The sequence below is a fragment of the Oenanthe melanoleuca genome, chromosome 20 (genome assembly GCF_029582105.1).
Source record: "Oenanthe melanoleuca isolate GR-GAL-2019-014 chromosome 20, OMel1.0, whole genome shotgun sequence".
Lineage (NCBI taxonomy): Eukaryota > Metazoa > Chordata > Aves > Passeriformes > Muscicapidae > Oenanthe > Oenanthe melanoleuca.
Window position 1 is genome coordinate 3,168,945 of NC_079353.1, and position 247,910 is coordinate 3,416,854.

A 247,910-nucleotide genomic window follows, 5' to 3' on the forward strand; every position below is an offset into this window, starting at 1 on the left:
TAAATATTTTTAAAGCTTCTTGCATGAGGGGCAAGAGGTGAGGGATATATATATAAAGATGCCTCATATATAGATATATATGCACATATAGAAAGTGATGTCCCAGTTGGCAACTGGTATCCTGCTTTTCTTTGGAACTTGCTGTAACTGGGGCGGGCTGTTCCTCGCTCTGCTGCTCAGGGATCACAGGATCCATCCTCTGGGGACAGCATCCTCCGTCGGGATTGTGTGCTCGATGGGCACATTGTGCTCCAGCACCTCCACACTCACCTCCCTCTCCAGGCACGGACACCACCCAGTCTGAGCTTGGGAATTCCCACCAGGCGCCACCCGCGTGTCCCAGCTCCTCCCAGAGCCACCTTGGAGCGTGGTCCTGCAGGAGCTGCTGGCACCCAAGCAGGGGCAGCTTTGGCAATTCCTCCCTGCACCACAGCCTGCAAAACATTTCATTTTCCTCTCCTCACCCCCAGTGCTCCCCTCCGGTTGTGGTTTGCTGCCTGCAGACCCTCAGAGAGGCGTTTGCTGCAGGAGAGTCAGGGCAGGGAGGTTTTCCACTACATTTAAACAGCTTGGAAATGCTCCATCCTGCTTGGAAAAGGACCTCGGGGTTTGTGCCATCTCATGGGGGCGAACAGCAAGGAATCCTCTCGCACCATTTGTGCTCCTAAATGCCAGCCACGCTGAGCTGCTGCCGGAAGATCCCGGTGCCAGGCTCTGCTGGAAAACCCCCCAGCAATTCCCGGGAGGATCACAGAAATCCCGGAGCTCCCGAGCAGCAGGCATCGCTGCCGGAGCCGCTGTGCGGGGCTGCTCCGGGCAGGGGGCTCGCAGCCATCCTCCCTTTCTTCTGCCCTCGGGACGGACGCTGCTCCTGCAGCCTGCCGTGCCTTTTTCGAGTTGCTCCTGCCATCAGCTCTCAGAAGCAGGCTCCCTCCTGAGCCCCTCGCTGTCATGCCTTAAATCATCATCTGCCATCATTCCAGGCTGTCCTGGATTCTAGGACATATTGGCAGTGACAATAATGACTCTCAGAGCAAAGCTTACACAACGTGGCCGTTTGTGTAGATTTCCAATGCACAGCCCTCTAAAACGTGGCCATTTCTGTGGTTTCCTCCTAGTGAGCCACTGGGTTTCAGCAATCAGAGGAAAATGGACTAGGGTAATTCTCTGTCGTGGTTGCTCTTACTGTCATGTCACTCACAGATATTTCAACACACCAGCCCTGGGACAGCTGTAGCCATGTGAATAGTTCATTTCCCAAAGCTTCTTCCTTTCAGTTTGTTTTGTAAAGAGGAAGAATTTCTCTGTGGAGAGGAATTTCAATGAACTTCTTTGTGCTTTTCAATAAGTTGAGAGGCTAGGAAAAAAAAAACAACAACAACAATACACCTGGTGTCAGGATATTCAGTGCAGCCTAAGTGGGAAAACAACTGAGGCCCACAAGGCAGTAGAGGGAGGTGCAGCTGTGTGCTCTGTTACATGGAAAAACTAAAGTTGTACAGTCAAGTTTACAGCATCATCTGTAGAAGAAAAAGGTAAAAAGACAGGAGCACCTATCTGTGGTGCAAGAGGAGTCCAGGCTTTGGTTTGGTGTTGGGAAGCCAGGCTCAATCTCCTGTTGCTTTAGTGTGCATAGCTGCAATACAGGCACCAGCAGCTACGCTCATGTGAGAGCAGACACTCAGATATTGTCCTAATTTATTTGCCCACTGTGTTTCTCAGTGCTTTTCTTTCTTAACCTTATGTAAAGTCCAGTCTCAGTTCAGGCAGGACTCCTCTGCCTAAAGAACATTTCATGCTGTGTGGAAACACAAACAGTGCCTTCTGCACAATATCCCAGACACCAACACAGGACTTTTAATCTTAACACAGCAAACCTGTTTTTCTCTAAAGATAGCTCAGTCTATCAAATGGCCCTGCTTATTGGAAACCTCCACTGACTTTTTAATAAGGTTTCTGTTCCAATGTATGTGCACAGAACAAAGTGCACTAAAAGAATTAGAATAATCAATCAACAGGTTAAAATAAAATTCAAATAACTCAATTTGAATTGAGTTGAAGCAGTCTTTCTTTCAGTTGAAGTAGTCCTTCTTTTCCTGCAAAAATATTTTCTGTAAAATCCTTTTGACCTCTTTTATCTGTTTATTGAAGTATATTGATGCTCAGTGCAATGAACTCAGGTTATGGAGAGACAGGGTGTATCAGACAAGATTTGGGCTTGGGAGAATTCCCATGTCCAACACCTACTGATCATTTACATCAGATGTTCAGTGATGCTGTGACCTGTGCTGCTTTAGTACAGAGTGGAAAAGAGTACAAACACAAAACCTGCTCAATCTGCTGGCCTGAGCAGGAGGCAGATGCCCTGAAGGAATGCAAAGACATTCCTGTGGCCTGTTGAAGAGAGTGCAAAGGACTTGGATGCAGCTCTTGGCTCTTTGTAAAGCCTCTCTGTTTATCTACCGCTTACGGAGATGCAGTTTTCAAGAATAAGATTTTAAGCCCCCCCTGAAGAGCCAATACCATTAAAGGGCACTGGGAATCCCTGCCTCTGTCAAGTTCAGACTAGTCTTGATAACAAAGTTCTGCTCTTGCTCTGCATCCCTAACTGCCTGTGCCTCCCTCCCTTGCTGTCTTGTGCATAGACATATAAGGATCCCTGGCACAGGAATGGCATCTATGTGGCCCATATTTGGGTTTTTTTTGTGAGGTAATAATTAGGAACAGAGCAAATACTAACCTTGGTGCTGACCTGGCTGACTTGGGTCAGGTCTGTACCTGGTTTCCCAGCTGCACACTCAGACTCCCTGTCTGGTTCCATCTCTGATACACACATATATCTTAAAGATTCAGAAAACCAGTGTGAACCTAATAAAACATTTTTACAGGCCCTTTGAATTGAAATTGAAAAGGAAGCCATTCCAGTCACCATAAGTAGTTACTTTTCCTTTCTGGCATACTTTAGTAGGTGAGAATTTGAGGCAGGTGCCCTCCAGTGTCTGCTACTATTATTTGCTGAATTTTGTAATGTACAAATCATTCTTTTGCTTTAGTGTGTAGTGTGTGTCTGTGTACACACCTATGGAAGCTGAAAATTAAAGTGGATTCCAGTAATGAAATCTTCAACCAAATTGCTGCAGTACTCTTACATTATCCAATTATTTTTAAAAAGCACTGTTTAATTTGGAAAGAGATGGTTCTAGTTACAGAATGAGTTATGTGGATTTGATTACAGAGCAAAATTCTTGTTAAATTGGTATTACATAATGTGTGAGTGAGAGTTCTTTGGGTTTAATAACCTATTATTCCTGCATTTTTCAGTTTTCCTATTTATTGAGAAAAGTGATCTCTTTGCTTCATGGAATTGAGACTAGTGACAGAGATTTAGAAACTGGAAGTAAAAAGGAAAGGACAATGAAATGAAATGACAAGGGAGCTGCTGTCCTCCTAAATAAACCACAGCCAAGAAAAATGCAACTGCACTGCCCTTGCTCTATTTTAAAGAATGCACTTTGTTCCTAGAAACTTTTCATTGCCGAATCAGTTAATCTACTGAGAAAAACACTTGACAATAAAGAATATAGCTTTTGAGGCAAGAATATTTGGGACAAAATTCTCTCTGTTAGAACAGGCTGGCTTGTTCCCTGCTGCTGCTGGCCGGGTGATGGAGGCAGAAAAGGACAGCACTTCATTGCCAGTCCCCTGTCCTCTGCTGTGCCAACACCATCAGGATCAGCATAGGCTGTACATTTGTAATTTTCTTTTCATGCACAAGCATGAAAGACTCTGACTTGGATGTGTCCCCTGGTATTTCTGAAGTTTGTAAAAGCTCAACTCAGAATCTGGGCTTTGGAGTGGCTCTCTCCAGCTCGGGGTGGTTTGTTCCCACATGTCAGACACAGGGACCCAGTGGCACATGCTGCTGCATGCAGAGATTTGGGGGGCACACAGAAAGCCTGCACACAGGATGGGCCACAGGCAGGGTGAGCCATAAACTCCCACTGCAGGGAAGAACCAAATCCTCTTTTTCAAGTGCTGCCCTGGCCGCTCTGTGTGACGGAGAGCGGAGAAGACAGCGCAGTGCAGTTTGTGTCAGCTATCACAGGAGGGTGATAAATGTGCTGTCAGAGTCCTACAGCTCTATCTGTTTGCTGTCTGGTGGTTGCATGATTCAGGATCAGTTTATGAGTTTCTTCTGGAACCAGATGGTTGCAAGGCAACAAAACGAATGCCAGCCACATATAAATGTCAAATGTTCAAACCATTACATGTCAACATAGCCAGGGTGTGCAGCCAGCACTGCTGCAGAGCACAGAGCCACAGGCAGGCAGCAGGGCTTGTTTAGCCAAAAAATAGAGAATTGAGGAAAACTCTGATTCTAAAAGAGATACTTGGTGAAAATAAATCAACTCCTTATAACAAAAATATGACCAGGTCTGTGTGTCATGAGATAGCCTGCAATATATGTCATGAAAGCGAGTCCTGTCAGATTTAATTACTTTTTTCTTGCAGCTTTAAACAGAGCTGGCTTCAGCATGAAGGCAGCTCCTTATTAAAAACAAAATATAAAAGATGAGATTACTAACCACGAGGAATTTACCAACAGAGACAGTATCTAATCCTGTGCAATATCCTGTGCAATCGTGAAATGTCTGGGATATCTGCAGCATTCCAGAGAATTATATTTGGGCATTAATTGTTCTTCTTAATTAGTGTAGTCAGACAGAATCTAACTGCAAGGCCTTCTCAGGTTGTGAACACACTTCAGTGGGCTCCATTAGCACATAAGATGTACTGCTTTAATCCAGAACAAAATATTCTGCCCAGTAGTTGCCAGTTTATGCCAAATCCCATGGTCTTGAGTGGGGCTAGATTTTGTACTTTGGCTGCTTCCATATATTCTGGCAGAGATGAATGCATTTTTATAATGAACTATTCAAAATCTTTCCAAACAAACTCGGTTATAAAAGGATTTTCCTGCTGTCAGAAATGAGGTATTTAGCTGATTCGTGATGAGTACAACCTTTTCTAATAAGGCCTGCATATATTTCCTTCTGAGCTGCACTTCATTCATTTGCTGGAAATCCAGGAAACATTTGAATCAAGTTAGGACCAAACAGTACAGAGGCTGCAATGTGGTTATCATCATGTCAGGCACAAGGAAAAGACTGGGGCAGGATCCACTCCCTCCAGAATGTTCCCATCAATATTATGGGTGTGAGAAGGAGCCTGCAGCCATCTGGCCTTCATTAGCTGTTTCAAGCTTGTTATACATAAGGAAGGAGTCTGAGAGAGTCTGTTACAGTCAAAGGACTGCATCAAATGCCCAGTCCCTGTCTGAGTGATCCCAGGAACTACCTGCTAATGAATAGAACATGGCATTTGGCACCAAGGATGATGTTGAAGTGATAAATTTAGAAACATAGTTTATTATTGTCTTCCTTTATAAAATTAAACAGGACTCACCATCCATTTCAGAGCCTTTATAACCATTCATTTAGCTCTGCATTATTTAGCAAGAACGAGTCTTTTGGTAAAATCTGTGTCATTCTAAAACTGATTTTTCATGGGCTGTTGCAAAATTGTTTGCCCTCCCCATACATCAAGTTTTATTGCCATCTGTTGCAGCTGCACTACAGAGTAATGTGATTATATTCCATAAAAGAGTCAGCAGCAAATCACTGTGGGTGCATCTCTGAACCTTTTGGGGTAAAGTGGTGTCCTGTACGTGTGAGTTCAACAGTCCAGACAGTGAATTAGTGCTGGACTCCCCTGGGACCAGGATGGATCAAAATCCATATAAGCCTTGACCTTAAAAGCCCTCTGCATTCTAAATTCCTACTGACTCCAGCAGGCAGCTGAGTGTGGGACGTTGGCAAGACAGAGCTGGAGTTTTGCTGCAGGAACCATTAAGGAACATCCCACTGTACACCCCAAGAAAGCTTCTAAGGCCTAAATTAGAGCTGGGCACCATCTGGGTCAGTGGTTACTGGGGCTGCAGAGATTTAGATGGAATCCTCAAAGGAAGGCAGTCACTCCATCATAGTTGTTCCCTGGGTTTGTTTTTTGCAGTGGTTTGCACAGAACGTGGGGAAATGTGTCCCAAATCTATCAGCACATTCTGCAAAACCCCACTCCAGCCCCGGCCAGGACAGTCCTGGGGCTGTAATTACCAATGTGGTCCTGGCTCCTCCCTGGACAAAGCAGGAGCTTGCAAAGTCCTGGGTCAAAAATGACATTTTTCTCATCATACTGAAAACTGCAATTCTTCCTAAAAAAAACCCTAACAAACCACCTATTCTAAGATTGATGTGCAACATAAATCAGAAGTAACCCAACTGAGACTGTTGAAACAAAGCTGCTTTTTCTTACCAAACTGATACATTTGGATGTGACAAAAAAGAAATGGTAAAGGCAGAATTGCTGCTTTTGACAATTTTAAATGAGATTTCACTTTAATCAGTGAGATTCTATGAAGTATTTCTACTTGTTTTCCCTGGCTATTTTCAGAGCCTTGCTCTATTAATATTTATTACCCATATTTTCACACCTGGAGGACTAAATTGTTCCCTACTGTTAATGAGCTACTATAACTTTGAATTTCCTATCATTGTTAGCACAGGAATGGGAATAGCCAGGCTTTAGTCTTCCATGTAGTTTGAGTTCATCATCTTCAGCTTCAGATTTTTGGCTGTGAAGTGGGAGCCAATGTTTGCCATTTTACTCATCCACAAGGGAAATTTCCTTTGAGATGCTCAGATGAAAAGTCAAGAAGTTAGGATGACTTTGGTGCATTTGCCCTGATACAACAAGAGGTTTGTCTGCAAAAGGATAGAGTCTGCTTGGCTGTGCATCCTGCTGGTGTGGCATTGACATCTGGGTGCACTGAATTGTCTTTAGCATTGTTCTCCAGCTGTTCTTGAGCAGCAGGGTCAGAGCCAGCATGAAAACACAGAATCTTCTACAGACAGAACTGCTGGGACACTGAAAGCAGAAAGAACATCCTGTGCTCTCCTGGAGGGAAGCACTTTTTCTGAAGGTTGTGCCTCTGTTCCTTCTTCCTCCAAGGACAAGCTGATGAAAGCAGACAAAGTCACAAGAAACAGTGATTTCCAAGGAGTATGTTTGCAGATAATTTTCATACTCAAAGATGAAGAGGCACAACTGAAGATCTTTCAGCTCAAAAAGGTGGGACTGTAGAGAAGAGAGCTTTTTTCCTTAAGATTATGGTACTAACTGAAAATTTCTCCACTGAAAACCGATGTCAATAGGATCGCTTCCAAACCACCCACATCCTGGGTCAGCACCTCCTTTTTCCTGGCTTGAGAAGCCCACGGAGTGAAGGCACAGTGGTGGCAAGACCAAGTTGTGCTGGGGAGATGGAGCTCCTCCTCATCCCCTCCTCTCATCTCAAAAACTCAGAGGGGGGGCACATGCAAAGAGGCTGTACTGGGGCACAAGGAGATGCTCTGTCACTCTGCTTGTCTCCCCTGACTTGCTGCCTTCCACTTGATACAACTTCACTTTGTCCTTGTGCTCTGCAAAAAGGGTTTCCAGGTTGCCTGCACAGGTTATTTTACCTCCTCACTTCTCTTCCCACACCAAAGGAGCAGCCTGACAGCAGCAGCAGCTCATGGGGAGCAGCAGTGTGTGCAAACAGCTCTGCCTGAACTGGGTCACAACACCTCCACTCACTGCAGGGCACATCTTTTGATGCCCCAGACAGATACCTGAGACAAGACAGCACTTATACACTTTATTATCTGTCAGACAGAGATGGAAAAGGGGTGATAAGGAAAAGAGGTGGGGTGGGAAGCACTCTGTTAATATTGGTAGGGAAGAAGTGAGTGTGAAGGCTCCTGGGTGGCCTTGGGGAAGCTGTGCTGGCAGGTCCAGGCTCTCTGAGAGGGGCAAGGCTCCTGAGCCCAGCAGCAGGACAGAAGTGACCTGGAGCACTGCTGAGCACAAGCTGTTGTGCAGCTGGGGCAAAAGGTTTACTTTGTTTACCAAAATGAGAAAAGTCATTTAATACAGAGACCCAGCCCAATTCAGTCTGCCAGGAAAAAAGAGAAAAGAGCTGAGATTGGGATGAGGGCTGCCCTGTCCTGCAGGCTACGGACATGGTGTCTGCTCTCTGCTGTGACAGTGCTAAGGGCTTGTCCATTAGTTCTGTCTCCTCAGTGTTTAGCCACTGTCCTTACTGCATAAGAAAGGTTCAAACTGTCTTCTCATTGTGGGACCAGGTCAGCTATGGAGGAGCCTGGGAAGCTCTGCTTTATCCCATTCTCCTGCAGTTGGTAGCTGCCCATCAGCAGTCCAGGTTTGATGGAGTCAGTATTGCGAGGCAGACACTGCCATGAGTCAGGGACTCCTGACGTGGTGCCAGCCCAGCGCCGTGCCCAGGTGTCTCCAGCACAGGTTCCCATGGGAGAAACCCCTGGATGCCATCCCTGAGCAGGGCCTTGCTTAGCAGACACTCGCTGACAGTAATTGTATTCCCCAGAGGGGACTGGGCTGACTCACACTCAGAATTTTCATACAGCATTTGGGATGGGCAGTGTTTCTGCTCTGAGTCACACTGAGTTCTTTACTGCTGGGAGGATGCTACTGCAGGGTCCCAGCCCAGAGCTGCGGTGCAGAGGATTTCATGCAGTTGTCACGGGGCCTTTATGGAGGTCACATTGTTCTCAGGAGTATCAAAGTCCCTTCCCTGCCACAGCCATTGCTAGAGCATGCTCCAGGGGCCCAGCTTTGCACAGGAAACGCTCAAAGCAGTCACTTAGCAATTGCAAGTAAATATGTAATTGGAACTCAACACTCCAAAGTGTCAGGAGCCAACATCACCACCCTCCCAAGTCATGCCTGCTTTTAAAGATCCCAGGGAGGCCCTTGCTGTCCCTATTGTAGTCCCAGATGAAGAATGAGCCTCTATTCCTCTCTCTGAAGACAGCAGCTGCTCTACGGATGCTCAGCCGCTCCGGAGGACCCCAGCAGGCTGCCTCAAACTCCAGCCAAGAATAACAGCAGAGCACAATGTAGTGAGTTTGTTTTTCACAAGGTTCTCCCAACTTCCATGGGCTGGGTGCATGACTCAAAATTAATGGAATGCAATAATTAATTTCACTTGTCAGGCCAGCATTACCCTATCTGCTATGCTGAATGTGCTGTTGCATCACACTGGGTCCTGGGATAGGTTGGAATCCTGGAGGAAATTGTACATGGAGAAGTCATGAGCAGGCCTAACCTGGGACTGGATGCAGCATATCTAAGAGGGACTTTTATGCCTGATAGTTTCCTTTTAATTAAATGTAAGCCTGCCTAAGAAAATAGAACTCGAGGTCAGGGATTTTGGATGGAAAATCAAATGACCGGAGCAAATGTGGTGTTTCACTGAGGGAAGCAGTGTGAGGATTTTTTATTCGGGGTGTAGAGATTAGCTGTTTTCCATGGTGTTGCCAATAAATCCTTTAAGTGCAAATACCCAAAGGATAAAAGCAGATAGTGTTCCTTCTTCAACAACACCTTATCTGAACCACTGCTGTCCTGCAGGGAGTCCTCAGAGCTGCGGAGAGTGTGTCTTGGTGAATAAATGGGAATGCAAGTCATGGGGCCAATCCCCTGCACTTCCATTTCCTTCCTCTCCTTCTTGCAGACCCCAGTCAGCTCTCCATGGAGAGAACCTGGGCTCAGATGTGAGCTGAACACCTGAGCTCACAAAAATCCAAGGACTTAATTTAATACCCATGTCTCAGTGACTGTGCTGCAGGTTTCTCAGCTAGGTGAAGAGGAGCACCTGTAACACTGTGGAGAGCCATTGCCCCCAGGGAAATATCACTTCTCTCTGTGTAGCAGCAGGGCTGGAAGGATTTGAGTTGTATGAGCCACTATTGCAGTTATTGGTGTTGCTGGATGGATGTTTTCCTTCATGCTGTGCAAAGTTGTATTCTTTGGGAAAAGGAAAACAGCTCAAACCTCCTCAGAAACCACTTAAGACATGAGATGTAGAGAAAGATTAATGAGAGGAATGGATGTAATGCAGTTTCTCAGACTGAGGACATGTCTTGGTTCAGCTGCACTGAAGCTCAGGCTCAGAGGTGTTCTGGAGGGCTCTTGGAGCCACCGTGCACGGGGTGGGCTCTCCGAGTGTCTGCAGTTTCTCTCTCCACAGCACATGCACACACTGCCAGAGAGCAGGTGAGGCACTGGCTTGTGTCACTTGCACACTTTCCTCCCACCTTCAGGACAGATTTAGTCTTTTTTCTTTTGGCCAAGACCATCCTTCACTCCTAGGAATGAAAATTGTATTCCAGACCCACTGGGTTTTCCCTTCCTTTATTGCTGAATATTGTTTGCTCCAGGAGTGAAGAATCATGAAACCCAGACCCAGAAAAGTTATTTTCTTTGAAGGAAACAATCTTACACCAGTGAGATTTCTGCATGAATATTTGTTTGCATCCCACATTTGCTGCTCTCTGAGTCAAGCCAGGCAAACTGGAGAGAAGGAGACCAGGGTGATCTCTGGTGTCCTGGGAATCACTGGCAACACCGCCTTACTGCAAGGATCCTAGTTTGTATTTGAGCATTTTTTAATGATTTCTTTTTTTCAATAAAAGATTTATAGTTGGGAAGACCTGTTCCAAATCACCTCAGCAAAGAGCAATTCCATTATGAGAAACTGATCCCTCTATTCTCCGTCCCTTTGGGAAAAATACGTTCTTTGGTAGATTTAGTCCAACACAAATGGAAGTTACTACACTGATCATATGAAGTTGTGTGATCACTAAGATTCTGCTGGGCTTTATGAATTTCCTGTTGTTTAACCACCAATGCCTTAGTGTGGCATGTAATTCATTGCAGGGAAATGCTGTGATTCACTTCATTAAAATTTCTGCATACCTAGGGAATTCAGCTTCTTTCAGATAATTTATCAAGTAAATGTGGATTTTTTTTATCCTCCTTTTAAGTTTTGTGCTAATTTTGACCCTGATTTAAGATTATTAACATTGAGATCTGCCCTCTATGGACCTTAAAATTCCAGGCTCATGAAAACTATTTGATCTCTAGGAACTGATTTCAGTCCTTGAAAGGCTAGCACACGCCATGGGGTCATATTTATTTTATGAGATGATTTTTTCCTAGTGAGATCAGTTGATGGAGGAGCCAGTGTTGCAAAATGTGGAATAAATTTCCAATACTATACCACAATACCCAGAAAAGATCTCACCTGCAATTTAGCAGTCAGTAATAGGTGCATTTGAATAACTTGCATTTTATGTATCTCTGGTTTCATAACTTCCCTTCTCTATATCATATTTATTTATTTATATATTTATTTATTTATATGAGATAGAATATATTTATATATATCTATATATATATATGGTTTCCTGCTTTCTTACTGAACACTGGGGAATTAAAAGTCAACTCTGCTTCCTTGAGCTGCTGAAAGATTGCTTTCAGGTGCTGTAGGAGTTCTTCCCAAGGTTTACTATAAATCAAGACAGCATCCACACAGGGCACTGCATACCCCAAATGTTTGCATAGCAGCAGGCTGGTTACTTGAAAGACACTAAGGAGCAACCCACACAAACCACAGTTTTATGCTGAAAAAAAATCCAGTAAGCACTGAAAATGTTGTTGTGGTCGTAGAAGATTCTGCTCCAAGGTGCTGCCAATATCTGTTCCAGAAATCCAGAAAGCTGTTTTTTCCCTTGGCACTCACATCAGCTGGTACCCAAGGATGGAATTGTTATTTAGCCTCAGTGCTGCAGCACTAAATGATTTAGTGCCAACCCCCCACATGGCCACCAGACCAAGATCTTCTGAAATGCTGCTTTCTGCCGCCAGCACCCTCCTGATTCCAGCTGAGTTACCCAGTCTCTGAACACATCAGAATTTCAGGAAAAGAAGCATGACAGTTTAAGGGCTGGTGTTAGATGTGGGCTGCAGGAAAACTGTTCAAAGCTGTGCACTGGATGCATATCCCACTGGAAATGTTCAGTGTGTTCACCAGCAGCACCAGTAACCCCTTTCCCCACTCCAGCCCAGCAGGAGACCCAGCTCCCACCCGGGCAGGAGAGCGCTCTGCATCCCGGATGCAGGCAGAGCCAAGCCCTGCTCTTGTTCACACATTTCTCACCAACTTGACGTTCCAAAAACCGTATTTTTTCCCGCAATAAAGTTTGAAAAATGCCAGGACGCTCCCAGGCAAGTGATTCATGAGCATGTTGAGGGCTTGGGGAGGGGATGGGGGAGTGTGGATGTTCACACTGTCTAATTTTAGGTGTCTAATTCAATTAAGGTCTGGCCTGGTTACACAGTCAAAAAGACTTGCCTTCCAACAGGGGTTACTCAGAACTCCTGAATTAGGAGCCTGCTGCTGGCCGTGAGCTGGGCAGCAGCGTGAGCCTGGAGTCAGACAGGGTTTGTGCATCCTGGACACATCACTTTGTTCAGCTCTCCCCTCGGTGGCATATTGAAATACACCCTTCTTATTTTGTCTCAGAAAAGGCTTTATTGGCTTAGCCTTATGCCCCATTTTAACCTCTCCTTCCCATTTGTTATTTGTGAAGACTCAGCCCTGATTAAAACCAGCCACATCTTTTATACTGTGTGATGGCTCTTGCTTCCTCTCCATGGATTTCTTCCCCAGGATTCAGAGTTTCCTCAGCCCAGCACATAGGAAGCCAGCAGGCAGAGCAGGCCAGAGAACGAGAACTCCTTTGTAGCTTTACTTTACTTTTCCTTCTGTTTGATTTCCAGGAGAGGGATTTTATGTTGCCTGATGTGAAAAAAATTACTCAGGGTGCCCGACAGCCCTGCAAGGCACTTCTTAACCCTTAGAGTTCTTGAACCACTTTCAGAGAATTTAGTGAAAGTTTCTTTGTCCTTCATCTGTCCTCACCTTCCCCATCTAATATAAAGTGATCATGGATTAACTGACGCTCATTTTCTCTATTATTCCAATTAGAAAAGCTACATTCTTAGTGCATTCATCACACTCTGAGCTCTGTGATGCCAGAGATTAAAATGACCAAACCCAAAGTGCATTCTGCTCTTTACCAGCAACTATGAACCTCCCACACTCTTGTGGAGCTGAGATTAGACTGGAGGTGTCCCAGACACCCAGTTCAGTGCTGTCCTCATGGCCAGCAGATGATGGGAGCCCACCATGACCCTGATAAAGGAATCAAATTAAACTCTGTTCACTAACTCTGTATTTTCCACTGGCTCTACACTCTTAAAGTAGCATGCATAGGGGTGTGGGCTTGTCAGATAAAGAAAAAAACATCTGCCTCTTGATTGCACTGTTATTCCAGTGAAGAAGTCCTCTCTGGCCATGGCAATTTTCCATGAGTCTGAAGAGGTAGAAATTGTACACTGGGCATAGTTTCCTGATGCTTTGAGCAATTCCTTTTAAAATTATGCATAGGAAACCCAGGCTGTAACCCTAAGTCATGCCAAAACAATCTCCCCCTTCTAGATTTATAAAGTTTGCCCAGCTTTCTACCACTGCCACCCAGGTGGTACTTCACCTTGCTACAGAAAAACACCTATAATTTTATTTCTTTGAAAAACATGTGAAACTTTTGGCTCAAAGGCTGGGTGGGAAAAAAGTACATTTCTTAGTGGTTTATTGCCCTTAGGAAAACATACTTCAGTTATGAAGTATTCCCTCCTGAAAACTTACTTGACATTTTGTCGAGAAAATAGTAACATTTCTACAAAGTTGGCCTAACTACTTAATATCAGAGCTGTAAAGCAAAGACCTATGGAAATGTCAGAGTGTGGATGAGACTGGTGACCTGGCTTTATTCCACTGGTATGAGCCTGCACTTCTTCTGAGGGACCATCCTGGGAAGCTTTGCCCACAGCAGCAGGAGGTGTTTCCCTGCAGCAGCACCATCGCTGCCTTGCCAAGGGTCTGCTTCAGGCATGAGGCTGGAGGGTGGGAGGTGGAGGCAAGAGAGGTTTGAGCATCATGGTGAAGCTCCTGAGGGGCTGAACCAGGTCCCTAGAGGTTCAGGTGGGCTCTGGATCTTTTTCATCAATGAGACCTGAGTGCAGAACAGCTTTTCTCTACATCCTGGGAGCCTTGAGCCACTCCCAATCCTTTGTCCTTCCCCATGCTGGACTCCCAGACATGTGCCATGAGGAGCTCAGGATGGGAACAATGACACATTTCTGTCAGAGCTCACTGGCAGAGAAATAATCCTAGCTTAGCTCAAATGAGCTAATTAATTAATATCTATCTGTCTGTCACCCATCTCTTCAGCTGGAGTGAAATTCTGGCTCTGCTGAAATCAGTGGATGTTTTGCTATTTGCACATATGGGAGCACAATTTCACTCCTCATCTCTCTGGCTTTCAGTCTGACACACCAGAAGGCAAAACCCTGTCTCAGCTGCCGCCACTCCAGACACTTCTCAGGTGTCCCAGCATACATCCATGGTTCTGCTCATCCAAACTCTGCAGTTGCTCCCATCTTTCAGGAGCAAGAGAGTTAAATGCTGTGTGTGAGCAAATATGAACTGCAAGAAAGTTCAGGCCCATGCTGGGATGTGAACTTTCTGTCTCGAGCCCATTTCTAGCTTTGCTGTAAACAATTTCAGAATGTGATTAGATTTTAAGGGAAACTTGTAATAGAGCTGTAATAAGATATGATGTAATAGGTAATAATAATAATATATAGCAGCTGTTAAGGAAAGCTTTTTCTGCATTTATCCCAGAAGGATACAAGGAGTCAGCTGCAACTTCATATTTTGAAAGTGGGAATATTAAACCCTAGGACTGTGATGCAATGATGTTATTGTAAACGCTAACAGGAAAGCCCAACGTGTGAGGGTTAAGACCAGCAGAAGATGCACGCAAACAGCTGCCCTGACACAAATTCCCTCAAGTTTAGTTCATTTTCTTTTATTTAACTCGGAGTTAATACACTGGACTTCCAGATATTGCTTTCAATAGTTTCTGGGCTGCTGGGAACAGTGGGATTTTTGCTCTTGTTTCCCACCATGGCCCTAATGAACCCTCAGAGTGCACCTAGAGAGCTTAATGTGAGGTGTGTCTCCAAACACCCGTCTGCAGCAGCGTCACTCAGCTTCCAGCAACACCCTATCCTCAGCTCATGCCTCTGGGAGAAAAGAAATATAAAATCAACAGGAGTTAGGGCTGGAACATCAACTTCAAAATGGAATTTCCTGGTGTTTTTTGCAGCATGGCATTACTTAAGTGTTAACTAATATTGCTCCGTGTGTTTAATCTCCATGTGTTGAAGGAAAAAGATCTTTCATGGAAAGACTAGAACAGATAAACCTATATTTAGCCTTCTATAAACACCTCACAGGGTCACATTTCTGAAATGCAGAGGCCAAGGATTGCATGGAGACAGTGGTTGAACATAGGCACGGTTATATTTGACTCAAAAAATGGGCATTTCTGTGTATGATGGACAGAGCCCATTATAAATTAGGTAATGCCTTAAAATAAAACTTTTAATTGTTGACTGTAACAATAAATGATCCAATAGGGGAGAAAAGGAAACACTTTTTTTGGATCGTTAACCTGTCAGAATGTTTCCAGGGTGAGGTTACAGTGCAGAAACATCAAACAGGCAGAGGGGCTGACTCTGCTGTACACAGCTCTTCTTCTCCACCTGCCCTTGGCAGACAGCAGTGCCAAAAACCTGCCCTGGGCTCTGCCAACCCATTTCTGACATCAGCTTTGCTCTCCACATAACTCACTTGGCTTGTACAGCCCAGGGGAGAGCTCTGGATCCTGTCCTTCGGGACTTCTTGCTAAGATGAGGACCCCAGTTCAGCATCTGCAGACACAGTGAAATGGAGAGGTTTTTTCCTTTCAAACCTAAGGACATGCCGGGGTACTTGTGGTGTCAGTGTTAGGGAAGAGAAACAGAACTGAGTGTCCCGTTACACCGGCTTTCAGCTGTATTTGGGAACAACCATTACGTGAGAGGCACTGCCTACTGCCTGTTCTAAGTAATGCAGGCCTGATCCAAACCCCCAAACCATCTACACTGCCAACAAAAGCATGTTAAATAACTTACCAGAAAGTACATTAAAACAGTCTCCTGTCCTTGGTGTTATTTTGGTATTTTGCTGCCTGTGCAATGTTACCATATTGTGCTTGCTGCTCAACAGTGTTTTTAGCATAATAAAGCTAGGAGGAAAGCCATCCTTTCACCTAAATTGCAGAAATGAATTCATTTTTTAATATTTAAAGCTGTCCTGAATTCAGCCTGGTGTTTGAGTTTTCTGTAGATTTGTCTCTGAATTTGAGGGGGATTTTCAATGAGATTTGCCATATTTTTTTACTGTCTTTTAAGAGCTGAAGGCCTTTGTGTCCCGTTTCATTTCCAGCTTCAGGGAGAAAAACCAGATATTGGTAATTGTGGTGATGAATCCAGAAGAATCTGAGAGTAATTAACTTGAAACAAAGAAGTTAGGTTGTTCTAATGACGAGATCCTTATCTGAGTTGAATGCATTTAAATGTGTATTTTACAGTCCACCGGTCAAGTTATAAAATTACAGTTAAATCTTACAGGAAAAACTGAAGGTTACCAGGTCAGAAGTCAGCCACAGAATTTTACAGGTCAGGGAACAGCAGGTTTCTTCTTTTCAAGGTGCCCTGCAAGATAAGGTGGACAGAGGTCAGAGAGGTCTGAAACATGGGGATGGCTCTTGGGCAGTCACCATGCAGGAAAGGGAGGAAGATCACATCCCCAAAATCTGAACTGTCATACTGAAGAGAACAATGGTGCCAGCAGCAGCTGCCTGGTGTCCTTTTGCAGGGCCACAGCTCCTGGCTGGTGCTGGCTCAATGGCACTTCATCCTTAGAAATCCCTGCTGAATGCCAGGTGCTCACCGAGAAAAGGCCACAGCACTGCCTCTGCTTGCTCCTGGTGAAGATCTAACCAAGCACATTTCCCATCTGCAGCACAGCAGCTACGTTTTCTCTTTTGAAACAGGGAATGTTGTTCTCCTGCAATTGTTGTATTTATTTTACAAGTTGCACCAGGAATGCTGTGTGGCACTCTCTTGGCCCCTCTTGCCTGTGATTTACAGTAGTTATAAACATTCCAAAGTATACATGTAAGTTAAATGATACATTAATATCATAAAGTTACAATTCTGGTATAAATGTGTCATCAGTTTGAAAATTCAGTTTTTCCTTTGCCCAGCTTTGTGATTAGACTGACTGGAATCGGCTCAGTGCAAAAGCACCACAGACATGAATTCAGTGTGCCTGCATGTCCCCAAAGTAAAACGGTGTGAAAACAAGAAGAGAAGGGTATTCTGCCAAGCTGAAACGGTTCTGAATATTTGACTGCTTACATACATTTTCATCATATTCTTCAATAAATAGAACGAGAGGGGAAAAGGTAATTGAACCTCATGCCCATGACAGGAAGACAAATTAGACTCCCTGCAATAGTCTCCAAGGTCCAGCTCTTCCCGTGGGTTCGTGCCATTGAAGTCATTCCTGCAGCGCCAGAAACCGCAGAGCCGGACCCGCTGTTCGGGAGGGCAGGGCAGCCCGAGCCCTTCCAGAGCCACACGATCCCAGCGCTCGGACCCCGGCCAAACCCGCTCGGCAGCGCCTGCCCGGGGCTGGCCGGGCTGGGAAGTGCCCCTGGGACACTCTGGGACACGATCCCTCCTCCTCCTGCGGCTGCCAGGGCATCTCAGCCCTGCTGCTCGCAGCAGCTGCGGCACCGCTGCACTGTCTCCCACTTGACACTCGATAAAAGGATTTACATCTGCTGGGAGGAGTGACCCGGCCTAGCATATTCACAGGAGGATTTTCACAAAATTCAGAGACAGCTGTGTCCCCTGCATTTGCAGATTAACTGCAGCAGCAGCAGTGAAACAGAGGAATCAGATGATTCATTCAAGATCACGCAGGAAACCAACATCACTGGGAGGAATAAAATGCAGCACCTGAGACCTCTACAGCTAAACTCTAACACTAACATACAGAAACAATATACAGCTGGCAGGTATTCTGTAAAATATCACCCAGCTTTGCAAGCTAAGAATAATCACTTACATAATCAATGCAATATAATAAATTAAGATGAAAGTAGCTATCAAAAGAAAAGGAAATTTGTGGCATTAAGATTTTAGGAGATCAGTCTCCAAGTTGTCTGGAGACTGGTTATTTGTAAAAAGATATAGTGACTGCATTTGTTCTGTCCATCGAGCTATGAACCACCGGCCTGAAAAACCCTTAAGAATGATAATTTTCAGATAAAATACATGAAATAACTATTTAATAAAAGCAGGCGAGATAATTCTTTACATTTGTATCACAGCCCTGATCCAGGTGATTGGTTTAGCTGATTCATGGGCAGGTTGGAATATCCCTAAGTCCCTGAAAATGTTACCTGCATTGTATTAACAGTCAGCTCCTCATCATTCATTCACCAAAAATTATTTTTTTCTTTGTAAAAATCTGTGAGAGAACAGCCTGACATTCAGAAGTTCAGCTCTTGGAAAACATTTCTGCCTCCTCCTAGACCCCGGTGAGGGGAGCTGGGTGAACTATCAGATGAAACAAGCCTACCACAGAGCAGCTTCAGCTTTCATTGTTGCAATATGAAAGTATTTTATGATGCCTCATAAGTCATGTGTGAGGCTCTGATAATGGTCACGTCAGCCCCCACATTTCACACTGCGTTTAAAAATACAGCTTGTTTATCTGCCCCACGGGCTGCAGCCTGCCATCAGATTTACATTTGAAAACACTCAGCACCCGCACACAGCCTCAGACTGCCTCGTGAAAAGCACCCTGACACAAAACAAAGCTGTCACCCTCTCTTTATAACTAATGTTTTAGAATTTCACTATTTTAAAATCTCTGGGTTTGGAGTCAACTGAGTCAAATCCATGCTCAGTGCCCTTTCAGGAAATGCATTTAAGGTGTTTTGCTCATCTTTTTCTCCCTGTATCTCTGCACCCTGTGGGTGAGCAGGATAGGTGGGTAGCCAGATGGCACAGAACCACAGCATGCCTGTGCTAAGGCTTCCCATGTCCTTTTTGTTTTGTTGTGTTTTGGTACATTTAGTATTTCACTTATAGTCCAAATCTTGCAGACAATCGTGAGAGGATCTGTGCTCTCAGCTGTAAATAACATCCTCATAACCCATACAATTACACTGAAAATCCTCAATATGTAACTGAGATGAACCTTTGGGTCATAATGAACCTCAAGCATGCATTTAAACATACAAACAGATAAAAATAAAACAACGTGAAGAGCACTAAGCCAAATTCACAATTAGGCTGCCTGAGTCACAAAATTAAATTGCTTGGAGTTGGCAGTAACATATGAACTTTTATTTGGGCCTGTGCTCTATTCCATTCCTGTATTAGCTCCTTAAATAGCGAAATGAAGTATGACTTAGCATTCAGCAGTAAATCCTCTCCTTTTTTTGTGCCCTGTGCTGCAGTAGCATGGTTTAATGGAAAACATTTTTTTGATGGTGACAATAAGCACAAGATATTGCCTGACTGCAAAAGTGAGTTGGTGTTTCACTTAACTATATCTTCCTCAATGCAGAGCATTAAATGTGAAGCAGAGGCATTGAAGGAGCCTGTTGATGATTTTAAATATTCAGCTGGTGTTTTTCTGCTGTGTTTGTACAGTGCTGGGCAGCTGACAAGGAGTCCTGCAGAGCATAAGGGCTGCACTGTATCACCCCAGAGCTGAGAGCCAGCCCCTGCGATAGGAGGGACAGGGGCTTCCAGCAGGCCAGCACTTCTTGCTCCAAAGCGTGGAGGTTGAGTATTTATCACTAATCCATGTGTATTCTGGATGTGGAGCCTCCCCCATGTCCCTGGCTGGCCCATTCCCCCAGCACCCCCGTGCCATTCCCTCCAATGCCGCCTTTCTCTGCCGGCTCGCCCAGGCTCGCTGCCCACCACACAGCGTCTCTTTAATCTCTGCAAACCCAGCTCCCGGCCAGAACAAACTCTGCCTGCCAGAACACATTTGGGAGGGATGGCAGGGATGAGAGGCTGCCTGGCAGAGCAGCTCACAAAGGAGTTTCATGGGTTAATTTCTGCTCGGGCACCTTCTTTTGCCAGGCAGACCAGGTGGCAGAGAATTGTTTAAACCCCTTAGAGGTTTTTCCATTGATTCCAGCATGGCTCCAACCTGTATTCTGAAGCTTAAATCACAGAAACCACCTCGATGTGACCTGAATGTCAGCCCTGAAATGTCTTTTCATGCTGAGTTCCCAGCCAAGGGTTGGGTTTGGGTGTTATTTCAGGCAGGAGGGCAGGTTGCTCTCCAAAAGCTCTGCCTGGATGCAGGGAAAAACAGGCTTTCATGAAAAGTTTATTCTGAAAAAAACCCTGCATATAGTATTTGGAAGCACATAGGGGGTTATCCATACAAGCAAAGTGTTATGTTTTCCAATTGTCCAATAAAATAGATTTACATAGAAGCAAGGACGAAATAAGGCATTTTATAAGACTGTTCCTAACCTTCATGAACTAAGTCGTCTTGATTTAAAACTGCTCTGTGCCCAGCAAGAGGAAATAGTTTAGACTATGTGTGAGAAGAGAATAATGGCTCCATCAGGTAGTCTGTCAGCTCATGTAAATAGGGCCAGACTCGAGATCAGGAAGAATGATCTACTCTCCCAGGAAAGGGCATCAGTGAGGCATTTAATGAAACTTGAACAGATGGATTATTCCATGGGACTTGTACTGCAACTCCACTGGGTCCCTTTGAAAACTACAGGAAACACAACAGGAAAAATAGAGGCTGTATTTACAGGGGAAAAGTTGAGTCCCAAAACATTTACAAACTCAGGCTAAAGTCTTTCATTAATATAGGCTGAATCTGTATTCCTTAAATCCTATCTCCTTCTCTTCAGAAACTTCTCATTCAGAAGCAGCAGCACAAAATATACCATTTGACAGTAATGCTGCTCCCTGTGCAAAACCTGACTGAATTTATATTTCAGGATGTCTCTTTCCTGCTTTACTTCAGGCAAAACTTCACATTGCCAAAAGACTTCAATGCAGAGCAAAGTTTTATGAACCTAAAGACCAAGGTCGGTTGAAAATCAGGAATCATTCATGGAAAATTAGCAAATGTGACACACGCAGAGTGAAATCTGCATTAAGAACTGCCTCCAACTGGCAAGGCCCTAACCTGTGGGACAGTTTTATTGGATCTCCCAGGATTACAGCATAATTTTCTTTGACAACTCGTTCACAATCCAAACCGAGCAGAAACCCTTTCTGGGGGCAGCTCTGAGGCTGCCTGCTGTGTCGGGATCTGTGAAAAAGATCAAACCAGAACAAGCAGGAGGGATTGTTTTGCTTTGTAGCACGTGAGGAAGAGCCAGGTGTGAAATGGTGAGAGCTGCTTCAGGCCCTGCAGCTCTTCTGTCCAGACACACGTGGGACTCCTGTGAACATCAGCTGGAGCTGCACATGGCAGGCAGGAGGAGAGATGCAAACCCAGGGCCAGGTGCGTGTGTTTCCAAACTCCGTCATGCCTCAGGTCCATCCCAGGCACCGCGTCAAGCCTGAGCTCTTCCCACACCTCCACCATGTCTCCAGCACTCCTCATTTCTTTTGACTGTTTAACCAAAATCCTGGCCAGAATAGATCCTCACAGCTGGCTTAGGACAAATGAAAAATCCTGGGAGAGTTTATTCACACTGTGGAAAAAGTTGGGGCTCTTGGGTATCGCCTCTAGCCCTTTGTGATCCCCTTCCCACAGCTGCAGAGTGGAGAAGATGATGGAGAGCACCAACCCCAAAGCTTAACAAAATCTCCGTGGATTTTGGTGGGGGTTGGAACCATTCCCCAGTGACTGAACATCCCCAGGGTTCCCATCCCCACTGTGGGTGCCAGTGGGGCCACACACATTTTGGGTTACTAGGCAGGAGTGGTCACCAGGTAAATGAGAGGTGTTTTCTGGAAGGAAAGCACAGAGAGGCTCATTGCAATGCTGTGGCAGCAGGAGTGTGGAAGGGAGGGTCTGGGCCAGCTGCATGGTGTGCAGGATAAAGCCTGGAGAGGATGCTGAGGCTTTTGAAACAGGGGATGGGGATGGGATGTGACCTGGAACGTCGGCAGCGATGCGTGGAAGGTGTGGCATGGGAAGCTGCTGCAGCCTGCACGCCCCACTGAGATCAGCATATGGATTCAATGTCAAGAGATGAAAGGCCACACGTCTGGGGACGACCAATAAAAATGCAAAATATACTTTGGATGGGAATGTTCATGAGGAAACCAAAGGGAAAACAGTCCTGCTGGCAGCAGTAGCAGCAAAGCAGTCGGCCAGGGCTGGGGATGGTGAGCGCTGGGGTTCCAGAACAAAGGAGATAACTGCTCCCCTCATCTGGCCACATCAGGAATTCTGTCATCAATGTGATGCAGTTTGGTTTAAAAATTACATGGGAAAAGATATTCCAAAGGAAAAAACTTGGTATGTGCAGGGGCGGCAGTCTCAGCAAGGACCATCTCCTCCCTTATTTCTCTCACAGCAAATGGGTCATGGAATGGAAGTGCCAAAAGTAATCTTTCAATCTCTTGTTTTGTTAATATGAAAAATGTATTTCATTTTTCTAAAAGGAAAAAAAAAATACAAAGAAAAATTACTTTGTCTGGAACCAAAAAATAAAAACCCCAAAGCCTTCCTTGTGAAGTGAGCTAGGAGTGACTTGGATAAACCTATCTATCGACTTTAAAAAGTAATGCTTTTCTTCAGAAGGAATGAAGGACATGGAGGGTGTGTGTATATCAGAAAGCTATTTACATTGCCTTAACCTGGATTCACCTTTCTTTTTCTCTACAGTATTTATTTTCTTTGCATAATGTTCTTCTTCGTGTTAGACCTTTTGCCTAATTGCATAAAAGGGTTTGCAAGAATTCACCTTTCATTGAGTGCACTTCTTCTTTAACCTTTATGCAACTTTTGTTTCCAGCAGACGCTTTCTAATTTTCCACATTATTTCTCATTATTTCTTTTCTTGATGACTCCTCTACCCTCATTGAATCCTTTTTCCCGTTACTTTTCAAAAGATAAAACCACTAGGACTGATTAGCAAAGTAATGTTGGCCTTTGCTCAGTATGAGCCAAAACTCATACTCCAGAAGACTAAATTTATGTCTTTTCTGTTTGTAAAACTCTAGTAATACAGCTTCTCACCATGTGAACAAAGATCCACTTTAAAGAACCACATGGTGTTAATGTTCATGTGTTTGATTTATTGATACACCCATTGGAGGAGGCTTTGCCAATACTCAGAAATAACTGCAGGGCTGCTCCTCTCCCTCCAGCCTCAGCGTGAGGGGGGATTATTACTCCTTTACAGTGTTTCCCTTCACTTCCCCAGTGTAAGGAGATGTGTGGGATGTGGGAAATGGCCTCATCACTCTGCAGAATAACTTGCTGAAATGCATGATGGAGAGGAGCTCAAAGTGTACAGGCTTAGTTTGCAACCCCAAGGATGGCTGCAAAGAGACTTGAGCACAGCTCTGCAATCCAGGGGGAGCTTGAGGAGGATTGTAAGGACACAGGCAGGCTCAGAACCAGTTCTTTTAAACCAACATGAGCCACAGAGCTGAGGAGCTCTGTGCATGATGTCTCATATTGGGAAAACAAAGTCCTGCTGCATCCAGCCACAGCAAAAGGGAGTGCGGTCAGAACTGATCCAAGGATGGTTTTTTCCCATGTGAAACCTGATTAAAAGCACCAGAGGAAGCCTTTGTGGTTGAGAATTAAGCTTGTTCAGCAACCATATAGGATAATAAACTTGTCCAGAGCTATAATGGTTACTGTTAAACCCTAGAAGTATTTTTAAACCTAATGCTTCTGAGTCGAAACCAAGTTTCACTCGTTACAGATTAAGAAGTGTCTAAAGCAGGCAAACCTCCCACACCAGCATCATAAACATTTCATACTAGCACAGGCTGGAGACTGTTCAGGGACCAGGATAGGTTTTATCAGTAATGAGCATCTTGAAATGAAGATGCTTACATGAGTGCTAAACTCCTTTAAAGAGCTTGGCCCAGCCCAGAGAGAAAAAGGAAGGGTTCTCCAAGGTACGGTTGTTTCTTCGGGCTGTGTTGGGCAGCTGCCAGCTTTATTCACAAAACTGCTGTTTTCCTCCTTCCATAATTGCAGTGGGCACAGAGCCACCTCACAGAAAAGAACTGGCACATCCTTAAGCTCCTTCCTCCCGCCTCAGCAGAGTTCTGAGGATGAGCTGGCAGGTGCAGCCACTGTCTTTCCACAAAAAAATATGTGTGACCTCTCTTTGCTCCTTCAAGCTCAGTGCCCACTCTCAGAGTCAAATTTTCCAGAGCTATGAATATCAACATTTGATTGTTCAGGTGCTTTTTCACATCAAAAGCTTTCAGTTTTGTTCCTCCAGCATGTGAAAATTGATTATTTATCCTTCCACTGCTGAGTCTGATCCTGCCTTGTGTCAGGAGCACCACCAAACCAGTGGCAGTTCTAGCCATGTCACCAGGAAGTTTTCAGTGAATTGAGCTTTGTGTTGTTGGAAAATGGCAGTTAATTAGAACCAAGGTTTTCTGTGCAAGTGTATTTGTTCTGCTAAATTTAACTTCAGACAAGGTGTGAAACTGCTGAGGAGGCAGAGTAGGAGCACACCCCCTTCTGTCTCTCCTGCCCTCATCATCCAGGAGAGTGTCTGGTGTCCAGGCCCCACACTTGCACTGTGGAAAGTTATTTTCAAATTGTTTTTTTGAATGGTGCAAAATCTTTCACCTGGTACCCCAACCAATGGATGAGGGAGCAGAGAAATCACTGGTTTCTGCACTGTGAGAGATGGGTGCTCTACCCTGGTGCCTCAGGCATTCATCCAGAATAAAACAATTACCTTCTTTATTTCTAGGGGGAAAAAAAAACCAACAAACCAACACCAGAAGTTTTCAATTTCATTCCTTTGCAAAACAAAGGAGATCGTGACACCTGCCCATTTCACAAGAGGTAACTGTTGGTGTTTCACTTATCCCTGGCATTTGAGCTGTGTGGTGGCCCTTTGGTGACCCAAATTCATACCCAACACCTTCTCCAGCCCCCTGACACCAGCACTCCCTCCCCACCTGTCCTGGCACATTTGAAACTCCCAAGGTCTTATGCAAGGAGAAGGCAAAAGTTTGTTTTTAATAAACAGTTTCTCATAGTTAATTAATAACAGTTCAGGTAATTGGGATACCTGGGTGGGGAGTGAGGATCAGCCCTGTATGTGTTATCCTGACTTCCCTGAGCTTTTACTCCTTTAAAGCCAAGTGTGGACCACAGAGGAAAAAGCAGAACAGTGAGTTGCAAAATCACATTCTTTCCCCTAAAACAGGAAGGGACTTGTTTGCTGCAGCACATTGGGTTTGGTAGAGGTGGAGTGTAAGCAGGGAAATAAACTTTTGTGCCCGTGGTTACCAGCTGTCTTTGTCCCTGTATTACTGTGGCTGTACCAGAGAGCTGCTACCTGCCTGGGAGCTGCCAGCAAAGAGCCTTCAAGGGGCCAAAGTCTTTGCTCCCCACTTGCCCGGGCAGTGTGGCTCGTTTGGACGTGTGGAAGAAAGTTTGACACCTTTTTGTTTCTCAAGAAGTGAATGTGGGAGCAAGGGGAGAGGGAAGGTGAGGCAGGAAATCTGGCTCCCTTTAAAGGTGCTTTGATAATCTCCTGCACAAAAAGCAAAAGCCCTCAGGTTTCTCACATTGTAACGTGGAACATGGGCTGCTTGAGACCTACAGTTACAGCTCAGTTACCAGGAGTGAAATGCTTTACTTGCCTCAGGGGACACGTGAAAGGAGAGCTGCCCCCAGTGCACTGCTAGAAGCCATGCCAGCAGTTCAAATAATTTTTTTCCAAAATTTTATGATCAGATGTTTGGATTACATTTGTTTAGCTGTAGAGGTGTGAGGTCTGAAAAATTTTTCAGAGGAAAGAATAGCCCCAGCTCCAGACATGTGTGCATTTGGAGTTCAGCTGCAACCAGGACACTATGGAAATCCTGGAGGAGGGATGAAGTCACAGGATGTCTTGTCTGACACTCAAAGTGCAGGAGAGGAGGGACACATCTGGTGGCAGAGAGTGGGAGAAGTGCCTTTGAGCCACCTGGGGTGAATCCAGAACCAGGTGAAGCCACCTAAGGCTCACCTGGACATCTCCCACTGTGCAGTGGACGTGTTCCACTCCAGCCAGACATCCTGAGGAGCAGGAGGGGCTGGACATGAACCATCACTGCCTCAGCCACCTGCACTGCTGTGAAAAGAAAGGCCTTCACTTCCAAATATAATTTCATTAAGCTATTTTATTCCCACAACCTTTTCCTCAAATTTAAGGCTTCAGACATTTATTTTGTTGTTCAAAGGATCAGTTTAATAACCAAGCATGGCTTCCTCCCCAAACCTTCACAGACAGGATCTGAAGCTCTCCAGACTGGAAGGTGACAGTGGCACTCATCTTGCCATGCAGGAGGGGCACTGAAGCAGGGAAGTTTGTGACATTTCCAAGGCCACAATTAGAGCCATCCTCTCCCCTAGCCCAGCCAGGCACTGGCAGCACATGGAGGCACAGTAACACAGAAGTTGACATGACAGCTTGAACAAGTCTGTGGGAATCCACCCTCAAAGCTCCAGTTAAGGGTTAAATACAAGCCAGTGAGCCCAGGACCCCCACCCTATATCCCTCTTTACATCCCAGAGCCTCCTATGCCAAAGAAATCTTTTCTTACTTATCCCTCCCTGACTAAATTTTTGACTCATTTTTTTACTTTACCTTTCTCATTTCATCACTCCAAAATCCCTTTTTACCCATCATCAGCCTTCCCAGCACAGGTCCTTCTGCCAGCCCGTGATACCCTGACCCTCCCCATTTATCGTCTGCCATCCAACATCTGCCCACTGTGACAAACCAAATCCACAGCTACACACACACACGTCCACTTCAGGGTTTGGGGACACCTGGGTATGAGCTGCACCTTTCAGAAACCCAGTGGAAAAGATTTTGGGAGCAGAAAAAGAAGAGAAATGTAAGGAAAAAAGTGGACATATGGTAGCCCTAATAAAGAGTGATAAAGTCCTCTGGTAGGGCTGGAATGACTCCCACTTAATTACCAGAGCTTTGGACCAGACTCCAAAGCAGCTCACCCTCCAAAGCTGAGATAAGTCCCTGGCTCCTATTTCCAGCTCATGTGCTCAGACTGCTCACAGGGCCCATCCTCCTGCTTTTATTTATATTGGGAGTCACTCGTTTGTAATTCATCTGGGGCTGCAGCTCACTTCCCGTGTCAGGATACAGATCGTTTATAAAGCGATAAGGGACTGTATTAACATCATAACCACGTGTTTGGAGATGCTCACTTCTCTCTCGAGATGTTTATCACCAATAAACACAGCAGAAAATCTGACTTCATTGACCTTTGCTTCACAGATAATTCTCTTTCACACTGTACTTAGAACGTGGCATTTAGTTAATGTAGTGCTGTGCTGGGTCCAGTGGAGTTCAGCACATAGCACTGCAGACAACAGAAGCTGTAGGTGCTCAGAATGTTTGAAAATACTCCTCTTACTAACCTAATGCATTGTCGCTTGTGCCATTAGTATATTTTTACTTGATCATCAGGAATTTCCACTACCACCCCAAACCCAAATTAATTTGCTTTCATTTGAAGAACAACAAGACATATAATTAGCAGGCACCCGACAAGACTTCATGATGGATTAACAGCATTTCACAGTTGAAAAGGGACCTGTAGATAAAAGGCCAATGTTAACAGATATTCACTCAGTGAGCTCAAAATTTCCACCCCATCTCCTATTGTGCTGACTTTGTTTTTGCACACTGCATTTATGGAAAGAAGTAAGGAGTGTTCAACTTTTATCTTTTAAATATATTTAAATGCCTTGTCCTCTTCATGAACTGTCCAAAAAAGTGCCTTTATATACTAGGCAGGTAAATATCAAAACAGTTTTTCATGTAAGATTGAAAGAACTAGTACAGGTGCCAACAACAAAGACTGGGCAAGGACAGGAAGTGCCATGGGGACACCCTTTGGTTCATATTTTTAGGAGTCTCATTTGCAGGTGACAGGTTTTGACAGTGAAGGGTGGACAGAAAAGTCCAATGGCATTGGGTGAATTCACAGTGACAGCACTGGTGGGACAGGGGCTCAGTGGTCAGGGGCTCAATGGGTCATCCCTGTGCACAGCAATATTGGGAACCTTCTCCTGGGCTGGGTTATCAGAACAAGGCACAGGGTGGTGATTCCATCACAGCCCTGATGCTCCTGGCCTGTTACTCTGGAAATAACACAGCAAGATTTGGGTGCCCAGCTCTGCAAGCTTGAAGGAATGTGATTTCCAGTAAGTGGTCAAAACTCACCTCTAAAAATAGAGGCATTGAAAATCACTGATGACTTTTGATAGTCTTGGCCAAAATCAACTATTTTTAGCCCATCTGTTCCCTCTGAGCTCAGTGCTCTCAGGAAGAATGTGTATTTTGGGGGAAGGGGAGGAGGCAGAGGTTCTTGTCACTTTCACAGAGTGAAAGTTGAAACACTTTCATATCAAGAGTACTAAAAAATGACAGAACCACTTCATTTCTTTAAATGGATTTGAGAATGTTGCCAAGTTTTGTGAGCAATTAAATTTAATGCGGGATAAGATGGCAGGGATGGAGGATAATTATATGCTCTCAAAAGCTTGGTCTTTTTGTAAATGAAATGGCCTTAGGGAGTTTTCCAGAAAAGTTTGGGCTCAGCCTTTTAGTTCCAGCAAAGCCAATTGCCTGTCGTAGCTCTTCACGAGGTGTATGTGACATGATTTTTAATGAATTCCCTCTCAGATTCCCAGCAAACTTGACAATAGTTTGGTTTTTTCTTTGGCAGTTTCGTGCAATCAAACCTTGCCTTGATGTGTTCACTTCCCCACATCCCTGCACTCTTAGCAAGTAAATAATTTAATATCCTGGACACTGGGAAATTTATCTGGCAGGTAAACACTGGAAGCTTTTGAGGTGATAGTGTAACAAATGCATCAATGGGAGCACTAATTACAGGTCCTGCTAATGAGCCAAGACCTGTGAGAGGCTTGGGAGCTCCTAAGAGGTGCTCAGTGCCACCATTCCCTTTGCTGAAAGTCAAAGAATTAATTAGTTCTGGAGAGACAGGAGCTGATCCATTGGGCACATCAGTGAGAGTGTGTCCAGACAGCATCTCGTGGCAGTCTGAGGAAAGAATCTTTAAGAAGATTAGAGGCTCTGCCACAAGGCTCTATCCTTCAGAATTTGAGCACTGACTCATTTTCTTTTGAAGTTATTTGTGCGTGTTACGTGAAATTATTAATTTATCACTCTTCAGACAATGTTAGATGATCTGTTCATGAAAACTTTTTCACTTTTCAGAAATGCTGTAAACCCATTACTACTGATTCTCCAAGATCAGCTGTTTGAGAAACTGGGGGGGTGATACAATATTCTCTGTGTGATGCTCATTACTGTCCTGATTGGAAAATATCTCTTAGCCAGACACATAACAGAGACAAGACAACATGATTTAGGCAGTTTGTTCCATATATCTGATAGCTAATCTGAAGAAGCTCCCAGCAATGGAAATTTTAGGAGGGAATGGATTATGATAAAGGTCATGAATGATTAAAACATCATAAGAATGAAGGATTAGCCATTAAAAATGAGTAAATCCCTTGGATCACTCATCTGATGTTTGCTATCCACTCTTGCAGGTTGCAGTATGACAGGTTACAAAACACAACCTTAGGCCAGAAACCAGCTCGGTGATCCTAAGAGAAGGAAAGAATATTTATGGGCAGCTTGTCTAAACATGTGAAAATGTTTTTTCCATTTTTTTATTTTATCTTTTTTCCATTTACATCTTTTATTTAATAAATCTATTTTGTGTTATTTTGGCAACACTGTCTCCATGTAAAACATATTTGATTTGCAGCTAGCTACAAAAATATTTCTCAAGCACATTCCAACCAGCTGCAAGGATGATAATCTTACAGACATTTTTCTTTTTATGGGTTAATTATATTTATTTTTAGTTGAATTGCTAGGCTTATCCTTGGGAGCCTGTTGGATCCTGAAGATGCTTGCATTTGCTGTTGGGAATATGGCACAAACAGCAGCACTGGATAACATTTATCAAGGCTCTAATAGCTTTGTTGTTGGCCAAGAGCTGGGAATGCCATTTTCCCAACCCCACCTACAGATTTCAGGACCTAACAAGCTCTGGAACAAATTTTGCATTTCAGTTTTGTGAAAATGATTTTATCTATTGCTGGAAACCCCTCCAGCACTTTAGTATAAAAAGAGAGGAAAAAAGAGATAAATATGGTTTTATCTGATACATGCATTTGTTTCTCCAAACATGGTTGAGCATAAATCATCCTGACTGGTCCATGGCATTGCCCAACACTGTATTTGTGCCCCTGGAGTGCCACAGAGCTGCTGTGGCCATGCCACCCTCAGCCAGGACAGAACCAGCTCATACAAATCAGGTGTCCATGTGAGCTGGCTGCTCCAGGGAGATGCTGTGGTGGCTCAGTCCAGCTGGAGAATCCTTTCTCAAGGACATGGATGGTGCCAATGGATCCTGATAAATGCATCTGGAAGTGTCCCCTGTGGTGGCTGTGCTGGATGGGACCTTTGTGGCACCATAGTGTGGGTGACAGAAAACAGTTAATGGGAATTTCATCTTTCATGATTAAAGGCACCACGTTCTTTTCCGTAGGAAGCACTTAACTTCAGATTGTGTAATTGCAATTTCCCCTCTAGTTTTCTGCTCTCTTTGATCATTTCCTATTCTTCCTTCTTGAGAAGAGATTCTGAACATTGTTAAGCAGCTTTTGTTTCAGATATTTACAGTCAGTAACTGATACCCAGTGCAGAGTCTGCTAATGGCTCATTCAGGAAGGAATATGCTGAGTGTGAGGTACAGTGAGGTTTATATTAATCATATGTGTTCACAGCTAAAATTGATTTGATATTTTCAAAGATTTTGATAAATAGTGCCACATCTGAGAAAACTGAAAACTAAATAAAGCTTGAGTAAAGATTTCCTGATTAAGTATTTTTCACAGGAACCAAACCTGAAATCAAAGCTGGCTCCAGGGATGTACTCAACATGCCAGTAGCATGTTGCAGGTGAGGTTTCCTGTTTGCACATTGTTCATGATTATGGTACTTTGAAAACCTAATAAGAGCAACAACTTGATGTTTTAACTTGTCACAGGTGTCCCATCCCTGAGCCTGCCCCTGCAGCCAGTCCTGTAGCTTGAGAGCTCCAGAGCCAGACGTGGCTCTCATCCCTGTGCCTCGAGTGCAGCAAAGTGTGTGAGTCAAAAATGTTTGTACTCATTGCCTGGAGGGGTCCTGTGAGTTTATATTGGCCTAAGTCACACCAGAATCCTGTTCCCTAACCCTTGAAAACAAATACTTTGGCTTCAGGAAAGAAAATGGATCCACAACAAATGGTGTAGCATTGCTTAATGGTTTCCTGACAAATCCCTGTCTCTGCTTTGGAGCTGTGAAAGCAGACATGGAGACTGCTCTCGTTTCAGTCTCGGGGGGAACCTGACAGGTGCAGAGACAGAGCTGGTCTGGAGAGTAAAGCCAGAGGTTCAGGCACTGCTAAAAAAGGCTTTTTGAGCACTTAGCTCAGCTGAGGGCTGTCTGAGTCTGAGCCATGAGAGGAGAGTCCTACACTGATGGAGTGTGCAGGGCTCACGTGTGCTCAGCTCCCTGGAAGGGTGGAGAGCAGGGAAAGAAGGCAGGTTCTCCACTACCTGTGACTCCCCAGGATCACAGGGATACAGAACAGGGGCAAGTGAGATCAGAAAATTATATTACTGGTTCATTGAAAAGTCTAACAGGCTCAATCCAACAACCTTAAAAACCAATGGATCCTCTCTTGCTCCAGCAGAGTGGCAGAGCTGAAAGTGAGTGTCTAAAATAATAATCATTCTTTTCCTCTTCAACAAGACCACCTAGGCCCCTCTTCACAATTTGTCTAGCCTGCTCCTGGAGACAGCAGCCTGCACAGTCTGCAGCTGTACTTCCCACCCTCACCCCTGGGAAGCCTTTTCTGATGTTTTGCCTAAAACTCTCCAGCTTTAGTTTAAGCCTCTTGCTTTTTGCCCAATGCACTTGGGTGCAGAGGAAGGCTTTATTTGTAAAATACTTCATAAATCGATAGGAGGTAAGATGGAGTTTTTCTGCTTCCATTGTTACTTATTTACTTTTAACCAGAAATTTGGAGGATTTATTAACTTCCTCTGGGTGATTCAAATAAACCACACAGAAGAGCAATAGGTTTCTATGGAATGCTTCAGGGAAAAGTAGTTTAATGCACTACTTAAACCTGGTGTGCTGAAGTCATGGGAAGTTTGACCATGGAGTAAAACAGAGCCTGGATTTCAGCCAGTGAGTGGCAGATTTCATATTCTTGTATTTGTGAGGCTCCACTGGCTCATCCATCCTGAGAGAGACTCAGTGTCTTCCAGGTAAATACCCATAACAACTGTGGAGCCTCCAACAGGTCTCACTGAGCTGTGGCCCCTTCACCTCCCTCCAGGGGAGACACAAGAGATCTCCTCAAAGCAGGGTTATTTGGGGCTTGATTGATTGATTTGCCTGATCTTGACTTTAAGTAGAGAAGAAAGAGCTGAGAGTGTAACTCTCTTACAATGAGAACACAGGCTAGGAGGAAGAAAGAAAGAAATACAGATTGTGGAAGAGGTGAAGAATCATGGCAGAGCACCAACAGCCTCAGCCCCATCCATCCTTCACCCCAGGCACAGACCAAAAGTCCATCAGTCACAGCAGTTTATTCCTGTCAGATGATTCCTGCTCCCAGCAGGAACCACGGGACCAGCACCAAGCAGAGGAGGTTTGAATCATCCAAGCTTATCACACAGAGGTTTCAGAAAGTTCACATTACAGAGCCCCAATGCATTTTACAGCTTACTTGAAGGAAAAGGACTGAAACATCCAATATATCTCCCACAGCCTGACAACCCAGTAAACACTCCAGCAGGATAACCATGATCCTTAGAACAATGGAAACATTTTAGTTAGAAACTGTAGAAGTTACAAGGCAAAGATTTATGTGCTGTGGGGCAAATAAATATTCAGTTCCCATTAATGTTAATGGGAGTTAAGTGGCTAATTCCCCACACATTATGCTGAAGATTTACTTCTTTGTGTTTTATAGAATAAATGAATTTATAGTCTTCCTGGAGGTTAGACCTGAGAAAAACAAAGAGCTCAGAGTTTACTCCATTTTTATGAGGTCATTTTTTTAAAGCAGGTTTATTCCCTGAACAGAAGGAAAGGTTAGAAGAGCACCAAGTTAAAGCAATCCCCTCCATGGGATGCCAGGGAGATTTGTGGCAGGCATTTAATCCAAACTCACAGACAGAGAGACACACAAAGATCCATATAAAATGTCTTAATAACAGAAGCCGGAAATTTGTAACAATAATAAAGGCTGACATTTATACAGAGCCTTTCATCCACACATCTACAGCCTGGATTTTGCATTCAAAGGCAGTCACAAAATTCTGCTGCAAACCACATGTGATTTCACACTAAGAGGGCAAAATTCATCAAATAGGCTGACTTTGACATTGGTGACACAGACGACATTGGGGTGGCTGTTTAATGCCCCAGGAAGGTACTTCAGCATGTTTCCATTTTGAAGCTTAGAGTATTCTCATTAAACTAAATTGATTTTTTCATGTGGTTTAGACAGAAATGAGCACCCGTACTTTGGTGAACTCATACCTACTACACCAGCACTTAGCAGTCATTCCCTGGATGAAAAAATCCCACAGCATTTGCTCTCTTTTTCTAATGCTCCAGTCTTTAAGATGACCCCATACATTTTCATTTCTGGCTAAAACCCATTTAAGATCAGTTTTGTGAACAAGTTAAAAGTCACAAGGATCCTTTGCCCAAGATGTGAACAGTACGTCAGTGTCTGTGCTCAGAGACAACCAAACATTCATTCCAAACAAGCACATTTTTCTCTTCCTCTGTTAAGGGCTGCTACACATTTGTGCCGAAACTGAGATTAGAGATTATGTATTAGACAATTACACATTTGTTTCCCTTTTGCCTGATCTGAAAAAGAACAGCTTCAGAAAGAGGGAGAGAAAAATTCAGGGCAGTGTTTTCAATAGGGCACAGTAATCTGCCACAGATAAGCAGCAGTCTTTTTCCCTTATTCAAATGTTAAGCTTTCCCAGGAAAATAATATTTTCCCTTGACTGGTCATTCACTCATCTATAACTCCATGCAAACAATTTCTTTTCATTAGCAGGGTCACTCTCACAGCTTCATTCTGGTCAGACATTGCTTTTGTATTGCGTGTATTGGTTTGGGTTTTTCCCTTTTGGCAGCCTCCCTCAAGACCTTTGACACTGAGTCCAACACTCATCTTTCATTAGGACTAAGCTCTCTCAGATCACTTGGTATTTATCAAGCCAGGAGCTGAGGAGGCACAGCAGGATCACATGGACTGGGCAGCAGGTTCTCCAGCCTGCTGGTGCCAAGGCCAGGCTCTCTGTGCCATTTTCTGGGAGGGCACAGAGGGGACAGCAGCAAGCCTGGGCCAGAGCATGAGGGACTGGATGCTCCCTGTCCTGTCAGGACACTGCTGCTCTTTGGGGCTTTTCAGTGCTCAGTGACAGCCTCCTGGTGAGGCTGATGGGGAAGTCAGGCTTTGGAGGGTCTCTCTTTTCCCAGCTCCTGTGAAAGCCGTGCAGGGAGACCTGCAGCCAGCAGGGACACCTAAATCACATCTCATGTGGAGTGGGCTTCCCACAGCTAGAACAGATCCTGGAGGGAAAAAAGGCAGCAGAGACAGAGCAGGGCTGGAATGTGATTTCCTTGCATATTTGACAATGTTATTTACTATCTAGTAAAGCTGTTTTATAGCACCCTGCATTTTATTTTCAAACACTTCTATCGGCACTCACTGTATATCAGTCATTATCTGATTATAGAAGTTTTCACAATGGTTTCTGGGCAGGTTTAAAAAGCTGCCAAAGAATTCAGTGCAGCAGAGGTCTGAACTTCATTGCTGTTTTTCACAAAAAAGAAAAAAAAAAAAGGCTGAAGAACAAACAACAAAGATGAAAAAAATGGACTTCAATGACCTTTATGAATGTACTAAAGCCCCAATCATAAAAAAAATTGACCCTTTCAGGGTTGTAGAGTTCAGACAACCTGCTCACAACTCTGCCAGGGAATCATGAGATCTATAGCCCCTCTGGCTTCTTTATTAATTCTTGATAAAGAGCAATAAATAAATGTTCTGTCATTACCAAAAGAACACGTATGAGACACAGAACAAATATTAATTGTACTTGAAGCAGTCCAGTTAGATGGTATGTGTGCATCCTAGAGAGATGATGGACAGGTAAAGAACAAAATATCTTCATTTAAAACAGACAACTGCCTCAGCCCATTTGTTTTTGCTGGCCACAGGAGAATAGCATTGTGCCTGCACAGATTACTTTTACATTCTCTGCTTCTCCTCGGGGACAATACCTTGTCTTTTTAAGCCATTTAGTTGTGTTGATAATTTTTATTCTTTACACTAGGCTGTTAGCCAAGGCAAATGTTTGTGTTGTTTTAAAAACTTCAAGTGTATCACTGTGGGAAACTTAAAATATACAGATAACTTCAGAAAGCATTTTTTGAAAAAAATTGTGATAATATCCCCTGTTATTTCACTTTCCTTCTGTTAGCTTTACATGTAGCAGTGTTCAGTGCCTTCACTGCCTGTTTTTCAGTCCTCCTCCCTTCCCATTCCAAACAGATGAAAATAATGGTGGTAATTGAACCAAACCATCAACATTTCTGTAGTGACAAAAGTTACATTAAAAAAAAAACAAAACCCTAAAACCAAATGTTACTTTTATCTTTGAAAGAATGTGTGAGATATGCAGCTGAAATAAATTAAACACTTAGAAATGTGTGTATATTCAACATTAGGACTAAACAGGGCTCAAAACAGTAACGGAAGGACAGGCAAAACTCAATTGAAAAAGACAAAACTAAATAAGACACAGACTCTGAGTTCACATAGAGACCATTGGTCTTAGTCAAATGTTACCAGTGCTCTGCTGGGGCTGCTGAGCACACAGGGGCTCAAATTGGAAAGATTACAATTTTGTCTTGTGAAGGCTGCTCAGACTGAGTAAAACAATTAGACAGATGAAAGGATTCAAGAACTGCTCAGCACCCACTGAGAAACTTGAGAGAAGCAGCAGAGTGAGGAGGATGATGTGAGGGATGAAAGCAGAGGAGGATCTTCTACCCTGGGTTTAATTTCTGCTGCCTCCTCTGTCCTGGAAGTGGAACCTGGAAGGATCCTCCAGCCAGCAGAATACAGCTCACTGTGAAAGCAGATATTGATTGGGGGTGAACCTGATTGCAGAGCCTGGGGGAGATCTGAACAAAATTCATCCCCAGTTCCAGCATGAGGAACAACTCAGGCACACTCTGCCAGACCTGGATGACTGGACAGAGCAAGTGGCTCCCTCAGGCTGAGCAAGGGGAGGTTTCAGTAAGTTATTAGGAGAAATATCTTCACTGAAAGGGTGGTCAGGCATTGAACTGATGCCCAGGGAAGTGATGCAGTCACCATCCCTGGAAGTGTTGGATATGGCACTTGGGACTGTGCTTTAGTGGTGAACATGATGCTGCTGGGTTAGCAGTTGGACTCAGTGGCCTTACAGGTATTTTCCAAGCCTTTTGATTCTCTGATTGTGTGCTTCTGCCTCAGTTTTCATGCCGAGGGTGTTGTGCATTTAGACAAGCCAGGGGCTGTCCTGTCACACAAAAGAACTACTCGTGTGTCTGTTAATCAGGTGGTGATGGAGCCCCCAGTGTCCTCGAGCTAATGGTGGTCCTGTGTGGACCCAAATGTCTCCACCAGCTTGTCCCCACAAGTCACCATAACCTCAGCCCTACCTCCCTTCTCCAAGACACACACAGAGGCACAAGTCCCCACAGGTTTGTTGTTGTAGGGGTGGATGACATTGAAGTGGGACAAAGCTGTGTAATGCAACTTTACTAAGCATGTGCTTTCTATTTGTCAGTGCTTAAGCTGTGCTTTCATACATCCAGCCCAGGAGTCCTGCTGAAATCTGCAAAACATTTCCAGCAGTGCAGATGAAGGTCCCGAACCCTCCGCAGCCGGGAGAGCATCTGGCTGGGGAGGCTGTGCTGGGAAGAAGTCATTTTGATGGAATTAAAGGAAATAGTAATCAGGGTTGTAGTGAGAGCTCTCTTCCTCCCGTTAATGTATTTTGTTGAACAAAGCACAGGAAGCTCTAACAGAAAGCTCCTCTGTGCTCCAGAGGCTCACGGCGCCCGGCATCCTTCGGCTTAGCACAAATCCCCTTTGATTGGGGGCAAAGCAGAGATCCTCCTGAGCAGCACACAGTCCTGGCCATGCCCCATTCCAGCCCCCCTGCCCACTCCAGGGATGCTTTTCCCCTTCCGTACACCTCCTCGAACGGATGATCTGTTGGTGGAGTAAAAAAGAGAAATGTCAGCTTTACCTCCTTTTCACTGAATTCCATTGCTCCAGCTCTCCTGCTGTCTGTAAGGGTGCTTGGAGTGCCTGTTTTTCAGCAATAAGCACTCCCTAACCAAGGTCACACACACAGTCTAAGTGCCAGCAACCAGAAACTTTAAATAAAGCCTTGCTGAAATAACTGTACAAATATCTTTCTCACAATAATCTGCTCATTGTCTTTCATGTGTTTGCTAATGAGCTTTACCTCCTGTGGAAATTCAATGGGCTCTAGCTGCACAATTTTCCAGGATTTGAAAAATGTATCAGTTTTGCTGGAAGGGGAGCTGGTGTTTGTTTTTCTGTGGTGAATTTTGTTTTTATTGCTCTAACTGCAGCTTCACAAAATGAAACGTCTGTCAAAACAAATCAGGAGTAGGAATGCTCCAGACTCACATTTTTGGCACCGTTCTGCAACATCAAGTGTTCATCATCTCAACTCTTAAATGCTGAACATGGCTAAAATGAACTTCAAGATCAAGATTGAGTAGATGTCCCATTAATTATATTTCAATGTGTAGCAAGCTTCCAAAGTGGAACCCGGGGCCATACGGAGCTTTCCTGATGCCAAAGCCTGAGGGCTTCTCCAGCTCTGCTCCTGCTGCTTTAGTCACTCTCCACACATTCCATCCCCACAGCTCACTAAGAGCAGAGGGAGCTGGAGGAATCCCAGTTTTGCAAACATGTGCCACATTAATCATATTCTGAGTGCCAGTGCTCGCAGCACTTACACAGGGAAGGAAAACACTCATTACCATGGGGTTTTTAGGTGTGCAGTGCAAGCATGAGGAATATTTGCAGGTCTCAACAAATGCTCTCAAAGCACCACAGTGCAGTGAGCTGAAGCATCTTGGATTATGAGCTGATAAGAAAAGCAGGGATGTGAAAACTGAAAGTGTTTTGTCTTTGAAAATGAAATTATGTCAACTTTTAATTGACCACAAGCAATTGGTGTGCATAAGACCTGGTCTGGTATGTGTGTCCTTGAATGCATCATCCTCAGCACAGCTCATGATTTGAGGCTAGAACCTGCATTGGACATGATTTCTGTGGTAATGCCAAATATTCTGAGTGTAGAAAGTCTTTAGGTAATTAGTAAAGAAATACTGAAATGAGTGAAAGCTGTAAGATGAATAGCATTGTAATGATGTTACGGTTCAATGCTGATAATGCTGAAAGGTCATATTTATGATGTTACTTCTTCTTCTTCTTCTTCTTCTTCTTCTTCTTATTATTATTATTATTATTATTATTATTATTATTAATCAGTCAAATATCAACCTTGAGCTACTGGTTGTGCAAAACCATGTGTGCCTAGACTTGTGTGCCTCAGGACAGCCCATATAAATTTTAATGTGCAATTTCTGTGTCCACAGCTGAACAGGTGCCTTCAGAGAAATGTGGGTAAATACTTTCCTAAATAAAAAACAAATAATAGAAAGCACAGGTGGGCTGCCTTGTTTAATGTTTTCCACATGCAGAATCCCAAAGTCCAGAGATTAATAAGGGGAAATTATTCTATGTCAACACTACTGCAAGTTTTAAAGGCCAAAATCCTCCTGAGTCTGAGCTCAGCCATGAGAATATTCCCTCCATGGAGAGCCACAGTTCTCTGGTAATAAAATAATGGGGAGGATAACACCCAGGGCTGCATAGGAAGTGGCAAACGAGGACAGTGGTTGCATCTGCATAAAAACAAACCCCAGGCTGGGCTCTGAGCCAGCTCTGCTGCTCACCTGCATCTGAAAGCAAGCACAAGCATTTTCTAAGAAACATTTTATTGCAGCATGACGAATTGAAATGTGAAGGTTCCAGAATTATTTTTATTTTTTTGTATTTTAATTCATTCCCCCCTGTGCACATGCATTCTGATGCATTTTTACCAGTACATCTTGCTTTTTCTCCATGCATTCCACATGTCAGGGTGGTGGTAGCTCATCCTTTTTACCCTGGTGCATTGCTGGGTCACACCCTGAGTCAGCTCTGGGAGGAGCCCCCCAGCAGCTCCAGAGGGACACTTTGAACCCAATGAATTTGGGACCAAGCTCCATCCCAGCTCCACTCTGCTGGGTGCTGGGGCAACATCATCAGCACCATTCTGGGATTTAGGGGACATCCCAGGCCAGACAGTTAAATTTTGAGGTGGCCACAGAGACCACCTCTGCCTAGACCTGTAGGATGGATCGTGGTGGTCACTGTGGCCAGGTCCTGCCCTGCAGCAGCACAAGGAAGAGAATGTTAACACAGAGGTTTGCACATCTCCATTCCCAAACTCCATCCAGGCAGCTTGGCTGGGACACATGGGAGGAGCAGGTGGCCAAGAGAGGCTCTGCTGGCCATGCTTCACCTCAGCCACCACCCCTGAGAGTGCTCAGTCCCACTGTGGGTCAAATGCTCATCCTGAAAAATCAAGAATAGCTATTTACTGCTCCCTCCTCTCTCTGCACTGTTAAGCATTTGGGCTGACAGAGTATGTTCAGCCTTAGGAAGAGAAGCATCTTTATTAGTTTGTGGCAACATTTTTCCTTCAACTTCCATTCACCAGGTTTTGTGTGCCTTTAGATGGTGTTTTATTATGATTTTTAGATGTTAACATAAATCCTGTTTTTCAGCATTATAGCTTCACTGATTTTATTTCATTAATTCTTATCTTTGCTCCTGTGGATTTTATTAATTTCTATCAGTATATAATTAGATTTTTAAGAGCCATCATTAAGTTTCTAGCATTTGAAATAGTCCTGAGAGAGTTGCCCTGTAAATGTGACTGTCTTCAAGCACTTTTTCCCCTTAATAAGGAGTGCTGTAAGATCTTTTGTTTTATTCATGAAATGTCACATTGTCTAATATCACAGCACTACATCACATAACACATTCAGCTCTGTAGTAGTAAATCCCTTTATGTTTCTACATCAGATTGCAATTTGCAATATTAATGCTGCAAGTAATGTACAGTGGCAACTGAAACTTTCAAAAGAACATACAATTTCCATTCCAGACACCTACTATCATTCCCAGTAATGGGAATCCAGTCTGAATGTATGTCTCCAGCAGACTTAACAGCACAACTGTCAAAGCACCAGTGGTACTTGTGAAACCACAGCTATGAAGGTAATCTGTGAGCAGTGAAACATTTCCAGGAACTTTGACTTTTCCTTTCCAGATCTTCACTTCTTGTTATTTCTCCAAAGTACATAATAACAACAGCAATCATAATTATAACAACAGTAATGGTCAATGGCAGAGTAACTGTGAAGTGTCTTGCAGTAATGCAGCAGTGCCCAACTCCTTTCTGTACGTGGCACAGCAACTCATCCTGTCTAAAAACACCAAAGATTTGATGACTGAACCATGGATGCCATCAAAAGGCAATTTTGATTTTAGCTCTTGAAGGTCTCAGAGGTTTTCCCACTTCTTTCTGTGACACCACATTGCCTTCCCACCAAGTGACCCATCCACTGTACCCTTGGTAGAAATCCCTGCCTTTGGGGTTTCAAATCAGGCTTATCAGTCTCCTTTTACCTCACCAGAAATAGCACAGGCATCTGCATATAAGCTGCCTCAGCATAGAAACAAACCAAGTACCTAGCCCAAAGTCCAAGGATTTAGCCCATAAATCTCAAGGCTTTGATTAATTCCTTTCCTCTGATTCTTTTTTTCCTTCGCAGATGTTAACATTTTCCAAGCAGTTACATGTTACCTTGGTGAAGTGCTAAGAAAATAGAAACCATGTCTGCAATGACATAAAGGATAAAGTAGAATAGCAGACACTGGTTTAATGCAGCAGTCAAGATTAGATAAGGAGCATATGCCCAAGGCTGGATCTGAGAAATTAGCAGGAATGCAAAAGACATCTTTAGCACGTGTTTCTGATATAAAGTCACTTTCACTCAGAGGGGAATCTGTTGGGTGCTAATACTGATATTTTCTTCTCTGATTCATCAGGTGAAAACATATTGGAAGAGGCAGGGTAATAGCATTTCACCAGCAGCACAGATCTCTTCTTGCTAGAAATAGATTTATTGTGCCTTCTCAGTCAAAACTGATAGCATCCAGCATCTTCCCATTTACCTCTCGCTGCTCCTGTCATCTGGCATTTTTCTATAAACAGACAATGATTTAAGATTTCAGCAGAAATTAAATCATTTTGCCTGGTAGAGAATGGTAAGCTTTGAGGCTATGCAATCTTGATTATACAGATTTAACATGAAAATACACATACAGCTAAAACCTGCTTCCTTTTTTCTCCAAAAATTTAGCAATTCAGGAGCACAGTTGTTTTCATAATCCATTATCACAATAATGGTGATCAGGAAAAGACATATTAGCCACGCTTAAATTATTTATTTGGAAAAGTATGCTTTAATATGGAAGTCCTATAATCAAATTTGGGAACACATAAATAAATAAAGGTTTTCATGTTACACTCTGTAGCTGATGTATGGTGGTATAGATGTACCTGATAGTTCAGAGAAATCTGGGACTCTTATGGGGACCAGCAATCCCAGTTGCACTCAAATAAAAAATTTTCACTAGAAATCTGATGGGTTTGCCAGTGGAAATGAGATAAGGTTTATTTCCATTTTTGAGGGGCTGTACAGAAGGGATGGGGGCTGTTCCTAACACGCTGTGGATGCTCTGGATGCAGCAGCAGGGACTGCTCTGTCCTCCTGACTCAGCCTGGGGAGGAGCCCCAGCCTCCCTCCGTGGGAGTCTGGCAAGATGAGCTGTCTATTTTAGGGACTCAAATTAAAGCTAAACAGGAGAGAATACTCCTACAGACACAAAGATTTCTTGCAAAAGAGTGGCTGAACAACTGGACCATTTCTGCAATTATTTCTGCTTATTTTTCAGTCAGATCTTGCAGAGCCTCAGTTGTTTTGCAGTGGTTAAACAAATACATGAGAAATCCATCCCACCTGGTCAGCCCTGAGCACTGCTCTCAGACCACTCCTATCTCTAAATTCCCAGTTTTATGTCCATATTATTCTTTTATGCAAGAATTAAATCCCATAGTACACCGATTTCCACAAGTCAGTCATTAACCTCAAACATCTGATGCTCACCTGATGCTGCTTCCAAAATTATCAAAATCTCAGGGATGAAATACAAGACTTCTCTCTTCTCCCTTCCCACTGAAGGGCATCACAATCCATATTTATAAGTTTGTATACTCCCACACAGCCAGGGCAAATGTGGTGCTGCACTGGTGTGTGTGTATCTCATAAAAGAAATTCTTTTGCCAAAGAAGCCCCACAAATTATAGCCTGAGGCATAAAAAAGAAAGATCTAGATCCCAACTCAGATTTAGATGTGAACACACTGTGATCAAAGATCTTGGAACTAAAGATGATTACACCCTGCTGCAACCATCATTGCTGCTTTAAAAATAAACCAAGCTGGTTAGAATCTTTTCACTGAAAGCATTTCCAAACTAAAAATGGGAGCTGGATCCAATACAATTTTGGGAAAATTGTGGGGGTTTAATATTAAAAAATATATTAGAAATCTGCAGATTTTTGTATTAATGACATTTTCACTTGAAGCAGAGATAATGTTGACATTTGGTTACCTTTAGAAATCACCCACAAACATTTCAAGTGAAAAAATATGTAAGCAGAAAAGGTTCAGTTAACAATTTCAGAAGGAAAAGAGCACAGCCTAAAAAAATAGAAAAAAGAGATTGGAGAAAAATAAGCTTCAAAATTAACAATTATAGCATTATCTTTTATTTATAAAAGCAGAGGTTTTAAATAGGCATCAGCCTGTAAATGTGGGAGCCCATCATGTTGTCACCTGTACGACTGTAGGTCCATCATTGGTGACACTGTCTGGTGACACACTGGGGCTCTCAACTGTGAATGTCTCACCAACGAGTTAAGGAAATTATTCCTGTCATGCACAATACCTGCATTTTATAAATTACATGGATGAAAATTGAAATTCCTGATTGTTCTAAGCTCAAAATTACTGGGATAAATTTAGCAACTCTTCAGATTTTCAGGGTTCCTATGCCATCAATCCCTCTCTCTCCTCCTGTTATTACCACATTAAGTTAATAAGACCATAGCCAGGAGAACCATCACAAACAGAGTCAGCTGCTAAGTAATATAAATAATTTATTTCAGTTCTGAGATTAATCAATATATGACCTAATTTCTCTAACTCTATTTTCCTCTATGTGCAGAAACTGCAGGGAATCTCAATGGCCACTTCAAAATCCTATTTAAAAATTGAACACTAGAGATCATATTTTCCAAACCTGCCCAGTCTGTCTCTCCTAATTAATGATGTGGTGCACTAAAATAGATTGCTGTGTACTCTGCAGAGTGTTGCTTGAAGTTTGACTTGTATGAGTGCCATTGGCTTTCACAGCTGTTGCCATGAAAACTCCAAATCATTGTTAAAAAAAAAAAATAGATGCCTGTGCAGCAGGATAAAGGCAGAAATAGCAAGTAGCACACTGAGAAATGAATCTGCCTGAGTATGTGCACCAAAGGTTGCTCCCCCAAACTGGGCTCCAGCCAGCAAGAGAAGTGACAGTGATGAGGTTTTGTGCCATTTAATCCTCAGCCCTGAGCTCAGCAGCAGAATTAGCACCAGCACCTTTCAAATCAGTTCAGCAGAAAGGAGAGGGATGAGTCATTTTGCAGAAGTCAGAAACCGATCAGCTGAGAACACTTGTGATCACACCCCCTCTGTGGCCCTTCCATGGCCACCTCAGTGTCCCCAGGGGGAGGCCAGTGGCCCACAGCAGCCAGCAGCTTCCCCAGGAGCAACACATGACCACAGATTCTTTTTCTGGTGGATCTTTTCATAACTGAGCTCTGTCTAAAACCATCCAGCTGCAGAATCTTGGCAAGGGGGCTGCTCCAGAGCACAGGCACTAACTCAGCTGTCACGCTGGCCACGGGGCTTTTGCACAGTGTGGCATTTGCACTGATGGATGATGTACCCAAACACCGTGTCCATGAAATAAATGCATATGAATGAGTAAGCACATTTCATTCCCAAACAAAAATCATGCCTAGGAGGAGGAGAAATCAACAAGCACATTGGGGGAGAGAGGCCAGGGGAGGGAGCTTTTCTCATTAACTCTTTAGCTTCTAAGAAGCTGAAAGTAGTAATCACTTAGTGCACAGAGAGCTAAAGATCTCCATTGCCTCTTTCCTTCCCTTCCATACCAGCACCTAACAGTGCTGAGATTGCAAAATGTGTTGTGACTTCATGTAGGCAAGAATCACTGTGGTCAGTGCCCACAGGTTCTGGCACTTTCTGGCCTGTTGGTCACAGTTTTGGCTCCTGCCCCTGAGCCATCCTGTGCAGCATTGCACCTCTATCAGACCATGCATGATTTAATTCAGCTGATGCCTTAAGTAGTGACCCACACAGATGAGCAGGTGGTGAAACCTTGCCCATCCATAACACAGTCAGCAGATCCTCCAGATCCCTTGGGGTTTGTTCCACCAACACACTCACCCACCTGTGTGCCACAGCTTAGCCACCACTGCTTGGAAATCCTGGTGTGCTTTTTGCTTGGGTTACAAGGCACAGCTCCATGTACAGCCAATGCTTCTCTTTTCAGATTCAAATGCCTCAGAATGGTGAATTATCTCTTTCTGAAACAATCTGCCATAGTTACCTCAACACTGCTTATCCTTCTGATAGTGTTCCTGCAGACCACAAGCTTCCACAGCTATCCTACATTCCCAGGCCCTGCAGGCCACCTATCCTTTCCCTCCCCTATTTTCTGTGTTCCATTTCAATGGTTTCTTAGAGAGGGGCAAATTCTCTTCTGTCCATCAGCACATCATTTTCCTTTTCCCCATCCCTCTGGCTGTGGCAGAAAGGGGCACCAAGAGCAAAGTGAGCCCTGAGGCACGTCTGGCACAGGAGCAGCACTTTCTGCTGTGTGCTGTGCCCACAAAGCTCTCTCCATCCATCAGGTGGTCCAGGATCCATAACCTGAGAAACACTGACAGGGAGAAACAGGCTTCCTCTGTTCCACTCCAACACCATTTGGTGTTTTCTCTTACAGGCTGTTCTCTCCACCTCACTGCACAGAGAAAACACCCCAGAGTATCCTGTTCAGAGCCACTTCCTTGCCCTACATCCCAGTGGATGCAGCTTCTGAAAGGAAGCAGAGTCGGCAGGGATGGAGTACTTTTGGGAATCATTCCCAGCATATGGAGACTGCATTCTGCAGCAAGCAAGGGCAGTTCCCTCAGCAAGTGGAAAATGGGCTTCACCTCCCTGTGGTCTCCCTGTGGTTTGCTTCCCTAGTGATATTATTTTTGAACAGCAGGCAGGAGCTCTGTGCTTCTTGTTCTGTTTAGTAAATCCAATAACCAAACCTGGCCCACTTCTGGGTGGTCCTCCCAAAATACCCAAAACTCACGCCAAGGCCATGTGATATAATAATCATAAGAAATACAGGGATTGCTTTGACAGATACCTCAAAATCAATTTTTCAGGAAATGGGATGTTTCAACCAATGTGTCCATTCCATATGGATTTTTTCCCCCCTATTTCTTTTACTTATTCAGTGCCTTTGTCCTTCATTCCAGGAAAGCCAGAATTACCAGCCTGGAAAATGAAGATCATTGGTGCATGATGCTTGACTTGGTCTTAGGCTGGTTAGACTACACAAAATGCCTCCCAGGTTAAGGAATTCAGATCTGGATTTGCTGGGCAGCCCGACTGCTTTCATGACCAAGAAAAAGAAAGAGAGATGTAAAAAGCCAGCCATAAAAAGCCAGCCATGAAAACCCAAACGTAAGCATGGTTTCCTTTTATTTTCCTGAATACTTTGTGGGTACAGTCAGTGCTCGTGGGCTGCTCGGGGCAGGCAGGGATGCGGCGCACGGAGCTCTGCCCGGCTGCGGGGCTGTGCCAGGGCTTCCCCCGCGGGGCCCCTGTGCTGCTGCTTCCCAGTCAGCTCCAGCCCCATCCCGGTGTGTGAGCTCCAGCCCCATCCCTTTTCCTGTGCCTGAGCTCCAGCCCCATCCCGGTGTGTGAGCTCCAGCCCCATCCCTGTGCCTGAGCTCCAGCCCCATCCCTGTGTGTGAGCTCCAGCCCCATCCCTGTGCTCCATCCCCATCCCAGAGCCTGCTCTCCAGCCCCATCCCTGTGCCTGAGCTCCAGTCCTACTCCAGTGTCTGCTCTCCAGCCCCATCCCAGTTCCTGCTCTCCATCCCCATGCTGGTTCCAGCTCTCCAGCCCCATCCCAATTCCTGCTCTCCAGCCCTATCCCAGTTCCTGCTCTCCATCCCCATGCTGGTTCCTGCTCTCCAGCCCCATCCCAATTCCTGCTCTCCAGCCCTATCCCAGTTCCTGCTCTCCAGCCCCATGCTGGTTCCTGCTCTCCAGCCCCATCCCAGTTCCTGCCCTCCATTCCCATGCTGGTTCCTGCTCTCCAGCCCCATCCCAATTCCTGCTCTCCAGCCCTATCCCAGTTCCTGCTCTCCAGCCCCATTCCTGGTTCCTGCTCTCCAGCCCCATCCCAATTCCTGCTCTCCAGCCTCATCCCAATTCCTGCTCTCCAGCCCCATCCCAGTTCCTGCTCTCCATCCCCATCCTGGTTCCTGCTCTCCAGCCCCATCCCAATTCCTGCTCTCCAGCCCTATCCCAGTTCCTGCTCTCCAGCCCCATTCCTGGTTCCTGCTCTCCAGCCCCATCCCAATTCCTGCTCTCCAGCCTCATCCCAATTCCTGCTCTCCAGCCCCATCCCAGTTCCTGCTCTCCAGCCCCATCCCAATTCCTGCTCTCCAGCCCTATCCCAGTTCCTGCTCTCCAGCCCCATTCCTGGTTCCTGCTCTCCAGCCCCATCCCAATTCCTGCTCTCCAGCCTCATCCCAATTCCTGCTCTCCAGCCCCATCCCAATTCCTGCTCTCCAGCCCCATCCCAGTTCCTGCTCTCCATCCCCATCCTGGTTCCTGCTCTCCAGCTCGGGCCCCATCACCCCATCTGTCCCAGCCCCATCCCTGCCCTCCTGCCTCTGCAGCTGCCTCTGGAACTGATCATCCCCCAGTGCTGTGAGGTGAGTTAAGGGAAACCAAAACAATCCCAGTCCCTTCTGAGCTGAGCTGTGGAGCAGAGGCTGCTCACAAACTCTCTGTGCTGCCTGGTCCCCTGCAGAAGGGTCAGATCACCAGCCAGCTCATCTCCCTGCAAGCTGGGGATGTCCCCAAAAGTGCTTAACTCTGAGGGAAAATAAACATTATATTGCATCACTTACAAACTCCTTCCCAGCTACCAGCTATTAATGATGTTGTAACAGTTTTTCATTCACAGCTTTTTGATAGTGTGTTGTATACACAGAGTCTTTTCTGGGAGAATGGGAACCCATGCCTCTTCAGATGGGGAGGAAAGGCTGGCCAGAGACACTGTAGTAAATTCCTCTTCTGATTGCAATCAAATGAAAAATTATTTGGAGCAGAAAGTCTATTCCTTCTAAAGGGCCTGATCCAAATCACATTATGTCAGAAAAAATTCTTTATTTTCTTCATATGCCTGTGTACCTAATTGGATGTCTATGCTTTTATTTGTCACTGCCCTGATTTAATTAATTGCCAAAGAATTAAAAATACTGGTTTAATTCATACTAACATAAATATCCATCATTCCTGTCTCTTTTCATAAACACAGGCCCTAATTCAAATACCATAATTTTGCACTGCAAACCTAGCCAAAAAGGTGATAAAGGAGAATTTCATGATCTGTATGTTGGCTGACACAGAAACAGCAGTGCACAGGATCAAAGCAGAGCAGTGTGATTGATTTATTCCCAGCTGCTGCAATTTTTGTGAAATGTGTCTCAAGACATGGGATCCCATGAAGGGAGCAATTGGTGCCAGGAAGAAACAGTCAACATTGCAGGAGCTACACATCCTTCCACTGCTCCTGGCACAGACATCCATGTGGATACACAATCACTGGATGCCCTGTCCTCTCCTCCTGACCTGGGAACCCAGCTGTTAAACTGTGCTTCCTGAGAAGCTCAGGGTTCAACAGGCACACCCTGACCCCACAAACCTTCCTCCCACTGTCACCTGGCACTTCACAGTCCTGCTGCCCTTTCTTTGCCACATTAGATTCTCACAGAGCTGCCCCTGCTCTCCCAGCATGTAAATAATGTAAAAGAGACTGATCTGGTACTCAGTCACTGAGGGAAGTGGGTTTATGGTTAATGGGCCAGGTGGGACTCAGGAGATGTGACTTCAGTTCCCAATGCTGCCACACACCTCCTGCACAACCCCAGCTCCCCACACAGCCTTGTCACATTCCCCCAAGCCCAAAGGAGAGGATCAGAGCAACAAGCACGATTTCAAACAAGCCCAGGGTGCCAAATGCCCTGGCACAGGGGACACCAACACACCACATAGCCCCGTGCAAGCAGGGTCACAGCCTGAGCAGAGACACTGCAGTCCCTCACTGCCGCTCCCCAGAATTCCCAACTGCAGGATTTAGTGTCTGTTCCCTTGCACTGCCTCGGACTGAGCTGCAGGGAAGCCAAGGACAAACTGAGATGGAGAGAGCATGGGCGTGAGGACAGAGCAGGGCTTGTGCAACTGCACAGGCAAAAGGTCAAAGCTTTTATTAAAAAAACCTGTAAACAATTAAAGTTGCCATGAATATGGGAGGTATGAGTGCAGCATTAATATTTAGGGCAGTGGAGGAAGGAAGACAGAGAGATGAAAGCTGAACACCTTTTTGAACCTCAGCCAAAGCTTTATCAACCATATAAATAAGAGAACATATCCTGCTCAGTGAGACACATATTCAGCCTGTTTCATTACGTTCTGTTCTGTCCTCAGTCATGATGGATCCTGCTGAGACTCGTGTTTAACAGTTCCTTCCTGGAGTGGCTCGAGCAACAACAAGAAAAAAAATATTGTGAAAGTCACACCCCATTGAAATTGCATCCTAAAGGGACCTGGTGAGCACGGTAATTACCAGGATGAGTGTGAGCACCAGGGCCACGCTTGGCTCAGAGGCTGCTGGATGTGTTAAAATTAAAAAGGACTTTAAGCAGATGCAAGGAAAGTGGAAATTAGGGACCAAAGTGTAGGCTCAAGAGCGATTCATCATTCCTGATAAGGAGCCATTAGGCTGGACTGTGATGGGAGCAGAACCCGGGGAAGTGGCAATTTTAAGCTTACAAATGCAGAGTAATCCCCCTGTTTTCAGATAATGGAAAACTGCATTAACCTTGTGATGTTTCCCTGGTGGCTCCAGCATATCCCCCCTCTTACCAGCCTCTGTGCTACTTTTTTTTGCACCCTCTGATTTGCACAGGTTCTGATTTCCATCCTCCATGGCCAATCCCAAAAGGTTTGGTGGGCGAGATCAGAATCCAGCCCCGTGTTATTTCAGCCGGAATAAGATTTCTGGCTTGTTTTAGCCATCAGGATAGCCTTGACATGCTTTGACTTGCTTGCACCAAAAATGTAAACAGCAGCCCTAAGTAGAACAATTAACATTGTGTCTCTGCAGATGTTTGTTTCCCTTGAAGGAGCTTGGAATTTGAGTGGGGAAAAGCAGGGTAGGCAGCGAACAGAGGCTAATGCAGTCTGGGGCAAACTTCCCAACTGGAGTTTTATAAACAGCTCAAGCTGCTTCCCTTTCTATCAGTGATGTCACTGCTAACCTTAGTTTGGGCTGCAGCATTGCTATCCATCATCTGCCAGCTGCTATTCCTTCCCCACTGTATAGCAGGAATATGTGAGGGCAGTTGGAGACCTGAAGAGTTTCATGTGAGTGGAAGCCAGTAAGCTCCAGATTCCCTGGATTTTTCATACAAATTATCTCACCCAAGTCTGCAGATAATGCTGTCTAACAGTTGTAGGTTATAATTTCCAAACAGGGAGATAACCTTCATCATGAAGCAAAAGCAAAAATGCCATTAGCAGATAGAGAGGTGATTTAACTCAACCTAGCCATTTGCTCACAAGTCTGAATTTATGTCACCAGTTGTGATGAAATGAGTGTTTTCTTAGATAGATATGGACGACTAACACAGCGCAGAACTCAGCAATCTTCAAAGGATTCTGAGTTTTAAATTCCCTGGCTAAAGTCAAACATTTGTCTTTCTTATCACTTTCACTCAAAGGATGTGTTTTTGCAATATTACATCAGGTTCATTTGCCAACAGAAGAGGCCAAAAGGTGATGTCCAAGAGATGAATGCTGCCTTCACTTACACGACAGTAACCCATCAGCTGCACTGGAATTACTCTGGGATTCCAGTGAAAGACTTGACAGCAGGACCATAACACCCTGCTAGAACATTTCTTATATCACCATTGCAAGAGCTCCATAAATCCAGCACTTTCCAGCTGAGACATTTCAGAGGAGAGCTCAAAGTTGAGGTGATCAAACAGCCAGCAAAGAGGTGACCAAACAATGAACAGCAGTAGGACACTTGCCTTCCTTCCCCTGCCAAAAAATCCTGTTAGGTCAGAGTAATACTAAATGCAGAGTTATTCTATGTCTAAACCTATTTTCTCTGCAATTATACCCCTTTGCAGCATGAGGCTTTGTGAGCAGGACATATTCTTTAACAGGTCACTTGCATTTTCTCTTTCTCCTCTCAAATGCCAGCACCTTGGCTGCTCTTGTATCCTCCTTTAAACTGTTTCTGAGCCAATCCTATATGATTCCTTGCAGTGCTGCTCTCATCCCTTGACAGGCCATGAAAATCAAAGCAGATTTCATTTGCTTTGGAAGCAGATGTCTTGTGAAAAAGCTTCTGTCTATTCAGCAGCATGGCAGATTCATTCCTCCAACAGTCAAAAGGCTTTAATTTAGTGAGGTCACACAGTCAGAAATCGGCCAATTGAATACTCACCAGAGAACCTCTGCATAAGCCTGATGTGATTTCACAGGACAGAGAAGTACCTGCAGCATCAGGTCGAATATTAGAGCATCTCTCATTTCTCATACACAGCAAGGTGGTCTCACTGCTGAACATTGTTATTATTACATGCAGCAAATGCTGCTGCATCTGTTTGACTTTCCTGCAGCCTCCCATGGGGCTCACAGCAAAGGCAAATGAAGAGAGCAGAGAGGGATGGTGGGTCCAGACTGCCTCAGGCACGGGAAGGGCTGAAGGTGAGTGACTGCCTTGTGCAATACATGACTGCAAATCCTGCTCTGGTCGTTTGCCACTTTCCTACCAAGATAAACAAAACATGTCCCTACTCAGTCCGTGCAATTTTCCACAATGCCCTGAACTCTGCAGGTGACAGCCTGGGCGAGGGAACAGAGACAGCTCTGCACACACGCTGATGGGATTGCAATACACGATGTGACAGGTGGGGATATTTTTCAAAACTATCTCTGTACCAGAGGATTTGAAATGTTTCTTACCTGAGGCTACCTGCCAATAACTACTGCTATTCTTTGCAGCTGCAAACACCTTCAAAATAAAGGCAAAGTTCCAGCTCAGTGTGATGTTCAGACTCCAGCTCCAGCATTAAGGTATGTGAAGAATTCATTCAACCTACTCCTGCAACTTGTTGAACAAAGATGAGTTGTTTTCATGCCCATAGTTTCTGGACAGTTGTGTCAAATCTTTGGCTATACCTAACCAAAGACCCGCCTAAACCCAGATGCATCACTGGTGGGTAAGTTTAAGTCGTGCCAGTGTCTCCACAGTGACATTAAAGAAGGCAACACTCTGCTTCACAAGCAGCCAGCTTCGTGACTTGAGACAGAAGGATCAGCTGGGAATACCTGGGCAAGGATGACCAGAACGGCTTCTGCATGGAAGAAGCTGAAGGAAGGCACTCTAACAGTGAATTTAGCCATCACTAACACTTACCGAGTGCATCATTAGGAAAAAACCCAAAGGTGGCTGTAATGGCAGTCTCTGCACTCCCGGTCTTCAAAGCACTTCCCAAGGCAGTTTGAATTCCCACCCGGCGCTGGCACGTCGCAGTGACACTGGCAGCCACCGCGGGCAGGCGCTGTCAGCGCAGCCCCGCTCCCCACCCGGCAGCAGCAACGCGGCTGTAACTGGATCTGCCCCGCTCCCAGCTCCACTGCACAGCGGATATCTGCCCTGCACACAGCTACAGACCTGCTGAAACATTATCATACATGAAGGACTAATTAGGTGTGCTGGGCCATTAGCCATCTCTGAACATTGACTTATGAAAAACGTAATTAATGGCAGCTTTCATAAACAGACTGCAGAATGGAGAATTGAATTAAAAGGAAAACAGCTGTTGCTAATGGAAATGAGGGCCATTTCTTGATTAAAATATCTGCCTGTCTTTCCGTGGGAGTTTTTCCAGAGTGGTGGGATGGAAGAGTGTAACGAGATCTGGGAGCAGAGAATCTGCAAAGCTTCCTGCTGAAGAAAGTACAAGTTCTCTGGCTGGTGAGTCACAATGTTTTCCTTTTGCAGATTGGAGCAGGGAAAGAACTATACAATTGCCTTGTTCATCTTGCTGCCAGTCTGAACAGCTTTATAAACCTTGAGGATCAACCCTGACATGTAGGAATCCAGCTCAGCTTTAACATAATGAGATATTTCATTTTACATGAACCCATATATATAGGAGGGTCTAGAATTCAAAAGCTACTTGCTAAGGCCCTACATATAGTAGCAATGAGCACTGAATCCAGGAGGCATCTCCACAAATCCCACTTAAGCATATCTATTGATTCTGACACCAAACTGCAACAGGAATAGACAGCTGAGAACATCCATCAAAGAGAGACTTCCACCCAGAGACAGCCACTAGGGACTCAGTAAAAGTTAGGTGACATGAGTGAAAGAGTCTGAATGATGGAAAATGTCAGAATCAAGATTTTTTTTCAGGTCATGAGGCCTTTCCTTCATGCTGTGATAACTCTGATTCCCTCCGACAAGAAACACTGCAGGATAAACCCACAGAATGGAAGAGTTAGCATCCAGATTTTCATAGAGACTGAGCAACACAGCTTCATCTGCCTCCTGTGACAGAAATCACACAGCATTGGGCTGAAAGGCTCCTTTCTGAGTTTCTGAAGCCATTTACTTCCACATTCACTTCATTTAGCATAAAAGTTTTCATGGTGCTCCCAAGTGCCACTGGGACCTGCGTGCCAGTGGATGCAACCTTCTCAGTTTTACCTTGTGTGTTTGAGTGTGTCCTCTCCAAGGCTCAAGGATGCTTCAGTGTCTCTTCATATAAAGTCTTGAATGATGGGGTTGATTCCCAGGGAGGCCACGTGCTGCAGATGAATTTTGGTGCTTCACTGTTGAGGTGTCTCTGTAGATCCACACCCCACTGCACCTGGGGCAGGAGAGCTCTGCTCCGCTGCTCCAACTCCATCAGTCTTGCTCTGCCTTGCTCAAAATGATAGATCTTTTCCATCAGTGATGCCTGAGAGCTAAGCCCTGGAAATCCCAAGCCCCACAGAGCCTGCTGACAAGGAAATCCACGCTCCATCCCACCTGTGCCCTGAGGAATGGAGGCACATGAAAGGCTGCGTTCAGGCAGCATTATCAGATTCAAAGTGGAAACTAAAGAGAGAGAAAGGCCTGAAAGATGAGCCAGAAGGGAATGCCTGTTGCTTTCACCTTTGATCCACGTGGTGCTTTGATGTGGTATTTCAGCCCTTCAGACGAGGTAACTTATCCCAGTCTGCAGCTCATGGCACCTCTGATGGATATAAATGAGGCAGCAAGCCGAGCTCCTGGGCTCTGCTCAGGCACTGCCAGTCACAGGCATAATTCAGTCCCAGCTCCCTTCCCATGTCCATTTTTTCTCTGCCTGCAGAGTCTAAAAGGAAATTCCCTCAAATAAATACAAAAGCGCTTGATGTTCATCTAATGGCATTTCAGGGAAAGGAAGCATGAAACCACACAAGTTATTCATCTCCATAAAATGGTTTTATCAGGACCCAGAACACAATTCCTTAGCCTGAGGAGGTCTGATCTTCTTTGTGAGATGTAAATGCATGACATTATGTGCAGAATGGGTGCTGCTTAAGAACCCAGATAGATACAGAGCAGGCATGTGGGAATGATCAGCATAAAATATTTCCTTTTAATGATGTGCACACTTCTGTTCCTCTGAGGGAGAACAGTATGTGCAGTGAATACTTCAGCACATTTTTCTAGTGATATGGAGGTCTTGATCTGCTGGTGAGGGCTCAGACTCAAGTATTATTTGTGTCACTCTCAGCCAAGGCTTACCTCCTCAAACCCTGTGCCCAGATTTTCCCAACAGCAAAATAGAGTTCACATCCATGTGCTCACCATTTGAACAATAACCTGACCTGGAAAAACAGGCTCCAAACTTCCTGGGGTTTGCTCCTCTCTGCAGTCAACACCAGAAATCTGTCCCAAAGAACAGAAAGAGAGGTATTAGTTTAAACAAGCACTCCTCAATGTGCACATGAAACAAATCCTGGGAAGGGAGCAAAGCTGGAGCTGTTCTTACTTGCTACCTTCTGTACAGGCTTTAATTGCACATTATTCATTAATCCTTTGCTCTTCTGAGCAAACAGATCTGTTTCAAGACACTTGTATTACATAAAAATCCAGAAACACTTCAGGATGAGTGTGTATGTGCACATTCACCCAAGGGAGCACTGCTGGTCCTCATTTCCCTGTGCCAGCGCTGTGCTAGAACTGACAGAAATTAGGACTCATTGTGTGGCTTTGTTGGGCTGGTTTTGACATCAGTTTTACAAAATCCACATGGGAACCCCAAGGTAATTGCCTGGAACACTCTCAGGAGTGGCACTTGGAGGGAGATGGGTGGGTATCTGCAGGACTGCTTGGAGTACATTTCACTGAGGAGATTCCTCCTCTCACCCCCCAGCATTTCGTGCCTGCTGTCAACCCCCTGTGTTTGCTCTGCTGTCAGACCACATGAAGATTAAATATGGAGTTCTGGCTCTACAACTGCACTGACCACTGTGAATGGTTTCATGATCATTAATGGACAGCATCATTCTCTCCCTGGGCCATGAAAACAGGAAAAGACTAACAACTGTGCTGCAGGACAGGGCAAATTCTCCTTGTGCAGTGGTTTGATCTCTGTAACACAGCTGCCATCATGCTTAAAATGGGAGAAAAGTTAACCAGAAACAGAAATCAGGGAGAGAAAGGTGAAGAAGAAAATGTAGGGAGCACAGAAATGTGTTCATGGGTCCCTGTCACTCAGACTGCACGTTCAGGAGAATCAAACACAACTCAACAGTTGTGCCTGACAATAAAACTCTGTTGTCTTCAGCAGCTCTGTTGATTTCAATTCCATAGGAGTGAATCCTGGTCCCACAGGGAGGAGAATGGGGTAACTGGTGCAGCAGGGAGACCTTTTGAGCTGGATCTGGAGCCAGACTAACAACTGGCCAAAGCCATTTCTGATAGAACAGTGCCAAAACCAGCTCAGCATTCTTCACCTCCCCTGAGCTCCGGCAGGGACAGACCTGGCTGGGCTGTCTCAGCCTGGATAACCCAGCTGTGGCAGGGCCAAGCCCAGAAAACCCTTCAGCCTGGTGGGCACTTGCCAACCTGACACGTCTGAGTTCGTGACCTGCAGCTGGTGCTGGCCCCGGGTCCCATTTTCCCTCCACATCCCAAGAAAAGCGGATCAGGCCTCACCACAGCGCCTGGGAGACCGCGGGCAGGAAGGGATCAAATTTTCCAGTTTTGCCTCAAGTGTGTCACCACATCAGCACACAACTGCTTTGCCTCATGCCAGTGTGTTGTGTCACACCTCATATTTCACACGACAGATCACAGCCCAAGGATGGGAGTCCCTTCCCTTGCCCGCAGGCTGGTATTTATGGAGATAGCAATTACCAGGAAGCTGGGATTTAGGGCACGCAAGGGCTGGTGGTGGCACAGAGCCCTTGCTACTGGTGGGTGGGATTGCTTTACCTCTCCCTGAACTCCAGCCAGGCCACTCAGCACATCTCCAGCCACAAGAAGTTTCCAGCTGTTTTGGTTTGAAGCACCAGAGGAGGGGGAGAAGCGGGGGAGGCTCTATCAGCTCTTCCCAGGGAATGTGGTTCAGCTCCTCGCACCTCATCTTTGGTCAGGAAACTGAGATGGGGATAGGCAAAGCTGCTGAGCCTACTTAGACAGAATACCTCAAGAAAACATGCAGAGCCAAATTATGTCTCTCTGACTTCTCCCAGCCCAACACCTTCCACATTGCTGCAGGGAAGGCAGGGCAGCACTGGGACCTTTTCCTTGGCCCCTGCTCTGGAACAGCTCCTGGGCTCTCACACATTCTCCTTCTCAATGGTGGGGAAAGCCACTGCTGTGAGCTGGGACACTGAAGCACCAAGAATAGCAAATCAGGCAGATCCCAGATTCCACAATCCTTGTGCCCAGTGCTTCCTGTGCTGAGTGATTCTGACAGCCTCTTCTATGGATTTTAAGAGGGACACAGTGGAGAGAAGCCAGGGTGAAAATTGCCATGCAAGGAAAATGAGGTGGCTGTGTCAGAGTAACTGGCACAGACTGGATCCAGCCCTCCCTTGGGTGCAACAATTCAGCCACGGGTCTCTGGTTTTTCCCTGCAACTCAGCTCAGGGTTTCAAGAACCCTGAGCCCTCTGTGGTCAATGGTGGATGTGCTCCAAGCACGGGAAGATGTGGCCGCCCCCAAAAAGCTCAGCCAACAGGCCCTGGACTACCTTTCCCAACAGAGATACAACAAGGGCAGCACAGCACAGAGATGGGGCTACACACCCCAGAGAGCACAGAGCCTCCCAGAGCAGCCTACACACAAGGCAAGGAGGTGTGAGGTCAAAATAACCCTCTGCCCACTCTGCCCACCGCTGGCCTCACTCACATCCTGACATCATTCACATCCTGACCCTCTCCCAGCAATGGGGATGACTGGGGAGTTCAGGGTCATTGAAGGAGGCATTCACTGTCACTGCAGAGCAGCTGGAGCCCACAAACAACAGCTGAGGGGTCCTGGCCTAAAGCCAGGCGTGGGGACATCAGTGGGAGGTGAGCTAGAGGAGTCTGGGCTGCGTGAGTCATCCAAGATCAGGCATCCATGACTCCAGAGGGATGAAATGAGGGTAGCTTGGAGAAAAACAATTGTTGTGTTTAAATCCAGCAGGCAGCAAAACACCACCCAGCCCTCACTCAATCCCCCATGGTGGGATGGGGAAGATAACTGGCAAAAAAGCAAAACCCATGGGTCGAGACAAAGACAGTTTACTAGGACAAAAAAGGAAGGGAAAAATAATAATGATGATAGAAGAATACACAAAACAAGTGATGCACAAAGCAATTGCTCACCTCTCACTGAGCGATGTCCAGTCAGTTCCCAAGCAGCACTCACCACCCCCTGGCCAACTCTCCCCATTTTTTTGTCCAGCACGCTGCCACATGGTCTGGAATATCCCTTTGGTCTATGGGATCAGCTGTCCTGGCTGTGTCCCCTCTCAGTCTTATTTGCCCCCCCTCCAGCCTCCCTGCCTGAGAGGAAAAGTCCTTGGCCACTGCTCAGCAATAACTAAAACATCAAACACCAACTATTCTCATCCCAAATCCAAAACACAGCACTGTACCAGCTACTAGGCAGAAAAAAAAATAACCTTTTTCCAGCTGAAACCAGGATGTCAAATCAGCATCACAATCCCTTGCCTCAGTTTCTTCAAACTGGGGACAACAGGATATGTTCCAACAAGGCTCTGGGGAGTGGAAGTTCTCAGATGATGGAGACACTGTAATTCTTTTATCTGGGCAAGAGGAAGAGGAAGAAATAAAAACAGTTCGTTTCTTGGAGCTGCTGTTCTGATGTTCCTTGCAATCCCTCTGTTTTCATTTCAGATGTATGGTCTGCTCTGGGTTTTCTGGTCTTTTTCCCCACTGTGATGTTTTTATGGCAGAAAGGGGTTTTCATCATCTCCCCATGGCCATTCTCAGCAGCCACTCTTGCCCCCCTCCCTACTTTGCTCCCCTTGGTCTAATAAACTTTCTTTGCTTGGTCCAGTTTCCTTCCTTGCACATCATCTCTTACATCATCTCTGTACTTATCTCAGGTTCTATCATTTCCTATTCCCAAGCACCCCTGAGAATAGCAATAAACACCACGTACAGCACTATCTTGGCATAACACACCAGCTGCAGGCAGCAGTTCTAAGTGACAGAAAACCAGCCTGGAAACCTAAGATTTCTTCACCACAGGACAGCCACTTGGTAATAACTGGGCACCACTTCATTAAGAAGATCAATATTTACAGTTCCTCACCCTACAGGAAGATCTAAGCCAAAAAAAAAAAGTGAAGATTTGTGAAGTAGGACCCCACTCTTACGTGCCCTCTGCTGCTCCCAGCTGGCATTGAAATTCCCTCATTTCAGAATGATTTATGGCTAAATGCTATCATTATAAAGCAGAACCAGACTACCTCTGTGCAAGATAACACTCATTAGGCAGACTTTCTGACTAGATTTTTTTTGCTGTTTCATTGATTATTTTTACATTGTAATGTGCAAAAACCTATTCATGTCTTTATTAGCCTGACTTGTTTCCTACGTTTATGGAAAAGATCTTTCTTTGATAACAGTTGTTATTGCTGGAATGAATGTCAGACCATGATCTACTATAATATATCCTTCTGAATTGCCTTCTCTAATTTTGTTAGTTAAAAAAAAAATCACCTAATTCAAAGAGATAAAACCTTCTGGAAGTGGAACATTGCCACTAATTAGGATAACAAGAACATAGGTATGAGTTGCTGGGGTTACAGGAGTCTAAGCTTCTTTTCTAACACAAGAAGAGGCATATTTTTCTGGAACAGTCTTTCTTCTGTTACTGAAGTTCTGCTGCTTTGAGAGAAATTATTGACATTAATCTCTTTATCCATGATTCCCTTAGGAAAAATGCTGACCAGGATTCAGCAGCTCCAGATTCAGGTTCTGGGTTTGCTATAAATACCCTGTACGACCTTGAGCAAGCCACTGTTGTTTTGTGACTTAGTTTTTCCATCTGTAAAATGGCAGGAATGATGAATCCTGTGTTTTATTGCCAGCTCTTACATTATACATATCTGCAGGAGAGCTGCTCACTGAATCTCCTCATGCCTTGGCACCTCATCTCTGAAAAGGGAATAATAATACTTCTCTTGTCTACTTATTTTGACTACACTTTGTTCATGTTTGGATGTACTTGAAGTACTGCGGGAGTTTGCCCCAGGATGCAAACAACACATTTCTCTTCTCTCTTACTGCAGGCACAGTTCTGTTTGACCCTTGAATGTCTGCTGTGTTGTCTGTGGTGGTTTGACCTCCCAGGGAAAGCTGCTGTGTCAGAGGCTGAACTGACTGACTTGCACTGAAGCACAAGGGAAGCACTCACAGTGTGCTGTGGTAGATAAATTGCAGGGTAACATCATCACTATGGCCAGTAGCAAACATTCAGAGGACAGAACATCTTGAATTCACACCATCTCTGCACATCAGCATCCAATTACTGCCATACCTCCAGCCCCACAACTTCTGCTCAGCTAAGAACCACATCCATGATGCTAGGAGTCCCATCTGGACCTAAAATTATACACACCTTACAAGGAAGAGACCACTAACACATTTTTATATTTGATAGCTCAATTTAAAACCAGAATATCCTCACATGACTACTGGAGAGAGAATTAGGGTAAGCAGAGATATAAATGTCTACAATGAGCAACCTTTTATCTTTGCTGCAGAGGTGACCTACACTGTGGTGACACAGAAGATTTAATATAGTGTCCAGCTGAGGGGAGGAATTTTGCACAATATTAGATGACAGAGTTGTTCCATTGTTTAAGTACCACAGGCATTATTAGTCTGTCACGAGACTGGGGTACAAACTCACAGACTGTGCCTCACATCTGCCTTTGAACAAGGTTGCCTGTGTAATTATGTATGTGAAGTATGTCTGCCTGTAAACACCAAATCCATGCAGCTGAATTTTGATTAAAAAATTCCTCCCAGCCCTCCAAGCAGACACATCAGTCTTCACTGCCTACCCAGCTTAAAGTAAGACCTGATTCCACCTGGATTGATTGCATTTCAGTGGTAGGGGAGGAGTGCAGACACATTTGCAGGATCCATTCTACCATTTTTCAGTGTGCAAAAGAGCAGCTGAACTCAAGGCAACACTTGACATTGAGCAAAAAAGAAGAGAGCTCCTTTAGAAATGTGCATTTCTTCCTCTTTATTATCTAAACATTCATTATTTAGTGTCTGCATGACCAAAGTATTATTCTTTTTCAGATATTTTTCTGGAATTTGCTAGATTCCACAATCTGCTGTTAAAATGCTGGTACAGTTAGATCAATATGAAAAGCCAGATTGTTCAACAGTAGTTTTCCAGGCAGAGTTACAGAATGTCAGCTGTTTGAACCCAAAGAAAATAACATTTCTCCTCTGTTTATGTTTCCAGTGGGTACATTCAGATTATAGCTCATCAAAATGAAGACATTATGGGCAACTATGTCTCATTTTCTTATAAGGAAGCTGGAATACCAAGAGCTGGTTGAGAAACCAAGGGACTGAATTTTAAAAGCAGCACAGGCAGCTCTTGTTCCCATCTCCCTGCCTTGCAGCACCATCTACAGAGATGCTGTCAGAATCACACCCATGGCAAACCTCGGGAAGCTCCAGTTCCCTGAACAAACAAACCCTGGCTCAGGGTTACCCTGCTCAGGAAACTGCAGATGTGACAGCCCTGAAACCTAAAATCCTTCTGCAGCAAGATAAAGGCAAGAATGTGATCAATTTTCCCAGGAGCCACTCAATTCCTGTGCAGAGAATGCACCTCTAGCAATGACAGAGATAACCCAGACACTTTGCTGATTTTTTCTCTGGAAACTTTCCTGCAGAAGAACTTCTCTGGCAGAGAAGTGTTCCATCTGCAAAAGGATGGTGGGATTTTTCAGGGCAAAATGCACTTCATGGTCCATTAATCCTGAATTTGGCACAAGCTGATTGCTCAGGCTTCAAAAGAGTGCAATATTTCACCTCCTCCGTGTATCTACTCAATTACACAAGATAAAACATCGTGGGGATTGACCTTCATCTGATCACTGGAGCATAAGGTCTGCTTGCCCTTCACATAGCCTGGGTACCCAAACAGCGATACAAGGGCAGGACCACAATGGAGGAGTTTTTAAACACAAGCAAAGGAGTTAAAAACTGGAGTTTGAAATATGTGTCTGATTAACTTGCCATTTAAAAATAAAAGGAAAAAAAAAAAAGTATGCTTATCTATTCACCTCAAAATAGAATGTTCTTCTGAATATGGAGTGGTTTTTTCCACCAGAAGCCAGACCCAAATGCCACAGTAGTAACTGGAAAGTTCCCCACCAGGCCCTGGCTGTGGGAGGAGGTGGGTGCAGGAATGTACCAGTGCAGGCAGCATTGCTATCTCATGGCTCACTGGGAGCAGCAGGAGAGAACAGGCATTAAAAAAGCAGATAAAAGGCAAAGGAAGACACAGGCTCCAAAGCTAAAGCAGTGGGCTTAGGCACAGACATGCAATATTTGCTTAATATTACCAGCACACACTCAGGAAGATGTAATCAGGGATGTGTGCTGTCTTAGGAGGGGAAAACATGATCTGGGTTTTTTATGATCAGCTCAAGTGCAACATTCTAATGTGGTTGTTTGCCCTTGTAGGGCTGCCTGTAGGAGGACACACTAGGACCCAATTCCTCTGATGGTTGAACATATTCTTCTCATTTCCAGGCTACATTTATTCATTACCAGGCAGAATACAACTACCAGCTCTTATCTGTAATGAAAACGAACTGCCTTACAAAGTCATCAGGTTAGTCCAGCACTGTCTCCCTTCAGTAAATAAATCCATGTTGCCTTTTAGTCTATTTCTCTCTGCCATCATGTCTGCTCCTATTCTTTCTTGCTAAATTTATCCCAAAGTCTTGCATTTTATTTGGATCAGACTTCAATCATTTTTCCTCTTCTTAAAAGCTGGAAGAATTTTTCCTGTTCTAAACTGTGTTGTGTTGCTCATGCAAGGATGCTGTTACACAGCCAGATACAAAGTGCTCTTGGATGTCTGAGTCAGAAATTAGAATATTCCAGCTGAAAGGTGTCTGTAACAATCATTTAGCCCAAATCATTGTCACATTATGATCTTGATGATTTCTTCCACTTGGATGAGGTAATTTCTGTCTCCATGCATTCATTTCCTCTGTGTACATTTCCACTACATATTACACATTTGTGTCCTGCCTCTCCCTCTTTCACCACCTCTCCCCCTCCTCTCTTTCCTCTCCTGCTATGTATGCCTGAAGAACATTTTGCTATTTGTTTTAATTTCCTTTGCAAGATCTACCTTAGCTTTACTTCTGGCACATTTCCTTTTATGCCTACATTTCCTAACTTCTGAGATCTAGTTTTCTTTGATTAATCCTTTTTTCCATTCCTTCCACTCCCTTTGCTTATTCCTAATATCCACTTTGAAGTGGTTATTCACCAAGTCTGGACCCATTCCTTGCAGAGTTTTATCCCTTTGTGTACAAGCCCCAAATACTTTTTATAGCCCTTGCATAAATTCCAAGCCTGCCCAACATCCAAAACTTTTTAAGTTGGCAAAAATCACTAAGCAAAATATGTTAATTGCTGCTGTGTACCAACTTCCAGCACATTGGGTTCATGTTCTCCATCCAAATGAGATATTCCAAAAGTTTTTTTCTAAAAGATCATGGCGAGACCACCTATGGCAGGAGAAATTTCTCCTGACCTCCAGCCACAGCAGCAGTGCCAAGAGAAGGCAGGAAGGTCATTAGCTGTTTTCATAGCATAAAAATTGTTACAGTAGATTAAAAATTAGCATGAAGAAATGAAGCACACACATATATTTTAAAAGCCTTTGTCAGGCAGCCAAAGTGAAAGCAGATTTCACCAGACCACGAAGAATGAAATGCGTGCACTAGGCCTTGTGTGGCTGCAGCTTATTTCCCTGCTAAATTCCAACTTTCAGGTCTCTCCCACTGAAGCAGAAGGGCTGCTCAAGAAAACTGCCCAAATATCTTATAATAGCAGAGGGAATTTTTTCCCCCCTATTTTTCACAGTACAAGTTTTCCCAGGCGGTTCAATAAAACGAGATAACATTTCCAGAAAATGTGGTTGTGATTACAGTCCCTGTTCCTACCACATGTGTGAATAGTGGCTGGTTTGGGGGGTGTTTTGAGGGTTTAAGCGAGGGAGTCTCCTGATGATCCGTGGGCAGCAGCTCCCTGGCTGTGCTGGGCAGTGGCCACTGCAGATTCCACGGGGGATTTGTCAGATGTCCCTTGGAATAAAGGCATGGGATGCACTGGAGGCAGCCAAGCCCCGTGTCACATCTGCCCCACACTGGGACTGACAGAGCAGCTGAGAAAAGTTATCTTAGTCACCGTGTTGGAAAGTCTCTTGTGAAAAGTCAAGCCCCATATTGTCATTTTAAATGGCTTGTTGACTTTCAGGGAACATCCTGGCTTTTGAATGGTTGGGATCAGAAAAAAACAAAACAAAACAACAACAACAACCCAAAAACCAAAGCCAAGTGTCGTTATTTGGAAAATTGACTGAAAGCAAAGGAAATGGCAAAGAACAAGTGGGAGGTATTCAGAAGAAAAAAACATATGGAATGTGGGAAGCATGTGGGCATGGATGTGGGGATGGATGAAGGGTTGGACTGGGGATGGACCTTCAGATGGACTGGGGATGGATATGGGGATGGATGTGGGATGGATGGGGCAGGGGGATGGGGATGGACATGGGAATGAACGTGGGGTTGATGTGGGACTGGACATGGAGATGGATGTGGGGATGGAAGTGGGGATGGATGTAGGGATGGACTGGAGAAGAATGTGAGGATGGACGTGGGGATGGACACGGACATGGACATAGACATGGGAATGGCCGTGTGGATGGACAGGGAGAGGGACAGGGACACGGACACGGACGCGAGTGTCGCTGTCCCGGCCCCCGGAGCAGCGGAACTCTGTTGTCGCGGCCGCGGTGCCGGGCGGAGCGGCGCGGGCGCGCGGCCGGAAGGCGGCGGGCGCTGCACAACGCGGAAGTGCCGGTGCGGGCCGGGGCGATGGCGGCGCCCGGCGGCCGCGGGGAGCCGGGCTGGGGGGTCCCGCTCCCGCGCAGGGCCGGCCCGGCCCCGGCCCTCTGAGCGCTCCCGCTCACGGCCCTCTGACGGGTCTCCGCCCCGACCCTCTGCGGGGCGGCCGCCGCGTCTGTCCCGGGCCGGGGCCCGGCGGGGCGGGGGGCCATGGCCACCCGGCGTCTCACGGACGCGTTCTTGTTGTTGCGGAACAACGCGGTGCAGAGCCGGCAGCTGCTGGCCGAGCAAGTGAGTAGTTTCGGCTCCTCCAGCCCTCTGAATTCACGTAGCATGGCTGCTGCGGTGAGTCTCCTCCCTTCATCCTTCTGTTCTCGCCGCGCCCCGGGCTGCGGGCGGCCCTGCCCCGCCCCGGCCTCTCGCCCGCCCCGCTTCCCCTTCCCCGAGCCCTCTCCTCAAACCCCCGTGCCCCGACCTTCCTCCCTCTGCCCCTCCTCCCCGCCCTCTTGATTCCTGTTTTCCCACTCCTTCAGGTTAAAGGAATAGAAGAGATCTGGGTGTGCTGCTCGCATCATGAATCAGTCACTGTTCTAACAGCTTCGTGTTAGCATTGACAGGAGGCTTTTGATGCCTCCTTACCTTCAAAAAGAAATAAATTCGTAAAGCAGAACTCTTCTATTCACCTCACTGTGGGCACTGTTAAATACACTGGTGTAGTTTATTCCCATTGCTTAAATTTCTCCATAACTTGCTCTGATGTTCATTGCCCTTTTTATTTATCCCTCAATACAAATAATACTCAAACATATCTGTGAGAAAGTAGATTCTAGTGTAACTCCTCTTTACAGAAACTACCAGGAGTTACTGGTAGTTTCTTCTAGAGGCAGTTTCTTCTTGATAACTTTTCTAGGTTTTCAGCTAGTCAGGCCGTGATGGGCTGCTTGGCAGCTCAGCTCTGCTCAAGTTTTCACACTTTCTGTTTAAACTCATCATTTATTTGTCATAGCCACCAGTAAATATGTGCTGGCAGTTCTCATCACTCTAAATAGCTTTACATTAATGCATTTTTTTAATGAAAAGCAGTGCTTCCTGTTGCTGTCAATGGTCTTTGTTCCTTGCTAACTTTATTATACCTGTGTCTAATAAAAGCTGTGTATCATATTGCATTTGCAGAACAGGAAATGTCAATAGTAATTTGTATTTTACATGTGTACTTTGGCTCTGCATTTAATCCTTGTTCATTTTTTTATGTCACTTCTGTAGATCCTTTGCTTTTTTAAAATACCACCTAGAAAAAGTAGTGATATTTTGAACTCACTACTACTGAGCAATGAAACTGCACTTTACTCAGCAGCCAGTGCAATAACATTTAGCACCTGCATGAAATATTTATTTGCAGTGTTTGTTAACATTAATTGAAGGTTTTTGCTGGGCTGCTCACTCAAATGCAGTGGAGGCTCTCAGAGGCTGGAAATTGTCCATCTGTGCAGATGGGTAAAGGAGTAATTTTTGGCCCTGATGGGCATTTCAGAGTCCCACAGTCACTATAAGTGACCTGTTTCAGCAAGAAGTGTGGAGTTGTCAGTGTGAGCTGTTTGTCTTTCATGGTTTTAGGTGCCTGTCACTGTCAGAATTGCAGATTTCCCTTGGGTGGTGCCCCAGGCAGAGCTGCTGTGTGCCAGCAGGGCAGGCTGGCAAATTCCAGCCCTCAGCTTCAGCTCCCCTTAGTTCATCTCCAGCTTTCTCCTTGAGAAATCCTTTGCTTTGAGAACTCTCTGTCAAGAATTGCGTTCCTGGAGTCAGACAATCAAAGCAGCATCTTTATCAGTAGAATCCTCTTCCAAAAGCTTGGGGAATCTCATACTACCTGATGCTGCTTTGTTAAACCACAGGTATTTTGTCCAATTCTAGGTCTGACTTTGTTAATCTTGGAGTGAAATATCCTTTTGCTCACACATCCCCTCCCCAGTGCAAGGACTGATCAACAGGGAAGGTGCAGATATGTGTCCTTGTGTATTTTTTCAGATCCCTGCAGGGTTGATGTTCTCTGAAAACAGCACAGCTCAAGTGTGTACAGAAGTGACTGAACATTTGCTTGTGCATTTTGTCTTTTGCTGTCTGTTTGAAAATTGGGGTGCTTGTCAATAAATGTCCTGCAAAAGCTTCTCTGTGCCCCCTCCAATCATAATCAAACCCAGTGATGCTGAGTGCTGCAGTCAGACTGCCCTTGCTGTCATTCTTCACTGTATTCTACTGCAGATTTTCTGCCTGACATTTTAGTATTTAGAAAGTTCACTGTACAATTACTTTGTAAAACAAACCAAGCTCTGCACTTGATTTCTTATGTTCTTGCTGTTTACCAAGGAACTGAAGTATTTATTTTAAAAGTTGGTGCATTAAGCAAAATGCTGACTTAAAATGCAGTATCATGATGTATTTATTGATTAACCATGTCTTAAAAGCCAGTTTGTTTGTTCTTGGTAAACCATCATGCTTTAAAAATAAATCAGTATTTTCTCAACTGACCATGCCCTATATCTGTCCTATGTCTCTTTTTTCCCTTTTATCTTTTGCTGTCTCTAACTGGATGGGGCTGATGGGATCCACAAATCACTTCAGGAGCTGGATGAGGTATTGTTCTTCACATTTTATTCTGCCATGGTGCATCAAGCCTACATCACTGAGCTAAAATATTCTTTCTTTATTCTGCTGGTTTATGGAATTTCATTGTAAAGGATGGAGTGTCTGTGCACATAGAGAAATGAAGCATTTTGTGATGTTATATTGTGAATAGATAAATGTATGAACCAGTCTGACTTACTGTGCACACATGGGGCAGAGTGACTTTGCACAGTGAACTATTCTTCATGCTGTGCATAAATTATGTAAACTTTATTGATCAGGAAATAAGGTCATGGATAAAGAAATTGTTTTCAAGAAAGAGTTGCTCAGGAAAGAAGTGGGATTGTTTTTTTAAAAGGGATGGGGTAGGGAACCACAAAACTTTCCAGGCCTGATGAAGGAAAATTACAAATTTGGGAGCAACTGGGAAGGGAAGTGTTTGTATGAAAGCTTTCCCAAGTAATTAGTTAATATTGTAAGTGGTATCATTGATGATCATCTCCAGTACTGCCTTGACTATTTGTGTTTAGCACAATTTAATTATCACTAAGTAATTTAACCATTTCAGTTGCATGTCAGTTTGCCAGAGTGTTTGTTCTTCAAAATAACATTGTTTGAGAACAAGCAGTTATAATAAACGTTTCTTTTTCTGAGATTTTCCCAAATGCAGTTTTCAAACTCGTGGTGCAACACTTGCTGTGAATTGTTGTCTGATAGAAATGTACCAGCATCTCTGAGAGTAACTTGAATTCTCACTGTAGTACCATCTTTCCTCCTGGAAAATTTGCTGAGAATTTATTCTAAGAGTAACTCTAAGCTTTCAGACGCTGTGGAAATGGGAGGGTGCAGGTTAGCACAGAGGGACAAAGCAGGAGATGAGGTGTTTGATCAAACACGTCTCTGGGGTTCATTTCCACGGGAAGGCAGACACACCCTTTGCCTGCTGCTGAAGGACTTGGCTGTAATGAGGAGGAGCTAACGAGCTGTTGGTGTCCCTGCAGCTGGCTGATGACCGCATGGCCCTGGTGTCGGGGATCAGCCTGGACCCCGAGGCCGCCATCGCAGTGACCAAGCGCCTGCCCCCCAAGTGGGTGGATGGGGCAGACGAGGTGAGTGCTGTGCCTGGCACGTCCAGCACACTGCTGGGCTTCCCACACGGGTTTCTTAGTGCTGCACTCACATGCTGTCAGTTTTGCAGAAAAAATAGTATTAGAATTCAAATTCAAAGATTCCAATAAGAATTTTTGTTTGAAGCTGGTGAGGAGTCCAGTTGAATAGACCTTAAAATGGTGGAGATGAGCAGTTCAGTGTTTGAAAACAGGAAGCATTAGTGTCTTCTAGCAGGAGAGCTTTCCTACCTCTGCAGTCTGGATGCCTTGCAAGTTATGGAAATATTTGGACAAACACAAGGGAATGATTCTGGAAGCATCCAGTTAAAAACCTTCTGCAGTATTTGGAGTGTGAAGCTATTCTTGACTTTGAGAAAATCCTTTTTTTTAAATGTACACTCAGAACACATGTTGGCTCATCAGTTTGTGTTGCTGCAGAAAGATGCTTAGTCTCCTTTTTACTGCTATCATAATCATCCTTACATTTACATTTTTAATTACTTGGTGGAAAGCACAGCATTTAACTTCTACTGCTGAGTTGAGGCTCTTCAATTTCTGACAGAGTCGAAGGTGTGACCTGAGTTTTCTTTTTTTCTTTTTTTTTGGAAGTTGGCTAAATATTCTTGCTGTGATGCTGTATAATTATAAAAATATTATTCCAACTTAATGAAGCATATTTGAAAGCAGCAGTCTTGTCTGAGATTATTGAGTAGGTGTAAAAAAGTAGCAAACTCAAAGTCTATTAAGAGTATTCAGTTTCTTAGTCAGCTTTTTATGTGGCTTTTAATAATATTTGGTCTGCCTTTAATGTTACAGATTTCTCTCAATGATTTTTGTCTAACATTTGTCAGAACCTTCTTTCCCTGAAGCATGAATTAATTCCTTTTCTTCCTGTTGGACTTTCTGTTTTAGATTCAGTATGATATTGCCAGGGTTAAACAGAAGATGAAAGAATTAGCCAGTCTTCATGATAAACATCTAAACAGACCCACACTGGATGACAGCAGTGAGGAGGAACGGGCAATAGAAATAACAACCCAGGAGATCACACAGGTACGAGTGCTTTGTGTCCTAAACCTCCAGTCTGGCACATCTTTAATGCATTAGGATGAGGCAGTGGTTTGCTCTGAGGAAGGATTTGTTTTGTGATCTGTGTTGGAGCAATCCAGAAGTCCTGGGCTCAGCTCTGAACTTCCCAACAAGTCACTTAAACCTCCCTGTTCTTTCCCATACCTGTTTGATTTTCTACTTGGAATAGGATTGGCAGATTATTCAAATCAAATTTACAATTATCTTGGAGAAATCTGTATCTGCAGATGTCTATTCTGAGCTAATTATAATGAAGCAATTTGGTCAGAGGGAGTTGTGTTACTCTGCTACCTTGTTAGCTTGAAGTTATTTGTTCATTTATGTTCTGTTTCCGTATCTTTTTAAACATTGCACGGGGCAAGTTTTAAAATTACTTTAAAAATGTAAAAATCAAAATATTAGTCTTCAATGTGGCACTTTTGCAATGTGCTGTTCAAGGTGTGTGCTGCTGTATGTTTTTCCACTAATGGGATTGTCTTCTCAGTTATTCCACAGATGTCAGAGGGCAGTCCAGGTGCTGCAGAGCAGGTCACGTACTTGTACAGAGCAAGAAGCACGTGTTCTCAGGAATGTAGTGTCTTCCTTAGCACAGTCCCTTCAGGACCTCTCCACCAACTTTAGGCATGCACAGTCTGACTATCTCAAACGTAAGCATAAGAGATGGAACAGTAATGCTTGGGTTTCTCTGGAAAGCACTCACTGTGTGCTTGTTTTCTTGGTTGGGAAAACTGAAGCACAGAACTGACTAGAGGTTAGAATTGGAGTTTCTGGTTCACAGCCCATGTTCAAACTGCTTTGTTCTGCTTTTTCTTGTTGCTAAAGAAGAAATGTCGTAGCTGAGTGTATCAAGGAAACTATATTTCATCCATCCACATTTTTAATGCATTTTGCTTCTCAAATTGTTGTTTGCAAAGCTGCATCTGTTACACTGTTGAAGCAGCCACTGATAGCTATTGCATAATGCTTTATCTGATAGATAAAGCTTAAGAGCTTGTCTGTGATAAATTAAAATTCTGCATCCATAAACACATTGGAAGTGCAACCATTTCTGTTTAAAAGTAAAATTTTGTTCAATTCTGTTTTAACATGAGCCAGATTATTTTATTCTTGAAAGAAACCCACAAAAACTTTATCTTCAAATTTAATATTGATATTTCTTCCTCCTGTGGTGTAAATGGCATAGGTGGAGTTGAAGATCACAGTTCAGACAAGGAGTGTTCATAAGAGAATTTCTTACAAAATAGCCTGGAGTGATCACACTTTAAGGCTCTTAACTTTCCTAAATTTTTTAACTTCATGGAACATAAAAACTTAAAAATCACTGATTTAATCAGTCTTGCAAATCTGGTTCAATTTGTTATGCTTTTGTTAAATAGTAAGCCTGACAGTTAAAATTTAAATATTGTGATTTATGTAATTCACTACCCAGATTTATTTTTTTTTTGTGCTTTTCTGTTTGGTGCTTCAGACCTTACCCTGATTATAGTGTGCTTAAATATCATGCTCAAACATAGTTTGTCTTTTACAGGTATGAAGAATAGAGAAGAAAGGTCCAAACACTTCTTTGACACCTCAGTCCCACTGATGGATGATGGGGAGGATGATACACTTTATGATAGAGTAAGTTGTTATTACACAAATTCAATATTAATTGCATTTTCTCAGATTATAGATATCTGAGTTATGAAATCTTATTATCTTTTTAATTATTTCTAATATTTTCATGCTGTTAATATTAGTTCAACGTGTAAATCTTGTATTTCAACAGGGTTTTACAGATGACCAGCTGGCATTGGTGGAGCAAAACACACTGATGGTGGAAGAGAGGGAACGGGAAATCCGTCAGATTGTGCAGTCAATCTCCGATCTCAACGAAATATTTAGGGACCTGGGAGCAATGATAGTAGAACAGGTACATTGACAGCACAGTGTTAGTAAGAAATGGCACATTCCAGGTAGTGTGAAGGCTTCCAGACTCACTTTTTCTAATTTACTTCTTCATGCTCAGGTTTCCTCTGCTTGAAATCGGCCACAAGTTGAGTTAATGAAAATAGGTGAATAAAAATTCAACTGGTGATGTGGGTTAGACTTTAAAAAAAAAAAAAAGAAAATACCATAGAAAGGCAAAGTTCTCTTGGTTATTTCTCCCAGAGATTCAGTTTATGGTAAATATGTTATCCAACAGCACCTGTCTGGAATCAAGGTGATTTTTAGGGATGTGATGTGAGATGGTGACAGAGCTGCTATTAGGAACTGAGCAAGGAAGTTGTTTAATAAACTCCCAACTGGTTCTGTAAAAGTTCCTTGTTTACATAGTTGTTCATAGCTGTTTGATGTGAGTATTGTTAATTACTCTGCTGCTTATGATAACATTTGCTTTTGAAGTTCATTTAGGTTCAATTTGCTGCTTGTTTTCTCCATTTTATTTAGGGAACAGTTCTAGATAGAATTGACTATAATATTGAACAGTCATGTATGAAAACTGAAGAGGGTCTAAAACAACTGCATAAGGTAAGCTAATGCAATACTTAAGCCATTTTGCATATCTATTAAGCTTTTATAATTAAATAGCTATTAAGTTATTCGGTCAGTTCTCAATTGGACATTGTCCCTTTTAGAAATTCCTTCTGTACAGTATGAAATGTCCAGCTGTACTGCAGGAGGAGCTTTCCATATAACTTCTGCTAATGTCATGCTTGATGCCTCCAGTTAATTTCTTAAATGACTTTCTGGGCATCCAACCAATGTGCTTTGATATTTTATATTGCTGACCTGGTGGGACCTGTCTGCAATTTCTTCTCTGTTTGAAAAGCCAGGCACTTGGGAATAGGGCTGGTTATTGGGTACCTCACTGCAGATTTTAGTTTGAAAACATTATCTCAATCATGTGAGCAGAAAGAATAATTATTAATTATTTATCTTGCCATCTGACACTTGTTAGATGTCAGATTCAACCTCTTGCTTTAAGGTGAAGCTTTTGCTATGAGCACCTGAAGCCTTTTTAAACATTGATCTCAGCAGATCAGAGTTTTGTGGTAGTTTTGTTTTGGTTTTATTTTGAAGGCTTTATTAATTAAAAACAAAATACAAGCTTTGTTTTGTTTAGCTTTTATTAGTAGACTTTCATTTGGCTTTTGGGGAGTTTTCTCTATGTTGTGTCCTATTAATTCCCCTGGGAAAAGGAAGAGAGGGATGAGATGGTTAGAAGAAAGAAGGAGTGAAGCAGAAAACTTGAGAATCAACTCAAAAATAAACCTTTCAGTTCTCATTGAAATTAAATGAAAATGCACAGCTGACCAGCTACAAGAATGTGCCTATTAAAAAAGGAAGTTGTGAATTTTAATTTCCTTCAGATATGATACAGGAATCTTATCTTAGCAAACTGAGTCTTTAACACGGGTGGACGTGACTTCAGTGCACATTTACCTTCCCTGGAGCTTTTGGTGCAGATCAGAATTATTGTGTGTGAATTGCTTTCTTAAACTAAACAAGAGTCTGTACTTCAGCCTTGCAAAAATTTAATTATTAACTCTTTCCTCTCTGTTTTATAGGCAGAGCAATATCAAAAGAAGAATCGGAAGATGCTCGTTATTTTAATTTTGTTTGTTATAGTAATTGTCCTTATTGTTGTTCTTATTGGTGTAAAGTCACACTAGGTTTCGCTTCATTTTCTCATTTTTGGAGTTTCTGTGAACTTTTTTCCCAATGTGAATGGATGGACCTGCACTCCAGAAAGCTGCCTTTGAATGTACGAGCCCTTGTGGTACAGCGTCTGTGCAATGTTTCTGTAGAATTCTTCAAAGTACAAGTTTGGTGATCTGTGAGGTGTTTGTAAGGATTATATGGAAAATGTCAGGAAATTTGATGCTCCCACACAAAAAAAAATTTGGTGCTCTATGCAGAGGTATTTTGAAACACAGTACTTAAGAATAATTAAAAATTGAAGTTTACCAGTGACTACAGTAATTAGTGTGTTACTGTGAACAAAAATGTGTTGTCTTCTATATTCTTATGTCATAATTGTTACAGGCTTCAAATTTAAACCATGTTACTGAGTCAATGGGACTGGATATCAAAAATTGATCTTGATGTAAAATTTGTTGAGACACAAAATTGTTTGACTGAATGCCCTTTCTTCCAGACTCAAAAACTCCAAAGAACTGGATAGACAGCTAAAAAGGAAAGCTTTTAGCAACCAGAACGTAATCCAACCCCTGTGATCTTAATTTAGATACTGCACCATTACTAAGAATCAGTGGTACTTGATCTTGTAAATAACAAGATGTAATCACTGGCATAATTTAACATGTTTAGTTAATTAAAAAATTTTCTGAGCTTGAGTAATCATGGGAATGATTTTCCTTCATTGGGATGATCATATTTTTTTTTCATGCATTATTTTTTTAGTTTAAAGTACAGACATCACATTAAAGCAGTGAAGTTAAGCTGAAAAAATGGAGTAGAAACCCAAAAAAGAGAATCTCTCTCTGGCCTGCTGCAGTGGGTCTTGGATATTTCAAACTGTAGCTGCTGGATAAGTTGTTTATTTTACAGTGCATTTGTCCATATGGGTTATGATTTTTGTATAAGAAGTGGCTTCACTACAGTAGATATTATATCCATTTTCCCTGACAGAAAATTCTCTCAGTTGCCAGCCTAGGAGAGGATGTGTTTGTGGTCTTTTACTGACCATGAGAGATGTCATGCAAGTGACATGTTACAAGGCCTTCAGTGGAGAATTTGGGGCTTTCACTGCTTTTTTCAGTGGAAAACTTTGCTGCAGGCCGTACAAGAGGAATTAAGGCAACATATAAGTAATAGAATACTCTTAATTTAATTCAGGCCTGAAGTGGTGTGCAATTGTAGAGGCCTTGTCTTAATATTTTTAATATTGCTTTTATATATTTTTGGGGGTTCTTTTTCCCAAAGGGACTGTAACTTCCTTCATTTTTTGACTGATTCAAGTCTCCCCATAAACCTGCAGAGATGCTCTGCTCCAAGCCCCAGAAATGCAGTTTCAAAACACTGTGATACTGAAGTTGCATCTATTGCCTGCCCCGAGTTTCTTTGCTCTGTGCTAAAGAGGACTTGAGACGTGGCTTTAAACTGACCATTTTCAGGGGATGGACCTGAAAGCAAAGACTGCAAAAACATGAAAGCCTAGGCTTTTTGTGGGGCTTATGAAAAGCTTTGTACCACTCTTGTTACCTCTAGAGAAAGGGGATGTTGAACCACCAAAACTGCCAGTTCAAACTCTTCATTGAATTCATGAAGTAAATGGGTGAAAGGAAGAATGAGGCTTGTGTTGGGTGTGCAGCTCCCCTGTTCTGGTGATAGATCTTTCAATGATCGTGAGTAAAACTACTGTCTCCCTCGTGCTGTCTGCATCACTTGGTGTGAAGCAGCAAATTGCTATAATTTAATATACTGTATTTGCAACTTTCTCTCTAACATGAGATCGTGTTATTTATTTCTGTCTTGACCGGTGCTTTTGACATTTTATCATGGCAGATGGTTTCAAAGAAGTAATAAAACACTTCCAACCAAATCGGGCAATTATTTTTTTTTTTTTTTTAATTTAAATTATAAACTGAAACATACTTTTGTCATGTTAACATGTTTCTGTTGGTCATAATAAATGAAAGTGGCAGTGATGTGAAATACCTTTTTTTTTTAAAAGTAACTTTCTGTAGCACAATGTCATTTACATTGTCAAGAGTTATTTCCCATGAGTTATGCCCACTGGCTACCTATTGTCTACCCAAATTCTGTACAAGGAAATGCATTTTAAATGAGGTTAAACTCAGATGTCAAGCATCCTGTGTAACTTGAACTGGAATTTATTGAAGCTTGATTCCACTGAGGAAGAAAACTCAAGGCAGGCTGGATTCTAAATCATTGCTGGTGTGTGGCTTATTCTGAGTCAGTCTGAATAACTAACTCTCAGCAGTTCCATCAAACCTGATGCTGTGCTTTGTGGGGGTGTCCCCACAAAAGGGGATCTGTCTGTGCCTTTGGGCAATGAAAACCCAGCAAAGCCACAGCAGCTGCTGCCTCCTCAGGTATTCCAGGAGCTGCCCAGCCCTGGAAATCTCTGTGTGCTGCTGCAGGCAAAACTGGCACCCTCTCTCAGCCTGGGGCTTCTTCATGGGTGCTGGATTCTTCTCAGCCTGTGTGGAAGTTCAAAATCCTTTAAAAAGAACAGAACACCATTGCTAAAGCATCTCCCAAGGATTTGTGTCTCCTCACCTGGCGGGAATGGCCTGTAAAGCTTGTACACAGTTTCTCCATTCAAATGCATGTGAGCATGCAAAAAATGAGCTGCAACTCGTTAACTGAAATTAACTATATGCAAAAAGGACAGTAGTAAAAACACTGTAATAGCTTTTTTTTTTTTTTTTCTTTTTTAACTGCAGAATTTCTCTAGAAAGAAAACTAATGTGGAAGAATTGGTTTTTTTGCTTGCTGGCTTTTGGAATATGCTAAAATTTGGAATATATATTTAATGCCATGTTCACTGCCTAGATTGCATTGATTTAAGGTCTGCTTTTATGAACCATAACGCAAAGGGGTCTCAACTCTTTTGCTTAAGTGTTTGGAAACTGCTTTTGGTACAGCCTTGCAAAATTTAAGTTCTTGGATAAGTAACAGTGACTGATTTTGTTGGGAAAAAATATGGTTACTATTTAACAAAACCCAAACACTGCCTTAAACAAAACTCATTAAAACACATAATTCATTATCATTTTGCATATTAATTAGAATAGATTGTGTAAGATTATATTTTACTGCCTTAATTCCATGAATACTTGTAGAGGATCAATAACTGGAAGACAGGTCCTTGCTGCAGCTTCTACTGAGGCTCAGACAAATAGAGATGTTTGCAGCTGCTGGTGGTGGGACATTCACAGGGAGTTTCTGTAGATAAAATTGATTTCCTCAGTCCATTCCCTTCACCAGGACCCTCCTCTGTTGCCTTTAACTGCAACAAAAGGATCGTGGGTTAGGTGAGTGTTTTATTTGCCTTTGAGATGCTGTGGATTCAGGGAATGTCCTGGTTTTGGACTCTTAGAGCAGCAGGAACAGCAGATTTTGAACTCAATGATTGGGAGCTTACTGCCTGGAGGAATCTTTGGAATGTCTCAATCCTGAAGTAATTGCTGTGTCCTCTCACTCCCACGCTGATCTTATGTATTGGGATAACAGCAGACCCCTGAGCAGTGTATTTTCTGTGGCTCAGTAAAGAGACTCGTTAAAGTTGGAGTCTGTGTATTGAGTTACCGTCCCGTCTGTGAGGATGCACAACCGACCTCTGCAACAGATGTTCCTAAAACTTCAATTCTCAATAAAGTTCCGGTGATGTCCCTTCAAAGACCTTACTCTAAGGAAGTTTTTTCTTCTGGAATTCAGCCTGGGTTTTGGGGATTTTTGTTTCTCTTTTTAGGTGTATTTCCATTATACGCATCAGAATCCACTTTTCGCGCATAGGTGGAAGATTGCACAGAGCATCACGGCTCTCCTGGCTGCAGATCAGTGAGCAGCAGCATCCCCACGGAATGGCCACAGCACCGAACCCGAATGGCCACAGCACCGAACCCAAATGGTCACAGCACCGAACCCCACGGAATGATCACAGCACCGAACCTGTCCGAGCTCCAGGAGCGTTCTCAGCACGCTCCCAGGGACAGGCTGGGACGGTCGGGGTGTCTGTGCAGGGCAGCACTTGCACTTGCAAATCAGCATATTCTGATAACTGCCCGCTGACCAAACACTAACAGGAGGCGCTCGGCAAGCACCGAGAGATGCGAATAAACACCTTCCTCTATTGCAGCCCACCATGCAGGCGCTCTGTGAGCACAGGCACTGGGCAGGCCCGAGCGCCCACGCCGTGCCCGCAGCCTGCCCCGGCCGTGCCCGGCGCTGCCGCCACAGCGGCGCGTCCCCGCCCCGCGGAGCCGGGCCCGGGGCGGGGCGGCGCGGCCGGGCCGGGCAGGAAGATGGCGAACGTGCAGCTGGAGTTCCAGGCCAGCGCGGGCGAGGCGGACCCGCAGAACCGCCCGCTGCTCGTGCTGGGGCAGCTGCACAACCTGCACCGCCTGCCCTGGGCGCAGCTGCGGGGGAAGCTGCAGCCGCGGGTCACCGAGGAGGTGAGGCCGCGCCGCGGGTCCGCGCCCCCCTCAGAGCCCGGCAGCGCCCGCGGGGCCCCGCGCCGCGTGTCCGCCCGGCCCGGCCCGGCCCGGCTCGGCCGCCTGGTGGGACCGGCGGGGCCGCCCCGGCCCGCAGCCCCGGCCCGGCCCGGCCCTCAGCGCCGCCGTGCCCCGGCACCCCCGGGCCGGGCCGGGCCGAGCCTGTTGCTGCGGCGGGGCCGCTCCCGCTGCCCTTGTGCCCACCCGGCGGGGGAAAAGGCGCTTTGCCCTCTCTGAGGGGCTGCAGCGAGCGCTGAGAGCCCCCTCCCCGCCCGCAGCCGCTGCGGTGGGAGCTGCCGACCTGTTTGTGTAGTGGTGGTGATGGCTTGTGGTAGAATGATAAACGTTTTGCATTGCGGCTTTTAGGTCGCTAGATGTTTGGCAGGGGTTTTTATATAGGGCTCCCCAGTCTCTTAAGACAATATTTACCCTTCTTGGTTTTATTTGTTTTTAATTAAATTGCTATGTGAAATAATAATTCGGAGCTAGTAAATCAGTCCTCCTATTTATCACTAGAAAAACTGTCTCAAGTTAAGAAAGCTCTGAACCAGCCTGTGCACTAAACAGTGTGGTTTTAGATTGTAATTCATATGGCTTAAAGGAGATGCTTGTAATGGAATGTACGTTTATATTTTTTGGTTCATGAACAGGTTTGTCAAATTTCCTGTTTCTTTTCACTCCAGAGGTTGTTGTGCGCAATTTCTTTGTTTCCAACACCTAAACCCCTGTCATTAAAAAGTACCTAAATACAGCAGGAGTGAGGTGGGAAGGAAAGTCTGGCACAGTTGTTTGTCTTTACATCCCTGGTTTGTCCGCAGATCTGGCAGTCTGCTCTGAGCACTCTGAACCCCAACCCCACGGACAGCTGCCCCCTGTACCTGAACTACGCCACGGTGGCGGCGCTGCCGTCCCGGGTCAGCCGGCACAACAGCCCGTCCGCAGCGCAGTTCATCACCCGCCTGGTCAGGAACTGCCTGCCCGGGGGCGTCAACAGATGCATTCTTGTAAGTGCCTCCTGAAATGCTTCTGGTGAAACATCCAGCCAGTGCTTTCTCGACTTTTCCGGGTTGTAGCTGTCTCCAAGGAGACTGGAGGTGGACAAGTTTGATATAATTACACTGACATGAGTGGTTTTGCACTGACATGTAGGCAAGACCTGATTGTAGTGGCTTGTGCATGCTCAAGCACATTAGGAGGAGGAAATTAAGGCTGGATTAGTATGGAACATCTTCAACCAGGAATGCCCATGCAAAACGAACCATTAGTGGCTTTTTCTAAACTGGGATTCGGGATGTCAGCACATGCTTCAGGAGATGGATGTAGCCTGAGTGGAGGGTGTTATGTCTGTATCACAGAACCCATGAGAGGTGCCTTGATTGTGTAGTTCAGTGAGTTTTAAAAGTCTTGATGCAAATAATGCTCCAGTGTGAGTCCTTTGCAGCACTAGCTCTTGGACTTCTTTGGTCATCTTCCACACAAGCCTGATGAATTTATTTGTTTCTGTGAGTTCTCCAGTTAATGTCAGATTTGTGGGTTGTTGAAGAGGACTCACACAGTCAGTGTCAGTGACAAAATTTCATAGTACTCTTCACTTGGAAAACTTCTTTGCAAGAGTAATAACTCTGCTTAATCTTTACCCTTTGAAAATGTTTAACTAAAACTGCTTTCCACTGGTAATTTCTGTAATGAACTTCAGAAAAATAGTCCACCTGTTAACAAACTTTTGGGTTAATATTAGCCACATTCTCATACAATTTCTGCCTTCACATTCTTGTATCATTTCTGTCTTTGTTGCATTTGTTTTGAGCACAAGGTGGTGATTGCTGTGCCTCTTTTGGTCCTGATCTGTAGTCTAACCTGTGTTAATTGCACAGGAATAATTACAGCAGCCCAGCTCCCTTTTAAGGATGAACTAATTCCAGCAATGTAACTAATTTCCATACAGGAAATGAACTGGACCAGTTCACTGGGGTACTTTCACGCTGCCTCTCTGTCCGTGCAAAACACTATGAATGAGCTTGTCTTGACTCAGGGCTGTTATTTCCCACCCACCTCCTCTTTCCCCCTATTCCCCAGTAATATCCCAGGTAGCAGATCCTTTTGAGTGCATCTCTCCACACCTGCTGGTGTGTTGTGTGACATTTTGCTGCTGGCTGCTGTTGCAGATGGTGTGTGAGCGTTCTGAAGTCTTTGCCTCTGCCTGTGCCCTGGCCAGGGCCTTCCCCCTGTTCACACATCGCTCCAGCGCCTCCAGACGCACAGAGAAGAAAACTGTGACAGTGGAGTTCTTCCTGGTTGGCCAAAACAATGGACCAATGGAACTGGCAACACTGAAAGTAAGATTTTGGGGGTTTTCTGTCATCTCTTCCTTCATTTTATTGCATGTGCAAATGCATGTCTCAAGCTGCCTCTGGAATAGGTGTTGTGTAATTATCTTAGCTCAGGGTTCCTTGATCAGTTCACAGCATCTGTGAGTAGAAGTAATGAACATACTGCTGCAGCAGATGCTGAGGATGTTTATTCAGAATTTAGATTTCAGGGCTGGAAAACACCAAACAAACAGCACAAAGAAAATGTCTCCTCTCTCACGTGTGTCACAGATGCAAACTCTGTTTTTAGTCTTTAATATTACACTCCTTTTAGTGTGTGGGCTTCTCACTTTTTCCTACCCAGGCAAAGCTGTGTGTGACTGTGCAGGTGAATATCACAGTGGAGTCACTAGAAGTCACCTAATAGAGATCACATATATCCTCTGCTACTTCTGTCTGATGTACCTCTTTGGCTGAGTTCTTGTGGCAGAACTGTGGCCAGAAGCAAGACCCTAAGAAACAAAACAGCTTGGAGATAAGCTGTTCATGAAATTTGTCCAAGTCATCTTTCAATGGCAGAAAATCAAAGACTGTTTCCCTTGTTTGACTGTTTCAGAGAGGAAACCCCATGTGTTGGCATGCCAGGTCATTCCTCTTCAAGATCCATCAACTTAAAAGCTATTCCAAGGTTTGCAGTTAATCTTTTAGGGAACTCCCTGTTCAGTGCTCCAGTTTCTGTGCTTCAGTACAGATGGATACTTCCTTATCTGTTCAGTCAGTGAAGTTACAGAAACCCCTTAAAAGTTTTGGCAGTGGATTTGACAAAGGTTATGGTGTTGCTGCATTCAAAATTCACAGCATTACAGCTTTAGGGTATTTTTTTTTCAGTATCTTTTCCTCTGTGCTTGGTCTTTACTCAGCTGATTTGGCCTCAGAAAATGGTGTCAGCCCAGTTTTCAGCAGAGTGGCAAAGACAGGCATGCTGAGAGTACAACTCTTGATCACTCCATTTTTCCATGCCCCAAATGAGAAAAAGCATAGCTGGTGTCAAAAATAGTTCCTTCAGATAGGTAGATTCCAAACCACTTGGGTTATTTTTAACATAAAACAAAGCTGCAATTATTTCTACCTCCTGTTTTTCCCCTTGATGTCAATGCCAGAAATATTACTGGTTTCCTCTTAGCTGAGTTTGCACCCCTTAAATTCAACCAACACCAGACAGCTAATGCAGAGCATGGAAGAGGCATGTGGTAGGACATTTTTATCTAAACCTCTCCCTTGACATGTTGTATTTTACACCTACTGTGTTGTGCAGGATATTTTATGGTGAGGACTAGCAGGGATTGTCAGAGCTTTGCAAGGCACATATTAAAGGCTGCATTATCCAGGTTCTCTGGAGCACTCTGGAAACACAAACACAGGCACAGCTTATTTCTGGAAGTCATGCTGCTCCCCTAGAGCTTGGCCTTGGGGTTAGAGCACCTCCTTTTACCTGCATGGCCTTAACAGGGAATCACTCCAGACAGAGCTTGGCTCCTGAGGAGGTCCTTACCCCTTTAGGGACAGTAAAGCAATCAGAAGTAATTGCAGGAATTGGGCACAATTCCAAAGCAAGCCAAGGTTTAGGAGTGTGCTGGGGTAAAAATGTATCCTTAGCCTGGTCTGGCCAAGCCAAACTTCAGATACCTCAGCAGGAGTGAGTGTCCAACACCTCAGATTCCTGTGAAACCCATCTTGATTCACCCTTGTGCTGTGTGTGGTCCTCAGTGTAGTGTGGCTACTGGAAAGCTTGCACAGTTTCCTTCCCTCAGGTCTTACAGCTTCAAGTTGTTAGTTTGTGGTAATTGAAAGTTGAAGCTTGGTGAATGGTGTCTTCATGCCAGGAGGATCCTTCTTTAAGGAAACAGCCTTGGATACATGACCATTTTGATTCTGTCCACCCTTGCTTAGATAAGTTTTTGCTCAGTCCAGGTGAGGGTCAGTCCATTTTGCCACAGAAATCAGGAAACAGTGCATGTTTTACACAAACATGAAATATTCCAGTTTCCCCATTGGCCTGTCATATAGAACATCTCACAGCAATAATCTTTATTGCCCTCAGCCACTCTGCCTGCCCTGTACAAACTCTGCAGTTTCCCATTTGCAGATTACACAATCTCTGCAGGTTTCCAACCCCAGCAGCCCATAAGCTCATTGTGACTTCCTGAATTAGCTGCCTCTTATCTTTCTTTCCTCCACCTCACATTGCCTTGGATAATGGAGAAAGATATTAATTTTGCAACACCAGTTTGCAGGGTAAAGGAATACACTTGCTTAAAAATTAAAGCACGTAGAAAAATAAGTTGGGCACATACAAAAAATAATGGTTTAAAATAATTGTTTAACTCTGCTGGTGGCAGTTAAGCATTAACATGCCCTAGAGGAGCCACACATGTGGTGCTGGCTGCAGAGGGATGAATGCAAAGCTGTGCCAAAGCCCAGCCCCTGCTCAGTGTCCCCCCTTGTGTTGGCAGTGCCTGGCCAGTGCCACCGACGGCGTCCGGCTGGCCGCGCGCATCGTGGACACCCCGTGCAACGAGATGAACACCGACACCTTCCTGGAGGTTGGTGATGCTCCTCGTGGGTGGGATTGCTGATTGCAGCTCCAGACTGCAGTAATTAAACCCAAGTGTTGCTGTCTCTCAGTGAGTAGGAAGAAAATCAAACCAGGGGTGCTCAGACTCTTCCTTTGGCCTTTCACGTTTTGTAGAACTGTGCAGAGTTGGAAGGAGGCAGAGTTTACAGCTTGGATTAGGGGACTGGGAAGCTGGAAAAATGAGTTCCTCATTTGGTCATGGCACTGGATTCTTGTTTTAAACCTGATGGTGACCAGAGCTACTGAAATTATGGGACAGTTGACATATTTCCAAATGAGCTTTATCATAAAGATCTGGAAAGCTGTTGAGAATGAAATTATTCCTGTCCTATTACATCATGATCCAATGGAGTGAACAGTTGTCCTTTACCTCAGAAGATTTCTTTTACTGGCAGAGCCTAAAGGTCAAATTTATATTTCATGCCATAGTAAGTCAAGGATGTGTCAGTGGAATTAGGCCATTGGAAAAGCAGCACCACTCTCAAAATTGTGAATGTTTGTGTATGCATGCAAAAATCACAAAAACCCCTTAACTGGGTACCAGTTCGTGTGGAAAGGCACACGTGTCCTGATGATTGACTGACAATGTCCTTTTTTCTGAATTATTAAGGAAATCAAAAAAGTTGGCAAGGATCTTGGGATTACTCCTACCATTATCCGAGATGAGGAGCTGAAAGAGAGAGGCTTTGGAGGTACATCTTGTTGAGTATTCAGGTTTTTTTCCTAGCTGATGACTGGAATGTTTTGCCATCTCCATTGTAATGTTTCATTTGCACATTTTTAAACTGTTTCATTGCCCATAGCATTCCAAGAAAATACCCACAGTGGCTTCCTGCAGTCTTTCTTCCCCACAGGTTTAATTCTCTGTTTTCCAGGCATCTATGGAGTTGGAAAGGCAGCTCTGCATCCCCCAGCCCTGGCAGTTCTCAGTCACACTCCAGATGGTGCCACACAGACCATTGCCTGGGTGGGCAAAGGTATTGTGTATGACACTGGAGGACTCAGCATCAAGGGAAAGGTACAGAAACCCTTGTTCTGCTGCTGCCTTTGCTTACACTGTTGTTTTCTGGTGGAAGCAGTTCAGGTGATGTCTGTAGGAAACAAAAGTACCTTTTTATTGAGTGAAATGCTTGATCTTTTGTCATCCATGTGGATACAGACTATCAGGAGAGAAGACCAAATGGGATTCAAGGACCACTGCAGAGCAATTCAATAGCAACATGATATTTTGCCCTTTAAATATTTCCTGCTGAAAGGCAGAAAGTAGGAACAAAGATGTTTAATTTCTGGTTTCAAACTTAGAACCAAAACCTATTGGAGTTGGCCTCAATGTGAAACTTTTAAACAACATTTTTCTTTTTACTTTCCTTACAGTTTAGCAGCCCAGGTTTAGTATTTTTCAGTTCCAAGACCAGATCCACCAATAAGCAGAGGCACATGTTCCTTGTTAGTGTTGTTGACAGCTGAGCACTGTCAAAACCAGAGTCTCAGAAGCATCAGAAACACTGGTTCTAGCAGGCATCACTGTGAAATTCTCTTTCAAAGATAAAAAAAATCCTATGGTTCTGTTTAAACAGACTACTATGCCTGGAATGAAACGAGACTGTGGTGGAGCAGCTGCTATTTTGGGTGCCTTCAAAGCCACTGTAAAGCAAGTAAGTAAAATGTGTTAATTGATATCGTGTATCCCAGCACTGCCAAGGAGCTTGGATGTATTCCCAGAGACAGAGGCCTGTCTAATCCTGAAGTTCTGACCTCCACTGCTCTTAGTGAGCTTGAGCCACTCTGCTCTTTCTGCTATTCCAGGAAAATATTTCACATCTTTACTGGGATCTTGAGAAATTGTGAGAAATTCCTTGAGTGTTGATTTTTTTTTTTAAGGGTCTTCCTTGAATTGCAGGGTTTGTTCTGTGAACTGAGTGGTTTCTAGTTCCTTGAATCAGGTCTATACTTGAGTTATCCAGTGCTGATTTTGTTTAAGCTGTGGGATTTGGGGCAGCTGTTGTCACCTTAGCGAAGAAGGGGATGAGTGACTCTGGGATATGAAGTATTTCTATATTCCAAACCTGTGCCAGGTCTAATATTAGCCTAGTGGGGAAGTAGCAGCTCTAGTGTCATCAGGAGCTGCTTGTTGGTTTGCTTCTGTGGTCAGAAAGTAGTGGGGGAGCTGAGAAGAAGCCAGGTATTGAAATATGAAGAATTACAATTATATTCTTGTTGCACTTTAACAATGCAAACTGGGGAAAAGTGGCTGCTGCCAATAAAACTCTGCCCTCTCCACAAATCCAGTGATTCAGTCTTGCTGACAGAGCAGCTATTGCCTCCAAGGAGTATCCAAAGTTCAGAAAATATTTACTGCTGCAGATTAATGCATAGATCTGATGGATGCTTTGTCCAGGGGCTGATCAGTGCCAAATTCCCATTTCTCAATAGTCTAGCTCTGTGCCTTGGCCCTAACAGCATGTTTGATGTGGAAAGATTGTAAACTTCACAGTTATCTACTGAGAATTAAAATTGAAAACAGATTTGTGAGCTGTATCTCAGGCAGAATAACTACCTTGCATAACTAAATCCTTCAGGAAGTCAGAGGTCTGCAAGGGATAGGAGCTGGAATGCAGTGCTTTGGGAGACTTTGGGATAGCCATGGATGGGGACATCCTTTCAGTGGCTCAGTCCTTGTTTCCAGAGTAGTTTTGTGTGTGATTGTCTGCACTGAGGGAAGTTCCATTCACAGTCACAGTAGATGTGAGCACAAGTGATCTGTCAGTTCATACCCACTTACTGCAGCAGGGAATAAACTGCCAGTGATGTGTTTGGGCAGACTGAGCCTGGAGAAATCTTTATATACAATTATATGTAAAAACAAAGGAATGAACTCACTGCTTAATTTTACAGTCTTGTGTGAAAGAACCTGTAAATGACACCTCTGCAGAAAATGTGTTCAGAGAGGCAGTGGGAAGAATTTGTTGTTACTGTTTCAAGGCTTTTTTAAAAATGCTTTTAAGAATAAAAGAAAGGTGGAAGAGGTTTCACTGAGCTATTCTTTGTCACAGAGACTGAAGTGGGAAATGTGTGTTGGATAGAAAGCTCAGTGGGAAGAGGGGTAGAGGTTATTTTCCATCTTCATAAAATAACTGCCTGCATGCTGTTCAACAGTTACACAATATGTTTTTAAAAGGCTTTGGATGGCAACATTATACAAGTGATTTTTCCTAGAAAGATGCATTTTCTCCATTATGAGCTTTCCAACACAAGGGAGAAGAGAAAAACATTGACTTAAATTTTTGATTTCTTTCTTGTTAACATGATCCTGCAGGTTAGCATAGTGAATCCTGCTTTTGAAGAGCTGCAGGCAGAATGAGTTTCAGGAAAGGGAACTGATTCTGGAAATAGATTTTCACTTTTTGACAGTAGATTAACAATATGTCTCTCGGAGGAGAAAAACCCAGCACAGTGCAGTGAGACTCTGTTGTGAATAGTTGGGTCATGGAGGGAAGGTCTGGGCTAGAAACTGGAATTACTTTTTGCTTCTAAAAGCTGCCTATTCTTTTGGAAGGTTTTGATTGATGCCTTTGCCCTTTAGACTTCAGAACATGAGCTGATTCAGCAAGCCCAGATTTCTTCAGCCACAGACTTTTATCAAGAGATGAAGAGTAAAACTGGCCCAGGTTTCCCCCCAGAATTTGATGTTGTTAAGGTTAATTATCCCAGTTAAGGAGGAACAATGTTTTCATTTGTTAAATGCTGCTGACTCCCTGTCTCTTCCTAGAATCCCTCCACACAATACAACTGCTGTATAAATAACAGAATCATCATCCATTTTAAAATACCATCCATAACCACATAAGCACTTGACTTTAAATAAAAATTAAAATATTATGAGACAAACCAGAAGAGAGGAGGCTAAGGGAAAAAAATAAATAAAACAGGTTAAAAATGCTGTGTGCCTCCCAGAAAGAATGACACATTTAAAAAACCCAACACCCACCCACCTGTCCAAAAAACCCACCAGACTTCCTTTGAAAATTGCAGCATTGCTGTTGAGAAGTCTTAATCCCTCACTGATTTCAGTCCCAGTAAATGATCTTGATGTGAATCAAAAGCCATTTCTCCTCTCTGGTTGTTACAGGGGTTTAAGGACAATCTTCATGCTGTTTTTTGTCTGGCTGAGAATGCAGTGGGACCACGTGCAACGAGACCTGATGACATTCATGTTCTTTACTCTGGAAAGTAAGATTGTATCTATCCCTTTCCCAGAAACAGAATAAACATCATTTTTCTGTTAATCTGAGAGCCATGCAGATTGTGAAGCTGTCCCCAAATCAGCTTCCCTAAATATTGATAATTGCATTTTAGGCATCCATAGTAGTGAGTTTTAGGTGTGCTTAGATTTTACTGTGGGGTATGTAAAATATACATCAAAATACATGTATATCATGAGCTGCACTTCCCTTAAAGCACTCAGATTTAGTGGTTTTTGTAGTAGAACCAGTTTTCTGTGTCCATCTGCAGCTGCACTGTGTGGCAAAGCAGCAGACAGGCCACCAGTGGATCAGAATCTCTTTTAAGGACAGGTGTTACTTCTTTGGCAGTAATTTGTAGAATCCCAGCAAGGCATCACGCAGGCTCATCAAGCAGAGCCTGCCACCAGGGCAGTGCTGTCATTTCCCTTTTCCTCGTGTGCTCTGTCTGGGTGCTTGGAGCTGGGCAGTAGCAGCCCTGCAGACTTGCAGGGTCAAATAAGAGAAGCACATGAGGCTGCTCTCTGAAGTATTCTAGTCCAGACAGGTGAGTCCTGACTTGCAGCCTGAGGCACTCCAGTCTGACATGGCCTCTCTTGCTCCCAGAACTGTGGAAATCAATAACACTGATGCAGAAGGTCGCCTGATCCTGGCGGATGGAGTCGCTTACGCCTGCAAAGACCTTGGAGCTGATATCATTCTGGATATGGCCACTCTTACTGGAGCTCAGGTGCAACACTTTACTTTTAGAACTCAGTTTCTTTTCTGTTCTTTATGCAACTTTTTTGCTTTTGCATACTTAATTTAAAAGTGATGTTCTGATGACATCAGCAGCTGATGTAAGCAGGACAGTACTCCATGTTTGCAATTCAATTTATAGTCACCAGAACTGATTTGTTAGTAGTGATCAGGATGTTTTTTGTCCATGAAATGGCTTCCATTTCAAGTCATACACAGGGTGGTTCAAGGATACAAATTTAACACCATTCTCTTCTAGTACCTGTTCCTGTTTCATACAAGGTTATATTGATGAGCAGTGGTGGAAGGTGACTTCCTCCTGACTTTGTCCTTTACCTCACCAGGGAATTGCTACAGGAAAATACCATGCTGCTGTTCTTACAAATAATGAGGAGTGGGAAAAGGCTTGTGTTAAAGCTGGCAGGAACTGTGGAGACTTGGTGCATCCTCTGGTGTACTGCCCTGAGCTCCACTTCAGTGAATTTACCTCTGCTGTAGCTGATATGAAGAACTCTGTAGCAGTAAGATTTCTTTTAATTTTTTTCTCTGACATAAAAATGTGTGTTTTCTAGACAATGAGCTGGTCTGCTGAAAGCTCTTCATGGGGGCACCTTTTAGAAATGGCCCATATTGTCCTGGTCTTCTGGGTCTTTCACCTGGGGCTCTGCAGGCTTTCTTTAGTGGCATTTTTAAACAGGGTGACCTGCTGCAAAGGTATCTTTGGGCTGCTTGCCTTTTAAACATGGCTCTAAATGAATGCTGAATTCTTGGATGGACACCTTTTAGGAAATCAAGATGGGCATTCCTCAGACCATACATCACCAGCAGGGAAGGTAGCTGGGAGTGCAGAAACCAGGAAACTGAGGATGGAGGGCTCAGAATTGCTGCAGCTGCTTTTGCTGCATTTGAGAGTTCCAGTGTGCAGTGAGGTTCCAAAAGCACTGCAGAAAGGAGTGTGGGCAGAAGAGGAATTGAGCAGGGGCACACTGCTGCTAGGGACTAAGTCCAGGATTTACAGTAAAGTTGGTTTCTAAGGCTGTTTCAGGGCCCTTCATTAAGCTTTGAACGAGATCTGTGTAACTGTCTTTCCTGTAGGCAGAATGAACCATTTACATTTTCTTTGCTTGTGAGACCAGCTCTATTTTTATTGCTGCCACAGGACAGAGACAACACCCCAAGCTCCTGTGCTGGGCTCTTCATTGCCTCCCACATTGGCTTCGACTGGCCCGGGGTGTGGGTGCACATCGACATCGCTGCTCCCGTGCACGCCGTGAGTGTTCCTGCCCCTCCCTGCTCACAGGCTGGGCAAACCCAGTGCAGTGTGTGCATCCCCTTCAGAGGGACACAGATAGGTGGGGAAGGGTCCTTCAGAAAAGCACTGACTCCTCTCTGTTGCGAGTTTCTTGGTTTGGTAGTTTCATCCGTTCGTATTTTTATTTTGGTTTTAAAATATTCCAACAGCCACTTTAATCAGTGACATCTTCATTATAGTGAGCATTGACAACTTGCTGGTCTCTGTTCATGGCAATAATCCCAGCCTTCCATTTTCAACCATGTTGTTTTAAGATGATTGACCAGAATTGATCATCCTTCCAAAAATATGTTCCCTCTTGGAGATTTTCTCTCCTCCTTTTGGTAGAACTCGTGTATTTTTTATTTTTTTTTTACTAAAAACTAAGCCAATTCACTCCACTTGCTTCTTTTGTTTTTTTTAAACCCAGTTATTCAGCTCATATTCCAAATCCATGCTCAGGCTGGGTGGGAGATCCCTTACCCTGAACAATGCTGGCCTCTCTCCACCCACAAGTCAGTGGGAGCTCTGTTCTCATGTGTTGGTTTAATCCATCTGGGACAGATTCCAGTGGCAGTGAGGATGCAGCAGCACAGAGCAGGGCTTGGCTGTGGCTGCTGACCACCACAGCTCTTGTTGGATGAGTTGCCAAATTAAAACTAATCCAAGCCCTGCAAGTGTGAACAATGTGGTTTTGGTTTCATTCTAGGGTGAGAGAGCTACTGGCTATGGTGTGGCTTTGTTGCTGTCCCTGTTTGGAGGGGCCTCTGAAGACCCTTTGCTAAACCTGGTGTCTCCCCTGGGCTGCAATGGGGACTCTCCCCCTGAGGAGATGGAGAGGGACTCCAAGAGACGGCGCCTGGTTTGACACCCCAGCCCTGGGGTGTGGGGTTACCTCACTTTGCACTGATCTGTTCTCAAGCAATGAAATGTCACATGTCAGAAATTGCCATTGTTTTGTTTTATTTGGGTTTTTTTTACTATCATGATAAGATTTATTACTTGTTTCTGATAAAAACAGCCTGATGTATTGTTTAGTTTGTTTTTTTTAAATTATTGGTGCACACAGTTGCTGAATGATACCAGTGGTGCAGAGTCCAGGCTCAACTAACTATATCAGGAAGAGGCCTTGTCCTCCTCTGAGCTCCTCACAAAACCTAACTAAGTGCATTAATGCATGAGAAGCTCTCTCTAGTCTGAAGAAGCAACTGCAGCTATTGCTTACAAAGCCTTCTGAATTACTTATTATATGTGAGGTTTTATCAGACATTTCTGCAGGCCCCACTACATCTCAGAACACAGGACAAAGAAAAAAACCTCTGTAGGCTTGGCTTATTCAGAGACAATTTAGCTTAGCAGCAAAGGAGATGTAATGAGAAGAGGCCTATAGTTTTAATAAGGTGCTGTTTCCGCATGTTTTAATGTTCTTCTGACAGTAAAATCAGCAAGAGGGGTTCAGAACATATCTCTGTGTAATTGTTCCACATACAAATTACAGAATGTATTCATGTTAAATGAGGAAAACAATAGAGGGACTGTGATTGAGTAAAATCGGTTTACAAAGCAGAGTGGCTTCTTGCCACTTAATAAATTTATTATTATTAAAGAAGCTTACATATCCCATGTGGTGTTTTGTGGTGTTATTTACATTTCTGAGAACGCTGAGTGCTCCAAAACTTTGTGTACAGCATCATTACCCTGCTCACATTCCTTTTCCCAGCACTCAGAGCTGGGAGAGGAACAGCTTGCAGTGAGTGCTGTGGGGCAGCTCTGCAGAACTTTGTGATTCACTTCATTTGACTCAGCAGCAGCCAGGGATGCTCAGTGTGAGTTTCTGTCCCAGCCACAGGGAGCTCCCAGGTTTGGCTGGGACACCCACGGGAAGTGACTGGTCCCAGCTGATGTCATGGCAGTGACAGGGAACAGAGACACCAAGTCCCTGTCCTGGGGCTGCAGCATCAGCCTTTGGGAGCATTTCCTGGCTCCAGCAGTGTCAGTGTGAGAAATCCCCCCAGCACCCCCTGGCTTCTTTGCAGGTCAAGTCAGGCTGAGCTGTGAGGGATTGTGCCTTTCTCTGTTGAGGGGATCTCTAGAGAACTGCTGTTGGTTTTAGCTGGAGTTCCAACATGAGAGACACCAAGAGTCCTTTTGATTGAAGACTTCTTGGAAAGCATAATGCAGAAGGGAGCAGGAAAATGTTTCATTCTGATTGTGTGGCCCTATTTGATAGACAAAATGTTACTTTAAAAAAAGCCACAACCCCAGAACTTCATTACTTCCTGTATTTGTTTCTCCCTTGCTGTTCTGGCTCTCTGATCCACTTGAGTTTTAAGAAATCTGTATCTGAATGAGTTCTGCCTTTGGTCATTCTTAACACTTGGTATGAAGCACTACCTGGTACCAAAAACTGCTGTGGGAAATGTGTTGATGAAGTAATTTTTATTACAGACTCAGCATTGTAGCAAATAGCAATATGTTCTAATTTTAGTGCTCTGAGATCATCCTCAATCTCCATTCTGTAGAAGCATTCTTCAAGTTAATCAATTCTAATTTTGAAATGTTGTGGTTTGCCAGATTTTTACATAAATAGTAGCCTGTGGCTTTGTGGCACAATGCTCAATTCTGATGTTATTCACTGAATGAGAACAGAGAAGTTTGATTTTGATGCCTGATTATCATATTCTTCAATTTTGCTGTGTCTCAAGGCATATAATTCTGCTGGATTTAGTTTGTAAGGCACTTAATAGAAGCCATTATTTAAAACTAAGTACCTCATATTAAAGAAATCTATTAAGAAAAACCTGAAAAGCAAATGAGAGGTTTGGGAAATCAAAACCCAAAAACCAGCTGAAGTTTGCCAAAGGACAGTAAAATAAATGCATTCAACACATAGTAATAAAAAAGTCTGATGCTTCCTCTGTATCAGAGATACAAATTAAAAATCAACTCTCTTGTCTTTCAAATTTCTTGCTATTCCTCATGTACATTATTATTTCCTCCTGTTTTGATAAAAGGTCTCTTCTCCAGAGCTCAAGCTTTGGACCTACACAAGACAGTGATTTGTGACCTGTGTTTGCCAAATAAGTGATTCTCTTTCCTCTGTGTTTCACAGAGCTTGCACTGGGATCATTCCCATTAAGCTCACACTGTCTCTTAACCCCTAATGAGTAGAATTTTAGTTCCTTTAGTTTACTCATCTGTTTCTCACCTGGGCAATTTTAACTCCTCTTTTAGCCCTGAAGTGTCCTGGTGTGAGATCTGGAAGCAATCTTCAAAAGGAGAGAGGCCCAAAACTGCTTTACAAATAGCAAATACATAAAAATTAATACATGGGGTCATTACCAGAATAAGAAATAAGCCCATGTTGAGCAGGAGAGCTGGAATTTGTCCCTGCAGCTGCCACCACTGCCAGTCCCTGGGGTGGTTGGTTCCAGAAGCCACCCTGACCCTGTGTCCCAGCATCACTGACACCAAAAGCTCCCTGTGCCCTTTGTGGGACAGAGCAGCAGATACTGACAGGAAACACTTCCAGACACAGAGCTTTGACCTCTGGGTTTAGCTCTGCACTTGAAGTGTGTTCTGGCACCACTTGAACAACTTCAAACACAAACACTCCCATGCTGGGCAGGGAGCACCTGCAGGGCTTTGCAAACCTGCTGGCCCCGGGTCCTCCTCGCTGTGACCAGCCCCCAAAGGCACTGAGATCACCCCAGTGCCACAGGTTTGTACCCAGGGACCCCCAAACTCCAGGCTCCCAGATGTCCCCCCCTCCTCAGCTGCCTCCTGAGCAAGCACAGGAGCCAGGGCAGGGTCACAGAGCCAGGGAGGTGCCTCCTGGTGGTTTTTGTAGGACTTAGAGCTTAAATTTGTGCAGCTGGGAGCCCAGCACTTTTAAGAGGAGGTTGGCAACCACCAGTAAGGCAGTTCTACAGGATCTCAGCTCTACAGATCTCATTCCCCCCTTGGGGCTGTGCTGCTGTGACCAGGATGGCCCAGTGGAAGCTGACACAGGCAGCAGGTGAGTTAAGAAGTGTCTCTGCCATGGGCAGACCATCCCTGCTCTTTGCCTGTGACAGCAGCATGCTCTGGGCAGCAGTTTGCTGTGAAGTGTGGGCCAGACTTGGGAGAATGAGGCTGATCTGTTGGTTTGCTTGTTAAAGTGAAGTTGGTGCTCATGGAAAAACCTGTCTGTGATGTGTTCAACTTATAAACCTTTCTGCAGGAAAGGCCTTTTCTGCCTTCCTTGTGTTTTGCCTGGAGGAAATTTAGCCAACAGTGTTTTCTATCCCATTTTGGCACTGCCAAGTGCCAAGTCTGAACTGGGAACTGGCACAGATGTGTCACCATAGTTTACCTGGTGCTCCAGAAAGATGGGTTTGGGCAAAACAATATTTAGAAATTCACTTCTGCTGAGCAGTTCTGACCCTGGGGAGGTGCAGTAGAGATTTGGGTTTCCTTTGGGTGTGTTGGACTTTACCTGCAGCCTCTGTTTTTGGAGCTGGGTGTGGGGAGACCAACACCCCCTGCTCTCCCTGGTGCCACTGTGAGGCACAGAGACCCCATCCTGCTTGTAATGTGGACAAACTTTTGGACAAAGCAGTTTTTTGGAAAATGGTCTTTGGGACATCAAGACAAGCACCTGTGTTCCAAGGTTGCTCCAGGTGAGTCAGGGCATGTTTTATTTTCCAGTTACCTGTGCACAAAGCTGCTACTAACCACATTTGCTGCAGCTGGAAAAGCATCCATGGAGGCAAAGAGCCCTTTTGTATTGCACTGCACTCACCCTGGAGCTGCACAAAGGCACACTGAGCACTTAAATTGATTTTTCTCCATTTGCATGTGTAAGGGTTGGAATTAGAGCATCTCCCTCCTCCATTCCCATTGTGGTTTGTGTCTTGGAAATTCTGTTGCCTTGGTATGTGATGTCTTCTGGGCTCTGGATGGGAAAGCAATAGTTTTCCAAAACTGCTGTGCAGGGATTTTTATTTTTCCCTTTCATGTTTTCTTTCAAACACTTCTCTTACACAAAACCCACAGAGAGAGTTCCAGGCAGCATCCACCCATATGAAACCAGACATTTTTTTCCATAATCTTTTTATAGATTTGATAATATTTAACTCGGCATGTATTAAAAATGTATGGAGTACATAAAATTCATTATAAATGTCACCAAACAGGCCAATGGCTTTTTAATATCACTGCCACAAGACTGTATTTTAACCTATTTCCTGTCTGGATCCATTCCAATGGCAATTCCAGGAGGGGAATATATTTAGTCTATATTTACTTAGTCTGTTTAACTTTCAGTTAGTGTCTTTGGCTGATCCCGTGGCCGTGCTATTTTGGGATGATTTATACAATATTTACATTAAATTCTGCTAATATTTCCTTGCCTCTTGAAGTCGGATTACACTATTTACATCTCAAAGGCCCAAGTTGGAGGAATAAGCAGCTGTTCCAGGCACCAGAGAGAATTTAGTGTAGGGGAGGCTGCCAGCAGTGAGACCATGAGTCTGAAATACTCGTGGAGGAGTTATTTGGGATTGGACCAGTCCTCCATGAAGGAAGGGGGAATCGTGGAATGGTTTGGGTTGGAAGGGACTTTAAAGACTGTCTAATTCCAAACCTCCTGCCATGGGCAGGGACAGCTTCCACTATCCCAGGCTGTTCCCAGCCCTGTCCAACTTGGCCTTGGACACTCCAGGGATGGGGCAGCCACAGCTGCTCTGGGAAACCAAGTCCAGGTGCGAGGTGGTTCCCCTCACAGGGAAGAATTTATCCCCCATATCTAATCAAATCTGCCCTTTTTCACCTTGAAGCCATTCCCTGTGTCCTGTCACTCCACACTCTCATCCCCAGTCCCTCTCCAGCTCTCTTGGGACCCCTTTAGGCACTGGAAAGGGCTCTTAAATCCCTCTGGAGCCTCTTCCAGCTCTTGCAGCCTCTTCCCAGGAGAGGAGCTCCAGCCCTCTGAGCATCCCTAAGGCCCCCTGGGCTTTGTCCAGCTGATCAGTGCCTGTGGATCAGAGGGAATTCCCTTCATGTCTGCAGAGCTGGGGCAAAGCCCTCAGCTGAAGGGAATGAAGGGAATTCCATATGATATGATATGATGATATGATTTGGAATGAAGGGAATCTCTCTCACTCTGGTCTCTGTGGGGTGTGGCAGGAGAAGCAGGACAGTGGCCCTGAGCTGTGTGACTGAGCCTTTTACAAAGCTGAGAGAAACCTTCAAATGAGAGTTTGGATGCTGTGGTCATATCCCTTCATGTATTAAAAAAATAAAATAAGCAAATTTTGGATTTATAACAAAAATTAAGACAAAATAGATTCAGCATCACTTAATTTAACTGCAAACATACATCACAGTTGGAGGGGAAAACATTCCTCTCTGCATAAATGGAATTTTACCTTCAGGATTGACCTGAGCAGCAACTGGATGAGATCAAAGTTCACAGAGCCAACCACCCTCAACCCCAGCAATATTTGGCAGAACAAATGATTCTGCTGCATTGAAGGCACAATGTAATTTAGTGGTCCAGGGAAAAAATCCAGACTGTGAAAATATTTGACAGCTACTGTTATCTAGAGGGGAGGAAAAAACCAAATTAGCTGGAATTTTGGTCTATAATTATTCCCAGAGGAATCTACAGATTTTTAAGTATAGGGGATGGCTCCAACAGACATTCTTAATGGCTTGAAACTCTGGAAGAAAGTCTTGCTTTGAAAGCCAGTGCAACTAGTTTAAACAAATATCTTTTTTCTTTTTACTCAATTTAGTTCTTGTTTTCAAGTCCATGAATTGTCTACAGTTCACAAAAAAAATGTTTCAAGCCTTATATCCTTGCTAATCCACTCTAACTATGCACTGAAGGACGTTCATTGTACTTTAAAAATGTCTCATTTGTAAAGTTACTCACTTCAATACTAAGAAAAACTTCATCAGTAGTAAGAAAAACCTACCTGTGGATAAAGAATCTGTCATCCAAAAGGATTTTTTGTTGGCCTTGGAACTAATAAAATGACATACAAAAAAAGAATAAAGGGCAGAGCCAAAGCAAGAATTGAAGCAGAAATTCCTGTGATTCAGAATGATCACGAAATAAAAAGTCTTTCTGGCTTGGACACCACAAAGCAAAGCACAAGGCAGACAGATAAAACACCTCTGACTCCTCCAGTTCATTGTCATGAATTACCCTGAACCACAGGGGTGGGAGGAAAAAAAAAAAAAAGAGTTCAAATGAATCATTTCTGTTTTCTAGGAACAAGGGGGTGAGATTGCTAAAGAGCATTTTTAGCTCAGATGAATAAATAAATCAGAGCAGGGTATGGGATGATGGAACTTTTAACACTGCAGTGTGAGGTGGTAACAGAATATTAACCAAGTCTTTCCTAAAAGCTTTTACTGAGTCACTGATAATCCCAGTCTGGGATGCTCAGGCTGATTTATGGGCACTAAAAGGGTGATGTGAGTTAAATCACCTAAATTGCACTCATTCTCTCACATCCTTAAAAAACTTAAAAACTGTTGAGCGTTACTATATTTAATTTTTTTTTTTTTTTTTTTTTTAGATTTTCTTTTTCACTCTGATCACGTGCAAATTGTGACAGGTTGGCTCTTGGCTTTTATTGCCAGTTCAAAAACAGATCAGTGGGCAGTGATCATAACGAGAACTTCATTTAATATCCTGCTTGTTTCCTCACTCCTGGGCTGATGGGGAGGGGCTGTGATCTGCCAGTGGTGAATGATTGTTCAGGCTGAGCCAGAGCAGGGGGCAGGTGAGGGATCCATCCCTGGCATCTCACCCTCCATCCTGCCCTTGGCTCCCATCCCTGCTGCTCAGCTCCACTGAATTCTTCAGCACTGTGGTGCAAACGTGTGGGTTTGAACATCTCTGAGCCTATCAGAAAAGAAAAAATAAGAGGCAATGATCATTTTGGGCACAGGTAACAAACAAGGTTCTTTCCCAGTGGTGAATATTTCACCTGTGCTGTTCTGTGTGCCCAGCCCTCAGCCTCAAAGAGGGGTAACCACCAGTTCAAATCACTAAAACAATCTAAAAATCAGTGGAGTCCAGAGTTTTGTGGATGATTTGGAAAGACAAAATCCAAGGGAACTGTGCCTGTAAATGCTGTGTGTGCTGGTCTAGTGCATGTTTAGATTTTTAGCACCATAGCAAAGTGGAACACGAGTTCATGGTTTTAGTCCCTTTATTCGTGTTTTTAATGTGATGCTCATATAGTTGAAGGCAGTTATTGAGCTCTAAGCAGGAACATCTGGAAGAAAATAATTTTCCATGTACATTGAAGTGTGCTGGGCAGCAGCAGCGTTTGGGAGGGACAGAGTGGAAAATTGTACATGTCTGGCTAAAATACACTCAGACCTTTGGGTGAGGGCAGCCCTGGGAGCAGCTCCTGGAGGGCAGAGAGTTTCACTCCTGCAGTTTCTCCTCCCCAGATCATCTTTTCTGCTGGAAATGGCTCCTGGGCTTTCCCTGCCCTGAGCCACTGGCTCCTTTTGCTGATATTTTTCTGCACAGAGACACAAAGTGATGCTGCTGCTTCCCCTGCATCTTGGAGATGCTGCTCTTCCTCCCGTGGGCTCTTGGTTTGCTTCAAATTCTCACATTTCTTCTGCCTTTTTTTTGATTCATTCCATTCAACTGGTTGAAAACAAAGTTAAGGCAATGACTGCTCTTAATCAGGTGTGCACTTTATCTGAACTCAGTGTCTTACAAACACTGTCCACATGACATAAACCTGTAACTTCAGTGATACAGAAATCACCAGAAAACTCGGATTTTATTTGGAAAGTACTTAAGAAATGAGAATTGTTAATTTATTTTTTTTAGTCTAAACTTTTTTCCATAGTCACATACTTTTATTTTATTCTATTGTATTTTTTTTAATTTCCCATCAGACCAGCCCTAATGAATAAATAAATCCAGACTGGAAACTGGGAAATATTTTTCCTGAAGACATAAGGTTAAACCAAAGCCAAGGAGACACTGGCTGTAGGCCTGGTTTAAAACAGCAGCCATTTGTTTGTTATGGGCATCCACACTCACACACAATTTTCTTTTCCATCTGGCTTGAATTCTTTCTCCTAAGGCTGGGTATCCCACCAACATTCCTCTTCCTGAATCATCCTTCACAAGAAATTTCACAGCACTTCACCACTTTTCCCTGTCTGAAATCCTTCCATGATAGCAGAATACCATTCCCTTTATCTTCAGCAGACTTAGCAGTGGGCAAGCCCACAAACCTAACCCAAGGCCCTTTGTATGAATATCAAGAGGGTGAGGATGGTTCTTGACGTGTATTTTGTTGGACATCACTTTGACATGTGAGATGTAAAGGCTGTGAGAGCCAGAGGCTTTAATCTCTTTGGCCAGCAGGAACTGAATGGGATATGCCTTTTAAAATTGCACCCCCCTAGAACACATGCAAGCTTGAAAGTCAGGAAATAATAGAGAGACAATTATTCATCCGAGTATTAATACTTCTTCTGATATGATTGTTTTTATTTTTGTGGAGCACAGCTTACTTTGGAGCTGGCCAGCCTTTGGAAGCTCTCCATCCCCAGATCTGATCTCCAAAACAGGAAGCGGATTTGACAGGCACAGGCAGCACCGTGAAGGGCTGGCCCTGGCCCAGCTTTGTATGGGATGCTGAAACATTTGGTGTTCTGCTTAAGGTTTCTGCCAGGAAACATCTGTGAGATTCTGCTGCAGATAACACGGAGTGTTTGATCAATCCTTGCTCACCCAGAGAGGCTCTGGGGAAGCTGCACTGCAGAATCACATGTGCCCCTTGCTGGGGTGGCCTGGGTGACCTGAGGCTTGCAGGGCTCTTTGCATCCCTTGCTGGAGGTCTTCTCACCATTTCCTTCATCCATTGACTGTCACAGATATCCAAACAGGATTTTTGTTTTAAAGAACCTTTTACACCCTGTTTATCCCATGCAGGTTAATGGATTAGTTAGCCTACTGACTAAATGAGAAATCATTGAAGTTATTTCTGGCCAACTGGCAAATATATTCCAGCTCTCTTTAACAGAGAAAGCCAAACAAAAATAGAAGGATGAAAGTTGGTGCAAAAGAAAAACCTCAAGACCACTCAGTGCAAACCCTGCTCACACCAAAGGGCTTTTCTTCTCCAGGTAAACACCTCAGCCTGATACACAGAACTTGGTAGTGCTTGGCCTTCCTGAGACATTGTTCCACAACCTCTCAATGATCAAAATAAAGCTCCTAGCTCTAGGCAGAGTCAAACAGCCCTGCTGCTCCTGGAGGCCCCAGCACCAGCCTGGGCATCAGCAGCAGCTCAGGCTGCCACAGTGCTGTAAATGAAACTGCAGCTCACAAAACCTTTCTTTTTCCTTTTCCCCAACAAAATTCAATAGAGAAGTGACAGTTTTTCCTCCCTCTGAAAATCTGTGCTAGTGGACACTCTTGGTTTGGTTTTTCTGCTTCCCTGGTGATGAGCCACACAGGATTAAAAGAGCAGAGTGTATTTATTCCAAATGCCACCGTGCTGCCATTGAAGCTGAGAATTGACCATGTGGCAGCACACAAATATCTCCAGTATTTCACTAATGTTCCCTTAGCAGCAGGCCAAGGATTTCCAAAAGAAGATGATGTGGTTTGTCCCCTCCTGTAATAAGAAAACAAATCTGTTGGGTGTGATGCTCTCACCATACTGATCTGACACCTTTTCTATCATCATCCCCATATGTGGCTGCAAACGCCCCTGAGCAGGTGACTGATCTCACCTCAAACATTGTCACTGAACACTACTGAGGTGGAAAATGCAGAGATTGGTGTCCTGAGCAGCAGCTGAGCTCCTGAACACATGTAATGTGTTCTCTTCTAATTCCATGGCATCACTCGAATTTCTCAAATACTTGAAACAGCAACCAGGTGAACAACTGGTAAAAACAAAGGAACATTCTTGGCAGCAGAAACTTCTGCTTCAGGAGCCAGGTATGGTCCTTGCAGTGCTCTGTGTTGCTCTCAGATGGGCTGGAAGGTCTGTGAGCATGGACCCTTCCCATCTCTGTTCCTTGTGCTGTTTTGGGATATCCAAACTCCTGCTCCCATTCCAGCACCACAGCAAGGCAGGGCTGAGGGGTTTGCAAGAGCACACGTGGAGCTCCCCAGCCAAGCTGGTACCTGTGCCCACAGACCAAATGCTCATGTTTGCACAACTGACATTTAGTGAAACTGTCCTAAGGACACTTTGGTAACAGGTTACAGCCTTAGTTTAGCACAATGTCTAACTGTGCTGCTAAAGAGAAGGTCAGAGCACCCCACCAGGAGGAACTTGTGCTGTTTCTTTTCTGTGCCCGTTCCCTGTCACGTTTTGGAGAGATTCTTGTTTATCTTATGTCTCTCAATCACAAGTTGCCTTAGCAACAGTCAGACTGTGAATGCATAGAGGAGCTGCAATTAAACCACATTTGCACCTTATTTTTCCTACAGCACTTGTAGAGGTACACAAGCAACACGTCTGCTGGTGTGCTATTGAGAGAGATTTAGAACATTACAAACTACACAGGTCAAAAAGGCTGCATAGTTTGGAAAGGATGTCTGTCCCAGTGGCCATAGCTTTTATAGGTGTAAATCAGGGAGTTCAGGTTGCAAAGTCTTTGGAGGCTTCGTGTGGGCATTGCACAGCACACTGTGAGGTCTGAGCACTATCAGAAAATGGAGGTGAGGAATAATTGCTGCACTTTTCTTCAGTATCAGCAAATGGCTCTTTTCCCCAGCAGTTAATTAAGTCAGCATAGGAAACAGAACGTTTCACTTGGCTATAAAGAGCCCTCCCCTCTGGATTCCACGTTGAGGTGCCGTGGAAAAACCAAATGACAAATGTTCCCAACACCACTGCTCTCCTGTGCTGCCTCCAGCACTAGCCACTCACTGCTCCAGGCTCTCTTAAAAAGCCAAATTCCTGGGCTGTGATAAACTGGCAGGACTGGAACAGGCTCCCAGGACTTAATAAGGAGAGTTGGACTTTGCCTGCCCTCAGAGGTGACAGCAAACACACCAAACTGCAGGGATTTCATGAGTGCCTTTGCCAAGTAATTCTGGTCTGTCCCTCACATCATTCCTCACATGTTTCAGGCTGTGGGAGAGTACAGTACAGCACCAGAACGAAAACAGTTTAGCTTTTCTCTGGGAGGCTGGCTCACCTGAGCAGGGAATGAGAAACTGGAATTCCTCCCTTTGTGCCAGGGAGTGTGCTGGGCAGCCCTGTGGTTGGAAGCCAAAGCTGATGAGAAGTGACTGTGTGATTGGAGGGAAGGTTCCCCTGGGGAGGTTTTAGCCCTGCACAGAAACTGGGGCCAAGCAGGATGTTCCCATGAGCAGGAAGGAATGGGGAACTACGCAAGGCATGAGTGCCCCTGGTCACGAGCCACAGCCAGGGAGAGGAGAGGAAACAAAGTGCATTGTGTGGGGTGATGGAGCTCTCAAATAGGAGCTGGGTTCAACTGGGAACGGTGGTGGAATTAAAACAAATCCCACATTTGTTTGGCAATGCTGTTGAAATTGGGAACGAGTTTTTTTTTTAATTCAAAGCCATCTCCCCATCACTCCACGAGCTCTGCTGGGCCCCTGTGAGACAGCCTTGAGCATGAACTTGACTTCTCTACTGCTGAGCTTTGATTGTGACTGTAGCATTTTATCTCTTTATGAAAATTGGTGCAATCAGAGTGTCCTAGACCCTTTCCCTGCAGTTTGAAGGCAAACTGGGAATGTGGATTGTTGGTGCATTTTGAAGGGGAAATGCTCTGATAGTGAGAGGTGAAAGATTTGGAGGTGGCAAGAGGCTGATATGAATGCAAATAAAATCTATTAACAAGAAACTTTGGGCAAACTTTGACTTTTAGATAATGAGAGAGGGGTTGGTTTGTCTTTTAAAGTGCAGAGAAGCACATTTTCCTGGTTTCTCCTCTGCCTCAAATGTAAAACATCTTTTATTGAAATCAGAGTGGTAATTGCATAACCAATGAAAGTAGAATTGAATTAATAACCTTTGATGAGCAAAATCTCTATTTTAAATTAATCAACAGCACATGGAAAAATCTCTGAAATACTGATTTTGCTTTTTCAGACACAAAACTGTACAAATGCCAGTTTAAAATAAAATAAAAGAAGAATTGTAAGCCAACAATTTTTTATTGCCAATTTATTCCCTCAAGGTGTGGGGCTGTAAAATTTGGATAGTTAATGGGATGGAGAAGCACAGATTTCAGCTACCTCCTCATTGCAGTGGGTATTGCCAAGCTAATAATGCAGTTACAGGGTGCTGCTTTCAATGAGGGGTACATTGTGCCAAAAAAAGCAACACTCATAAATTAGGTCATATATTCATGTTGTCCAATTGTTTCATGTACCAAGTTTACTCAGTTATTCTCTTTAAGAGTAAAGAATAACTAAGGGTATATTGTACAGACTATTCTTCAAAACAAGTTTCCAAAAATAATAAACACAGGAAAGCAAGTTCATATCAGTTTTAAAAACTCAGCTAATAGAATTTAAAGTAAGTAAAGTAAAATTTTTTCGTAATAGAAGAATGGAAAAAATTATCCTTCTTTTCCAGGAGAGCTTTCCATGCTAAATTACACTCATGCACAAGAACTGTAAGAATGCTACAGTTTCAGCAGGATAAATGAAGTTATATGTGATAGACTACAATTTAAACCATGCAAATTTATGAGTAAGGAGAAACCATTTCTGAAAACAGAAATCCAACAGCTGGTGAGGGTGAGGTGCAAGGAGTGTCCCTGTGCCTGCAGCAATTGTTCTCATTGCTTCACAAAGGGGGAACAAGCTCACAGGAGCTGCTCCTGTTTCCTTGCCCTTCAGTTCTCAGATGGAAAGCACAAACTGTGGCCATCGATTGCTTTGCAGGTACATTTACTGGATACATTTCCAATCATCAAACCAAAGGCTGGGATTTGCTTTCTGTCCAATAATCCTCATTTTCTCTGAAATGGGAACTATTGATCCCTTAGGTTTCACTTTAATCCAGACTCTTTATTGCTGAGCAAGTACTTTGAAATGTGGCTGTAGGATCTTTCTTTCTAAATTAGAGATTTTCTGCTTAGTTTCCTTCCCAATACAAATAACTAGTCAGAGCAGAAGTGTTCTTCACATTGAAAACAAACAAAAAATGGACCTCATTTTTAAAATTAGTTCTTGAGTATAAGATGAATGCACACAGTCTGTATGCAATGTATCCTTAAATGCTTAATAGGCTGAGTGAAGATACTTCAAAGAACATTCTGAGTAGCACTCCAAGCATCACAAAGGCCTAGATGATCCACCTAAATTAACTCAAATGCTTTTGAGGAATATCTTACAAATTTCCACCTGTTCATCCTGTACCAAGCTCAGAGCAAACCAGACTAGAGACTGGGGACAGTAGAGGTACAACAGCACAAGACTTCAGGTTTATATCCTTAGTAATTCTCAGGGCAGGATTAACTAGCAAGGCAGAACACAATTAAGTTGATTCAGTAATATTGGTAATGTTGCCTTACTCAGCAAATCCTCTTTTTGTCATATCAATTATTTACTGAAGCCATTTGCTACTTAAACTGTGAAAGCTGAAATGCATCTGTGATTTTTCCTTTTAATCTTTGGCTAAGGATTTTGTAGTAGATAATCCAGCAGAGAGTGTATGGTGGGTCTGTGATTTTTGTTGCCAAACATATCTGCGAATGAACCTTGCAGCTCTGAAAACACAGAGCCCTCTAGGATTATTTGCCAAAAAAGCAATTACAAGCTGTTAGGAGGCTGGTACTTGTGTGCAGTCTCCTTTTATGTTATTGTTAGCTTTAAAGGGAATTAATCAGAGGGTGAAGCAGAGCTCCCATCCAGAGCTCAGTCAGAGTGCTGGGATATGTTTGCAGCCCTCAGCACAGGGATGGAAATGTTCAGTTGAAGCAATGCAGTGGTCAGAGCGTGCCCTGGATCACAGCAATTCCCAGGGCTTCCCCAGCCCTGGCAGCTGCCTGCTGCTCCCACACAGGAGTGGGAATTAGTCCAGGGACTGTGCCTTAATTGCAGTCTGTCCAGAGGGAGTCTGTCTCTGTGGAGTGTCAGTGCTGCCCCTCTGAAATCCCCAGGGTGAGTGGGGCAGTCAAGGAGCGACACTCTGCAGGCTCCACACTCATCTGTTTCTCTGTTCCAACCCCAGGTTATTGCTGCTCTCTGTGGAATTTAATTCAGTCCATGTGAAGGCTGAGTGATGGTCAATTTTGCACCTAAAATCTTGTTGGAAAGACTGCAGGCTGGCTGGTGCTGGCTGTAGGGAGAACTATTTCATAATGGGAGCACAGATGTCCTCAGCAAAAATTAACAAAGCTTATCAAAGCTTCCTTTGCTGCCCAGCAAAAAACACTCCTTGAGATACAGAAAAGATCATTTTTAAATGGAATAGAAACCAAAGTATCTTGTACCATGTAGGCAAAGGTGTCTTTTTTGCCACATGGAACTGTTTCTTACCATGAAAAGACTTCATTTCCTTCATTGTTCCATTCTCTTGTAATTTTTTTTCAGTAGTAATAATGGCAAGGGGAATCATGAATGCTTTGCACTTCCAGGAGGGCTTTATAAACGAGGCTTCAAGGTGTTTTTTCCTTGGCACCACTGTTCTTTCACCTGAGCCTTTCCATGTGGTTCAGTGGAGGCTGCAGGTCTCCAGGTCAGCACCCAAGGGCAGCTGTCTGTCTGTCCTGACAAGCACAAGTCTTTTCCTTGGATACTCCAACCTGATGTGTTTTGGCTCTGTCCAAGAGTCAATCCTTACTCTACAGAAACCAGTGGGAGGTTGAAAAATACGACAGTGAAATAACAGCAAAATACAGCACGTGAGGAGGATGAGAAGGAAGATTGTATTTGCCAGGGGTTTTTTCTGTTGTTGCACACGAAGAGGAAAGGTGATAAATTCCTCATCTCCCTTTTGTGCCTGCATTGAGCATTGCAGCATCAGCAAGGAGGAAGAAAAGGCAGACCCCTGGATTGATGAGACACCAGATGTGTGAAAGCATGGAATGAAATAACAGCCAGAAACGGTGAGAAAGAAACGAAGCAGTGTCCGGTTTTTTCAACTTTTAACGAGGCTGGTGTTGACACACTGGGGCCTCATTAGCAGCCTCCAGAGCTCTGGAGCTCCCCACCCCAAAGGCAGCTGTGCCCTCGCTCCTGCTGGACGCTGGGGATGTGGTACCCAGGCAGGCACAGCCAGCCCGTGGCACTGGTGACATCTAGAGGACTCCAGCTCTCGGCAGCAGCCACAGCTTCAGGGAAGGATGGGCTTCGAGGGGCATCTCTGCTGCCAGCTGAGCTCATCTGGCAGGGATGTGGCAGAGGAGAGCACTGAAAACAGCTCCTGATCATGAACTGCCCCGAGGGAACCTCTGCTGTAGTTTCGGGTTTCGTTAACTGAGGGTGCAAACTGCACTACTGCAAGCGAGGAATCGACCAAAACCTGCCACTGCACAGCTGGGCTGACTTACCAGGAGCTGTGTCTGGGGAAGCTCTGACACTGTCCCCAGACTGGGATGGCAGTGTGACACAGAGCAGATGCAGCTGCTGTGCTCTGGGAGCATCTCCCCTGTTTCCCTACAGGCACTGATGGTGTCTTGCAGTGCACAAATAATCAGAATTATGACTACAGCTGCAGCACAGTGCTTGGATGCCTCTGTTTCCTGCAGTCCTAGTGACAGGCAGGTGTCAGACAACATGAAAAACTGCACAGGGAAGGTGTGAGTGGGAGCTCCAAGTGCTCTGCAGGGCTGCTGCTTCCCAGCTCTTGTGGGAATGTCACTGCAGTCCCTTCCTGGGAGCCTGGGTTTGCTCAGCCTCCCTGCTCCTGGCAGCTCTGACTCTCTTGGCTCTGGAGTGTTGGCACAGAGGCTCAGAGCTGCCAGGCTGCCCCAGGGCTCGCTGGCAGTGGGGACACCAGCCTTGCCCACATCCCCTGCCCTGGGCAGCCAGAGGTGCTTTCATGTTCTGTGCTTTTTTTACCAAGAAAGTAGATGCCTTGTTTCTCTGACATTTTCTCCTTTAAAGCTGCATAGGAACAGTGAAGACTAGCAGGCAAAGTCAGCCTGACCCAGTGCTTCAATGGCAAATATTAAACTGCAGAGCTCAGAGAAATGATGAAATCTCTATTGGTAGAATTTAACAACCTACTTACACTGGAGCCAACTAGGAGAGATTTATAAAGCTGTAAAATCAGCTAATTCTGTTTTAAATTATTTCAGAACCTGAACAGCACAAGCTGTCTTTAAAATCAAAGGGCAAATTTGACATTAAAAAATGAGATTATACATTGTGGCCAAAATTAAATGCTGTTGACCCAATCATATAACAAGTATTTGTGAGGAATAGCAGGGACAAGGTTTTCTGGGATTGTTTCCACTCAAAGAGAAAATTGATGGTAGTCTCCATTTCTCTCAAGCCTCCAGTTCATGTTATTCTAAAAGTCCTCTTCCACAGGACATCCTCCCATGCCCACAATGCCTCCCTGCTGCTTTCTCTTGCTCACCAAGGGTGTGGGGACCATCGGTGCCCAAATCAGCTGAGCCCCACGTTTGCAGAGTTTCTCAGAAACCCCGTTGGGCTGCAGAGTCAGGTTTGGGACTTGCCACACTCCGGGTTTTAGTCACTCAAAGCAGAGGTCGGTAAATGCTCCATCCCTGGGCTGGCAGGCAGCGCTGTCACCCACTTCAGCTCAGCCTCGTGTTAATTCCGTGAATAAGAGCGCTGACATACGATCCAGGGTTTGCAGCGCGGAGCTTTAACCCCAGCAGGATGCTGGCTGAACTCCAGCACGTACAGTTGTTCTCTGCTTATTACTCTAAACACGCAGTTGTGTTATCCAAATTGTACATCTGAGTAAGACTTTGCTACTTCAACTGAAACGCTTCGCTTACTTGCTGTTTCCAAAAGGCTGCGTGGTGTTTTCAGACACTGATTCAGAAATGAGTGTTCAGTCCCGGGGCTTTAATTAGTCACATGGGCTGAGGAAAGCGGCGAAGCAACACGGGCTGGTTCAGCCTTCTCCTTCAGCAAGGCGACTTCGGGGTGCGAGGACAGCGGTGGGCTGGAAGGACGATGGCTGGGAATGGCCTGAGCCAGGGGACACCCAGGGGACACCCAGGGGACACCCAGGGGACACCCAGGGAACACCCAGGGGACACCCAGGGGACACCCAGGGGACACCCAGGGGACACGGGCATTGCCAGCTGAGCTGCCCGGGGCTCGCCTCGCTGTCTGCCCGTCCCTGATCGCCGCGGGCTATCGCAGCATCGCCGCTATCTCCGTGCGGGAAAACACTCGGGCTTGTTTTTTCCGAGCCGGGCTGATAGGAGCCAACAGATGTCAGTGCAGCCTGAACAACACGGGCCGTGCAGGAGCATCCCCGGTGGGACACGGGAGGCTGAGCTGAAAACACCGCCCGAGCGTTCTTAAAAACACCTTCGAGGGTCCTTATAAACACACGGAGTGTTGTTGACAGAACGAGACTGCTCATTTATGCTGTGTGTTATTATCCTTGAAAACCTGCTGTGTTTGTGCAGGGAGTCCCATGACAGCCTCGGCTTGCTGGGGGTGCCACGATGATCTCAACAACAAATGTGTCCCTTTATCTGCTGGAGAGGGACACGGGGGAAGCAGGAAATATCTGCAGGCTCTAGGAAAAGCAGTTCAGAAATGGAAATAAGCTGCTTTATCGAAATGTTGCTTTGCTGTTTTCACAAGAGCAATACCAGTGGCTTTCTAGCCCAGCTCAGAGCAACTCTCCTGTGGCAAGTGGATGCCAGAGATGTGTGTAAAGCCCAGGAATATCAGTGGAATTGGCCCAGTCATCTGGTTAAGTGATGTCTGAATGGAGGGAATCTGACAGTGGCATTTCATCTTTTTGCCATAAATATGTTTTCAGGTGACAGCTCCAGGACAGAAAATGCCTCTCCAGGGAAACTCACACATGGTCTGTTACTGGGGGGGAAAAAAAAAAGTGAAAGTATTTTGATATTCCTGAAGGCAAACTGGGGCATGAAGCCACAAACCAAGCTAGTCAGGGGAAAACCAACCATTGAGATAGCTAAGGTGAAAGGTGGCAAGTTTTATTGTATTTGAGAGTGGAAAGTTTGTACTTTGGAGCTTGGATGGTGGCAGTGGCTGGTTCTGTGCCTGGTCATCTATCCCTGCAGTGTCAGGACCAGAGAGAAGACAAATGCTGGATCAGGGGGATGAAAGATCTCGTGGAAATCTCACATCTGCACAAAGTTTATTAGGATATTAAAAAGTTGTATGCTTATCTACTCAGCTACACACCACACACAGTGAAGGGCAGAGCTTTGCTCCTGGAGTCCAGGTTCTCTCCCTGTGGCTGATGGGAACCAAGATCCAAGACTGGAAGGGTGTCAGGAAAGGTGACACACTGGCAGGGTGTCAGTCAGAACTGCATTTAGAGGACATTGTCCTCTCCCCAGCTGTTTGTACACATTCCAGTCTCTCCAAACAAACACTTTGCCTTTTCTGTACTTGGAATGATCTTGAGTGTCCTAGCTGGAGGTGGCTTTGCACAGCCTGTGAGCCCAGGTGGAAGCTGAAAGCTGCTGTGCAGTAACAGCAACACACTTTGTTGACCATGTCTTCAGTCACTTTGCCATGGCTAAAAGCACCAACACCTCCTGTCATTTTAAATCTGAAATACATTTCAAACTGAGCTAATTCTCTCGTGCCTTATCTGTGCACCATGATGTTTACTTTAGCGATGAGCCACCTTTTAGATTAAGAGATGTGATGAGGCCAGTGACAGTGGCTTTGTGGTTATAGGTATCAGGACCTCTTGATTTTCAGACTTCTTCAGAAAGAAGAAAAAATTTAACAGTTTAGACTGAAACTTAAACAAGAATTTAGGAATCCACGATTGAAATTAGGCACTTAGTCACCATTTTCGACCTAGACTACAAAGTAGGAAACAGAGAAATGACAGCAAAATAAGAATTAAGTGAAGGAAAGATCCAAAAGCAAAGACCAGATAGAATCTGCTTTAATTAAAATTAGTGGCAACTCTCACAGTCTGTAGTAGGTGTTTAGTCATATAAACACTGAGCAAACCCCACAAATGTAGATTCCTCTTCCTATGCCCTAAAAACCTTGTTATGTAACTGGGTGGCAGGATTTATTTTCAGGGGTGTTCAGCTCTGTTTGTTGCTCCAGCCAGACTGTGCACAGCCACCTCAGGGCTCATTTCAAAGCTAAGCCTTTACTCAGATGTCTTTAACCACCGTGCCAGGCTACAGCCACCTACACTGGAAAAGCTGAGTGCAAACTGGGCCCAGAGAGTGGCTGCCTGTGGGAGGGCAGTGCCACAGCAGGGCTGACATGTGCTGCTTTGCACCAAGAAATGAGGCTTGTGCATATGGATCACTTACTCTAACAGTAGTGGGAGTCTGAGTTCAATTATTTTCCCTCTCAAGGCACAAATAAATGCAAATTTTACTCATCTTCATTTCTCTTGCTCTCGTATTTCCAAGTGTTGATCCAAGTTTTTTTTGCTTAGGTGTCCATGTCCCTTCTTCTAACACTATAGTCTCACAGCCTCTTTTCCTCCTTAATATTTTTTGTATTCTCAGATGGCTCATTCTGATTTTTAACCTCTTCATCTTTTTCCCCCCCTTGTTGCAGATGGTAGAAACAACAGAATAAAAATGCAGAGATCTACAGCCCAGTGCCCAGGAGAAGACAACTCTCTATTCCCTCCCTCCCTCCTGAGAGTTGGGGAGAGGCAGATCTTGAAGGTAATTTCTATGTTTGAAACTGTGTGTGATTTCAAAAAGCTGCCAGTCTGTGTCATGCAGTCCTCACCCAGGTGAAGCATGTGACTTTACCCTTTCTGTCACTTATTGTCACTAACTGAAACTGGTGTAAGCAGGGAAGGGATGAACTGCCTGGCATTGTTAACAGCTGGAATTCAAGCAACTACATCAATGCTGCAACCACAGGCAGGGCCACAGCAGGATGTGAAATTTCTGATTTCCTGAAACAAGTAATTTGTAAGTTTTATGAGTTATTCTAAGGGTTTGGAATAATAGGATGAGGGAAAGCCTGTTTTCCACTTTGGAATGCTACTTCATTTTCAGATTTCTACTTCAGAGGGTGGACATTACAGCCAAGGTAGGCTTGGTGTGCTTTGCCCAACTTGTCACCTGCACTGGCAAAGTTTTCAGAGTAACCAAACCAAGACAGGCTGACCTTAAACTTGTCTTGCTGTGAATTGCACCAGCAGGAAAACTTTGCTTGCTTACCCCCAGAGCCAGGGGAACAAATTTATAGGCTGAATGTTCCCACTAGTTTGTCATTTTTGTTTTTGTGTGTTTGCTTTCTTCAGAGTCCTCAAGAGTTCCCTCTCCTTTTGGCAGGTGGCACATGGACAGATCCCCACAAACCAGCCTGTTTCAAAGAACTGCCCTGTCTGTAAGTACAAGATTTGTCTTGTCTCAGTGTCTCTCCAAAAAGCACAGGAAGAGAAAGAAAACTATTAATAATCTTCTAGGCTGACCTTTACAATTTCTTGTTATATTACATTCTCAGGGGTGTGTTCATCAGAAGAACGAACTTTGGGTCCCAGAGGAAAAGGCATTACAGCAGTGGAGGCAGAATGAGTCATGTGGGCATCTTGAGCCTGATGTGAGATGGATTTATTCCTGCAACAGGCAGCAACTGCTGCCGAGTCCTGGGCTAACAGGGATGTGCAAAGTGAACTTCCCTGCCGTGTAGCCATTTCATTCTTACACTTACTAATTGCTGTACCAACTGCAGGAGATTTTCAAAGAGAAATCTGCGTAAAGAGGACACCTAAGTTGTGAGTGAGCACTGAGAGGAGAAATGGAGATTTCAGTGAGAACCACACAGACTGTTTGCAGAGGACAGGCCACAGCACAGAGATCTCATTGGAAAGCTTCAATTGCAGAGTGCAGGATGTGTGGCCAGGCCCCAGAGAGCATTAGTCATCTCATAAGTGAATGCTCAGAGCTGGCTGGGGATGAGTACAGAACAGAGCATGACAAGGCTGGCAGTGTGTGCTGCCAGGGAAGGGGGCACGGCCACAGTCAGCATCATCACCCCAGGCCAGGCAAATCCAGAGAACTGAGGAGATAAATGGGAAGTAGGTTGTCAGAAGGCAGATGTGGTGCCTCCAGAGGAAGTTCATCAGTAACTTCTCCACTGGATGACGGCAATAACAAGAAGTCACTGACAAATCTGTGTGTGGCAGGAAGTGAATTAAAAATGGGGCATGAAAATGGCACAGGGCTTGGTGTCCTTCTCTCCAGTGGGCTCAGGTGTTGTGTGGAGGAGCTCAGCCACAGTGCCCAAACTGGACACGAGCTCTCCGTGGACCAGGGCTCTCCCTGGCACCGCAGCATCCTCACGATGGGATGTCTGCTCAGGTCCCGACCTGGCAAAAGCCGGGCTGAAACTGCAAAGCAGCGCTGGTTTGGGGTGCGGGGAATGGGAAGGGCTGCTGCCCGCTGTCCCTGCGGGGCAGGAGGAGATCCCGCAGAGATCCCCAGAAATCCCGCAGGGATCCCGCGGGTCCCGGGCGCTGCGGGGGCGGGCGGGGGCCGCTCCCGCAGGGCCGGCGCTTTCCAGAGAATACGGTAAACATGTCCGCATCACGTGCGGCCGCTCCCGCCGCCGCGGCGCGGGTCCGGGAGGGCGGGACGGGACGGGACGGGACCCGCGCTCCGCCGGCCGAGCGCGGCCGCTTTAAGAGGCCGCCGGGCGCCGCCGCCTCGCCCTGCCCGCCCCGGCGGAGAGCGATGCCCGCGGCGCCGTAGGGCGGGCGGCTCCGGCACCATGGGGCTGTGCTACAGCCTGCGCTCCCGCCTGGCCGCCGCGCACCCCTCCGCGCCCTACGGCAGCCGCGGCGAGCCGGACACCCCCGCGCCGGCCGAGCACGGCGACCCGCAGGTGCGGCACCGGCTGCGGCAGGACCTGGTGGCCAAGGAGCGGGCGGACAAGAAGCGGAGCAAGAGCATCGACAAGACGCTGAAGGCGGAGAAGCGCGAGTACAAGCAGACGCACCGGCTGCTGCTGCTGGGTGAGCGGCGCGGGTCGGTTCGGTTCGGTTCGGTTCGGCCCGGCAGGTGCGGGGCCCGAGGCCGCTGCCGCTGCCCGAGCGGGCGGAGGGGGCGGCGGCCGCGGGGACCCCGGGGCGGGGCGGGCGCGCACGTGGCGGCGGCGCCGGGCGGGGGCTCCGCGGGCTCGGCGGGGCTGCGGCAGCGCGGGGGGAACCGGGCCGGGGTTTGCCGGGGGTACCGGGGCCGGGGAGGCTCCGTGCCCGGCCGCGCCCGCCGCTGTGTGCGGTACGAGCCGGGGGCCGAGGGAAGCAGCAGCCGCACCCCCGTGAAGGTGATGCTCGGCGCAGAGCGCGGCCGCGGCCGCCTGTCCCCGCGCTGTCCCCGCGCTGTCCCTGCCCTGGTGCTCACACAGAGCCACGCAGGGACCGCGGCAGCAGCAGCGGCGGCGGGGGCGGCTCTCCCGTAGGGAAGGATGCCCGAGTTTTCCGTGTGCCGGAGTGGTTTGGCGCTGTCCGCTCCGCCTCCCCGAATGCACAGCGCGGGGATGCAGCCGCTCGGGCGGTGCGGTTCCATCCCTCGTTCCCTGCAAGGCAGCTCGTCCCTGCCCGGGGGCAGGGATGCTCCTGCACCGTGACAGCGTTGCCTTCCCGAGGGGCGCCCTAAAAGGCACTTTAATTATGCAGTTGTGTGATGTCTGAGCTTGTGTAGTACACGACCCCAACCCAAACAGGCTTAGAAAGTCATGTGCTGGCCTTCAGGTAAGTCTAAGGAGGCTGGAAATGTTTCTACTCCTCCTCCCCCCGGTGCAATGCAGGTGGAATACAGGTTACCCTGAGCATCTTGGAATAATAGAGAATATTTTCAAATATTTCACGAATACCTTACGCGCCTCTTGCCCTTGGAGCGTGTGTGGTTCCACAGGACATAAACAGCAAAATTTGGCCTTCATCTTATTGCTGTGTGTTTGCAGCCTGCAATAGAGGATCAGAATTTTAAGGAGCTTTAGAAAACAATATTGGATCTAGTTTTCTAGATCCAGTCTTGGTGGTAAAAGTTTCTATTCCAGAAGCAGAGCTTCTTTTGATGTGGTTGCAGCTATACTGATGCAAGTCTGTTCATAAATGTGTCCCTCCTTCTCATGGGAAGGGGGTTGAGCAACACTTGTGGGAAGAGTAAAGCTTGTGTGCTGTGACTGTTGGTAAGGAATCACAGCTCTACCCAACGTGCATTCCTTTCAAGCACACTGTGCCTGTAGGTGTGTTACCATTTGGTGTTTGGTTTTAATATATTTCCAGTTTGTTCTCTAGTGAACAAGTGTGTGAAGGAGGAGCCGTGAGAACTTTTCTTTCTTTGTAGATTAAATGTCAGAGAAAAAATCCAACAGCAGGGCTAGTTTTGATGTTAATCTGCAAGCCTTTAAGTCATAAAGGCTATCTGATACAGGCTTCTGTAGGCAGTATTTCAGTTGCCTGGTTTTTAATAAAGAGCTGGGTTTTGCTGCAATGACATTGAACACTGAGTGGGTTAAACAACACATCTGAGTGGTTTAGAGTTGTCTATGGTGAAGCCAACAGAGCTCTCTTTGTCGAAGTACTGATTTATAAATCTGATGGATATGAGTCAGTGTTATGCTGGCAGTCGTTTATTATATTTCAGCCTGGACTTGAATAGCAGGAAGTCAGTTTTTGGCCCTCTTGTAAATCTTGGGATGCCTAAGAGACCCATTTCCCTGCTCCTTGCATGGGGACTGTCAGTTTTCCAGTTAGCTTCCTTCCCTTGCTGCTTCTCCCTGCATCCCACTTTCACTGTTGCTTTGAGAATTTTCTGTTTCTGGATTATGAAGTTTGGGGTACATTTGGTGATCCTTCATGTACATCAGCAGGTATTGCTGCCACAGCTGAGTGTGTCTGTGCTGGGGTTGCACACAAATTGAGCAGGAGGGTGATGTTGAATGCAGAGGGCAGGAGCATCCAGCTGGGATTTAAAGCTGCAGCTGGGTCTTTCTCTAAGGAATGGTGTTAGGATGGAGAAAAAGTGCAGAGCCAGGAATGTCTCCTTGCTTGGGCTGAAGCTCAATAGCAAAAGCTGCAGTAGATACTTTGAGTTTCTCACTTGTGTTCCTGATTTTTAGGCTGAGGTGCTCCTGTAGGAGTGCATCACTGACACAGTGAGACACCAGGGTGCCAGCTCTTTCTTTGAGAGTAACAGATTTTTAAATCAAAGCTGCTCTGATGTTTCTGTCCCCAAGGCTAAATTGTTTGTAGCATATGGCTGCAGTAGCTCATGCACTTCCAAGGTCTGTGCTGGGAATGTGGAGTGTTCCTTCCTATGGCTGGGCTGACAGGACAGGGGGAGTGCACAAAGTCACTGTGCCTGTGCTCTGGTTTGGTGTTGTACCGTGTGTGTAACTTACGTGTCTGTTACTCAGAGTATTGCTCAGTTTCATGCTCTTCAGCACACCTGATACTTCTGTTCCCATGCTGTAGTTCCTTTTTTTGGAAGGACAAGTTCATCATTTTATCCAGGTCCTCAGGGGTGTGCAGTGTAGTTACTCAGTGGACAGCTTTATGCCATTAATTGATTTTTGATTTCTTTAATAGTTTTTCAGTCCTTTTTCATCACCACTCTTGTATAAAGTAAAATCCCAAGCCCTGTAACTTCTCTTAATTTCAGTAAAGCAAAGATCTTGCATCTGCTCTGTTTTGGAGGCAATAATCTGACTTTGTACTTGCAGCAGAGTAGTGGGAGGTTTTTTGCTTTGTTTTTGTGAAATGCTCAGCCAGGTGTAATCTTACTGGATTTTGTTTAGTGAACTGTACAAGTCACAACTTCAAGATTACAATCACTGTTATGTTGGCAGCATAGTGTGAGTTCAGGGATACTACTGGGAATAGGAGGTGATTTTTCATTGCATGGGGGTTGTTTTTTTGTTGGAGAACAATCCTGGCTCTAAAAGTGAAAGTCTGTGGTTATGAGGGAAAAGATTTTAAACTTTGTCTAAAAAACATGCTTTTTTACTGGTGACAGTAATGTTGGTTTTCCTCTATCTTTTTTATTTTTCTCCTTTTAAATAAAGACTTGAAAGTATGAATCTGGTTTGCTATAAGAGAGGTAACTTGGGCTGGTTTCCTCTCAGTGCTCTGCCAATCTCTGTGTACTTGACTTTTTCACTCTTTCAGGCTGAACTGTTGCTTATGTAAAAAGCACTTGTAGCTTATTCCCATCTTGAAAAGGAACTGCAGATATCAATATATGAATAGAGATATATGCACTTGTCACCCTAAATATTTGTATTAAAACTACAGCTTATAAAATAACTGCCATTCTGAATCTTCCCTTTATCAGTGCTTTAGTAAAATGATTTTAACAGAAATATTTATGCTGGTACAATTATGAATACAGGGTATGCAAATTTCAAGGGTTTTTTTTTTATGGGGAAATATATTATACAGAAGAAGAACACACTTTAAAAAGCTGGGAAATATCAGGGTGAAGAGTGACCACAGTCACCCTCCCTGTGTGTGCTGCATGGTGAGCCCCTGTCCGCCATGCAATTAAAGACTGTCTTGTATGGTTGACATTGTATTTTTTTCCACAGGGCTGGTACTTCATTCAGGGCACAAGATGGATGTTGTGCAGTGAATGAGCAGCTATTCAATATTCTTATCCTCCTCATACAATGTGTCACCCTGTGCCCTGTTTGCAACACTCCATCCATACCCTGTGCTGAATAAAGAGCTGTTGAACTCTCCATGCTGTAGCACTGATCACTGCAGGCACTGAATGCTTCTCAAATGTCAGTGCATGGCACTGCTGTGAAATGAGGTGGCATCCTCCTCCTTTTGTGGATACTGGAGAGGAAATGCCACCAAACACTAAAGCTGAAATTGTCCAGCACCACTGACTTTTTATATCCCGTCTTTGCCAAATTTTAATCCATAGTACCCAACTTTTTGTTGTTGTTCTTTTTTAAGTAAATACTTTCTGTATTTAGATCATGGACCTCATTGTTGTGAACACTCAGCACTTTAGCAAAGTGAGCTTTAGGTGCTCTGAAGTGCAGCAAGAAGCACAGCTGGTTATCCCTGATGGAAGCTGTGTACTCTGCTGGTTGGGGCAGCTCAGACTGAAGCTGGCCTGCTTCTCCAGGGCAGCAAATCCCACAAAATATTCCTCCTCTTGTGGTGATTCCCTATCTTGCTAGCTCACAGGGAAGTGGTTATCTTGGCACTGCTGCTCTCAGGATGGAGTGGCAGAGGAAGACACCCAATTATAAAGACAGGCATGTGCTTGAGCACTTGACAAAATTCCATCATCTTGACAAGATTTTAATTCACTTGCAGCCAGTTTGTTTCTTGTGCCCCATGTATTATTAGCTGCAAGAGAGGGCACACACCCTGCTGAAAAGCATGTTATTCTTATCAAAAGATCATGTAAAAGATACACAGGACAAAATAGGCTAAAAATGTAGAGAGAATCTTTTCCTGGTGCTTTCTAATTCTCAGGGGGAAGATTTTTTACACTAAACATCTTATACTGAGTTGGGATTACATTGGGATTACATTACTTTACATTTCCCATTTAAGAAAAGCAGGAATAGGACAAAAAAGTCCTAGGGAATGCCTGTGATGTGTGTATCTTGTAGCAGTCTGCACTCTGTGATAGCAGCTGGAGAGGCAGCAGTGTGCATTTCTCCAAGTGGACTGTCTTTAGTGGTGAAGGAATTACAATATTTTCCAATAGGGCTCCCAGTAATTACCAGACACTACAAGAACACTTGGACATGGGAATCTCTGTGGTTTCCATCTGCCCAGTACTTCCCAGTGCAGACATGACAATCCTGCTGTGGACAGCAAGGAGGTGGAATGCTAATTATGGATCTTCCTTTGCAATGAGGAGCCTCTGCAAGAGGAGTCCTACTCAGTTCCCACTGCTGTGTCCAACATGTGGTGCCTTTTCAATCAGTAAATGGAGATCTTCTGGATTGGGATACATTCACCCCAAACAGAAATAACTGGGAAGCTTTGCAAACTTTAAGAAAGCTTTTCCCAGTGTGCAAGCAATGCTGGCTGCACCTCTGATGTGATTTGTGATTGTTTGCTGAATCTCAGAACAACTTAGTGTCCTCAGCAGTGGCACCTCTTTGCTTTAGATCACTTAGTAATTTCCCTCCTGCTCTCATTTTAAATTTCATAGGAAGCGAAGAGGCAAGTTTCTTCTCATTTCCTGCTCTCTTTTGTTTTGGTTGGTTTTGTTTTCATTTGTTTTTTTTTCTTTGAGAACTCCTGATAGTCACTTTCCTCCAAACAAACAAAAAGATCATCAGCCTCAGGCAGACACATGGTGTGGAGAGATCCAGCGAGCATATTTGAAGTTTGGCAAAGTTTGAGCTGCTTCCAGCAGGGTCTGGCAGTGGAAGGTGTCTGAGAAGCTGGAGCTGCATTGCTCTGAGTGTGTGAGGATGGAGGGCTGCTGATGGATGGCAATGCTGTGTGAGGCAAGGTGGATGTTCTCTACAGGGGTCTGAACTGCAAACCAATTACTTTCACCATTGTAGCTAGTGCTGAAGGGATGCTCTGTGCAGGTGTAAGCATGAATTTTTGTGGAAGGGGGTGAGAAGTCTGAAGGATCCCCTGATCCCCAGGACCAGCCATGCCTGTGCAGTCACACAGGAGTATAAATGTACATAGTTTCTCCCCTTCCCCAGCAGAAATGCCATCTCTCTATAGTGGCAATCTGATTTTTCCACTCATTGAATGCCTGTGGCATAATCATCATCAATCACTTTAGAGAGGCTGCATTCATCTGGAGCCATGGATCTAATTTCAGAGTTACCTGAGAATTTTTATTTTTAAAGCTCACACTCCACCCCAACCGTGCTCTCTTTTTGACTTGACTTTTTTGAGCTTGTGATCCTGTTGCTTGCTCAGCACCATCTGCTTCCAGAGCAGGCAAAATGTCTTGCTTGCTTCTGTGCAACTGCTGGCACCATTCTCCACTGGGACATCTGAAATTGAACTGTCTCCTGTGCAAGGGCTTCCCTAGAGGAAGAGCCTGGAGTAGTGCAGTTAATTACATGCAGTTCTTCCCTGGCTCCCTTAAATTTGGGAGTGTCCTTGTTCACAAATATGCATGATTTCATTGAATTTCGTTCTAATTGCCACAATTTAAAAATGTCAGGAAAAGAGCTTGGCAATTCCCTGGTGAGAGGACAACTCAGATGCTTTTCATGAGAAAGCCCAGTTACCAGGCATATAAATCCATGATGGTTTAGATATTCAGACCTGAAGAATGTGTCTTGAGAAGAGAAGTTGAACTCCATGACTTATTCTTATTGTTCCCCTGCTCAGTGAAGCATTTGAGAACCAAGCCATGCAAGCTTTATAAATAGCTCAGCCAAAGTTTTCTTTACTTCCTCTAATGTGTTCCCTCTGCAAAGAAAACCCACGGTGTCTGTGTCTGGGCAGCATTTTTAAAGACCTGTATGTCACTAAGAGGACAGAAAAGTTGATGGGTATTCTCTGCACTGAGGAGTGTGGGGAGGCAGCAGGTGTCACACAGATGTCAGAAAGTTGATATTTTTATTTTGCCAAGTGAAGGAAGGGGATGCTGAGGAGGATGGGTTGGTTCCTAGCACGGAATAAGATGCAGTCTTATTCTGTTCAGCCACTTCTGTCTCAGTGTTTTGGAAGAGGGAACAAGCACAGTCACAGCTGTGCTTCCTCTGCATTACGTTACAGGAGACTTAAACCCAAATAAGTTGCTTTTATAATGTAATGCTTGTATTTTGAGGGCATTCCTTTGACTTTGAAATCAGTCACACCTTGCCCTTGTGCTGTTTCTGACTGCTGGGGCTGCCTTGCAGAGAAGCTTGTGAGGTTTGTGCTGCTCCCTTGGGCAGCCAGAAACCTGAGCCTCAGCCCTGAATTGTTCCTGTCACATTGCAGAGATTTCAGATTTCACTGACACCTTGGAACAATTCGGATCATGTGTGTTGTGTGCCAGCCCCTGCAGGGACCACAGGCTGCTGGAAGGGATTCTCCAGGCTTTAGTCCTTTCTGGCTCTTCACTTTTGCTTACAGCAGTTCGAGTGGGACACCAGCAGCTGGGCAATCCTGTCAGGCACTTTATGGAGATGATGAGCTGTGCTGGCTTCTTGTTGGAGGTGACAAACACATCTGAGTGCCCTGGAGAATAGAGAGCCTGGAGTGGGAACCAGCAGCTTGTGTGTCCCCAGGCTCTCACAGAAATTGGGTGCTCTGGTCCCTGGGGCTGTGCCTGTTGGGCAGCTCTGATGGGAGATGCTGCTGCAGAAATGAGGGAAAAAAGGCACTTTTTAGGATCTGACCTTCTCTTTCTCTGTGTCATCCTCACTGCACGTACACCACCTCTTCCTCTTTCCTACCCCACCTCCCACTTAACACAATTTTTAGTTTGTGGGCTGTATTTGTTTGGGTTTGCATTTTTCCTGGTTGTTTTTCATGCTGAAATCTCAGGATCACTGGTTAGCTGGGAGGTTTTCTGGAGCACAGAGGGATTTGTGTGACTGGGACTCAACAGAGGGAGGAAATGTAGATACTGAGGAGAAGGGCATTGTGAGCTGAAAATCTGCTTTCAGATGTTTTGGGGTTTTTATAAATACCAGTTAAAACTGTCTGCTTGGAAGAAAAATACTCTGTGAAATACTGTCTTGATGCTTTCCCTGCCTTACCTCTACACAGGAAATCCACAATTTGATACAACTGATTTTTCTCTGCTGATGAAAAGCACTGAACAAATTTCTTTTAGACTGAAAAAAGCTGAAAGATATTTTCTCCCTTGATCCTTTAACACTACCTGTGCTCTCATTTCTCCCAGCATCTGTGAAATTCAGCCTCATCTGTAGCATTTTGTGGTTTTAGGTGGTGAGTGGTGCAGGACTTCACTTGCTTGTATTTCAGAAGAATATGTATTTGTTTTTAACAGCACTTCAGATATTGACAAGAAAAAATGCTTCTACTGGTCTGTTTCCCCCAAACAGAAATAAACATGAAATTTGAGTGGATAGTTCTTAAACATGTATATATCCTTGTGATTCCAATGGGATTATTCCTGTGAGCAAGGGCAGTGTGCACTGTCCCCTCAGAGTCACCTGTGTGCTGCCACCCCACCTGGACACTCCATCCCCTGGGCAAAGCACACCTTGAAACTGGGTGTAACCCATTTCAGTGCAGAACCAGCCAATGTAGCCTGAATATCACTGTCAAACCCAAATGGGAGTTTTATGGTACAAAGGAATTTAAGAAAATGTTATATGAAACTTTGTTTGCCGTTGAATTATTCTGCATTAGGAGGTTTGAGAATCTGTTGCTTCTAGTAGAGGTCTAAGCAAAATCTAAATACTGCAAAGGTATTTAGTGTTCAGGATTATTTTGGGAGGGGGCTGAGGAGAGGCCTGATAAGTTATGTACTTGACCACATGTAGTTAAAAATATTATTTGGAATATAAACTTCCTTGTCTGAAGACCAGCTTTATGCACGAAGTCAAAAAGGACAAAAAGCAGTTCTCCTCCTGGCCTCCATAAGTATACCTTAATGCTGCTGAATCCTGGAAATTATGCAGGGCATGCTTTTTAAATGTTGATTTTGACATCTTGCCTGGGACCAAGTGTAAAGTCTTTCCAAGGAAATACTTAGAAGACTTGCAATGAAACCCAAAAGCTGTTGCCAAACCTTAGTTTTTAGAAAGGGAGTAGGGAGCAATCCAGCCTGTTAAAAACTTCCAGTTGTTTGTAATTAAATCCACTTCTTCTGTGCACAATAAACATATACTTAGAAAAAGATCATTTTACATAATACTTATGTGGTTTAGTGCTGCTTTTCAGCTGCTAAAAATCCAGCAGTAGGTTTGCTGTTTTTGTCTGGGAAGGTTGCTGAGCTGGGAAGCCAGGCTGATGCAGCTGTGCCACCGCAGTGGCACCGATCCATGGATCCAGTGGTGACACACAGAGCGAGCCAGGGAATCCTGTTCTCATCATGAACCATCTTTCCCACTAGTTCAAGTTTGTTTTGGATTGGCAGGGATGGGAATGAGGAGCAGATAAAAATATCCCGCCCGCACGTCCCTCCTGGCCAGCAGCAGCGCCGCTCGTGGCTTTGGTGGAAACTCTGGGCTTGCAGGAACTTCTCAGCACTTGGGGGTCTGGCAGGAGGCAGGGACCACTAAATGCTCACCACCCCAAGCTTGGTCTGACATGGTTCATTCAGGATTGTTTCAAATCCACTGCCATCGTTCATCTGGGGGATGGGACACGTAGGGTGAAGGGGACAGCCTGAGTGTGAGTTTATCCAAGAGATAAATTTTATATTCACTCTTAACAGGGAAGGAGATTTTTTTCTTCCAGGATGGCATGGAGAAATTGTCAGTTTTTACTGGGCAGGTTGCAGGAGCTGTTGGCTGCTGTGATGGAGTATACACAAGGCATAGAAAGGGAAGAGAGGAGCAGCTTAGAGGTATTATCTTATAAGTGACATAAGAAAAACTATGAAGCCTTGTAGAGCAGATTTGTTAGGATTTGAGATGAAAATCCCTGTTGCTTGCTGAGATTATCCCCTAGCATATGGCAGGGAATGTAACAAAGAGATAGAATTAGCTGCTAATGATCTGGACACCTCTTGAAAACAGATGTTTGTAGTCCCATATAACTGCTTGCTATTTTGTTCCTCTGAAATCTGGATTACTCAACAACAGGCTTGGCATGGCACTAGAATGCTTACTATCTTCATTTCCCACTGATCTCAGCACAGATCACCCCTTTCTTAGGAATACTGCTGGGGTAATCCAGTGTGGAATTGGGATGGAGAACTGGGAAATGGCTCTCACTGCAGTGCCAGCAGATGGAATTAGTCAAGGGCAGGGACTGGTGGGAAGCTGCAGGCAGCTCCTTGGGCATCCCAGGACATCTCCACTGTGGCACTACCCTGCTGCTGTTGCATGAGCAATGTTCATTTGGGGTTTCTTGAGAAGATGAGTTTTTGGTAGATCTCTATGGCAAATGATGCTGCAGTTGAGGAGGGGATTGCTCAGACTCAGTGCTGCTGCATGGGCAAGCACCTGATATAAAAGCCCCTGTGTTACACATTTTGGTGTTTTTGGTACCCCCTAACTTTGAGCTGTTGTCAATAAATACCTGAGTTACCCTCACTGTTTTTTGAGGCACTGAGTTTCCAACTCAGGGATGAAATTGCCATAGTTTCTCTTTGGGATCTCTTAACTTATTTAAGTGTTACTTGAGCAATCTGCTCTATAACTCTCTTGGTATGTTTAAATTTCTTTACGTTAAAAAAAAAACCAACTTCCCAAATTACTTTTCTTAATTTACATTACTGGAAGACGTCTTCTTGGAACTGGAAACCTTTCTTAAGGTGGGGAAAAAAATTGTTATCTGTCAGTTCAGCTCATCTGTTTTCCACCCCTTCCTTCATGTTAAACTTAATTTTGGACTTAGTCTTTTACAGTAAAAGCAAGACCTTAACCTCAACTTCTCTTTCTAAGTTAGATTCTTTTGACCTGGCGTCATCTTTGTTACAAGGCTTCACACGCTGCAATACAATAATATTTTTCTTGTGGTGCAATGAGCAGCACTGCAGACACTGTTCCAGATGGGGTCATTTTTTCTCTAAATTAGCAACTGCCTTAATAGATATTTTCCGTGGCTTCCAAACTATGTGGTGTTGCTTGAACGAAAATGTAATTCCACTGAGAGATTTCAAGCCCAGCTTTTGCTGGGCTTCCAGAAATAATTTTTTAAAAAAAGAATTTGTACAGTCGAAACGAGTTTGCTAGTGTATCGTGCTTGCATGTTGCAGTTGTGTCTTTAGAATTAGATGGAAAATCTGAGTATTATCTGGATTATTATTCTCAAAGAACAGCATTTTCATGCAGGCTACCTTATTGATGTAAGGGTTAAACTATGGCAAACGTATTTTGAAACAGCTGGAATATTTCTTTGCACCAAGAACAAAAAGCCCACTTTCCAGAGCTTGTAAAGCTTCACCTCAGGCTGGTTAATTTTCTGTCATTTTAAAATAATCATTTGAGATTGCAATTTTAATGTGAACAGATTGCTTCTGATCACTTGAAACTTCCATGGAGGGGTGTAGAGGATTCTTGTACACAAACAAAATGTGATGTGGGCTCATGAAATCCTTGGTGGTGGCTGCTCTAGCAGGACATGAGTGGACTCTCAGGAGCATTTGCTTGGGTTCTTCTTTGTCACAAACATGGAAAATGCAGGAAATAATGGAAAATCCACCAGGATATAGTAAAAGCCTTTTCAGAATGTCAGTTTCTAAATAGTTGAATTTATTCCAGAGAAATTCTAATATTTTTGTTGGTTATTCAACTAATATCATTAGCATGGCCAATAGCAAACTGTTAAATTTAAACTGTGCTGTTTCTAAGTCTTTTAAGATTACAGTATCTGTAATTGCTTTTGAGATTGAGAATTTGCAGATCAATCCCATATTCTTTGTGTAGCACATTGCCTCTCCTGGTTCTGTCCTGAGCCACCAGCACACCCAATCTTTGTGCTAATCAGGATTTTTATTTTTTTAATGCCAAAACCCATAAGGACTGTTCCAATTTTCTTACAGAGCCATCAAGTGAAAGGCCCTGAGCCACCTTCAGGCTTTTGAGGGTGGGCACCCATCACTCCAGCTGTGGCTCACACACACATTCCAGGAATAGCCTGGCACTGAGTAAGGTGCAAAAGGGACAGCAAAGGCACTGGGCAAGCCCTGTGTGTGAGCAGGAACAGCCCTTTGTGTTTGTGCACTCGGGACTGAGCACAGTTCGTGCTCATCCTTTCACACCAGAGGCCTGGGAGATGCTGTTGGAGCTTTTGTGTTTGAGGAGAGAAAGTGGGGTTTTTGTACAGCCAAAAAGCTCAAGCTGTGCCTGCAGGGTGGGAGGGATCCCTGCCAGCTCCCCATGGGAGCAGGGCTGGGAGGACATGAATTTGAATTTGTTAGGTCTGTGGGGGCTCTTTGGTTCAGTTGAGTTCTCCAGTGAAGAGTCACAAGAAGAGTGAGTGCCTTGGCCATTAGGAATTTGTCCACGCTGCATTATTAGAAGGGATTCCTATTTTTGTTTGTTTGTTTGTTTTGTTTTATCCTCCACCTGCATCCTACTATGCATAGAGAAAGTCTTGCTTCTGTGATTTGGGAAGCAGCAATTTACCAGTGCTTCCCAGAATTTCCTCCAGAAAGGGATTATGTCACATCTGACCCAGATGCTCATGGAAAACAGTGTGTCTCAGCACAGTGAGTTCTGGGAGGGACCCTCACACTCAGGAGCTGATCACAGCAGTGAGGACATTGTTGGGAGAAGAGAGCTTTTCCTTGGATTAACTCAAGGGGCAGTCAAACACTTTGGTTTAGCTGCCTTGGCCCTGTTTCCAAGCTGGGCCTTCTTATTTTTCAAGTGGGAGTAGTGTCCCTGGACCTCTAAAACCGCCAATATTTTTTCTCCTCCTGTCCTTTGATTAAGGACTTGTTTGTTGACACTTCAGTGGGTTGTGGCTCTGATGACAGCAGCCCTTGTGTCAACCAAGACAGAGCTGCTCACTGCTGATAGTTCCTGGCTTTGTCTCTGCTTCCTAGATGTGGTCAGATAGAGGTTCTAATGGTCTTCCAAGTTGTAAGTAGGGATAATTCTCAGTACAAAAGTCAATTCAGTGGATTTTTGCATTTCTCCAACTGTTCCCTGTACATATATGTGGACTAGACAGAAGAGCAATGACAAAGCTGTGCAGATTTCCAAGGTAACTTTATAGTCTGCCTGAAAAAGCAGATGTGTAGGATGAAATAGAAGGCTCCTATTTGCTCAATAAATGTTTAAAAAGTTCTGTACATATTTCAAGATAACTTTTCAATGGAAAATAAGTGACTGAACCTACCATGGTAGTGTTTCCAGTGAACAAAATGTGGTGTAAAGTTCAGATTTACGTTTCTCATTATAGCTTAGAGGGTTTCATCTTAAAGGAGTTTTTAATAGGTGCCAAATGCTTTCAATAACTGTCAAGGTCAATTATAGATGAGATTTTTTTCCCCCTATTTTTGCATGTAGCAGGAAACATGAAGCATCTTATTGGAATTGTTCCTAGAGGGTTTGAACTTTGCAGATGTGAGAGGTTTTCATATATATTGTGGTAAAATGCTAAATCTGAAGCTCAGCAAATTACTCTGCTGGCTGTTAACAGAAGATTCCAGCTATTGCTGGGTCGGCAGGAAAAGAGATGAGATTGAAAGATTTCCAGCCCTGCCAAAAGGAGATGTCCTGGTGGGTCCCTGGTCCCATCAGAAAGGTGTGGGAACAGAAATGTTGGGGCCTTGCTGCAATTATTTTGGCATCTGTTTAGGATCCTGGCTTTATTAGTCCTGGCTTTAGCTCGAGGTTCTGTTAGTCTCTCAGTGCAAAGGAGAAATCCCCACTAGATAGAGGTGAAAGTCACACCCACGTTTCCTTGGCAAAAATATCAAAATCAAATTATCAAAAATCAATGATCTTTGTCAAAGGATGAAATACAACATTTAATTCAACATAAAACCACTTATCACAGCATTACTTAGTGTTAATTTAGCATTTACTTTGCACAAACTTAGAGAAAAACCTTTCCACTTGGGACAGCTCAGCCTTTGGGCTGCTGCTGTCCCAAGGATCTGTCTCGAGGGCTTCAGCAAGTCAGAACTCAAGGGTAGAACGTGCTGCTCTGGTTTCCAGCTATAAACACAGAGATCTGTCCTGTGTCACAGCCAAGAACTGTTAAAGTTGGTCGTGCACTTTGTTATTACCTGGATTTTTAAGCATAACTCGTCACTGCCACAGAACACTGCAGCAGAAAGGATTTGTTCATTTGCAGATAAAGTGCTGAGTTACCTTGTGCTCTATTCTTTGTTTTCTTTCCTTGACAAATGTCAGTTTTAGGGCATCTTTCTTTGATTGCTTTCCCTTGATGAACTTTGTTCCTTCCTTTTTACACTTGGAGTTGGTTTCTGACATATAAGCAGTACTCTGTACTTTAATATATTTTTGTAAGACTGGTGCTGTAGCTCTCCCTAATCTTTGGCAGAGCAGCTCATATACTCTTGGGTGTGTTGTCCAGCACACCTTCTTTACTATATTTCTGTTTTCTCAAATTGAAAGTCAGGATTTTTCTGAAAGACTGTCAATGGAATTTTTAAATATTTTAAATATTAAACTATTAAGAAGTTATAAAATGATGGAGTGCTGCAAAAATATCAAAAAACATTGAGAAAGGTCTTTTCTGCTGTCACTGTTTCCCTTTACTCTTGCTCTGTTAAGCAGTATTGACCAAAGTTACAAGTCCTAGTTCATCCCCAATATTTTTTATTTTTGAGAAAACCATGTAACTCCTGCAGTGAAAAACATTGAGCGTGCCAGTTAAACCTGAGAAAGAACAAAACATGGAAGGTCTATAATAAAAAGGATGTAATCAAATGCATTGCATTGGCAGAACTTTTGAACAGAGTTTTCTAAGACTGGCAAGTTGTAACTTCACTCAACTCCAGCTTGATTGACATTGGAGCAGGAAAAAAATTGGGGGGCTAATTGCACTAGTTCAGAAAGAGCTGAAAATGACTATAACCCATGGAGAACAAAGTAGTCCATGACTGACACTGGAGGCAGATGTGTGCTGGGGTAGAGTCTCAAGAAAACAGCTCCCAGCAGAGGGGATCTTGGAGCTGGCACTGAGCATCCCAAACTGCATCAGCATCCTGCAGGACCTGGCTCCTGAGAGAAGGAATGTGGGAAGGATGCAGTGGAGAATGCAGCAGGTGGAAGGTGCAGCAGGGATGTGGGTTTATTCGTGAGGGCCAAGAAGCCCTTGCTGGCAGGATGCTGTTAAAGACCAGGGAAAATAGTGCTAAACAAGGTAATCAACATGCCCATAAGGGACTACAGCAGCTCTTTCCAAGACAAAAGGGTGCTTTCATCTTCATCCCCAATTTTCTTTTTGTTTAGTACCATGAACACATATGCTTTCTCACACTTTCTCATTTAACCTAAAGAAAGGAATTTATAATTTTAAAAAAATTCCAAATGAAACTGTTTTTGTGTCGTCCTTCCACTTTATCATTTCGTGCAAATATTTGAAGGCATAGCTAGGTGCTAACCTTGAATGTTTAATGTTAGGACTAACTGCTGCTCATTGTTTATCAAAATAGGGCCACTGTGTAACAGCAATAATGTAAGTCAGTGTCAACACTGGCCACTAAGATTTAACAGAAGTTCATAATTGAGTTAATAATAAAACCAAGTCAAGGTTTTTTAGTTGAGTTAAATTTACTGCAGCAGCGCCCTCAAGTGCTGTGACACTTCCCAGGCTTGATGGTGTCTGTCCCATGGGACACTGTCATGTGCTGGGGCTTCATTCTTCAGCACATTTAGCCTGGTAAGAGCATGTAAATTATTCTGGTGGAATTTTGAGTGCTCACACGAATCTGTGAGACTATTTAAATTAATACCAGAGTGAAGGGAAGGGTGCTGGTTTGGGATTTTCCCCTTTAATTGCTCTGTGGTAAGAAAAGTGCTTTCAGGACCAGTTTAGTTGGAAGTGATGGTGGAAGGAAATCTGAGCAGAGGAGCTTTCCTCAGACAGGTCAGCTATGGGCCAGGTCCTGCAGGATGCTGGTCTGGAGTTTGGGATGTTCAGTGCCAGCAGAGCCCAGTGAACAGCTTTATCAACTGCTCTGCAGCTTCCATGGCCTTTTCTTAGTTTAGGCTGCAGAGACAGTGGAGCAGAACCTATTCTGGTGTGACTCATTACCTTAACAGAGAATTTAGGATTTAGGCATAGTACTCACTCTCCTTTGGTATTGAGGGAACTGTGGTAGGCTATGGATTTAACCAGCACATTATTGGTATATGGTATAAACTGTATGGACAAAACTATGGCAGCACAATAAAACTGTGGTCTGCTAGGGGTGTTACACATCCTAAACATACATTATTATGGCTGTGCAAGGAGCCTGTAGGCCCTGGGCTCACTGGCCTGTGTCTTTGCCAGCAGAATTGCAGCTCTCCTTCAGGCAGCTGCTGGAGGGAGCCCTGGCTGCACTCACTCCTCAACTTGTGAGTAATGAAGCCCCAGTGGCTCCTAGAATTGCAGCACCTCTCTCAGCCATCTGACAAAGCTGTGTGATTTCTCCATCCTCAGAATTCCTTTCTGTGGAGCTCTCCACCTCTTGTCTCCCAGCACGTCTGATCAAAGTAGGTCAAGTCAGCTTTGTTCAAAAGCAGAATTGCCGAGTGATGCTGCTGTGTCTGGGGAAGCAAATTCAGCCTGAGGGAATGATTCCATGGGGGTAATGCAATCACAGCACCTAATAATTACCTGTATCCACAAAATGAACATCTGAGGCATTGCTCAGAGCAGAAGGCATCACTTGCAACTCTCCCTGTGTAAAAGTAATGCCCTTTCCTCCTAATTATTAAGGAGTATTTTTGTAAAGATACTTCAAAGTCTTTATTTCATATTCCTAGCATACACTATTCAAATGTATGTTCTGTAGTGTCCTTTTCTGTGGGTTTCTCTGGATCCAGTGGGAATAGCGATTGCAATAGTGATAGCAATCTCTGGAATGAGGAATTGCAACATTTGGGCTATACCCACTCCCTATATTTTAGTCTTGAATGAGTATTTCTAGAATAAAACAGGAAAAAAGGAAGAGGTCAGAGGGAAGAGAATTTAGAAATCATTCAAGTGTTTGACTTATGAGAAAAATAGTGACACATCTTTAAAATAAACAAATTCAAAGGTCAGTGGCCAGAAATTCAGTAGCCCAGGGCTTTTTTTGGCCACTTAAACAAGGAAGTTTTAAAGCCTTTGGCCCAAGTGCTTCTCTCTGCTGCTAGCAGGGAGCTTCACACAGCTCCTTCCTTAGGTGACCTCGGGCTGGTTTTGATTGGCACAAAGGAAGAAGGATGGCTTTTCTTTTGCTGGGAGTTTTATCACTCCAGAGCAGTGCTGTGAAGAGTTGGTCACTGGATTCAGTCCCCATTACAGCTCTCTCAGTGCTCCCTGCTGCAGGCTGGAGAAACATGTATTAAAGGTACACCCCTCTCCAGGTGAGACATCCAGCAGGCTCCTTAGATATTTTGGGCAAGAACATAGGGGCAGTGTGTGAAATACTGTATTTTAGATGCATCACACCCTGTATATGGTATTGTAGGGAAATCTTACCTTGTCCTTCTGTTCTCTTTACACTTCTACCTCCAAAAAGGAGGAGGAAAAGAAAGAAAGGGGAAAAAAACCAAAAATGCAAAACCAGAACGTGAGGAATAAAAGGAAGTGACATTATTTGGCAAAGCTTCAAGGGGAACATGACCAGGGAGTTTGGTTTTGCTGACAGAAGAGGGGGCCAAAGCTGCAAGGACTGAGAGTGGGTTTCAGGTAAAAAAGGGAAGAGGGTGACAATGGGAAGGAGCAGAGTGAAGGGCTGAGCACTCTGGGTGATGAGAGAAGCCTCTCCCAAACAGTGTTGTGAGAGCAGGCACTGCCCACAAGAGCTGGGGCTGTGCCTGCCCAGCTTGGGCTACAGCTGCCACTGTCCTCTGGCTAGGTTTTGGGTTATTATTTGGGGGAAAAAGGTTTTTCGACCTATACTTTGTTTTAATAATAATATCAATTTCTATAACTTTACTCTGCAGGCATTTATTCATAGCTTGGATGAAGTGATACTTTTTTGTCTCTGTCTTGCTTCTGCTTTTGAAACCCAGGGCATAGCACTTCCATGGCTAATTCAGGTCTTTTGGAGAGATTTGCACTCTCTGCCTGGTGGGGAAGTACCCCCAGCCCCTGGGCTGAACTCTCTCTCTTGCTCAGAAAAATATTTTGCAGAGCAACAATGGCAAGACAGGCTTGTCCAAGGATGCTTCCATCTTCCTGTGCCTCCGTATGCATGTTTGGCTGTCACTCTGCAACAGCTTGGTAATGGCTAAAAGGGAGGATAATCAGGTTTTCTTGCATACACAGTTACAACACTGATAGCAATGTGGCAGCAAAGTTTGTTTCCCTGCTTAAAGCATCTGTTCCCAGAAAAGCATTTGCAGAACCACTGCTGCATTCTCCCATTAATGACTTTCAGGATCATGGTTTTGAGTGATTTTTGTTTCTAGCTTTTCTGAAAGCAGCCTGCAAATGGCACTTGATTGCTAATGTCACATCATGGGAGGTGGTTAGTCTGAACCCCTGCCTGTAGCAGGCATCTAAAAGCAAATGGAAATCGGCAAAAATCTGTATATTATAATAAAAAAAAAAAAAATGCATACAAGGAGCACGGCTCCAAGAATTCTGACCAGCCTGCTGCATGTCTGGTTTGGTGATATGTAAAATTTTGGACAGCCAGTGGTACACATGGACAGTTTTTGTTCCTGTATAAACAAAGCATATGAGTGCATACGTGGTCGAAGGGAAAATACAGCCTGAAAACTCCTGTGCAGGCAGGACAGGAGGAGATGTGACTTCCCACTGAAAAGCCAATCAAGAAGAGTATCGGGAAAGCAACTGAAATGGGGCTATTAGGAGGAATAAATGTAGGTAATGATGTTGCCAACTGTTACAATCATTTTTTCTCTGGGTCTCACCATGGTTATTGCTTTTTTTCCTTTAGCTACAATTCTTGGAGCACTGGCAGTGAACTTCTGCTGTCAGTCCAAACAAGCCACGTTTTCTAGCTCTTTTAAGAGTTCTGAGAAACATTTCAAGTGTTCCCAAAAGGCTCATAACTGGAAGGTGTATTTTTCCTTTAAAGTATCAAAACTTTGGGATGGTTTGACCCCTTATTTTAGAGTGGCTGGGATTTGCACATCTGTGATAAATTTCTCTAAAATACTGTTGTGTGTGGCGTGCTGTTTGTTGCCACTGTTCAGTGATGTGTGAGCAACTATCCTCCTCCTGAGCTGGGATTCTTTGTTTTAGCAATGAGAATAAAATGAGGAAATCTGCTCTTCCAAAGAGAAGAAATTTTAAAACACACAAGCATGTCCACGTGAGATGGGAGGTGACATTAGTGTGGCACCTGTATCTTCTGGTGGAAAGGAGTGGCTTTCACTGAACTGGGTGCTGGGCTGTGCCCTTGGGACTCTGTTCAGTCACGCAGCTCCTTCTGCTGCACGTGCAGCTTCTGAGTCCTGCACATGCTAATGGGAATTTCTGACAACAAATTCAGAAGGTATTAGTGAAGAAATAAATCCCGCAGTGTTAAAATCTCCTGGATGAATAATTACTGCAGATAACACTGAGTGTTTGTGCCTTTGCCAGTTGAGGTGCCACTTCTCGACCAACTTCTAGAGCTGACTCCAACATTGCCCTCCAGCCCCTCTCCTCACCCAAACCCAAGAACAACATCCAGACTTGTCTGGAGTCAACCCAGGAGCTGTTTCCAGCATAATTTCTAGAGCCACCTCTAAAGCCGTGTCTAGAGTAATTTCCATCTCTTAGGTGATTTATGGAAGAACCTTTGAACTTGCCCCTGGGTCAGGGTCTGCAGTCGCTCCCAACTGCTGTGGTGTGAGTCAAAGTGTTGATCACACATGGAGCCAAGCTGGAGCTGCCTCTGGAGCCCCTCCTGTGCTGCCTGCGGGGTGAGGTCCTGCTGGGGCCCCTGCCAGCCCCGACCAGCCCTGCTCACCCCCTGCCTGCTCCCTGGGCACTGGGCAGCACTGGGAAGCACTGGGAAGCACTGGGAAGCACTGGGCAGCGCGGCAGGGGGACCAGGAGGGCACGGGGCAGCCAGCTCGGCTCACTGCAGCGGTTTTTTTCTTGTTCTTGTTATTTTTCCCGTCACTTGTGCCGCTCTCCCCGGGAAGCAGCAGTCATTTCAATGTGCGCTTTGTGGAAGCAGAGCTGTCTGAGCCCTTTAAGCGGGAGATGAGCTCAGGTAGAAGGAACGCAGAGAGCTCCTTTCATCAGCCAGGGCCCCGCCGGCGGCTGCGGGGCATGTCCGGCCAGTTATAAATGGATCATGTGTTGCTATTTTTAGCCGAGAGAGGATTGTAAATATAAAAGGGTATAAAGTGCAAAACTTAGCAACAGTGGCGTTTGTTTGCTTTTTTCTTTTTTTTTTTTTCTTTCTTTTTTTTTTTTTTTTTTTCTCTTTCTTTTTCTTCCCCTCCCCGTTGGCAGGAATGTGTTTGGAGAGGAATGAAGTTAGAGCAGGAGCTTTGCCCGTGGACTTTGCACTGCTTCTATAGACAGAGATATATAGATTGTATCGCCGGGCGGGGGAGGGAACGGGCTCCTCTGGTGCTGTTTGCAGAGATCCAAAAGCGCAGCCTGGAACGAGATGGAAGCGCTGAGGGGGAGCGGGGGCACCCGGGGCGGGCCGGGGGAGCGGGGCCGGCTTGGGGACAGAGTTCAGCAAATGGAAAACACTGACACGGGTAAAAATAGTAACAGCGGGGTTAAAAATAGCATCTGGTGAAATAAACGTGCAGTAACTCCTGAAACCCTCCTGGGAACTGCTCCCTCCCGATCCGCCCCTGCCCCGCGCCCCGCTGCGCTCCGGGCAGGAACCCCAAAGCAATCCCCCCAGACTGAATCCATCAAAGCACACCCCGCACTCTGCAGAGGACGAGCTTTGGGGACTTTCTTGACGATTTTTATGGATTTTTGTTTTGGTTTGTTTTGTCATTTTGTTTGCGCCAGAGAAATGGGGAACAGATCCCTCTTTCTCTGACACTCTCGCGCGGTCCTGGGACAGAGCAGTTAGAAGGTCCTTGGGGTTGTTTCTCAGGTTTTTTTCCCCCTTCCTTTCCACCTTTTTGATGTGTTGGGGTTTTGGGGTTTTTTTCTTTTTTTGGTGGTGTTCTTGCTTTGGTGTTTTAGAGCGTGTTGTCGCTGCTGGGAGGGCTCGGTGCTGTGGTGCCTGGGCCTGAGGCGCGGGGCAGGAGGAGCCGGAGCCCCGCACCGCGCTCCCCACACACGAGGGAGGCGCAGGCTGCCCTCCCGGCACTGCGAGGGGACAAAAGGGGCGACAGGGAGGGATGGACAGAGCTTGGGGAGCTCTGTGGAGCAAAGGCTCGGCCGCTCCCTTCTCTGCAGCCGTGAGGGTGGGAGGGGGTCAGGGAGGAGCAGGCGCTGCCGGGGTGGGCTCGGGACAAGCTCGGGGGGGCTGCTGGAAATCTCGGAGATCTTTTCTAGCTGCGGCTGTAAACGTGCGTGTTTTGACTGGACCGGGTAACTGAGGCAGAAACAATTGTGACAGACAAGGCAGTCCTGGTTCCTGAAGCTGGCCCTCCACAGGACAGGGACAAACTGGAGGCCCTGCAGTTCAGAGGCAATTACATGTTTAATCAGATTTATTTTTTTTCCCCTCCCAACCAAGCAGCTGAAAGTCTGCACCTGGCTTTTTGTGGGTGTTTCAGGGTGCGTTTTTACCACCTCCCCACGGGCAGGTCTGTGCTCTGCTGTGGATGGAGGAGATGCCCCGGCAGGCTTGGACCAGGCTCTGTCCGTGGGATTCCGGGTGCTCCTCTGCTGAAAAACTGGGAAAATAAACGTGATAAATGCGATTACAGGGGTTCTGTATCGGGGCATCACTGATGCATCTGGAAGTGGTTCTCAAATGCAGGTTGATGTCTCCCTGTTTCCCAGGTTTGGTTCCAATGCTGGAGGTGAAAGGGAGGGCATTTATCTGGTAAAACGAGAAAGGAGCAGAATGTCCTTAATTGTATTTAGCAGGCTAAAGCCCTGAGCATTTAATTACTTTTTTTTTTTTTTTTAAGGATTGGACATTCCGCAGCTTGTTTCTCTAGATCATTTTAAATTAGTTTTGATGTTTAAATATATTTCATATGAAGCCTGTCGAAATCTTTTAACCAGTATATTTTTGAAAGCACAAGTATGCTTTCATTTGATAGAGTACCTAGAAAAACCCTTTTTGTATTTGAGCAAAGCTGTTTTGTTTTTAAATCAGGTTGTTCCAATCTTTCTAATTTGATCATTTCAAATTTGATTCAGCACATAAAAATGATGCAGAAACTCCTGTTATGAATCTAAACTGAACATTCATTTTCTTATCAAAATATTATTATCGAAAAATATTAGTCATTCTTCTTGGCATAGTAAACAAAGAAACATGTGGATGTGTTAATTTATTCCAGACCCAGAAAAGAGGGATAGTTTATATAAGTAAAATAAATAATTCTTGACTATTTAATAATTGGATCACTTCAACAATAGTTGACTAATAGTCATATGTCTGAAATACATCTTGCCCATTTCTATTCTTTAGGGAATTTAACGCTTAAAAAGTGGTTTTCTTTTTCCAGGGATTGTAATTTTAAAATTGTTACCTTTTTACATACTTAATAGTAGTTGTCTTTCATAACTTAAGTAGTCAGAACTAGGGGGGAAAAAGCTCAAATGTAGTTGAAGTTAATCCCCTGGAAGTATGCAAAGAAATTAAACTGAGATGGTAAATCATGTGAAGGAATTTAAGATGAGTGAGCACAAGATAGAGTTATTTTAAAAGTGCATTATTTCTACTTCCTTGCATAGGTAGAAAAGTGGTGATGGGTTGTTGTTGTGTCATTTATTGGTTTTGTGTCAATAGATTTTTGAATTATACACATCTAATTCCAAATTGCATTGGTGGCACAGGAGTGAAAATTAAAAAATTAATTTTTTCTCGCTACTGTAGTATAACTATGTCAAACTATAGCATATGAATTTCCTATTTCTACATATGGCTCTGCTAACTTGTTAGCTTTCCAATTGTTAGCATTGCCTGTTGAGTTATTGTGCTCCTGTTTGTAACTACTTTAACACTTTGTTATGTTTTCCCAACTCGGAGAACACAGGTGGCGTGTTGGTAATTGATAACAGCCAGCTGAGATTTAACTCCTGGGATTAGGTTGTTTTAAATAACAGAATTCCAGACTTGTGGTTTTTCATTTGCCTGAGCTTTAAAGAAATCAATCCTGTGATTGTTGTTTGTAAGTAATAAAATTTAACCCCCCTCATGCTAATGGATTGATGGGGAGGGTATTGTTTATTCAAAGAGTGCAAACACATCCAGTGAGTATTTAAATGCTCTATGGGTATTTTACTCCCCTCTAAAATATCTTTTTTATATTTATGTATATGTATCAGAATCTAGAGTGCATTGATAACTTAGCATTTTATTTGAAAGGGATAACATTATTAAAATATCAGATAATCTATTTATTTTAAAGAGGATAAATTGGAGAGTTTTGAGAACAAGTGAAAAATCAGTAATTTTTTTTTAACGTGAAGAGAACACCTCTGGAAAGTCACAGCTGAGATCTTGCAGCCCTTGTTTGTTCAGAATGATTTTTACAGAACTAGAATTTTTGGATGAATGGTAGGGAATTCAATACTGTTCTCTAGAAACTTAACAGAAGAATTATATTTTGTTAGAAAAAACCAGACAGTAATTGCAAAGCCAAAAACCTCTAAAAAGAAGATTGTTACAATTTTTCCTGGTAAACTTTTCCTGTTGCATGGTATCACAGTAAGGGCATAAGGGAGGGGGGTTGAATCAACTTTTTTGATACTTGCACTTTTCCTTGGAACCTACCTCCCCTTCCCTTACCCTAAATGCATTCAGTTTGAGGTGGCATAAATAAAATTTGTTAATTTTAAATATTGGATAATATTTTTCTTCCTCATTTGTACTTAGATGAATAAGATGAATAGAATTAATGCTTTTCAGAATTTTGATCTATTCTTTTTTAATTTGAGGCTGGTTCACTTTTTCTTATAAAGAGTATTACATTATTATTAGATAAATATTCCTAATTTTGTTAGCATTTCTGCAAACTCCATGCTAAAAGGCGTGGAGACATATGAAACTACTTTACATTGAAGATTATTCTGAATCTTTATACTAGCTAAGTGCTGAGCCACCTTTGTCCTAAATGTGAACTGTAACCGTAGTATTAAACATGCAATTGCAATATCTAAATTTTAAGGAAAAGTAGGGAAATTGATGGCAACAACCATGATTTGAGTATCTTAAATGATAGGAGAAAGTAATACCAAATAATTTGTTTTGCCACTCTAAAATTCCTAAATCTGGTGAAAATAAATTTTGTAGCATTTTTCTAAATACTAAAAAATGAACACAAAGAAAACTAATATTCTGGGAAGGTGTGGCATAGCATTTCTAAATAAATGAATGCAATTAGTTTGGTACTAATTATGACATTTGTTATTAATCCTTAGTGGGTTTTTTTACCCCTTAGGGGAAGTTAGTTAATTAAAACAATGAAAATGCTGAGGGTTTTTGTTGAGAGAAGAAGAACCCAATGTACTCTTGGCACGACTTAAATTTTTAAAATAATTTAAATATATTAATATTTAAAATATAAATATATATATAATAAAATGAATAGATTAATATCTCAAAGGAGCAGCTCTGCCAGGAGATCTGCTCCCAGTTCCCCAGCCCCTGCACTTCTCCCTCTGTGCCACAGCAGGAGCAGACTCTGACATTTCTTCTTGTTCCAGGGGAGCACAGGAACATTGGGAGGCCCCTCTGGGTGGGGAGAGCTGGGACTCGTTTAGTGATGATTATGATTATCTGTAATTTTTTGGCAATACTGCTCAACTCTAATCCCTTTCTATTTATTTGAGCGTATTTTTAATCGTATTTTCTTGAGTGAGAGATGTAGGGGAAAGGAAGCTTGGCAAAAAGACTCAGAGAATTTACTTGCTGTTTGCATTTTTGGGAAGGATTCCCTTTGAAATACTTCTAAAGCTTTAGAAAACCGGAAAGGAAAAAGAAACTTTTTTGCAGTAAAACCACTGATGTAATTAACATTTCTTAAAGTGATGCAACGCCTTCAGTTACCTAAATAGACGTTTCCAAGCTAATAACAAAGCCAAGAGAGACGACAAACCTGCAATTTTAATTTCTTCTGTCGGATTGTTCTGGTTCTGTTACTGTTTTGGGACAGAGTTTTCATTCTTGAAGTCTTTACTCTTGCTCAGGAGCTCTGCAGCTGAATTCCTGCTGCACAGGCAGTGAGCTGGAGGGAGAGCTGCTGGTGGGTCTCCTTCACATGGACAGCCCCCCTGGAAACCTGCAGAATATGAAACGTGTGCCAAGAAGCTCGAAAAGTCATGTGTGATTGATTTGCTTGATTTTTAACAACTGTGGGGAGAAGGAAAATGTACTCATGATTGTGTAGTGATTAATAGCGCTTGCTCTGGATTTCTTCTTTTTATTTCCCCTCTGAAATCCCTTGCAGTCAGAAGCACAGGCAGGTATTCAGTGCACACTGCTGGTTTCCTGAAACATCCCCTCTCACAGATCTCTCCCTCAGGCAGCCCAGAGCTGCCAAAGCAGGCTCCTGCTGAGTATCAAAGGGCGTCCCCTGCAAGGAAACGCGGCTTCTCCCAGCGCTTTGACAGAGCAGCTGTCTGGCATTACCAGAGCTGCAGCTGGATCGTCCCAGCCCTGCTCATCCTGCTGCTTTTTTGTGAGGAGTTTATAAATACACACTGCTGCTCGTGCAGTTAGCCAGGGTCAGGATTTTGTGGGCTGTTTGAGTCCAAAGGGCTCCGTGCGTTCCCAAACCCGCACAAGAGCCGCTCCCAGCCAGGAGATCCCAGCTGCCGGCGCTGCCTCCTGGCACTGCTTCCTGTGCTTTCCATACATTCAAAACAATAGAATATTCCCAACAAACCACTGGCAGCTGCCACCAGTGGTTCAGGAGTGTGTGGTCCTTCACCCTCCATCCAGGGCTCTGCTGCAATGTGTTTGCTCAGATGCTCTCCCACAGCCAAGGGAGATGTCAGTGCTCATCCTAAAAACAGCTGCTCCTGGGGGCTCATGGATCACAGAAGTGTTAAAGCTTGGCCCAGTGGGATCCCTTGACCTGATCCAGGGGTCTCAAGTGGAGATCCTTAGCCCAGGGAGCCTCCTAAGGGCTGTATTCCCATACAGCCCAAGCCCAGAGGTTGATGCTGCTGCTCAGACCTCAGCTTTGGGCACGGAAGTATTGGACATACAAACACAACTGGATGGAAGGGTTGGAAAAATGTAGTAGTTTTATTGAAACAGATTTAGTCAAGCTGGCAAGTGAGCCCAGTACAGAAATAACGTGGCTACAGGCTTCTTGCAAAGCAGCATCTCCCCAGACAAAGCAGGAGGCAGGGTCTGCACAGCTCCACTCGTGCCTGGGGAGCTGGTGCAGCAGCAGCAGGTCAGCGTTCCCATATATGGGAAAACCCTGCTCTAATTTTTAAAGCTGTGTGTTGTGGCAGTGCTGAATATGGGAATTTTATAAGCAAAGCTGAATGCTTGTTATGTTCATCTGGATGCCAGCATCTGGCACGCTGTCACTGCGGTTGCCAGCGTGTGCTTGCAGTATTGTGAAAGCAGGTTCCCAGTGTTTTCCCACCTCTTTAGGATTTTCTAACAACTGTGTGAGCAAGGGATATGGCACAGGGGAAGGCACGATGCTGAGATGTTCCAGAAAAGCAAATAACCAGAGGGGCTCCTACATGGGACATTTTGCATCAGTAGTTTGGTGAGAGCCAGGAGAGGATGAGGATGAGCACGGCAGCAGTAAATGTGCTGGTTCAGGGGCCTTATTTGTTAATACATATTATTTTGGTATTATTTGGATTTACACTGAGCTCATCCCTTTACTAATCTGAGTGCTTTACTCTTCTCCAAGCTGTTGCTGGCTGCCCATACAGAGAGTAGACAAGCAGCCTGTCGTTTCTGTAATTCTCGTAATCTAATTACTGCCTGCCAGAGCAGCAAGGAACTTCTGCTAAAAATCCATGATGTACTTACTGCCTTGATGCACATGTCTGATCTGGAGTAAGGATCAGCCAAAAATGTTCTGAGAGCTCCTGGGAATATCAGGAGGCTGAGATGCCTCTGGGACTATGACCAGGGCTGAATTTTTCTCCTGGTTGCAGTTCACCTGTGTGTGAGACTCTTAACTACAGCAATTAAAAGGCTGAGGAAAATGGGGAGGACACAACCATGTCACCTCTAGGACAAGGTAGCTGTTTGTGAACAAGATGGGCAGAGCTCCCCTCCAGGCACTGCTTAGCATTTTGGGTGCTCTAAATCCACTCATTTGGGGTTTTATGTTTGTTTGCTTTTAAGGTAAAAATAGAACATTAATTGTTACTTGTAAAGGGCTGGATTCTCACTACTGAACAGCTCAAGTGAAGTTAATTCATACAGTAGTTTCTTGCTGCCCTTGCCCTGATGACCACTGCTTTTGAGCCAGCAATGTTCAGAAGTGCCTGGTGGTGCTGTTTGTGGCTCCTCTGGTGTTTGTCCCTTGATTTGGGGTGGCAGTGAAAACTTCCTTTGATGCCAGCATGCCTAAGTGCCAGCCATGAGCAGGATGTGAATCTAGAAACTTTTTTTTCTGAACTTGTTTAAAACCTGCCATTTTCCAGCTGTTCCAAAAACCCCAAAATGAACCCACCCTGGGCATTCTTGGCTGGCTTCAGTTATTGCCAGCACGTGCCCTGTTCTGGGGGCAGCACCTGTGGGAATGTGCCATTTTCTCAGGAGCTGGAGAGGAAAACATTGCAGGTACTTCCTGGCTGGAAAAGAGGGATGCAGCAAGCAGCAGCTAGTTGCAAAATAGCCGCTTTAAAGCAGAAGCTGCCTCACTCTGCCAAAGCTGAAGGGCCAGCCCCAGAATGGAATGCTTATAAAAATAAGATGGTAACCATGCAGCAGAGACAGAGAGAGACCAGGAAGTTTCAGTGTTACATACAGCATGATACTCAGCTTGGAAAAATATTGTCACAATTGTAGAGATACGGGCACAGATCCATAGTTGAAAGGCATAACCCAGTACCTATCATTAGGGTGATTTCAATCTCTCATTTCCAATTTTGTCTGTGGAAGAAAACTCTTTTTGGCTTGGAAATTCTCATGTGAAATGTGTAGCTAAAGGAGATGTGTCTGGGGAAAAGTTTGGAGTAATTGGTTAAGGCTGGTCTTGCATTATAGGGGAGGGAGATTTGTCTTATACTATTTCAAAATATAACAGTATATTGATTTATTTAAAAATTTACAGGATGATGGATTTATTTTAGTTTAACCATGTTGATATTTATGTGATGGTTTGGATTTTCAACAAAGTGAAAGAAAGTGCTTCTTTCATGCAACCTGATGAGGAAATAAAAACATGACAGCAACTTTGAAAACATGAATGTTGCAGCTTCTCAGTCATCCTGAAAAACAGTGAAATATCTTGGTTTTCAATACTTAGGAAATCTTGCAGTCTGTACAATGAAGGTTTTTCTCTTTGTTTTTTTATAGTGGAATCTGATTTCTGTCATCTTGAAGACAGGCTATTCCTTGAGCTCTAATTACATCCAGAGAGAGAAGTTTCTGCTGGGACAGGGGCTGTAGAGATGCAAGAACTAATGTAAACTCTCTGACTTCATTCTCCTTCAGCAGGAGCCTCAGGGATACTTCCAAGAAACCAATGTGGGGCACCAGAAAAGGGGACAAACCAAATCAGAGTGTACTTGATTTACACTTCCCCTATTTGTGCTCTCAGCTGGGAAGATGTTAAGTTCTAGTTCTCCTTCAGGTATAAGAATTATTTAGGAATATGTAGTCAAAGTGCTAGAGAGGGGATGTACTACAATTCCTTACGAATTTGGGGAAAAAATGCTCAAGCATTACTTATGCACTCTCTCTGTCCAGTGCTCCCTCCCGCCCCTGGAATACAGAGACACTGAATTTTCATCTTTGCACATTAAAGGCTACTCCAACAACTAAAAAATCACCTTCTGACTTTACAACAAAGATGTCACAAAAGTGACTTGGGTGCTTTCTTTTGAGCTGTCAGTTTACAGGCGAGCTGTGTCTTCTTGTGGGATCCTGGCAAGAAATTAATAAATGACAGATTATTATTCCAATAGTCCATTTACTTTCCTCTCTGTTTTGCTCTTATCACAGTAGGGGCAGAGTGGTTCACCTCTGGGGCATTTAGTTGCAGGTCAGACAGTTTGTGTGGAGGTGGGGGGTATTCCACGTGCATTTTCCAGCTTTTTATGCTTTGTCTTGAACCTTCAGCCCCCGAATTTCAGTGGAGCAAATGCACCCGGAGTGAAATCACCCCACGGGCTCTGGTTGTTTGTGCTGTGTCAGGCTTTATCAGTGTCTGTAAAAAATGCTTTTCCAGCTCTGCATGGGGTTCTGTGTGTGTTGTGCTGGACGTTTTGCAAATCCTGCGAGGGCTGGGAAGCACTGAGAGGACACCCAGCCCCTGACTGCATTATTTGGGTACAGCCGTCCTCTTTTGCAGCCCTGATGTTTGATAAGTGTATTGTTTTATATCACCAGAGCCTGCTCTGGTTCTGTGCAAAGATTTTCCACTTCTGCTCTCCTCTATCTTTAATAGATAATGCTTTGAGAGCATTTTATTTATTACAAAGACCTTGGCTGACATGATTCATCTCAGCAAGCAGTGAAAAAAAAAAAAAAAAAAAAATAATATATATATGTATGTATTTTTATGTTACCTTTATGAGGTCTACCAAGAGTGGGCACTCAAAGGTGGTACTTCTGTCAGAGATGTTGGTGTTTACTTTACAAGCAAGACAAAACTCTTTAGAACCAGCAAAAACTAGGTCTAACTAAAATAGTTTAAGTAAACAAAGATGTTTCTCTTCTGCGAGGAGGTAGATGTGTCTGTGTAAGGACATGGTCCCTATGGAGTCTGCCCTACCACAGAGTATAAATAAAAGGAAAAAAATCTACAGTGGAAAATAAATAAAAATAAAAAAATCAGGAGGTTTGTTGCTCTTGCTTGTGGAGTGTCTCATCAGGACACGGTTGGTTGGTGTGTGCTGGATGCTGCTTCCCAACAGCATTTGCCTCACTGCATCTTCCTGAAGGACAACAGCAGATTCCTCCTCTGCATCTGTGATCAAAGGATTTCAGTTTTCCCCCAGAATGAGGTGGGGGCACATGCTCATGGCAGGAGCAGGGTGTGTGTAGTGCTGTGTCCCCCTGCCCCTGTAAATCTCTGCCTGGACTGAGCCAAGGGGATATCTCAGCCTTTTTTATTGATGTGGTTGAAGGCAGGTGACCTTTGTTACTTAGCAGCTTTATTGTCCTCTGCTCCACCTCGGGTATCACCTGGATTTCCAGGAAGTAGATGAAAACATTTTGAAGCCTGCAGGACGGAGGTCATCTTTCAGAGGCATCCTAGGAAGTTTCTTTCCTGAGGAAAGGATTTTTTTCTTGTTAAGAGGCTTGTAGCTCTATTGAAACTTTTCTTTTTGTAGCCCATAAAGGCAGGAGGAAGATGCTGTAGCCTGACTCCACAGCCTGCTTTGTATTGCTTGAAAACAAATTGTTTCCCTTGACCTTGGTGGGAGTTAGGATGAAGTTGCAGCAAAGGAATAGCTTAAAATACAGGGTAGAGGGTTATGCCTGCTCCCTTCTAAATCTGTGAGAACCACTAAGCTTGAGAAACTTCCTAAAAGTATTTTGTAAGAAGCCTGAACAGTGGCAAGGACTGGTATTTTAATTTTAATAGATTATAATCGTTTGTCTAAGCAGAAAATTTGATTCATTCCTGCATCTAGCTTTATTTTTGGCTTATAAGACCTATTGCCTTTAAAAAACTCCAGTCTTGATTTAAAAGCTGTAAGATGTAATATAAATACTTTGAAATGCAAGCAGCATCATTAATTTATTTTTAAAAAGTAACAGAAAAATGTAATCTTTGTGATACTATCAGCATGCCAGATATCATATCACCTGAAACTTCTTGGGAGGTTTTCTTACAGCCCTGTTAGCTCAGACCCTGTGTGGATCAACTTTTGCACATTTTTCAAGCCAGCAAGGCTGCTAACAAGGATTTAGAGACTGTAAAGTAGTAAAATTGCAAAGGAGAGACAGTGGCGTTAGAGAAAAGGGACTCTGATATTTAGTTTCTTTTTCTTGGCATTATTTAGACTGCCAAATGACAACGTTTCTAGTTTTCTAGCACAAAGGAGGCTTCATGCTGTTCAAGATCTGCTGTAAAGTTCTAGTACAGATCATTCTGTATCCCAAACAATTTATCTAGTTCAATGATATTTTTATTTCACAGCTACAGTTTATAGGCCCTAGTCTAATAGCTGGTATTTTTGGAAACCTCCCGTTTATCTAACAATAAGAGCCAGGATGGAATATCAGTTTCCACTTAGATTTTCCTGAATTCTCTCCCATTAAATCAATAACATTATTTTTTTAGATTAAGCTTTCTCTTGCTTTTAAGGAGAAAGGCTAAAAAGGGGAAAAAAATTAAAACTCTATTTAAAACAAACACAGAGACATATAAAAAATAAAAATGCCATTAATTTCAGATAAGTTAAATAATCAGGGTGGGTTTTGTTACAACATTTACATCATAAAACGTGATTTTAATCGAAGGAATGTAACTGATTTACAACATGCTCTGTGAGTGCTAGGAGTACATGTGAGCAGGCCATTGTAACTTTAGTTTGTGTACATCAATGTCACGTCTTAAATCTGAGCTGTTGGGAGAGGGGCCGGGAGGCTGGAGAAGGAGAATCACATCAGAAAACTTTTTTGACAAACTGACTTCCAGAAAATAACAAAGCGCTGCCTCCCGGTTTTCCTGAGTCCCAAGCACCTGAAAGGAGCTTTCTGCAGATGTATAATCACTGCAGTAGCACTTTCATTTCTGTCACAGAGGTCTAAATAAATGAATTGGCCATCTGCAATTAATTCACATTGTACAAATAGTTTGAAGACTGAGTCGTCTGTCTTCCGAACAGAGCGATCTATTTTTAGCTTCTCAAGCAAGCCTGTTTTGTGTTCTTTGTAGAGTCAGCGACATTCTTTCAATTTTTCAGCTTAATTAACACAAAAGAAATTGTAATCTGAGAAGGCAGCAGAAACAAGAACCCCCTGAAAAGCATGAATTTGCAAGAAAGCAGAAGACGACAGCTTTGCAAAAGATAGATGGCAAAAAAAGAAAGATAAAAAGTTGAGAGCAGTTTGTAGTTTTTGGGCTGGACACTGCATAGGCTCAGTTGTACATAGTTTGTTGGTTTACAGTGAATGCTCACAGGTTTTGCAATTAATTTTGGGTTCTTTATTCTGAAAATGATGAGGAGTGTTTTCACTTGAGATAACAACTAAAACAGGAGAACACTTGTGAATAAAGCAGATTTCTGTAGAATTTCTTACAGAGATCTGGCCTGGTTCTGAACCTTGGTGTGTGTTCCCTGGGTGCTTGAGGGAACAGTGAATCCCCTCTGGATGGACTCTGAGTGCTCACAGTTGTAGATAAATCACTATTCCAAGCTTAGATATACACATGCAATTTTTATTAGAGTCTTCTCCTGACAAATGTAAAAATACCCCCTGCAACACAAGATGTATTCTCTACTACTTGAGTTAGAAAATTTGTAGACAGAGAGAAGGAAAGCACAGCTCACTGCTCACAGGGATTTGAGTTAAAATGTTAGTGCTAGGTTAAAGAAAAGGAATGAAAAGCTGAAAAACTCAAAACACCAACTGCAATCAGTGAATGTTTAGCAGTGCTTTGAAATAAGGAGATTTCTGTGCCTGCTGGCAAGTGCTTTTTTGTTTTAATGTAATACCCATAATATAAATATACAACATTAGCATTTTTTGCTAATTTTAATTTGCTGTACACTAATATTATTCGTGCATACATGTGAGCTTCCCAATTAAGTATCTTTCTAAGGGTCTGCTTGTCTGTAACATGCAAACAAAAGCAGGAACAATCTTAAACTCTCAGCCTCCCCTCTCTGAATCCAGGGAAAGAACTTGAAAGGCTGAAGTACAACTTCAAAAATCTGGTGGCTGCTGTAGCACAGGGAGCAGGGATGTGAATTCCTGCATCAACCAGTGCACCCATTGTGTGCCCTGTTTTAAAGTAAAATCTTGTGTATTTTATTTAGAATGATCTAAAAATACAGCAGAGCTCCCAGTGGGAGCCTACTGTTGTGGGTGTGGCAAATAGAGCCACCTCAGGGGTTCAGCTGGATGCCCTTGGGGAGATGTACCTGCATCTGTACCTTCTGAAACCTGGTCTCCATGTGCTTTTGAAAACTATTCCCCAGACATTCTGAGCATCAGCTTTTATCTGGTTCCTTCCCAAAACTGTGTCTGAAGAAGTTGTATCATACATCAAAGAAAAGAAAAGAGGTGCAGAAAAATGGTTTGTTTAATAAGCTGAACTTATTCCCAGAACTGTAAGTACCTTTGAGTGTATCAAGTCAAAGCAGAAGCCGTGACTGGCTTCTGATTAAAACTCGATTAATTCTTCGGTTGTTGCAGACCTGGGCTCCTGCAGGATGCCACCAACCTCATTAGCTCTGCCCAGTTCTGTGATACCCCAGCCTTTCCTCCCAAATTAAGTGCTGGGGAAGATTCCTTTCACTGCCGAGGGTTTGCAAGACTGTATCCTTGTTTTTCTTTTCTGCAGAAACCTGTTCTGTTTCCCCTCAGTAAATGAAAAGTGCTGTTAGTGGGGAGGAGGAAGAACATCCATGTTCTTGCTCAGAAACAATAAGAGAGTTATAGAGCTGTTGCAAAGCCCCTGAGGAGGATTAAGGAGGTGTGTGACTGGCAACGAGGCTGAAAATAAATGGGAATGGTGAGCAGTGGTGGGACTTTGGTTTGCTCACCTGGAAACTCAGAAAACCCAAATAAAGTAACTTGTGTCATTAAAAGCTGCCTCACTCACTGTCCCTGATCTTCCCTGTGCCAGATTGATACACAACTCTAATTACAGGTCATGTAAAAGCCATTTATCAACACTGATAATTGGTGATGAATATTACACACTACCAAAAAATCGGTTTGCAACTCTTTGCATGAATTTGTGCTGCAAATTTTCCCCCACAAAGCTAAAGGAAGTAAAGGGAACTGTCAGTATCATCTTTTTCAGTGTTTGTAACAGGCACATCTAATCAATGATCTGGGTTTAATTATTATTTGAGTTTCAGTTGTAAGAGTTTTCCATTCTGAGCAATATGCAGACATGCCTTTTGTGTTTAGGTGCTGAATGCACTTATACTAACATGTTTGAAAGGCTTCACTACTTCTGATGCTTTTTCTTTTAAGGATTTGTGGGTATTCATTAAACAATTTCAGTACATTAAAAACAGTAAGATAGGTTGCTGTGATCTTTGTACCCTTAAAGTTGAATTTTTGGATCTTTGTTGAAGGAAAAGTAAACTTCTTTTTTTTTAAGTATATTAAATACTGTAACGAAACAGGAAGTATGTCCTAAAGTATGTTTGCTTTAAGTGCTGTAAGAAAGTCTATTTAAGGATCCTTCTGTAAGGATGTAAATTCTGAAATACCTATTTAGTGGAACAGTTGTAAAATATGTGAGGTAGTCAATCATACCTTTGGCTTTTATACCCAGCCAGGTTACTTGCCAACATAAACAAAGACTTGAAGGCTTATTTTTTAGAAGTTTCAGACAGAATCCAGTGAACCTTTCACTTAATTCATAATACCCTAAATATTAATTATTTCTAAAAATACCCAACCAAGACTGTAATTTCTAAAAACAGCATGAAGATATCTTCCACTCCATCCATTTTATTCTTGTATGATCCCAAATAAATAAAGCATTTCCTTTTTTTTCTTTTGCAAGGCACAATCTGTTGATCATTTCTTTAGAAGGTCTGCACCCAGTGTGTTTTGTGTTGAGTCACAAGTTATGTCTGTAGCCCACTGCATTGTTAAATAACAGTAAATATTCTTTGCTGCTGAATCACCCGTGGGAAGGACAGACACAGCGCCCGGGCTGCGGGCACTGAAGCAGAGGGACAGAGTGCTCCATGTTGTTAAGGTTTCAGGAGAATTCTTTAGATAATTTGTTGTCCACAGTCCTTCTCCATAGCCTTAGCCCTGACAACAGTCTCCTGAACAGAACGAAGAGGAGCTGGCAGCAGTCAGCTGGGCACTAACCTTGCACGAGTTCTGCACCACCCCTCGCTGCGCCTGCCGCTCCGGTAGCGCTGTCAAGGACCGTGGGACACCAGCATTGCAACCAGCCTTGAGAAACTGCCTGCCCCTCTCCCATGAGGAGTGCCCAGAAACCAAACCTACATGGTGTTATCCCATCCATTTGTGTGCTTCACTCCCTACTCTTGGTCTTCCCTGCACTCCTGAAGAGCTCTGGCAGGAGCCTCTGAGATCCATAGAGAATATAGGGAAGATGTTTCCCAGCTTGGCATTTTTGGGTTTCATAGATGTAGCAACGTGAGTTTTCACATTCTGGTAATTCCTTCTGCTGAAGAGAACTCTGGTTGCTCACCACCTCTTGCTGCAGAGCCCAGCAGGCAGCAGAGGGAGCACAACAGTCCCTTTTCCAGTGCCATGGGATAGCAGCGCTAATTGTGTGTGAAACAGCAACGAGAAATGGAAGGAAGAAAGAGAAGAGTGAAAGACATCTTGGTTAGCAGCATACTGGAAGTAGATGAAAGGGCTGGAGGGAGCAGGGTAAATGTCTGATTATTAGGGAATGAGAAGCTAAATATGGCATCTTAACATGGCATGTGGCAAGAGGCCAGATCTGTTAGTTCGTAGATCTTAACCTGCTTCCAATATTTGGTGTTGAGCAGGATTAAAAACCAGGAGGGGAGGTTTTTTTTGGGTTCTGGTTTCGACAGCGATGGAATCTCCTGAAGAGCAATTTTAGTGCCATGGCATCCAACCCCAGATTCTTGTCTTGTGAGACTTAGGATCCAAGCCACAACTCCCTACAGAATAAAGTGAGTGCAGATACAAAATGTAGGAAGGAGATCATGGCTCTCTGGGAACAAAATGTATCATTGACAACTGATATTCATATCAAGAAGAGTAAGAATTTAGTTTCTACTCCTGATTTAAAATGTGTAGCATCTCCAAGATATCATTTTCTCGTGCTCTGCAATAGATGTGTTTATGCAGTACCAGAGCTAAAAGAAGTTTCTAAAATGTACATTTTCTTAGGAATCAACTGCATTAATGACTTTATTATATCTGAAAATATAAATGAAAGTGACATTTTTATAACAGATTTTCCAGTATAAAAGCCAAAGCCTGCTGGCTAAAGACACTGAGAAAGCTTTACCATGAAAAATTATAACAACCAGAGGTTAGATGAAATTTCGAGAAAATGTAGGGCAAGATGGGTGAATCTACTGCTTTTCCATTGTTTTTTTCCAAGAGGAATTGAGCTGAAGTTAACATTTTACTACTTAAGAAGATTAGGTAGTTCATAGAAAAATAATTCAAACTGCTTATTTTTAAAGCTTTTTTAATAAGGAAACTTCAAAGAAGTTTGTTTTAGAGTAGAATTCGAGTAATGCAGGTAAGGTAGTTAAAAATTCCCTCACTGAAGTGTAGTTTGAAAAATAAACTTTCATGGCACCTATACAAGTATTTCTATAGATCCTTATCTGTAAGAGCAGCAACATATTTCTTTTTTTAATTAAGGATCATTATAATTGCTAATGTATGATTGTTTGGGGGCATGTGTGAGTCAAACTGTGGTTTTGAGAACCCAATTTTTGAGAACACCTTCACCTTCACCAAATCCTTCACCCTGTGCTGTAACATCTGTGTTGAATTAAAATACAGGTTTAATGTTGGAGATGCCCTATGTCCTTGCCAGGGAGAGGAGCACCTCCAAGAGGACAAATGAGAAAGCTGGGAATCATCCAGAACAACTGAGGGAAAGAATTCTGTAAGATGTGACCATTTTGCAGAGAAGCTGATTGGCAATTCTGGAAAGGAGTGAAAAAAAAAAAAAGAATCTTTGAAGCCAAAGCAAGGAGGCAGAAGAGGGGTCCCAGTTATTTAGGGAATAGGTGCTGTCTCACACAGAACTTTCTGGACAGAGAGGAGGCAGAATCATTGTTGCTAGGAAAGGCATAATCAGGCTAAGAGATGAATTCAAGCCTGTTTGATTTTTTCCATGTATTTTTGCCTTGCCTATGCATTTTTGTTAGCTTTTAATTGTTCTGGGGAGGGCAAAGTTGGGGTATTTTTGAAAACTTTGGACTCTGTGTTTAAGAGGTTCCTTTACTAAGCCTATACAGCTTTCTTATCAGCCCTTTAAGGACACTGTTGGAAAACCAGAGTTTCTCACAGATGGTAAACCTTCCTGACACGTACTGGAAAACCTGTCTCCAGAAAATTGTTCCCCAAGTGTTGATGTGCCCAGATAGTGGCTTTCCATCATGGAGTGCTCTTCAGCTTGGGTCTTCAAAGGTGGTGATTCATTCTGTGATGTGTATCTGTCTAGACATGAGAACTTGATGCAATATGAAGGTTTCTTACTTGGATATTAAAAAACTGTAACAATTATGTAATTGTTGTAAGGCCAGGAGGTCTCAAGCCATGGTAGGTTATTTCTGTCATGTCTAGTCCCACTTTTTCTTCATGCAGATTGGTTTGGAGTGTTTGCCAGTCAGCTTCTGTCCTTCTGCCACCTCTCACCTGGCCATTGCAGACTTCATATTGATGCTTCCATAAAGAGACCAGCTTGAGGACACTCTTTGGGGCAGTGAGATCCTACATTCCATTTTTTAGCTGGTGGAAGCACTGCTTCAGCACTTCACATTCTTAATTCCATGATATAATCTCAGTTTCAACTCTCTGGTAACAGGAAATCTTTTATTCGTCCTTGGGCAAGGAATTTCTTAGCCTTTTTAACTTTATTCTTGAGTAGTTGTAAGCATATACACATCACTGAAAAAGAGCATTCTTGCAAGTTTGATTTCATGGCTGGTGTGTCTTGTTTTGGGTCACTGTCCCTACACCCAGCAGCTCTTCCTGCCTTGCCTCCAGTGCAGCCTGCACTGACCCATAAAGAGTCAGGAGTCAATTCTTTCTAGCCCACTTTCTTCCCTCCCAACCAGTTTTTAGGGTGGAGAAGAATTAATTCTTTTTGTTTCTATGCTGAAAGATGGTCTGTGTTGGTCATGGTGGTTCTTTCTGCTTTAGGCCATTGTCATTCAGCTGTGTACAGTGTTCTTTGATCCACCATGGAGGGTATGATACCAAATAAATGCAAACAAACCCTATAGCCAAAATTATGTTTGCAAAATAAAACCTGCTTATCACTTTGATATCATTTTGATGGAGAACTATTTTTTGGTGTGTCACAATTGCCTTGGTCCCTTTTGCCTGCCAGAATTGTGAATTTATAAGCTCCCTCACTGGTCTCCTCACTCGAGGGGAGGAAAATCAGGAAATTGAAACTCCATTTTTCTTTCAAGTAAATATTAATGGCAAATGTTAGGAGGTATTTGCTCAGCTTTGTAATAATATACATGTCCATTTGTGAGATGGTCCAGACAGAACAGAGGATTAGGAATACAGAATTCAAGACTGAATTTGAAAAGGCAGCACAGGAACTTCAGCTCCCAAAATATCCTCTGAAAGTTTTGCTTTATTTCACACTGTCGGCCAGGATTCTCCTTACAGCACCACAATATTCATAATAAAGAAATAAATTAAATCCACCCCTTCCTGTATGGCTCACAACACACGGCACTGTGCATGCTCAGCACATGTGTAGTTTTGATAAAGAGACATTATCAAGCCTGAAATCATTTTAAATAAAACAAATAATGTGGCTGCCCAGTACTTCCTCTGGAAGTATTTCCTTGGACAAATCTTCCTTAACTCTCACATGCATGGAGTTAGTATATATATCCTTCAGTAACACCAGTTCATGGGCAGAATGTTTCAGACTCACTGTACAGCTGTGTATTTTATATATAGGGTGTGAAGTGCAGCCCTGCTGGGGGATCTGGCATCTCCAGGTGCCCCATGGCTCAGGCTGCAGGGACAGGAGTCCCCTGGATGTCACCAGGGCTGGGCTACCAGCCACTCTGGCGTTTTGTGGGGCTGCAGAGCTCAAAGCATGAAATCCCTGCAGCATCTGGATGTTCCAAGGGCTTTCCATCCATCAGACATGAATGCTGACATGGCTGTGAGCAGAGGGAGGTTTTGGGGAGCTGGTTCCCTGCTCCGGTGGAGGAGCTGCTGGCCCCAGAGCTCCGGGGGCTCGGCCGTGCTCGTTCTGTGTTTGCACAGCAGAGACGGGGCTGTAAAAAGCCGATTGCTTCAGAAGGGAACAGGTCACAGTTAGACAAGGGAGCAATGGAAAAACAAATTCGTTATTGTAACACCAGAGAGCAGAAAGCAAACTGGGAGTGACCTGCAGAAGAACACAGCACCAGGTTTCTGTCCTGGTGGGTGCTTCATGGTGGGCAAAGAACGACTGAGAAGTGTGCAGGCTTTTTTTTTTTTTTTTTTTTTTGGTTTGGTTTGGTTTGGTTTTTTTGTTTTTTTTTTTTTTATTTTCAAAATAAAAAGTATCTTTGTCTGGTACTCTGAATGTAGCAAGCATGCTGGTTCTAGCTTTCCCTGGTTTTGCTGGAGGGTCTGTAGGAGAAGGACTTGACAGAGTACTAGCAGCTTTCTCACCATTTTCATTTAAGGAAAACAGCATTAAGATTTTGAATAGAATCTATTTTTTTTTTTTTCATGAAATGTTGCTGAAAATGTCTGAGTTTAAGAGGTGTTAAGAAAAGGAAGACAGACTATTAAAAAAAAAAACTTGCTTCCCTTTTGAATAATTATTTTATGATGAAACATGTAGCAGAAGGGCTTAAAGGTCACCAGTGAGACCAGGGCCCCTGGGTTCTCAGTGCTGTGCAGACATGTCGGAAGCAAACAGCTCACAACCTGTAAGAGAGAGGCAGATAAAAGATAGCTGGACAAAGAGGCACAAAAAAGGGAAGTGGCTCGTCCAAGGTCACCCACAGATCGGTGGCTGTGCTGGACTGAACCATCTGCAGGAGATCAGGTCTCCTGGGTCCTGTTCCCCTGTTTGATCCCCACACTCATCTTGTGTCCATTCACAGTTTGTGAATGTTCAAACAGGTCTGATCATCCCCCAGCTGGGTTCACAGGAGGGGATAATCCTTCACCTCTGCTGCTTTTAATGTGGCAGAGGCAAAATCCAGTGTTGGACCACGGGTTCTGACACAGCTCCTGCCCTGGCCATGGATGTCTTTCCTGGCTTTGCCTGAGATAGAGCAACAAGGGAAACCTTTCATTGTGCACCTAAAGCCTTGGAGACAATCGGTTGGTTCATATACATTTCTAAAATCTAACAGACGTAAAAAATCCCCAAACCACCAGAAAGACTTTTTCACTGCAAAAAGGGTCTAAATTCTGCAACTGCCCTAGGGCTTGTGGGGCACTCTAATTTAACATCAAGGCACTTAGGACGTAATGGTGCTGTTAGTTTGCCAGACAGACAGATTCTTCCAGGAAAAACAGGGTACAAAAGACCCCTATTCTATAACTGTGTCACTATGTAATCTTAGGACCTAGACTTAACGGTTTTTCATCTAAAGAAAAAGATGGAAGAAAATGTCCTTTTTCAAAAGGAATACTTTCAGGCCTTTAGCAATGCAGAGACAGAGCAGCAAAATCACAGTCCTGTTTTCCTTGCAGATCGTCTCTAATAGCTCCTGGTATTGAGAGTATTGTGGTTTGCTAGTACTAAAATGTAAAGTTATTTTGAGCATGAAAGCCTGGACGTCATCCTATTTAAAAAAAATGTTAAAGAAGGAGAGGAATGTTTACAGCACATTAAAACCTGTGTGACAACTTAGCAAGAACTATTTTAACAATCCTCTTATTCCCTTTCCTGTTCTGCACCATAAAATGAGAATGCAGTGTCAGTAATAAATAATATTGGCGTGGAGGGATGGTCATCGTGCTCCTGGAGCCAGGCTGGGTCAGGCTCAGCCCCAGCTGCCACCCTGCTCTGGTGGGAGCTGTGGCTGTGCTGGGAAGGTGAAGGCAGGAGCCTCCTCTCCTCAGCTGACCCCCAGGCAGGAGAAAAGCTTGGGAGTTTCGTGCTTCTTTGCAGGAATTAGCTATAACCAGCATTTAGAAAACAGCCTCTGCCACAACTGCCTCCCTGGGCTTTGTGACCCAAACCTAACAAGGATTAAAGCAGAATATTTCTTTATAAAAAAAAAAAGTTTGCAGTCGGGGGTAGGTCTGCAGCGAATGTTGACAAATACTGAAACTAAATATGAGAAAAGACTTGTTCCAATTTTTTTTTTTAATCGGCATTCCATATGTGTTATGTGGACAGCTAGGATGTGCTGCTGCTTCTGTTACATAAGAGTTTTTTTCTTTTTTAATAAAATGCAGTGCAGAATGCATGAGAAGTGAAAAGGAATATCAAGGAAAAGAACTACATGAAAAATAAGAAAAGCTACTAAGTGAAAAGCTCTTACTCAGTGTGTTATTTCCATAATTTCATGAGTTCCTTAAAGTCTCTTTTTAATGTTTCTGAGGGAAAGCCTCAAAGTGAAAGGAGGGAGGCAAGGTTTTTTTTTTCTTTGTTTTAAAGGAAGATCTTGGTTAATTCTATTAGTAGGCTTTGGGCTTGTTTTTATTTAAAAACAAAACAAAAATCCCTCTCAAGTTTAGAATTTCTGTATGGAAAAATTCTTCTTCTTTGCCAGAGAGGGAAGTATCTCCTTTTCATTCTGTTTGTTTTGGAGTATCTGTAGTTAAGTGTTTTGTGTTTGTTCTTTATTGAATACATTAGTGGTGCATTAATTCCTCCCTGACAATGCTCGTTTCATTGCACTCACTCCTTCCCATCTGAGAGAAAAACTTGTCCTTTCACGTGATGATCCTGCTTTGCCCTTCCAGGGTTTGATTGGTAATTGCTGCATTTCTACCTTGTTTACCTCTGAATGCTTTTTAAAGTGATTTTTGTTCTGGCCCCCACAAGGGAAACAGATGGAAAAAAAGACCCATATTGAATTCTTGCTCCAATTCCAATCTGTTTGCTTTGGTTTTCCTTTTTAGATTATTGTTTGGCTTTAATTTGTTTGTTTCTCCTTTAAACGGGCTTGAGATTACTCAAGGGTTCCTTGTTCAGCAGGTCAAAGGGTAATTTGGAGACTTTGAAACCGTCTCCCTTTTTATCACCAGTTTCGTTCTTCCCAGAGTCCAAAGGATTTTCAGGACGATAGCTCGATAGCTCGTGGAGGATGGCTCCATCTAAGGAAAACATGAGCAGCAGACCTGAGTCACTGCAAGAAGCCATGGCAGTTTTCCTTAGATGAAAAAACCCTCCCTGATCTAAGTCTAAATCAGGACCTTAATTAATCCTTATCTGTAACTAAAATATTAATTTTACTGGGGATTAAATACATTGAGGTTGATAGGTTTGATACTCAACTACCAGCTCAGGATGGAGACCCTAAATTTAACTAACTTCAAGTCAGAGAGGTACCCATACACAAAAGTACACAGTGTGTGCTGTTAAAAAATGTCCTTTAACTGAAAGAGTCAATCTGTTCCAGAGTTAATCCCTGCTTTTAAAAGAGGAAGGTCAGTTCCAAGTGCTCAGCCACGGCACTGTGGATTTGTAGGACAGCAAAATGAAGCATGGGGTAATGTAGGCTCCTTAACAAAAATCCAGGTGTTGCTAGAAGAGCCCTATAAAAACCATTTGTTTCACATGTCCCCCAGGTTAATTGAGCCCTGCGTTCTTCCGTGGAAAAGACTTGCTGAAAATATGCTATTCCCTACAAACTGAAACAAAGGAAATTGTACAATCAGCTCAGCGCTGTCGCTTTTACTTTTTGAGTCACAAATGTTGTCCTCTCTGCTGTGTCTCCTGAGCCATGGTAGAAACTGGAGTACAGGCTATTCTAGAGGCAAGGAAGGCTGTCGGCCTCCTCAGAGGCTGCAGTGCCATTTCAGTCCAGTTGCTAAGGGATGCTGGAGCGAGATGTCGTCTGTGTCTTCTCTTCCAAATGAGCACATTGGCTTGGTCACAGCTCCACCCCCACAGTTCACAGCCAAAAGTTTACGAGGTCACATTCACTGTGGGCAGTGAGAGCCCGTAAGGAGCTGCACAACTATCCCATCAGGAAATTAGTTAAACATTTCTTCTTTACTGGAGGCACCCAAGCGCTCAGTGCCTCCAAGTCCCTAACAAATGTGAATTATTTGCAGTAGGAAATAAGGGTGTTTGTCACCTGTAGGGTTTGGGAGCAAGCTGTAAACACAAACTCAAATGAATTCAGAGCCTGACTCTGGTCAATTTAGAATAAAACTGATGCAACATCAGAACTGTAAGCAGAAAGTTTTATCCATTTAGTTAAAAAGGTAAAATAACTGAAAAAGATGAAATACATGTCTGAAAAGCCTTTTTCCAACAGGCTCAGAATCTACTCTGTTAAGGCAATAGTTTCTCCAAAACCAAGTCTTGCGTCTACATTTCCAGCCAATGTTTGTGAATTTTACAGCAGTATTTATTTGTCTTTGACCCATACAAGTGTGAATATCCTCATGCACAAGAAGGGAAACCACCACAAGGAAAATGCATTGAAATACATGTAACAGTCTGTCAGATATAAAGCAAATATATAAAAATAGGAAAAAGATAGTATTTTTCTTGAGGTCCTCTTGAGTGATTATATCAGCAGGTATTACATGTAAATCTTAAAGGGACAGAAGTTCATGTGTATAGGGTGGGGGAAGCATAAAATATGTCAATTTTTCAACAAGTTCCCTCTCCTACTGCTATTGATAGTCTGCTTCTCCTTTATATCTAAATATTTTTATTCATTTTAAAATCAAACTAATATATTTCTCCTAGCTGGGAAAACTCTGCATATGTTATGCACTTCAGTAGGTCTGTTCAACTGAGTAAAGTTCAGGTTTATTTACAGGATTAGGATATTGTTACAAATCCTTCTTTCATTTTAGGCACGAGAGAGTAGATTTTGGGGAAAAAGCTGTGGAGGGAAAGTGGAGAAAATAATTGCAATAAAATTCCTCTTTCAAAAAAAAAAAAAAAAAAAAAAAAAAACAAAATTAAGAGACCTGATGATTTTCCTTAGGATGTAATAAAAATTATGCCAATAGGACTAAAAATCTGTTAACTAAAAAGATCAAGTGGATTGAAATGGATTATAGATACAAGGAACTTTTATATATCCTCCTTTTCTCAAATATTATTGCTTTTAATTATCCTGCTACCTCTCCTTGTGAGATTTTTTTCTGGTTTGAGAAGTGAAAATAGCAGAATATTGTTTCACACTGCCAAACCCCTTGTTCTTTTTGTGAAATCCTTGCTCTGAGATGCATGCTGGTGTCTCAGAGTCTTTGCATTTACTTTAGACTGAAAAATAAAAACAACAGCCTCTGTTCTATTCAAAGTGTTATATTGAAGCACAGAGGGAGTATCAGTGAATCTGACTTTAATCTATAAGTGTGCAATGCTTGCAATCTTCTGTGTGCAACCTTGTATTTCCCATTAATTTAAATAGCACTGGATTGAGTCAATAGCTATAAGTCTTCTGATGTCCTTTTACAGCCATTTCCACGTTCTTTTTACCTTACCTTTTTGGAAAACACTTTCATTTAACATGCAGCAGTGTCCTTTAAAACCCTATTTTCAAGCTTCAAATAGTTAGACTTTTATCACAGAGGCACTATGCCCATACATATTTTATCTTTGCATTATTTGTTCCTAAGGCTGCAGGTTCTTCAGAAGTGAGATTTAATTTTATGGTGAGTCAGGGGTCAGACTGTGCCTGCACTTACCCTTCTGATGGCAGGAGTCTCGTGAAACTCAAGTTCATGGATTTTTACAAGATGGAAGCTAATGGAGCTAGTTCCAATAAGAAACACAATTTATTCTAAAGACACATTAGCAGCGTTTTGTTATGTAAACAAACGAAAAAAGAGTGAGAACAGCTAATGTGATGGTATGCTCACTCTTCAAACGATGGGCTCCTAATCAGGACAGCACTGAAAAAACTCCTGGCAGTTCGGGTTTGTGGAGTGCGGGTGGTGCCTGATGTCCTGAGTCCTGTCTATTTCAGAAAGAAAATAACTGTCTGTAATTGCTGATAGGTTACACAATGTGGGAGTTTTCTTTTTGTTTCATGTAGCTTTTGACACTTTCACACTTTAGTAACACTTGTTATACAAGGAGCTAATTCTTAATTCTGTTGTAAGTAACTGGGAGCTTTGTGAATTAGCTGAGTGTGTTTTTCTTTTTCAGCTACCTCATGCTTTACTCAGCCTAAAGACAGAGGCACAAGGTATCTACAGCAGGAGGGCAGTGATTCCTGCGGGAGTTTAACCTTGCTGAGCCTGTCCTGGTTTCTGTTTGGAAGGGATGGTTGTAGCACTGCTGGACAACAGCATTTACACAGCCATAACTCCCTTGTCCATGGATGCTTTGGCATATTTACCCATCCCGTTTCCCTCTACACTGAGATTTTAGCCTTTTGTATATCTCCAACAATAACTTTTATCTTGTTTGTGTATTCCTTCATGTTTGGAGCTTAAGATGGGACCTAGAGGGAAGCAAAGCCTGGAGGCTGGGGCAGATTTTCCCCCATGTGAGGTGACAGGTACTGGCACTTCTGCAGTCTCTTCATACTTGAAACCATAAAAAAAAGTATAAGGTTTTCTAACTTTCAGTCCAAATTCTGCTTTTCTGAGTCCTTTATGCCTTGTAAATTCCACAGTTACAGTATATTTTAATATTGTGTATTACATGGGAACTATACAAATAAATCACCTATAAAAGATACAAGGAATTATTGTCATCTTTGCTTCACATGAATCTGAGCCAAGTTTCTCTAAGACCTTTAAAAATTGCTCTTAGCTTAAAAGAACACCAGTAAGGGTCTCTTCTGTGACTCCAGAACTCTGAGGCTCTGTGGCTTTTTAAAATACTGACTGTGATGTTCCTTGTTTCTCCTGAGGTCCCCCTCTCTTTCAGCAAGGGCAGCTCAACAGATGCATTTGATGGCATTAGCTGTGACCTCCTAGTTGTTTGCTTTATTCACATAATTATTTTACTGTGGGTGTTTCTAAATATAGTAACTGGATGATGTAAGAAGGTGTGTTCGTGGGAACAGTGTGGTAGATAATCGAATTTTGCAAATGAGGGTAAATAATATTTGTATAGTAAAGGACATTTCACTAACTCATGTGTGGGGGTGTGTGCAGAGAAAAAAACTACCTGTGTATTTTAGGGAACCGGGTTCTACAAAGAGCAAAGCGCCAACCTTTGTTTTCCTGGTGTAACTGATAAGTTGTGCAATTTTTGTAACGAGGTTTCCAAAACATATTTTAGAGAAGAAAATGGAGCTGGACAGGGTGGTAAAACCGCAGGTAGAAGCAAGTGTGGTGCACCCAGCGGTGCAGAGAGGCAGAGAGCATCCCCTGGTACCTTGAGCCCTCAGTCCTGGCCAGGATGGACAGGAACAGGCAGGGGTACGATCGATCCACCCAAAAACCAGACCCAAACCGCTCAGCACCACAACTTCCACTTTAATCATTTTCCAGCGCAGCACAAGGCGCGACTCCCGGGCGGTTTACCCCGAATGCCGCGAGCGCAGCTCCGCGCCGCGGGCCGGGGGCTCGGGGCGGCTCCGGGCCCCGAGCGGCGGCGGGGCCGGTTCGAAGAGGGCGCCGGCGGCGGCGCGGGGTGACGCGGGCATCATGTGAGCGGCCCCGCTCGCTCCCAGCGTGCAGTGTGGGCCCGCTCGCCCCACCCCGAGCTCCGCCGCCGCGGAGCCGCTCAATAGGGGAAGGGGAAAGAAAAAAAAAAAAAAAAAAGGGGAGGAAAAAAGAAAAAAAAAAAAAAAAAAAAAAAAAGGAGGAAAAAAAAAAATGCGGGAGAGAGCAGGAAAAATAAGACGGGGAAAAATCCGCCCGTGAGGGGACAGGTTCTGCTCTCGGGGCACAGAGCAAACGGGCGCTTGCGCTTGCTTTTTTTTTTTTTTTTTTTGTTTTTGTTTTTTTTTTAATTTTTATTTTGTATTTTCTTCTCGCCGAGAGGATTCAGCCGCCTGGAAACCGCATGTGAAAAGAGCAGCGGCGAGGCTAGGGGAGGAAAAAAAAAAAAAAAAGGAAAAAAAAAAACGGGGGGGGGTTTGGCTTGGACCCCCCCGCCCCAGTGCGGGAGGAAGGACCCGCGGCGGCCGGAGGGCGAGGAGCTGCGGCGGCCGGCGAGGGAAGGGACCGGGGCTGCGTGACCCCCGCGGCGCGGGGGGAGAGGCGAGGAAGAGACGTTTCCCGATCCTCCCCGCCGAGGATTTGGGGAGGTTTCCGCGCCTGGAGCCCGTGCCTTTGGATCTAAAGAGGATTATTATTTTTTTGGGGGTGGCACTGAAGCTGGATTTGTTCCTGTGCGTGCGGCGCGGGGGGGGGCATTTCTGCTGCCTCTAGAGGAGCCGGCGGCCCGGCCGGGGCGCGGAGATCCCCGCGGATCGCTCCGCACCCCCCGGGAAAGGTGCGCCGAGGGGATCGGCGGGGGGCGGGGGAGGAGAGGCAGCTGCAGCTGCCGGGGAGGAGGCCCGGCGGAGCGGCAGCAAAGTCATCGCTATCGGCCCCCCCTCGGCTGGCTTCGGGCTCGGCGCTCTCCATGTCTCTGGCTCTGGGCAGCGGCCGCCACAGCAGCGAGTAGGGGGGGGAGGAGGAGGAGGAGGAGGAGGAGGAAGAAGAAGGGAGCCCGGGAGTGCCTCCCTCCCTCCCTCCCTCCCTCCCCCCGGCAGCCCCGGCCGCCTCCCGTCCCCTCGCCCCGCGTCCCTGCCTTCCCCTCCCCAAGATGGGCTGTTTAGGGAACAGCAAGACGGAGGATCAGCGCAACGAGGAGAAGGCGCAGCGGGAGGCCAACAAGAAGATCGAGAAGCAGCTGCAGAAGGACAAGCAGGTCTATAGGGCCACGCACCGGCTCCTCCTGCTGGGTAAGGGGTCGCGGGCCGTCCCCTCCCTGCCGGGGCAGCGGCCCCAGCCCGGGCACGGCGAGGCCGGGGGAGAGAGGTGGGGCCGGGGGGGGGCGAGCGGAGCCGCAGGGCCCACCCGGGGATCCGCTACGGCAGCGCCCGGGGCGGCGGGGCCGGGGCCGCCGGGGGGACCGGCGCGGTGCGGGGGAGCGGCGGGGAGGCTCGGGCAGCGCCCGGGGCGCCGCGGGAGGGGCCGGGGCAGGTACGGAGCGGCGGCGCGGGGCCGCTCTCCGCCCGCGGGGCAGAGCCCGCCGCCGGGGCGGCAGCGGGCCTGGGCGGCCGTGGGGACGGGGCCGGGGATGCCGCGGCCGGGGGAGCCCGGCAGATAAACAGGGCAGGGCAGTGACAGCGGCCGCAGGCGAGCGCGGGAGGGCCGGACACCGCTCCCCGCGCCGCGGCCGGGGTGCCGAGGGACGGGCGGCCAGGCCGGGGGGAGGAGGAAGAGGAAGGGAGGAAGTCGGGGAATCGTTTGGGGGAAACGGAGGGAGGATGTCGGTCCCGGAGGGAAGCGCGGCCGCGCTGGGGCCGCGGAGCAGCGCAGGGCCGGGCGGGCTCGGCCCCGGCCCCGGGCTCGGCAGCCGCCGCTGTCGCACCAGGAATTGAGGTACCGCGGCTCGGAGCGCTGGCACTGCCGGGCTCCAGGTGCTGCTCCCGCCGCTCCGCTGGGTTACCTGCTCGTCATTTTCAGCAGAGACATTTACAAATGCGGGCTGTGGCTTTCAGGGAGCGGAAAGGTGCAAATGTCGATATCGGAGAGGACAAGCAGATGTTTGTCAGGCTCGTTATTTCAGAGTATTTGGAAGTAGTGTTCTGGGCTCAGATGCAGTTAGGAGCCGTGGGTTGTTTTGGTCACGGCGAGGGACTGCCTGTGCACGTTCTGCAAGGCTGTAGCGTGGAGCACAGGCTAGGCCTCGCCGAGCTGACTCAGTTTGGGGGGGAAAAAAACCCTAATTGAAGACGAAAAAACAAAAAAAAAGAATTTTTTGAAGGCGGTGAATTTGGAAGTGTACTATCACCAGTAAAATCTTCCAAATACTCATTTGAAGAAAGAGAATATAAATGGAGAGTGGGACTACAGCAGCACCTGCAGCACTGAGAAGCCTGCCAGGGCTTCAGCAGAAATCTTTTAACAGGATAATTTGGACTTCAGCTCTTGGGAAATGTCTTGGACTTCCAGATTTCAGGCTGAACATTACGTAGATACGTAGAAACTGTTTGTCATCAGACGAGTTGCTTTCGTAAGAGGCAAAATTTCAGCAAACAGAAACATGATGGGCTTGCTTGGGTTTTCTTTCTGTTTTCTTTAGTTTTGGTGGCTGAAAAATAGTTTAGATACTTGTAAATAAAGACTTGTGTGTGTTTAGCGATGGCAGTAAAGTCATCTGTGAGTGTGTTTAAAGTGATAGTTCAGCTGTTACAGATTCTGCCATGAATTGTGGATAGTCTGTAACTCAGACTCACTTGTAAAAAATATAAAAGCTCACCTCTCTATTATTATGTTATGTTTCCTCTATAAGACACGCGAAATAAGAAGCCAGGCACTTGGAAAGTGTTCTTAATCTTTTCAAATCATATTCAAATAACAACAAAGAAGAGCTGCTGAATATTCTAGTGGGTTTATGCTGCTGCTCGTAGGCCCCATCGCTGTACACGTGCTTGCCCCGCTGCCACGAGCAGTCTCGCTGAAATTAATGGAACTCTCCTTGGTGGTGAAATTAAACCTGTGTGTGTAATTGTTGTTGAGAGTATGGCCTTAAAGAGCAGCCAAATATAGAGCTGGACTTATGGAGAAATGTAGATGTAATGCATCATTTTGGTTCACTGGTGTTGTACCCGATCCAGAGAACCCAGGTGTGTCAATACCAAACCGTATGTGTTTATAGCAAGTGCAACAACTGTCCAGCCTCCTTCTTGGACCAAGTGAAGTAGAGATTTTGGCTCCCAATGCTTAGAAATATAAAATGTGATTTAGTGTTACAGCTGAAATTTAGTTGTTATTAATTTTTAAGTGGGCATATGACTATAGCAGATACTGCCTTCGTAAATAATTCTTTGTTGTGAAGATGATCCTGGCTATTTTATCCCAGGATGCTAATTCTTGATTGGTTTAGCCACTTGTGTTTATTGCATGGTGCAGTCTGCCTGATCGGAGGGGATATGGTTTTAAATAGAAGCTTAGGGGAGAAGTGGTGTGTGCATAGGGAGTTGTAGATAAAAACTGCTCTCTAAATGCTTACAAAACACCAGTGAGCAAGGAGAGGAAAAAGGAGTAAGGCTTTGGGATTAAAGTGGCAAAATGTGCAACCAGTTTTATGGAGAGCAGAGGAGGACTTTTGGGAATTCATGGGGGAGAAGGAAAGGAAGGGGGATAGCAGAGGGGGAAAGCATTTGTGAGAAAATGAACCTTGAAATGTAACTGCTGAAATACAGTTTTGAACATGAGGCTCAAAATGGAGGCTTGTGCTGTCAGTGTGTGCTAGCAGAGGCCTGACATCCTATAAATACAAACTGTACCTCCCTGCCCGTTCTGCCACAGACCTTCGGTTCCTGTGGGTGAGACACAGGCTGAGGAGGGGAATAAACGAGTAGCCGGGAGATGCTGGGGGGAATCTTTCTAAATTTTGCCACGTTACGATACTACTCCTGCAAAAATATGTTTGCTTTATATAGAAAGCTGCCGATCTGGCAGCGTGGAGCAGCTCAATTAAATGCTGCTGTTGGAGTTGTTCAGCGTGCATGGAAAAATGGGTACTATAGGCAGATGGGCTGCCCTGTGCACTGGCATCCGAGCTGCACAGCAGAAATAGCATCCATCTACTTATGGAAACTGGAGTAAAGTGGAGTGGGGTTTTTGCACTGCAGGTACAGGAGGGGAGCTGGGGAGGCTCTTTGGAACAGGCACAAAAAGTGGTCTCTGCCTCTCTTTGTGTGTGTAGGGTTGATTTTGGAACATGTAGGGAGGGTGGGAGGCTGCTTGCAAGACACAAATAAGAGGAGGTTTTTTTGAAGCTTTGTGGGTGGAGGCTTAAAGGGATGCCTTCCTTTTTCAAATGTGAGTATCTACATATTTTATTCCTTGTGATTTAAGTTACGGGGATTGACTGGGTGATGATGAACTGCAGCCAAACTTAGAATTTTTAAGGATATAACATAATTTCTTGGGTTTACTAGGGACTTCAGTTCCCTCTGTCAGGTAGTAGAGAAAGGCAATCAGATTGTGATGTTCCCTGTCATCTTCTCTGTAAAATGTTGGAGTTGTCCATTTTCTTTCCAAATACTGCAGTCTGCTTTTAACATTGACACTGGAAAAATGGACAGTGAAATGATCCAAGATTCAGATCTGACACATGACTTGAGCTGGGCATTTATTTTTAGCTACAACTGAAGTTTCCAGTGGCAATTATTTCTTTCACTTTTCGCTCTTGCACTGAGAAACCCAACTTTCTTGATTTTACTCCGAAGAAAAAAATTCTGGTGTGTGCCTTAATCACTTATGCTTCCTTCTGAAATTGATTTACTTTCATTTTCTAGGTGCTGGTGAATCCGGTAAAAGCACAATAGTCAAGCAGATGAGGATCCTGCACGTGAATGGATTTAATGCTGAGTAAGTGCATTTGCTTTTTCACTTTACAGTGTTCCTTCTTCCTCTGTGCTGCAGTCAGTGCTGCTGGTTTATATCTTGTGTATTTTCCTCTTGCTGCTGTTTCACTGTCTCTAGAATTTGGATGTGTATTTTTAAATGAGATTAGTAGACATTAACCTGAAGAAGTCAGGCACCAGTCATAAGTAAGATCTAGCAGTGTAAAATTATTTATATCAAGGCAGAGCTGATTTTAACTTTTGAGTTTTGTGGGTTTGTTAACTGCAGTTTCTTTCACAACATGGCTGACACTGATTTACCTCAGCTAGAGCACATTGCTGCAAATATGCCTTGTGTCAGTGTACAAAATAAGCACAATTTTCTTTATTTGGAACACATAAGGCTTTATTTTCTGTGTCCTCACAGGATTAATTTATGATCTGAATTTTGGGGATTTTGTTGTGTGTTTGCTTGTCCAGAGGTTTGTGTTAAATGATCTTTCTAAAAGCTTTTTTCTTTTTTTTACGTCTCATATCTGTTTTTTGGCAGTTGTGAAGAGGAGAATGGCATTAAGATAGGGAAAACGGATTCTTGTTGTTTGTCTCAGAAGGGTTTGTGTTTGCTAACTTTTTGACTAACTTTGCTAGAGAGTAGGAAGAGATTCTTCTGCATTTTAATTTATGCTTGCAATTGTGTGTGTGTGTGTGTATACCAAAAGTTGCTAAATTCATACTAATTGAATCAAAGTGTTGAAATCTCAAAGCTTATTTTCTGTGCTTTTTTTGGGGAGGATTGTATTATTGGTTTTGTCTTGTTTGTTTTCAAACATAACAGTTTTGTACTGCCATCCTGTAGGTTTTAGTGGTATCATCTATTTTATGAATCCTGCCTTTTTGGGAAGGTTAGTTTTCCAGTAGTTAATTCTTTAATAAGAATATCTGAGCTAAAATATAGCCAAGGAGTCTGGACAGTACTTCTTCCTAATCAGCAAATGATAGTTCAGGATAAGGTACACAGTCTTTTGGATGGAAGTTCAGACTGATTCATGATAAATACATTATGTTCTACATGTTTTTAGCTTCTCTTTGTAAGGAATATTTTCTGTTTCCAAAGTAACTTTTTCTTAAGTGCCTAGTCCTGCATCCTCTTACTGCTGAGCTGTCTCTGCTGTTTGGGCTGCTGCAGAGGCCACTTAAAAGACTTGTGTGACTTCAAAGACTTGCATGAGTTGACTTGGTTGAGTAGGTCTCAATATTGGGTGCTGAGTAAAAAGTTCATAAATGAAAGTGGAAGTGCATCCCTGGTACCTTTGAAAGTATCAATCCATTTAAGCAACACGACTTTTCTAAGTTTTCAAGCCCATGGGTGCTCTTAGAGGGATAGCAGTACTGTGTCATGGATGGTGTGTGGTGTGGGTAGGTCACCTCAGCCCTGCAAGCTGCATACCCAAATCTGGGTGGAGCTGGGAGCCCAAAGACCTGTGCAGAGCTGGTGAAGGACTGGGGCACACTGGGATTTGCAGCAGCAGGGGGTTCCTGGAGTGTCTCACTTTGCATTGTAGGTTTGGGCAGAGCTGAGCCTGCAGCTGGAATCCAGGGCAACATGGCAAATTTGGCCTCAGGAGGCTCTGCTGGCTTCTGCCTTCTCATAGCAAAGGATTTGGATTACGGGGCAGCCCTGTGCCAGCACAGCCCTGCTGCCAATCACGGGGCATGTCCTGGAGTGGGAGCCATGTGGGAATTGCAGGGGACCTGCCTGGGCTCAGGAGCTGTGCATTGTCCACCCATGGCAATTTGTGCTTGTGCTTTGGTGGGTAGTGCCTGTTGGAGCACTGAGGTGCATAAAAATCCACTACAGAAGTGTGGTATATTTAAAGTGTACAAGGAGTAGGTTATAACTCATCATTTTTAGGGTTCTACTGCCAAAAATAATCAGTAGATCATAACATACACTTTACAGCAGGGAAAAGGCTGTTTTTTAGTGTTTTAAAATTCTTGCAAGTTACATATCTGTCCTTAAATAACTTACATTTTCTTCCAAATAACTGACTGCTCTCTATGTTGTCTCGCTTTCCATTTCCCTTTTTGCCTGATTGATTCCCTTTCTGCCCTGCTTACCTTGTGGAAGAATGGTGTGGGATTCAGCTAATGAGAGAAATAGCATGGAGGTTTTTGTGGAAGGGTAGGAAGAGCAAAGCATTACTTCTCTTCACGTTCTGATCAGTTGCTCTGGAACATAAACATGTTTGCATACAACACCACAGCTGATGTGATGCATAGCAGGAGAGAGATGGTGAAAACAGTAATATTCTGCAGATGAGGAGACTTTTCTTTAATTCTAGTGTGCTTGTACATAACTAGATTTGAATTATTTCTGTTGATGCAGCTTATTGTGCTTTAAAAGAAATCCAGTTTAAAGTCCTGTCTCAGAACTGTTTGCCTTTGGTTTGGTTGCCCTTTGGCAATGGATGTTTGAGGCAGAGAGGATACCTGTTAGGAAAAATGTTTAATGCTATGAATGAGGGAATCAAAAGTTTTTATTTAGGTTACTCTTCTTTCTGGTGACTAAACAGAATATCCAGTGCTAAAAATGGTGGCCTACTTCAGTGAGTGTGAGGGGATTTTATTTGTTTTGGTTTTAGGATTCTGTCCTTGAATAGTTGAAGTTGCCACATGCCTTTAGGTGAATCATTGTAGCATTTAGCAAGGTGAAGTCTGTGTAGTTCTACAAAACTAGAATTTCCTCTGGGACTCCAATTCTCAGTGCCTTTAGCTAATTAATTATTTGAGGAACTGTATGGAATCAAGTGCTCCAGGTAATTAATGTGCTGAATAGTTAAAGCTAAGATTAAAGTGATGGTGGTTAAAGTTGTAGGCAAGTTAACTACAGTAAAGACTATTTTTTTTCCAATGTTCCTTTTATAATCTGTAGTTGAATTCGAGACAGAAGTACTTTTTTTTTTCTGTTGCTGTAGTGAAGATGGTGTGTGGGATGTAAGAGTGCTGTGCCATTGGTAAGGGGAGCAGAGTATTGGAGAAGCAAGATATGTTCTACAGCAGAGGTTTTTCTGCAGGGAGTTTTTCTGGAAGGGCTTAGCCCACTTTCAGCTGTTACAGAATGGCTTCAGGTGCTATCATCTGACATCTTCCTGCAGCAATTCCATGAGAAATGGGATTGTGGCCTCCCCACAGTGTTTTGCCAGTGTTCCTCAGTGGTCTTTAACATGGAAGAGCTGCCTTCTAAGCATAATGAAGAAGCCATATCAACCAGGTTTTCTACTCTTTGCATTACTGCCAACAACAGAGGCCCTTTTGATGTAGAAAGGGTTTAAATTTGGCTTTTAATAGCAGGAAGCCTGCGACTTCCCTTCCTTTCCTTCCCTCCCTCCTCAACACTTCAGCTGTCTTTTCATGAGGCAGTTCCAGAGGAGAGGTATCTGCTGCTGCAAACTGTATTTTGTGAGCATCCACTGATAAGGTGGAGCCAAAACCTTCTCCTTCTGACTGTGCAGAAGTTGAGATGGCAATCTTCCTGAGCTGGAAAGGATGAAAAATGGGAAAAGGAGGATAGGAGGATAAGGAGTATGGTTGGAAGAATTAAATGTGTAGCTCAGGTTGAAGAGGAATAGAAAAACAACTCCTTTTTGTGCTGTCCAGAGGCTGGGGTTCTTTGCTTCTAAAAACATGGCCTTTCACTTACTTCTGATTTCTTTAAGTCATCTTTCCCCTCAGTGATCACTGTGGCTTTCTTTGGCTGACAGACTCTAAGGAGAGGGTCATTGTCATGCACAATTTTAGAAAGCAGGGAATAACTGGCACAGACAAGAGACAATTTTGAAGTGTCGTGGGAAAAACTGGGACAAGCAGAAATATTTAAATAGAAATAAATGGTTGAAATGTGACTTACAAAATCCCCTATAAAGATTAACAAATAAGGGGAATATGCCTTTGGGATTATTAAGTTTAATAAGGGGAATATGCCTTTGTCATTATTAAGTTTGGATGGTGTTTAGGATTCAGGAATTCTTGAATCTACATTTCAGGTAATGCTTTTCAGGGTCAATTCCCCAAATAATAATGCAAAATGTTGACACTTTCTTGAGCTAATATGTTGAAGTGCTGAATAGGAGTTTGTGTATTTGTTAAATATGGTGGTCCAGATTGATGCCATAAGCAGAGCTGAACAGCTTTGTTTTCAAGACTTTGATGACAAATATATTTGCATTTCTCTTGTACTTTTAAAAAATATTTTCTCTTAGTGGGAAAGCTAAGAAGGCCAAGTCACCCTCTTTGAGATTTTGAACATTTTCCCTTTTTTCACCAAGATTTAGGAGTTTGTGAGTAAGGAAAAGTAGTCATTGATGGTTTCTAATCTTCTCTTAGTACATCCATTACCACCATTATGTCACATAAAGCAGTAAATAATATTATCTAATCCTTTAGTCAGTGTCAGTCTCTCTTGTAAGTGAAACAGCTTCTGGTTCAGTAACTTTACTTTTTAGTTGTCTGATATTGTGGGGTTTTTTCCAACTTTGGTCTTCTTAGCCATGTGATTTTATGGAAGAGAAGTTAATGTTATGAGCGAGGGAGAAGTATAATATTTATAACTAAGTCTTCCAAAATAATGAATTCCCTCCTAATGGCTAATATTAGCTTGTATACACAAATATTATTACCCTGTTTTTATAGTTCCTTTACATTTGTGTACCAATCCCATGTTTCCATAATTGTCACTTCAGTTCCTTGCCAAGAAACAAACAGACTTTATTGTGTTTTACCTGACTGGCAACAAAAGTAATTTTTTCCTGGTGTCTGAGTAAAATTGAAAATTGGAGTGGGAGAGGCTTTGGGGTGTGTGATTCCTCTTGCCCCCTTTATTTCTTTCTTTGCATCACAGTATCTGTTGCAGCTTTGAGCCACAAACTTCTGTTTTGTTTTTTTTTTTCTCAGCTCCTGTTCCAGGACACCAGTGAGGTGCTGGAAAATTTGTGTCTACTTGTCTGTTCAATTCTATCTGAACAATTGGTTATGGTGTTTGATCAAAATTTGTGCTGTAGAACATAAAGTGGAGGTGTGGGCAGAGAGGGAAGCAGGATTTGTGTTTCACTCAGTTTTAGGTCTTGTCCTGAGAGCTGGCACAACTGTGTATTTTTGAATTTTGAATATTTTGAATTTTGTTGAAAAAATCAGTTGAATTTTGTCAAAAGACAAAGATATGCCAACAGCTAATAAATGCTACGAAAAAACTTGACTCCTGCATACAGCTTGTGAAAGTTTATGCAAAATGTTTACACAAGTTAAATATAACTTTCATCAGCTTGAAAGAAATGGGAGGTAATACCTGGTGATGCTAAACCACCTATGCAACCAAGCAATCCCTTAATTGTTAAAATGTTTGAGAGAGTTTTTATGTGCTTGAAATTATCTTTCCTTTGAAAATACTTATATTTCTGCAAGGGCAAAAATTCTATTCTATGACAGAGTAAAAGTGAACTCAGTGAAGCAGCATAAATATTTTTTTATGTGTAACAAAAAAGGAAAAAAACCTTCCAAGTTTGGGCTGGGGATTTTTTTTCAAGTTTCTTATGGGATCTTGCCTGAAGATGAGACATTGTCCATTAAGAACTTGTGCAAATGCTTTGCAATTTAGATCTGCTACTCGGGTATGATTTTTAAATGCTGTAAAATGAGTTATCAGAAAATTTTGATTATTTATAATACCTACACTGAGCCTCATATGGCAAGGATTGTTAACATACTGTGGCACTGAAAATTCTAATAGTCACTGGAATAACTCCTTCACCTTGCTTAGAGGCTTTCTGAAATCAAGCTGTTAAATGTTCCCATGTGCAAGTGATGTGAATTTTTTTTTCAGGGTGAAAAATCATGTTATTTTTGGTTCCTGAAATATCACAGAAAAGTAAAGTTTTAAAAGGTTAGTTTTTCTGGTTTTAGATGATCATGGTAGGCTTAGGTTACCCATTAGTGGAGAGATGACAGCACAGTGTTCAAAGAAAGCATTGACTTTCATTTTTACATTGAGCTTTGTTTTCACAAAAAAGAAAGGAAAGTGCGAATTGAATATAATTTATTTATTTTCATGGTAAGCATGGTATTGCTCAGAGCAGAATGTGCATCTTACCTTCATTTACTGGCTGGGAAATGCTGAATTCTCCTAGCAAAGCAGTATTCAAACTACCAGTATCATATTGTTACATATTGAGAGCTCTCTGCACTTTGAATTACTTTTCCTGGCTTGCAACTTGACATTTGTGATTTCAGTTTTCTGAAAAAGAAACCCAACAACAAAAAAAAAAACAGTAGTAAACTCATCCCTCAAGCTAAGTTTGCATATGTTGCAGACATGATTTGGCATGTAAAGGGACTGGCCAAAAATATGGCAGTAATTCTATTTGTTTTGAGGTTTAAATTTCACAAAAGCTTTTTAAGTATGCAGCTATCAACCTAGGGGAAAGCTTTATAGTTGTAGAGAGCTTGGAGAGCAATAACTATGAATAGCAGAATAAGCACGAGTGATGTAATCTGAGAAGCCAAAGAGAGAGACAGAAGAGAGCTTAAGGCTTAACTATGTGGAAAACATTGTGAATGGGCTGTGAGGGGTTTGACTTCTGATGGTGGATGTGGGATTTTACTCATTAGTTTTGGTAAAATCAAACAAATGTGCAAGTTTCCTTTTATTTTCCCAAATAGAAAATAAACCATTCAGTGGGTAGCTGAGTGAAGTCTGGGTTCTGTAACTTGTTCTGTTTCCCAAATCTTTTCTCCCCTGCAGCATCTGCAGCTCCTCTTTGGGACCTGTGGCTTTCTGAGTGTCTCCTGTTTCCTCCACTCCTTGTTTTCCTCCCTGATGCAACACTGATCCCTAAATATTCCTGCATCAACCCACCCTTTACCTTCCTTTTTCTGGTTTTCCTGCTACCTGGACAAAGTCAGAATGTGTTGTGGCTAGTGTAGATCTACATGAACTCTTCCTGCTTTTCCTCACTGGAGTGCTAATTTTGGTCTCTCTTCTACTCAGCCTCTGATTTGCATTTCTGGAAATTAATTTTGCAGCAACAGTGCTTCTTCAAGGTTGCACAGCAGAATCTGAGATAGAGTGAGACTTAGAAAAAACAGCTAAAAAAAGTCTTACTCTTCCTCAGTTCACTCCAGATTTTTTTAAAACATATTTTTAGTTTCCACATTCATGAGTTAAAGTGGAAGTGGTGTATTTTTCTCCGTTTTCTTATCTTAAGCAAACATCTAGTAGTATAAACCAATGTATCATGTTCTATTTAACTTGTAATTTAATAAATCACCAACTATATTAAATACTGCAAAAAACTTCATATAGCTTCAAAAATATAGCTCTCTATGGAGAATATTAAATGTATGTCTATATTCCACACTTTCTTGTCCTTTCTGAAAAATTTTACTGGGTTTTTCAGGTTTTCACCAGCTTTTATTAGTAAGTACATGGTGCAGAGTGATTACCTTTTCTCTAGTCAGTGCTACAGAATCAGCACTACATGAAAAATTTTCTTCTGGACTATCTCATTGTATTTCTTATTTCCCATATATTTTGGATGGACAGACTGGGCACTACTCTGATTTTTCTAAAAAAACTATTTTTACTAATTTTTCCAGATGGACACTTGAATTAGTTTATATATGAACAGAGTGCTCCTTATCATCTTAAACTTATTGCAGTTACCTTTTTGATATTAAAGCTATTAGTTCACATTATTGCAAACCCTGAAGATTACACTTACTTCATGATGTAGCTACATTTTATCTCTTGCCACTCATTCCAGCTGGGAATTTTTTTTTTTAATTTCATTATGTTAAAACTTTGTAGTTTTGTCCCATAAGATAAAATTTATTATTAATAAAAGCTGTGCCTTTCCTTGCTCCTTCTAGCAATCTAGATGTGAGTGGGATTTCTTGTTGCTGTTTCTTAGGTTGTGAGCTGTGTTGTCCTCTTGGGTTGGGGGAGCAGGTTTGGGGGGTTTTGAGGCATTTTTCTAAAAAGTGAACACACTGCTCTTGTTCAAGTTTTGTGAACATCCTTCCCCTGTGTCTCAGATCCAGGCAGGCAGAGCTAAGGCTTTGAAGTACAATCCAGCAGGCAAAGTTATCTCTGTCTTTATTTTTAGATATATCATGAGTTTGTGTATTAGGGTTGCCCAGGTCCAATCTCTGATGAAGAGCTGAGATACAGAAATTGCTCATCTTAATATTGGCCATTCAGAGCTCGCAAGTTGAAATGAAGGAATTTCCACTGATGAGATTTTTTTTTTTTTTTAGTATAACTTGAATATTGATGTTAAAAATAGCATGCCTTACATTTTACTTTAACAGTTGAACCTTGAGTTAATAGTAAATCTAAGCATTTAGGATATAGTGCAAGTGTAGCTGTATCAGTTTTAATAGTTATTTCTAATAGAATTTTTAATGGTTATTTCTACAACTGTACTCCAATGTATCATGAGTTAATTAGAATTACTTGTTTACAGCTGAGCTTGCTTAGAAACAGCAATGCATGGAGGGGTGTTTTTGACAGCTGAGAGGCAGAAGCATCCACTTTTTGAAAAATGTAGTAGTGGAATATCTCAATGAGATGTTTTGTTTCAAGATGTTGCTGTTACAGGAGTACTGGAAAGCTTGTGACCTTCTCTCTGAGCTACCTGTTGCTGGCTGTATTCTCCACAGGGCTATTGAATAAGTCATTGCATTCACTTCTCTTTTTAGTTAAGGCACTAGAAAATAATTATCTGTCCCAGCTGCACCCTTGCAGCCTCCCAGGAGTGGTGGGTGAGCTAATGGAGCAGGCAGAGGTGTGCAGGGTTTCCTTCTGGGGCTTGGTGCAGTCCCAGGAGATGCTGCATTTAGCCTTGAATGGCACCTTCAGAGCTGGGGGATTTACTGCTGCCTCTTTAATCACTGGGCTTTAAACACTCCCTTCTTGTCTGCAGCTCTGCATGCACAGAAACGCTTTGGTTTCCTTCAAGTTAAGACATTTTTATTCTGTTTTGACAGTACAATTATCTGTGCAATATAACTGCTCATATTAATTAGAAAATGTTGCAAGGAAATGGGTGTTTGCGAAGTAAATTTTGTCCTTAAGTTTGTAGTAACAAAGAATGCTTTGCTTCAGTCTTTCTTGATTTTTAATTTTTTTAAAAATATAGATAAAAATGTGTAGTGGGACATTTGGCACATTAAGCTCAGAGAACTATGTGTAATGCCTGTTTTAACCCTGATAATTTAAATTAAAATAGGCTAGGTAAATTTGGTTTAATGTGGCATTACTATGGAAAAATTAAAGAAGTTGGTTTCATGAATTTTAATTTAATTGCATAGTAGTGACTAGCACAGCTTTGTGCATTTTTTTATTGTTTTTAGCAGGTTAAGACTATTTAAGATAAATATGAAAAGTTAGAGTTGTAACAACTTTTTTTTTTTTAATAAGCAAAATATAGTAATCCTAAGGACATAGCCATTTACTGAAATGATTTTATTGAATATATTCTGAAATTAGAGTGTAATCACAGCCCTGCATTATTCATGGAAAAAAAAAACTATAAGCACGATGCAAAGCCTAAAAAAATTATTTTTCCTTTAAATGAGAGAGAAAACTGAAAGGGGAAGGGCTCAGTTAAGCACTTGAGGTTTTCAGGAAAGCTTGAACCAGTCAGTCCCAATCTACCACACAAACCCCAAACCTTGGGCAGGTCAGGCAGAGCAGCACTTTCTACATGTCCAAATATTTGACAGAACAGTTGCAGAGCTCAGTGTCAGTTCAAAAATTAAGTTTCTTAGTACTTTGTCTCAATGTCTTCTGCAGCAAGCTTGTTACACAACTTTCTGGAAGATTTGCCTTAATGGGGCTGTGTGGGGGTTTTTTGTTATTAAATTTCTATGTTGTGGGAAGCTACTGGATTTTCAGTTCTGAGTTTTGATGTGCTCTAAAATAGATGCCTGGAAATTGGATGCAACCTTTTAATTTTGCTATGTCAAAATGATTAATGTTGTTTCGAAGTAGTTACTCATAGGAACACATTCTGCTTATGCTGAACATTGTAGATAAAAATATTCTCTGTAACTTACACACGGGGCACTTGAAAATCTGAAATGTAACTATTTTGCCTGTTAGTTTTTTGAACTGGAACTGTGTCACTCTTAATTTCCCCAAACTCTTGGGAACTTGGGATGCTCCGTGCTGCCTCTGTTTTGCTTTCACTTAATTGGACAGACTTCACTTTATGTAATTGTATCTTATGCAATCAAATGTTTACTTTCCTTATGTTTATCACCGAAGAACTTGGGAACGTTCTGTTACCTAAGTATCTTTTTGACACTGTAAAGTAAGGGGCAAGAAAGAAGTGAAAGATTGAGTTAGTAAAATATTTCTGTGTTCTATGCAATCGTAGGGAGTTGGAAAAAACACTTTGAAATCCTGTAAGCAGCATAATGTCTGACTTTTTCCTCACAGTTTTATTCATGCTGAATGAATTTTTTAAATGTGTTTTTTTTCTGGGACTAACTGGAGTCAACCAAGGCCTCTGTTTTCTTAACTGAAATTCATAGATTCCATTCTGATAATAATTTCAGGCAATAAGAAAACAGGGAATTTTTTCACTTAATTTTTAATAATACTGTTTGGGCACAGATTTTATTTTTTTTAACTGAATGCAGAAGGTAAAGTTATAGTGAGGCAGAGAAAGTAGAAATATTCTGTATATATTATTTCTTACCCAAAGAAAGTATGTTTCCATCCTGGATAATGCTGCAAACAGAAAAGGAAGATTGGTGTCTGTTAGAAGGGCAAATATTGGGATCATCTCTGTGTGATTCTGTGGTATTGTTGTGGAAATAGAATATGGGTATTTTCAATAAACAATGAAGAAAAATCCCTGAGGATATCCTGTGAGAAACTATGGGAAATACCAATTTATATAACTTATTTATAATTATTACTGGGAGGGGTGATCTGATAAGTTGTACTTCAGAAATTTGTTTTAGTGCAGCTGAACGTGAGAGAGTCCTGCAGGAGTCAGAGTTTAGATTGTATCTGTAAAATTGGAAAAGGACTCGAAAGTCAATTAGTTGAATTACCTTAGTATGGTTTGGGATGTTTTTGTGGCAAAAAGACAAATGCAGCTTGGACAACTGAAAAAAGGGAAAGTGAAACATAAGTGATAAAAGGGACTTCCAAATCTGATAAGAGTGTTATTAAAATAGTATATCCCATGCTGGTGCCTTCACTTCATGAAAGATGTGGAATTATTGGGAAGAACTTATAAAATAAATAAAATAGGAGTTGTCCCAGGTCCAGAGGAGGGGTGTCCAGATGAGGTTTTATGGCCACAGAGGTGGTGCTGTGGGAGAAAGATGCCTAAAAACAAGGGCAGGCATGAGACTGACTTCCTTAACATTGAGACACTTTATTTGAAATAATTTGTTGGGAAAGAGAAGCTTCATTCAAGCCATCTGAGGGAGGTAAGGGTTTATTTTTAAACTGTATTTCAGTCCACCTGAAGATTCAGGTGTGTGTGCTCAGGGTGCCCACTGTGCCTTGGGCAGCACATAGTCTGATGCACATGCTACAAATTCTTCCTTTTCCTACCCTGAACATTATAAAATATTTGCAATTCTCTGTTGGTGTTTGAAGCTTTGAAACCTTTTTCAGCCCTGTGTCTACTCACAGGCATCAGAGAGGTGGGGAAGCGTGGGGATTGACTTTTGGTTTTGTTTTTTTCCCTTAAAATAATTCTGCTGCTTCTTTTGTCACTGTTTTCACTTCCTCCTGAAGCATCAAAGATTGGGCAGGGTCTAAGGTGATGATGTCAGAAGATCCTCTTTTGGGCCAGACTGGTTGAGTCTTCTCAATTGGTGCAGATAAAGTTAGTTGAAGAGCTTGAGATAAACTCTTTCATTAGGGACTGCTAGACTTGTTTCCATCTTCTCCTGCACTAGGTTTTCTTGACCTCCTTGGATCATTAGAGCAGATTTTTTGTGATCAGTTCTCTGTCCTTGCAGGAGTCCTGAGTGCTCAATCTTACCTCATTTCAAATTGTGACTTTCAGAAATAATTGTTTTATTTGAAATTTCATCTCAACACTAAAGCATATGGAGAAGCACAGTGGCTTGTGATACACTGAAAGGCAAACAGAACTATTCAATTACCCTCTCTGGCCTAAAATTGTACAAAATACTTATCAAAAATCTGTGTTTCCTGACTGTTCATGCTGTTCCAAAGTGCTAGCCCAGGTCAGAGCTCTGGTTCTGAAGTCTGTTCTGTAGAGGAGACGTGTGGCTGACTGGAATTAGTGCTACTCTGTGATTATGGCTCTCTGTACTTTGAAAGAAACAAAAATTCACCTTGGTGTGGATATTCAAATCAGCATAGGTATAGTTTGAGTGCATTGGTGTCTGCTAATGAAACCAAATATAGTTCACTTCAATTCCATTCATTCTGGACCTTATCTCTCCTTCTGATATGTCTCACTAGTTGCCAAGCAACCTCAACACTAGTTCTGCACATCCAGCAGCATTAAAAAAAAAAAGTGAGTAGTTGTTGCTGAAAATAAGATGCCTTCTGATGACATGAATGAAGAGAGTTACGAGGGAAGGAAATGGGGAGTGGCAAGTTTGGAGCTGATGTTCTGAAAAAGCTAATAATATTTAGCACTTAAGTAGTGCTTTTTATTTTCCAAGCACTAATCAAGCAATCGTAAGATTATTAAATAAAGACGGTTTTTTTCCTTTCAGTGAGTGATGCACAATTATGTTTATACTTCCTAGAGCAGAGGGCAGGATTTAATCCCAAGAGTGAAGGAGTTTAGTGTATGTATTTCTTTCTCTGACCTGTTTCTTCCCAAGTTTCTAGTTGGACTGCAGATTATATGGAGGGTTTGGGAAGATTTTGTTTGTGTGTTTGCTGATACATAGCCAGCACTCTATATTTATTTCATGCAGATGCACCTGCAGTGTTTTAGGTTTCATTGAAATATTTATAACCTGCAAGACCTTCCAAGCTAGAAGTATGAAAGATTGTGTGTAGGTCCTTTATTACTTGATAATGCTGTAATGCTTATAAAGCAATAAATAGAACTTACTTTTATATTCTGTCTCCTGTGCAAAATATAATCTGAGAAACAAGCAAACTACCGTAGAAAAGGAGATCATAAGTGAAGTGAAAGCTAATTTGGGAAAATGACTCTTGTTTTAGGTTCTTCAAAAGGAAACTTTGTGTTTCATGTAGACTGACCAAAGCAACGTTACTGAGGATACACTTAAGTTAGAAAGTATCTGAGTTAAGATTGCCATAATTTGAGTTCCTTGTAATTTAGGACATCATTGCCAATGACTGCCTATATAAAAAGGTAATTTTAGATCCTTTAACTAACTCCTAAAAAGCAGTTTAAATTCAAGTGTGGGGTTTTTTTACAGCAGGTTCTGACACTGTGAACACTCACTTTCCCTATCACAGCTACCTGGAATTGCCTTGAAGAGACACCAGAGGATTGGGCTGTCCTACAGGTTCTGGTCCAGAGGACTGTTGGCCCCAGTCACAGTTCAGTCTTTTCCTTTCCACTCATTTTTTCCTGAAGATGGTGGTCTTAGGAAGATGCTTGTTCCATTTCTAGAAGAGAGTAGTAAAGAAAGGATGTGCTGCAAATGTGTCAGAAACGGGGATGTGTCAATTTATACCCAAAGTAGGATGAGTTGTGAGTTACACCCTCCCTGTCTGTGGCACACAGATCCACGTGTTGGACATGCTCCAGTGAGGCTTTTTACACACATTTTTACAGGCTTTGTGCTCAGCCTGTGGTTACACACTGCATCCCCACATGGGTGTTTTGGTACTATTCAGGGTAAAATGAACAAAATGAGGTAGGATTATTCAGGAGGAATTTGCTGTGTGAGGCAGATAAACACAAAAAAATGGAGTTTCAGTGTGCAAATCCACAGCTTATCCTTGCTAGGTGGCTTCCTGCTCTCCTTTTCCACAGAGAGAAAGGTGTTTTACAGGCAGAGTGGTGCTTGGAGCTGCTGCTAACAGAACATCCACACTTTGAATCAGTCTGTGTGTTCATCTGAATCACAGACCCAGAGGAGTGCCTGCCTGAGAGGAGCTGGGTTTAGCTCTGTGTGAGGAGTGGGGAATTACTCTCCAGTTACAGAGAATTTAAGTCAGCTTGTTGTCACTTTTAATGTGAGGACTAGAAACAATACTAGATCATTCTAGGTTTAAGGATAAATTGAATTAAGGAAGGCATGCAAAATAACTATACTTGGTTAAAAAGCAAATGAGAAAACATCCCAGTATTACGTAGTATTTTTACCATGTTCAACTTCTAAGGGTTATTTGTGTTGGACTAAAATTATTTTGACATTCTGCAGCTAATAGAGGTAATTTAGAGATAGAAAAATAGTCTGTGTGTGTGATGCATATACAAAAACTGTTTGTAGTGGTGGTATTTTTATCCTCATCTTCTAAGAGAAGAAGACCAGTCCTAGTTCATGCTTTTTTTGTAATGCATAAAATAGGTGGATTTTGGCAGCTGCCTCTTGCCTCTAGGCTTGTCAGTAAGTTTGTCCATGCAAGATGTGAGTAATTGCTATGTGTGTGTGTGTGTGTGTATATATATATACATATATATATATATGTGATGCACCAGTATTGCCATGTAAACTTAGCTGCCCTTTTATATATATATGTATTCTCTGTATATCTAGTTTTAAAAGAGTAAATATTATAAACTGGTTGCTCAAGAGGAGCACGCTATAAAAGAAGTAATAAGCACATCAGTAAAAGTGTTGGAGGTAGTAATAAAACTGCACTATAATCCTTCCACCAATTTATTGAACTCTAACTATAGTTATCTGTGACAACTGCTGCATGTTGTACATTAACCCTTTGTAAGTAGCTGTATATTCAGTGATACTTGGTATGGCTTCACTGCCTTAAAATTTAAGTTTTCAAGCAAATGTGTCATCTAATTTGATAATACAGTTTGCTTGTTGGTTTCCTCATTTTATCCATCTTTCAACAAAATAGGACACCCAGTTACTCTGGGGAGAACATCTTTGTCACTAAATAAATGTCCTTTTTGCAAAATGAAATTAAACACATAACTTATTTTAGATTTGTCATCAGTATCTTTAAAAGTAATAATACTGCAGAAGGTGATAAACATTTAAACATGGCCATCTCTGCTTCTTTGGAACACACAACTCCTGTGCCCTGTTGGGTGTCCAGGGGTGGTTCTGATTCCCAGAGCCATTTCCATGTGCTGAGTGTTCACCAAAAGCTGGACTGTGTAAGCTCAGGAGTGCAGCTGGCAATTTGGGTTGCAGGTGTATGATACTGTGAGATGAAATTATAAAGTATAAAAACATTATTTCTTATTAAATAGAAGAAGTCAGTCTTAGTCTAAGGTTTAAATTTTCTAAATTCTGTCTTCCAGAAGATGATTGTTTATATTTAAAATATTTCCTCAGACTGGTGCAGTGTGTTGGTAGTTGTGACTACAGCTTTTGTAATTCAGTTGTTTGTTGCCTTGGCACAAGAGTTTCTCTAGATCTAGTGAATTCCAAGAAGATCCTTAAAATGGCAAGCAATTGCGTTTGAAGTTTGGATCTCATGATGTCAATACAGATATGTAGTAAAATATTCCAGGGTGTGGTGGTACTTAATCATTAATGATTGAGACTTGGGGCATTTCCTGAATATTAATGCTGGATATGAATGTTGATTGCCTACAGTGAAATTATCACCCAGATACTTCTTCTCTCCCTCTCTTTTTTTACTGATTGCTAATGCAGAAAGGATAAATGCAGAGCTAGATCAGACAAAGATTTGAAATACTCCTGAGGCATGATGCTCAAGACAGAACACTTGCACTACCTTCATACTTTGTAGATTTCATAATTATCAGGTGGTGTGAAAATGGTTATTTTATTTTCTTTTCCCCTCTAGTGACTTAATCTGTAGTTACACAGCTCAGGCTGTAAGTTGTCCACTGGGATTCCTTCCCTCAGAATCACTTGGTAGAGTTCAGCATTATCACAAGCTTCTGGTTTCCAGTGATGAAGCTGATGTAGAATTTTCTCTAATTGTGTAAGTTTAACTGCCACTGAGGGTAAACTGATACGATGCCACACCTTGGATGTACTTTAATACTTAATCTGCCCCTTAGGAAAGGATTGACTAGCTCATGTCAGTGCAGTGCTTTATAAAAAAAAACTTACTCATAAAAATGTTTATGGCTATGTTGGCATTAATATTTTTAGAGAAACGTAGCCTTTTGCTGCCAACACCAGCTGTTAATAACCTACTAAAATACATAGCTTAAACTTCTATAAATGTGTTTGGAACACATAGCATGTGCCATTGGTTATGTTGTGTTCTATAAATCTCAACTCCTCTTAATTCCTGCACAAAAGCACAGGAGGAGGTGCCAGTGAATATCATTATGCTGCAGTTACTTTGGTGTGGTTATCTGATTTCCAGGTAGTAAATTCGTTGGGCATTTCTGCATATTGTTTGCATGTGTTGAAAAGGTACTCTTGTACCTGGTGGGAATAAACTTGGTTTATCTTTCTGTGAAACTTTTCTCAGAGAAAGAGGTTTTTCAATCCTATGTGTTAAATATTTGGAAAGCTTTGTCCCTCGTGTGACAATGATTGCTACAGCAGAGTCCATTCCCTTCTCTTCCAGTAGCTGGGTAAGCTCCCAGTAGCTTACTCATGGCTAAAAAGCAGCTTCTCTTATTTAAATTAGATAATGTTTTGTGTAGTCTGTTTTATGTATCTCATCAATAATATATTTTAGAATGTTGTAGATACTGATGATTCACCAAATTCTTTTAATCAAATCTGTGGTACTAAGCACACTCTTTCTGTAACATAGTGGCATCTGGTCTGCTGAAATTTCTAGGAAGAGAATTTCTAAGAATCAGTGCAACACTAGTTTAGACCAGTGGTTTGTGTAGTCCAGTATTATGTGTCAGAAATGGCACTTGGGGAGGACTAGGGAAAAAGTCTAAGAAATTCACTGAGTCTTCTTCAAGTTCTGCCACTGCCACTTCAGAAACTCCAAGAAGCAAAATTCATAACAAGGTTTGAAGCTAAGTCACGTTGAGTTTGTTTGTCTCTTTCTTTAAAAAAACCTAATACTTGAATAATATAAAAAAATCTTCATTTTCCTTTTGAAGTTTCAAGTTTTCCTTTGTTTCAAACAGAAAGCAAATCCAATGAAACAGTAGTTTTGCCTGGTTGCATACATCTGCATTAGCTGGGTGCCACTGAGGTCAGATTCAGGTAGAACCAAACTTCTCAGAGCTTTTGCTTTGGTTTTGTTGAAGCCAAGGTAGCAGCTGGTTGGATCAATAATTGTGCCCTAGCAATATTGTTTAAGTAATTTGCACTGTTATACACACTCTCTTGAAATTGTTTTCTTCAGCTGTGTGTAATTTTCTCATTCAAACAATATTACTTGTATTTAAAGAACCATATTTTGTGAAAGTAATTGGACAATTATGACAAGGTGCTGTATATTCTAACTGATGAGCTAAGTATCAGCGAGTAATTTCTCACATAACTTTTGGCCTAACATTCTCATTCATTACATACTGTCAGCATGAACTGTGTCTTTTACTTTTTTGTTATCATTTAGAAATGTCAGGTCAGGGCCAGGACATGATAATTGTGCCATTGTCACAGTTTGACTTAAATTACAACAATATAACTTCCCTTTTATCAGGGGAAGTGAAAATAAATGTGCTTATTCAGGTATCATTAATTTCCAATTTTAAGCTCAGTAAAAAGTCATTCTTTTCACAGGTTGAGTTCAAATATGTGTAGATATTAAATACAGTAAAGTGAAAGTTTCTTCACATTGTAGCTTCCAGACTGTTTAATAAGATCTGTTTGGAATTTTTCCAGCTAATTTATGTTGCATTAGGAAAGGCTCTAGTTTGGATGCAGAATTTTTTTGTTCAAAACATCCATGAACCATTCTGGTTTTAAATAGTACCTTCCTGGTTAAATAAACTCCCTTGATAGTAGAGGTGGGGTTCCCTGGAGGTCCAGAATCGTGGTGGAGTGTGGCTTGAAATATTGTTCTCTTACTGTGCATTTTAAGTGAGTGGACATAATGGGGAAAGACAGTATCTAGGTACAGGAACTGTGTATTGTGTTTTCAGATTCATTTCTACAGCTCCTCTGTATCAAAGGAAGATTTTTTCCTGCTTAATCCAAGGCAAAATTATTTCAGAAGTAGCAATAGAGAAACTTGTGTTTCTCTCAATAAATTGACTTCACCTTTTCTTGTAAATATAGCCCTAGATGTCTAGAAAAGAATAGATATTTTTTATGTCTTTTAGTTGACAGTGTATTCTAAAGTCAGGCCAGCAAGAGCATCAGGTAGACACTGTTGCCTGAAACAATATTCCCTGACACTGGTTGAAGAATTTTGCTAATGAGTTTAATGTGGTGCTGACGGTATCTGTGCTTGGAAGGAAGTGAGGGTATTTTTGTTGTTGTTGCCTGGTAATATTTGGTGTTTACTTACAAATACTTTTCTTATATCATCTTCACTTCTGGTAGTGCAAAACTTCTAATAACTGGAAAAGAAATTAAAATACCTTTCATATCATATGAAATATAATTATAGAAATCAGTGTTGATACTTTAGAGGCAGCTATTGCCTGATACTTGTTGATCTCTGGGCCACCAGGGATAATTATTACAAAAATATCTGAATTTGAGCTTGTTACCAGTGTAGTTGTAGCTTTTGAGACTGATGGTTTTGGTGTAAAGTTGGTTTTGGAGAATTTCTTTACTCACAAATTTGATTCTTTGTGCTTTTGCCTTGTGTCCATTTTCCAGTGTTTGAAATTCAGCATGGTTCGTTTCTTTTGTGTGGCAAGTTGGTTATAAACAATTTCTGTGTTATTTCTGGGCTGTTAAGAGAATAACTTTGTTTGTCTAAGTGTGTCAGGGTATCTGTGTGTAAATACACTGGAGCTTTACTGAGCAGATGAGAAAAGTACAGTAGCAGCCCCAATTTTCATTCAGCTTTGCTGAGTTTAAAGTTTAATTTGGCTGTACTTAGAGACTGCCTTTCTTAAGATCATAATTTATTGATGTGATTTTTCATTCCTGTTACTTTGGAGGACTAAATCAGAGAAAACTTCTTCAGAACATGAAAGTGGCCAAAAACACTGGCAATTGCACAAGTAAGGTGCATGGAAAACTCCTCTTGTAATTTTACAGTTTCAGGAGACATTAGTGTTGTTTGTAACAATAGGGGATTTGAAAATATTAGAAAACAGATTTTAAAACTTACAGGGAAACCCATGCTTCCTTAACTTCTTTGTCTAAAACAATAATCACAGAAGTTTCTCATGAGCTGTGTAGGAAATGTGAATACTTTGGTTATTCATGTAACAGATATGAACTCTACCTTTTTCTTTTACATCCAGGGCGGCCTTAACTTGATCTGAATGACCTTTGCTGTAACCAAGCCAATGTTACTGTACCTCAGAGCTTTAGGGTTGGAACGTGCTAATCTAGAGGGGAGAGTTTTGTGTTCCCTTCCAGCGATGTTCCAGGAGGTGCTGGAGCAGCTTTGGTGTCTGCAGAGGGCTCAGCAGCACCAGTGACAGGAGCAGACCTTTCATAAGAAAAAGCAGGTGTTGCTTTAGACCAACAAGCTTTTTACTGCCGAAATCTTTTTTTAGAACGATGCTAAGACTCGTGCAAGATGTTCCCTGCTGGGTTCCCTGTGGTGAGTGTTGTTTGGTGCTCACAGCAGTTGCTTTGTCCTGGCTGGTCTGAGCACTCCAGCTATGGGGGGCATTCTGCCCCTGTCTCGTGCCACCTTGAGATTTGGCACAGTCTTGGCTCAGTAAAAATTTAGTAGTAAAATCAGTGGTGTGGGAGATGCAAAAATAAATAGCAGTGCAGTCAGGTTACTTGAGACTCTGTATGCAGGAGTTTTGATTTTCTGATCCAAGAAAATTTTCAGTGGAGCTGAAGTTTCAGTGGATTAACTCACACCAAATTTTGCTTATTTTAATTCTCGTGGTCTTGTGTCATAATATACTTGCATCTTACTGCACAGATGTTAATAAACATTTGTGTGACTGTGGCATTAACAAACCTTTATAAGCATGAGGCTGGGTATTGATCTGTGGATCTCCATGTCAGCTGTAATCAGGGTATCAGAGCTGAATGGTTTATTTCTGGTGGATGTTGGTAGGTTTGCTCTCTTGAGGGTTACCTGCTCACTGACACTTGTGCCAGAGGTAAGGGAAGATCAATTAACAGCGAGTGGGACTCTGGAAAAATGTTTTATAACCACCCTGACTGGAGAAGAAACGGCTTTGAATTCCAGTTTTGGACAGAATTGAAGTATGTCTGTGTTTGAATGTAGAGTAACAGTTCTGATAAACCAGTGGCTTTTTGGAATCTGTGGGGACACTCTGGAGCTCTCAAGATAAAGCACATGCCTTGTTTTAAAGATGGCACAATGTGGCAAAAGCATTGGACATAGTAATGTGAAATAAAGAAAATCTTAGCTGGGTGTTGTGTGTGATGCTGAGGATTTCACTCAGAGACAAGCACAGACATGTTTTGCTTTTTGCCTGAAGTGCAGCTTTGACCTCCTGAGGCTTTTCTTGAAGAAAAGAGCTTACTTCTGTCATAGTTACTCTGAACTGCCTTTTGCAGACACAGTCACTTTGCCTCCTTTCCCTTCTCAACAAGGATTCCAAGCTTGTGGCTCACACAGTACTGCTGTGATAGATGTGCACAAGTGAAGTGGAAATACTAGAAGTCAAGGATAAACTCATTTATTATACAAAAATAACTGTAAAACACTTTTTTGATAAAAATCTTTTCAAGTTAGGAATTATCAAAATTATTATTAAATCTGTGAACAGTAGTAGCCCTGCAAAATTTGTTTCTAGATGCACTGTTCTAATAAATTGACAGTTCTGCAGTAACATAGTTTCAAAGATTTTTTTTTCTTTTGAATTGTGTTTAATGGAATTTTTAAGTTCCCTGATGATGTACTTCATTTGCCATAAAATCCATCTCATAAGTTGTAGTATATCATTCCCCTGCTGCAGTTATCTCAGAATGCATAGTCCACACAGAAGATATCTGGTTTTTTGTTCTTTCTGCTGCTTGTTTACCAACAAGTAAAAAAACTCAACCAATCAAACAAAAAACCAAGAATAAAATAATCTGTGCTTTCTCAAATTGTTCCATTTTTCCCTTTCTTAGCAAATTATTTTATGAGACTTGGTCACCTGTTGTGGAGCTATATTAAGATAAAACAAAATCAAGAATCTTCTAGTGAGTGGTTTAGAGATCAAGTAAGACACCACTGATTTAGAGAAGCTATCCTACCTAGAAATTTGCAGAGCAGGTGTAGGGTTTATTTCTTTTTCATGTCCTTAATATTGGCTGTATAAAATACTTCAAAGAAATCCTAATTTTATTTAAAGTCACATATTTGCAACACCTTATATCTGTACAGAATAGGCATGTGCACAGCTTTGAGTATCAGAAATAAATGTTAGACAGGAGTTACTGCACTGTTGAACCTCTTGCAATTGGACATGTATGAGACAGGTAGGAAAGGTTGTAGTACTGATGTTTGCAGACTGCAACCAGAGGCATCCTATTTAAGAGTGTTACTAGTAGCTAAATTTTTGGTGTACTTAACTAATCTCCCTGTTTCAAAGCAAAGTGTGATGGGCAGAGGTGACTCAGAACTGTTAGAGAAAAAAGAAGGGCAAAATAAAAATTTGTGGTCATCTTGTACATGAGAACCTTCATCATATTTTATCTTCAAAGGCTGTGGAAGAACTTACATCTCTAAGTTTACATAAGCATAACTGAGTTCAACTTATGGTAAATTTAACTCTCAAAGCATTTATAACTTAATTGTTCAGTGGGAGAATGCTGTATTTTCTCCATGTAGCATAGGCCATGCAGCATTCTTAAAGGTTCTGGGCATTCTGGCCCCCATCCATCACAGTACTTAAACCATGAGTAGCCCTATTAAAGTTGATAGAATTACTCATGTGCTTAAAATTAAACATGTGCTTAAGTGCTTTGATGGATTAGAGCCAAAGTTGTCAGCACCTTGCTTTGTTGTGTGCTGTGTTACACCTGCCTCTCCGTGCCCTGGCTTGGGTCTTCAAGGGACACATTTTCAGATTTGTTCATTCCACTACTTAGCTGCTCTGTGTCCTAAAATTGCAGTTTATGTGCACAGCCATAGTAAATTCACACATGTCTGAAAGTATAAATACACAGCTATAACTCTTGAAATCTCTCAGGCCTTGACAAATTTCACAACATTTTTTTAATGGGTGTTTCAGAGGAAATTTATGCTAAGTCTTTACATGGAAATGTGACATCCGTAATGTTTTTCAGAAAACTGTCTTTCTACTGAAATTTGTATTCTAATGAAGTGTACAGTGGAAATCACCATTTAGGTGTGACAGCACATTCTTAAGAATGACTTCTTTAGAACTTCCCAAAAAAAGAAGATCAGTAGGGGCTGTTCTAGTTTCTGCTGATAATGCTGAGTCTGTAATTCTTTAAGGCATATGAGGAAAGTTGCATAAGCCTGACAGCCCTTTATCTTTGAAGATAACTGTGGAAATCTTCCTTAATTCAGACTTTGTCTGTGGTAAAAATTCTGGGTTTAACAGCTGTGAAGGAAAGACTTAATTCAGTGAAAGCACTTCAACACTGCTGTAAGAAAGTATGGTGAACAAAGAATTTAATGTTAATATCTCTCTGAAGTGTTAACTTTCAGTGACAGCTGCATAGTTTAGTAAACAGTTCCTTTGTTCCTGTCCAAATAGTTCCCCCTGATTTTTTTGGGTCTACATCACTTGCCTTAACTGCTTTCCTGTTCAGATTGTCATTATGAGCTGCCAATACTAAATCCTACAGCATTTACAAAATGTTAAGGGTTTGGGTCATTGAGAGTTTAATGGAATTTTTCAGATGTACCAGGGGGAAATGGTGAAATACATTAGGTAATTGCTTTTTATTTGAGTGAGGCAAAAAACCTTGCCTTTTGTCACTGCTAGAGGCAACCACCCTCCAGATCATCTGTCTACAATATCACATGCCATAAGTGTTTCAAATGATAACAGAGATCATAACCACTAAAAAAAAATCAAGGGATTCTCAGGACCAACCATTTTCCACCTGTCCCATCAGTGTCTTCCCTGCTGCATTGCATCCTGCTTTGGCTGGTCTGTGTTTACACTTACTTGGCATCCACTGTTCCAGCCATTTTTATTTTAGGGCTTCTTTCCATTTAATATTGGCACTTGGCCAGCTGTGTACTTTTTCAGCTTTAAGTAGCACTGAGGTCATCAGCCATTATAGGAGCTATTCCTCTCATTCTTGTGCATGAACCCCTGAAGAGCTCTGGGATGTGATTGCCTTCCCTTCAAAAGCTCATACCCAGTCCTGGCTGAAGAAGTTACTGGAATGCAGGCATTTGCAAAGCCTGGAGCCAAGGACACTCATCAAATTGATGTTTCAAAGGTTGGATAAAAATGCTTTGAAAGTGAGAACTAAGGTGACAGCAGGAACCCCCCAGAAGGCTGCTGTTACCTGCCTGTGTTTGAAAGCAAAGGATGAGGTGATGCACAGCAAATGGCCCAGATTTAACAGCAGGTGCTGTTCATCCACGTGGATGCAGTGCCTAGGCACTATACACTCCCACAATAGTATTTTTTCTGAGCATGCAGCGATGCAGGAGAAGCCAGGAGCTTGGTTCTGCTCTGAGGATTGGCTGTACAAACAGCCAGCCTGGAGCAGCAGAGGGGACATCCTGAGAGGTGTCCTGTGCTGTGTTTCAGTGCTGCTGCACAGATGGGCAAAAGTGTTTAAAAAAATCTGATGGACAATGGACATTTCCTTTATTCTGTGTTGATAATGGCCACATTCACAATACTTATATAAATAACTAAAAAGGTCTCTGCTTCCTGACAGCAGTTTGATTGTCTGAAATAGTGAATTGTACAAAGCAGGATGATTCAGCAATTTGACTTTGAGTCCTCCCGTTCCTGCTGGTTCTGAGGTGTCCTTCTGGACCAGAAAAGAATCACAGCATCCTCTGAAGACTCTACAGCCTTGTTAATTATTGTATGGAGTGTCTAGAGAGAATGCTCAGCTTCTGAGGACACCTTTTAGTGCAATATGCTTTAATTACCTGCACTAAGAGCAAGAAAATGACACCGGTGTGTTCCCCTCTGAATGCCTGGGGAGCTACAGGCAGGGTTTGCAGTTTACAGAGGTGTTTAATTGCTCAGCAGGAACTAAAAGGCCTTTGTCAAGCTCGTACATCACAGAGCTCTTTGTGAACAATTCTATTTTCATCTCTTACCTAAACTATTGCTAGTTAATTAGTGGAGGTAAATGGAGCAGGATAAGCAGAGTTATGCTTCTTAATATTGTGTCTGTGATGGTCTCTTTGTGCCACTAACAGGTATAAAGGGACTGTAAACCAGTTAAACTGGTTTTATGTAGGAATTTGCAAAGCTGAAGGGGAGCCTCAAGGTGGCTTAGAGCCAGAATAGCATCTCTGTGCCACATCCACCTGGGCAGGTGCTGTGAGCCACGTGCGTGCTGCCAGTCCTGAACTTCATCAGGAGCAAAGTCTGCCCACAGCCAGTCTTTGCATCAGGATATCCAAAGAGGCAGAATAAAGTTACCCTTTAACCTTTGCACTCTGGGTATCACAGGGAGCAGAGATAAAATAAACCTAAAAATGGAGTTTATTGCATTTATATTCAGGGATACCTTTTTTAGAGTTTGATATAATTTCATTGTGGTGCCATTCCCAAAGATAAGAAACAAGTCACATCTCAGCCCCTAACACTGATCAAAAATAACAAGATTCCTGTTTTCACAGAGATTATCATGTGTTTTTTTTAATCAACACTTCAGTAATTTGTGCTTCGTGACTTTTAACTTAGAGAATGGTTCTGTCATTCCATTAATAGAAGGTATCTGTGCTTGTATTTCTTATCCTCTGTTCATGTGTTTATGGCTGCATGGTAAGATGTGCATGTTACTCATGGAGAGAAATATTGCAGTGTATTAAAACAAGGAGTGGTAAAGCAACTTGGAGTGCTTTTCACAGTCTTTAAAAGGGAACTTGTTTTTGTATTTTTGTATTGTCTACTCTATACATTGTATCACATATTGTGTGAGAAAGTGATTATGCTTCAGGGGATAATTGAACTAAGTTCTCCCAAATAATTTAGGTCACAGTTAAATCTGTCCAACATAATCAATTTTTAACTGTGTCTTTAATTCAAAGTGTATAATGACAGAATTATTCAGCCTGTTGGGTTTTTCTTTTTTCCAAAAGCTGTTACTTATTTACAGAGAAAACAAATAGTTTATCCTCATAGGTGTTCTTTTTTCTGATATTATTTCCTCTCACAGATCTCTGGTAGCTAAATGATACAGGTGTTGATACCTGGAATTTTGGAGAAGTTAAACAGAGAGTTTTCCAAGTGAAGTAGGTGTTGGTGTAGGAGGAAGAAGATCATCTTCAACCCTGCTGTGGTCAGAGTTACCAGCACACACAGACTGTAAAGTGCTTTTTAGGGTGCATTGTGTCAGCCTTCTGTGCCTTGGGTACCATTTCACTTTGCCAGGTGCTGACCAAGAACAAAGTATTAACATGGTTAGAAAATCTCTTTCAGCTCCACTGCAAGTGAGGACCCAAGTAAATCCTATTTCTGTTATAAGCTGTGCAGAGTCCCTGCTGTGGAGCTGCTGAGAGGCAGCTCCTGCCCCATGGCACTGCAAGGGTTTGTCCTTTCTGGGATTGAACTGTACAAAATAGAAAAATCTCTTTGAAGCTGGCTGAACTACTGGGGTGTCTCAGCAGTGTGATATAAAGGTGTTGAGTTTGCAGAAGATATGTAGTGGGTTGTGCTATTGCATTTTAGTAGTTTTGTCTGTAAAATTGGTACTTTGTCACAGGTGTAAGATGAATTATTTCAGCCTCACTCTGAATACTCTAGGCAACTATTTTTCCCCATTTTCAAGTGCCTCTAACTCGGCCTCTGCCCTCTTTGCTGTTCTAGCTATTATATTTTGAAGTAATTGCCATGTTCTGTTAGAAATAATCCAGGCTAAAACAAATTTATCTTTTAGTTGAATTGTAAAGTACTGCAGGATTTTTGTCATGTGGATTGGTAGCAAAACCTTAATTGAATTTCCTTTCTCATGGTCTTGTGTCTGAAGATCTGGACTGCACAGCTCTGTTTCTCTGAGGTGGATTGGCAGGTAGTGCTCTTAGTTTCCATAAGGTTCAGTAAATAAATTTTAATGCAGATTTTATGGAATATTTATTAAATCCATCAGCATGTTTCAATGCATCAAAGACACTTTATTTAGATGAATAGGCATGTTTAAATCCCACGTGCCTGTGAAGTGCATGACTGCCTGTCAAAGAACTGAGTTGTATTTTAAAACAAAATGGATCTGTTAAGTTTTCACTGGCTGTCAGTGTGTAATTGATGAGCTTTTGAAGGTGAGCAGAAGGGGACAGCCCATGGCTGCTTCCCTGGGCACTCACATTTGCTGGCAAAACCTGAAAAAGCAGGGATGTGCACCTGTGTGAAACACAACTGTGTCATTTTCTACCATCAAAAGTCAGAGGCAGATGAATTGCTTTGTAAGATTTCCATTCTGGCTCTTCCACTTGCAAATTGACTCATTAGCTGCAGAGCTTTGCCTGGGGAAGGGAAGCCTTGCCCTGCTGCAGTTGTTGTGTCAGCAGGTTCAAGAGTCAGTGAAGTTTGACTGCTTCAGAAATAAAGGTAATTTATGCATTACACCAGTCCCTGAAGGTGATAGAGGCTGGGCTGTTTACAGCCTTGTAAAGGAGACAAAGCCTCTGTATTAACACTGTGTGACTACATTTTAATATGCCCTATTAAAATCTATATATTCTCCAGAGCTGCAGAACTCTCCAAGGTTTCCTAACGTGTATGCACTGACCAAAAAATTCAAATTTGTTTCATTTTAGGAATTAGATTAATGGTATAAAGATTTCCCATCATCCCTGTCCATCCATCTGTGCCCTCCCTCCTAATTCTTTATCATATTTTGTTATGAGAATTAATTTCAGCACCCATTTTAAAAATTATTTTTCTACCTGAGAGATGCAGAAGGTTTCAGGGTGAACTGAATCTTTATCCTCTGGAATGTTCTTTTTAAACTTGAAGTATTTTTTCCAAGTAATGGTAATTTCTATTATCTGTAAAGTAAACCAGAAATGGACATTAAAATTAAATTAGTTTACTTTCTGATAATCTGTTTGTTAATGTGTTCTTTGCATACAATTTTATAAACTTTGAGTAAAAATGTTGCCTTTTTAATAGTAAAGCTCAACCACAGGTAGGGAAGTTCTTTACTGTATACTGATTAGGCTGGTTTTCAAGGAATATTTGATTTTTCTGACCTTTGATGTCATTCTGATTTAATGTTACTTGAATTAAAATGTCATCTTTTTTTTATAGTCCCTAAAATAGACTTTATTAGTTTTCCTGAAAGCTATGTGCAGCTTTTCTTTGGCCCATTTAAATATTGAAAACAGCAGGATTTGAGATTTTTCTTCTAATCCTCAACTAATAGAGTTTAATGCTTTGTTTGGCCTACCTTGCACAGCCTAAGCAAAAGTTTTAAACAAGATTAAAAATATGACCTTATTAACCCATGACATCTAAAGATACAGAACAGGCCTGCAGAGACATCAGTCATTGCTGAGCCAGGAGAGCATTGGTGCCATTCCCAAACTACTCAGGATGTTCCAGAGGAAAACATTTTGGCAGCCCAGCTTTTTTTCATTTGTAGTTTTGTGCCAGCACCTGGGAATAAGAAAGAAAAAAAGGAAAGAACCTAAGCTGAATATTCAGTCTTTGTGGTTGTGGAAAATAGAAGTTTGAGTACTGCTGGAAATTTGAGGTGCAACCTGACTGGGTTTCTAAAAAAAAGGATAATTTGGCAGAACAATGGGATGTTGCTTTTATGTGCTTCACCTCATTAGTCCCTGAGTAAAGTGGATATCACCTTTTTGGATTTCTTTGGTTTTTTGTGAGAAATTAGAGTTGTTTGTAAGGTGCTGTTGGATGGTTGATTGATGAACATGCTGAGTTCCAGAAGAATAAAGTGTCTCATTGTCATGGAAAGTTTATGTCTAGTAAACATTACAAAACACAAAATGCTGTGATACATTCACTGCTGTGTAATAGGATTCCTTGTTTACTGGGCAGGCTATAGGGCCATGGCAACAACACCAGAAATAGGAGCTGTGAGTATCCTTGTTGTAAAGATGATGATGGTTATCAAGCACTTTGTTAATTGCTGCAGGTTAACGTTTCTCCATATTCATTATCACTTAGTAGTGAGAGGATCAGCCAAGAGGTGTAAATGTGGAAGTTTGACTGAAATCTTTAATTAAAATAATGAGGTTTATTGTATGGCATGGAAGAGACAGGTCAATGTGCACCTCATTGATGCTTCAAGACAATTAATAGCAAGTGTACCAGGGAAGAGAGGATAAAGAGAGTTTGCTTATAAACAATTCAAACTCCCTAAACTTCTCTTTTTCTACTAATACTCCAAACCAAAGCGAAATAACTGCTGATTCTTTAAAAATACTGGTACCTTGCTTGGCTTTCTGCATATCAGTTGCCCTTTTGATCTAAACAGGGCAGAATCTGGATACATAAGTTCAAGATCCAGCTGAAATTTGGAGGCAGAATAAAAGCCAGACAAATTGCTTACACTGTCATTGATAAACACTTCCCACTTTCATACCATTATTTACATCTTTTTAATAATTAAACATGATTTTTAAAAACTGAAAGTGGATGGTGGTTTTGCAACCATATGTGCACAGCTGAAAACCAGAATATTTGTGCAGCCTGAGTCGTGGTTGTGGAATGGAGAGTTTGTCAAGACCTGGGGCAATAGAAAGCATTGCAGTTAGAAGGAAGAGTGAAAAGCCCTCAGTATTTTTCTCTCTTATGCTGTCTAATTTATTTTCCTTAATTTGGTGCTTTTGGTCTTTCTTGGCTCACTGCCTCGTTCTCATCAGCAGTACCAAATCTCTGAAGCAAAATCTGGTAATTTTCAGGAGTGAGGTAGTCTGTAGGTAGGTAAAGTCTAGGAAAATACAGAATTTACATCTGATTATTGATCATTCAGTTCTCTCTCTGCATCAAGCTTCACTGACCTTCCTGTCCCTGCCCCAAACTTCTGAGGACATGTGGTCAGTGAGGAGCTGATGTTTCAGGATAATCACATTTGTGTTTGTTGTTGTGCTGCTGATTCAGAGCTGTTCCCTGCACAGCAAAGTCATCCTGAGCACGATGATTTGGTGCTGCTGTTCCTCTGGAAGAGCAGCCCTGGCATTGCAGCCCTGCTGTCACAGCTGGGAATGTCCAAGCACATCCTCCCCACCTCTGGCAGAACAGTGGGGCAGGCATGGTGATGTTTCCCTCTGACCCTGGCTTTTACAAAAGTTGCATTAATTTTTCACTTGATAGCTGAAATTCCCACCACTCCTGGATGTCTGTGTCTGCCTTATAATTGAAGTAGTGCTTTTTTATTTTTTTTCCCCTGCTGTTCTTCTGCATTCTTGATTGGTGACTATGCTTTCAGTTTCATTTTGGTTTTTGACTGTGAGTAATTATAGAAGGGAAAAAGTGATAAAAAGCATTTGCAATATGCTTATTGAATTAACTCCATAAAATGAGGTTTTCAAGATGAGGTCTGTATGCTGAAAGTGTGAGTTACTATCTTGAAAAGGGTAAAAAAAGGAAATGCTGTTGGTACTTCACAGTCTCTGGGACACTGTGCTGGAAAATGTTAGTTTTCAAAATGAAAAAAAGTTATATATTCCATAATCAAAGAGTCCTGCAAAAGCAGTTCAGTGATGATTAAAAGGTCACTTAGACAGTTTAGCTGGCTTTTTTTAGTAACTGCATGGCTAACTTGGTTTACCTCAAAGTAGTGATTTTATGCTGCGTCTAGGAAGAAATCAGTAATGTGAAAAATTTTATCATAGTGCTTTGCAATTAAGTTACAGTTTAGAGGCTCAGTGCTAGTAGTACTTTTAGGGTGCTAATTCCTGGTTATACCAAATGTTTGATCATGCATTTCATTTGATTGCACTATTTAGCATTGAAATTAGCTGTTGTCAGATTTGACACAAAATGCAGTGCAAAGGAGCAGAGACAAGGGTTTGCACTGTCCTGCTCCAGCCTGTTGGGCTGGTGGATGTGCCTGCAGTTAATCCCAAATGATAGTGCTCATTCTGAGTGGTTTTCCAGCCTATTCCTCTGCCTGTAGTCAAGAGGTAATTTTATATACTGGGGTTAACCCTTTACTGTTCATGTTTCACATCCACACTGATTGAATGTCTTGTGTCAGGCTGAGTTCTCTGCTCTGGCTTGTTCTGTCAAGGCATCATTTTTGTGCTTTAATTTTTTTGTCCTTTGAGGTTCTTTGGTCTCCTTTAATTTGTTTCTACTTTTAGTAACTGACCCTTTTTTCCTTTCTGTTTGTTTCCAGTGTATACTTTCCTAAAGAACTTTCACGTATGTCTAGTATTTTGCATTCAAATGAATCAAAATCTGTTTGATTCTGCAGAATGTCTTAGCCCCAGTATAAGGCTGTAGTAAGTTTTTATTAAAGCATAATTAGACACTGATTTTTTGGATGCAAATAGATGTTACTGCTTAAAATAGATGCATATAGATGTTACTGCTTAAGTAGAAAAGTTTCAAGATAGACTCGTTTAAATATCTACCAATACAGCTTTGATAGAATATTTTTCAAGTTCATGTTCTGTTTTAAAAAGCTATTCTGCTTGTTTGGCTTATAAATGTAATGATGTATCTTTTTTATTACAGGGAGAAGAAAATGAAAATTCAGGATATTAAAAACAATATTAAAGAAGCTATAGAGGTAAACTTATAACCAATTGTTTTTTAGCTATTCCAGGTGGCTATTTAGACTCTCTGCAATATTTTACTTGTGTTTCTTTGCAGACAATAGTGACAGCAATGGGCAATTTGGCACCTCCAGTGGAACTAGCCAATCCAGAGAACCAGTTTCGAATCGACTACATCTTAAATTTAGCAAACCAGATAGACTTCGATTTCCCTCCGGTGAGTAATTCATGGCTGCAGCCATGCCTTTTTGCAAGTGATTATATTTCAGTGCCCTGTAGTAAATATTTCCCCAGAACAGTGAGCTGCTCTCTGGGAATTACTGCAGTAGGTGCCTTTGGTGAGTGCTAATCGAATTTACAGCAACACAGCCAGAATATTCCAGCTGATCCTTCAGAACATGGAGACCCTCGTCTGCTTTTTGTGCCCTGGGGAAATAATTAGCCACAGAGTCAAGATGGACAGTGCTGGGTTTAAAGTTTGGGTGTTGTTGGGAATTGCCCTGCCCAGAAGGAGTGGAGATACACACAGCACTCTCTTGATGGTTAGCTGGTGTTTAATGATTTCTCCCTTCTGGAAGAACACTGGAGCTTTCCTGCTGATTCTTTGTCAGACTCAGTGTCAGGCAGGCTCTCTGCAGAGCCTCCACACACACATCCTTGCCCCAGCCCTGGTTAATCTTTGGAGGTGCCAGCAGTCCCAGAATAAATGCATAAAGGATAATTTTTTAGTTGATGATACAACTTTGTGCCCACTCACGGTGATTAATTTCTCCTGTATCTCAACCAGACTTGTAGCAGAAGCCCATGAAAATACAGTTTGCAAACACTGAACACTGAAACACTGAGAAGATATTTTTGTTAATTGCCATGAAGTAACTTTTACTTGCTGTAATGCAGGAGTGGTTCAAAACTTGCATTTCTCTCTCTGTGCACTGTTCCAGGGGGCTGAGGGGAGGAATTACGATGATTTATCAAAAATCACAATCCATTTACACCAGAATTCTGTGTCCAGCAGTCCCAAATGCTTGAAATGAAAGTGCAAGTGCAAATAGTAGTAAGATATGGGATAGTTTGCACCACAGCAATTCTTAATTCAGTTTGTAATTCTTGATATGTAAATATTATTGAACAAGCTGGTCTGTAAGACCAACAACATCTACCTTCTTCAAATGTTGCTGCTTCTAGGAATTTCTCTGCTTTGGTCAGTCTTTATCAAAAGTAAAATAACCAACCAACCAAACCCACATGCTTTGTGTACAAGGCAGAAGTCAGGTGACATTAGCAGTTAATGGAAATACTGCACTGTAATCTTCAAATCATTTTCCATGTTGAACAGGCACAGAGAGGTTGATGGAGGGGGGTGTATGATTCTCTCTAGCACATAAAGTGTAGTCATTGTCATTTTGTCTTAAAGCATCTTAAATTTGAGATTTTGAGGTTTTTCACTTCATACCTCTTTAATTTAGACATTTGTCGGTGTTACTCACAGGAATACTCAGTCCCTTCATGGATGATCTCTCCTGCTGGAGGCACAGAAAAATTCATGCTTTGAAGATAGTTTTAGGAGAATATTTGAGAGAGAAGACAGTGGTTCCTTGCTGCACTCTCTGTGCTCCTGCACTGGCTGTGTGCCCACAGCTCTCCCACTGCCATTGTTTGTGCTGGTTCAGGTTGTGATCTGTAACAATGCTGCAACAAATTCCTGTGACCTACCTCACACTGAAATACTGGATTTTCCTTCTATTAGAAAACTGTCTCAGAGGTCTTTTGTTTTCTTCCATCCAATTGGAGTGCAGTGATTTCTTTTCATTTTTCCCTTTTTTTTTCACTGAAAGCAAGGTGTAATAGTGTGACTTACAATGTAAATAATAATATATCTCTATAAACAATTCCAAGTTCAGTGAAGAGTCTTTGAGGTGTTAAATGACACACAACTTCAGGAATAACAGTGCTCTAATAAAACTAGTTTTTCTTCTCTGAGCAAAGGTATTGTCTTAAATTTTTAAGCCCTGAGTCTACAGAGGTTTAGGCGTGTGCATAACTTTGACTAGTGGCTTACTTCATTGGCATGATTAACTGTTTCATATGTAAATGTTTGTAGGGCTGAGGTTTTAAACTGGATATGCATTAGCCACAGATGCTGAAGGACTATTGTTGGCTCTCTCAGCCCTCAGTGATTATATAAGTTAACAGGTCTCTGATTTCTGAGTTTGTCAGAATGTAGGTTGTAGTCCTTTGGTACCTGGAAAACTGAACCTGCCTTTTAATTGCATGATTTAAATCAAGTTAAGATCTAGAGTGTCCCTAGATGCCAGCTCTCAGTGCATAGTGACAGAAATCACAATCCTTGAATACTGCTGTAAAAATAGTTTTGATTTTGGTACAGATTAATTAAAAGTACTTTGAAGAAAAAAATAATTTTATGGAAGCAGAGAGGACAGCCTTGTGCTAGTTATGCTTTAAATCTAAGGAAATCTTGATCATCTGCTTTCTCCTCCAGTACACTGGGGGAAGAATTTCATAAACTGGCAACTAAACTTTTTCCTATATAGAGTATTGATTGGGAAGAAAGGAGGGGAAGTTTTAGCAATGTCAGCCCAGTGTAATTCTGTCTGGCTTGAGCTGCAGAATTTGCTTTCTGCCTCTTGCATTTTCTTCATGGGAAATCACCTTTCAGCTGTCTTGAGGACATGCTTTTCTCAGTGTAGTGTTTGATGCTGCTCTCTGCCCTAGGAAGAACACGAGGGTAGGGAGGAGGAGCACTCATGTCCCAAGGGGATGTTCTTTGAGGGCTGCAAGTACTTAGGGCTATATTCTTAAACACAGGGCTGTTCTGCTTCCCTTTAAATGCCCATTCTTCTTTTCCTAAACATTAATTTAGATAGTTCTGCTGAAGAGAAAGCACTGACACAGAGGTCAGGAAGGATTGTGGGATTTCTTCTCCAGCTATAATATCATCATCTTCAAAAAGGAGCAGTTGGAGTGAATTTTAAAGTAGAGGCCAAAATCTGTGTTGACAGTTCCCTGTGGAACAGGTGGAGCTGAAATGCAGATCTCCTAACAGCAAAGGTTCAGTGTCATGTGAAAGGCAGAAGAAAGTCAGGAAGAATGTATGGGCTTTACAAAAGTGTAATGCTAATATTGGGATCTGGCCCTACATGTAAATTAGGATTCAAAGAGCAACTTTTGTATTCTGATATTCTAATTCTTTTCTTAGCCTGGGTCTCCATCTGTTTGCTTTGCAGTTTTTGACTTACAGGAAATGTGTGTCATTTGTATAGACCATATTGTTTTGAATTAAAAAAAACTGGAAAACAACAGCTTGAGTTAAAAATAATGTTGGTACAGTGTAATGCTAGGTTAAACATCCCCTTTAAAGCTGAAAATTTACTATGTTGGGGATTATTAATTCAGCACAGTTGGTATTAAGAAATTAAATTTTTGAATACAAGTAGTAGCATATGGAGAAAGGCAAAACATAGTACTGACTGAAAGAAATTCTGTCCACATAATCATGCTGGTGTTTTAAAATATTGCAGTTTCTAGTAGATCAGATCTATAGTTGAGGCTTTCAAATGGTATTTCCATCATGATTGCCCTTTGATACATTTAACTCAACACAACTGTATCTGTGTGTTTTCAGTGTCAAAAATCAACCTCGTAAGTAGTTTCAATAAATCAAACTAGCTGTATATCTGTCTCCAATGTCAGGTGATGTTGGGTTAGCTGGGTTATAAAAGTGATATTTTTATTCCTGTTCTGCATACCAGACAGTGGTTAGGATATTTTCTCCATCCCCAGTAATAGTGGCCTTCTTCTCATCCCTTTCTTTTTGCTCTTACTTTTAGAAAAGGGAAGGAAATGTTCCCATTTTATCAACATTTCACACTCCATGATCAACCAAATTGAACCAAGCAACCAAATAAAACCTATTTACTTTGGATCACAGACCATTTATAATTCTCTGGTTTTAATGAAATATTCAAAATAGCTGAGAAGGATTTACTGCTGCCTATTTTTAATTGATCTGGACTCAGCTGAGGAAGATGTTTCTTGAAAATACCATACTAAATTCAGAAAAATGGTATTCAGAAAGTAGTAGAATCAGAGTATTAGCTATTGAAAGGCAAAATATCAGAGGAATGACTGCAGCCTGTGGCTCTCTAGGCTGTGGATGCTTGGAAGAGATGCTGATATTGTCTGCAGGTCTCTTGGTTTCAGTTTAAGTTTTATTACACTGCCCCATTGTAGTTATTTTGAATCTCCCACTACCACTGCTGCTGAATGGTTTTATTATGGTTTCTGAGTGGTGTCCTTGAGCTTTCCCACACTCTGGCTTCAGCCTCAAAGGCAGCTCAGCATCCTCTGTGCCCACAGCCAGCCCTTCCCTCCGCTCCACACCGGGATGTGCCACCCTCACTGGGCCAAAAAAACCTCCTCTGGGTCCCCAGTGTAAATCAGACCATTGAACCAACCAGGTTAAAAATAACCCTGGTAACCCTTACTCCTGCTCTCTTCTATTTTGGGGAGATTATTTTTAACAGGGATCAGTTTTGAGGTCTGATTTACAACCTGGCCCATGGGCAGTGTGGTACAAAGGAGGTGGTGCTCAGTGTGATCCCTTAACCTGCAGCAGGGTCAGAGCAGGACTTTGGAGTTTAAAATGGTTTTGACACCAAAATCTTCAAGAAGGTAGTGAGTTATTAGAGTCTCAGGAAGAAAAGATGTGAGCTGGGATCTCTTTGCTGCCAGAAGTGTTCCTTAATTATGTAGGCAACAGAGGAAAATTATCTGTCCCTATAGATAACCACCCTGATGGGTATAATGAGAGATATATTATTATTCTTGTCTAAATACATCATTGGAGAAGAAGAGAGCTGTTCAGGTTTGACAGCATCACTTACTTTATAAAGTAATGACAAACATACTCACTGCAGTGGGGGACATTTCCCATGGGGATATCTCCAATGTCACAGATTTTGGGGTGTGAAAGGAGGCAAAACATTTTCTTTGGTGAGGATACTCGTGGGAAGGTGGGAGACAGAGCCTGGTTTCTTGGGTGTCTACACAACACTGTGTGCAGTTTGGATACTTACCAGAGACAGAAAATTAGGGGCTTAGCTTTTTCTTGTACAGATTTTTTATGATTTTGAGCAAGACACTTCAATGTCCTATTTACCTGTTTTTTGTATCCTCTATCTTGTTATGTGTAAAAGAGTGATGAATGCATATATTTGAGATTAATCTTGAGGTGCAAAACTAGTAGAAAATGTGGATATGTAAAGTATTTTTGCCTCAAGAATGTTAATGTTGTCCAGAGAAAGGAGTGAGAAGTTTTACAGACAGTATCAGTGATGTGGTGCTAGATCTCTGAAATAATCCTTACTTACTCATTTTGAAATCTCTGTTATCTTATCTCACTGAGCAGCTCCCTCTAAATGGGCTTCCAGATAATCCAATTGAGTTTACCTGATCAGAGTTTAACAGGAACTTATGTAAAACTGGTTTTCCTATCCTTTAATAGCAGAATAAATTCTTGAGTACAGTATAATTAAAGAGTTCTTTTGAAGTCTTCTTTTAGTACAGGGTCTGTGAGGCAGGCAACTACTTGATTTCATTTCTGCTTCTCATAATTGAAAATATATAACTTAATGATTTGCAAATGAATCTCCTGAAATCTCTGGTTTTTTTGTCTACATGGATAAATGCCTGATAGGAATGTTTTACTTTTGTGTGTGGCTAGCAATATCTAGCAAATTTTGTTAGTGCTAATGTATTTATTGGAAGTGGCTTGTTTTTTTATTTCAGCCCTTTGAATTCTGCAGTGCTTTCACTGAGGTATAGACATAATTCTGTTGAAATCCCACAAAGAATTTTCTTAAATTGGAGAATCTGCAGCCCAGGACTTGAGACAGTGGGCATTATATACATGTTTTTTCTGCAGTTGCTTTTGTATTACAAAAAACCCTCACCTTATATTTTACTTTACTACTAATTTATTTGATTAGTATTTGAAGCAAATGCTGATGCTTTGTTCTGAACTTGTATTTTTATCCAGTAAATTCCCACCATAGCAGACCATATTTACAGATTCAGAAGTTCATGTGACTTAATTTCTCTTGATACATCTTCTTTGTTTTCCTCAGAGCAGTCTTAAAGAACAAGGACAGATTAATTCAATTTATGTTGAAATAGAAGAGCTGTCAGCTGAATTAAACAGGAAATAGGCATAATTTAATATGGAAATTCTTAAGCATTTTCTGGTTTTAATCACAGTAAGAGACTATCACAAAATATTGGTGTATGCATAGATGAAATAAAATTATACCTGTGAGCCTCCCTGGTATTACAGTGGATGCAGCCACTGCCCTGTTGTGCTCAGCTGACTGGTCAGGGTTTTCAGCTGGTCTTTGGAGAGAACATGACATTTCTTCAGTGTTCCAGTAAAATGTAAGATTTTTTTTAAGCTCCTGGGAAACAAGGGTGTCTTTTACTCTTAAAAATAAATGCCAGCAATTAAACAGAACTTTCAATTAATTTGTTTTAAGAATATTTGAGCTTCATTTTTTCATGTAGAATTTATTGTGAGCCTGTGAACACTTCTATGAGTACAGATGCTCTTCTTCAGAAAGACTGGAAGAGGGTTAGTGAGCTGTCCTTGGGATTCATGTGATTTTGAATAAAGAGAACTATTTTATCTTACACTCTTTTCTGTTGGTGGAAGTTTCTGGCAAAAAGAGGCTTTTTGTTTCCAATGTGAAAGGAAGCAGCAGTTTAGTGTGGTCCCAGGTGTGTGTTCTTGGCACCAGGTAAGGCAATAAGGTCATTTGATTTGACTGTTTAAGCTTACTATATATTCATTAAACAAAGAGCACCTAAGTGGTGTAGTATGAAAGACATTTTCCAAACCCTGAAGGAAATTTCTCAGAGTTTTATTAAACCTTCTTTCTTAGATTGAAGTCTCCAAAAATAGCTGATGGTTGAACTGCTTCTGTCATCACTCTAAACTACCCTGAGAGAGCTGGGATGGGGTAGAAAACTTCTTTGTGCCTTTTAGGCTATCAGGAATTTGATCCATTAATGAATTGCCTTTCTATGTACAATACACTTTGAAGAAGCAGAGGAACACTGATTATTTGGTTTAAATTGCAGAGAATCTTGACAATATAGGGAGCAGGCTTGCTGCTCTCACCCAAAGTGAGATTTTCTCCCTAACTATCATCAGGAGCTGTGTTCTGGTATCAAGAGATAAAGTTTCTGTGGTGATTAAACTTCTTGTGAAAGCAGAAATAAAAGAAAACTGATTTGATATTATGTTAGTGAGGATTTCTAACCAAAGGCACATTGTAGCTTATGGGTATGGATTTGTGTGTTGGCACATTTCTCAAATACTGTGGTGTTTTGAAACTCTTGACAAAGGGGAATAATCTGAGTTCAGTCTTGATAGAAGTCTCCCATTGGCCAGTCCTTGCAGCCACATCCAGTTTAATTTGGACTACTAGAAGTTACCAAGCAGAAACTCAGAATATTTCAGCACCATTCTTATTTTCCAAGCATGAAAAGCTATTGATAATGAGACTAAATCCTTGCTGAAAATATTTCTGACTCAGTTATGGGAAGTGCTGAGTGCACTGGGCCTCTCCCAAAGAGTTTTGTATTCAGCTCTGGACACATGCCAGTGACTGGAGAATATCTTCAACTATTTGTAGGTATGCAGTTTCCTTTGTGATATCATCAGCGTGTTTGCCCTAAAATAGCAAGCAATAATTAACACTTGTTCACACCATTAGGAATGCAGATGTTTCCCTATTCAAGTAAGTGGCTTATTAAACTGTCTGATTTGACAAATTTAACACATTCTGGTGTCCCAGCCCAAACTTGGGGAGAATGAGGAGATGCCATGAGTTCCCTTCTCTGAGCAGCCATACAGGCAGTAGTGATCACTTGATTTCATACAGGAGCAGTGAGAAATAAATCCATTTGGTGGGTACTCACCTATCCCAGGAGGAGGAAATCAGCTGGTGCAGTTTGTCTTGGAATGCTGTGTGCTGCCCTGCCATCCCATGACCTTGCCTTGCTGCAGTGCCTCTCTTGTGGAATGCAGCAGGACTGCCTGGCTCCCAGGAAGGGAGACTTGTGCAGAGTAGGTCTGTAAGGGTTTGAAAGCAATGGTCAGTGCTGCTTTTCAAAGCTGAACACATTGGGAAGCAAAGTCCTCCAGGAGACAGTTCTACAGTTAGATGCTGGCTTGGTTTGACCTTTAATCATTAGATTTGTCAGTCAGTGACCTATTTAAAACTCTTATTATGAAATGTGCAGCTCCATGGGACAGTGAACTTTGCCCAGGAATTGAATCCCAGTTTTAACCACAACATTGTGTAATGGTTGTACACACCTTTTAGGAGGTAAGGTTTTTTCCAATGCCATTGACTTTTGCTGGAATTAGTAAATAAACTGTTCTGTTGAAGGATCCACCCTATATTATATTTTACAAAGAAAAGGTAATGTTGCATGTCCATGCTAAGTTTCCTGTGAATTTGGTGTCACAGTGGCATGGACTGTGCCAATGTTTTTCCCTGCCAACATCCTAATGCCTATAAAACATTGCTTCATAAACATTTTTTTAAAGTCTCTTGAGTATTTATATATCTGGAGGGAACAAAACCTTGTAGACAGTATGTCCAGTTACATTCTTCCATTTTCTACTAATATTTTATCCTTTTAGAATGCTTCTCAAAAGCAGATCTTGGTTCCTTTATTTTTTCCCAGGCCTGGAGTTTGTCTCTTGAGGATTCTGTTTTTTTAACAACCAAAGTGCTCAACCCCCAAGTTCTTTAACACTTTCTGTAGTTTAACCTTGAGCAAAAACACTGTTTATCTGCTGCCATTTATTTAGCTTGCTGAAATTTTCCAATGTAAGTAGGTTTTAAACTTGATTAGACTCTGCATTGCCCCTTTTCTAATCCAGAATTGTGTCAGCAAGATCTTTCTGGAACAAAGAACTGTTTTCCAAGCATCCCTTCCACATTTCCACTGATGGGTTTCTTTTCTCTAGAGGTCTGCACAGATTCCTGTAAGTGAATACAAGTGATTTACAAATGTTGCCTATTGACTCATTGTATTGGGAAGCTTTCAGCAGGTGGAGAATCTGTCACCTCATAAATAAAACATTAATAATGAAATACATTTCACATAAATGCAGCTTTTTAACCATTGTGGTGTTACAGTATCATGAGACATGAGGTTTCCCCATCAGCAGCAAGTCCTAGTCCTTGATCCTTCAGTTATCTAAGCAGGACCAGAGAAGGTTTACCCAGAGAGAGCATTTTCTGAGGGTTTTTATGGTTTCCCAGAAGTGGAGTCTGTTCTTGGGGATTGTGCCCAGAATTCAAGCTATGCCCCAGCCCAGCCTGAGCAGACTCAGTCAGGCCCTGTTTGTTCTCTTCAGATCTGTGTTACATTGACATTCCTTTCCTTGAGTGCTCTTCTCAAGGATTTCTCCCTCTTTAGGGTTATGTGAATGTTTTGGGATGTGCAGAGTCTGGTCTAGTGGTGAATAAATGCTGCAGTCCTGACATAAAGCTTGTGAGGAATTCACTCCTCACCTGCCATGAGGAAGGTGATGCCATCCTGTCACCACTTCTGTTGACTTTTGCTGCTTTACACAGCTCCAGCTGTACTTTAAACAGGATCTTGGGTGTGTATTGTGCCACTGCAGCATTTCATTTTTTTAATGGAAAATTACATAATTTGATTTTTTTCCCCAAATTTAAGTATGCATAGGGTAAGAATGGATAATATGATCATACACTGCCAATGCTATGAATCATTTGGAACCTAACATTCAAACCCTATTTGTTTGTGGAATGTCATCTCAAACCAAATTATTATTGAGTATTATATGTTTATTTTAGCTGTTTTATTAGGAGTTCCATTTTCTAATGCAAGAGAAACCTGTGTTGATGCTGCTATAGAATCTGTTATATTAGAATGTGCCAGCAAATGAACCAGTGTTGTGGAAACAAGAACCAGACATGTAAGGACTAGTTTTCTGGCTACTTCTTTTCAGGAAATTTTCCTGCTACTTCTGGTTAATTTGTTTCCTAACTCATTATTTTTAGAGCTCTCATACAAATTATACCTATTTAACTAAAAAAAAAACCCCAACCCTTTTGCTAACTTGATTTTTCCAGTGGCCTCTGAAGCCCCTGTTTTACCTAAATACATAACAAATCTTGTGGTTTCACTTGCCTTCCCTGAGAGTAGCCCCAGGCTACATTCCATGACTCAAATGGGATGCTGAGGATTTCTTGTGTTATTCCTTTTCTTAAATATTATTTCAGAGCTGTGGTTAGTGTAGGTGTACTGGGGAGGAGGGAGAATCTGGGGTTTTTGCAACCAGCTACTATGTCTTAATCCCAAAATCAGTCACTACAGTGAGGAGGCTTCTCATAAAGCAGGAGATGAGCTCTGCAGGCCTGGTTCTGACTTTGTTGGGTGAACCTTCCTGGCTCACAGCTGTGAGAGCTGGCTCAGCATCACTCCCAGTGTGTACAGATGTGTTTGATGTGGCCTAAAGACAAAAGGTTGTGTATTAATGAAAGCCCTTCATATTTGACCATCTCAAGTCATGTAGTTCACTTTTTAAAACACAATTAATACAAACAAACAAGAAAAAGAGAGCAAATCTAACAGCAAAAACCCATCCCAAAGAACCCCCCTGTGTCTCAGTGCAATGATCTATTGCTCTTTACTTGTTGTAGACCCTGATTTTGAAACCCCGAAAAGAAGTTCAAAGAATGTAGAATTAAATTCTTTTTCCATCCCACATGGACAATTAATAATGATACTGAGAAGATTGCTTAAGTATTGCTGGTTATAGTTCAGATTAGCAGGACAGGCATAAGGGCAGTTTTAAATATTTTATTGCTAATTTGAACTAACAAGGCACAAACATGATCTTTATCCCATTATTGTAATTCTTTAGAACACTGGGAGGACTCTCCTAAACAATATGTAACTGTTCTGGAAAACTAAACCCTGAGCTTTCTATTATCAATGTGTTTATGCTAGGGCCAGGAACTGGTTTTATTTTTCATCCATTTTAAGATCTTATTGCAGGAATACTCCCCATGTAAGGCATTATGTGTTTAAAAGATCTTGGAAATAATTGCTTTATATCAGCTTTCCACCAAAGTGTCATAGTGAGAAACAGTAATGAGGAAGAATTTTTGTGGCAGAATTTTACAGTGCTATGACTTTTCCTATTAAAGCACTGACTTTTTTTCACTTCATATGTACATTTTTTTGGTGATGAGGAATGTTTTACTGCTTTTTCTGTAAACTTACCTTTGCCTAGTTATTTGTCCATTGAATCAGCTGCTGTTTCAGCAAAAAAAATTGTACAATTGCTGATTTCATTTTTCAATTTCCCAGCTTTGTAGTCATAAGTTGAGTGAGCCATATGATGTTCTGTATTGAACAACTGTTACTTTTTTAAAACAAATACAGGAACATACCCCAAAATGGATTTGGTTCAGATATAGTGAAATTGCAGATAATTCTCCCTCTCTCCTTTACTTTCTCTTCCTTCTCCCTTTTGCTTTAGAAAGATATTTTCCTCACTGTGCTCTGGTGCAGTTAAAGGTGACTGACAGTCCCCCAACTGCCAAAAAATTGGAAATCTTCAAAGTTCAATATCCAGTGAGCATATTTCAGCAGTGGGAGACAGAAAATGGAATACTGGAATTAAGATTTTGATTCATCTTCTATTTTCTTTAATAGCAAAAGCAAATGGTCATGCAATCTGTAAATATTAAAAATCAAGTAAAATCTTCTTACCTACATCTGAAAGAAATTAAACTGGTCTTCTTGATCATGAACAGTTCATAAAAGCAGAGAACAAACTGACATCTAATACCATATATAAACATCATAATATCTTTAAAAGAAATTAGAACAAAATTTGGATGTGTATTTTGTGCTTACTCTTTTTTTTTTGTGTATGTGCAGCTAGGGAATACTTAATAGCAATAAAAGGACAATCAAATTTGCATCTGATGCACTGCTTCCATCATTGGTATTCATAATTGTGTGATCACACAAGCACATGTGCATCTTATACCTGCCAAGAAGAGGATGTTCTAAAAATCAGCATCACTAAATTTAGTGTAAGATGTCCTTTTTTGCATCTTTTAGATGCAATTTAAAGGAGTTGCTGTTCTGCTGCAGTTCAGGTGGTAGTTAAGAGTCTGGTAGAAATGTGAATATTTTTTTTAAACTCTTTTTAAAGTGAAACTTTGGAATGTGTCCTCTTCCTTTGTACTACATTGATAGTAAAGGAATGTGAGAGACTGATATCCCAAGAGATAGAGGAACATTGAAGCAGCAAAAAACCACATTCTTCTTCTTTAAAATAATTCTGCTGTAAAGAAAAAGGGTGGGGAGACGCAAAATATATGCAACAACTATTTTGAAGGTCTTGTGTTGATCTGGATTAAAAAAAATTAATTATTTGCCACATAAAATCAGAGTGAAAGTATTTTACCCAAAACACTTCAAAGCTCTGAGAGATAGGCAAGGAGCACCCCTGGTTGTTGATAAGAGGAATGCCCACAGTGGTCTGTGTGTATTTTAGTCACCAGGCTGCTGCTGTTCTTTCTCAGTCTGTTCAGAGTTCTTGCCTGATGGCCAGGAGTTCAATCCTGTGTTGCACATGCACTGCTGGAGCCAAAGTGCATCTTTCATGTGCAAAATGAAAGGGCTTTTGGTTGTGTTGTTAGCTGGTGTTACAGGTTCAACAAAACCGAAGCACTGCATTTTTGGCTGTCTGCTTCATATCTTGGCTTGCAGTTTTTGAGGCTGAGACAAAACATGATCTAGCCTTGTATCACTGTCTTTCTTCTGTAGTTCAATGTCTTTTTACTCTGTAAGAATGAATTTACGAAAGTGGTACAGAGTTAAGTAAGATACAGATGTCTGTGTAGTCCCTGAAGATTCTGTGTAACTTGCAAAGTCATGTAAAACTTAATTATCATTATCATTCATGCAGGAATTCTAGAGAAGTAGTGTTTCATTGAAGAAAAAAAATCGACAGCCACAGAAATGTAAAATACAGTGACCCCATGAATTAAAGAACAAATGTCACCAAATAGCATAGATTATTAAAAATGACAATGAAATTGTCATTTATGAGACATTAACCCTTCTTACAGTAGATGGTTGGATTCAGTCAGTGATTGAAAAGCAGATAAGTTACAGAATTTAAACTTAGAAATCTAACTGAACTTGTAATAAGGTTCTAAAGCATGGTTAAAGATTTTTGTTAAATCTGCTCCATTTCCTGCAAAATCAAATAATACATTACTATTTGCTGCTTCTCTTCATCTCTAACCCGCTTCCATAACTGCTGTTTTCCCATTTCAGGAGTTTTATGAACACACAAAAACGCTTTGGCAGGATGAAGGTGTGAAAGCCTGCTACGAGAGATCCAACGAGTACCAGCTGATTGACTGTGCACAGTAGTGAGTATTGCTGCTCCTCTCTGTGACTGGAATGGCAGTGCTGGCTTCCCCTTGTCCCTGGAAAAGGAATGTGTGGTGCATAATGAATGCTTGGTAATCAGCTGTTCAGAGAGGTGGGACAAACTGATGTTTAATTAGACAGTATCTACATTGAAAACTTCATAGATGCTTTCAGAAAGTTTTAATAAGACCCCTTAAAGAAAGGACAGTTTTGTTGTTTCCAAGGCCAAATTTCCTGCCTCTTCCACTTGGCCCATCCTTCCCAGATGTCAGCTTCAGGTGCTGCACAAGGTGCAGTGAGTTGGAGAGAATGTTGGTGGGAAATAAACCCGTTTGTCACTTTGGTTTCTAGTGCAGTTTATTTAACTGGAAACAAAGAGATGGGAATGACAATCACAGGAAGCAGCCTGTGGCCAGTCACCAGGGTTCTGCTTATGTGCCTTCATGCACATACCTGAGAAAGAGTCATTGCCTTCTGGAATTTATACTGCTGGGGTAATTATTATTGTCTTGAGAGTCTGCTGCATGTTTGCAGTTATTTAGCACAATATACTGTGGCTCAGGACTTTTTATGGCAAGGTGCTCGAGTTAATTGTGACCATTCCTGGTACTTTTGTTGTGCATACTCAAGAATTGCAGGACTTAAATTTGAAATATTATTGGTTAAAACTGTTCTTTGTTAGTTTATATTCTCTCTACTTCTTTTGGAGAAGCTGAAATAAAATTTAATGGGTCAAGAAAATGAAGGTTTCTTGTTTCACATGATGATGGCAACTGCAGTTTGTCTAATGCTGATGAAATAAAATCTGTAAGGTTCTTCTTTTGTTTGTTTGTTTAGGAAGACTTAAAGGTAAATCAACAATTAGCTCTGTTTGAAAAGAGACAAGAGAGATAATTTTACTATGCCTTGCACAGCTCCAGGTCTGCAGGAGCCTCTTTGAAGTTTTGCCATTGTTTCCAGAGTGAATTTGTTTGATGTGTAACGATGTCTTTTGCATTAGGTGACTAATGTTTGATCATTTGGCATGGAGCTTTTTGCAAGTTCAGTTGCTACAAAATAAAAAAGTATGAAGATTTTCACTTTTAGACAAGTATCCAGTAAATTTTGTGCTTCTAGTGTAAAATTGATAGAAGTGAGGAAAAGCTGGGTTTGTTTCTGGTTTAGTGTTTTTTAATATCTTCTGTGCTGGGAAGAAGGGAATTGTTGAGCATTTAGAGAGTTTTGTGTTGCCCTTTTTCTGCCCTGAATGCACAGAAGAAAGCTGAAATTCTTATCATCCCTGGACATTGACTTTTCCATGGATCAGCAGGGGAGGTGGCCCTCATGATGGCTTTACCATCCTGCTCCATCTAGTGGAATACTTAATTCTACATCATGGGCTGTTGAGCCAAAAATAAACTTTGAACATTGCTGACAAATCAGATTTTTTCCCCTAAAGAAAATAAAATAAAAATTGCTGTCTCCTTCTAAAAATATTTAATAATTCTAATATTTATTCAATATGATAGTAACATATATGACACTTGCAGAAAGAGCTTTTTAATTGTTAATTTTGATAGTTCTTGTCGTTTCTGGTATTTTTGATCATGCAGTGGTGATATTTTTAATAACAGAATATGCATAGTAGGAATTTTTTAATGGCAAAATATTATATTATTAAATACTATATATTTATATTGGAGGTTAATGTCACTTTGAAATGCTGAACTTGTTTTTATCACATTAAATATTCAAGGAACCTAAAAAAAAATGCTTCCTATAAAATCTGACTTTATTGATACCTTTAAAATAACCTGGTGAGCCCACACTAACAAAAATGTGGAAAAGGCAAAATACAAAATGTATCTGAGATTATTAAAGGAGGGCTGTTGTAATATGAATGTGCAAGTTACTGTTGTAAGTGCTAATAGAAGTTAAAAGAGAGTATTGAGCAAACTCTTATTGGGGCTGTGCATTCTTTTAGAGAGGAGTTTTGGGTTCTGAACACTTTTCCCTTTTGAAGTCCCCATTTAAAGCAGGAAAATTACACTGGAAATAGGAGATAGAAAAGCAGCTTTTCTCTTTCAAGATCAGTCTGGCTTCCAAAAATCCTTTCTTGTTCTTGAAAGTCGAGTAAAATCTTAAATATTAATAGATTCTTTGTTCAATGATTTGCCTTAAAATTTTAAACAATATTTATTGTTCACAAAAATTAACGTTTTAGAATTGTTTGTAAAAAAAATTTAATTCTTTTCAACTGTCATTTTTTGAAGGCTGAATCGCTTAGTGTAAAGTTTATCTTGGTATGGACTTATTTAACATCCTGAATTTTTTAAAAAGGAGGTTTTGTCAGTGTTGTGACACAGTTTTATATAGGAAGCTTTGCAAGGAGGATGTGCTGAACGTTTAAAAATCAGTTTTGTCTGTCCTTTAGCAGTTCTGCTTTCCATGGATGAAAGCTGGTTCAGCTTAGCTTCCAAGAGAAGGAAAAGTTTTCCAGGATTCAGGGATGGAGAATCTGGAAAAGAAAGATGCTGGAGAGATGGCAGCTTAAACTTGTGCAGAGTTTGTGCTGAGGAAAGTGGGAATTTGCTGATGTGTCAGGAGCTCTCCTGGATGGACAGAGCATGAGGGAAAAGCCACTTTTTGCCTCATGTCCATTCCCAAGAAAGTGGAAACAAATGTAATTCTAAATGTTTTATCTCCCTAATTCCAGTGTAGGGGTTTAGAGTCCAGAAATGGTGGTTTTCACCTGTTATGGAGCTGTAACTTTAAATGTACAGTACTTCCTTCTACATCTCTACAACTTCAGTGTCTTCCCATAAGAAGTGACATTATTACACACTCTTATTGTTGCTCCACCGAGCCTCTGGTTGTGTTGGCTGAGAAAAGACAGCTTTACCAAAAGCCACAGGTACCATCCTGGCTTCCCATTTCCCTGCAGTTGTGATCTCTGAGGTGTGAAGCTGGGAGGCCTGGCCAGTAACCTCATCTGCTGGAGAGCCCTTGGTGCCCTGCCCCGTGTCCTCAGGCTCACTGGCTAAATGCAAATGTCACTTCGGAGCAACCCTGTTCATTTTGAAAGAGTAGCTGCCTCTGCTCGTCATGAGCTTTACTGTACTTCCTGCCCTGGCATATTTTACAGTCTTGAGGGGCTAGAGAAAGGAAAGAAGGCTTGTTTCCCTTTTCTTAACTGGCCTTACTAAGAAATCACTTTCAATTCTGTATTTAGAACAACACGGTCTGTGACGTTGTCACCAGTTTGTATTTCAGCAGTGAGGAAGGAGCTTATTCTGTGAGGAGACCAAATTTCATTGCTCTTGAACCTTGCAGGGATGTACACAGAGTGTTCATATGAAGCTGCCATGGGATCCTGCTCCTGGCTAATAATAAACAGAAGAACACAGAAATGTCTAGAATACAGAAAATCCCCAATGATGTTAAATTATTTACCATCCTTCATATGTCTTACCTGAAGGCACAGGGTTGCATTTTATTTAGAATATATTACTTATTATTAAAAATATAGGAGCCATTTCCACTGTGATGTGCCAAAGTCTGTTTGTCAAATCTGCCTTCTGTCAAATAGAAACAAACACAATCTCTCTCTCTCAAGCGCTCTTGTTGCCAATATTTCTACCTCAGGTTTCATTTGAGCAGCTCTGGTTTGAAAGCCTCACAAACAGCCAGCAGAGCAGTCAGAGTGAGCAGGATCTGTCCCCCAGGAATGTGGCATGGGGACATGAGGAGTGTCCACACTGTCCTGGCAGGTCTTGCCCAAAGCCTGTGCATGGCCTGAAGAAACCTGCACTGATGTCAAAAGTCTTTGGGTTAACTATTCAGCAAATTAAGAGCAAAGCCTGGGTACTACATGAGCCTTCCAGTGCTTTTTCTAGAGTTGCTAATATTGGGCTGTGCCTGCAAACCCCTGAATTTTTACTTTAGTTAGCCGTGGCCACTCTAGATTCTGCGCTTCGTTTTCCGCTGCGCTTTCCCTGCGAATCTCCTCACTGGTGCTTCCTGGTTTTGGCTGGGGTGGAAAAGGAAATAATGTGAGAGGCAGTGTTTGCAGCCCATTTCCCAGGCTGCCATGGCAGGAAGGGCTGGGAGCAGCACGAGGAGCCGTTCTCACGCGATTTCCTGCCTCCTGCTCCTGCGCTGCCATTTCGGGCAAGGACAAGGAGCAGCCAGGAGGCTCTGGAGGTGCAGAGTCACGTTTCTGGAACTCCAGCACCAGCAGAGCCTCTCTGATACCTTGAACCTGTGCCAGGCTCCTCCAGAAGGGTTTTATGAGGAGTATTTTTTAAGATGTTTGTTTTTAAAATACTTATCAAAGAAAGGCAGGGAGTGCAGCTATTAGCCGACTGCTGTGCAGGGCTGCTGAAGGATCAGCACGTGTGGACACACAGGCTTTTTAATTTCTGATGTTGTGAGTTCTTTATATTTTTATTAAGATTTATGGTGTGTTTTATTTCTGGATTTGCAGAGAGTAGTTAAGAGCCCCAATCTGTGCACTTAATGACTTTCTTCCATGTTGATTTCTCTTCATGACAAAGTTCCTTTCATGGAACATGTAGTAAAGTGTGTTTGCTCAAAGTCTCACCTTTTTAAACAGTGCCTGATTTATCAGGGGTGCTACTGTTAGTCTAGTTTCTTACCCATATTATTATTCCTTTTTTTTTTCCTTTTACTTTCTTTCCATTTGATGTGATTTTGGCAGAGTGGTTTCTCTTGTCTCCAGCTCCTCTGAGTGCTCACATTCAAAATGACAGGAATTTCCCTGGCCCGTATTCCTGGCATCCATGAGCTTCTTACGGACAGTGACAATTATATTGTTAAACATTCTCATGAGGAAGAATAATATTCATGTCCCCTTTCATTGAAATAAAACTGATGAGCTTGCCTAGCTGTGTGAATTCCTTGGCAGGCCAGAGAGTAGACCCAGATCATCTAGCTCCTAATTTTTGATCTTGATTGCAAAATCCACATTACTCTATTCCAGAGTGCTTAGAGATAACTGAATTAGGGTCTTTTTCCTGCTCATCTTCAGCTTGAGGGAATAGAAGATCATGTTTTAAACAAGGTTAAATTTCAATTAAAAAAATACGGCCAGGCTGTACATTTTCTGCAGTCCAGTGGGATATTAGGTGTATGGTGGGGAGCACAGTAACTGCTGCCTTTGCATGACTTCAGTGAGGTCACTACCAACAACATGAGTCCAAACCTATAATAGCTGAATTATACCCAGCTCCTCCACATGTGTGCCCTCTCTTGCTGACTGTCAATAGCAGGGATGTGTCTGCTGGCAAGTGCTCTTAAAACCAGATTACCTAAATTTAGCCAATAAATGGATTATGAATCCAGCACATGCTCCCACTCTTGTCACAGCTGATCATAAATTCATCATTTCAAGCTATACTCAACCCTAGATAAACTCCTCTGTCTTCAAAATAAATTACATCCCAGTATGAAGCAAGATAAACCAAAAAGTGTCCTGGAACAGGTTGCTTGAATGTTATGAATTAGGTGCTCCAGTGAGGAAGGTACAAAGTGGATGGGCCATAATGGCAGAAAGACCTTTAGAAATCCAGCATGTGAATAAATGAAGAAGTCATAGCACAGCCTTTTGAGGTCTGTGTGATGCCCATTGCATCATCCTGCATTGCTGTCAAGGGGTTTAACTGTTTGCTTCAGGAATCTGATTTCTGCCTCCATTTTCACTCCCTCAGCCACTTCCAGCTCTCTCAATTCATTGCCTTCATTCATCTGCTGCTTTTATTTCTCCTCTGTTCCACACATCTGTGAATGTGCCAGTTCCTTTCTGGCCTTTGGCTGCAGATGCAACTTCCTTTCCCTGCCTGGTTGTAAACACTGAGGCTTTGCCTTCAGCTGGAGGCAGGGCTGACCTGTTGTAGAGCATGAAAAAACTGGGTTGGACCTTCTTCCCCAATTTCTTGACACAGTCCTTGCCCAAATACTCAGATTTCTCCTTTTAGTTTAAATGCATCACTTGCTAATGCCTGCAAGGGTTAAGGATAAACTCTAGTGTTCATGGATGCCTGATTCAGTGGAAATGGGTGTTTCATATTTGCTTTCACGGTGAATGGATTTGCTCTCTCAACAGCTATTTCTTTGTTTCAGACAAAATTCACATGCACAACATTTGTTCAGGTTAGGCTTGCACTGGATCAAGAGTATCTTTCAAAATTTGGCATGAATATTAGCACTTTATTTAAATAAAATTTCTCATTAAAATAGTAATTTTCTCTGAGATCATAAGCAGACGCCCATGACTTGGTCAGTAGATTTATGTGCTCCTCTTTCTGAGAAGTTTCATTTTGAATGTCAGGAGAACATCAGGAGAGTGCAATGAGGGCAGGGTTAGATAACAAACTTATTAACATTTTAGTTGTCTGGAGGAGAATGCTGGAGTGGAGTCCAGGGTGTAGTTTGCTCAGGATGTATCTCCAGTAATATTTTACTTTATTAGTCAGCTTTGAAACCGAAGTTGTTATTACCAAAGAATGTAAATGTATAAGTACTACTGCTGTATAAACCAAAGAGTGATGCATCTTCAGAAGATAATTCTGTACTAAAAGTATTTGGCAACAGTCCACAATTCTGCAGACAAAGTTCTTTAGCCAAATTTCTTGATGGGTGGCCTAAACCCATAATGTTAATTAACAGAGTTAAAAATAATTCGGTAAAGACAAGAATGGATTCCTTGTTACTAGTGGTAGAAATGGCAAATTCTATTGTTCAATAAAGAATATAATGCTTGCATCACCAAGTGATTTTAAACATACAGATAACTGACAAATTATGCCTAGTTCCAAGGATTTCTATTTCAAAAGAAAAAATAAAGTCATCTTGGGTTTGTTGGTTTTTTTTAAAATGTCAGATGCATATTTTTGTAATTGCTTTCAAGTCTGCTTGGCTCAGTAGTGTCTGGACTTCTTAGTCAACATATTTCTGATACCTGTTCAGGCTTCTGCTTTGTTTTTTGTGGTTCTGTTCTCTGCAAACCTACAAATGCAAATGCAGTGGAATTTTTTCTGTGAGTGATGGGAAAGTGTTGTAATGCAATACAACAGGAGCTGGAATATAAGCCAAAACCTTTGGTTAATTAAACTCTCACTAATTTCTGCATTTTAATGGCAACAGGTTCCTCATTCCTTCCCACTGTAGTTTTTTCCATCCTCAAAAGTTTTTGTTGTGGCATTAAGTTATGGTGTGAGTGAATATGGTAGAAATGTATGAAAAAACATATTTTGTCTGCAGAGGCTTTTGGAGGAGATGTTGTGCATATTGCATTGGTCTCTTGCTCTGTTGATAGGTACAAGTTTGTGATAGAATTAATGAACAACACTGGCTCTGCACATTGTACCCAAAGCTAAACTGACCTGGGGTTAGTGCTGCAAAAACAGGTACAGAGTTGCCACCCTGAAAAGTATGTTATCATCTTGCAGCAATACTCCTTTTTTTTTTTCTGTATTTTTCATCTTGTTTTCACCAGGCATAAAATACACTTTTTTTTTCTGGTAAGGAAAGTGCAACAAATTCATCCTAAAAGTAACAGTTTGCTGCAGGTGAAGCTCCTGTAATCACACTGCTCAAATGTTTTGAGAAAATTGCAATGAGTAAATTGTTATGTACACAGTAATCCTTCAGTGCTCTGGTTATTGTGAATACAGGTAGTGGTCAGTCTGAACTGGGAAAGAATGAATGAATGTCATAAATGAATTGGTCAGAACAAATTACAGTGAGAAGCTAAATAAGAGGAGGAATTGTGACTGTAAACTCTGTAAGTTTATCATGCACCTTGCATGTACTAGACTTCTGTATTTTTTTTAAGTTTTACCCATTAATATAAAAAATATACTCAGTTTTACCATAAAATTCCCATAAGCTTATTACAAAGCAGAGCAAATGACATCTTGACTTATGAGTATTAGACTTAATTGATAGAGCAGTGTTGGATTGCTGTACTGGTGAAACCCTGTAGCTGTCAAATGGTGAGAATCAATCCAAGCAACTCTTAAAACTCATAGTAGTTCCTGAAAACGAATTTTCACTCCCCCTCCCAGGCTCTTGCAAGGTCCCTTTGTGCAAACAAAGAATGAGGGTAGTTTTGATTCAAACAAACAATTCAGTGTGAGACAGAAACAAGCAGAATAAAAGACTTCCACAGGGGCTGGAGCAGCCTTCCCTAGGAATCCCTCCTGCCAGGAGGAAGATCTGCAGGGACAAAATGCAGGGCAAGCTATAAATAAACTCTTGAGGAAGCGAGGAGGAGCGTGGCACTGGCTGCATCGTGTTTGCATGGCCCCTGTAAGGCCAGAGCATCGTTCCTGGGTGGGATCTGTGTTGGAGGGCTGGGAGCTGATGTGGGGTGCAGTGCTGGGCTGGCAGGACACCCCCAGGCGTGGCTGCTGTGGAAGCCAAGGAAATGCTGCTGCTGCAGGAATGATGTGCATCCCTGGTGCTCTGATAGCCACGATCCTGAAGGAGCTGAGACCAGTATTTTTTAGGATTTTGCAGTTCACTCACCTGGGTGGGTTGGGTGAGTGGGTGCTTTTTGCCTGGGAGCTGCTGTTTCTGGTGTTCCCTGTGAGCAGCACAACAGCTTTTGGAGCACAGGAGGGTTTTATGAGAGCTCCCATGGCTCAGCTGCATTGCTGCAGAAAAGGAACATCTCAAGATTACAGGATGACAATTAGGAGATTACTTCTATCAAACTTAAGACCTAAAAAGCTGCTATAAAACCTCATTAAAGACTTTAAAAAAGGAAGTAAAAGCAACTGTGTTCTGAAAGATGGAAAGCAAGAAAATTCCTGCTCCAAGCATGAAATGAGGCCAGTACATTTGCTGGTGCAATGTGAAAGCACCAGGTTCAATTCCCAATTATTTCCTGGGCTGAAACTCTGCAGATCCATCACTGCCAGTCCTGGGGAGAGGGAGCACTGGATGCTGCTGACTTGCACGTTCTCCCCTTCATTTTCCTCTTCTGTGAACTCCAGTGTTCAGTGATGTGCCAAAGCCTTCCCTTCACTGGGGACTTCAATTTAAATGTCTTTTGTCTGGGTGCTTGCCTGCAATCACAGGTATTGTTGAAGTTACTGTTTTTTAGAGACCCCTGACAAAGATGTCTGGAGGACATTTGGTATAAATTTACCAGCAGGCTCCAAGGTTTATTGAGACCATGTGCTTGCATGCAGAGAACATGGCAATAAAATCCTGACTTCAGGAGGGGCAGGCTGAAAATTAAGAAGTAGATTAAGCTTATATTAGGTGAAGAAGCTCTCAAACCAAAGCTGAGCTTAAGTAACTTTAAATACAGTATTTTTAGTATGTGCCTAAGTTCTAAGTAAACTGAAAGAAATTGCTGGCTAATTTTACATGTGATTAAGAGTAATTTTGTAGCAGGATGTCATTGATAGACTTTGTGATTTTGAGCTGATTACTCTGTAGTATATTATACATTGATTTTATAGCTGAAACGTGTTAAAATATGTTGTTGTAGTTAAATATAAATCTCTGTTAACTCTATCTGCATTATGATGCAGTAGGTCTCTGGGAAGGATATGCACCAATAAAGCTACATTGGAATGTGTTCATTATGGGAGTGAGGGGTTTCAGTGTCTGGATGATAATTTACACTTGAAACATGTTGGCTGCCCCGTAAATTTTCAGTGAGTGCCTTGGGTACTCTGCAAGGTTCCCCTTCCCCCAGAGGGCTCATGCAAAGGAAAAGCTGGCAAAGGACTATTTTTAGGAAGCCTTCTTGCAGCTGGGGGAGGGAAGGAGCCTTGGCTCCTGGGCTGCTAAAGGAGCGTGGTGCTGGCAGGAGTCACATCCAGCCTGGGTCATCCAGTCTTGGCTGAGATTTGTGTTTTTCAAAAAAAAAGATCCTTCTGAACCCTAAGTAATTTTTGTAAATGAATGAAATTAGCAATATACGTACAATATCCCCACAACTGCCTTGTTTGTTTGTTGTTTGTTGCCAGTGTTGGTAATACTTGCAGATTTTCTAAGGACCACATTGTCTACCACTTCTGCTGTTAAGGTATCTAAGAGGGACTTTAATTACACATTTATAATGTTATAAGATCAGGAGGTATGTGAAGGGACTTTGTGTCTGGTGAGACAATTTTCTTGCTCAACTTCATAAAGTGTGGCTGTTCTCTGGATATTCCTTCATCAAACTGAGTCTCAAGGATGAGCTCCTGATTGTGGTTTTATTTTAGCATTTTCATTAGCTCTCCCTAACATCACTGTGTGTGCCATAAAGAAGAGCAGAGTTTGCAGTTAAGGTGTTTTGGAATGGCTTCTTGTTTATTCTGGAGGACTTCTTGTTCCCCTCTGTGGCTGAACTGCTTTAGGATACACACATTTTATTATCCAAGGCCAAGCTTGGGTGAAACAAAGTTTCCCCATTTGTAGATTGATGTTTTGATACAACTCTTCAAGAGGATTAAAAAGCTCACATCTGTGAAAACCCTTGGGTGATTTTGGATAGTGCAAGGTTTCAAGTGAAGTCATTCGAATGAAGGATGATCAATCTTCCATGGCTCTAATGCCAAAAGTGTTGTGATGTCATCAAGAATCTTGATCAAGATCTTGTCATCAAGATTCTTGATCTTGAATCTCACAATGAACTGTTTTGGTGGAAGGGGTGAGAGGATGGATTTAGAGATCTCCTGTTTTACCATAACATACTCCCCAAATGGGCATTCCAGGCTCTAAGGTCTTACCATGTCTCATTAAAATGTGGATATTAGTACATTATCTGTGTATTTTCAATGATAACTTTAATTCTCCACCCTTACTGTTCAAAATTCTCTCAAAAGTGAAGTGTGGATGAAGTGTGGAATAGTCTTATGTGAGGTTACAAGTACAACAGACTCATTAGTGCCACAGTGTGTTACCAAGGGAAACAGTAATTAAAATGGCCAGTTTTAAAAAGCTTTTTGGAGAAGAGCATGTCAGATTATAACTTCCTTTATTGTGATTAATGTGGCTGTTACAGTAAATTTGAAAATGCCAGAATTCCTCTGTGCTCTCAGAGCTCTTTGCTAGGTGGGATCCTTGGCCCTTCTCCATTGCTCCTGGAGCACTTCCCTATCCACCTCTGTCCCAGGGAGCTGAGCTGCTGTGTGATCCAAGCAGTTGTTATCATTCAGGGTTCTCAGCAGCCTCTCCAGACCATCCTGCTCCATCTCCCTTCCCTCCCCTCCGTCTCCTCCCGGGCACGGTGTGAACCGTGCAGCTGCACGGAGCTCAGGCAGGGAAAACAGCGCGGGGCAGGACTGGACAGGTCAAAGCAGAACTGCTTTCATTAGACTAAAAAAAACCCAACCAAACCCCAAGCCTGGCCCTCAACCAACTTTTAGGATCAGAAAGGTGTTGAGCCATTTCCCAGTTTCAATCTGATTGGAGCCGAGCCTTGCAGACGCTTGGGAAGCTGGAGCTCCACTGCTGCTTAATTGCTTCTTGTTTTGGAGGATAATTAGGACCTTTACTTAAAAATAGTAACTTTAGTGTTCAGTCCATTAAATTTGTCACCAAGATAATTTCATTAGACTCCCAGCTGTTTTCTTATTGGAATTGTGAACTAAAAATAGGTGGGATTTCTGCTATTGTGTGCAGAGGCTGGTACCTCCATTTCAGCTCTGACTTTCCCTAATGATGTGAAATGTGTTTGTTTCCCTCAGAGCTTTCTTCTGGGCTGTATTTCAGAAGGTCCTGCTAATTATGCCAAAATTGTACACTGTGGTTTTTTGATAAAGTCACGTGGCTGTGAAGAATATGAAGCTGATTTCCCTCAAGACAAGTCTTACAAATGAAAGATTGATGCCGCACCCAGTGCGTTTTTCTTTTTCACCAGTCTGCAAGAGATGTTTGTAGTAGTTGAACAAATACCTTTTAAAAACAAACAAACACTAATGAACACAGGTTTGTTACTATTATTATGAGGGGTGTGATTTACTCTCTCAGTTCAGTTCTCATGAGCAGTGCCTTTGTTGTGCATAATTGAAATCACAATGTAGATTGTGAGATAATGTGACAATTACCATGTTTATATTGTGTGAAACACGGTGTTTTTTTGAAACAAACCTCTGTAATTACCAGAATCTGTACAAGCACATGCTGCTTTTATACATACATGGTTTACAGGATGAATCAGGTTGTAATGTCCCTGTTTAAGCAACTTTTTTTTTTTAAGTTCTGAACTGTTTCACATTGATTTCTGACATCCACAAGGCATCATAATGCATTAATGGTGGACATGCTGAAAGCTGATTTTTCTTTGCAGGGTCAGGTCTGTCTATATAAATGTATGGCAGTTTCCCTGCATACTTTCTTAGAAACCAATAATCACTGGATCAGACAGAAGGATCTGGTTGGAAGGGACCACTGAGACCATCTAGTCCCACTTCCCTGCTCAGGCAGGGTCCCCTCAATCACCTTACTCAGGGTGTGTCCAGACAACTTTTTAAAAGTTGCATTTTTTGATTATGGTGTTAATCAATTTTTTTTTTTTCCTTGGGATACCTTTTGACTGTAACTCCACTGAATATCTGCAGTTTGTGCTGATAAAAAGGAATGTAGGTAACAGGAGGATGTTCTGCTGCAGAGCAGTGTGGGCCTTGTGGGGTTTGTTTAAAGGCTTGATGTTTGGAGCCACAACCAAGAAAGTCAGTGACCCAAATGTCAATTATATAGGCCTTAAGGTCTTTTTTTCTTCCCTACTCTATCTTTAAGCAAAGAAACCATAGGATTTCTTAACATAAGATTTCTTACCATAAGATTTCTTTGTTTTCTTATCAGAGAAACCAAAAAAAATCATAAGATTTGTTCATAAAACAGGTCTCTCCAATGGAAGTGAGCTCATTCAAAGGAGGGAAATTTTCTTCCTTAATTAAAATGAAGGATATGCTTATCTGCAGAAGTACTCCAGTGATGTTCCCTCAAAACCTGCATTTAGATGCAGTGTGTAATTCTGGCACGGTTTATTAGCATCTCAGATCATTTTTAATTTTCTCATCTGCTTGTTGGCAGTCTGTTCCTTGGACTTCCTGTGCGTGTGCGTTCCTCCAGAGCAGATAGCTGCAGTTTTACAAGCTGGAGCTGAACGTGGGTGGGATGGCGTGAGGGAACAGTGCTGCTCTGAAAGCTCTGCACCTGTCACTGGTTTTGAGCATCACCATCCGTGCAGGGCAAGCCAGTGTGTGCAAGATGCTGCAAAAATCTCTTAGGCAGCAAAATGTAGAGGAAAAGCAGAATTGGCTATATTTAGCAGTTGCATATTATTAACTTGTGTGTAATGTGCCAGTTGTGTGCTCAGACACCTCTTTTTTGTGGTGAATTAATAATTTGCTGCTGAGGACAGGAAGTGGAGTTCAAGTGCTGTTGTGTGATAAAAGCTGTGTTCCACATATGGTTACAGTGTTTATAGAGTGTGTATGTATAAATAAGCACCTGATCCAGGGTAGGTAATGTGGGAGCACACCTCCCTTTCACCAGAACCTGTCAGTGTTCTCTGCAGACTTTCTCCTGACCCATCTCATCTGAGTCTCTTCCACCTTGAAGCCTTTGCTGCTGTACTTAGTGTAAACCACGATCCGGAAACTCTAATTATAGTAAAGCAGAACAAATGGAAATCCTGGAATTGTCTCCAGCACTCTGGAATCACACAGTTGCCAGTTGCAGGTATCAGAGCAATAGGTGAGCCAGCCCAGGATTGTTCCCTCATGCCTCTTCTTCCCAGCACAGCTTTGAATTGCACGTTTATTTCCAGATCTGTGGGCTGTGACTGATGGCCACTAAATTTTAGGCATATATTTGAACCTAGACTGCAATCTGAAGGGTGCTGTAGATCATTTAGTGCTTCTTTAGACATTCTAAGAGGCTTGCTTATGTCTTTTTGCAAAATAACAGGCTTGGATATTGGGCAGCCAAAAGCCCCAGCTGGGGCTTAATAAATGTTGATGTGGGAATAAGCACAATATTTGGGGAAGAAGAATACCATCTCAGACCCCTTCTCATCTTTCCCACTGCAGTAATTTTACCCATGGTTTTTAGTGTCTTTTTTAGTTCAGTTTGTCTCCTGAGACTATTTAAATGTTTCTTTCATGTAGAAGAAGAAATTTGTAATCTGTTAATGGTAATTTAGGTTTAGGTTTTCATCCATTTGAGATGGAAACATGAGACACTGCCCTCTGCAGACAAAGAGATGGTGAAGATGTGCATGCCTTCTACTGAAGTCATGGCTTTTAGTCATCCAGTGGATTTTGGAGATTTTTTTGAAACTTCAGTGCATACCTTGGGCTCTTCAGGTTGGCTTTTCCTTCTTTTGGATTCCCTGCTGCCTGCTGCTGCCTGCTGTGATTTAGTGCAGGGAGGTGGGGAGTCCACTCACTGGTGGTGCAAAAATGAGTTGTTATTCATAGCTTTGTGATGCTTCCTTTTCAGTGTAATAAATCCAAAAAACATAAAGCACTATCACTGGAGTTTCAGAATTAATGCCCACTGAGATGTATTTCTTTGTTCTTAATGCCCCATCCCTGGATGAAAGGTGGGACTGGAGTTAAGGTTTCCAGAGAACGTGGCAGCAGTTTAAATTGAGCAGTTTTGCCCAGAGTAGCTCAGCACAGAGGTTCTCTCCAGCTTTGGCCAAAGGGTGGTTTGTGGCCTGGGCTCTGGCACAGCCTGGGAGCACAGAGAGCTGTGTGAGAGAGGGATGGGGCTGGGGGAGAAGATTCCCTGCCCAGCCTGTCCCAGTCTGTAAAATCTGCCAACAAGGAGGCCAGTGAGGATGCTGAAGGAAGGTGTTTCTGTCTCACCTCTGGTACCTCCTGAATCTTAATTCTTCTGAGTATAAGGTTCTACCTCAAGATAGAGCTGTGCCTTCTGCTGCTGAGGGCTTTTGGGGTTGTAATGCTGAAATAATTATGTTCTGTGAATAATACATTTAGTTATTATTCAGGTAATTACAACACTTTTATATAGGTAATAAATAGACTCAATAAAGCTAGTTCAAAAGAAATAATCAGCTGAATGACTTCCTCATTTTAACATTACAAAACAAGCTAATTAGAGAATAAGGGATTTTAAAGAGTTGTCCCAAAATTTCCCCATCCCTCACCCACACCCCTTGCTCCAGTGCTGTCTGGATTCTGTGTTTTGCAGCTCCTCACTGCTCCTCTGAGTCAGGGCTGCCATGGAAAACCTCCCTGAGCCAGACGTGACTCTTGGCTGAGAGAGGAAACAGGCAGAGGTTGTGCCTTGTCAGGGATTTTACTTTTCCTGTGCACACTTCATTCTAAATTCTCTGTGACTCCAGCATTAAAAGCGCACAGCTTGGAAAAGTCTGCATGAAAAAACACATTTTGCAAATGTTCGAAAATGTTTTGTAAATACAAACTCTGTCCTACTGTGTTTTACAGACATTTGAATGACTAGACCTTTTGGTACTATTTTAAGGTCTTTTATAGCCAGCTGTGTCTTTTGAGAGGTGAGATTTAAAGTTCATATTTTTGTAATGATTTAAATTCTGCTTCTGAGTGAGTTGAGTCAAGTTAGGTCAGTGGGAAAGAGAGTGGAAAGAGCAAAAATATTTTATTTAAAAGATCCTAAAATGGCTTGTCATGTCCCTTGTTAAATTAGGTCTGTTTGTGAGTCTCTGTAAAGCCACAATATTCTGCAAGGTGCCTGTTTTAATTGCAGGCTTAAAACACTGAATACCCAAATGCACTTTGTGGAAACACTGCACAGTCAGTGCCTGTGGATTGATATTGTCACAGACACGTGAGTAAGCAAAGATGGAGGGTTTATATCAGATTTTCCTTTTAAGTGTATCAAAACACTCTGCAAAAAGCAGAACCATGAAACTGGATGACTGAAAGGTTTTATCCTGGGAATAAAAGAGGGCTGCACTGCTCCAGAACCGTGGTGACTCCTGTGAATGGCTTTTCTACAGAAGTAGTGTGGTCACCTTTATTATTTGCTTTTGATTTTAGCTTCAAGCTTGATTTCTTGCTCCTTTTATCTACCTGAGTGTAATGTGTGCCAGGGACAGACAAGCACTTAAACTTGACTTCTTCATTTTTGTTGTATGGCAGAACACAGAACCAGGTATTTGCTTTTCACTAGCCAAAGATGAGTGTCCCTGCCCTGCTCAAAATTCACAGTATATAATGCTGTTGCAGCTCTGTATCATTTGCCTGATTTAAAATTCTATTTTTTAAATATGCCTGGTACTAAGTTTCATGATCAAGCAAATGTTTTCCAGAAAAAGATAAAAAGTAATAAATGTATTATTACAACTCCCTTCCAAAGCACATGAGCACACATGAGAGGTGTGCTCTCTACAGATGCTTGCAGCTCCAGGTGCAAGCCTGTGCCTCTGCTTTTACAGAGGCCTGGAGTTGTTTTTGCTGAGTTGAGAGCAGAACATTTAAACAAGAAGGAGGGAGGGAAGGCACATTCCTCTGAGGAAAGCAGAAGCTGAAATGTGATCTGGAAGGTGTGGGACTGTCAGCCCAGCAGGTATTGACAGGTCCTGTGGAGACGCCGAGCCCCTTCCAGCCCCTGCCCGCAGCACCACGGGGCAGAAATGAACATTTCAGTGTCCTGTGAGCAGCATCAGTCAGAATTACTGCCTTTTAGCCTAAGGTATGAACAAAAATCTCACGTGAGATAGTGCCTAAGAGACAGGATTGCAGCTCTGGATTTATATCTTGCAGCTAAATAGATGCAAACTTTTTCTGAGGATCTCTGTAGAAGTCTGTTTAAGTAGGGAGGTGAAGTCCTCCCTCACCACCCTGCTCAGAACCCAGCAGAGGTTTTGTCTTCCCATTGTTTTGGGCTCATCTGGGGCCTGATTCCTTCCCTGAACTATCACTGCTTCCTTAATTCCTGCAGAAACTCAGGCTTGGTTCAGAATTCCTTTTCTGTCACGTGAGGTCCTATCACCTAGCCTTGTCCCTAAAATTCCTGTTACAAATGATGTTGCCCATTTTCTCCAGTAGTAATTGGGAAAGTGCTTGGTTCTGTGTTCTCCCTGTTTAGGTTTACAAGCCACAGACAAGCTGAAAAAATGTGGGAACTGTCTGAACCTTTATTTTCTCTGGTTTTGCAGATAGCTCTGTTTCTTCAGTTTAGGGAAACTAGTATGGAGTATTAAACTTGTTGATTCTTTTATCATCTGAATGCATTTTTATTAATATTTTAAATTGTTGACATAATTTTTTGTGATGTCATGTCATAATAATGAAGCTTTAAAAATTATAGATACATGCTGAAATCAATTCTACTGATTTGATGGCACTGGAGGGAGCTACAGACCATGAAGACAAGATTAATAAAAATGCTTGGTTGAAACAATGAAAGGATATCCCATTATCCCAATATCCCTAGACAAAATGGGGAGGTTTGTCCCTTATGTGGGCCACAAAGGGCTATCTTGAAGTGATTTGTAAGCTGTTTTCTTAAGGAAGGAAAAAAACCAGCTTTTTTATATAATTTAAATCAAAACTTGCAGCTGGTGATAGGCTCTTAGACTAACTTGGAGTATCTTTATAAAAACCAATAAATCCTGCATTGCATGTTTTAAAGTACATTATCCAAAATCCTGTGCAAGCTGCTGTTCCTGAGGTGTACATTGTTCAGATGGCAGAGGAGCAAACTGGATGTGGTGAAAGGCAGGGGAGGGAAGTTTACACACAGCTCAAAGCCTGGGTGGAAGTAACTGCACAATTTTTAGCAATGAAAATATCCATGTAGGGACCTAAAGGAATCCTGTGGGCTGATGGTGCAGTTTGCGTGGAGCGTGTGCACGGTGCCTTTTTGGCAGACAGAAGATATTTTACTGTGAGTTAATGCTTATTATAGTTGCAGTTTCCTGATCACCATCTGTAGTCTCTATTGGTTTTTGATAGAGCAACTGGGATTTTATATTTTGGGAGTGGTGTTCTCTGTGGTGTATCACGCTGACTTACTACTTCCAGTGTCTGTGAAATAACAAAGTCTCACAACTTCAGTCTGATTCCTGAGTGCTGCTTTCCTATGCTGGAGAAAATATTGGATCTCCTCATTATACAAATGGCTTCTGTTGGGTAATATTGACAAATACACTGAATAACATTTTTGACATAACATTCTGTTCCCACACAGATAATTTGGATGTAATTGAATGGGTTGATCAAGAGTCTGTGCTAAAAATACAACATTTCTCACCCACTAAGTGGAAGAAAATGCTTGCTCCAGAGGCACAGAGCTCTTGGGAGGTGGGATGGGATGTGACTCTGGTTCTGTCCCATGCTGAGGGTCCAAAGGGATGATGCTGAGACCTGCACAAGGATTTGGGAGCCACGTCCCTGTCCCTTTCCTGGAGGCAGGGAGCAGCCTGAGGCTGATTTTAGCAGAAGCAGAGCGCTCCAGCCCGGGCAGGATCCCAGCCAGGATGCCAGGAGCACTCCCTGCACTTGAGCCAGAAACCTACAGAAATAGTTGTGGGGGGAAGACGTGAAGATCTCTTTTCTTTCCTTCTGTTTTTCCTTATTTTAATGGTCTCCTGGGCAAAGGGCTGCATTGTTAGAGTTTCAAAAGCAGGGTGGTTGTGCTGCAGACGGGTGGGGAAAAGAAAGAAAAATAGACCTTGGAGAAAGGCTGGCTGTTTAGCATGCAATAAAGTGACTTTTATACCTCTCCCAATCTCCTATCAAATAAATCTCGTGCTAACAAGCAATCAAACCCGTTTCCCTGCCCTGCTCTGCACAGCCCGAGCCACATTGTACCTTTGCAGCCTTTGAAACTGCCTGTGCCTATTTTTATTTGTCAGGCCGGGGCTGGGCTGGCCCCATTCCAGATGTGTCTCACAAGATTTGGTGCTGATGAGCTATTTATAGCCCTGTGGTTCCATTGTCATGGCAACCGTGCTAGAGGCCAAGGCGGCTGGGAGCTATTTCTGGACTTGTGCTGTAATGTAAAACTGATTGGGAAAGTTAGTGCATCCTCTAAGCCAGACTAACTTTAGACAGGCAGAGAGAGGGGGAAAAAAAAATAAAAAAGACAACTACAACCTCTTTAAATAGATTTTTCTCTTTCTCCTACCTTTTCCCCATTTCCCTTTTCGAGTGCTGGCAGTTTCTGAAGGGCTGCTTTGCCTTCTGCTGGGTTTGTCTGAAATTCATTCATGCCTCCCGGCGGGTTGTGCTGCTTTAATTCGGTGCTTTGGGAAGCCGGGTGCGTAACCAGCCTCGTTTTTAGGGCAAGGATTGAACTTCACAGAGACACAAAACCAAAGGGGCTTTGCTGGCACGTCCTGGTGTTTTGGATAGTTGCAGTTCTTTGTACCCCATAGTTTTAATACTCTATTTTTTGTGCGTGCTTCATGTTCTCCACGCCATATAAGGAACTGTAACCTTGATTACCACAAGATGATTCCAAATATATGGAGTCATACTTTTCAGCTTTCTCATTATTTGCTTCAAAATTAGACCCATGGTGCCCCTCCGCCTCCAAGTGGCTGGAATGCTCAAGGTTCTTCTGGAATTACAGCTGGGGCCGCTCTCAAAATCACTTTTCTGGGATATGTACGCATTGGTTCCATCTATAATTAAATTCTGAGCTTTAGACCATTTGTAAACCTTTCTGTAATCAGAACAACCCTTTGACTTGAAACTGGAAATCAAAAAGTGTTTGCAGCTTCTTGGGAAAGTTTTCTGGAGAGTCGGCTTTTGGTTTACTTCTGTTCATGTCTTACACTACATTTCGAGGTTCATTTCCAACATAAATCTGGTTTTCAATGGGATCCTTATGTGTGAGGACAGACATGGAGAATGTTACAGAAACATCATATATGAGATGTTTTTAGATGCAATATACTGCTCTCCTAATTATAGCAATAATACTTGGTACAGTGCTGTCCCTATGTGCCTGTCTCTATAAAGGTTTTTTCTCTTTCCTAATTGTAAAGTTGTTAAAGTAATTACAAAGGTTTTGGCATTTATTTTCTCTCTCCTTATCTAGTTTTGTTTAGGCAGAAAAAAGTGCCTTTCTGAGCATTTGTAATTTTCCAGTAATATTTTCAGCGACCACCTCAGCAGTAAAGCTCCCCCTTTCCAAATAATAGAAAATACCAGTATATCTATAGATATATTAAAAAAAACAAACAGTAAAAATCTACTGATCTCCCCACTTTGATTTTTAACTTTTATTTGAGGAAAAGCCTGACAAGTTTGGTTTCACATGCTGTCCATGTTTGCTATAAATACCAGCAGATTGAACGTTTGCTTGTTTTATTTGCATCATTCCTGTAACTTTGCCTGCTGTTCTGCTCCTCTTGCAAAATAAATGAGCTGAAATCTTTATCACCAGTTTAAGGATTAGGGTTCCCTTCTCTCCCCACCCCTGCTTGCTCTGAGCAGCAGAAAGGGACAGAGTTGAGGGACAGTCAATTCATTCACACACAAATAACCTTTTAAAAGGGAGTTTTGTATTTTGTACTCATCCTATGTCTCTGGCTCAGCATAGACAGCATAGCTGAAGAAAGAATTTAACAAATTGTTTACTGCAGAGCTTTTAGAAAGCTTTTCTGCATAACATAAAGGATTATGGCAAGACTGAAAAGGCAGGCAATCAGAAGTAAGCATGGTCTGTTCTGAAAAATAAAAAAGGCACTCTTTTTTACAGTAAACACTGTTAATATTGAGTTAAATTTCAGCTTAAAACTACTTTAAGTAGTACTTTGTAGTTCTGATAAGGTGTAGATAAATAAAAATCTGCTGGGCATTTGCACAGTTTGGTTTTTAGGGTGATCAGTAAAAAAATACTAATTTATTTCTAGTCATAAAAACTTGAATTGGAAAGACTGTTTTAGAGGTGGTCAGGGGAAATGGCAGTGTAATTCTTAGTAGAATCTTGAAAATTCTTAGTAATAATCTGCTGGGTTCTTAGTAATGTAGAAACACATGACTCAGTGGAAATGAAAAATCATTTCCACTGACTCAAGGGACTTGGGGCAATTAAGTACTCAGTGTGCCTGTCTTTAAAATAGGGTTAATGCCATGAGTGCATTTTGGGGTGTGATGGTGGAGGCAGGAAATGCAGCCTCAATGAAGGCAGCAGGAGCTGGAAGTCTGATTTACTGTCTGTAAAATACCTCGAGGATTTCAGGGGCAAGGAACTTCACAAAGTTTCACTGCTACTGTTGAGGCTTATAAGTTATAAACAAATGTTGTCTTTAGTTGGGATTGAAATCTTGATTTCAGGAACTGTCTCGCTGACACTGAAGATGAGATCTTATTTATTGTGTCTTTTAAGGGAGACATTTTATATGCAAATTCAAGTTATGACTTGACCAGAAAAAAAAACTGATGGAAATAAAGCTCTTCAAATATAGTTGTGTTGTCAGTTTGAAGACACCTTTCCAGTGTTGTTCTAGGCTGAAAACAAAAGCTCTTCTTCACAAAGCAGAAAAAAAAGTAATTCCTGTCTGCCAACCATTTCATCAGATGACAGAGAGTAACATTTCAGTTGCTGTTTATTGAGAAGGATGTCAGGAAATGCTGGAGGAAAGGCAGCCTGAGTTCCCCTCCTGTCTGCCCAGCCAGTGAAGCTGTGCAAGGTTTTGTGTGTTGCACACCTTTCCAGCAGGGAAAACAAGCTGCACTCCTTTGTCTGGCAGCAGCACTGTGCATTCAGGAAATTCCCTCCTCACAGGGATAAAGCAGCTCTCTCTGGATGAAAGACTCCAGAATAATTCAGGTGCTGGAATTACCTTCATCTGAACATTGGGACATGGTTTTGACATAGTAGGTTTTAGTTAAAACTTGGAAGGAATTGAGGATACCTGTATGGCTTAATTACTTAGACCTGCTGGAGCAAAGGAAAGCCTCTGTGTAGCTCTGTCTGTGAATCTGCCTCCAAAGTGCACCCTTAAAATTAAATAGACTTTGTCACAAAGATCTGCTTGAAACACCTCATGTGTGGTTTTCTTTCCCTAAGCTAAAAAAAGGAACATAAAAATGCAGCATTTTTTTTTTTATTTCAGATTGTTTTAATTTTTTGTTAATGCCTTTCATTTTAATATCTCAGAGACACAACTGGTGCTCTCTTAGAGATGCTTCCTCTCTCAGTGTTGCTGACTACAAATAAACTGAAGTCTTTTGAGGTTTTTTTTTTTTGTTAGCATGTGTCAGAGCAGTATCAATGTTTTATAACACAGGCAGAAGAGCCTCTTACTACGTGACAGAATTTTGCAGAGCAGTAGCTGATCCTGTTATTTAGTCATGTCCAGAATGTGGCCCAAAGTGAGAATTGGCAGCAATGCTGAATGAATTATTTGCTTTCTGGAAAATAGCTTTTCCATATAATCTCTGGGAAGATTTTACAGAACAAAAAACACTAACTTTGTAACTTGGTTCAAGGCTTGCTCGCAGTATAAAATTTGGTTTTGTGGTTTGACAGTTTTATGTGAATTATTTCATCAAGGTCACTTCTGTTTCTCCCTGTAAGTTCACTGCTGACACAGTAGATGGTGGGCATGTCTCCAGTAGGCTTAGAACAATCTCTCACAGCAGTGAATTCTGCACACAAAGTCGTACTCAAGTGGCCTCACTTCTGTTTTGGGTAGAGCATAGCAAGAATTAAAAATAGAAATTAATGATGGTGAATTTGTGTTTATTTTTAATTGGGCTTTGTTCTCATCTGACTGGATTATTAGTTTAATTTACTGGATAAATTGTTTGGTTTTGACTAACATTGACTGAGAAGTCTCTGAGCACAGTGTATTGATCTTTTCTGAACTCTCATGCTCCTGCTGTTGCTCCTTATTTTAGGTGTAGCAGAGCAGATCAAATTTCTGCTCCCCTTTTCTCCTCACATTTATTTTTGTATTGACCAACCAAAAGAACAATCCCCTTTCTTTACACGTGAGCAGAAAATCAAAATGCTTTTAATGCCTTTAGCCCTTTCTAAAGCTGCTGGAGCAAACTTCCATGAAAGGCACGGGCAGAGGGGGAAATATTCAGGAACAGATTGCTGTTCTCCCTTTTTCATAAAATGCTCTGGAAGCAGGAGGGGTTTTTTGGTGACTATCACACAGGGAAAGATTTCCTTCTCCAAGGAGCATTGTTAGGAGTATCAGATGTTGCTGAATGTTGGAGCTTGTTTTGGGGGGGAAGAAGAAATGTTTATTCCATTCGTACTTGTTTTACCTGGCATGAGCATTGCTGTTGGAATTCATCTCAAGTACAGTACTACTGCTCCTATGTGGCTGATGTTTTTCAAGGAAATCATAGGCCTAAAAATAGTCTGCATAAACAACAGTAAGAGGTTTGTACTTTCAGTTCCAGGTTTTAGCAATATCTTGTTGTTATTTTCTAATTTTCAGTTTCCAAAATCCATTAAGCTGATTAGCAGAGTGTTTAAAAATAAAACGAAACAAAAAAAAAACCACCCCCAAACCAAAAACAAAACCAAAAACCCACCTCTTGTGGAGCCCAGCATAAAATGTTCTGCTTGGATAAATTCATACAGAAAAACTAAATAATTGCAGTAATCACCTCTGTATCTTGATGAACATGTTCTGTTCGGAACATTTTTCAAGCATCCTCCAACTTGTGAAATTGCCACGTGATTCTGAAACTGCTCTGAGGGGAGAGGATGGGATGGAAACACTCATGCTGCTTGGAACTCAGGGCTGGTGTATGCATTTAACATCCTCTGTACTGAATAGAGAGTTTTATTTCTTCCCTTTGGATTAAAAAAAAAAAAAATTCTTAACAGCTTGGAAGATATGTGGAAAAAAATCCAGCTTGCAAATTGCAGAGCAGTATGTCACCACTTCACCCTTGTGTGTCCATGGCCATGTCACATTCCGTGATGGAAATTGATCTTTGCACTTTGTCTCACATGTTTTTGTAATGTGTTAAGTTAAGATATGTTTAAAATTCTGTAATTTAGCCTAAACAAAAATTAATTTTCATGTGTCTCTGAAGTAAGATCATCTAGTTCCTGGTGAAAAGGGCATTGCACTGAAGCAGTTGTCAAAATATAGGATTATATTTCCCCCCTTCCCTGCTCTTCATTAGCTGTTTCAGGAGGTCAGTTGGGGCTGAAGCTGGGGCTGAGTTGTGTGATGGCTTTACTGGGAGTTTTTTGGGTTTTTGATTTGTAAATCCGAGACAAGGCTCCCTTTTATCCTGTTGAAGCTGTGACTTGTTGGTGCACATTAAAGGAGGCAGGGAAAACTCGCCTTCCCTTTGTGATTTCTTCTCCAGAGAGAAAACAACTCATGCAGAGGAATTTCAAAGGGAGCTCAAAGCCTATTGGTTTAAAGGCTGATTAATCATTAATGGTAGGGGTAAAGGCACTGCTGAAGTGGAAGGGGCTGAGCAAGGGAGCACTGGCAGCAGACCTGGTGTTGGGCAGGGGGACTGGAGGCAAACACCATAAAATCTGCATCCTGAGCCGCTGGTTTGCCACCACAGTAAAGCAGAATTAACTAATTCCTTGAGATTTTTCCTCTCTGAGTTGGAGTGAAAGATAATTATGAGGTTATAGTTAATTGGGAAAAAAAAATTTTAATACTCTGTAGATAATGCCTAATGAATTTGAATGAAATACATCTCTTATTACCCATTTAGCCAACTACTGCTGCTGCTCCAGAGAGTAACTGAAACACTGGTACAGCAGCTGACAGAAAAATCAGTGTCCCCCCTCACTGAAATGAACTTGTACTGAAATTGGTTTAGGGCTTTCATTTATCTAAAGAACTATAGAGTTGATAAGTTGTTTAAAAATACTCATTTGACTTTCAGGGGAAGTACATGTGGGCAATTTGCTTGAGTCACTGCTTGCCCGTGAATAGCAGCAGGTTCTATCGTGGGATCCTGGTGAATAAATGACCTAAATTAAACTCATGGTGTGTTTGTGGTGGAGGGAGGGGCTGGATGAGATTCCCAGCTGGGATCATGGAACTGAGCTCAGCCCTCTGCTGGCTGCTGCTGGCAACACTGCTCCTGAAAAAACTGAAAAAACACTGCTCCTGAAAAACTGAGCCATTTCAGTGGCTGATGATTCATCCTTTTGTGAGCCTGAGAGCATTAAAATGCACCAAAATTTACCTGGGAGCTTTAGTTACTAAAGCATCAGAAAGTTTGTCTGGTTTCAGAGTGACAAGTTTCTCTTTTCTTTCCTCTCCCCAGTTTTCTAGACAAGATTGACATAGTCAAACAGAACGAGTACACCCCATCTGACCAGGTATGTGGAGCTTTGGGAAAAATGACACAATTGATTCTCCCCCTTCATCTTTGTGGGTAAATCATTCACTTTATAATTGCCATTTCAGGCATTGCCATGCTCTGGACATATTTAGTTTCCAGTAAAAATGGCTTTGTCCTTTGAATTATGTTTATACACATAAATGATATAGAAGGTTACATCACTTGCAATATTTCCATCTTGCTTCTGAACACTCCAGTGCTGTTCCTTGGTGTTGTAGTACAACATCAGGGGTACTACAAAAAAGAGGTTTATTTCCATTGCTGGATATATGGAAACTCACCAAGTATCTCTGTTGAATCAATGCATTTCCTTTTATGCTTTAGGATCTTCTCAGATGCAGAGTTTTGACATCAGGAATTTTTGAAACCAAGTTTCAAGTGGATAAAGTAAATTTTCAGTAAGTATAAGTCTTTATTTTTTATGTTTTTACTTTTTTTTTTAATACAACAGAGATAAATACCAAGGTAAACTGGTAGGAGAGTCTACCATATATTCCTTGAGCCTACTGTATTTCTCAAGTATCAGTGTTCAATAGAAAGGAAGTATTTTATGTTTTTTTAATTTAGTAGTCTGGCTTGAAAATGAAATGCAAATTGGTGTGCAATTTCTGCTTTATTTTAAATCACAAAAAACAAAACGTTTTAAATCTATTTTCTCTGCATGCATGTGTTCATGGTCTGTTCACCTACTCAGGTTCTTGTAATCCAAGATTCCCTTTAAATTCTGTGACACAGAAGTCCTAAAGTTTCTTACCTGTTCTGTTTGCATGCAGACACAAACAAAAAACTCAGCACAGAGTGATTCTGACTGACTGGATTTATGTTTTTTTCTCAGTATGTTTGATGTTGGAGGGCAACGAGATGAACGCCGAAAATGGATCCAGTGTTTTAATGGTAGGATTAGAATTTCTGTTGGCTTTATAAAATAGTTCTCTGCAGAATTGTTGTGCCTTATCTTCCTTTTCTCCATCATCTTTCCATGTAGCTCCATAAGAAGTTATCTGACAGTCATACAGGATTGAGTTTTTGTGACATGTAAACTCCTGTAAGTGCACAGAACATCTTCAAGGAGAATGTAGGTGGAGTGAAATCTGAGTTGGATAACTTCAGCTTGTCCATTTTTTTTGGCTTCCAACTCTTCAGTTAATTAGGTATTTTTGGAGGTGGCTTTGTGCATTATTTGTCAGCTGTGAGAGTGTAAATTCCAAGCCATTTTGTGTCCTCCATGTGCAGGTTTACATATGGATGTGCCTGTGCAAAATACAAAATATAGAATAATTATTGTATGTCCAAAATCAGATTATCACATTTTTGTGTATAATTGCAGCCACTTGGCTCTATTGTGGTGCTTCTTTCTGAATCAGCACTGGCTCAGTAATGCAGAATGAGGTTGTAGGGAGCATCTGTGTGGTTGGACACATCTGGTGAGAGCTGGAGTCTCTTTAACACCAGTGTCCCCATGAGTTGAGGTCAATTTAATTCCCATATGACTGACATTAGGCAGTTGTGTGTCTGTCCTGAAGTGTGACAGGTACCTTCACTGCAGCTCTTTGTTTTACTCTGTTAAGATGAGAAACCTTTCTCCACACAGGTTTTCTTATACCTAGACTTGGTGAATATATTTTCTCTTCTTTGTTGTTTGGATAAAGTAATAATGAAGTTGCTCAGAAAAATCCATCCTTTTGTAGAAAAGTTACAATGAGGTCCTAGAGAACAAATAAAGCAGAATGCAACTTGAAATTCATGGTACATGGCTACAGTTCCTGTCACAGAATCACCTGGACACTGTGTATATGTGTGGAAGGACTGTGCAGTATTTTATTCTGTGCTATTAATAACAGATTTGTTTGGGTTTTACCTCTGCTCCTTCCTCTTCCTGTTGCCTCATGGTCTGACTCATCTGTTCTGCTGCTGGTGCCTGAGGTGGATGAGCCTGGAAGTCAGTGAGAGGGGCTGGAGGCACAGATCCTGTGATCCTGGGAATGCCTCCCAGGGAGGAGATGGGCTCTGAGCAGTAAAACACACTGCAGGGGGACCAGAGCAATTAACCATGAATTCACTGCAGTCTGCTCTTGTTATTACTGCTCTTCACACAAATCAAAAGTGCTGTTTGTCCTGGGGCTTCCCCTCAAGGACCTCCCTGTCCTTTCCTGATAGCTCACAGTTGTTTGCAATTTCTTTCCGTGTTTTAAATCTTCTTTAAATTCTGCTCTTGGCTTTCTTCAGTTTTTCTCTGTTGCTTCAGTTCCTTTCTTTTCTACATTTTCTGTCAGCTTCTGTTCTGGGGCCTGCCTTGCCTGTCTTCAATGTTTTTTTCACTTTACTTTTTGATTCCTGGTACTTAAAAAGCTGCCAGCAACAGCATCCCAGCCTTTTCTCTGCAGGGAGCTGAAAGCCTGGCAGCTTTTTATTGAACTTCATGATTCCTGGATATTTCTTCTGAAGTTTGGCATTAACCAAAGGCTATTTCTTGGTTTAGATGTGACTGCTATCATATTTGTGGTGGCGAGCAGTAGCTACAACATGGTGATACGAGAGGACAATCAGACCAATCGGCTGCAGGAAGCACTAAACCTCTTCAAGAGTATCTGGAACAACAGGTCTGTGAAAGGCTCTTGTCACTGGTCACTGATCCTGTCCCACTCTGCAGTCACCACTCGTGGATGGGCCTGACTGGCCCAAATTTAATTTTCTCCCTAACAGCTCATAGAGTGCCATGGTTCAGGTTTTGCCCAAAATGCTGATAACACACGAATGCTGCTGAGCAGTGTGTGCAGAGCATCAAGGCCCTCTCTGTTCCTCACTGTCCCTGCAGGAATCCTGCAGCACTGGGAGGGACACAGGTGGCCAGCCCAAACTGTTCCATGCCTCATAACATCATGCTCTGCAGTAAGGGGGAAGAGGGGATTTTGGGAGGTTACCCAGCTTGCTGGGTGTTGGGCTGCCCACGGGAGGTGCTGAGTGATTGACTTTGCATCACTTGTTTTTGTCTTCTCCTGGCTTTTACTTGTGCTTCAGTAATTAAACAGTCATCATTTATATCATATCTTGACCCCCAGATTTTTTTGCTTTCATTCTTCCTTTCCTCCTCCTCCATCCCCTGAGGAGGAAGGTGAGTGAGGAGCTGTGTGGTGCTTGGCTGCCCACCAGGGTTAACAGCAGAGGGGGCTCTGTTACTCACATCTCCCAGCACAATCTGGGCTGGTTCTTTGGTCACAGCCTCCCACCTTTAATGTTCATTAAACTCAGATCATTGGAAAGAGCTCTGCACAGCTACTAATTGGTGGTTGGCATATTGAGACTGAAGTAATTAAATAGTGATGGAGCAGTGCTCTGGGAGGTGGGAATGCTCCCCTGGCATGGGTTTGGATTAACACACAAAGTGGGGACACTCAAACAGCCTCAGGGTGTGCACACTGGAATTGCACCCTTGGGATTCAGGTATAAAAGGGACCTTTCCAAATCATTCCAGAGTGTCATATGATCTTGTCTCCAGGCATTTTGTGTGACTTAGTTTAAGTTCGTGTGTGATCTGGGCTGTGCCTCCTCACAATGTTTGGTTTCCATTTTCCTCAGGTGGCTACGGACCATTTCAGTAATCCTTTTCCTGAATAAACAAGATTTGCTAGCAGAGAAAGTTTTGGCAGGGAAATCTAAAATTGAAGACTACTTTCCAGAATTTGCTCGCTACACTACACCAGATGATGGTAAGATTTTAAAGCTTTGTTTGCAAATTATCATTTTCTTGTTAATTATGTTTGTGATGGTTTTGGTAGCTTCAGCTAAGACTTGAAAATTCTGAAGTAGATGTAATCATCAATGCCAAATTGTAATGTTGAATTTAAGGTATTAATAATGAGAGATTCCTGCCTCTTAAATGTTTGATATACTAATAATTTCATCATGGCAAAATCCTTTTACTTTGGTGTAGATCACAGTCTGACATTGTGCCACAAATGTGTCCTCAGGACTCTCCCAAATCCTGCCTGTGGTCATTTCTCTTACCTGCCAAATGCCTGGTACTGTGGCCATTGTAATATTCCCTTGTTCCCCTGAAATCCTGCTGGTTTAAATAATGTTATGGTTTGTCTTGTCTCATAGTCAGTTTTGCCAAGTCCATTTCTATTATATGTGAGCAGAAAACAGAACAAGTTGAGATTTTTAGGTGCTATTACCAGAAAACACCTGTTTTAATAAGATACTTATTTTATTATTAATCAGCAACACCAGAGCCTGGTGAGGATCCCAGAGTTACAAGGGCCAAGTATTTTATTAGAGACGAGTTTCTTGTAAGTATTTCCTTTCTTTGGTTATTTCTTTCATGATTCTTCTCAAACCCAAACTCTTGCTCATCTTCTGCTATTGCAAAGTGCTGTCACTTCTTGTGTTGTTTATATTTAACATCCACATTGCATCAATCACTGTTATATTTATGAGCTTTACTGCTGTTTCTTAGCTGCTTTTTGGATATTTGTTTGTACATAATTAAATAGTAAAAGAATTGGTGAGAATTAAGGAACCCCAAATAGAATGATGAGTGGAGTCCTGCTGTTATTAACAGTGCCAGATTTTTATTCCATGCATTATTTCTAAAGATAGAGACTAATCAAAAGATGCCTCATTTGTCAGATATTAATGTTCTTTTTGTATTATTTTTCCCATTACTGGTCAGCTGAAACTATAATGGACATAGATTTTTTTTTATTTTTAATATCATTACAATTACTTGTAATGGTGAGCCTGGCAATCAAACTGTGGACTCATTTTAAAATGGAGCAAAACAGAAAGTTGAGAGAGGCTTTCTGTAAGTGTAAAGCAGGGATAAAAGCTTTGTACAGGGAGGCAAAATCCTGCTTTTTTCATGGCCAAATGGGCTAGGAGTTGTGTTACTAAATCCACCAAAGCTGCATATAAATAATGGCATTTTCCTGAGTTCCCATTCCTCTCTGCAATTCCCCAGCTTGCAGTGACCACCTCATCACCTAATTCAGATCATTTTGAATTTCATGTTTCAGGTGAGAGAGTGAAAACTCTGTGGGCATTTTGCCCCCTCAGTTGCACTTTCTGAAGACACAGCTCACAATGCACATCTCACCTTCACTGAGCCGAGCTTTGGGGACGGGTTGGGGATCCCCCAGTGGTTTGATTTTAACCCAGTGTCTCTCTCTTGCTTTGCACAGAGAATCAGCACAGCAAGTGGAGATGGAAGGCACTACTGCTACCCTCACTTCACGTGTGCCGTGGACACAGAGAACATCCGGAGGGTTTTCAATGACTGTCGGGACATTATTCAGCGCATGCACCTTCGCCAATACGAGTTGTTGTGATGGAGAGCACTTTTTTCTGTGTTTTGGACTCCTTATTCCTTATTAAAAAAAAGAAAAAAAACACCCTTGCCCACATAGGGTGGAAGAGAACTGTTTGAATCTCCCATTGATTTGCACCCCTCAACTTTTTCTCCTTGCTGGACAATAGCAGCACTTCTAAGCTTGCTTCTGTACCCCTCGGACAGTTTGAGATGGCCCCTAACACTTAAAAGGCCATTTCCATGAGGATTCCCTAACACTGTTATTAACAAAAAAGAGAGAGAAAAAAAACCAAACCAAACAAAAAAAGAAATAAAACCTAATTAATTAAAAGTCCTGAATGTGGAACACCTGAAAGAATTGGGGATGAAAAAATTAAAACGTTGAAACAAAAAATTGGGGGAGAGAAAACTTTAGGTAATTTAGCACTGCTGTGGGCATAATCCTATAAGCCGTGATCTCCACTTTGTATCACTCACTGCATCCGAGTAACGAAGGTGCCAAGTCACAGACCAAGTTTGAAGACAGACCCCTGAGTTTGGTTCTCTGACTGTAATGTGGCTTTGGGCGGAAATACTGACAATTCTCCAGCAGACCTAGACAGTGCAAAAACCAACTGCTACCTTTCAGAAGGGTATTTTTAAAACCAGTCTTGGTGGTCTAAAGACAACCATGGACATTTATGAATTGAACTGCGTATGGCCTGTGATTGCAGAAAGAGTTAACCACACACTGTTTTCAGTTTGTCCACTGATGATCCCGTCTGCTCTAAAAATCATTATCTAGACTGTAGTCCTCACAGTCTTTCCCTTCTTTTTCTTCTTCCCTTCCCTCATTTTTTATTTTACTGCTGGATTATTATTCTTGTACAGACTGTAAAATGTATTATTTTGTACAACTTTATTGAAAATAACTTGTAGAAGATCTTTGTGCCTTGATTATGGCTGTACCTGTACAATGAGCTAAGATGTAAGTATGTTTGATTGCGCTGTACAGCTTTGTCAACCCTATCTGCAGCATTAGCTCAAGGTAGGGAAAATTTATCTGTAGTTTAGTTTTTCTGGTTTATAAAAGAAGGAAAAATACTGTTTAGTAAAAAAAAAAAAAGGAAAAAAAAAGAAAAAAAAAGAAAAAAGTACAAATTGTGCAAACTTAACCACTTTAAAAGTGAGGTCTTCAACAAGTGACCAGATGTTGCAGCATCGTGCTTTTTAATTTTTAGCTTTAATTCATTTAAATCTCTATCCAAATGTAAAACATGGCTTGTTTCTACATAAAACCAAATTTTGCTACAAATTATAAATGTTAGTCTTTGGTCATTCATAGTCCTTTTTTGCTAAAGACAAAAAAAAAAAAAACAAACAGAACAATAACAGACACGTAGGGCATCATGCAGGTCTGGTGACCATCTCTAGACTGGGCCAAATACCCACCAACCTCGGCTTGCTGCGTGGGCAACGACTACCAGAATGACAAGGTGTGCACTGCCCTTGGATTTGGCCACTGAATTCCAGTTTCAAATGACATTTTTATTTCTCTTTTAATAAAGAGATACTTTAGAACCTTTTTTGTTTTATATTAACTATATAAGTAGCTTAAAAGTGAAGATGTGTGGATTTTTTCTTAAACTTGAATAATTTATGCAAATTATATGCTTAGAACAACATGTGGTACAGTAAAAAGAAAAAAGAGCAAAAATCACTGTAGCAATAAGAGAGCATGTAATTTTAGTAACTACTACACTGCTTTATATTTTATACCTAGGTGTTTTATGTCTCTGTGAGTGTGTTACTTTTTCATGTGTCTAAACCTACGTGTACAATTTGTACAGAGTCAGAAATTACAGCTGTAATAACACATCTAGAACAGTGTTAGCCTATATTACTCAAACACCCCTGTTCCCCCTTCATTTACACCCCTAAACTGATCTGGATCTTAACTGCAGTGACTTTAAAAGGAAAAGAAACAAAAACAAACACCAAAATTCTTGCCTCTTTGCCTTTCACACTAGCTTCCCTCCACCCAAGAGACCTGTTGGCTTTCTTTTTTTGGGAGGAGATCCAGTTTAAATTCAAGTGAGGGTGTGGTCAGTGATGTCTGTGCAGCTAGATTTGCTTCAGGTATCGGATGCCTTTTCAATACTAAGAACTGCAACTGTTCAGAATTGTGACTTTTCATTTGCTTTTGTGGCTGAAGTCTTAAAATGAATCACACAGTCCATTTTCACTGGAGAGCAGGGATGTGAGGGAGTTACTGTCCCATCTCAATTCAGAATTTCTTCCAGAAGACATTGAATAGTCTAGAAAAAGTTTAGCTGTGGTTGTTACTCGCCTTTCAAGAATGATCTTTCCTGTTCACAGGTTTAGACAGTTGCCACCTGAACTTTGTAGAACTGTAGAAAACATGACTGAAAACAGGCCCCTCCAGTTCAGAATGTATCCAGTGCCTGTAGGTGAAGGGCTGGCGTTTCCACTAGGTAAAAATGGGACACATGTAGTGGAAAGGAAATTCATTGTGAGCCTTAATTTTAGTTACAGGAGCCAAAAATCTTTATTTTAGTGCCAACCCTTATCTTTTTAAGCCTAGGAGGAGTTGGTGTGAACACCAAATTTATAAATGGAGAAAACCTGTAGTGGTGTGAGGAATGTAATCTCTCATCTGAGAGAAACAAAGCACCTCCATTAAAAACATTAATAAAATAAGCTTCGTCCTCTGATGAGGAGGACACATAATAACAGTGAGCTAAATAAGACAGCAACAGTTTAAGAAACCTAAAGCTTTATATGAACAGATATGTTTAGGGGATGCTTTTTTTTTTCCTATGTGAGGAAAAAGGCAATTGTTTTGAATATGGTTGAGTTGCACAAGTACGGAGCGTGTGTGTGTCTTAATGTCTCAGTATTGCCTTTGTAAGTCTCTTTATTAGTCCATGCAGTTTGGTGGCCTGGTAAATGCAAGTCTTATTTTTAACAGCATTCTTTTTCCTCTTTTTTTTTTTTTTTTTTTTTTTTTAATACAAAACCATAAAGCTTTAATGCTTGCTATTTAATAAGTAACTGTGTTTTCTTCTGTCTCTAATTTAGTGGCCATAATTTGCAGTTAATTGAACCATTCCAACCTAATGCTTACCCATATTTCTTAGTTTTGTTTTATTTATTTATTTGAACTTCTTGTTTTCATGATTGAGGACTGTCACTTCTGTCTCATTCATCTGTTTGGAAACTTCTGACCTTACAGCCAAAACTTAACTCATTCTACTCAGTATTCATCGTGATGCTGAAGTGTAAGATACCTGCAAATGTAAACACTACCACTTTTATTAATAAAAGCAAATACAGTGTTTTTAGGGCACATTTGCATCACTGTAGTTGAGGTTGTGTCAGTATTTCCATTGTAAACCTATGGAGGGTCTTACCTTGGCACTAAACTGCCCTAAGCTGAATCTTTGCCATACAGGGCTTCTGCTCAAGCGTGATTTGGTGGGTTGGTTTTTCAACAGTTTCCAACACAAACTCTTGTTTCTGTTTTAAGTTATACAACTGTTTTGTTGGATGGGGGTTGGTTTAAAAAGAAAACAACAAAAAAAACAACAAACAAACCTGGTTCAAGATTGTTTTTGGCACTTCTGTAACTCAGAAATGGTTTTGATTTTTAAACAACCTTCGGCAAGCCAGTAACCTACAATATGGTCTGATCACTTTGGGTATTTTGTAAAAATAATAATAAATTGTAGAGATGTTGTGGTTTCAAAATCAGCTACTGTGCATTTGCAGTAACTTATTTCAACCCAAGAACTTTTAGTAATTTGTGCATCAGAGCACACATTCAGTGTGATGCAGCAGAGTAGGGATAACTCCTAAAGATTTTTTTCTTTTTTAATAATATGGAGAGATAAATCCACTACAGACTAAAAAATAAATCAGCTGCCTCTGAAAGCATCAAAAACTGCTCTCAGAGGCTGAAACTGGAGCTCTGCATGTTGATAGGAGCAGACTTTGATGCAAAAGCCTAGGAAGGCATCCTGGATCAGCTGTCATAGGCAGGAGTCCTGAGGGCTTTTCTTCATTTCTCTAAAAACTGGTTTGATTTGTGGCATCAGGGCAGGATTTAACTGAGGGTATGTCCTAACTCCTGAGGAAGGGAAGCTAATACTGCTCCACTGTGCTGCATGGAATTGATACCTGCAGGGTAATTTCCTTCTGCCAGTAAATCTATGCACAGAAATATTAATGTTTGTGGCTTCAGAACTCGAGCACCTTGTAATTTGTTGTGGTGTGTTGTTCCTGTAAATGATGGAGGATGTTTTGTATTATTTATTTTCCAATGTCAAAAATTACATGCCAGTAAAAACAAAAGACATAAACACAGGAGATTAACCCCAGACCTGGAGGCAGAGCCTGTGACAGCTGAGTACCAGTCCAGTGCCTTAGTGACAATGCTCTTGGTGATTGGTGCTATACAAATGTCTTAAGAGTGATAAAGTTGTTCTAAGTTATAAAATGATGTAACTCATTGTGGAAGAGAGTAAGTTCTCTTCTTTCCCCAGCTGTACCTAATGTGCTGTGTGTATTCCTAACAATGCTGGCACTCCTAGACCTCTTCCATGGAAGTAGATGATAAAATTCCTACTGACTGATAAGCAGGATCAGGGCTGTAGATTTCTATCAGTGGAAATCTCTCACAGGAGCAGGTCCTCGTCTCTAAAATACATGTTGAGTTTGTGTAACAGTAAAAATATTTATAAGCAAACATCTGTTTGCAGTCCAAAACCAAACTGGGCCCTTCTTCCTCAGCTTGGTATCTCTGAAAATTCATCTGTTGGGAAAAAAAATTCCTGTCCTATGAAAAACTTTGAAGCATCTTTGTAAATAAAATAAGATCCAAAGGGGATTTCTGAAGCTCTGCTGATGAAAGCCTGACATGGAAAAATCCCACTGGTGACTGACAAGACAAATTCCAAGAGTGAGCCTATTTTAGTCCTGGTCATACCAGTTGGCTTCAGTCCTGTGAGTGGAAATGTGTCAGGGTAGGTAAAACTGCTTCAGAGTTTTACTGTAGTGCACAGACTGCTAAAATTTGAGCCATAAGTATTGCCTGTGTAATTATTTGTTTTGATCCCTGATTCTCATTAAAAGCTCAAACTGCTTTTTACCCTGGTTGCTTTCAGTGTACTGAGCTGAGCAAAATGGGTGCAGTATAAAGCACAAATCTGACTGGAAAAGCAACATGGGAGGGGGTGAGGAGGCAAATAAGATCTCTCACTGCATTAAACATAAAAATAATAAAGTGGAGGGGTTTTTTCTGACTTCTGTGTCCTATAAACTTAGCCTGGCTCTGTGGAAAACTGAATTCCCCAGGGTAACAACAGCATTGATACCTCTGTAACATGGATAACTGACCAAACATGTAATAGATAATTAAAAATCCACCAAAAAACAAAACTTACAAATTTTCTTAATTTTTTTTTTTTTCACTTAGGAAGTCTGACTCAAAATTATTGAATGACAGAACAAAATAAAACGTTTAAACATTGTCCCAGATAGGGAGAAGGGTAAATTTTTGAGGGAGAAAATGCTGACATTAGGGATTTTTGTGTAACATGCTTGCTAATGCCGGGGTACTAGCAGACAACTGTAACCAAATTCAAAATTAAAATGTGAATTTATCTCTTCACTTTAATTTACCTAGTCATTTTATTGAATGAGTGGGCTAATTTATTTTTTTAATATACTACTACTCAAGTTTGTAGAAAGACAAGCCTAGGACAGAGGCAGTAATGTTGGGAATTCTCTCAGTTCTGTTGTTCTGTCATGCAAACTATTGTTTTAGGCTGTGAATTTTATGTGAATTATTAATAGTGAAGTGCAGTGTTTCTATCTGTAGTTTTCTGGTATTTGATGTGACTTTGGAACTGTATCACTCTTGCAATGGAAATGCCAATGTGCAGGAGCAGCTGTGCCAGGATTAGGAATTGCCACTTCAGGAGGGCACATTCCAATTCTTTTTTTGCTACATTTTCACTTTGCTGTTGGCAGGATCAGAAGAGCTTCCACAAAAAGACAAATTGGGGTGATAGAACTAAATATTGTGGAACAGCTCAAAGTATTAATGGAAAATGCTGAGGTAGAGCCATGGAGATGTGTCCTGAGGGGGGTGTGAGGGGTGATGAGTATCTCAGTAGTTTGAATCTCTGTTCTCTTACTGTTTGAAGGGACAACACCCAAAATGAACTAACAGACTGTGCAGCTTTGGTGCTAACCCTGAGTTCTGTTTCTCACAGGACAAAGCTCTGCTGGGCTACAGAGGTTGGGCTGTGTAAGGGAGTCTGGAAGCCCAGAGCAGCCACAAGTTTTTGTGAACCTGTTCATGATTTAAAACTGGGAAACAGCAGCCAATTGCTCTGTCCTGCAGCATGACCCAAACCCTGTTGCCTCTGGGCTCAGCTGCTTTCTCCTATCCTGGCTCTTGTAACGGTGTGGTTGATGAGAGAATAGAGAAGTTATGAAAGAAAGGTATGAGACAACATCAAAGTTGAAAATCCATCACCTTGGACACTGAAAAAGAGGTTTACAGGGGAAATTCTTCATTTCCCAGGTGAGTGACCCAGTCTGGGATCCTCATACAAATTCTTAAGAGAATGAAACCTATCCCAAAAGGCCAGGGATATCCAGTAAAGGAACTGCAAAAAAAGGCACTTTGTGCAACCTTTAGAGCTGAGAGATAGTTTAGTGAAAGGTGAGTTTAACGATCAGTGTGAAAATCACCTGGAACTTGCTTTGAAGGAAGAAAATGTTTCCCCCACAGGCTCCTCTTGAGAAGCGCTTGGGGCATTGGGAGGCTCAGTGTTTTAAGCAATCCTCAGTAAATAAAATACAGTTCCAGGACCCTAGAATGACATCACATCAGCAACCTCAAAACCACCTTGTTTTGTCTCAGAATCCTCTTGGTTACCTGGTGAAGTGTCGTGTGTTCAATGTCTGGAATAACTGTTACCAGTACTCGAGGTACAAACAGAAATGCTTCGTCTTGAGGCTCTGCTTGAGAAGGAAGAACTCTTTAGCCAAAATTCATTATTAGCCTAACGATGCTGCTGTAATTTCCTACTCCATTGGAAAGTGATTACCTTATCTCTAGTTGAATGTATTGGCTGCTTTGTAAAGGGCTAATGATTACAAAAATACAAATCTATGCTGAAAGAATATGTAGAGGGCAAGGAGCAGAGGGAATGACAGAGAATGCCAGGGTGGATATTTTTAAAAACATATGAATAAAAGGTAAACAGTTTTGTTGGAAGTCGACTCTTCTGTCTGGGATTTTTCTTCTATATTTTAGGAAGGAACCAGATGAAGTTGGATGGTTTGTCAGCTGTATTACATTCAGCCCTTTAGGCAGCAAATCCTGAAGTATAGTTGTGAAATAATTTGGTCAAAAATCAAGCAAATTTTGATAGTTGGAATTGAAATTTGAGCATTTGATACTTTGTTTATTTTTCTGTTAAATAACAAAAAAAAAAAAAGGTACAAAAAGAAAAAATAATGTAATTTTCCATGTTCCTGTACATCTGGTTCTTCTTCACACACTTTCACTTTCCAAAATGCTTTTACTGCTTCCTCAAATCATGCAGCAGAGACACCAAGGCTGACCTTCATTGGATATTTATTGGGCTCCAAATTGTCTCTCTGTCTCAAAATTTATCTCAAAATTTGCTCTTTGCCTCATCAAAATCTCATTAGATAGAAATTGTCACTCAAGAATATTTTACACATAAAATGTAGTCAAATATGCATTTAGGGGAAAATATGTTGCATTAATTTGCTGCTTAATAAAACCTTTCAGGGACATCCAGGTCCCCCTAAGTGCTTTTAGTCATGAACATTTCACTGAAACTTTGTAAAAAACACAAATCCATATGGGGGAGATGCAGTTAAACCAACATTGTTTCCATTCAAAATTGTAAAAGTTTAGTTAGCAAAATCAATTTCTGGTACATTTAATATTTCATCACATTTTAAATGATATCTTGAAACTGTTCAGTTTAATCTGATTTTTCCTCGTTTATTGACCTGAAGTGAGGCAAGCTTGGATATTGTAATTCTGCAAAGGGCTATTCAGCAAATGTCTGGCTGTTACAGATCCCTAGTTTTCTTCTCAAGGGAAGCTGAAAGTAAATGCTTTGAGTATTGTTCATTCTTTATATATTTTTTAAAAAAATCTTTTTCTGTTATTGCAATCAAAATAAAGATATATAAATATATAAAGGCGGAAAACTTCTAGTTTTAAAATTCAGCCACTGAAATTGTATGATAAATGTCTAATACCACTGTGTCTCTTGATGGCAGTTGGTGCTGGGGACTGCTCCCATTTTCTGCTCAATTAAGCAGGAGGTTTTGTAACATAATTACCACTGAAGTCCCACAAGTCCAACTGTTGACACCAGACAGAACTTTTAGCTGCTCTGAAAATGTTTTTTTTCAGAGGCTAAGAGTGTCCTGCCCAGGAGATGCACAGAAAATTTTGGTTGTGGGGAAAGAAGATTCTCCTACCAATATAATGAAGTACACGAGGTACAGAGATGTTTCTTATGAGACTCAGAAAGTGCTTTTTCTTTCTTGGTTTGGGATGGATTAAATTCAGACCTGGTACTTTCTTAGGAAGCTCTGGCTGGTTAATCACACTGTCTGTTGCGAGTTTTTCTCACATCTATGGGGTGGAAATTGCCTGCTAACCAAATGAAGATGAGCCAAAAACTTTTTCTCAAGGATACTTCCATTGGCTCCCAGCCTCAGTTTGTCACTTCACTCCCAGTTCATCCCTCACAAAAAATGACCACTGTGATTGCACAGGCACTGGGATGCCCCTCACTGTCCCCCTGCCTGCAGTGGAAAACATGGAAAACCTGTCCCTTGTGGCTCTGTTTCAATCCGTGTCGTTTATTAAAAAAAAAAAATCTTTTTTCCTTTCTGCTGGTACAGCAAAAAGAACATTCTCGTGGCTCTGCCAAAGTCGGAGCAGTGTTTCAGGAAGGGCTGCTTCACCACTGCAGGGCAGCACACCACAGCACATCTCGGGCTGTGCTGCAGCTCCGCTGCTGGGGAGCAGTCTCTGCATTGAACTTGGAAATGCAGCAAGTCCCTGGATTAGCACAGCAACCACATTCGAACAAGGCTTCTGTCTGTTGGAGACCCTATAACTTATTTCTGAGCAGGGGTTTTTTGGCCTTTCTTACCAAGCAATGCATGGAAGACAATGTCATTCCTTTTTACTATTTTTCAGTTAGAAACTGAATGAGAATAAAGGACCTTTT

General features: G+C 42.4%; 3 protein-coding genes and 1 long non-coding RNA gene across 9 annotated transcripts; all 4 read left to right on the forward strand.

Moving 5' to 3' along the window:
- The first annotated feature begins 51,865 nt into the window (after positions 1-51,865).
- Positions 51,866-55,766, forward strand: LOC130261281 (uncharacterized). 2 transcript variants are annotated; one of them, XR_008841963.1, is made up of 4 exons: positions 51,866-51,944; positions 52,039-52,110; positions 52,920-53,014; positions 55,452-55,766. It is a non-coding gene; the product is annotated as an uncharacterized LOC130261281 (long non-coding RNA). The 2 variants fall into 2 exon arrangements; XR_008841964.1 differs by having other exon boundaries at positions 52,929-53,014.
- Positions 55,767-64,661: 8,895 nt separating this feature from the next.
- Positions 64,662-74,642, forward strand: STX16 (syntaxin 16). 3 transcript variants are annotated; one of them, XM_056507340.1, is made up of 9 exons: positions 64,662-64,955; positions 67,251-67,295; positions 68,288-68,395; positions 69,308-69,448; positions 69,969-70,131; positions 71,013-71,104; positions 71,253-71,396; positions 71,915-71,995; positions 73,036-74,642. In XM_056507340.1, exons 1-9 carry the CDS (start codon positions 64,875-64,877, stop codon positions 73,138-73,140), a joined length of 960 nt encoding a protein of 319 aa, XP_056363315.1. In that variant the 5' UTR covers positions 64,662-64,874; the 3' UTR covers positions 73,141-74,642. The 3 variants fall into 3 exon arrangements, with proteins under 3 accessions (XP_056363315.1, XP_056363314.1, XP_056363317.1); XM_056507339.1 differs by lacking the exon at positions 67,251-67,295 and having other exon boundaries at positions 64,662-65,009; XM_056507342.1 differs by lacking the exon at positions 67,251-67,295.
- Positions 74,643-77,438: 2,796 nt separating this feature from the next.
- On the forward strand, positions 77,439-90,507 carry NPEPL1 (aminopeptidase like 1). Its single transcript, XM_056507343.1, has 12 exons — positions 77,439-77,631; positions 78,489-78,674; positions 79,836-80,006; positions 82,493-82,582; positions 83,225-83,306; positions 83,490-83,632; positions 84,192-84,269; positions 86,744-86,844; positions 87,462-87,585; positions 87,938-88,114; positions 88,753-88,863; positions 89,594-90,507. The coding sequence occupies exons 1-12, from the start codon at positions 77,482-77,484 to the stop codon at positions 89,750-89,752; spliced, it is 1,572 nt and encodes a 523-aa protein (XP_056363318.1). The 5' UTR covers positions 77,439-77,481; the 3' UTR covers positions 89,753-90,507.
- A 21,177-nt stretch (positions 90,508-111,684) lies between these two features.
- On the forward strand, positions 111,685-242,361 carry GNAS (GNAS complex locus). 3 transcript variants are annotated; one of them, XM_056507344.1, is made up of 12 exons: positions 111,685-112,013; positions 163,419-163,491; positions 194,465-194,519; positions 194,603-194,722; positions 207,931-208,028; positions 233,223-233,277; positions 233,625-233,698; positions 234,136-234,194; positions 235,780-235,900; positions 236,877-237,007; positions 237,522-237,589; positions 238,481-242,361. In XM_056507344.1, the coding sequence occupies exons 1-12, from the start codon at positions 111,770-111,772 to the stop codon at positions 238,625-238,627; spliced, it is 1,245 nt and encodes a 414-aa protein (XP_056363319.1). In that variant the 5' UTR covers positions 111,685-111,769; the 3' UTR covers positions 238,628-242,361. The 3 variants fall into 3 exon arrangements, with proteins under 3 accessions (XP_056363319.1, XP_056363320.1, XP_056363321.1); XM_056507345.1 differs by lacking the exon at positions 111,685-112,013 and adding an exon at positions 158,634-159,848; XM_056507346.1 differs by lacking the exon at positions 111,685-112,013 and adding an exon at positions 162,874-162,939.
- The last annotated feature ends 5,549 nt before the right edge of the window (positions 242,362-247,910 follow it).

Excerpts from the sequence above, each read along its gene's own strand:
- STX16 (XM_056507339.1), top strand. The coding sequence starts at position 64,875 with ATGGCCACCCGGCGTCTCACGGACGCGTTCTTGTTGTTGCGGAACAAC. Across the intron at positions 68,396-69,307 it reads GGGTGGATGGGGCAGACGAG|ATTCAGTATGATATTGCCAG; the intron begins GTGAGTGCTGTG and ends TTTCTGTTTTAG. Across the intron at positions 71,996-73,035 it reads GTCTAAAACAACTGCATAAG|GCAGAGCAATATCAAAAGAA; the intron begins GTAAGCTAATGC and ends TCTGTTTTATAG.
- NPEPL1 (XM_056507343.1), top strand. The coding sequence starts at position 77,482 with ATGGCGAACGTGCAGCTGGAGTTCCAGGCCAGCGCGGGCGAGGCGGAC. Across the intron at positions 78,675-79,835 it reads GCGTCAACAGATGCATTCTT|ATGGTGTGTGAGCGTTCTGA; the intron begins GTAAGTGCCTCC and ends CTGCTGTTGCAG. Across the intron at positions 88,864-89,593 it reads TCGCTGCTCCCGTGCACGCC|GGTGAGAGAGCTACTGGCTA; the intron begins GTGAGTGTTCCT and ends GTTTCATTCTAG.
- GNAS (XM_056507344.1), top strand. The coding sequence starts at position 111,770 with ATGGGGCTGTGCTACAGCCTGCGCTCCCGCCTGGCCGCCGCGCACCCC. Across the intron at positions 194,520-194,602 it reads ATATTAAAGAAGCTATAGAG|ACAATAGTGACAGCAATGGG; the intron begins GTAAACTTATAA and ends GTTTCTTTGCAG. Across the intron at positions 194,723-207,930 it reads TAGACTTCGATTTCCCTCCG|GAGTTTTATGAACACACAAA; the intron begins GTGAGTAATTCA and ends TTCCCATTTCAG.